This window comes from Salvia hispanica, chromosome 4 (assembly GCF_029641045.1).
Source record: "Salvia hispanica isolate PSC_SH4W2 chromosome 4, Shi_PSC_v1, whole genome shotgun sequence".
Taxonomy (NCBI): Eukaryota; Viridiplantae; Streptophyta; class Magnoliopsida; order Lamiales; family Lamiaceae; genus Salvia; species Salvia hispanica.
The window spans coordinates 4,233,887-4,518,457 of NC_142695.1; the positions used below are offsets into that span (position 1 = coordinate 4,233,887).

A 284,571-nucleotide genomic window follows, 5' to 3' on the forward strand; every position below is an offset into this window, starting at 1 on the left:
CTCTCACCAGATGCTGCCACGTGTCCTCTCTTTGGATGATTGTTTCCTGACCGTTGGATGTAGGGTTGAGAGTGTTATGTGTGTGTTGGCTTTGTTGAGCCGTTTCATATCTCACAACCTCTCTCTCTCTTCCTTGTGACTGAGAACTTCTTTCTCTTCTCTCCGGTGTACTTCCGGCCATCTCTTGGTGATCTTCCTTGGTTCTTTGAGTGTAAGATCTAGTGTGAGTGCTGGTGTGAAGCAATCTCTTCGATTGCTTAGTTCTGGAGAAGTTCTAGGGTTTGTGAGTGGAGGATTTGTCCGGTGGATCTTGATCTGGTGTGAGGGCTTTCACGGTGGAGGTAGGTGGTCTGAGGGTTAACTCTATCCAATCCATTGGTGCTCCCTTGGATCTAAGTTCTGGAAGAATAGATCAGTGATTGATTGCGGCGGGTTCTGAGCCAAAGTTCCTTTGATCTCTTGTTCTTACTCTTTAGTGGTTTAGTTGATAACTTGTGTTTAGATCCGAGAGGATCTCTCTTAGTATTACTAACTTGTTTCTTGAGTGTGCAGGTACAATTGAGTATGATTGAAGCTGGAGTGACAGCTTCAAGATCTTGTAATAGTTAGAACTAGATTCTAGTAATCTTAGTTTGTATTACTTGTTAAAATCAGCCGCGTGGGTGAGAGTTTGGCTGAGCTCTCTTGTACAAGAACAAAGAGGTCTCGGTAATTAGTGAATCTAGACTAATCTGATCCCTACAGAGAGTGTAAGAGTGACTAAATTTGTTTATTTTTGTAAAAAAGAGGAGTGACTCAATTAAAATGGAACGATTAAAACATGAATACGACTCAACTATAATGGAGCAGAAAGAATACTTGCGATGTTGCTTTTGAAAAAAAAATAGTTATCCAAAGCTTTTTTATGCCGATAATCATTAGGTGTTGCCTTTTCATATGAGATTTAAGCAAGTCGTGGTTTTAATGGTAATTGTATAAATATGTAATTTTCTGCTATTATTAGTGATTATGGATCAATTATTTGTCAAATATTTAAGACCATTTTAAAGTTGTATAGAATTCAAAAGTTTAAAATTTTTAAAATCATTTTAAAAGTTCTAAGGTAAATACCAAAATTTGCCAAAAGTTTATGATATTTTATAATCAATTCGTCCTTTTATGACAAGGTCTAATATCTATGTTTAACATATTTATGGACACTAAAACACACTTTAACAATATTTGAAGACGGTGTAAGCTAAATTAATGGAAAATAAATAAAAACAGCTCCACATATAGTTTGCCATGTCGAAGTTTAAAATAATGATATAAATGAAAAAAAACATGCATTATAAAGAAAAGGGGAGAAATGATCCAAAGAGGGAGGTTGAAAGAAATTTGTTTTCTGGTATACAATATACTTTAATCTTTATTTATGATTTACTCCTAGTTATTTTTTTTGAACCATTGGGTTCATAAAGGGGAAAATCATTTCAGAAAAATATAAAATAAATAATCACAAACACTATTTTAACAATTGTATCGAAACTATGCACGCAACAATTGATATTAAATAATCATTCATTCATGCAAGGCATGATCAATATAATAACAAAGCCTAATATTACGCATAGTTGAATTAAGTTTAGATTCAATCAAATTAAACTAGTGAGTAGTGACGATATATATTTGATACTATATAGGGAGGTGATCAATTGCTAACTAATTAGCATTCTAAAATTGAGACCAATTTTTAACTATTAGAGCATCCCCATCCGAGCTCTTAGCTAAGAGCACGGAAGTGGGCCCGGACCCACTTTTACTCTTTGTCTTTAGCTAAGAGCATAACACCCACATCCGTGATCTTAGCTAAGGACAAGTTCAAGGGTCTCACCATTCTATTATTCAATTTAAATACTTCAATTACTAAAAATATTTCTACATTATGAAAATACATTAAAAATAAATATTACATAATTAAAATCCTAAAAAATAAAAATTACATAATTAAAATACTAAAAAAATAAAAATACATAATTAAAATCCTAGAAAATAAAAAAATACATAATTAAAATATGATTTTTTGGGGAAATCCTAGAATGTGATTTTTTTGTGTTAAATTGGGGGTATTTATAAATGAAAATGTTAATTTTGGGAAAAAAAATTGAAAAATAAATTAAAAGTCGGTAGAAAATGGATGGGAAATTAGTCTCTAAAACCATGAACTTTGCCCAAAATTTGGTATTTCCCATGAACTTTGAAATTGGTATATAATATCACGAACTTTGCATTTTGTTTGGTATTTCCCACGGCATGTTTATTACTATATTTGACTAACTTACGAGGCTTTTTTATCATACTTGACACAATTAAATCAACGTGGTTTTCAACGTGACTTTTTATGCTACATGTTATAAACTTAAAAAGTGGTTTCAAATGTTATAAAACATATCACGGTTGCCTATTTTAAATAAGATTTTGATAAACATATCTTATTTGAGTGAGTTTGGGAAATACCAAACAAAATGCAAAGCTCGTGATGTTATATACCAATTTCAAAGTTCATGGGAAATACCAAATTTTGGGCAAAGTTCATGGTTTTATAGACCAATTTCCCAAAATGGATATATTTTTTTGGGAAGTGGGAAAATATTTTTTTTTATTTAAAAACGTTTTTTTTAATTAATTTCGCATTTAAAATAAAAATAAAAATAAATTTTGAATAAGCCAACGGCTATGCCGTTGGCGAATAAGAAGCCGCCACGTGTGCTGCTCAGCGGCACGGACGTGCTCTTAGCTAAGAGCAGCGCCGTGCCGCTGGCAAGGACGGACGAGCTCCAGCAGCGGACGGACGACGTCTGCTCAGCGGCAAGGACGGACGGACGAAATTTTTTCCACCGCTGCGGATGCTCTTAGATTTTGTGGTTGATATAATGCCAAGTGTAATATATTTTAAATTTAAATTATTATTAATTAAATTAAAAAGGTATTAATGTCAAATCCTAGTAATTATAACTAACTATTTTCTCTCTCTTTAAAATCATCTCAAATCTTTAAATTTACGTAACTCTCTCAATTTAAATTATTTTTTCGCAAAAAATATATCAAATTAAAGATAATTTAATAAGGATTCCAACGAGATCTCAATTGCATATGTTCCGACGATGTTCGGGTGATGAAATTTGATAAATTATATTTCAATTTTCGTACATGTTGATAAGGAGCTTTTATCAACAAATGCAACAAAAAATCTCAATATATAGTAGTCAAAATCTCAATATTATGCATGTCCAATCTCAATAAAAATGTGTTGATATTTTCTTGTCCTTAGTATTGATATTCTAATGTCATATTGTTGATATTTGTAATACACAATTTTAATATAAAAAAACATCCATGAAAATTATCATATGATAACATAAGCGTGATATTGTATTCTTAAATATTGTACTCTCTTTATCCCAATTAAGTTGGTACAAAACTTTTGGGCAATTCATATCTCGCACAAATTATATGATTTACTACAAATTTTCTCAGCTGCGCAACGCGTGGGAAAGTACAATATTGAATCTGATGATAATCATGAATCTGTAACTGTAAGTAAGAAATTCAGCGTAAATATATTCTCTAACATCTTCTAGGCTATTGCAGATAATAACAAGCATTGCAGGTAACACTGACCGACCCCACCGCGGCCAGCGAGCGTTGCCGGAAAACTTGAATAATTGACATTTGACCGGTCAATCCCCGCCAAATCCTTCAGCCTTTGAAGGTAAAAAAGAGAGGAATAAGAAGAATCGTTGTGAAGAATAGAGGAGGAATATGGGGGAAGTCCAGAGGCAGAATCTGAACTAAGATCTTGTATGAGTCATCTACTTGTTCTATTCTTAGTTTGTCAAATTCATCCAATTTGAGATCTTGCTCTTTTTGCTGTAAACACAATATGAGAGCAAAATATTTGGAGTCAAGACAAACATGAAATTAAGGTATTCTTTATTTTCAGTCGAAGATAATGAATAAAATCTTTGGAGTCAAGACAAACCATTTATATATTCAGTACATTTTTAAAAATTTCCAACAAAAGGAAGATTCTGTCCTTAATATTTAAATTTAGGTAATTAATTGTAAGCATAGTTCTTAATATTTTAAATAATCTATTGACTAATAATCTAATATATTGAATAATTACTAAAAGTTACTACCTCTGTCCCTGAAAATTTGATACATATTACCATTTCGGTCCGTCCCTGAAAATTTGATACACTTCACTTTTACCATTTTTGGTAGTGGACCCCATATTCCACTAACTCATTCCTACTCACATTTTATTATAAAACTAATACTTTAAAAGTAGGACTCACATCCCACCAACTTTTTCAACTCACTTTCTATTACATTTCTTAAAACTCGTGTCGGGTCAAAGTGTAGCAAATTTTGGGGGACGGAGATAGTAGTATTTTCTTATGAAAGATGGTAAGAAGAAATTATATTTTATGAAAATGCAAGAAGATGACAGTTTGATTGAGTATATTTAACATAGAGAGGGCTAAAATATTCATCTACTTTGTTAACATTTATGATACTATGTAAATAAGTTAGCATTAATAAGATATTTTATTTAAAAAATTAATGAGTATTTAGTGAAACTTTTTTTTCTATTTAAAATTTTTATTTTTTTATTTTTCATAAAAAACAATATTATGCGTTATTGTTAGTATTCTTTTCTCTCTTTCATAAAATCAATCAATTAAAATTACGGTTGTATGTCTATTCCATGTAGCTATATTTACCATGATATAGCAATTTATTAGAATAAGATGCTTGGTTTAATTTTGTTTCAATCTTACCTACATAATTATTAAATAACACATTAATCCCACAATACTATTAATAATTTACTACTATAAATTACACAATAAAATAGAATTTTCTTAGTAGTTTATTTATAAAAATTTATACATTAACTTGAGAACTAAAATATATTTAAAATACTGCAATAATATATAACATAAATCAAAACTAAAATACTGTCAGTATTTAATTTGGCATTTCCTTTATTTTATTAAAAATAAAAAATTTACAAACAATAATATGGAATAATTATGTTGATTAAAAAAAATAAAAGAATCTAATTATTTTTTAAAATTTATATAGTTAATATTTTATTTTTTATAAAATATTAAATTTTTATCTCATTCACGATATCATACAATAAATTAACTGGAGCACAACTTTACCCCAATTTTCCCCTCATGTTGCAGTTTGAAAGTTGGCAGAAAATCCTTTAGAATTCTCCCAAAAAACCCAGCTTGTAAGTACTATATGTATGGATTAAAGTATGGAAATAAATATACATATTTTTAAGTGTATGTCTTGCACATCTTTGCCAAAAAATTGACAATGACCAATTTAATTTCATCTGATTTAGTTGCTAATTCAATAAATTTATTAATATACTGACTCAACTTATTTTTAACACAAGTATACTCGCAAGTGTACGAGGCTAATGTAGCAAATAGTAAGCAAAGAGTATCGTATCCGCAGAGACAATGAGTGTCAACCTAATTACCACGAACCAACCTCAACTACTATCTAGATGAATCGGATTTTTGGGTTTTCTAAATCTATTTAAAAGCAAGGTAAAAACAATTAAAAACAAATAAAGAACTAAAAGCAAATAAGAAAACGGATGTAGATCAAGGACGAGAAGGGTAGAATCCTACGGGATCGATAACAATTATCACATGCTCAACTAACTTCCTAACTATGCCAACAACGAGTCTCAAGGGTTATTAAGCTATCACTAAGGTAAAACTATATCTTTTCTCAAAGCATATAATTTGTAGATTGCTACCTAGAACTGAAGTCTCCTTCCTAAAACTAAGGCAACAACTCCTAATAGCTCCTAAGATACTTAGCTTCATTCAAATGCTAAAATCTCTCGATTATATTGGCAAAGACGTCAATTTCTTCTCTTTCAAATTAAACTACTCACTTCTCAGTTCTTGTAGTAAAATCCACATGCATTTATAAGGTGATCAGTCAAATAAATGTATAAGCACAGAAGAAATCAAAATAACCACATGAGCCAAGGCATAGAAAAAGGAAATCAATTAAACATAAGAATCATTGTATCTCCCCCGTAGAACACTATGAAGGATTTAGCTACTCATGTTCAACACAAAAGTTAAAGAAATATTCAAAAACATTGTTTGAACAAGAATAAAACTAAAAGTAGAAACTCCTAGAATTGGATTGGGCGGATTGGAGGCCTTCCTCGTCTTCAATCTTGCGATGAATACTCGTCCTCTGCTCGTTCTTCTCTTTTTCCTAGGTGAAAAAGTGGTATTTTTGGGGTATGAGGCGTGTAAGTTGTGTTTGGAGGCGTTTCCTAGGCATATATATACCTAGGGTTGACTTTTGGCCCGAAATAAACCGTCGGACGAAGCTGGCGGGTCGCCAGGTTGGGTGTGCGTTGAAGCTGGCGAGTCGCCAGCTGCTTACGACGTTTTTTTCGTGTTTTGCTGGCGGGTCGCCAGGTTCGTTTGCATGCGAACCTGGCGGGTCGCCAGCTATGTCACTGCACTGCGCAGTCTTGGTAAAACGGCCATAACTTCTTCTACCGAACTCCAATTGAGACGTTTAAGATATCCACGCGAAGCTCTTTCGAAGACGAAGCTCTTCAAAATCTCCAGATAAGCTGTCTCGGACATTGAGCAGCTGCACATCCACATATTTTGTACATTTTTCTACACATTCTTCACAAAATAGTCAAAATACCAACATAATAGAGAAGTAGCTATAACCATGTCTCAAAGTACACAATATATGAGCAAAACCAAGTAAAACTACCCTCTAACGTCCTGTAAAATCCAAGTGAATCAGATACTATTTTTTAATCCACGTTTATAACTTTAATTTGATTGGATTTAAAATTTGGAAAAAGTATTCATATTTTCAGTTGTTTGTTGCATATGTTTGCTAACAAATGATTAAATGAAAAAAAAAATTGTCTCAATTTTAAAGTTTAGGCTAAAAAAAATGCTACCAACATTTTCGGTCTTTTTGCTAACATACATATGTCGTACGAAATTGATTGATAGTAGTCGAGACAACTTGATAGTCATAAAAGAAAAGAATGAAATAAATAAGGAAGATTCACTTTGGAATGAAATCTGCATTAATCATAGATAATATTTTCGAATTAAAAAATTATGTTCCTCTTTCCTATTTTTTCCTTCTATATTTCCTACTTTATCCTTTGTCTCTTATTTTATGGGCGAATATATGAGAGGATATTGGTAGCAAACATAGTCCACTTACAACTTTTTGCAACTAAATAGATGCTTACACGTAGGGATATCAACATAGCCTGCAACCCGTGAGCCGGCCCGAATAGCCCGCCAAATTTACAGGGTTAAGGCTAAAAATTTATAGCCCGATAAAATTACAGCTCGATTAGACCGCACCCGATTAACCCGCAACCCGTTAGGGCCAGACCCGAAAACCCGATGAGCTGGCCCGGAAACCCGATAAAATTTCTATCGTTCTATTTGTTTGACTCTAATTCGACACTTCACTGGTTATTTTATAATATAGATTACTAAAAATATAACTTTCAATTTTATATATTAAATATATAAATTATATATTAAATTTTTATTAACATAGTAATAGATATATAAATTACAAACTTCAAATTCACTAAAATATATGGAGTATTTAAATTTCTAAAATATGCTTTAAAATTTCTTGATGTTTATATTTTATTTTGCATAAATCTCAAATATTAGTATTTGATCATGTTTATGTTTGAGTTTAAGCATATATGTCACGACCGCACTTTACTAAGGAGAGCAAACACGGTTTATCGTGACTAGGGGAGGATTAAAGAAGCGGGGAAGAAAGGGAAATCTCGACAAAACTGGAATGAACGAAATTAAATTAGAATAACTAGCAAAATGTATCAGAGTGCGTAATACAAAAGAACATAAGTTCGTTATTTACATTGCAGCGGAAGAGTCAAGAGAGAATGACACCGTGTATGGAGACACGATGCATCCAAGCATTTATCAAACTGAAACACATTCGCCATCTCTGCTCAACATCGCCCCTTGTCGTCACCGCTTAACTAGCATATTTAGAAATATATGCAGGGCTGAGTACAAAAGTACTCAGTGAACACATTGCCGAAAAATACAAATATATATATTTGAAATTATTGTCAAGCCATTATCACCGTAACACTCAGGGGTTTTATTAAAAAGACCTGAGCTTACTAAAAATTATTTTTCGACTGCAGTCCATTTTCTTTCTGTATTTTGCCATATCTGATCATCTTGTGCCGTAGAGATGGTGTTCTCTCACGGTCACATCAACATTCTTGTGCCGTAGAGATGGTGTTCTCTCACGGTCACATCAACATTCTTGTGCCGTAGAGATGGTGTTCTCTCACGGTCACATCAACATTTTGTGCCGGGAAGGTGGCCACCTTCCTCGGTCACCAGACCTGCCCTCTGGCCATAGGTCTCCTGTGCACACTAGTCCGAGTAGGGACACCACCCTCACTTGGACCCGAATTCGATTCACATATCATCATTCATAACTCACTTGGCATCACGCCAAAACAGATAGGCATCATACACAAAACATTTATGGCAAGACAATATCAAATCACGAACATGTGTTCGAGTTTTCACAAAATATAATTTGTATTTTTTTAGTATAAGAAAGCTCACCTCAGTCGTTTAGTTTCCTTAACTTGAAATTCTCGTTCTGACTCTAACTTGCAAAGATAACCTTTTTGGAAACAACAAAATTATAATATAGTATACTAATCAGACTTCAAGAAATTCTTAAACTTTAATAGGAATGCATGCCTCAATTAATTATCTTTTATGGTGTTTCACTTATCCTTAAGAAATTTCTAAAACTCATATATTAATTGATGTTTCTTCTTCTATTATTTTCGGGCTTTGACTAAATTGATACTCCGTATATTGCTACAAATTTTTACGCAAAACTATAACAATTCGAATCGCAACTAATTATTTTATCTTTCTTAATCATTTTATTCTTCAGTCCAAAATCCCTTAGAAAAAGATTCCATTCGGCCCAACAATTCTTCTTGCTCTTTGATAAATTTAGGTCCAGTAATTAATTATACTAGCCTATTGCCTATTCCATAGGACTAGCCCACAATAGAAATTGACCCAAACTCAAATTTAATTAATGGCCCAGCAACTAATTAGGAAAACAGTGGCCAAATTCTGAGATTAATTCAACACATATACTCTCTCCCACTTATCGTATCCTCTCTCTCAATCACTATTCATCCTCATCCTCCCCAATTGCTAAAACTAGGGAAATCCCTTCCCCATCTCGGAATTTCCGTCGACCAGCCGCCACCGTCGCGCCGCTGCCGCCTCCGGCGGCTTCCCCTTCTCCCTTCTCTCTTTCTCTTCTCTCCCTTCCCTTTTTCTCTCTCGGCCCTACTCCACCGCCGCAGCTGCAGTGAGCGCGGCGGTTCGCCGTCGCGGCCCTCCACCTCTCTCCCTCGGGATCACCGATCACCGCTGCTACGCACCGCCACAGCCCCTTCTTTCTCCCGATCTGCCGCCGCCGCTGCTGTGCATGCACAGGCAGCGGCTTCGCCGCTTCTTCTCCGCGCCTCGCGCTGCCAGAGCAGCTCCCCGAAGCCACCACAGTCGCCGCCTCCTCGCCGAACTCCCGAAAGGTAAGGAATGCCCAATTTTATCATTTCCCCGTTTTGTTTTATTTCTAAAGATTAAATCTTGAATTCAAAGTTTGGTGTTTTTAACTTGTAGATTTGTAAAGGTCTTGAAATCCTTGCATCGGTGACATATCGGGGTTGTGGGGTTGTCCTCGTGTCGATGGGGTGCCTAAGTCCATTCGCCGGAATCCGGCAGATTTATCTCCTCAAGATAAGTTTTCCAATTGGCTTAGTCATTAAAGTGTCTACTTACTTCTGCTACTTCATGAATTTGGTGATTTTGGAGCATTTTTCTTACTGTTATGGATGGCTTAGTGGTGGAAGATGATGTTAAACTTGCTGTGTATTTGTTGATGTTACTTGGGCAGATTCTACTATCAATTTATATATGCATATGCTTGTAAATATATGAAAGAAAGAAAGGTTTGGGGGTTTACCTTTTTAGATGGGAGCAAACTCAGCAAAGTGTTGTTGGATTGGGTACTTTGATCCTACAACTATCTGCAATACTCTCCTCCTCTTACTCCTCTATTCTATGTGAGTGTGAAGAGAATGTTTGATGGTGATGGCTGCTTGAAAGTGCAAAGAGCTGGGTTTATATACTTGTTGCAAGTTCTGTCAAAGAGAAGAAAGGTTTATCTTGGGGAGGTTGGATGAATGTCAGAGATATTTTGTTCATTTTGGTGATCCTATGGCCAATATGAGTTTTGAGATTTGAGGGACTATCTGAGACGTTAATTATTCTTTGTTGAAATCTGCTCAAAGATTTGGTCTGATGTGGAGATAAATCTCCTCTGTTACTCATATTTTTATTGTTATCTTAGTTTGATTGTCCTACAATTTACTACTCCCTCCGTCCCATAAAAGTTGTTACAAAACTTTTGGGCACGGAGATTAAGAATTTATATTAAATAAATAGGAGAGATGCAAAAAGTAGGAAAGATAAGAGAGAGTAAAGTAAATAATGGAATAAAGTAAGAGTGATTAGATGTTTTGTCTTTTCTTAAAAAAAGGAAATGACTCAACTTTGTTGGGACGGACTAAAGAGGAATACGACTCAACTTTTATGGGACGGAGGGAGTACAATAGTTTATTGCATATATATATATCTATTATTTTCTCTAATTACCTTTTTTTTATGCAGGAGAATTAGTTTGGAGAACATTGGCTATTTCCATGATGTAGTTGAACGGCTGGCTGGAACTTGCACGTCTCTCTCTAAATGTAATAGATAGGATTTCTCTAAATGTAATAGATAGGATTTTGATAAATATGTATAATAGTAGCCGGACATTATACATTTTTGTTTGGATCTGATCTCTTAGCAGTACTTGAAATGTTCGTTCGAGAACAAATCAACTATTATTTATTATTCCAAGATCGATTATTATAAACGTAAAAGGGCAGGTCTCGAATACTACAACAATCACTTATTAATTATTCTTAGGCTAATAATAATAATAAGGTTCGAAAATTCGGGATGTTACAATATATCTCAAATTTATCATAATTAAATATTTTACATTTTATAAATATGATTAAATTTCACCATTATTTATTGGATTGATCACATATTAATTTTATCGGTAGCAACCCGATTAGCCCGTTGGGCTAGCCCGAAACCCGAGTTTTTAGGGTTAGGGTTGAACTTTTATAACCCAAAAAAATCACAACCCGATTAGCCCACATCCGATTGACTCGCAACCCGAATAGAGTTGGCCTGAAATCTGGTGGGCTGGCCCGATTGACATACCTACTTACAGGTTCTAAAACTCAAATTTCTAACCTAGTAACCAATATAATTGCAGAATCTCTATATACTCCATTATTATTGCATGTTATAGTTCTTGAATTGTTGATGTAATCAATTATACACTATAAATTATGCATAGATTATGTTAATTTTACTTTATTAAATTTAAGTTATAATTTTTATAGATCAAAGTATAAATATCTAACATAAAATCAAAATTAATAGTTGCTCATCTCTAACTACTAAGAAGTGGAGCATACGCATTAGTTAATCTACAGTATATATAACTCCTTAACAATCTTTATTGTGCAATTAATCTAGAATATATACGCAATTTCTAAATTTGTTTGGGCCCAAATTTATTTCTAGGGTTAGGTTCACACTATATATAACTACTTAAAGCCATCTCCACTCTTTTTTTGGGGGGAAAACTCATTCTTTTTTTGGAGAGAAAACTCCCTCTTTTTTTAGGAGAGAAATCTTTGTTACATAGAAGTTGCTTATTTTTTGGGGGAAAATCTTGTTATGTATAATTGGGTTTGTCTCTATATTCCAAAGTTATGTGATGTCTGTTTGAATGACAGTTTTATCATCTATAAAGTAGTGTTACTCACTATTCACCAATAATTTTAATGCATGAAAGTACTTTTGTCAAATTATAATTATTTTATCTCCTGATAATAACAATCCTACATTATTTTTAAAAAAATATAAAAAATTAAATAAAATGAAAAGGTTGTAATGATATGTGCCAGATAGCTTCCTCTCATTTCCTTCCTGAACCAAAATTTCAATTCAGGTGAGAAGTCTCTTAAAATTCTCACAAAAACTCTAGATTACTACACCATAGAGTGAATATCTTTACTGTTTGGTTAATAATTGAAGCAATAAAATCAGCGTTTTAACTACTGGGTCGATATAATTTATACTCCCCCGTCCCTGATAATTTGTCCCAGTATTTCATTTTGGTCCGTCCCACATAATTTGTTCCACTTCACTTTTACTATTTTTGGCAGTGGATCTCATATTCCACTAACTCATTCTTACTCACATTTTATTATAAAACTAATACTTTAAAATAGGACTCACATCCCACCAACTTTTTCAACTCACTTTTAATTCTTTCTTAAAATCCGTGCCCGGTCAAAATAGGACGAATTATCCGGGACGGAGGGAGTAGTAGATTGTGTCGGAAAGCTAAATATTAGGCTGATAGCTCACCTTTTTTAATATTCATGTTGGTAGTAGAGAATAGAATACTAATCACGCACAATGAATAATCTAGATATATGTTCCGTAAACTATACATTATATTCCAGGATCGTTTTTAATATTTTAACATATGATAGGAAGAAATTTTATTAAAGTGGGTGCCAAAATGGGATAGCCAAAAATTGTGGCTTTATAATAATAATAATAAAGTATTAATAATGTATAATATTTTAAAAATTATTAAAACTTGTTAAAAATAATAATTAGTTCTATTTTTTTAAGAGTTTTCATATCTAAAAATATTGCTCCGTGTAAAATTGTTGAAGTAAAGTCATGGGTTCCAATAATCTAAATATATTTTTATTCATATTTAAATATTTTTAAATAATAATTTCTTGGTTATTATCAATAATTTAAATAAAGTAAAATTAGAATGGAATGGTCATTAAAAAAATGAAAATTATGAATAAGCATTAGAATGGAGTCGCCATGAAACAACAATAACAATCAAACCAATTTATTTGTTCAATTAAATCAGTCATTAACTCTTTAAGTGAGATAGATCGATTTGAAAAAAATGAAGAACAGCGGTTGTCTTCCTCGTCTCAAAAAAAAAAAAAAAAGTAATGTACACTAAAAAGTAATTTTACTCCAATCATTTATTCCAAATTCAAATCCAAAAGAATATTCCATATTTATATACTTTTTATATCTTTTCAATTATACCTACATATTTATTTAAATTACATATGAGTCTCACAATATTTTTATCAATAATTTATGTAAATTAAATAATTATACAAAATTTTCTTATTAATATATTTATGTGTTAATTATAATTTATATTAATTAGATCTATTTTTAGCCTTTTTGCTATTAAAACACAACAAGCACATCAAAATTATGCATTAAGGAACATAATTTACATCATTACATGATGCAATTAAAATTGGCAAAAGTCATGCAACTTCCATATTTATAAAATCGCCAAACTTAATTATTTATTTGTCTCTAACAAAGCAAGAGATAAACTAAAAAAAGAAACATACTCCCCCGTCCCACTTAAGATGACGCGTTTTTCTTTTTAGTTTGTTCCAATTAAGATGACACATTTCCTTTTTTGAAAACTTTCTCTCTCCAATTAATATATGTAACCATTTTCTCTCGTTCCTATTAAAATATTCATCTTTCTTTCTCCCTATTTTAATACTTACACACACCTTTTCTATCTTCAATTAAACACTTAAACCAATAACTTCTAAAATCTCGTGTCAGCCAAGAAATGTGTCACCTTAGCCGGGACAGAGGGAGTAGATGTTGTTGGGTCTCGATGGCGCACACCCGAACTCCCCATTAGTATGATATTGTTCGCTTTGAGCAAAGCCCTCACGGTTTTGCAGCGGTTATGAATCTTCCAAGCGATCAGAGACGTTCTTCACAATAGTCTGCCGAGAGAATGCAAAGATATTAAACGTTCTTCTGGCGTCTGGGGACCATAACCCTAGCTTATATTTATATAAAATATAAGCCCCTTTATTTTCTATTCGGTCCCTCATCAAATAGAAAATCATATACGGTATCTACGCTTATTTCCATAAAAAATACTCTCTCCGTCTCATAGAAATTGGCCGTATTTCCTTTTTCGTCCGTACCATACAAATAGTCGCATATCCATTTATGATAACCTTTTTCTCCTTCTTTTTTACTTTTTTATTTATGGGCCCACCATCCGCTACACAACTTCAACTACTTTTTCTCCTTGTCTCTTACTTTACCAAATTACGCATTAAAACTCGTGCCAACTCTAAAGGGCCAATTTCTATGGGATGGAGGGAGTAATACACTTTTAGCCCAAAACATAATCTTTATTGGGTCACTTTAATTGGGATCTAAAGGATAGTCATACACGTTAAATTGGATCACTTCAGCGGCGGAGCGCGGGGGCTTGCCGGCGCCGGATCCTACTACCTCGCCGTGACCGCCCCACCCCGCCCAGAAAGTTTGAGTCTGGTTTCTGGAAAGAAATCGTGGAAGAAGACATGGCACTTGGCAGGGATATGAATGGAGTTTTAAATTGTAAGCTAGGGAAAAGGCTATAAAACTGACACCTATAAAATGTGAGTGAACTACAAAAATGGTCCCCGGACTATGGGTTTATCTCGCCCATAGTCCCTGGACTTTAAAAATATCGCCAGTAGTCCCTGGACTAAGGGTTTATCTCGAAATTGGTCCTTTTGGCTTTTTTTTGTAAGAAAATACCCTTTGATATTATTTTGGGGTGTTTGGGCAATTTGGTCCTTTTACACTTTTAACATTTTAAATCTGATATTATTTTAGTTATGTACTAACTTTGATATTATTTCAAAATTATCATTCTTCTTCCATTTTGTTATCCTTCACTGAATTTGTTTTTTTTTTCAATATTAGATTGAATTTTATAAAATTAAATTTAATATTTAGATTTTTAAATATCAATAAATTTTTTTAATGGAAAACTATTAATTCATGGACACTATAAATATTGATTAAAACTATTAATTTTTGTTATTTAATATAATATTCAATTGAATTGAAGAAGTACATAAAAATAATATTAATCATGATGAAAAAATAAGAGTTATTCTATTTAGCCTCCGTTCGGTTGTTATAATTGCTTGTGATTAAATATTATGAAGTTGACTAAAAATTTGATCATACTTAAAATTTTATATATAGGAGTATTTTTGTTGAAATTTTCTAGTAAATTTTGATTGTTTTCAAATTAATAAACGAAAATATACTCCCTCTGTCCCACCAAAAATGAAACGTTTTCCTTTTTGGGTTGTCCCATTAAAAATGAAACGTTTCTTAAAATAGAAAGAACTTTATCTCTACTTTTCCTTCTCTCTTACTTTACTCTCTCCTCTTTAACTCACAAAATAACACTACATAAAATCTTGTGCCGAAAAGCAAATATTTCATATTTATTGGGACGAAGGGAGTATTAGTTTTACATTAGATGCATATTTATTTCAGAATAAATTGTGTTATATAATCTATTTATGATTAAAGCTACTCCCTCCGTCCCACGTTACTTGAGTCACTTCGTTTTTGCACTCGCTTTGAAAAAATAATAATAAATAATTAAAATTAGGAGAAAATAAAGTAAAAAAAAATAATATAGTTAAGACTCTTCTCTACATTATTCTCTCTCTTACTTTTTTTTCTCTCCATTTTAACTATTTATTATTATTTTTCCAAAACGAGTGCAATAAAGAAATGACTCAAGTAACGTGGGACAAAGGGAGTATTAAATATTGATTAAAACTAAGACGTTGTCATACCTTATTGATTACATAGTACTATACACTATCAAATATTGATTAAAACTATTAATTTTTGCTATTTAATAATTTTTATAATTAAAAAAATTTATTGATATTTAAAAATTAAAATTTAAAATTTTGTAAAATTAAATGTAATATTGAAATAGAAAAAAAACAAATTCAGTGAAGGATAACAAAATGGAAGAAGAATGATAATTTTGAAATAATATCAAAGTTAATACATAACTAAAATAATATCAGATTTAAAATGTTAAAAGTGTAAAAAGACCAAATTGTCCAAATCCCTCAAAATAATATCAAAGGATATTTTCGTACCAAAAAAAGCCAAAAGGACCAATTTCAAGATAAATCCTTAGTCCAGGGACTACTGGCGATATTTTTAAAGTCCAGGGACTATGGGCAAGATAAACCCATAGTACAAGGACCATTTTTGTAGTTCACTCATAAAATCATCATCCTTTCTAGAGCCTAGCACGTTTTTCTATGTTTGTAAGCTATTTACTTCTAATAAATTTATAGAAATATGTTTGAACCCGAATATAAAAAAAAGAAGGGTGATCTCAAACAATTAAACAAAGAGTGCAACAAATTGAAAAATTAGTCTAATTTACAAAATGTTGATCAAATTTGACAACTTAATGCTTAGAATTCATATAATAAGTAACACTGAAATCAAGAAATTTGTTAGAGCATCCTCATCCGTGCTCTTAGCTAAAAGCACGGAAGTGAGCCCGGACCCACTTTTACTGCTTGTCCTTAGCTAAGAGCACAACACCCACATTCGTGCTCTTAGCTAAGGACAAGCTCAAGGGTCCCACCATTCTATTATTCAATTTAAATAAAAACTTTTCCACAATATTAAAATGCATTCAAATATCCGAAATACTATTACAAATTACAAAATAATTAAAAATTACATAATTAAAATCCTAAAAATTAAAAATTACACTACTCGTTGGCGAATTTTGCCCAAATGTGATTGATTACATCTTTTTGTAGCTCAGTGTGGGCTCTTGTATCGCTCATTGTGTGTCTTATTTCCATCCTCTCGTTCACCGTCGTATGCACACCTCGACGTGGGGGAGACCTCGCGGTTGAGCTTCCGGCTTCATCCTCGTCGTAAAAGTTACCCGTCATCGGTCCTTCGTCAGTTATAATCATGTTGTGCAAGATAATGCACGTGTACATGATGTCGGTGATATTCTTAACGTACCAAAGTCGAGAAGGGGACTTCACAATGTTGAATCGGCCTTGAAGGACACCAAAAGCTCTTTCGACGTCTTTCCGAGTAGACTCTTGACGCTGCGCAAAAAGAATCCGTCTCGGCTCTTGTGGATTGCTGAACGACTTCACGAAAGTCGACCACCTTGGGTAGATACCATCGGCGAGATAGTAACCCATGTGGTATGCATTTCCGTTGACGGTGAAGTCGTTCGCCGGTGCTACACCATTCAAAACATCATCGAAGAGTGGTGAAGAATATAGCACGTTCAAGTCGTTGTTGGATCCGGCAACACCGAAATATGCATGCCAAATCCATAGGCGGTAGTCGGCGACTGCTTCAAGGATAAGCGTCGGGCCGGCACCTTTGTGGCCGCTTAAGTGTTGCCCCCTCCAAGCAGTCAGGCAATTCTTCCACTTCCAATGCATGCAGTCAATGCTGCCTAGCATACCGGGAAAACCGTGGACTGTTTCGTGAAGACGAAACAACCGTTGACAATCGTCGGTGGTGGGTGTCCGAAAGAATTCCTCGCCGAAAGCAGAACGAACGCCGTCGCAAAAACTCTTGAGGCATAGGATTCCAGTTGACTCACCAACATGCGAATACTCGTCGAAGAGGTCAGCCGTTTGCCCAGTAGCAAGTTGTCGGATGGCACAAGTAAACTTTTGCAATGCCGTGAGACTTTGCCGACCGGTTGCGTCTGCACCTTCTTGAAAGTATTCAACGCGGGTGGACAATGTGTTGACAATACGCATAAAAAACTGTTTTGACATGCGAAAACGGCGCCGAAAGTAATCTTCTGGATACCGCGGCTGGTCGGAAAAATAGTCGGCAACGAGTCTTTCATGGGCTCCCTCTCGATCACGAGGGATGTAGCGACGTTTTGCTCTAGTTGGTTGAGGAGGAGGGGCGGGGATATTGGCAGCGACATAGGCTTCATAGGCGGCACGATATTGTTCATATATTCTTGTTCTTCGCGCTCCGCTTCCGCAATGAGATTAGTGAAATCCATTTTTGAATTTTTTAGAGAGAGTTAGGGTGAGAGAGGAAGATGTAGATGATTTAGTATGAAAAAGTATGAATGAGAGATAATTTGATGTGAAAAGTGGATGATGAATGTGTGTATTTATAGATGATTTTGGGATAAAAAAAAATTTCACAAAAATCCAAAAAAAAACGTCTATAAACGGCTCTATTTTTTTGGGAATCCAAAAATATATTTTTTTTATTTTTTGGTATTATTTTGAATTAATTATGAATTTAAAAAAAAAATCGAATTTGCCAACGGCATAGCCGTTGGCCAATAAAAAGACGCCACGTATGACTGCTCAGCGGCACGGACGTGCTCTTAGCTAAGAGCAGCACTGTGCCGCTGTCACGGATGGACGAGCTCCAGCGGCGGACGGACGAGCTCTGTCCAGCGGCACGGACGGACAAGGCGACGGACGAGCACCGCTGCGGATACTCTTAGTTTGGAACATGTATTTGCTTGTATTTATCAATCTAATGTGTTAAAATATATAATTAAATTTGTCTAAATATGCCCTTTTTAAATTAATGAGATGTTCAATAGTTTAGAGACGGTAAAATTTAATTAAATATTTGCTAATTTCCAGTTAAATCTAGTATTTTTAATATTTAGTCGAGGCTCAATACTATATTTATATAGGGAAATGTTAAGATGACAAAGCTAATTTGGGTGACACTGTACCACCAATTGGCTGTTGCCATTGGATATAAAAATCGGACTGCTCTAAGCCTGCCACATGGCAAGCGAAATTATATAAAAAAAAGAAAAAAAATTGAGAAAGGGTATTTTCGAAACTCACGTTTCAGGGGTTATTCACCATCCTTCAATCACGTTATTTTCATTATTTTCTCTCTCGCAAATCTCTTCAGAGATATATAAAATCCATTCAACCTACAAATCCCAAAGAAACTCACCCCCACTCACCGCAAAAGCCAACAACAATCTTCAATTGCCTCCTACAACCTTCCGGCGAAACCAATTCATTTTTGGTGTAATATGTTTTTTGAATATCAGATTGCTTGGTTATATATTACGCATTGCTTTTCTCTGTACTTATAATTGCAGATCTGTGTTAAAATTGCATTTGTGAAGACGAAGTTCGGGCAGCAGTTCGGCCAACCATTTGGCGTAGCTGAGAAAGAAGGCTGCGAAGTTGCTAACTAAACCATTGTGTAGATGCGCAAAATATCGAGAACTGGGTCACCATGATGCTAGGAATTGCGGCCTGAAAAGGGGAAAAAACATAGACATTATTTAGCTAGGAGTAATACTCTGTTGTTTTCCTTGTTTATAACGGTGTTCGGTTCTGATTGTTCTAGTTGCATTTGTTAGAACTGTTTTGGGTTTGTTGAACTGCTTATTGCATTCCCAAATCTGCAAAGTTATTCATCGTATATTGCATTATATTCATGTAGTGTTTCTCCGTTTCGTTTTACAGTAGAACAACTTTGTTATGCTTAAATGTATTTTTGTTTCGGGCGAGCATAGTTTGATTAACAGATTGCTTATTAATAGCGATGACATTGCTTGTCAGTGATAACAAGTTTGCTTATTATGTATTATAAACCATTCCCTAAAGCACTCAATTTCACTGTCGTATGATAATAGGTAGTTTGCTTGTCATGTTGGTTATTTCTTCTTTACCGAGAAAGGTCTGCACTCTATTTCATTTTAGTAATAGCTGCGTTAAAAATGCATCACCCTCTGCTATTAAACATCATAGTATGAAACAAATCAAAAACCATCACGAACGAAGAGTTAGTTAAACCAAAAAATCATCAAACTATCCATCTATATTCAAACAAAACAAATTATCGATTAACTCATGAGGTTCATATCCATCGGAATGACGCTCGGATCCTCTGTGAGGTTCAACAGATTGACTTCTTTGGTCCTCCTCTTCCTCAGGCTCTTTGGGTGCCTTCCTTTTTCTAACCATTGTAAAAGTGAGTACTGCATTGCACGACTAAAACAATTAGACTATTGAATACAGAATCATGAAAAATTTGAAACTAAACAAGAAACAATTATAGGCAACCACCATTATAAAGCAATTGTACATAATAAAACAAGCAATTATGATAAAATAGTGGAACAAAAGCAATAACCAAGCAATAATAATGATAAAATGCAAAGGCATAGTAAAACAAACAGTATCTTCGCGACTATACATGATGCACTTTCAAATGAATAAGAAAGATTGACATCCGCGAGCAAGCACACAAATTGTTCAACATAAGCAATTATCACTCAGTCAAGCAATTCATTTCAGTTTTTGGAATTTGATTCTAAGCAACCAATTTGTATTATGTGGACAATCAACTAATCAAACGCAATGAAGCAAGTCACTACTATTTTTTTACCTAAGTGTAGATAAAGCAATCTATAATGTTTAATAAAGCAATTCACCACAGCCTCGTCAAGAATTAACGCATAAGCTTAATCAAACTTAGTGAAGCAATTCAATACTATTTCTTGCTTAAGTGCAGATAAAGCAATCCATAATGTTTAATCAAGCAATTCACCACAAGCTCATCAAGCAATTAAAGCATAAGCTGAATCAAAAAATTGCATACAGTGAAATACCAAATTGAAAAAATGCATACACATCAATTATCAAATCATTAGAAAGATAACCATTCATAAAATTGCATACACATAAATTAATTTCATAAAATAATTAAAATAAAAAAGGTTTTATTTTAGAACAAGCATAATTAACTTCGGAACAAGCAAGTAGTCAGTCAATAATAAGCAAACACAAAAAAGTAGATGACAACCAAGCAAAGAATAAAACAGAACCAAGCAAATCTCACCGAACTACACATTATTCCGTGTGTAGCACAACAAGCAAGCATTATAGTACAACAAAGCATTTAACAAGGCTTAATAACACGTTGTTAATATGTATGAATCCCATCGGGATCCCGTTACTAAAAAGTGTACTGGATCTTTTTCTAACAAGCAACCAACACAATTAAAACAAGCAATTCTAATGCTCAACAAAACGTAAGCAATCAGTCTGATATGGAATGGAACAAATTGGGGAACAATAGAAACAAGATCCAATCAACATAAACAATAAGCGTATTGAATTTAGCAGGGATGTTGGTGATAATCAGTCCGAAAAAAAGAAAGCAATAGCACGATAATCACTATGCATTAGAACCTAAGTAATCACTAAGAGCAACGAAAATCGAACCAATCGAGCCGTCGCAGGGAGTGGAGGCAAACTTCCCGTTAATAAAAGCTTTCAAGTGCGGAATTGGAGAAATCGCTACTGGAGCAATCACAGGCAGTAACGATGAGCAGCAGAAATCGATGATGGGGAGGTTTGGAGAGAGATAGGTCAATTGGGGAGAGAGAATGAATTCAGTTTTGAAGTAGTGGGAGGGAGTTATTGATGATTGGAAGAGAACATGAATCAGTGCCCTAATTCACTGGGATTTTCCATTCCGTATCGGTTTTAATTTCAGGAAAAAGACATAATTATCCTTGTAAGCAACAAATTGTGAACACCCAAGCAATCCGTACTCTATTTCTACAATTCAATCTCAGTCATCTATATAGAAGATCTAATGGTTATAAATGGTGTTACATTGTCACTTTAATTAAGGTGTCACCATAGTGTGCCCCTATTTATATATGTTCAATTAAAATTGCACATTTAAAAAGTTATGATAGTGAATTCAAATTTGTAGATTACTCCCTCCGTCCCTTATATTTTTACCCACTTTGACCCGACACGTGTTTTAATAAATTTAATGGAAAGTGAGTTGAAAAAGTTGGTGGGATGTGGGTCCTACTTTTAAAGTATTAGTTTTATAATAAAATGTGAGTAGGAATGAGTTAGTGGAATATGAGACCCACTACCAAAAATGGTAAAAGTGAAGTGTGTAAAATTATGTGGGACGGCCCAAAATAGAATACTGGGTAAAATTATGGGGGACGGAGGGAGTACAATTTAATATATTGATTTTGAATGTGGTAGTTAGGAATGTGGTTGAGTTTTGTGATATAGAGAATTGGGATATAAACTTGTAAAAATATTATATAAAAGATTAAATTTCACTTGCTCCGTCCCTTAAAAATAGTTTACATTTATCGTTTTGGGATGTCCTTAAAAATAGATCAATTCTATTTAAGGAATTTTTTTTTCTCTCTAATGAGATGAGATCACCTTTTTTTCTTTATCTATCTCTTATTTTACTAATTGTGCATTAAAAATGGTTTTCTTTAAAATGTTATCTATTTTTAAGGGATGGGGGGAGTATTATTTTTACAAAAAATTTCAGCCCCGGCTTACTTAAATTTCTGGTTCGTCACTGGATCACTTCTAACATAATCTTCACAAGCTTTGTTCAACAATCTCTGTCGACTATAGTGGCACTTGTCGGGGGGCATTACTACATTTATGAGGTGCAAATTGTCAACCACTAATTCTGCTGAAATTTCAGCCATAATTTTGTTCTTGCTGTCACGAATCGAGAGGAACAGAGAAGTTATGTGAACATGGAGCTTTAAATGAAAAATTGATTTTTCAAAGACAAATTTTGTTAACGCGGCAAAGACTTGATACTCTTTTGCTTGAAATAGCACAAGTTGGTAAATAAGAATGTGTTGTACTACCAAAACCAAAGAGAAGCAGAAATCGACTTCATGATATACGAACGCTCAGCCCCATCACCCGAACAACAGAATCATCTGGAAAAAGTGCAAGATGCACTTGATTCAACTATGCCGTGGATAGGAACGTATATTGCAGCAGCTTCTGCCATCTGCGCACTTGCAATGGTGGCTGATGTAATCAGTGGCTTCAGAAGGAAAAAGTATTGGCTCCCGTGTAAGTACTTCACTCTCAACGCTTTCTCCCTCACACTTTTAGCAGTAGCCATGAAACTGCCCGTAGATCTAACAACCTTGGGACTCACCCCCTTTGATAAACTCGCAAAGACGTGCAGCCTTCTTCTGATGTCAACTGCTATGAATAATTTCATGACATCATTGGGAGCCATGGAGAATAATGAGATTGTACTAAACATGGCAGCTTTAGGCATTCTAGTCGTCACTATTGCTGGAAATGTATGCATTCATCTTGTTCAGTTGCGTAACTTTGAAGATGTGCTTATTCAGTTCGTGTTCCAACAAGTTGCATCAGCTTTCAACATGCTCCTCTTTCTTGTGATGTTATGTTGTATGTCGTTGATGATTCCGGGAGCTAAGAGATACATAGGTTTGAAGTATAATGAAATGCACAAATCGATCTCAAATAGACAAGTAGAGTTGGGAAGGTTTAGTAGTGATGAGCTTGAAAATATGGTGAAAGGTTATTGGGTGATGGTTGCAACAAGCAGCCCCCAGTTTGTTCTAGCAAGGTCTGCCATTTCTTCTACTTCTGGACTCTTGTGTCTTTTCACACTTCTAATTTTGGCACATAGTCATTTTATATTAATTCAGTTGATCTCGATCTCTTACGAGGAATTTCAAGGGGAAGATAATTCAAAATATGACTGGTCCATCCCCTTGATTTCAGTCATTCAGTATCTTGGAGTGGTAATGGGAAGTATTGCTCCTCTGATGAGATGGTTCGCTGCTTCGAGGTTCAAGATTTCTGAGATAGAACGGAAGAGTTTTAGAGATGAAGTCAAGGTTGAAAAGTACTGGACTTGGAGGCTGGTAGAGTGGAGAGACAAATCACTTCCTTTTCAACTTCAAAACCGCGTATGCAAGAAGCTGCTTCGTGATGTAGTAAGATTCATTCTGAACTTTTGCATTAAAGTTCAGAGCCTCTTTGTTTTAGCTAGCAAACTGGTTCTATTCCTCTCTGCTAGATTTTTTTGTGCAGTTTTCTTGTGTTTCTGCAAGAAGAATAGACCTATTTTAGTGCAAGGATCCGACTCAAGAGAAGGAGTACAAGTGGATTTTAGGCAATTTGTTCTTCTACTTGAAGGTGAGCCACAGTTGCCTTCTAAAATCCTCAAGAACATCTGCAATGACGCAGATAAGCTGATAAAAGTAGGGCAAAAAAAGCAGCCCAAGAATATGATCCAACTTCTTAACAAATCTTCAAACTTCAATGGTGTGGGACAATTCGACAGCAACCAAATTCCAAGCTTGCATGCTCAAGAACCTCCCAATTGTTGGTCTCTGCCCGTGGTGACTTTGACAGCCATTTCAATTGCTCTTACGAACATTGCATATGAGAAGGCTCTCCAATTATTGGTTTGTATTCGTGAGGGCTTACCCATTGTGAAGCTTATTGAGGAAACTCTGGACAGAAATGGAGAGTTAGAAAGCATCAGAAAAGCAGCAGATGCGGTTTGGGATGAAGTTGAACTAGACAGAAAATGGGATGGCACTGATTTGAAGAGCGCAAGAGTGAGAGGCGCAACACACAAGGAAACGCTTCAAAACCTTTCTAATATTGCAGAAAAGATTGTGACAGAGTGTATGGCTCAATCGATAGATATTCTAATGCAGAACCCTCTAAACTGGCCTGTTAGAGTTATAGCTGCTAACTCAATGTACAGGATTACTCAGACGATCTTGCTAGGAATGGGAGATGGCGAGGACAAAGATGATGGCGAGGACCAAGATGATGACGAGGACCAAGATGATGATGAGCTGTTTGAGAGTATATCCATCACTATCTCGGATATACTAGCAGCATGCCTCACCAATCTAGTGCAAGTCATAACATTGAAGTGTCACAGAAACGGCATAAGAGAAAGGGAAGAAAGTGTGAGGCGAGCAGCAATTCTTCTTGGTGAAAGCAAGGAGATTTTTGAAATTCTGCAGCAGCGTGAGCTTCCGAGTTTGGATGTGGATAAAGCTGCTAAGATTGACGAGTGGAGGGCATCCATGGCACTGGATATAGTATAGTCTCATTTTCATGTTGTGTATCTAATTTCACTTATATGATGTTTCTTATCATGCATGGTTATGACTCTATCTGTTTTGAGATTTCACTTGCAATATAAAAATATGTTCTTATCAAAGGCTGTTATAACTTTCTATATGCTTTTGCTTCTTAACATCATATACATACTATGGAAACTATGGTGAGAACCATTGCGAACCGATGGAAACTAGCAGTTTAATATTGAGAAATATTAAATACTCCCTCTACAGTCCATGATTAAATGTCTCATAGTTAATTAGTTCCAATTGTAAGAACTGTTTGACTTTACGAGGAAATATGCAGATTAAAGTAGTGTAGGTTCTACTTTTATATATTACTTGCACCGTCCCAACTAAGATGACATTACTTTCATCCACAATAGCATAGGACTAGCAATAGCCTAGCAAAAATTCCTCCTGCTGCATCGTCAGCTGATTTAAAGAAGGGTCAGTGAGGAAATGCATGTTATACCATTCTTTCCAAAATTTAAATGGCATTCATATTTTTCTATTATTTCCAAGGGTATTAAGTTAGCGCATATAAACATGCAAATAGTAAATCATACTATGAAAAGAAAATACTCCCTCTGTCTAACAAAAAGATGTCACACTTGTAGGATGTCACGAGATTTTAGGAGGTTTTGTTTTGTATGTTAGATGAAGAGAGAAAATATAATTTTTATATAAAACCCTGCACTTTCAAAATGGCACCGTTGATAGTGTGTAAATGCAGGGGTGTATCCAACTGATTAGGATGAGATTCCCAACCTAGCTGAGTCGTTGGTACAATAACCGGAACCTGGTATCAAACAAATCTCCTTAACCCACTTCTACTGGTTAGTATAATGGATGTAAGGGTCGAATCCCACAAGGATGGACACGTTCGTGTTTTTGGTTAGCTACCACGCTTTTGGGGTTGTGATTTTACCTAGGCGAGAAATAAAGATGGTACTCTACTGACTAGTAGGCGTGAAAATAACAGGCACGTGGTTGTGTTCGTGAAAATAGGGGACATGGTATCTCAGAGGCATGTGAAAAGTAGACAGTTACTAAAAGAGGAAATTTAGACAACAAGACATATCTGGTGGCTGGTTGGCTTTCTGACAGGTCTGGAAGGTACAACTGAAAAGTGGAAGACAAAATCAAAAGTAACTTAAAAAGTAAAAGTGGTTCAAGGCTAAAGTTGATTTTGACGTTTTCTTCTTCATCAAGTATTAACAGATATCATATGAACACAAACTCCATGACTAAACTCAGATTCATAACTTCAAACTCAAGATCCATCAATTAAAATGTTTAACTTAAGATGAACAGCTAAAATTATAAATTGTCTCTGCTGACTAACATGCAAGGTGATGATCACAGCGCATAGCAGAAATTTCATGCACGAAAACTCAGACTGAAACATACTACTCCCTCCGTTCCATAGTAGTGGAGGCATTTCTTTTCGGCACGGAGATTAAGAAAAGTTGTGTTAGGTGAGTTAAGTAAATAAAGAATAACGTAGAAAATGAAAAAGGTAGAGAGAATAAAGTAAGAGAGAGTAAAGTATGTGAGAAGAAATGTGTTGCCTTTTACCAAAAAAGGAAATGACTCTACTACTATGGAACGTACCAAAATGGCAAAATGACTCTACTACTATGGAACGGAGGGAGTATAAAATTCGATCAACAACCACAGATCTAACTTACTCGAAAGGAAATACATGCACGCACTCAAAAATGAAAAGTGATAACTAAATCTAACTTCCCTAGGCAGAATGAAGCAAATTCAAACCAAAGAGACATTCGGAACAAATATTTCATAACTTAAACGTTTGGATCTTCACCAAGTACTTCAAAAGGCAACAAAGATGAATGTTTGCACGGATCCAAAGAAGAAAGCAGGTAAAGATTAAACTAAAAAGCAAATAACAATTGTTTTGCCACTCCGGGCGGTGATACTGCTATACTACTGCGACAAACTGGCTGGAACGGTAGAACGATGATTTCTTCGGCAGACTCTTGGACGTCAAGTGACCATAACTGTGGCGAGGAACGAGAGATTGGATAATGCTGAATGACTGATCTTCTAGAGACAATTCTACTAAGTGTGTATGAGAACCAAGAGCTTGCGAACTGAGAACCGAACCCTTTTTCTTTCTCCAAGTGGCTCTTTTTATAGGGAGGCTTGTCCTTGTTTTTAGGGAAGACTTCCTTCACGATTTGACTTTTCTGCCCTTGTTAATGATCATCCCAACTATCCTTCTTCTCCATCTCGAGCTTTCTCTCTGGCATGCATCCTGGTCAGTATTGCACCCTTCTAGCGCTTTTTTCACTTGCGTCACCTGAATCGTCTCCTATTGGCTTGGATCCTTTAATCCTGCACACTTAAGCAACTGTTTTGCAGATAATACATGCATTTCACGATATACTGATCAGTAACCAAGGCTTAGAATACGACTTATCAAACTGCTCACACTTACCACATGCTTGTCCTCAAGTGTGAAGACAAACATAAAGAAATAAGTCGAATTCGAGCCTGGTTACTCCCCCTGACCGACTCTACCTAACTAGACTTAAGACTCTGACGCAAAAAAAAAACAAACAACGACACAAATACATAACACAAATAAATAAGTTAAACACATAGAACAGACTATATTTTCAACCATCCCTCCCCTTGAGATCAGGTGCAATCCGGCCTTAGGCAGCCTTGAACTTCCGCTGACCCCTTGAAAATATCATGTTTGAAATCAGTTCGTTGCCCCTTCTTGAGAAGCTTGTATTGAAAGGTGGTTTTTTCAAGACAGACAAGTGGGAAACAATTGAAGGCCAATTCCTAAACCTCAAGTTTCTAAAATTGGAGGATAATAATCTAAAAGATTGGATTGTGTCTGATAGTTCCCACTTTCCACTTCTCCAGAAGCTTCATCTATTTTCTTTACTTCAACTGGAGGAGAATCCATCAGAAGTTGGAGAAATAGCAACGCTCAAAGCGATTGTTATGGAACATTGCAGTGAATCAGCAGTGGCGTCAGCTAAAATGACAGTAGGTGAACAAGTGGAATTTTATGGAGACCAACTAGACCTTCGTGTTCTAGCTGTTATTTGGACTGCAGAAGAAGCACAAGCACTAAAGTAGAAGAGCTTAGCAAATGCCAACTTTGAAGTTCAAGTGGTTGGTGTTCGCATAATTGAATAGTAGGCCCTCTTCTCATTTCAACTCATGTACAAGAGTACTGTACTAGAGTTTCTATTTTGTAACATTGCTTGATACGAGCATATCTACAGAAATATCCTCAAATATCTTACTCCCTCCATCCGGCTAAGATGACACATTGCTTAGCCGGCACGGGATTTTAGGAGTTATTGGTGAAATTATTTAATTGGAGAGAGAGAAGGTGAATGTAGTATTAAAGTAGAGAGATAAAGATACATGAATATTTTAATAGGAGTGAGAAAAAGTGGTTGAGTGTATTAATTAGAGAGAGAAAGTTACCAAAAAAGGAAATGTGTCATCTTAGTTGGGACAAACTAAAAAGGAAAACGTGTCATCTTAAGCGAGACGGAGGAAGTATTATTTATTTAGTATTGAATTATCACATCTTTTCCTAGTTTATTGATTCACCGTATCTTTTGGGTTAGAATATTATTATATTTGATTTACTATTGGTAGTATCTTTTACTTTTACTCCATCCGTCCTAAATAATTCATCTCAGTTTTCCATTTCAATTCGTCCCACATAATTTGTCTCATTTCACTTTTACCATTTTTGATAGTGGACCCCATATTCCACTAACTCATTTATACTCACATTTTATTATAAAACTAATATATATATAAAGGTAGGATCCTCATTCTACTAACTTTTTCAACCCACTTTTTCATTACAATTCTTAAAATCCGTGCGCGGTCTAAGTGACCCGAATTATCCGGGACGGATGAGTACTATTTACTTTCTCTACAAATTTATCAATCCAAAACGGCGGCTGCTCGACGGAGAAAACCTCCGCGAACGATCCTCCCCCTTGGAATCCTTCGCTGATCGCGCTGATTACATCGTATCATTGCTTGAATACTATTGTTACTTTTATTATACTATAAGACCAAGCTGCAGTGTTTTCCATGACCATCTATCTCTTTCCATTTGCTTCCTTGTTTTTAGTCATATAGTATGTAACATTGATCACCTCATTGATTTTGATGGCCTTATAAGAAAAACTGCAACTCGATCGTGTAGTCATGTGTTAAAAACCAGTTTCTCTCTGCTGAGAAATCTGTAAGAAGACGATGAGGATGTCTACAAAAGATTTCACTAGGAATAATAATGTTAGGATTTTATTTCATGTGTTGCTAATTGCCACTTACTTACTATATCTACAGCCAAGAAATTACCATGGGGCCTTATCAGAATTTTGAGGGGCAATATTGAGTTGAGGTAGTAAATTATATGGTTCGACTAAGAACGATGTCGTTTTCTTTTAACAAAACGTTGTGCTGGATAATTTTGTCATGTGAACAAATGCATCGCCCACATCTAGTTCAGTTTAAGGAATTTTCAGATAAAAGTTGAAAACTAAAATTTGATGCGTTTTATTTCAAATTTCAGAACGACAACTCTTCTTTATATATTTGGAGCAATTTTCCCCTTTTAACTAGTTTTTCAAATTTATTATTTTTACTTACATATTGGGCCTCTATAATGATTGGAGAGCCCAGCTTGATATCGTTGATATTCGTGTAAATGGGCTGTAATTTGCCATTTATATTGTTTTGAACCTAAAATGGGTACTAATCTCGGCCCATGTCTTACAATAGAATTGATTGAGCAATTAAGCATTGAACGATTAATTATTCCCTTCATCGCAAAATAACCGCTCATGAGTCGTGACCATCAAAACTAGTATACCAACAAAATACTCACTCCGACCCCGGTTAATTGACGCAAATTTCTTTTTTCGTTTGCCACACTTAATTGACATTTTTATTTTTTTTTTATAGTTTTTGATAATGGACTCTACATTTCACTAACTTATCACATTCACATTTTATTATTATAAAATTAATATATAAAAATATGATTCAGATTCCACTAATTTTTTCAATCTATTTTTCATTATATTTCTTAATCCCGAGCTGAGTCAAACTCATTTTTCACTAATTATGGACCGAGGGAGTATCGATTACTCACTTTTTTTTACCTTTAACTAATGTATGAACAAATAATTAAAACAATGGTAGGATGAGAAGTTTGAGACTATCATTTTCTCATGGATACCTAAAAAGGAATATCTAATTCAATAACAAAATTCATGCACAAAATAGTACTATGATTATTATTCAAACTGATTGGACAAAGTCTTCCCATGGGCTTTCAATAATTGAATTAGGTACAAGTACAAAGACATCTACAAAAAATTTCATTTGTATTATGACAATTGAGAGTGATGTAGATTGAGATTTCATAATTGAGGTTGTTTGTGAGTCTGAAAAATACGAAAATCAAAATAATCGATAATAGTTTGATTTTTGGTTCAAGTGGGGTTGGAGTTCGGCCCACCTTAGCGGGCTCATGAGAATAGAAAAATTGTACTAAATTAAACCTTAGAGCTGGTGACAATTCTATAGTGCGACAACTCCTCTCAAATCCTTAGAGTTACAGTTTACTTTCGTTCTTCTCCATCATCTATTTCTAGCGACAGTTGTTGCTCAACATCGCGTCTATCTTTTAACACTCAAAAAAAAAAATTCACTATGTCTGACCTAATAAATTCCATTTTCTACATCCGTCCTTACTTAATTAAAAAATGTCATACTTTTTGGCCTAACTTTATTCAAAATACAAAAAAGTGACCCTACTGATATCATACATAAAAAGAAATATTAAAGTAATTATGTTTCTTCTCATAAATTAAATGAACGGTAGAACTTCAAATTGAAACATAGTATCTAGAAAGAGGTACTATAGCCATCATTGGCTTGAATAATTCTGGAGCCTTACAAAAATATTTAGCAAATATCTTCCACATCTTGATCTCATTTCACCGCTCTTCATCTTCAGAGCCGGAAAAAACAACTACATCAACACGTCAACCCTTGATCAAAATGTGAAGGAAGCCTTCAACCGAGTAATATGAAAAGATTCGAAATTATTAAAAAAAAACTTAATTAAGATAGTTGGTTAGCTGTCTAGTAACAATGTGGAAGGGAGAGAAAATCTAACGTTATCTGCAGCATATTTTACAAATTAATTACATTATACAACCACCGCATCATATTTTATTGATTTCATTTCTGCTGCATCTTTTTCTCTTCATATTTTATTAATGTCATTAATGCAGCTCCTTTAATTATCTGCTATAACATGTTTCAGTCCTCAACTGTGTCTTCCTATTTCCAGATTGGTTGACTTCCAAACATTATCTCATTCGCATAAGCATGGCGGCCTATGGAGCTCTGGTTTCTCTTATGCATATCATAGATACCCTTGAGAAACATCCTTCCCCTCCCATTTCTATAGACAAAAAACAAGTCCAATCCCTCACTCAAAACATTACCTTCTTGCAAGAATTTCTTGATAGTTATATATCCCCTGTTGTTGTTGATGGCTGTGAAGCCGATCCATTGGAGCGTCGCATTGCTGATGCAGTTTATGCAGCTGAAGATGTTATCGAGTCTCAAATTGTGGTTCAAATTGACAAGCGATCCACATTCGTTGAAGATCCAGACTTCTATCAAGATCTGCAGAAAGTGATAGAAGAAATGGATCTGATCAAGAAAGAGGTGGGACAGATTGCAGTCAAAGATCAAAAGCCCGTTGCTGACTCGACGTCTTCTTCCACTGTAAAGGAAAACGTGATGGTGGGGTTTGAAGAAGTGTATCTTGAAGTTTTAGACAAGCTAACTGGAGATGAACTCAATCGCCAAATCATCCCCATCACGGGGATGGGTGGCATTGGTAAGACCACTCTCGCCAAAAATCTGTTTAAAAATGCCCTTGTTAAGGAGTATTTTGATATCCGTGCTTGGACTATGATTTCTCAAACTTATAATGTTAGAGAAACACTTAGAGAAGTTTATATTCAGTCAAGTGGGCAGTCACGTGATCGGAGTGAGAATGAAAAATTGAGCGAAAGTGAATTGGGAGGACAATTATATAAGTTTTTATATGGTAGGAGGTATCTTGTAACAATGGATGATATGTGGAGTGTCGAGGTGTGGGATAAGATAAAAGTTTTCTTTCCTGATAACAAAAACGGGAGTCGGATAATCGTAACAACTAGGTTGTCAAACTTGAGTTTACAGTTGAATGAGTCTTATAGAGTTGGTATGAAATTTCTTGACGAGATTAGTAGTTGGGGATTGTTTTGTAAGACTGTGTTTGCGAAAGAAAGTTGTCCTCTTGAGTTGGAGAATATTGGAAAGAATATTGTAGCAAACTGTAAAGGGCTTCCTTTATCAATTGCTACGATAGGAGGTCTTTTGGCAGAATCTGAGTGCACAAGAAAATATTGGGCGCATATAGAGCAAAATTTAAATTCAATTATTTTTAACAGTAATGATGAATTTTGCTTGAAACTATTGAGGATGAGCTATATCTACCTTCCAAACTATTTGAAGCCATGTTTTCTGTATATGGGTGTTTTTGAGGAAGATCGTAGTATACAGGCATCAATGCTCGAGAAGCTATGGATTTCTGAAGGATTTTTAAAACCAAGGGGTGGGAAATGTTTGGAAACAATTGCGCACGAGTGCTTGATGGAGTTGGTTGATAGAAATCTCATTTTAGTTGATGAGTTGGGGTCCATTGGAAACGTTAAGTATTGTAAAATTCATGATATATTGAGAGATTTATGTTTGAAAGAAGGGGAAAAGGAAAGGTTTTATCAGGTCATAGGAAGAGATGATCCTCTTTGCATGAATGGAGAACGTCGTGTCGTACTTAAAACTAGAAGGTCGTTAAAAATATTGGGATCTTGGTCACATACTCGTTCCATAATATGTGATTATAACGACTATAATCATGAATATGAGAGTGATGCTGCCGGCGATGAAGAGGGGAGGGATTCTGACGATGATGAAGAGAAGACTAGTGACTATGAAGATGAGAGTGGTGATCACATTGACGGCGATAAAAAGGGGAGGGACAATGACGACAATGAAGAGGAGAATGACTATGAAGATGAAGAGGAGAGTGATCACGAAAAAGTTCGACCACCTCACAATCTTAGATTGCTGAGGACATTCAAAGCGTTTGATGAAAAAACTGGGATGAGTTGGCTTTTTCTGGATAATGTGTTTGAATCAGTTAACTCACGGTACATTGCTGTTAGAGTTACTCGTCAGTCCAAATTCCCATCCTCGATTGATTTACTCTGGAATCTACACACATTGATTATTAGTTGTTCGTGGGATATTAAAGTACCTGTTGAAATTTGGAGATTGCATCAACTTCGGCATCTCGTGTATCCCGGGTATCTCCCAGATCCTCCTAGCAGCGACAATGACATTGTTATCTTGGAGAATCTACAAACACTCAAAGCTGTGCTGGCTTTGTGTTTGAATGAGGAGGTTGTTAAAAGAATTCCCAATGTGAAGAAATTATCTCTACGCTATCATGAACAAGTGGAGGAAGAAAAACGTGTCAGCCATATTCAGAGTTTGCCTAAATTGGAAAACTTAGATTGCTATACCAGCTATGAAGGTCGGGAGTGTTGGCAGTGGATTAGGTTCCCACACACCCTCAAGAAGTTGTCGGTTGGGTTCGCTTCTCGTAAGGAGGTTGAAAATATCATGTCTGAAATCGGTTCATTGCCCCTTCTTGAAAAGCTTGTATTGAGAGGTGGTTTTTTCAAAGCAGGTAAGTGGGAAACAATTGAAGGCCAATTCCCAAACCTCAAGTTTCTACAGTTGGACTGTAATAATCTAAAAGAATGGATTGTGTCTGACAAATCCCACTTTCCACTTCTCCAAAAGCTTAGTCTAATTTTTTTAAGTCAACTGGAGGAGATTCCATCAGAAGTTGGAGAAATAGCAACGCTCAAATCGATTGTTATGACACATTGCAGTGAATCAGCAGTGGTGTCGGCTAAAAGGATAGTAGAAGAACAAGAGGAATTATATGGAGACCAACTAGACCTTCATGTTGTAGCTGCTATTAGGATTGAAGAAGAAGCACTAAATTTGATGAGCTTAGCAAATGCCAACTTTGAAGTTCAAGTGGCAGGTATGCAGCGTCTGAGTATTTGAAGAATTGAAGAGTACTTTTGAGTCTTGGGCTTCACTTCCTCTTCTCATTCCAACTCATGTACAAGAGTACTGAACTAGAGTTTCTATTTTGTAACATTGCTTGAATACTTTTGTTACTTTTATTCTACTGCAGTGTTTTCCATGACCATCTTTTTCTCTTTCATTTGCTTCCTTGTTTTTAGTCATATATCTAACATTCACTTCATTGATTTTGATGCTTAAGATAAGAAAAAGTGCAACTCGATCGTGTAGTCATGTGTTAAAACCAGTTTCTCTCTGCTGCAAATCTCTGTAAGAAGACCATCATGAGGATGTGTACAATAGATTTCACTAGGAATAATGTTAGGATTTTATTTCATGTGTTTGCTAATTGCCACTGAATTACTATATCTACAGCCAAGAAATTACCATGAATATTTGCAGAATTACCATGGGGCCTTTTCAGATTTTTGAGGGGCAATATTGAGGTAGTAAAATATATGGTTCGACTAATGATATTTGGGCCTCTATAATTAATGATAAGAGAGCCCAGCTTGATCTCGGTGATATTCGAGTAAATGGGCTGAAATTTGCCATTTATATTGTTTTGAATCCTAAAATGGGTCATGTCTTAGAATTGAATTGATTGCATGTTAAGAGTTCATAAGCATCAAACGATTAATTATTCCCTTCATCGCCAAATAACCGCTCATGAGTCACACTTTCAAAACTATAGTATACCTAACAAAGTACCCCTCCGTCCATGATTAGTTGACACCAGTGTTTTAAAAACCGAACCGGCGAGCGAACCGGCGAGGCTACTGGTTCACGGTTCAACTGGTCCAACCGGTCGAACCATCGGTCGAACCGTTTTACTGTAGCATTTATATATAATTAAATACATATTTATTATAAAACACTTGGTTTCAAAAAATGTAAATAAACAAGCATTAATGCAATATATAAGTTAATTTCAAATAATATATAGATATATAAGTACGGATAAAGCATATATATACCAATTCTTAACAGTGATGTAAAAATACATATTCATATGTTTATTAAACTATGTATTTATTTTCATGTTATGAACACTTCTCTCATTATATATTCTTGTTATTTTATTTTCAATCTAAGCATTAGCAATTAAAACTTTCTTTGAAAGTTAATTAAGATTTACTAATTTTAGTTATGATATAAAATATGTATATAGCTTTTAATTATACATACACAATTAGTATATAGTTGATAGTTGATATAATATGAAGTAGTACATATTAACAAAACAAACTACATCCCACATTGAAAAAGTAAAGGCAAAAGATTGTAAAAAATGACTATAAAACAAACTTTTCATCCCACATTGAAAAATGAAAGAACAATCTTGTGGAATACTTCTATAAAGAAAGACACAAATATTTTTTTAAGCTAGTTTTTATAAATTCATAGGCCCATTACAAGTATGGGTTAATATGAAATGAAAGTTTAGTGTAAATTTTATTTTAAATTGATTTTTAAAAATAAAAAAAATTTGTAACCGGTTCGACCGGTTCCCGGTTTCCGGTCCGACCGGCCGGTTCACCCGGTTCAAAACGGTTCAATGCTCCACCGGTTTTATATGGTTAAATGGACCGGAGAGGTCACCGGTTCGCGGCCGGACCGGTCCGACCGGCCGGTCCAAACCGGTTTTTAAAACACTGGTTGACACAAATGTCTTTTATCGTTCGTTCACAGTTAATTGGCGCTCCATTTTTTACTATACTTCCCCCGTCTCACTTTAGGAGTCCCGGTTTACCATTTTTAGGTGTTCCATTTTAGAAGTCCCGGTTGAAATATTCCATAAATGGTATTAGGCCCCACATTCCACTAACCTTTTCCAACTCACATTTTATTATAAAACTAATATAAAAAAAATAGGACTCACATTTCACTATCTTTTTTCACCAACTTTCTCTTACATTTCTTAAAATTCGTGCTGAACTCAACCGGGACTCCTAAAGTGAGACGGAGGGAGTACTATTTTTGATAATGAACTACATATTCTACTAACTTATCACATTCATATTTTATAAAACTAATACTCCATCCGTCCCACAAAAGATGCCACACTTGTGGGACGACATGAGATTTTAGAAAATTTTGTTTTGTGCGTTAAAAGGAGAGAGGAAATATAATTTTTATATTAATGAGACAATGAACTTTTTCTAAAAATGAAAATGTGATATCTTTTATGTGATAAATTAAAAAGGAAAGTATGACATATATTATGAGACAAAGGAAGTATATAAAAATATGATTCACATTCCACTATTTTTTTCAATCCACATTCACTATATCTCTTAAACCCGAGCTAAGTAAAACTCATTTTTTACCACTCATGGACGCAGAGTGTATTGATTGCTCATTTTTTACCTTTAATTATTGTATGAAAAAATAATTAAAACAATGGTAGGATGAGAAGTTTGATACTTCTCCGTCTCTAAAAAGTATGAACATTTAGTTCGATATATGTATTAATGTATAATTGGTGAAGTAAGAGAAAGATAGACTACAAAAGTCTTTCGGGTATTGTTAATTAGTGGATAATAAGCCCCGCCTTGTTTGTCGGATGTTTGTTTTGTTGTTCACCGATTGTTCGGTTGGATCTGTTTCGTTTGAGAAGTCAGTTTGCCAGATTTGTTGTTTGTTTGGGTGAGGAGGAAAGGCTATGCTTCTATGCGGCGTTGTTCGTATTGGTGTTGTGATTGTTCTTGGTCATGATGCTCAAGGATTTGAGGCAGATTGTTGGCTTTGCAGCAAGTTTGCTCAAGCTGGATGGTTTTGTTGCTTCATTCATGGTGTTGTTGCTTCATTCATAATCAAAGTTTGAAATTAGGGTGGAAATCTGCTGTCACAGCTTTTGCTACTGCTCAAACTGCAGAGATCCTACAATGTGGTGTTGTTCCTGTTGTTGTGATTAGTCTTGATGCTCAAGATGGATTCCCTACTAAGGGGGAGTTTTGAGATCACTTGCAAGGAGAGTTGAAGTCCTTGTTGCTAGTGCTGATGTGATACAGGGAGTTTTAAGATCACTATCCTACAAGGAGAACTTTGTATGTTTTTTTTGTTTGTTGGTTTCTTCATTTCCTTGGCAAGATGGTTGCATTTGTTTTGCTCCCATCTTGAGGGGGACTGTTGAAATAGAAAAAAAAAAATGTAATTAGTAGCTTTTAATTAGTTAGTTTAGCATTAATCCAACCTATATATAAGGCATAAGAGCACTCCCAATGGCGTCGGCGAAAACTCGGCGATTTTTCGCCGAAAATCGCCGAGTTTTCGCCGACCAATGTAACGATTTCGGCGAATTTTCGGCGTTAATTCTCCCGAATTAACGCCGGCTCCCGAAAATTCGCCGGTTTATCGCCGGATTATCGCCGACCACTGTGGGCGATAATCCGGCGATAAAAATAGTTTTTTTTTTTTTTTTTTTTTTTTTTTGTAATTTACACCCCTATAAATACACACCTTCTCTTCATTCTCTCCCCATCCTCATCCCTTTTCTCTCTTCATTCTCTTCTCATCCTCATCCCTTTTCTCTCTTCATTTATTTTCTCTCTCCATCTATATTTAATGAATTCTGAATCATCTTCTCATTCTCGGTCCGACGAGGAGATATCTCATTCTTCTTCCGAAGAGGAGGTACCTCCCGCTCCCACCGGATGGGATGTCGCGGGTTTCGCCAACAACCCAGTCAACAACTATATCTCCCGTTTCATACAAAGCGAGCTTGCTCGAATGCAGCAGCCACCCCAACGGCCAATCCGCAGGCGGCGCCGATACATCCACCGCGACCACGCTGGTGGGCACGATCGGCTGTTCGCCGATTATTTTGCTGAGGAACCACGTTATCCGGCAGATGTATTTCGTCGCCGATTCAGAATGCGCCGCTCCCTCTTCCTGCGCATTGTTAATGCGTTGTCCGCGCGTTACCCCGAGTTCCAGCTCCAGCGAGACGCCACAGGGAATCTCTGTCAATCGCCCCTGCAGAAATGCACTGTTGCCATTCGACAATTGGCATATGGAGGGTCTGCCGACATGTTCGATGAGTATCTGCAATGCGGCGAGACGATTGGCAACGAGTGCCTGAAGAATTTTTGTCAGGGCGTGCGAGAGATATTTGGGGGGCACTACCTTCGCTCGCCAGACGCAGCTGACTGCCAGTTCCTGCTGGATTGGCACTGGAGGACCCACGGCTTTCCGGGGATGCTCGGCAGCATCAACTGTATGCACTGGCAGTGGAAGAACTGCCCAACCGCGTGGCGAGGCCAGTTCACTACCGGCTACAAAGGTACGCATCCCACCATCATTCTTGAAGCCGTTGCCGACCAACGGCTTTGGATTTGGCATGCTTATTTTGGTATAGCCGGGTCGAACAACGACCTAAATGTTCTCAATTCGTTGCCCCTTTTCAACGAGCGGATCAACGGGTTAGGCCCCTCCATCGAATTCACGGCCAATGGCAATGTGCATAACGTGGGGTACTACCTGGCTGACGGCATCTATCCGCAATGACCCGTGTTTTTTAAGACGATCAGATGCCCAATCGGAGATAGTAGAAAGTATTTTGCCCGAGCGCAAGAGTCTGCGCGCAAGGATGTGGAGAGGGCGTTTGGGGTGCTCCAAGCACGATTGCACTGGTAAAGGGCCCGCAAGCTTTTACTACCAGGGGGATATTGCCGACATCATGTATGCGTGCATCATCATGCATAACATGATCATCGAGGATGAACACGAAGGCGTCCTCAACGTCAACAATGACACCAGTGTTGCATCATCGAGTCACGGTGTCTCAACCGAGTCCGAGTCCGCCCGCCGGGGTGTATAGTACAACGAACATGAACGGTTCAAGGCGTTCATGGACATACACCAAAAGGAGGCCCATCGAGCACTACAACACGATATGATCGAAGAATTGTGGGCAAATAGAAACCGCGCCCACCGCCCTTGAATTTTTTTACTTTGAATTTTTTTTTCCATTCCTGTATTTTTTTTTTTATTAATTTTCGTCGTTGTAATGTTTACTCGTGTTTTAATACAACAAACTTTATTACTATTATTTGTTTTGTTTTATAAATTAAATTAGCTAGCTATATTATATACAAAAATAAAACAATTAAATTAGTGATGATGTAAAAATGAAATGTTAAGTTAGGGAGAAATAAGGGAGAAATAAGGGAGAAACCATTGGAGCAGTTGGCTAAAAACTGGGGATAAATTATGGTGCTGATGTGGCGCTGATGTGGCAGAAATAAGGGAGAAATAAGGGAGTTTTAAGGGAAACATTGGGAGTGCTGTAAAAAAACTTTTGCTAAAATGTAGTCATTAATGAATTCCCCTTTTCTCTCGATATCTCTCCTTTCGGTTTCTTCTTCAAAGTTTACTCTCTCCTTTTCTCCTTCAATTTGATTCACCATTTTTAACACATATCTCCGCAAGTCGTCGTCTACTCTTCATTCTCTAATCAATCCACAGCTGTGAGCAAGTTCTGATAATCCCCCATCAATGGCGTCTTCCGATCTGGAGAGGAAGGCGAAAGAGGCTTTCATCGATGACCACTTCGAGCTCGCCGTTGACCTCTACTGAGCCATTGCGCTGAGCCCTGCCGCCGCTGAGCTCTTTGCAAATCGCGCTCAATCCAATATCAAACTCCGAAACTTCACTAGTAATCTCAAATACTAGAAGAGATTAACAAATATTTCGTTTAGACTGCTATTTCCTATAACTAGCCGAGTTTAATGGAGTTGAGGCGGCAATGGAGAAAGTGGCTGCCATTTGGTGGAGATCGAATCGCCGGTGGAGATTTGCAGGGGATCCGAGAGGTGTTGGAGCCTATAGGCGGGGAGAAGTAAGGAGAACGAGAGAGAGAGAGGCAGAGGTGGCCAGATGATTGGGGATTCTGGATGATTAGTGATGCTCGGAGGCATCGTGGTGGTAGTGCTGCTTTGGATTTTTTTGCGATGTCATTTTGATATTGGCGATAGTGTGTGAAGAAGTGCCATGTAGGATTTTGCTTGATTTTAAATATTTTAAAGAGTAAACATGTGTCAATATTTTATTAGTGGGGCAACAAATGGTGTATAATGTGGTGGAGGTGATCCGCTCTGAAAGGTAGGATCCTCATTCCACTAACTTTTTCAACCCACTTTTCATTACAATTCTTAAAACCCGTGCGCGGTCCAAGTCACCCGAATTATCCGGGACGGATGGAGTACTATTTACTTTCTCTGCAAATTTATCAATCCAAAACCCTAGTGGACGGCGGCTGCTCGACGGAGAAAACCTCCGCGAACGATCCTCCCCCTTGGAATCCTTCGCTGATCGCGCTGATTACATCGTATCATTGCTTGAATACTATTGTTACTTTTATTATACTATAAGACCAAGCTGCAGTGTTTTTTCCATGACCATCTATCTCTTTCCATTTGCTTCCTTGTTTTTAGTCATATAGTATGTAACATTGATCACCTCATTGATTTTGATGGCCTTATAAGAAAAACTGCAACTCGATCGTGTAGTCATGTGTTAAAAACCAGTTTCTCTCTGCTGAGAAATCTGTAAGAAGACGATGAGGATGTGTACAAAAGATTTCACTAGGAATAATAATGTTAGGATTTTATTTCATGTGTTGCTAATTGCCACTTACTTACTATATCTACAGCCAAGAAATTACCATGGGGCCTTTTCAGAATTTTGAGGGGCAATATTGAGTTGAGGTAGTAAATTATATGGTTCGACTAAGAACGATGTCGTTTTCTTTTAACAAAACGTTGTGCTGGATAATTTTATCATGTGAACAAATGCATCGCCCACATCTAGTTCAGTTTAAGGAATTTTCAGATAAAAGTTGAAAACTAAAATTTGATGCGTTTTATTTAAAATTTTAGAACTACAACTCTTCTTTATATATTTGGAGCAATTTTCCCCTTTTAACTAGTTTTTCAAATTTATTATTTTTACTTACATATTGGGCCTCTATAATGATTGGAGAGCCCAGCTTGATCTCGTTGATTTTCGTGTAAATGGGCTGTAATTTACCATTTATATTGTTTTGAACCTAAAATGGGCACTAGTCTCGGCCCATGTCTTACAATAGAATTGATTGAGCAATTAAGCATCGAACTATTAATTATTCCCTTCATCGCCAAATAACCGCTCATGAGTCGTGACCATTAATTAAAACTAGTATACCAACAAAATACTCACATTTTTATTGACGCAAATTTCTTTTTTCGTTTGCCACAATTAACTGACATTTTTATTTTTTTATAACTTTTGATAATGGCTACATTTCACTAACTTATCACATTCATATTTTATTATTATAAAATTAATATATAAAATATGATTTAGATTCTACTAATTTTTTCAATCTATTTTTCATTATATTTCTTAATCCCGAGCTGAGTCAAACTCATTTTTCACTAATTATGGACTGAGGGAGTATTGATTACTCACTTTTTTACCTTTAACTAATGTATGAACAAATAATTAAAACAATTGTAGGATGAGAAGTTTGATACTATCATATTCTCATGGATACCTAAAAAGGAATATCTGATTCAATAACAAAATTCATGCACAAAATAGTACTATGATTACTATTCAAACTGATTGGACAAAGTCTTCCCATGGGCTTTCAATAATTGAATTAGGTACAAGTACAAAGACATCTACAAAAAATTTCATTTGTATTATGACAATTGAGAGTGATGTAGATTGAGATTTCATAATTGAGGTTGTTTGTGAGTCTGAAAAATACGAAAATCAAAATGATCGATAATAGTTTGATTTTGGGTTCAAGTGGGGTTGGAGTTCGGCCCACCTTAGCGGGCTCATGAGAATAGAAAAATTGTACTAAATTAAACCTTAGAGCTGGTGACAATTCTATAGTGCGACAACTCCTCTCAAATCCTTAGAGTTAGAGTTTACTTTCATTCTTCTCCATCATCTATTTCTAGCGACAGTTGTTGCTCAACATCGCGTCTATCTTTTAACACTCAAAAAAAAAAATTCACTATGTCTGACCTAATAAATTCCATTTTCTACATCCGTCCTTACTTAATTAAAAAATGTCATACTTTTTGGCCTAACTTTATTCAAAATACAAAAAAGTGACCCTACTGATATCATACATAAAAAGAAATATTAAAGTAATTATGTTTCTTCTCATAAATTAAATGAACGGTAGAACTTCAAATTGAAACATAGTATCTAGAAAGAGGTACTATAGCCATCATTGGCTTGAATAATTCTGGAGCCTTACAAAAATATTTAGCAAATATCTTCCACATCTTGATCTCATTTCACCGCTCTTCATCTTCAGAGCCGGAAAAAACAACTACATCAACACGTCAACCCTTGATCAAAATGTGAAGGAAGCCTTCAACCGAGTAATATGAAAAGATTCGAAATTATTAAAAAAAAACTTAATTAAGATAGTTGGTTAGCTGTCTAGTAACAATGTGGAAGGGAGAGAAAATCTAACGTTATCTGCAGCATATTTTACAAATTAATTACATTATACAACCACCGCATCATATTTTATTGATTTCATTTCTGCTGCATCTTTTTCTCTTCATATTTTATTAATGTCATTAATGCAGCTCCTTTAATTATCTGCTATAACATGTTTCAGTCCTCAACTGTGTCTTCCTATTTCCAGATTGGTTGACTTCCAAACATTATCTCATTCGCATAAGCATGGCGGCCTATGGAGCTCTGGTTTCTCTTATGCATATCATAGATACCCTTGAGAAACATCCTTCCCCTCCCATTTCTATAGACAAAAAACAAGTCCAATCCCTCACTCAAAACATTACCTTCTTGCAAGAATTTCTTGATAGTTATATATCCCCTGTTGTTGTTGATGGCTGTGAAGCCGATCCATTGGAGCGTCGCATTGCTGATGCAGTTTATGCAGCTGAAGATGTTATCGAGTCTCAAATTGTGGTTCAAATTGACAAGCGATCCACATTCGTTGAAGATCCAGACTTCTATCAAGATCTGCAGAAAGTGATAGAAGAAATGGATCTGATCAAGAAAGAGGTGGGACAGATTGCAGTCAAAGATCAAAAGCCCGTTGCTGACTCGACGTCTTCTTCCACTGTAAAGGAAAACGTGATGGTGGGGTTTGAAGAAGTGTATCTTGAAGTTTTAGACAAGCTAACTGGAGATGAACTCAATCGCCAAATCATCCCCATCACGGGGATGGGTGGCATTGGTAAGACCACTCTCGCCAAAAATCTGTTTAAAAATGCCCTTGTTAAGGAGTATTTTGATATCCGTGCTTGGACTACGATTTCTCAAACTTATAATGTTAGAGAAACACTTAGAGAAGTTTATATTCAGTCAAGTGGGCAGTCACGTGATCGGAGTGAGAATGAAAAATTGAGCGAAAGTGAATTGGGAGGACAATTATATAAGTTTTTATATGGTAGGAGGTATCTTGTAACAATGGATGATATGTGGAGTGTCGAGGTGTGGGATAAGATAAAAGTTTTCTTTCCTGATAACAAAAACGGGAGTCGGATAATCGTAACAACTAGGTTGTCAAACTTGAGTTTACAGTTGAATGAGTCTTATAGAGTTGGTATGAAATTTCTTGACGAGATTAGTAGTTGGGGATTGTTTTGTAAGACTGTGTTTGCGAAAGAAAGTTGTCCTCTTGAGTTGGAGAATATTGGAAAGAATATTGTAGCAAACTGTAAAGGGCTTCCTTTATCAATTGCTACGATAGGAGGTCTTTTGGCAAAATCTGAGTGCACAAGAGAATATTGGGAGCGTATAGAGCAAAATTTAAATTCAGTTGTTATTAACAGTAATGATGAATTTTGCTTGAAAATATTGAGGATGAGCTATATCCACCTTCCAAACTATTTGAAGCCATGCTTTTTGTATATGGGTGTTTTTGAGGAAGATCGTAGGATTTGTGTGTCTATGCTCGAGAAATTATGGGTTTCTGAAGGATTTTTAAAACCAAGGGGTGGGAAATGTTTGGAAACAATCGCACACGAGTACTTAATGGAGTTGGTTGATAGAAATCTCATTTCAGTTGACGTGTTAGGGTCTCTTGGACATGTTAAGTATTGTAAAATTCATGATTTGTTGAGAGATTTGTGTTTGAAAGAAGCTGAAAAGGAAAGGTTTTATCAAATCATAAGAGATGATCCTCCATGCATGAAAAGCGAGCGGCGGGTTGTTCTTAAAACCCCAAGGTCGTTAAAAAGTAAAATATTGGGATCTTTGTCACACGCTCGTTCCATAATATGTGATTATAACGACGATGACGAGAGGAGTGATTATGACGACGATGACGAGAGGAGTGATTATGACGACGATGAAGAGGAGAGTGATTATGGCAACGATGAAGAGGAGAATGATTACAACGACGATGAAGAGGAGAGTGATTGTGGCAACGATGAAGAGGAGAGTGATTATGAAGAAGTTCGACTACCTCATAATCTTAAATTGTTGAGGACATTCAAAGCATATGGTGAAGAATATGATGAAGAAGAAACTGGGAGTGGTTGTTTTTTCCTGGATAATGTGTTTGAATCAGTTAACTCACGGTACATTGCTGTTAGAGTTACTCGTCGGTCCAAATTCCCTTCCTCGATTGATTTGCTTTGGAATCTACACACATTGATTATTAGTTGTTCGCAGGATATTAAAGTACCGGTCGAAATATGGAAATTGCATCAACTTCGTCATCTCGTGTATCCCGAGATTCTCCCTGATCCTCCTAGCGGCGACAATGACATTGTTATCTTGGAGAATCTACAAACACTCAAAGATGTGCGTGCTTTGTGTTTGAATGAGGAGGTGGTTAAAAGAATTCCCAATGTGAAGAAATTGCCTCTGCGCTATCATGAACAAGTGGAGGAAGAAAAATGCATCAGCCATATTCAGTGTTTGCATAAGTTGGAAAATTTACATTGCTACACCAACTATGCAAGTCGGGAATGTTGGCAGTGGATTAGGTTCCCACACTCCCTCAAGAAGTTGTCAGTTGAGGTCTCTTCTCATCAGGAGGTTGAAAATATCATGTTTGAAATCGGTTCGTTGCCTCTTCTTGAGAAGCTTGTATTGAATGGTGGTTTTTTCAAGAGAGGCAAGTGGGAAACAATTGAAGGCCAATTCCTAAGCCTCAAGTTTCTAAAATTGGAGGATAATAATCTAAAAGAATGGATTGTGTCTGACAGTTCCCACTTTCCACTTCTTCAGAAGCTTTATCTATTTTCTTTACGTCAACTGGAGGAGATTCCATCAGAAGTTGGAGAAATAGCAACGCTCAAATCAATTGTTATGTCACATTGCAGTGAATCAGCAGTGGTGTCGGCTAAAAGGATAGTAGAAGAACAAGAGGAATTATATGGAGACCAACTAGACCTTCATGTTGTAGCTGCTATTTGGATTCAAGAAGAAGCACTAAATTTGATGAGCTTAGCAAATGCCAACTTTGAAGTTCAAGTGGCAGGTATGCAGCGTCTGAGTATTTGAAGAATTGAAGAGTACTTTTGAGTCTTGGGCTTCACTTCCTCTTCTCATTCCAACTCATGTACAAGAGTACTGAACTAGAGTTTCTATTTTGTAACATGGCTTGAATACTTTTGTTACTTTTATTCTACTGCAGTGTTTTCCATGACCATCTTTCTCTTTCATTTGCTTCCTTGTTTTTAGTCATATACATGTAACATTCACCTCATTGATTTTTTGATGGCGAAGATAAGAAAAAGTGCAACTCGATCGTGTAGTCATGTGTTATAACCAGTTTCTCTCTGCTGCAAATCTCTGTAAGAAGATGATGAGGATGTCTACCAAAGATTCCACAAGGAATTGCAACTAAGTTACTTTATCTACAGCCAAGAAATTACCATGGGGATGGGGGGCCTTTTCAGAATTTTGAGGGGCAATATTGAGGTAGTAAATTATATGGTTCGACTAAAAATGATCTCGTTCCTTTTGACAAAACGTTGCGCAGTTGTTCTGGATAATTTTGTCATGTTCCACATCTGATTCAGTTTAGGGAATTTTAAATCAGATAAAAGTAAAAAAATTCAAGTTTGATGTATTTTGTTTCAAATTTCAAAACTACTAGTACTATTATTTTTCCTTTTCAACTACTAGTAGTTTTTTCTAAAACTATTACTCCATCCGTCTCCGATTAAGAGTCACACTTGCATTTCTGCACTGGTTTTATAAAAATGATACTCCCTCCATCTCAGATAATTCGAACCACTTTGACAGGGCACGAATTTTAAGAATTGTAATGAAAAGTGGATTAAAAAGTTAGTGGAATATGGGTCCTACCTGTATATATTAGTTTTATAATAAAATGTGAGTAAGAATTAGTTAGTGGAATACGGGGTCCACTACCAAAAATGATAAAAGTGAAATGAGACAAATTATGTCGGACGGACCGAAATGGAAAACTGGGACGAATTATCCGGGCACGGAGAGAGTAATAAATAGTTAAGGTTAAAAAATGGTAAATTAAGAGAGAATAATGTAAAGAAGACTCTTCCCTACCTTATTCTCTCTCTTACTTTACCATTTTTTCCATTTTAACTATTTATTACTCCCTCCGTTCCTTCATAGTTGAGTCATTTTTCCATTTCGGGAAGTTCCCTCATAGTTGAGTCATTTCCATTTATAGTAACTTTTCCCTCTTTCTTACTTTACTCTCTCTTACTTTATTCTCTCTACTTTATTCACTTTTTACTTTATTCTCTCTACCTTTTTCTCTTTCTTACTTTTTTATCCATTTATTTAACACACTCAATATTCATTTCTTAAACTCCGTGCCGAAAAGTTCCGCCTCAACTATGAGGGAACGGAGGGAGTATCATTTTTACAAAACGAGTAAAAAAATGCAAGTGTGACTCTTAATCGGGGGGAGGGAGTATGTTTTACTTACATACGGTTCGAATTTAATGATGTGAATATAGTTTAATTTATTAGATCATATATCTATATATTAAAAATTTAGTGATTCATATATATTGTCAAGGATGTTTTCAATGAATCACAATTGCAAAAAAAACAATAAGAGAAGTGATTTATGCAATTATAATTGATTGAATACATTACGGTACGGATATATCCAATCCAGATCATTGAATTTTGCTTCGAGATTTTGAAGATGAAATGTCATTTGTTATCATTTATATGTAGAGAACGTGGAAGAACAAATTTCAATATATATATACACACGTGATAAATTTTTAATATTTGTGTAACATTTTAAGAGGTTAGTGATAAAATGCAAACTTATATATTGTACAAATTCAAAACTCCTCAACACAACTTCAACCCTGTTTTAATACAATATCAATATAGTGTTAATATTTCAAGATTTTAATGTTAACAGAGTATCAACACAATATCAATCATTGACTACCGTTAAATTCTGTTGACATTTTTCTGTTAATGCTTTTTTGTGATCTGTTGACATTTTTCAATGGCCCAGATTATAGTTTTGAGTTTGTACAATATTTAGAGTTTTCATTTGATCACATTCCCAGTTGAAGAATTGTGTAAATCATGTCAATCAAGACTCAAGAGATGTCATAAGTGTTCATTCATCCATATTATTTATTTGCTTTGTGTTAATAGTATCAATATTTTCAAATCTAAAATTATAAATTATATCTGTACAATATATAAAAGAAGAGGTTTAGGGGTATTTAAGAAAATTTTCTTTTTAAAATAGATATTATTGTTTTATACACGTAGGCAACCCCACCCCATTACTGAAAACTTCCCCACTCCTCCATAACCTCCATAACCGCTTCTTCCCATACCCTCATTTTCATCATTACTTTAATCTCCTTCTCTTCATTTGCGTGGAAACAAAGTTGAAGTTGGAACAATTTGGAGAAAACAAAAAATCAAGTTAGAGTGGAAATTGAGTGATGATGGAGAGTGAAGCACTTCTGCACCACGCTCGTGGCGGATGGATCACCTTCCCTTTCATCACATGTTCTTTTTTCATGTCTCTTTTAATTCTTAAATCATTTTTACAAGTATTGAATTAATGTTTAATTTTGTTGTGGTGAAACAACAACAATGGGTTGTTTGACATTCTCATCGGGATTATGCGCCAACCTTTTTACATTCCTGAGAGATGAGTTCCATTTTGAAGACACTGTTAGAATCACCAACTATGTCAATGGAAGCATCACTTTCATCCCTATCTTCGCTGCGATCATTGCTGATTATTTGCTGGCTGTTTTTCCTACTTACCTTATAGAACTCAAAGATACCATTTTTGCTCTTACCATAGACGGAAAGCTTGACACCATCACGCCATGGAATCATTCCACACCATGTTCAATGAGCTCGAAACTTCCTCAATTTCTTTGGTTGTCAGTCCATTACTATGTTTCTTTTTTAGATTGATGTTACCACCATTTTCTTTCTTTTTGTTTTTAATAATTATAATTTTTTTTTAATAGTAATGATTAGATTTTTAGTCCATCTATGTTACTTTAAAGTTGATCTTAGATTTTTATCTTCCTAATTCATGATTTAATGTTTAAACATTATATTATGTGATTTGTTTCAAATTTATTACACTTCAATGTTTTGTATAGATTTTTTATTTTTATATAATTAAAATTATTACTTTATTCGTTGTTAATATTAATTCTAATTTAATTTAATTAATTTAAAATTGAAAATTAATATTTAAAAAATACTATTAAGCATAGCACAAGCGTGATACTAATTTTTTTTTTAAAACGAAGTTTTATATAAAGATTGTATGGACAAGTCAACCATAAAATAGCTGTTTGGCATCACCGATTCACCTTAAATAAAAAACACATTTAACATTGAATTTTGGGCCCCTATAATGATAGGAGAGCCCAACTTGATCTCGTTGATATTCGAGTAAATGGGCTGTAATTTGCCATTTATATTGTTTTGAACCCTAAAACGGGTACTAGTCTCGGCCCAGGTCTTAGAATTGAATTGATAGAGTATCAAACTTTACCGAATAAGAGTTCATAAGCATCAAACGATTAATTATTGGTCTTTAAATTTGGAAACTTTAGAATTACTTTGAAAGAAATAATAGTAACTAGGAAGTTCCAAGTATTGATTATTTTTTTCTTATGAAAAAGGTGTTTTAAAATATGAAAGGAAAAAAGAAAATGTGTGGAAGTCCAAATAATGTTTCCAAAAACAATAATATCATGACATCATGAGCAAGAGTTTAATCCATCAAGTGATGTTACCAGCCCATGTTAAGCCCCAAATTTCTATTTGTATAGATATGTTTTATGCAGCCCAATTATTATCCCTTTTATTATTCGTTTTATATCGCTAAATATTACTCCATTCAAATCCCAGGAGTCAACTAACATCTGATCATGATGTGAATATGCATATTCAAACTCCGATCTATATACACTATTTTAAGGAGTACTACAAATACAAATTATTATTCCCTCCGATCTCCAATTATATCCCATTTTATTTCACTTAAAATTTCGAGAAATACATATACAAAAATAGTAAAGCTAACGATATCTGCAGAATATTTTACAAATTACATTGACTAAAAACGTCTGTATACAACCACTGCATCGTATTTTATTGATTTCACTTCTGCTGCATCTTTATCTCATCATATTTTATTAATATCATTAATGCAGCTTCTTTAATTATCTGCTATAACATGTTTCAATCCTCATCTGTGTTTTCATATTTCCAGATTGGTTGACTTCCAAATAGTATCTCATTCTTTTCATCCAAAATCGAGCTAAGCATAAGCATGGCGGCCTATGGAGCTCTGGTTTCTCTCATGTATATCATAGATACCCTTGAGAAACATCCTTCCCCTCCCATTTCTATCGACAAAAAACAAGTTCAATCTCTCACTCAAAGTGTCATCTTCTTGCAAGAATTTCTTGATGGTTATACTTCCCCTATTGTTGCTGATGGCCGGGAAGCCGATCCATTGGAGCGCCGCATTGCTGATGCAGTTTGCAGCTGAGGATGTTATCGAGTCTCAAATTATGGTTCAAATTGACAAGCGATCCACAATAGTTGAAGATCCTGACTTCTATCAAGATCTGCAGAAAGTGATAGAAGAATTGGATCTGATCAAGGAAGATGTGTCGAAGATAGCAATTGGAGCTCAGCCGCACCAAAAGCCGACATCTTCTTCTACCATTGTGAAGGAAAACGTGATGGTGGGCTTTGAAAAAGTGTGTCTTGAAGTTTTGGACAAGCTAACTGGAGATCAACTCAATCGCCTAATCATCCCCATCGTAGGGATGGGTGGCATTGGTAAGACCACTCTCGCTAGAAATCTGTTTAATAATGCACTTGTTAAGGAATATTTTGATATTCGTGCTTGGACTACGATTTCTCAAACTTATAATGTTAGAGAAACTCTTAGAGAAGTTCTTTTCCAAGCAAGTGGGGATTCGCGTAATGATCTGAGTGAGAATGAATTGGGAGAAAAATTATACAAGTTCTTATATGGCAGGAGATATCTTATAATAATGGATGATATGTGGAGTGTCGAGGTGTGGGACAAGATAAAAGTTTTCTTTCCGGATAACAAAAACGGGAGTCGCATAATCGTAACAACTAGGTTGTCAAACTTGAGTTCACAATTGAATGAGTCTTACAGAGTTGGTATGCCATTTCTAGATGAGACTAGTAGTTGGGGATTGTTTTGTAAGATTGTGTTTGGGAAAGAAAATTGTCCTCTTGAGTTAGAGAATATTGGAAAGAATATTGTAGCAAATTGTAAAGGGCTTCCTTTGTCAATAGCTACTATAGGAGGTCTTTTGACAAAATCTGAGGGTGAAAGTGAATATTGGGAGCGTATAGAGCAAAATTTAAATTCAGTTGTTATCAATAGTAATGAAGAATTTTGCTTGAAAATATTGAGGATGAGCTATATCTACCTTCCAAACTATTTGAAGCCATGTTTTTTATATATGGGTGTTTTTGAGGAAGATTGTAGTATACGCGTGTCAACGCTTGAGAAATTATGGATTTCTGAAGGATTTTTAAAACCAAGGGGTGGGAAATGTTTGGAAACAATTGCCCACGATTGCTTAAAGGAGTTGGTTGATCGAAATCTCATTTTAGTCAATGAGTTGGGGTCTCTTGGGAATGTTAAGTATTGTAAGATTCATGATTTATTGAGAGATTTGTGTTTGAAAGAAGGGGAAAAGGAAAGGTTTTATCAGGTCATAGGAAGATATGATCCTCTATGCATGAATGGAGAACGCCGTGTCGTACTTAAAACTATAAGGTCGTTAAAAGTATTGGGATCTTTGTCACGTACTCGTTCCATAATATGTGATTATGACGACTATAATCATGAATATGAGAGTGATAATGCCGGCGATGAAGGGGGGAGGGATTATGACGATGATGAAAGGGAAAGTGTCTATGGAGATGAGAGTGGCGATGATGATGATAAAGAGGGGAAAGATTATGACGATGATGAAGAGGAGAGTGACTATGAAGATGAAGAGGAGAGTGATAGTGAAGAAGTTCGACTACCTCACAATCTTAGATTGTTGAGGACATTCAAAGCGTTTGGTGAAGAAGCTGGGAGTAGTTGTTTTTTCCTAGATAATGTGTTTGAATCAGTTAATTCACGGTACATTTCTGTTAATGTTACTCGTCGGTCCAAGTTCCCTTCCTCGATTGATTTGCTTTGGAATCTACATACATTGATTATTAATTGTTCGCGGGATATTAAAGTACCAGTTGAGATTTGGACATTGCATCAACTTCGGCATCTTGTGTTTCTCGGGATTCTCCCAGATCCTCCTAGCGGCGACAATGACATTGTTATCTTGGAGAATCTACAAACACTCAAAGATGTGCGGGCTCTGTGTTTGAATGAGGAGGTAGTTAAAAGAATTCCCAATGTGAAGAAATTGTCTCTACGCTATCATGAACAAATGGAGGAAGAAAAGCGTATCAGTCATATTCATTGTTTGCGTAAATTGGAGAATTTATATTGCTACACCAACCATGAAGGTCAGGGAATGTTGGCAGTGGATTAGGTTCACACACTCCCTCAAGAAGTTGTCAGTTGAGATCTCTTCTCATCAGGAGGTTGACAGTATCATGTCTGAAATCGGTCTGTTGCCCCTTCTTCAGAAGCTTGTATTGAAAGGTGGTTTTTTCAAGACAGGCAAGTGGGAAACTATTGAAGGCCAATTCCCAAGTCTCAAGTTTCTACAATTGGAGGGTAGTAATCTAAAAGAATGGATTGTGTCTGACAATTCCCACTTTCCACTTCTCCAGAAGCTTCATCTATATTTTTTACGTGACCTGGAGGAGGTTCCATTAGAAGTTGGAGAAATAACAACGCTCAAATCGATTTTTATGGTACATTGCAGTGAATCAGCAGTGGTGTCGGCTAAAAAGATAATAGACGAACAAGAGGAGTTATATGGAGACCAACTAGACCTTCATGTTGTAGCTGCTATTTGGATTGAAGAAGAAGGACTAAGGTTGAAGAGCTTTGCAAATGCCAACTTTGAAGTTCAAGTTGCAGGTATGCAAAGTCTTGGGTATTTGTAGAATTGAAGAGTGCTCTTGGCGTTCACTTCCTCTTCTCATTCCAACTCATCATGTACAAGCTGTAGTTTCTATTTGTAACATTGCTTGAATACTATTGTTACTTTTATACTACTGCTTCCTTGTTTTTAGTCATATATGATGTACTATCTCTGTCCCTGAAAATTTGATACATATTACCATTTCGGTCCGTCCCTGAAAATTTGATACAATTCATTTTTACCATTTTTGGTAGTGGACCTCATATTCCACTAACTCATTCCTACTCACATTTTATTATAAAACTAATACTTTAAAAGTAGGACCCACATCCCACCAACTTTTTCAACTCACTTTCCATTGCATTTGGTAAAACCTATGTCGGGTCAAAGTGTAGCAACTTTTGGGGGACGGAGGTAGTAACATTTACCTCATTGATTTTGATGGCTAAGATAAGAAAAAGTGTAGTCATGTGTTAAAACCAGTTTCTCTCTGCTAACAAAATCTGTAAGAAGACGATGAGGATGCCTACAAAAGATTTCACTAGGAATAATGTTAGGATGTTATTTCATGTGTTTGCCAATTGCCACTGACTTACTATATCTACAGCCAAGAAATTACCCACATCTGGTTCACTTAGGGAATTTCATATCAGATAAAAGTAGAAAATTAAAATTTGATTTATTATATTCAAATTTCAAAACTACAACTCTTCTTTATATATTTGGATCAATTTTCCCCTTCTAACTAGTTTTTCAAAATTATTATTTTTACTTATATATTGGGCCTCTATAATGATAGGAGAGCCCAGCTTGATCTCGCTGATATTCGTATAAATGGGCTGTAATTTGCCATTTATAAACCCTAAAATGGGTACTAGCCTCGGCCCATGTATTAGAATTGAATTGATTGGCACCATTATTTTTTAGTACTACTCCCTCCGTTCCATAGTAATAGAGGCAATTCATTTTGCGCACTTATTTTGAAAAAATAATTATAAATAGTTAAAGTAGAGAAACTAAAGTATGAGAGATAATATTGTAGATAAGACTCTTCTCTACATTATTCTCTCTCTACACTCTCTCCACTTTCACTATTTAATGGAGTATTATTTTTTCAAAACGAGTACAGAAAAAATGAAATTCTTCTATTACTATAGAATGGAGGGAGTACTATTTTTTATAACAAACTCCACATTTCATTAACTTATCGCATTCAAATTTTATTACTATAAAACTAATATATAAAAATATGATTCATAATCCATTAATTTTTTCAATATATCCAAAGTGAGTCAAACTCATTTTTTTTTATTGATCATGGACAAAGGGAGTATTGATTAGTCATTTCTTTTACCTTTAATTATTCTACGAAAATATAATTAAAACAATGGTAGGATGAGAAGTTTGATATCATTTTCTCATGGATACCTAAAGAGAAATATCTATTCAATAACAAATTCATCACAAAATATTAGTAATTTAGTATGATTATTATTCAAACTGATTGGACAAAGTCTTCCCATGGGCTTTCAATAATTGCATTAGGTACAAGTAGCAAGACAACTACAAAAAATTTCATTTGTATTATGACATTTGAGATTGATGTATGTTGAGATTTCATAATTGAGGTTGTTTATGAATCTGACAAATACGAAAATCAAAATGATCTATAATAGTTTGATTTTGGGGTCGGAGTTCGGCCTACCTTAGCGGGATCATGAGAATAGGAAAATTCTATTAAATCAGACCTAAGAGCTGGTGACGATTCTATAGTGCGACAACTCCTCCTCAATCTTTAGAGTTGGAGTTTACATCCGTTCTTCTCCGTCACTATTTCTAGCGACAATTGTTCTACAACATCGCGTCTATCATGTAACACGGACAAAAACTTTTTTTACTATATCTGACCCCATAAATTCCATTTTCTAAATCTCTCTTTACTCAATTAAAAAATGTCATACTTTTTGTTCTAACATTCAAAATGCAAAAAATTGACCCTATTGATATCATACATAAAAAGGAATATTAAAGTCATCGTGTTTCTTCTCATAGATTAAATGAACGGTAGAAAATATATTGCTACTAGATTTGGGGCTCAAGTTGTGTAGCGGTTTCCATCGAGTGAATATAATCAATTTTTAGTAATCTCGAAAAGACCAAAGCATTCTATTAGCATATTGTAAGAAACTTTCCAAAATTATCCCAAACATGAATCATTTGATATATCACTACCTACACTTTTATCGCCATACCCATCTAAGTAATGGTGTGGCATCCATTCACTTGCCTCATTCTTTGTGGTAATTATGGTTTTGATGGTCAATTTTAATGGAATTTACAATTCGTGTATCATGGAATATATATTACAGTACTCTTCCCGTTCTTTTGTAGTTGAGTTGTATTCCCTCTGTCTCAAAATAAGTGAGTCATTTCATGTTTTAGCAAAAATCTTCTTTTTTACTTCATTCTCGACCTACTTTATTCTCTCTTCACTCCTCTACTTTTCTCTCTCATAATTTATTCTCTCCACTTTAAATTATTTAAATATCAATTCATTAAATCTCATGCCCAAAAGAAGTGCTTCGTTTATATTGGGACGGAGGAAGTATTTTCTTTTATCGTCCCACTATAGCTGAGTCATTTCCTATTTTGGCAGAAAGCACCAACATTTCTTGTCTCGTAGTACTTTTCTTACTCTTATTTTATTCTCTCTACCTTCTTCTTTTCATACTTTATTCTCCATTCACTTAAATTTGGTGTCGAAATGAAACGCTTCTATTATATAAGGACGGAGGGAGTAGCATGTAAAAGAAATTAGATTAGTGGAATAATTTCTTTATCAAGTTTCGATTCGATTTTATCTAGTTATATTGCACTATGAGAGGATATATTTCTACCTGATCTAGACTTAAGAATTAAGATATTGACCCACAAAATTTGCTTATATATTATTCACCGAGAATCGCATGTGAGATACTTTAATCAACTTTTTTGAATGTTTCGCATTATTTAGAAAACTCAATAGTTGTAGCCACACCAATTTATAATTTAAATGGGTCTGTTCGAATTAAAATATGTTCCACAAAACTGAGTTCAAACCATAAACTGATCATAAATATGTATTTATAAGATTAATTAATGTTACGGCTATAGCTATGAGTGATTTCAATTTAGATCCCAATTAATTGGATAATATGAAAGCCACGGCCAAGGTTGTTATAACCAGTCATCGATTAACAAAAGAGGTCATTTGTCATTTGTATATATTAGTTCATTATTCGTTAAACTCAACAATTTCAAAAACACTATATACTAGCAGTACTATTCGCTTTAATATTTTGTGTTTATTACTACCATGCAAAAATATTGACCTTTATAGTCTCTTCTTCCGCATCTTGAGACTTGAATTCAATCCCACCAATTATCGGCTACTCTCGGTGATGTGAATCCGGGAAGTGCCAAACCAATAGAACAAACAAAGGCATCCAATGAACCACACTGGAGCTGGGGTCCGTTTCAAACATCAATATACCTATCAAGATGGTGTCCAAATTCTCTTCTAAGACGATCATTGTCTTCGTCATCAAAAGAGCTTCGAGTGAGTACCTTACACGCCTCAATCGGAGCCCGGATGAGGAAGTTATGGTCGTTTGACGAAAGTTGCGCAGAGCTGCCAAAAATGCCCGGCCACAGAGAAAACGCCCGGGCAAGGCCCCAAAACGCCCGGGCCAGGCGTTTTGCCCGAAAATGTCGTTTTTTGAAGCTTTAGAAGACAATTTTCCCTATTACTTTTGTTTTAGTATAAATACTCTTTTTAGGGTTTTCATTCTCAGCTTTTGAATATTTGTAAGAGACAATTTCTCCATATTTGAGAGCTCACCTTCTTCATCTTTTGAAGACTTATCAAATTCCTTCGGGTTGCATTCGATCTTTTGCCGGGCTAAGGTTGATTGTAAAGGTATGCTTGCTAGTTCTTGTGTTGCTAGTTTGTGGAGCCATTAGGTGTTTGTATGTGAAAGTACCTTTGGGATTTCTTTCCTATTCTTCACCTAAATCATAACACTAATCCATCCTCTATCCATTTATCCATTTTTCTTGTTCCATTTCATGGTTTATCTTGTTTATTTGTTGGGTTTATTTACAAGAACAAGTCCGGGGCAAATTCATGAGTCTTCAATTTAGAGGATTCACATTATTTGGTATAAAGAGCCATTGGTTCTTGTTCTTGTATGAAAAAAAAAAAAAAAAAAAAAAAAAAAAAAGAGTGAATAAAAAAAAGAGTGAAATTGTTAGAAAATTGCCAAAAAAAAAAAAGAGATATCTCCAAATCTATTCATGGGCTTTAGCTATAAATTGATATATGTATTCTTGGGTATGTCAATTTGATTTTCGAAAAGTTGTAGGCCGAAATTACATCAATTGTTGGGTATATTGTTGTTGGGTGAAATTGTGCACACAAAGTGTTTGTTAATTTGTCCCATTGGCTTAGCTCCCTACTTTCACTAATCTTGTGGCTTCTTGGACTAGTTTTCACTTGCCTAGTTGTGTATCTTGTTTGTGCTATTTGTGCAACCCTTGGGATTACATCATCGAGAGCAAGTGAGGGAGAGTATCTAGCCACTAAATCTCTAAACCTTCCGAGAGACATTGGGTGTGAGTTTGGGGAATTGGGGGCATACTTTTTGGGTTGGGAAGTGAGCTCCTCACTAAAGTCTTCATTCTTGGGTGTGTGCGTTGTTTGTGTTATTAACAAAAGGGATGTGTCCCTAGTCCTCTTTATCTTCTTTGTAGGTACCGAAAATGCCACCACGTACGAGGATCTCTAAGCACAATTCGCCTAGAAGGGAGGATGGGGACAACATCGCGTCCACATCCGACGACACCCTCAAAGAGATGTTTTCCTCAATCATGAAGGAGATGCGCGATGCGCGGGGAATCATGAATTCTATGCAAGAGGGATTTACGGCATACCATGAGAATATATCCCTCATAAGAGATCGAGTTAGGCATAACCATTCCATAGCACCTAGTGACCGAGAGAGACATGATAGGAGTGACTACAAGTCAAGGTATCACGATGATGGACTTGATAGAGGGAGTAGAAGGGAGCGAGTACCAAAGTTCCATGGAGAGTCTCACTCTCGAAGGATGAGGGATCATGGTCATTATAAAGTGCATGAGTGGTTAATGGAGGATGAAGTCTCAAGTAAATCAAGGGAGAGCTCAAGCCCTCGAAATTATGGTGATGACATAAGCCGAAGAAGCATCCCACCAAAGAAGGTGGACCGATCTCATCCTAGCTATCACACGAAAGCTTCGTCGTGGTTGTCATCCAATTTCCCTCATTCAAAAAGCTTGATTCAACGTGAGTGTGACAATGTTAACTACATTGTTAAAGAGCGTATAAAGCACATGATGGATTTTGTTGCCAATGATGATGAAGAGAAATGTGAGGATGAAAAAGAGTCCATGGCCTTACATGAGGAAGATGCACGCCCAACTTTCAATGATGGTGTGTCTAGCATGGTGGAAGCCGAGGATGAGTGTGAGCCATTAAAAGCCCTTCAAGTATTGAGCATTGAAGCGAAGCCAAATGAGATTGCTAAAGTAAATGAGTACTTGAGGAATGAGCAAGAGAGAGAAGAAAATATAGAGTGTGAGAAAAGGCTAAAAAGTGAGATGCAAAAGCCAAGAGAGAGTGGTGGGGGTGAGTGTGAATCAAAGCTTTTAAGAGAGAAAAACCACAAGCATGTGAGAAAAAAAGGTTGCTTGTTAGATTCTAAGATCACCCATGGGAGGGCTCTAAATCACCCTATCATTTTTGCCCTTGGTGAGAAGAGCGACACTTATTTCACTAACTTTTTCGATTTGTCTTTCATCTTTAATGACTTTGTGATGCAGAAATTGAAAGGTTTGGAATGTGAACCTCGAGTCGTGGATGCACCGAGTAACTTCTTACCGGTGATGAACTCATGGACGCAAGGTCAAGTTGAATCACCTCTTTCCCAAGGTTCAAGTATTCTCACCTTAACTTGTGATAATGATTTAATGAAACAAGTGAATGTGATTTGTTTTCAAATGCCCATTTGTATTGATACTCTTATCACTTGTGGTTTGTTTGATATGTGGCATGAAAATCTAGAATCATTACTTGCTAAGTTTAGTCTTACAAGCTATGGGGATCCTTTCTTGTGTATCCCTAGCCCTTCTAAAAATGTCAATTCTTTTATGAAGACAATGTTAGGTATGTGGATTGGTAGAGTGGATGGATTTGGGACCAAGAGATACAAAGTGTTTGACGCATGTGTGTCTTTGCATGATAAGTTCTTTTATTGCTTAAAAATCAAACTTTTCCATGGAGTTGGCATGTTTTATGGATCATTTATCAAAGGTCTTACAACAAATGAGTTTGTTTTGGATTACCTTATAAAAGGATTGTTAGAGTTGTGTGTCTCCATACCATGTGCTTATACTTTGGACTTGTTAGAGTATGGAAAATATCTTGATGACACGCACAAATGTGTTAGGAGAAAACTTGTTGATAGTACCATTACTTGTGATATAGAGTTTACATGTGCATTATGGTTAGGGTGTAGATCTTATGCTCCTTACTTGATGCAAGTTTCATTGTTTGATCATAGCCTCCTAATCCCTAGTGGCCGAATTTTTCCAATATTGTTATTACTTTATGATCACAATGATGGTATGATTGATGAGACCATATATGCATTAGATATACTCCACATGGAGATTTTCAATCTTGGCTATATAGCTCTCTACACCCTTGGTAAGCCAAGTACATCTTCTAGACCTATGATACTTGATTTGGACTTACTTGGTCTTGTAGGTATGCTTAATACGGATTTGAGGACAAATCCTTCAAAAGAAGGAGGGAATGATGTGAATCCGGGTGTCCGAAAGATGAATCTAAGAACCGGATTTGAGGACAAATCCTTTCAAAAAGAAGGAGAGGATGATGTGAATCCAGGAAGTGCCAAACCAATAGAACAAACAAAGGCATCCAATGAACCACACTGGAGCTGGGGTCCGTTTCAAACATCAATATACCTATCAAGATGGTGTCCAAATTCTCTTCTAAGACAATCATTGTCTTCGTCATCAAAAGAGCTTCGAGTGAGTACCTTACACGCCTCAATCGGAGCCCGGATGAGGAAGTTATGGTCGTTTGACGAAAGTTGCGCAGAGCTGCCAAAAATGCCCGGCCACAGAGAAAACGCCCGGGCAAGGCCCCAAAACGCCCGGGCCAGGCGTTTTGCCCGAAAATGTCGTTTTTTGAAGCTTTAGAAGACTATTTTCCCTATTACTTTTGTTTTAGTATAAATACTCTTTTTAGGGTTTTCATTCTCAGCTTTTGAATATTTGTAAGAGACAATTTCTCCATATTTGAGAGCTCACCTTCTTCATCTTTTGAAGACTTATCAAATTCCTTCGGGTTGCATTCGATCTTTTGCCGGGCTAAGGTTGATTGTAAAGGTATGCTTGCTAGTTCTTGTGTTGCTAGTTTGTGGAGCCATTAGGTGTTTGTATGTGAAAGTACCTTTGGGATTTCTTTCCTATTCTTCACCTAAATCATAACACTAATCCATCCTCTATCCATTTATCCATTTTTCTTGTTCCATTTCATGGTTTATCTTGTTTATTTGTCGGGTTTATTTACTAGAACAAGTCCGGGGCAAATTCATGAGTCTTCAATTTAGAGGATTCACATTACTCGGCCAAGCCAATTTCTTCCACCATGCAAAAGGCACTAAACTAAAAAATGGCACTAAAGCATATGGCTAATTAGCTGTCCAGCAATAATGTTAAAAGCTGAGAAAGCTTCCCACATAACGTTATCTGCAGCATATTTTACTAATTGAGAAGAATAAAATAGTACATGTAAACAACCACTGCATCATATTTTATTAATTTCATCCTTTCTGCTATAACATGTTTCACTCCTCAACTATGGATTCATATTTTTGTCTTCCAAATATCATCTCATTTTCATTCAAATTGAGCTAAGCATGGCAGCCTATGGAGCGCTGGTTTCTCTTATGCATATCGTAGAAAACCTCGAGAAACATCCTTCCCCTCCCATTTCTATCCACAAAACACAAGCTCAATCCCTCACTCAAAATATTAACTTCTTGCAAGAATTTCTTGATGGTTATACATCCCCTGTTGTGGCTGATGGCCACGAAGCCGATCCATTGGAGCGTCGCATTGCTGATGCAGTTTATGCAGCTGAGGATGTTATCGAGTCTCAGATTGTGGTTCAAATTGACAAGCGATCCACAATCGTCGAAGATCCTGGCTTCTATCAAGATCTGCAGAAAGTGATAGAAGAAATGGATCTGATCAAGAAAGAGGTGGAACAGATTGCAGCCGAAGATCAAAAGCCCGTTGCTGCCTTGACGACTTCTTCCACTGTGAAGGAAAACGCGATGGTGGGATTTGAACAAGTGTTTCTTGAAGTTTTGGACAAGCTAACTGGAGATCAACCGAATCGCCAAATTATCCCCATCGTGGGGATGGGTGGCATTGGTAAGACCACTCTCGCCAGAAATCTCTTCCAAAATCCACTTGTTAAGGAATATTTTGATATCCGTACTTGGACCACGATTTCTCAGACTTATAATGTTAGAGAAACACTTAGAGAAGTTCTTTTCCAAGCAAGTGGGGATTCGAGTAGTGACAAGAGTGAGAACAAATTAGGAGAAAAGCTATACAAGTTTTTATATGGTAGGAGGTATCTTGTAATAATGGATGATATGTGGAGTGTTGAGGTGTGGGAGAGGATAAAAGTTTTCTTTCCTGATAACGGAAATGGGAGTCGGATAATTGTGACAACTAGATTGTCAAACTTGAGCTTGCAATTGAATGAGTCTAATAGAGTTGGTATGCCATTTCTAGATGAGACTAATAGTTGGGGATTGTTTTGTAAGATTGTGTTTGGGAAAGAAAATTGTCCTCTTGAGTTGGAGAATATTGGAAAGAATATTGTAGCAAATTGTAAAGGGCTTCCTTTATCAATTGCTACAATAGGAGGTCTTTTGGCAAAATCTGAGGGTGAAAGAGAATATTGGGAGCGTTTACAGCAAAATTTAAATGCAGTTGTTATTAACAGTAATGATGAATTTTGTTTGAAAATATTGAGGATGAGCTATATCTACCTTCCAAACTATTTGAAGCCATGCTTTTTGTATATGGGGCTTTTTGAGGAAGATCGTAGGATCCATGTGTCAATGCTCAAGAAGCTATGGGTTTCTGAAGGATTTTTGAAACCAAAGAGTGGGAAATGTTTGGAAACAATTGCGCAAGAGTACTTTAAGGAGTTGGTTGATAGAAATCTCATTTTAGTTGATGAGTTGGGGTCTACCGGAAATATTAAGTCTTGCAAGATTCATGATTTGTTGAGAGATTTATGTTTAAAAGAAGTTGAGAAAGAAAGGTTTTATCAGGTCATAAGAAGAGATGGTCCTCCGCGCATGAATAGCGAACGTAGCGCTGTTTTTAAAACCACAAGGTTGTTAAAGAGTAATGTATTGGTGAGTAATTACGAAAAAACAGATAACTGGATTCTCCAAGATAATTTGTTTGAACCAGTGAATTTACGGTTCATTACCATTAGAGTTCCTCATCGGACCGAATTCCCTTCTTCGATTGGTCTACTTTGGAATCTACATACATTGATTATTAAGTGGGCTCTTTATCCTGTTGTACCGATTGAAATTTGGAAATTGTACCATCTTCGACATCTTGTGTTTCCCGGGATTCTCCCAAATCCTCCCAGCAGCGACAATGACATTGTTATCCTGAAGAATCTGCAAACACTAAAAAATGTGCGGGATTTATGTTTGAATGAAGAGGTGGTTAAAAGAATTCCCAATGTGAAGAAATTGCGTCTATCCTACTATGATGACCTGGAGGAAGAAAATTTCCGTATTCATTGTTTGCGTAAATTGGAAAATTTATGCTTCCGCACCACATTCGGACATGAGGAGTGCTGGGGGTGGATTAGTTTCCCACACACTCTCAAGAAGTTGTCAGTTCGTGTCTCTAATATTCTGGAGTTGGAAGATATCATGTCTGAATTTGGTTCATTGCCCCATCTTGAGAAGTTTGTTTTAGGAGGTGGTTACTTCAAAACAGAAAAGTGGGAAACAATTGAAGGCCACTTCCCAAGCCTCAAGTTTCTAAAATTTGAGACGAGTCTAAGGTATTGGATTGTGTCGGACCACTCCCACTTTCCACGTCTCGAGAAGCTTTGTCTAAGTTCAATGCTTTTTCTGGAGGAGATTCCATCAGAAGTTGGAGAAATAGCGACACTCAAATCAATTGTTGTTTCATGTTGCAGTGAATCGGCGGCAGTGTCGGCTAAAAAGATAGTAGAGGAACAAGAGTGTTTATATGGAGACCAACTAGACCTTCATGTTCTAGTTAAAGTTGTAACTTATGAAGCAAAACTTAAGAGCTTGGCAAATGCCAACTTTGAAGTTGAAGTAGATGCTCGTTAATTTAAAGTCTTGGACCTGTGTAGCACTGAAGAGAACTCTTGGGCTTCACTTGCTCTTCTCATTCCAACTCATGTTGAAGATGCCGAAAATCACGGTGACCGAGCTTGCTCATTGGAAGAGTGAACTAGAGTTTCTATTTATGACCTTGCATGTAATAAAGTTTGAGGTTGTGTTGCTTGAATACTATTGTACTTAGCTTTCTTTCTACTGTAAGAGCAAGCATGTTTTCCATGACCATCTTCTTTTTCATCTACATAGTGCCATGTATGATGTAACATTCACCTCATGTAATAGGGTTTTATTTTTAAATATTTTCAACAATTTATTGGAACCCTATTTGAAATTATTTTGACGTACATACTGTTCGAATTTTTAATGCCGTTAGATAGTACTACCTCCGTCCCTGAAAATTTGATACAGTTTACTATTTCGGTCCGTCCCTAAAAATTTGATACACTTCATTTTTACCATTTTTGATAGTGGACCTCATATTCCACTAACTCATTCCTACTCACATTTTATTATAAAATTAATACTTTAAAAGTAGGACCCACATCCCACCAACTTTTTCAACCCACTTTCCATTACATTTCTTAAAACCCGTGGTGGGTCAAAGTGTAGCAAATTTTGGGGAACGGAGGTAGTAGTAGTTAAATTTTCCTAGGTCGTAGATCTACATATTACTATGCATAAAGTGTGCATGTCAATTTACTGATTTCAGAGATTTCGAAGATGAGATATATCAGTATATAGTATCATTAATTTATGAGTGGACTATGTAAACAGCGTCTGATTTTTCACTTTCACACGAAAATGACTCCTAATCTTTGTTTTATATCGTTTTGGTGCCTCGTGACAAAAATAACCTTGATACCAAGCATGTGATTTTTAAGTCATAGATGATATATTTGGATATTTCAATTAAAAGTACCAAATATGTGATTTTTTTTCCCTTTTCTTCTTATTTTCTAGAGTGAACTACAAAAATAGTCCCTGCACTATGCGTTTATCTCGCCAATGAACCCTGGACTTTAAAAATATCCTCAGACAACCTTGGACTAAGCGTTTATCTCGAAAATGGTCCTTTTTCACTGTTTCTTGACGAAAATACCCTTTTGGGGGGTTTTGGGGGGTTGGGCAATTTGGTTTTTTTACGTTTTAAATCTGATATTATTTTAGTTATGTACTAAATCTGATATCATTTCAAAATTATCATTCTTCTTCTCTTTTGGTATCCTTCACTTTGTTTCTTTATTTCAATATTAGGTTTAATTTTATAAAATTAAATTTTAAAATTCTATTTTTAAATATCTATAATTTTTTTAATTATTAAAATTACTATTAAATGACAAATTAATAGTTTTAATCAATATCTTCAGCATATTTTACAAATTAATTATTAATTATTAAGATAGTTGTTTAAGCCTTACAATCTTAGCTGTCTAGTAATAATGTGGAAGGGAGAGAAAAGCTAACAATATCTGCAGCATATTTTACAAATTACATTGACTAAAAACGTCTGTATTCAACCACTGCATCATATTTTATTGATTACATTTATGCTGCATCTTTATCTCATCATATTTTATTAATTTCATTAATGCTGCTTCTTTAATTATCTGCTCTAACATGTTTCAGTCCTCAATTGTGTTTTCATATTTCCAGATTGGTTGACTTCCAAATACTATCTCATTTTCATTCAAAATCGAGCTAAGCATAAGCATGGCAGCCTATGGAGCTCTAGTTTCTCTTATGCATATCATAGATACTCTTGAGAAACATCCTTCCCCTCCCATTTCTATAGATCAAAAACAAGTTCAATCTCTCACTCAAACTGTTACCTTCTTGCAAGAATTTCTTGATGGTTATATTTCCCCTGTTATTGCTGATGGCTATGAAGCCGATCCATTGGAGCTTCGCATTGCTGATGCAGTTTATGCAGCTGAGGATGTTATCGAGTCTCAAATTGTGCTTCAAATTGACAAGCGATCCACAATCGTTGAAGATCCTGACTTCTACCAAGATCTGCAGAAAGTGATAGAAGAAATGGATCTGATCAAGAAAGATGTGTCGAAGATTGCAATCCAAGCTCAGCCGCAGCAAAAACGCGTTGCTGACTCGACGACTTCTTCCATTGTGAAGGAAAACATGATGGTGGGCTTCGGAGAAGTGTTTCTTGAAGTCTTGGACAAGCTAACCGGAGATCAACTCAATCGCCAAATCATCCCCATCATGGGGATGGGTGGCATTGGTAAGACCACTCTCGCCAAAAATCTATTTGAAAATGCACTTGTTAAGGAGCATTTTGATATCCGTGCTTGGACTACGATTTCTCAAACTTATAATGTTAGAGAAACACTTAGAGAAGTTTATATTCAGTCAAGTAGGCAGTCTTGTGATCGGAATGAGAATGAAAAATTGAGTGAAAGTGAATTGGGAGAACAATTATATAAGTTTTTATATGGTAGGAGGTATTTTGTAATAATGGATGATATGTGGAGTGTCGAGGTGTGGGATAAGATAAAGGTTTTCTTTCCTGATAACAAAAATGGGAGTCGGATAATCGTAACAACTAGGTTGTCAAACTTGAGTTTACAGTTGAATGAGTCTTATGGAGTTGGTATGAAATTTCTTGATGATACTAGTAGTTGGGGATTGTTTTGTAAAACAGTGTTTGCAAAAGAAAGTTGTCCTCTTGAGTTGGAGAATATTGGAAAGAATATTGTAGCAAGTTGTAAAGGGCTTCCTTTATCAATTGCTACGATAGGAGGTCTTTTGGCAAAATCTGAGTGCACGAGAGATTATTGGGAGCGTATAGAGCAAAATTTAAATTCAGTTGTTATTAACAGTAATGATGAATTTTGCTTGAAAACATTGAAGATGAGCTATATCTACCTTCCAAACTATTTGAAGCCATGTTTTTTATATTTGGGTATTTTTGAGGAAGATTGTAGGATACGTGTGTCAACGCTTGAGAAACTATGGGTTTCTGAAGGATTTTTGAAACCAAGGGGTGGGAAATGTTTGGAAACAGTCGCACACGAGTACTTAATGGAGTTGGTTGATCGAAATCTCATTTTAGTTGATGAGTTGGGGTCTCTGGGGAATGTTAAGTATTGTAAGATTCATGATTTATTGCGAGATTTGTGTTTGAAAGAAGCTGAAAAGGAAAGGTTTTATCAAATCATAAGAGATGATGCTCCATGCATGAATAACGAGCGGCGGGTTGTTCTTAAAACCCCAAGGTCGTTAAAAAGTAAAATATTGGGATCTTTGTCACACGCTCGTTCCATAATATGTGTTTATAACGACGATGACAACGACGATGACGAGAGGAGTGATTATGACGACGATGAAGAGGAGAGTGATTATGAAGAAATTCGACTACCTCATAATCTTAGACTGTTGAGGACATTCAAAGCATATGGTGAAAAATATGATGAAGAAGAAACTTGGACTGACTGTTTTTTCCTAGATAATGTGTTTGAGTCAGTTAACTCGCGGTACATTGTTGTTAGAGTTACTCGTCGGTCCAAATTCCCTTCCTCGCTTGAATTGCTCTGGAATCTACACACATTGATTATTAGTTTTTCGCGGGATATTATTGTACCAGTTGAGATTTGGAAATTGCATCAACTTCGGCATCTGGTGTTTAATGGGACTCTCCCAGATCCTCCTAGTGATGACAATGACACTGTTATCCTGGAGAATTTGCAAACACTCAAAAAAGTGCATGCTTTGTGTTTGAATGAGGAGGTGGTTAAAAGAATTCCCAATGTCAAGAAATTGTCTCTACGCTATCATGAACAAATGGAGGAAGAAAAGCGCATCAGTCATATTCAGTGTTTGCGTAAATTGGAAAATTTACATTGCTACACCAGCTATGCAGGTGGGGAATGTTGGCAGTGGATTAGGTTCACACACTCCCTCAAGAAGTTGTCAGTTGAGGTCTCTTCTCATCAGGAGGTTGACAATATCATGTCTGAAATCGGTCCGTTGCCCTTCTTCAGAAGCTTGTATTGAAAGGTGGTTTTTTCAAGACTGGCAAGTGGGAAACAATTGAAGGCCAATTCCCATGCCTCAAATTTCTACAGTTGGAGGGTAGTAATCTAAAAGAATGGATTGTGTCTGACAATTCCCACTTTCCACTTCTCGAGAAGCTTCATCTACACTTTTTACATTGTCTGGAGGAGATTCCATTAGAAGTTGGAGAAATAACAACGCTCAAATCGATTGTTATCGTACATTGCACTGTATCAGCAGTGATGTCGGCTAAAAAGATAGTAGACGAACAAGAGGAATTATATGGAGACCAACTAGACCTTCATGTTGTAGCTGCTATTTGGATTGAAGAAGAAGGACTAAGGTTGAAGAGCTTAGCAAATGCCAACTTTGAAGTTCTAGTGGCAGGTAATTAGAGTGTTTGGGTGTTTGAAGAATTGAAGAGTACTCTTGGGCTTCACTTCCTCAAGAGCACTGAACCAGAGTTTCTATTTTGTAACATTTGCTTCCTTGTTTTTAGTCATATATGTAACATTCACCTCACTGATTTTGATGGCTACGATAAGAGAAAGTGCAACTCGATCGGTGTAGCATGTGTTAAAACCAGTTTCTCTACAAAAGATTTCACTAGGAATAATGAGGATGAGGATGTGTACAAAAGATTTCACTAGGAATAATGTTAGGATTTTATTTCATGTGTTTGCTAATTGCCACTGACTTAATATATGATATCTACAGCCAAGAAATTACCATGGGGCCTTTTCAGAATTTTGAGGGACAATATTGAGTTGAGGTAGTAAATTACTCCATATGGTTCGACTAAGAACGATGTCGTTTGCTTTTAACAAAACGTTGTGCTGGATAATTTTGTCATGTGAACAAATGCATCGCCCACATCTGGTTCAGTTTAGGGAATTTCATATCAGATAAAAGAAGAAAATTAAAATTTGATTTATTTTATTTCAAATTTCCAAACTACAACTCTTCTTTATATATTTGGAGCAATTTTCCCCTTCTAACTAGTTTTTCAAATTATTATTTTTATTTACATATTGGGTCTGTATAATGATAGGAGAGCCCAGCTTGATCTCGTTGATATTCGTATAAATGGGCTGTAATTTGCCATTTATTAACCCTAAAAATGGGTACTAGCCTTGGCCCATGTATTAGAATAGAATTGATTTGAGTATTAGTGTATTACTAACTTTTACCGAATAAGAATTCAGAAGCATCAAACCATTAACTATTCCCTTCATCGCCAATTAACCGCTCATGACTCACGAGTCATGACCATCAAAACTAGTATAGCTACACAAAGTACTCCTCCGTCCAAGATTAATTGACAAAAATTTCTTTTTATTTTTTGCCACAATGATAGGGTCCTCCTAGCAAATCCCGCCGAAGATCATCTCCAATATTTTCGCATATCTTTTATTTTAGTTAGTTATCTTTATTTATTCTCCGTATCTTTTGTAATCTTTTATTTTAATTATGTTTCTGGATTAGCAAGACATATGTTAGGGATTTGAATTCTATATAATAGAATTCTATTGTATTTTCATTCATTGAGAAATAAATTAAATGTTTTTCTCATTTCCGTTCTCGGCATGAACGCCGCCCCTAGCACATCAACTAGGGCTTATCTTGTTCTTCTTTTGACTACAAATCGTTGGTGCTCTAGTCCATTAGATCAAGTGTCTATCACACAATTAATTGGCACCATTATTTTTTACTACTACTCCCTTCGTTCCATATTAATAGAGACAATTCATTTTGCGCACTCATTTTGAAAAAATAATTATAAATAGTTAAAGTGGAGAAAAAGTAAAGTATGAAAGAGAATATAGATAAGACTCTTCTCTACATTATTCTCTCTCTTAGTTTACACTCTCTCCATTTTTACTATTTATTGGAGTATTATTTTTTCAAAACGAGTGCAGAAAATGAAATGTCTCTATTACTATGGAACGGAGGGTATACTATTTTTATTAATGAACTCCACATTTTATTAACTTATCACATTCCCATTTTATTACTATAAAACTAATATATAAAAATATAATTCACGTACCATTAATTTTTTCAATCTTTTACCTTTAATTATTGTACGAAAATATAATTAAAACAATGGTAGGATGAGAAGTTTGATAACATTTTCTCATGGATACCTAAAGAGGAATATCTATTCAATAACAAATTCATCACAAAATATTAGTATGATTATTATTAAAACTGATTGGACAAAGTCTTCCCATGGGCTTTCAATAATTGCATTAGGTACAAGTAGCAAGACAACTACAAAAATTTCATTTGTATTATGACAATTGAGATTGATGTATGTTGAGATATCATAATTGAGGCTGTTTATGAGTCTGACAAATACAAAAATCAAAATGATCATGATAGTTTGATTTTGCGTCAGGTGGGGTCGGAGTTCGGCCTACCTTAGCAAGCTCACGAGAATAGAAAAATTCTTATTAAATCAGACTTTAGAGGTGGTGACGATTCTATAGTGCGACAACTCCTCCTCGATATTTAGAGTTAGAGCTTACATCCGTTCTTCTCCGTCACTATTTCTAGCGACAATTGTTCTACAACATCGCGTCTATCATTTAACACCGACAAAAACTTTTTTCACTATATCTGACCCCATAAATTCCATTTTTTAAATCTCTCATTACTCAGTTAAAAAATGTCATACTTTTTGACCTAACATTCAAAATGCAAAAAATTGACCCTACTGATATCAAACAGAAAAAGGAATATTAAAGTTATCATGTTTCTTCTCATAGATTAAATGAACGGTAGAAAATATATTGCTACTAGATTTGGGGCTCAAGTTGAGTAGCTGTTTCCATCGAGTGAATATAATCAATTTTTAGTAATCTCCAAAAGACCAAAGCATTCTATTAGCATATTTTAAGAAACTTTCCAAAATTATCCCAAACATGAATCATTTGATATATCACTACCTACACTTTTATCGCCATACCTATCTAATTAATGGTGTGGAATCCATTCACTTGCCGCATTCTTTGTGGTAATCATGATTTTGATAGTCAATTTTAATGGAATTTACAATTGGTGTATCATGGAGTGTATATTATAGTATGTTCTCCGTTACTCTTTAGTTCCTATGTAGTTGAGTCGTACTCTGGTCCAAGATAAGTGAGTCGTATTTCTTTTTGGAATGTTTCACTATAATTGAGTCATTTTCTTAAGCAAAAATCCGTTCTTTTACTTTATTCTCCACCTACTTTATTCTTTATTCACTCCTCTACTTTTCTCTCTCTCATACTTTACTCTCTCCACCTTAATTTATTTAAATATCAATTCATTAAATCTCGTGCTCAAAAGAAGTGTTTCGCTTATCTTGGACGGAGATTCTCTTTTTGGTTGTCCCCATATAGCTGAGTCATTTTCTATTTTGACAGAAAGAACCAACTTTTCTTATCTTTTAGTTTGATTTCTCTTACTTTATTCTATCTTCATATCTCTACCTTCTTCGTTTTCTACTTTATTCTCCATTCACTTAATTCACTTTTAACACAATTTCTTAAATTCGTGCCGAAAAGAAACACTTCTACTACGGAGGGACGGAGGGAGTAGTACGTAAAAGAAATTAGATTAATGGAATAATTTCTTAATCAAGTTTCGATCCGATTTTATCTAGTTATATACTTATATTGGACTATGTGAGGATATATTTCTACCTGATGTAGACTTAAGAATTAAGATATTGACCCACAAAATTTTCTTATATATTATTCACCGAGAATCGCATGTTAGATACTTAAAATTAACTTTTTTGAATGTTTCGCATTATTTAGAAAACTCAATAGTTGTAGCCACACCAATTTATAATTTAAATGGGTCAGTTCGAATTCAAATATATTCCACAAAACTGAGTTCGGGCCATAAAACACATCATAAATATGTATTTATAAGATTAATTAATGTTTACGGCTACAGCTATGAGTGATTTAAATTTTGATCCCAATTAATTGGATAATATGAAGCCACGCCCAAGGTTGTTATAACCAATCATCGATGAACAAAAGAGTTCATTTATCAATCCAATTGACACAGACTTATTTGTATATATTTGGAAATGTGGACAATATGCCAATCCACTTTATAAAATTAAATAAAATTATGTAAAAGTCATTTCATTATTTCGGCGGCAAATTTATTTTTTTCCTCCTATTAAATGGTGTAAATTTCGGACCGCACAAAATAATATGGCGGTGCCCATACTGGCACATTGTCGTATCTATGTTTTACTTTAAATTTGTTTAAATTTCTTTTCGAATATAAAAATGTGCAACTTGATTGCATCAATATTCTTTGCTGTAATAATACACATTTTCTTGATTAGTATTACTAGGAGTATTATTTTAATGTAGAACTACAACTTGTGGCCGTCTTTTAATATAAATTAAATATAATACAAATTTTATAATACTCTCTCGATTGCTATAATATCTCATTTGACTTTTATTATATATTACTATATAATAAATAGATCATGTATTATATTAATTTAATTTGTTTATATTTTATTAATATAACTGTAATATACTTACCGGTCTATAATTAATAATTTTGTTTTTTCATTTTAGCCCGTCAATAAAAATCAATCACATTACTATATTCTCTACTAATAATACTTTAATTAAATTTTATTTCAATCACTTTTATATTTTATTAATTTTTCACATTAATAATACTAAAGTGAAATCACAGAAATATTTGAATCTAGAAGAGAATAGAATTCACTAATCAAGACTCATCAATATGAGCATTTTTAAATATAAAACAATTTATAAGTAACTATAGGCTATAGCGTGACATCCACGTAAGATAAAAAGACAATACTATAGTATTAAAAAAAAATTGGCTTTTATGTGAAACTGAAACGTGACTCGATCTTGCAACACGAGAGAGAAATCTAGAGAGAGACTATAAATATATTATTAGATAGTTTTCATTTGGCTTTCATCTATTGAATATATATTATTCAAAAAGAAAAATAAAGATAGATAGTTTGTGTTTGATTTTCGTCTATTTTGGCAAAAGCCCCAAAAGAGAAATCTGATGTCATTTTCTTTGCATCATATTCATTAGACATATATATATATACGTGGATGTCTTCTCCTTCACGACGACGCTTTATGATTTTAATTAAGAGTCGTGGCATGATTATTACCAAAAAAACAATTTATTCTTTCACACCAAATACAAACGATATCATTATCATACATAAATTATGATTTTCTTTTGTTTGCTTAGCATCAGTATTATAATTAGTTGGAATCTTTGCTTTATACAGTGTCTCAGATTTCAATATTCGAAACATTTATATATATTGAGTATTAGTAATTCAAAAGTAGAAAATATGAATGATCGTAAGCTTAGAGTACTATAAAATTTAATGATAAAAAATTCGACATGATTCTATATATTTGAATTTAACTTTAATTTTAATTATTTGCCGAAATAAGTACAGTACATAATAATTTCGCCTTTTCACAAATCTAAAACATGTATGAGCACATTATTTAGTATGTGAAAATTTGTATGACTAAAACAACATTATTTTTATATCGGACCCTTTTTAACAATAATTAAACAAAATTAGGGGTGCTTTTGAAAAGTGCCCCAAAATTAAATAATTCACAGACGCTTCTCTTTTGTTTCCTTATTTTTGTTTGACACACCGACTATAAGGACACTTTATGAAGTATTCGTGAATTATTTAGCAATAAAAAAATAACGTCCCTAATTTAATTAAAAAGTCCTTAGCCGTTAATTTTTCTTGTATTAAAGAAATGACGTTATATAGAATTAAAGTGTCTCTAGTTCTAGTTAATCCATTTGCTTTGAAAAAATAGCCAATTATATCATAAGTTTGCTATTTTTTCAAGGGATATTGGCATCTAATATCACGAAACTTTCAAAAAGTTGGGTTTTTCCCACAAACTTTAAAATTGGCAAATAATATCACGAACTTGACCTCTTGTTTGTTTTTTCCCACGAATAAAAAAATTCATGTTATTTTAATAGATTGAAGAACAATTTTGGAGGGTGTACTTCAAGAAAAACTATCTTCAAAGATTGAAAAACTTGAAGCTCTCAAAATTGTTGTTGAGAACTTACGAAAAAAAATCCATTTATTTGAAGAATTTTTTCATCCGTGGAAAAAAACAAGGTAAAGTTCGCGATATTATTTGCCAATTTTAAAGTTCGTGAGAAAAACCCAACTTTTTAAAAGTTACGTGATATTAGATGCCAATATCCCTTTTTTCAATTGTCCTATAATAATAGAATTTTCAGCTACATAAACAATGTTGTTAATATATTTAGTTAGGCACGTCTATAATTTTTACTCATATAGACACTATGTAAATAAATATAGACACGTGGCTGGAATATATAGACACGTGGACTCCATCTATAATTTTTGTCATCAAATAATTAAAATAAATATAAAAAGTATGAAATAATATATACTTAACAATTTTAAAAATTGCAGCTTAGGATCAGAAAATATTGTACAAAAATATTTTTTATAAATTCGGACACCTAAAATATACTCCTATAAAGCAATGTTGACAGCTGATATACAACACCCATCGCACAACCAATTTTTCGATAGCTCTCATCACTAGCCACTAGTTAAGTTTTAAAGATTTCTAGTTGTCGATAAAGTTACTTAAGAATTAATGTACAGTTGCAAATTACATACTCCATTTAGTATAGTACCGTTCCATCCATCCACTTATAGGAGTTTCATTTTTCATTTTGGTCCATCCACAAAAAAAATTTCAGTTCATTTTTGTTATAATTATACTACACATTCAACTGACTCATTCCACTGATATTTCATTTAAAATCAATAGTATATACAAGTGATACTCATATAACACTAATTTTTTTCCCTCCACTTTTCTTAATATTTCTTAAAGTCTGTATTGGAAAAAATAAGACTCATATTCGCCGACATAAGAAGGAATTAATACTTAGGTCAAGTCACACTTTTCTTTTTATTTTGTCCCACAAAAGATGTCACATTTACATTTTTTAAAAAATTATCTCTCACATGAATATAAAAATTATATAAAATAAGACTCATATTCGCCGACATAAGAAGGAATTAATACTTAGACTAAGTCACACTTTCCTTTTTAGTTTGTCCCACAAAAGATGTCACATTTACATTTTTGAAAAAAGTTTCCTCTCACATGAATATAAAAATTATATTTTCTCTTTTCATTTAAGACACAAAACAAAATCTCTTAAAATCTCGTATCGTCCTACAGCTGTGATATTTTTTATGGGACGGAGGGAGTAATAAATAGCATGACTAACCACTTGACAATTTATAAAGATTCGAGATCAAAAATCCGCCTTCTTTATTGACTCCTAATTTGGACCTTGGAGATAACAAATAAAAACTACTCAAATTTGTATAGAGTATAAAGTCATATTCATACCCTTGGTAATTACACAATTTATGGAATTGGAAATTGCATCATACTATTCCAACCTTTGGTAATTATCTACTTGAATATTCACCAATAAAAAAACAGAAAGCAAAAAAAGAAAAAAATGAAAGAAAATTATGTAAAGCACAAATAATACCCCCAAGCCCCAAAAAGTTAAATCTTTCAAACTTATGCTTTTAATTAGTTTGATAGAAAAATTGGACCTACTAAACACACAACTGCCTTTTACTTTCAGAGTTGGTTCCATTATTTTTTTCATTTGGATGAGAAGAAAATGGTGGACTTGATCCCTAAATCTCTATGCTATGGGACAAAATACCCCTCTGTTTGATAGAAAAAGTAAAGAAAAAGGAAGATCGATCCAACCTCAGATATCAGTGATAAACTGATAGGGTTTAAGTTCCCTAGAGATTTGTAGAGCACGCGAAAATTGAACGAAAAGAAAGCGATAATTTCCTAGTTGAAGTTCTAGGGTTTTGGAACAAGAATGAGAAAAGAAGTATTTTATTTCTTAATTCATAATGAATGAAAATACGAAAGAATTCTATTATATAGAATTCTGAACCCTAACATGTGTCTTGCTAATCAATAAACATAAATAAAACATAATCAAGAAACATAAATAAATAAGAGATATGCTAAAATCAAGAAAGGAATTGAGGATGATCTTTGGCGAGATTTGCTAAATCTAGGAACCTATTGTAAACTCAAATATAATTTTATAACAGATAAAGGTTAAAGAAAGAGTGTGGAAATTTGAGAAGTAATAATGCCTTAGAAATGAAGAAATCCCAAACTTTTCACAACCATATTTTCCACAAGCACAAATACAAAAATCTTGAGCCCCTGGGCCCCCACCCAGCCCCCCCAAAACACAAACAGCCTCTCTCCTTCCACATATATTTACAACACAACTCCCAACTTACAATGGAGCATACCTCTCTCTCTCTCTCTAGAGCTCTCTTCACAGCATAAACACATATTCTGCGAATCTTCTCTCACCCAATCCATGCCCCATCCCTACTGCTACCCATAATTTCCCCTCAATATTCTCAACCTCCCCAGGAAGGTGCAGAGGAAAAAGAATTGAAAAAACAGAGACTTTGTTGTCCTAGTTGACCATAAATTATCATACAAAATGTGTGTTCAAGACGCCGACAAGGTCAGTGAGGGAATGGAAGATATGAGCCTCCCAAATCATGATGATCATGGTGATGATGATGATGATGATGTGAGTGAGGGAAGCGTCAAGTCTATGCAGCCGTCGCATTCTGCTGCTGAAAATCGAGATAGCAAGGCCGCTGATCCTGTTGCAGCTTCCATAATCTCCTTCCCGGTAGGTAAAATTCGTCTAATTGGGTTTGATTTGGTCGTGTATACAAGGTAGTAGTGTGCTCTTTCTGCAATTTGGGGGTGTTTATCTTAGTTTCATGTTTGGATGGGAAAAAGAGGAGAGAAATCATTTGGTTGCAACTGTGAATTTATTCGAATTGGGCGAATTGCTGTTTCGTTTTCTGCAATTAATTAGGTCGGTTTATTTTGGGGATGGGGATAGGGGCGTTGAATCAACGACCTAGATATCATATCACATCTAAGATTTGAACTCATTGTGACCTTTTGCTTTTCATAATTATTGCTATTCTAGATACCACAAAATTTGCTAAAAAAGTTAACTTTAAATGATCTTGCTTGTTTGAAAATTTGCCTCTATTGGCCAATCTCATCTTCACACTTGGAGTTATTGTAGCCTTCTTCTGTCATAGTGATGAAGATTATAAGTATTTTTCCTTTTATGGCCTTTATGTGAAAGGGAGTTATTCATGTCTTGCAGCAGAAACTTGAAAGGGTGAAACTTTAGCTTCATTCATGCCATATGCAACATTGTGATAAGTTTCAACTTTCAAGCAACCAAAAAATCCCAGTAACTAACTAACTAACTAACTAAGAATGAGATTTAAGCTTCTGTGTTCCTTTCTTCATTGGAGATTTACTTGGAAGTTGTTATATCTCTCGATGCCGATTGCCGACACATATGTTGAGGATTGTTTGTCTAAATTATTCATGTAAATGAATGTTTTCTCTTTAAGCAATTTTTTTTGTAAGGCTTACTGTTGTCTCATTTGGTTAGCATTAATATTGTTTTGAGGCCTGAGCTTGAACATGTTTTTCATCTATCTGGTCATCTGGTGTCTATGGTCCACATACAACACTAAGGCATGCTTTCCAGCTTCTTGTTCCAATATGGGGGAACGGACATTTGTATTTGCACTCAGGCGAAAATACTTGCCTTATGAGAGATATAAATGGTGGTGGGCTGGGGTTTGATTTGACAGATTTTAGGATTATCTCATATGATTATTGAATCTTGTATCAAATTACTTGTCTATCCCTAGAAGTTAGAATAACTAAGGATATTACAGGCATATGCCAAAATTTGTGAAAAAAGAAACTTTTTTAATAGTACTCCTATAGATATAGTTAGAAGCTGAAGTGTGGAAGTTCAGTGTTAAAGTTTTTCTTGGACTATTGGACTATGATGGTTCTTGTCTCAGTTCCTCATATTTTCCTTTTTTCCTTCACAGCTGGAAACCATTTCTGAAGAATCAGTTATCTCGGACAAAGCTCAGATGTTGAACAATTTTCTGCCCACCCTTCGGTCTGGGGAGTGGTCAGACATTGGAGGCAGGTCACATATGGAGGATACTCATGTTTGTATTCCTGACTTAGCTATGAACTTCGGTTACGCTGCACGTGGTGAGGAAGCCATGTCCTTCTATGGGGTAAGTTGTTTAATTTGCCGCTATTTTCTTTGAGAAGATTTGCATGTGAACTTGATATAGACATATGTAATACTAGTAGTATTACTTATTCAAAACTGATCAAGAAGTATTTTAGATTATCTAACTCATGGCCGTGGTAATGGCCAGTCGTGTTGTTCAATTGTGCTTTAGCATGTTCACAGATTTCCTTCACGCAATACGTTATTTCCTCTTGCAGCCACCATAAGCAATTTATTCTTCTATTAAGACAACAAAATGGATTCCTTAATTATTAGTATCTCTTTATGATGTACTATCATTTTGCATTTGGTCTATACAGTTATCGTCTCATGCAATTTTCAAATGAATGCATTCTTTTATATTCGATAAAATTTATTATCTGCAAAGGAGTTGCATTCTTTTTACTTTTGTAGGTAATATGCTAGCCCAAGATGGTCTATAACAAAGTTCACGACACGGACATAAATCGGATTATCAGTATCACAGAATCAAACAAGTTCTTATCTTTTTTTTGTCTTACATGTGAGTTGGATTTGTTGCAGGTGTTTGATGGACATGGTGGGAAGGGTGCAGCTCAGTTTGCTCGGGATCACTTGCCAAGAATCATTGTTGAAGATGCTGATTTCCCATTGGAACTCGAGAAAGTGGTTACGAGATCGTATATAGAGGCTGATGCTGCATTTGCAAGGTCTTGTTCTGTTGAGTCCACGCTGTCATCTGGCACGACTGCACTAACTGCAATGATACATGGCAGGTAAAGGATTATTAACTGGATTTGAAGTCCTCTAGAATCGATTGTTCGTTTGCTAAATCTGGCATATTTCTGAACAGGTCATTGCTTGTAGCAAATGCTGGAGATTGTAGAGCTGTTTTATCTCGAAGTGGAGTTGCTGTCGAGATGTCAGAAGATCACAGGCCTTGCTCTGCAAGCGAAAGAATGAGGATTGAATCAGTAGGTGGCTACGTAGATGATGGTTATCTAAACGGACAGTTAGGAGTGACCCGAGCTTTGGGAAACTGGCACATCAAAGGCCTGAAAGAGGTTGAACAAGGCGGACCTCTGAGCGCAGAACCGGAACTCAGGCTAACTACACTTACAAAGGAGGACGAATTCTTGATAATTGGAAGCGATGGAATATGGGACGTATTCATGAGCCAGAATGCAGTAGACTTTGCGAGGAGGCGGCTCCAAGAGCACAACAATGTCAAGCAGTGCTGCAGAGACATAGTAAATGAAGCCAAGAAGCGAGGGGCTACTGATAATCTGACAGTAGTGATGGTGTGTTTTCACTCCGAACCACCTCCTCCAATTGTCTATCAAAGGCCTAGAGTTCGAAGGTGCATTTCTGCAGAAGGGCTTCAAAACCTCAAATTCCTGCTTCAAGGTTAGAGCAGAGATTGATCCATTTCTTCTTACAGGTAACAATTTATGATTTATGACAATAATATGATGTTGTGAGCAACTTGTAAATATGCCTATTGAGAAAAACAGAAACAATGTATAAACTGTGTGGCCATTTTTCTGAGTAAAACGATGATATTCTTCCTAGGAAATATATTTTGATCTTCAATCTTATTAGACAAAGAAAAAGTTAAATACAGTTTCATTATGCAGAAGCCACAATTGAAGCAACAAATTCCTCAATATTTTGATCTGATGTGCCTCCTGCATCAACTGCCTCAGTAGCTAATCTCTTCCATCTCTCTGCACTTCTTCTCATCTCTTCCCCTCCCCCATCTTCCATCACATGCTTCACGCAACGAACTATCTCGGCTCCCCCGACTACACCTCTCTGGTCGGGGTGAGCCCGGATCCCCACCCCCCACACGTCCGCCATCAACTTAGAGTTGGTGGTTTGATCGCTCCACTGCGGCATCCCCACCATCGGCACTCCTAAGCTCAATGCCTCGAGCATCGAGTTCCACCCGCAGTGCGTGACGAAGCACCCCACCGCCTCGTCCGCCAACACCTCCAACTGGGGGCACCACCCCACCACCAACCCTTTCTCCGAAGAGAAACCGTCTGGAAGCTTGGACTCCTCCGTGGGTCTAACCACCCACATGAAGTAATAGCCGGATAGTCTCAACCCCTCCGCCAATTCCCCCATCTGCTCTGCTCCCAACTCCGCCATACTACCGAATGACACGTAAACGACGGATCTCGGAGCACGCCGCCCAAGCCACTCTATGCAAGTGTCCCTGCTCGGCTTCAACATGCTAAGACCGTATACTCTGTCGTCTGCCATCCGCTTGTCCAAGTACGCTGAAGGTATGCTCGGCCCGATCGTCCTAACCTTCCCCATCCCGGCCATCCACTCCTCCGCCTGCCATGACCACCAAATTTCTTAAAATACATAACGAATCACTCCTCCTATCACTAATTGGTTTTGTGAACAGTACCTCTGTTTCCAGCTCGTAGAAGCTATTGACCAGTATGCAATCCGCCTCCGCGATGTTCTCGAACTGATCCAACATCAGCTTCAAACCAGAGGGATACGACCCGTCATACATGAACGACGGCATGTCTGACGGTTCCATAGCAGGCAATCCAGCAAGACGAACAGCGCCACCGTCCAAAAACGGCAGCCGAATACGCCCCTCATACAAATGGTGGTAGATGCTAGTCACCACACACGATTGAGTGAAGAAAGCCACTCCAACCAATCCAAACTTCTTAGCAACATCGAGGCACCACGGAATGAGGGGGCCGTAGACCACGCAGTCGACTGGCTGGCCGGATCCCCTCAGCCGCTCCAGGAGCTCCTCCATTGTCTTCGTCCCGACTTGTCGCGTGCGGTCCACGAACTCCTGAAGGTCGTCATTGAGGTCGCCTCGCCACCCGTTGTCGTATCCGTCGGAGATAGTCTCCACAGAAATGGAACCACATGAGAAGTCCTGCATGGTTTTGAAGGTGTAGCGTGTGACGGCGAGTGTGATTTTGACTCCCTTTTGTGCTAAGCGTTTGGAGAATTGGAGCATGGGATTTATGTGGCCTTGAAGCTGATCCGGCATGATCAAGCAATGGCCTTTGCTTTTCTCCATTTCAACAAATATATGCCTTTTTGGGTTGTGTGTTTATGTTTTTGCTACATTCTTACAACAAACAGGTTCTTATATAGTAATGTGTATTTAATCAAATAGTATTTGTAATAAAATATCCTAGATCATGAGAAAATTGGTTATTGTATTGATTGTGAGACTAAAACAGTAGTTTTATCTTCATAGGAATTTAAGATAGAGAAGGGGATATTATAGTTAAATTTGACCTTGGCTTAATCTGTGGATTAGTATTAAGTTTGTTGAATTGCTACATTAAACTATTGAGCAAACTCTTGAGTGATTAATAGTAAGCAATCATACTTAGCTGCTAAGAGTTGTGGTACGAATTTGACTAGAGCCATTAAACTGTTGAGCAATCTCTTCTTGAGTGATTAAATAGTAAGCATTCATAATATAAATAAATCTTTGAATCATGTTCTTTATGAGTAGTAAAGTTGACTGCCTCTTCAATCTCTTGGTTTTAAATATTGCATTACATATTTCTATTTAATTATATTAATTACTACTATCTCCGTCCCCTAAATTTTGACACGGTTTGACCCGACACGGGTTTTAAGAAATGTAATGGAAAGTGTGTTGAAAAAGTTGGTGGATGTGGGTCTTACTTTTAAAGTATTAGTTTTATAATAAAATGTGAGTAGGAATGGGTTAGTGAAATATAAGGTGTATTACCAAAAATGGTAAAAAGTGAAGTGTGTCAAACTTTCAGGGACGGACCGAAATGGTAAACTGTGTCAAAATTTGGAGGACGGAGATAGTATATCATATACTCCCTCCGTCTCGCTTTAGCAGTCCCATTGACTTTTCTGCCTTCTTTTTGTAAAAATGATAAAAAAAAATAGTTAAAGAGGTGAAATGGTAAATTAAGAGAGAGAATAATATAGAGAAGAGTCTTATCTACATTATTGTGTCTCTTACTTTACCATTTCTCCACTTTAACTATTTTTTATTATTTTTACAAAAAGATGGCAGAAAAGTCAATGGGACTGCTAAAGCGAGACGGAGGGAGTATAATTCTATATATTAATGAAAAAGGTGTCTTGGCTAGAAAATATAGATTGCCTATTATATCCCTCTTACACATTCAATTTTAAGGATAATTGATATACATCATATACTATTTGATAAATAGTATAATTAAATAGAAATAGGTAATGCAATATATAAAACCAAGAGAACCAAGTGTATTTACTTGACTGTCTATTTAATTAACCAAGACAGCAAATCATATAAAATTGGAATCATATTCTATTTTATTACACTTGACTTCAATTCACATAATTAAGCCTTTATAACACACGCGTTAATAGCAGTAACCTCAGTCAGCCTAACAGTCTTTTTAACAAAATTAGTAGGTAATGATTTTTCATTTATTTTGCTTCGCCGCAGTAACTAATTGAACTTGAACATTTCATGCAACTAAGCCGTGCTTCATCGTCTTCGTCTTAAGAATCTGAGTCATCGAATACGCGAGTGCCATAGCCGGGTTGACCCGAATGGTGGTGTTGAACGCTCTACACACCTTCATGTGCGCACGCAGAGCTTCTTCCCTCACCACGCCGCGCACCCCTCCGTGCATCTTCTTCGACTCCTCCTTCACCGCCTCCGCACACAGCCCGCACACCCACTTCCCATAGAACCGGGCCCGCGTCTCCCGGATGTAGGCCGCCGTGCACTCCTCCAGCAGCCCGCAGCACTCGCACGCCACGGAGTTGACTTCGTTGACCGCCGCCGCCGCCGTTGCCGGAAACCTTAAATCCATGTACTTGAATATCCCTCTCTCCTTGATTCTCTCTCCTGATCTCTGCACCATGTCGAGTGACAGCCGCCGAGTGTTTCTGTTTGCCAGCATCGTGTGCTTGTTTTCTAACATCTTTCTCTTTATGGTTAGTTAGTGCTTGTCTGAATTTCTATATATAGATAGATTATGACAAGACAATTTAAGGGGATGATTGAAATATCTGTGGTTTGTCACAGGTTGGGTAATATATGCCATTCGTTTCATTTTCAATACTGTTGGGGAAATTAATTTAGTGTAGCATTAATTATTGTTTGTGACATTGATGTGTGCACCTGAAAATCTCGAGGCTTCATAGTTGTGAAAATTCATTCTTTATTTCTGTGCAGTTGGAACAACCTCACTCATGTGTGACACAGATTTGGAAGGGAAAAGTAAGATTGATTGGGACTGGATTAAATCATTGGATCATAACGAGTAGCGTATCTCTGTCGCCACAGCTCGGCCGTTGCGGTTGCAACTTGATCTAGGCTGGCCCAAGATATTAAAGAAGGTATCAGCGTCATATTCTCGCCGGTTGTTATTTTAAGATGTCTAACATTAAATATCTCATTTTATTACTTATAAGCCTCTTGTCCTACAGTTGCACCATAGTGTTTGCAAATTAATTACACCTCATATATCAGCGCCATGTCGATAATCGACATATAAATTCGATAACCATGTCGATATTTCCTTTCTCGGAAATGTTTTTGAACATTTTATTCTCAAAAATGAATCAATAAGTACTCATTAAATAATACTCCACAACTTAAAAGATTGAACATTTTCAAGCAAACGCTCCAAACAATGGAATAAAATCGACCATTTATCCTTCTTAAAATTTCGCTATATCTCTACTATCCAAAGTGTCCAAAAGCCCCCATTACTTATTTGGCTGTAGGGCCATGTATAGTGCGGAGTTGGTACAATGAGCTTAGATTTAAACTATGATATCTGACCCTAATCCTGCCGACTCAAAGGTTAGACACGAGCAACGTGATTTGATTACCATCCACACGGTCAGTGGCGAAGCCAGAAATTTCATCATGGGGGTCCAAAATTAAACTTTAAAAAAATTACATAAATTAAATTATAAGATTCAAAATGTAAAAGTTAAATGCAATCACATCATAACATTTGTCTTGTATTCTTCATCTTCTGAAATCGCTGCATAATAATTTCATTGGTAACTTTAACAAACACATCCTTTTCCATATAAGGAACTAAGCAATTATTCAACTGATGAAGAATCAACGGAAGAAAGTTTCTTGAAATAATGTTCCATATACCTACAAAATTAATCAATGATTAAGTTTGCAAAATATAAATCATACACAAAAAAGGATAAAGTTCATCTTATGCTTCACAACTAAAAAAATAAAAAGTAAACAAAATATACAATACGCTCAAATCTAAAATGTTGTTGTCACAAATCAAACAGTGTGAAACTATTAATACATACACATCAAATTAAGAATAGGGGTTAAAGAATTCCAACACAAAATCGCTGTAGCCATTGAATTACATAAGCTAATTCTCTTTCTCCCAATTTGAATTTTATGTCTACCAATTTAGAGCTTGAATATGATTATTTAGGTCTCAATTTGCATAACTATTGCAGCCAAACAAAAGAACAACCTATGTAGAAAAATCAATTGAATTATATTTGAGTTTTAAATATACCTAAAACCGTCCGCCATTAGGAGTCCCATTTATGGGCGGCACGGGTTTTAGGAGATGTTAAGAAAAATGGGTGGAAAAAAGTTAGAGGAATAAGAGTCTCACTTGTATATATTAGTTTTAAATAAAATGTGAGTGAAATGAGTTAGTGGAAGGTGAGACCCTATTACCATTTATGGTAAAAGTAAACCGGGACTCCTAATCATGGACGAACTAAAATAGAAAAACGGGACTCCTATTCGTGGACGGACTAAAATAAAAAAACGGGACTCCTATTCGTGGGCGAAGGAAGTATAAATTTTGCTGATATCTATCTTTAATATTATATATTTATATTAAATTGTAATTAATATGAAATTACTAAAATACCCCTAGATTTTTTTAAAAACTTAGTGGGGGGACCATGAGCCCCCCTGGCCCCACCTCCGCCACTGCACACGGTCCAGATGATATGGATCTTGCATGCCAATGAGTTGCACATGGGCCATGCTCTTGTGGCATCGAGATGCATGGACCGAGCAACACCCCTGCATAGTTTAACGACATTGTAACTGACTCGGTCCGCGTGATACTCTTTGGACTTGATGCCAAATACCCCCTCCTCCCACAATAAGAATCTTATTTTGCCATTGCGGTTCATCCTACAATAAGAGTCATATTTCACTTTTACCATAAATAGTAAGTAGGTCCTACATTCCACCAACTTATTTCATTCACATTTTGTTATAAATCTACTATATATATAAGTGATGCACTATTTATTAGCACTAAAAATACTTGCAAGTATACAAGGTAGATCTAGTATAGCTAATGGTCAGTACCGGGATATCAAACTCAGGGAATAAGATTGCAACTGTCTATCATATACTAAGCCTCATATACTATCCAGAGACAATGAATTTTTGCTTTGATTTGATAACTAGACATAAAGAAATAAATAAACAAATAATAGAAAATATAAAAATAAATAATATACAAAATAGGCTAAAGAATGTAGAATTTTAGGAACCACAATCAAAAGCTAATATCCAAAAGACTTCCTTGAATTACAGTTTCTAGAGTTATTAAGCTATCACAGATGTAAAATTATATCTTCTCTGGAAGCATACAATTTGTAGATTGCTACCTAGAACCGAAGTGTCCTTCCTAAAACTAAGGCAACAAATCCTAAAAGCTCCTAAGATAAATTTGCTTCATTCAAAGGCTCAAATCTCTCGATTATATTGGCAAAGACGTCAATTTCTCCTCTTTCAAATTAGACTACGCACTTCCCAGGTATTGTAGTAAAATCCACATGCATTCATAAGATGACCAGTCAAATAAACGTATAAGCACAAGAGAAATTGAAATAACTACAAGAGCTAACAAGGAAAAACAATTGAATAAATAACTCAAAATCATAGCATGTTTACCAAAAATTCTACAAAAGATATTTAATACTTATAGACAAGCAAAACAACAAAAAGTACTAGACATGAAGAAAAACAAAACAAAACCCAAGGTTGAATGATGTAGTCTTCAGTCTTCTCTTACCCGGATCTGCAGAGCTCCGCTCCAATGGAAGATGGAAGAATGAAAGTATGTGGAATATGAGATGGAAGAAGTATAAAGATGGAGAGGGTTGAAAGCTCTGAGATGGAAGAAGGTGTAGAGAGGGAGGAGGATTGGAGGCTCTGAGATGAATATTATCAATTAGGTTATGGGGTATATATAGGCAAGAAAAAGGTTTATAATTGGTAAAAAGTATCCTCCAAGTGATGGGAAGCAAGGTAAATTCGAATTCTCCAATTAATAGGAGAGATTTGGCAACAATTTCTTTCATTCCTTAATTTCCGCCTAATTTTCGCCTTATTTTGACTGCACTGTGCAACGTTCGTAAAATGACCATAACTTTCTCCACAGAACTCCGATTTAGATGTTCAAGGTACCCACGCGAAGCTCTTTAGAAGACGAAGAGAATGGTATGTATTAAGAACTGATTGAACTTCAAACTCGTTGGCAGATGGGGTCGAACATAGGCTGCTGAACCTTGACCATTTTTGCACATTTTTTCTATCATTTATCAACAAACACGTTAAAATACCAAAATGTATAATATACACAATTTAAGAACATAATTTGCAAGATTGACATTTAAAATGTGCCAAATCTAGGCCTTAATAACATGCAAATCCCGTGTTTATCAATAAGTGGGATTCATATTTCACTAACTTATTATACTCACTTTTTTTTACATTTCTTAAAACTCATGTCATAACTAAATATGACTCCTATTTCGGACGGAGGGAGTAATACACAAGCAGACCAACAAATTCCATGTCGAACTCTCTGGACAGCACATCGGCTTAATACACGAGCCGTGTGGTTAGTGATGCGGACCACACAGTTCATAGGGACCCCCTGGACTAGTATGCCTCGAGACACGAGCTGTGTGGTTCATCATCCTACCACATAGATCGTGTCTTGTGTTATCTTCTGGATCGTGACCTTTGGAATGGGCCGTGCAGTTTGATACGATCCCTCAAACCACCGCGGCTCCGCAGGCTACGCAGCAGCCAGAGACGTCAACAACACAGGTGGCAACGTCGACTGAAGCACTGGGGTGTTGGAATCTATGCCCGGTCAATGGAATTTGACCAATTATAATTTCAACGAGACATTTAATTTTGTAAAATTAAATGATATAGCTTCGATCTACGTTCGGAGTAGATGACCGTGGTATATTTATTTTCTCAAATCCGATTCCCGGTGAGTGAGAAATAATTATTTAAAGTTGTGCAAAAATTGCAAACTTAATGAGCTATGAGGGGAGATTAGGGAATAATCAAGAGAGTTAATTATCCCACATTGAAAGTTTCAACATTATTAAACTAGTATTTAATAAGAAGGATTATTACATGTAATAATTATAGTGGACTAATATGGGCTGTAAGAGCCCACATGCGCGCACACGCGCGCGCTGCCCGCCCCGCCGCGAGCCACGTGCCGCGAGCCTCGAGCCTCGAGCCCGAGCCTGCGCCCGCGCCCGCGCCCGTGCTCGTGCTCGTGCCCGTGCCCTTGTCCTTGGACTTGGACTTGGATCTTGGCAATTGGTCTTTGGGTGGTCTTTGGGCTGTTCTTTGGGCCTGGTCGTGGGCTTGGTGCTTGGGCCTAGTTGCGGGCTTGGCCCAAGTCTAGTGGGACTAGTTCTTTTTAGACCACCACCGTTTCCACGTCAGCGAGCCAAGCGGGATGCCACCTCGTCAGTATGACGCGGTAAGCCAACGTGGCTGACACGTGATAGTCCACGTCGTGAACGAATCTAGAAGCTTCTAGACTCAGCCTCTCTAGCTCTGAGCGCGTAACGGCTTGTAACGCCCGAACGTTACAGCTCGTAACCGACGACCGTTACGGTCTAGCATTAATGACGGTCATTATGGTCGTTGACCCCCTGCAGTGGACCGAGCCTATAAATAGGCTAGCCATTCCATGCATTCTACACATCATGAAACACTAGAAAGCATTCTGCATCATAAGCTCTCTCTCTATGCATTGTTCTTCTGTCGAAGCTCTGCCCTCTCCTCCATCCAGTTCGCCGGAGCTCTGCTGATAGCGGTGCTGCTTCATCAGAGACGTAGCCGTTTTATCTTTGGGGACGAAACGCCAATCCGAAGAGCACTATCGGGGCGTATCTCGTCTTGCGGAAAGAGGCCTCCTCGACTCAGCTAATTTCCTTTTCAATTTATTAGTTTTGAATCCTCTTTTGTAATTTCGGTTCAGTTAGCTCTTGTATTCCTTCTTGTAAGTCCTAAAACCAACAATCGCAAGACGAGATATAACTTGCTTTTGAAGGGATCTGGACCTAAAACTGAAACTAAAACTTTCGAAACTATAATCACTTTTGCTGGAGATGTCGACTGAATCCAACACCGCCGCTGCCACCAATCCGGCCACCACCGCCGCCATCATCTCTTCCACCATGGCGAACACCGGACCAATCCCCACAATGGTCCCTACCCCTGGGTTCACCTCTTCGTCTACATTGTCATGGGGGTTTACGAACCCCTTTGGGCCCACTGTTGGATCATCCTCCAGTGGGTCGGTTGGTTCCACTTTTAGTGGTTCCTTCGGATCCTTCAATGGATCGAGTGTTGGGGCCTTCGGGTCCAACACGGGTACCGGTTCCTTCGGATCTGGTACGACCATGGCGGGCTCTACGCCCAACATGAATGGTAGGGGCCCTATGCCCAACCATGTTGTTGGCTCCTTCGGGGGCAACATGAATGGTTCATTCCAAGGACCAAGTGCGGCACCGTTGGCACCTAGAATGATGCCACCCGCCGAGAAGCCACCTAAATTTGGAGGAGCTGACTTCAAGAGGTGGTATCAAAAGATGTTGTTCTACTTGACAACATTGGGCATCGCCAACTTCCTCACGGAGAACGAGCCGCCCACGCCAAGTGATCAAGAGACAAGTGTTGAGGTCATGGCGGACTATGAAGCATGGCGCAAAGGAGATTATCTTTGTAAAAATTTTATTCTAAGTGCATTAGATGATAGTTTGTACAATGTATACTCCCTTGTAACCACATCAAAAGAGATGTGGGAAAGCCTAGAGAAAAAATATAGTATCGACAATGCCGCCGGTACGGAACATGTTGTAGTATCCAAATTCATGGACTACAAAATGGTCGACTCTAGACCGGTCATGGAACAAGTTCAAGAGTTCCAAATGATCATCCACGGACTCGCGGCTGAAGGGATGAATTTGCCCGACAACTTTGTGCGGTGCATACTCATTGAGAAGCTTCCTCCTGGTTGGAAGGACTTCAAGCACTACCTCAAGCACAAGCGAAAGAAGATGAGTCTTGAAGACTTGATCGTGAAGCTGCGCATTGAAGCGGATGTGCGCAAGATCGATCAAGGCTAAGGGCTTTAGCCCACTTGATGCCAAAGCCAACCTGTTGGAGCTGAGCGGACCCTCCAACAAACGCTCCCGCCCAAATCAGAAAGACAAAGGGAAGGGAAAGCAGCCTACAAAGAAGTTTGAAGGCGAATGCTACAAGTGTGGCAAAGTTGGCCACTTTGCCAAAGACTGCCGCAGCAAGAAGAAGAAGCCGGCAGCCCACGTCGTTGAGAAAGAGTTCAAGGACTGGAATGAAGATGACCTCGTTGCCGTGGTCACTGAAGAAGTCAACATTGTTGACAACAAATGCGGCTGGTACATCGACACCGGCGCTACTGCTCATGTTTACTCCGATAGGAGCAAGTTTGTCTCCTACGCTGCTGTTGAAGGGAGGAAGATCAACATGGGGAATCAAGCATCGTCCGAGGTCCTCGGCATTGGCAATGTGATACTCATGATGACATCTGGAGTCACGATCACTTTGAAGGATGTGCTACATGTCCCGGACATCCGCAAGAACCTAGTGTCAGGATCAATACTAGTTAATAAGGGGTTTAAACTTGTATTCGAGTCTGATAGGTTTGTTTTGTACAAGTTTGGGAAGTCCCTCGGAAAAGGTTATGTAACCGACGGACTTTTCAAACTTAGTGTGGCTACGCGCCTTGTTCCAAAGCCTTTGGCTAACAATAATAATAAAGCATCTACTTCCTCTTATTTGACCGAGTCTTCAAATTTGTGGCATTGTAGATTGGGACATGTAAATTCAAAAGCCGTAAAAAGATTAGTAAATTTAGATTTACTAAAGGCAATTGAAGTAGATACCCAAGACAAATGTGAAATATGTCTTGAGGCAAAAATGACTAAGTTACCGTTTCACTCAGTTGAACGAAAAACAAAACCCCTTGAATTAATTCACACGGATGTATGTGATTTAAAGATGGTGCAAACTAGAGGTGGTAAAAAGTACTTTATCACTTTTATAGATGATTGCACAAGATATTGTTATATTTATCTTCTAAGAAGTAAAGATGAAGCAATCGAAGCGTTCAAAAATTATAAGAACGAAGTTGAGAATAAACTTGGTTGTAAAATCAAAGCGATTCGAAGTGATAGAGGAGGCGAGTATGTAGCCCCGTTTGAGGAGTTATGCAACGCAAGTGGTATAATTCATCAAACAACTGCTCCATACTCACCACAATCTAATGATGTAGCGGAACGCAAAAATCGAACTCTAAAAGAGATGATGAATGCGTTACTACTAAGTTCAGGATTACCCCAGAACATGTCGGGGGAGGCTATTTTGACAGCCAACTATATCCTAAACAAAATTCCACTCAAAGGAAAAGACATCACTCCTTATGAATTGTGGAAAGGTAGGAAACCATCCTACAAATACCTCAAAGTGTGGGGGTGTTTGGCCAAGGTGATGGTTCCCCCGTCTAAAGAAGTTACAATTGGCCCTAAAACAGTCGATTGTATCTTCATTGGATATGCACTTAACAGTAGTGCATATAGATTTGTTGTTCACAAGTCTGAAATATCGACTATTACAGTAGGAACAACAATCGAGTCAAGGAATGTCGTATTTCTCGAAAATACATTTCCTTGCAAGGACAAAGAAGAAGTCCCCATCAATTCCGAGACAAGAATTGAAGATGAGGCCACTAGTTCTAAAACAGTGGATGAAGCCACTAGTTCTAAATCCGCGGATGAAGAGCCTAAATCGCGCAAGCGAGTGAGGCATGATCCAAGTGATGCAGTACTAAGACGTGGTAGTAGGGTCAGAACACCAAAAACATTTGGTCCTGACTACATTGCTTTTATGTTGGATGAAGAGCCAACGTCAATAAAAGTAGCATTCGATGGCCCAGACGGGTTATATTGGAGAGAAGCTGTTCAAAGCGAAATTGACTCAATTTTGCTAAACCACACTTGGGTGTTGGTTGATTTGCCCGAAGGTGCCAAACCTTTAGGGTGCAAATGGGTGCTTAAAAGAAAATTTAAGGCCAATGGAACAGTGGATAAGTATAAAGCCCGATTGGTAGTAAAGGGTTTTAAACAAAAGGAAGGACATGACTTCTTCGATACCTATTCACCTGTAACGAGGATTACATCTATCCGAGTGCTTCTCGCGATTGCTGCATTGCACAACCTTGAGATTCATCAAATGGATGTTAAGACTGCGTTTCTAAATTGTGAACTAGAGGATGAAATCTATATGGAACAACCCGAAGGGTTTGTAGTGCCCGGACAAGAAAAGAAGGTATGCAAACTGGTTAAGTCCCTCTATGGATTAAAACAAGCGCCGTTGCAATGACACTTGAAGTTTGATAATGTGATGTTATCAAATGGGTTTAAAATCAACGAGTGTGACAAATGTGTCTATATTAAGAGCACTAATAATGGGTACGTTATAGTGTGTCTCTACGTTGATGACATGTTAATCATGGGGAGTACCACTCAAGTGATTAACGAGACAAAAGCCATGTTAAAGAGAAACTTTGACATGAAAGACATGGGTCTAGCCGATGTAATTCTTGGAATGAAAATTCTAAGAACATCTAATGGAATCATCTTAACCCAATCTCATTATGTTGAGAAGATATTGAAGAAATTCAATGCCTATGATGGCGTGCCGGTTAATACTCCAATTGAACTCAATGTTCACTTGAGCAAAAACAAGGGCGAACCCGTTGCACAAGAAGAATATGCACGGGTCATTGGGTGCATTATGTACTTAACTAATTGCACTCGGTCGGACATTGCTTGTGCCGTGAACATGTTGAGTCGCTACACGAGTAATCCGAGCAAAGAGCATTGGAGAGCTCTTGTAAGGGTTTTGAGATATCTAAAACATACTCAAAATCATGGGCTACACTTTTCGAGATACCCCCGGTACTTGAAGGGTACTGTGATGCGAATTGGATATCCGACAATAAGGACTCACTTTCAACAAGTGGATACGTCTTTACTATTGGGGGTGGTGCTGTCTCGTGGAAATCCACGAAACAGACATGTATAGCCCGTTCAACTATGGAATCAGAATTCATAGCTTTAGATAAAGCTGGGGAAGAAGCTGAATGGCTTAAGAACTTCCTTGAGGATATTCCAGGTTGGTGTAAGCCAGTGCCTCCAGTGTTGATTCACTGTGATAGCCAAGCCGCTATCGGGGGGGCGAACAATGGCTTCTATAACGGCAAGTCTCGACATATTCGACGACGACATAATACCGTGAGACATTTGATCACAACAGGCGTGATTACAATTGACTATGTGAAGTCAATAGATAATCTAGCGGATCCGCTAACCAAAGGGTTAAATCGTCATCAAATGAATAAGTTGCTAGAGGGAATGGGTTTGAAATCCACAAACTAAAGAATTGTCATAGTGGTAACCCAACCATGATGACTGGAGATCCCAAGAACTTGGTTCAATGGGAAAACTAAGCTATGAGAGTTCGTGAGAAACACTCATCGACCTCTATTCCCTAGAGAGCAATAGAGTGTTTGAAAACTTGCCTTGTGGTGAGGATAAGTCTATGACTTTTAATGATTTCTAAGGATCTCAAGGAGATTGAGTTCTCAAAGAGACCGAGGAGGGCAAGATACTCGAATAGAAATCACCTATGTAAGTGTGAAGTGTGGCCGCTTCAAATTACACACTTATGAATCCAAAGTGGTGTCCAAGGCCGCAAAGGAGACAAAACGTGAGAACGGATGAGGTTGAGGTGTTTAAGTGTTAACACCATTGTCTCGGTGCACGCCGTGGGGGACTAGTTCAAAGCATCGCGCTACTAGGCCGCCTGTGTATCCGATGGCGTTGACTATGGAAGGTTCAAAGCTAAAAGCTACCTATCCTTATGCTTATATACCTCTCGAGGGTTGAGCTTGTGTCTGCATGCATTTGCATTTGGCTATTTCCACTCATGTGGGGGATTGTTGGAATCTATGCCCGGTCAATGGACTTTGACCAATTATAATTTCAACGAGACATTTAATTTTGTAAAATTAAATGATATAGCGTCGATCTACGTTCGGAGTAGATGACCGTGGTATATTTATTTTCTCAAATCCGATTCCCGGTGAGTGAGAAATAATTGTTTAAAGTTGTGCAAAAATTGCAAACTTAATGAGCTATGAGAGGAGATTAGGGAATAATTAAGAGAGTTAATTATCACACATTGAAAGTTTCAACCTTATTAAACTAGTATTTAATAAGAAGGATTATTACATGTAATAATTATAGCGGACTAAGATGGGCTGTAAGAGCCCACGCGCGCGCCGTGCTCGTGCCCGTGCCCGTGCCCGCGCCCGTGCCCTTGTCCTTGGACTTGGACTTGGATCTTGGCAATTGGTCTTTGGGCTGTTCTTTGGGCCTGGTCGTGGGCTTGGTGCTTGGGCCTAGTTGCGGGCTTGGCCCAAGTCTAGTGGGACTAGTTCTTTTTAGACCACCACCGTTTCCACGTCAGCGAGCCAAGCGGGATGCCACCTCGTCAGTATGACGCGGTAAGCCAACGTGGCTGACACGTGATAGTCCACGTCGTGAACGAATCTAGAAGCTTCTAGACTCAGCCTCTCTAGCTCTGAGCGCGTAACGGCTTGTAACGCCCGAACGTTACAGCTCGTAACCGACGACCGTTACGGTCTAGCATTAATGACGGCCATTATGGCCGTTGACCCCCTGCAGTGGACCGAGCCTATAAATAGGCTAGCCATTCCATGCATTCTACACATCATCAAACACTAGAAAGCATTCTGCATCATAAGCTCTCTCTCTATGCATTGTTCTTCTGTCGAAGCTCTGCCCTCTCCTCCATCCAGTTCGCCGGAGCTCTGCTGATAGCGGTGCTGCTTCATCAGAGACGTAGCCGTTTTATCTTTGGGGACGAAACGCCAATCCGAAGAGCACTACCGGGGCGTATCTCGTCTTGCGGAAAGAGGCCTCCTCGACTCGGCTAATTTCCTTTTCAATTTATTAGTTTTGAATCCTCTTTTGTAATTTCGGTTTAGTTAGCTCTTGTATTCCTTCTTGTAAGTCCTAAAACCAACATGGGGAAGACTGCGACAGAAGATCGTGGAAAGAAGAAACAAGATACCATCGCAAGCACGAAGCCGAAGATGAACGCTCTCCCGCCGAACAAGCTCGGCAGCTACGGCACAAAATAGTTAGCAATCAGTTGTTATTTCATATTTTAATATGTTTATGTTTAGTTATTTTTGGATAATATTCCATTCGTCCCCCAAATTTTGTCATCATTTGACTCGGCACGGATTTTAAGAAATGTAATAGAAAATAGGTTAGAAAAAGTTAGTGGCATGTGGGTCCTACTTTTATATATTAGTTTTAAAATAAAATGTGAGTGAGAATGAGTTGGTGGAATGTATGGTCCACTACCAAAAATGGTAAAAGTGAAATGTGACAAATTTTTAGGGACGGGCGAAAAAGGAAATAGGTGACAAATTTTCAGGGACGGAGGGAGTAGTATTTTAATATTTTATTTTCTTTTTGGAGTCGAGCGTAATTATAAGCTTCGTTCCGGGGTTTCTTTGTTGATTTTGTCCCGAGATGAATAGGATGAGGTCAAATCAACCCTAGGGTCCTTAGATTATAAATAGGGCTTTTGTTCATGAACTCATTATGAATGAAAATATTATTTTGCCCAACTAATTATTGAAGACTCTACTAACCCTAGATATTGAGTTACCCGACGGAAAAGACTTCCGCGCACAACCAAATCCTGCCTACGCCGATCGTACGATTGGACGCCAGAGAGATTATTGATCGTTGAAGAAAGTCGACGGTTATCGTTAAGAGAAAAGATCTTAACACAGTTCTCCTTTGTTTTGACTTTGTCCTTTCCTTATTTTTCTCTCACTCCAATACCTACCACAATAAAATCAACTTAAAATAAGTCTATAAATACTTTAAAAAATGTAAAAAATTGAAAGAAAGAATTATTATTACTACAATTTAATTCACACTGTTAACTATACTTGCCTTATCTAAAATCCCAACATAACATGTCTCTCACGTTGGCTACCGATCCACTTTTCCAGTTTGGTTTGCAGTCGGTTTGCTTAATCTCATCGGTCCGGTTCGGTTCAGTTCATAATACTAACTGCGGTCGGTTCGGTTCTGCGGTCGGTTAGGTTCTGTATTGGTGGGACACACACATAATCGGATTGAATTGTGCCCTCTTTGCTTCTCCAGCTTTGAGATTTCATTTTATCCATCAAAATCTGAACCTGCTTCTAAATTTCTAACTATTTTTCCAGGTATCTCCCGCTCTCTCTCCCACACACGTTCATCTGGATTTTTTAATGGAGCCTATTGCAGTTCTTGTATATTGATTTATCTGACGCCACACAACTGTACTTTATCATCTGGATTTTCTCACACTTATCTATGGCTAGTGCTACATTGATTTGTGAATTCGTGCTAAAATACTTTCTGAGTATCAATTGTTCATAATAATGATTGTCGCTTTTGAATTTCTTTTCCTTGTGGTTTCGTTCACCTTCAACATTACTGAATTGAAAATTTGAACTCCTGTGCTTGCAGCAGAGAGAGAAGTCATGGACCTTCAAACTCCATGTAACGCCTGTACATTGATTAACCGAAAACCAGCATCTCCTAAACTCTCATTTTCCAGAAACAACGTCAGCATGCGCAAATACCGATGTAAAACGGTTTCAGAGCTCCAATCAACAGCCTCTGTGAACGGGGGTGCCAGCCCCTCTCCGGTTCCATCGCACAAAATCACGGTACATGACCGTCAGCGCGATGTCGTCCATGAATTTTATGTCCCTGAGGTAATATCTTACGCGCATTGCTAGTGTTAGTAGTCAATTAAGTGATTGTCTCTTCTACAAGCTAATGGAGAGATAATTTGTAGGACCAATATATCTTGCACACTGCAGAGGATCAGGATATAAAGTTACCTTTTGCTTGCAGACATGGTATTGTTCTATTCTGAAGAATGCATTCTCATAGATTCTATTGTACATAAATCTGTGGAAAATACTAGTACATAAAAAATGGTACTATTTTTGATCTAATGTTTAGGAATCTGTTTAACTGAAGTCACTGTGCCATTGGTTAGAGTTAGCCATTATTTTCAAATGAATTTATCCTGATTGGAGATGAGATTGGAAGGGAGTTAGCCATTATTCTCAAATGAATCTATTCTGATTGGAGATGAGATTGGGAGGTCATTCAATTTGTGAGACCTTGCTTGTCGTGTAGGATGACTATGAGTTATGAAGTGTTTATCATCTTATGTTATTTACTATTCCTGCATACCTGTACTTTTCTGTAAGAGAGGCTTTCTAAAATTAGATGTCATCTGTCAATGTACAGCTTTTCAAATCATTGCATAGCACTAGTGCAGCACTTTATTATGCGGCTTGATGCCTTGATCTTTTCACAATGCTCCCCGGGAAAAAAAACCGTAACTTCTTATCACCATTGGATGCTGCGTTGTCATGCTGAAGGTTAAGGGGGTCATTAGGAAGTATACAGTATATCACAAGAAATTTTACATCAATGCATTTGCATATTAAAACTTCCTCTGTATAGAATGCTTCTGCACTAGTGAATAGTTAGGAAACATGACCTATCTTGACCATGTCTTACGTTAGTAGCTTTGAGACTTAGAACTTACTATTCTGTGTTTAAAATAACTGAATAATTAAAGAGAAAGGATGCGACTTGAAGAGTTGAAATGTATTTGGAGGACAGATACAATTTGAGCTAACATTAATCATGAGTTATAGTGCTTGACTGTGTGTTTGGAAGACATTGTTGAATTAAGAGTTCTTGAGTTAATACTTAACAATTATCACAATGATGGACTTATTCAAGCCTGATTAAAATAATTGAATATGTGCAATTCATTGAAGATTGACATATAGAGCACCTCAAGCTCTCTGTTTACAGTTTAAGTAAACCTCAAGATTTCTTTGATCACTTGGAATTATGAAGTAGCTTGGGGACTTTGGGGCTGAATATTAGCCTAAGTGAAATAGCTTCTCATCCCCTCATTGTTTAGGTCTGTTTAGTCAGGGTGGTTGGGTGGGATTCTGCTGCCAATACATTCAGATAGTGTGAATAGAAGTACTCTACCAATCTCAAGGATAAATTTGAACAATATGAGCTACCTATGATTTTGACTCGTAATAAATGAAGCAAGATGTTTTTTCCCTTGTTAACCCTCTTTCTTGCAGGCTGTTGTACCAGCTGTGCTGTCCGTATAAAGTCTGGGGAACTCAAACAGCCAGAAGCACTAGGGATATCTGCTGAATTAAAAGCTAAGGTATGTTGTATATTACTTGCTAGGGAAATGGCATGAAATACTCGTAAATTTTTTAACAAATAGTTGTAGAGTACATTTTGAGTAAATTTTGAACAAATACTCGTAAATTTTAGCTAAATGGGTTCTCCATTTTTGGAAGATCAATGCTAAATTATGTACACGTTGTTCGTACAGTTTTGACGACCAACGCATAACAAGTTGTTTTTGAGGGTTTTTATGGCATTAGTAGTTTTCTGAGTCCAATGTTACTCACCAATTCTTTGTGATTTTATGGAAGCTAGTAGGTATAATTTTTTTTTGTTTTGGATTCCTTAAGTGTGGAAAAAAGATTACCTGAATCAGTTGATTGATCAATTGTTATGATTAAATCATCTTATTATAAGGATGTGTTATATTTTTGTTTTATTAGAAGACAAAGACTCTTATGGTATAGAGGTGGGTCTCGTCAAGAAAATTAGTGAATAATTCGGTGGTAGACAGACCAGACCTTTAGGTTTAATGGGGAAATTTGTGATCATGGAAAGATGGGGTCACTTGACCCACTTCATTTCTTTCATCCATAAGATTTCAGTTTCTCCCCCACAGAAAAGGTTATTTGGTTGCCCTTGGCCCTGACTATGTTAATTTGGTTCCACTTGTCATTCTCTGAGTTGATTCATGCCTATGAAGAGAATGGATGAATATATGCAGTAGAGAAGGCCATCTAGTTGATAGATTTTCTTAATTTACTTGTTTCGGTTAACTATTTATCCAAGTTAGAGGTCTGAGGAAAAAGTCATTGGTGGAAAGAATCCTGCATTGAGATGATTGTGATTGAAATATGAATTCTGTGGATATCTTCTTTATCCTTTCAACTATATAAGGAAACTTTTTAGCATAGGCTGACATGATGCTAGAGATCTAATCATTCTCAAAGAGCACTGAGTTAGCTGATTAGCTCCCCCAGAATATGTTTATGCTATAAATTTTTAAAACTTTCTTTTATGTAGCAATTGTTGATATTTTGATACAGTTATTTGTACACTATAATCCGCTGAATTAATCAGTATGTTACTTAAGGGGGTAGTTTCCTCGACTGATGCACAATCATAATACTGGAGTACAATTTATCATAATAAATCTCAATTTTCATTAGTGTGTACTGTTTAATAAGAATGTTAATTAGAAACTTAAGCTTCTTATATGTCCCATTGAGTAATAAAGGAAATTTGAACTTCCATGGCTTTCTGCAGCTTCTAGAAATTGATTATCAATTTCCAATCAAGAGGTGTTATTTATCTTTTTCATAATAATGATGATGTTTAAACAATTGGTTTAAAATATCCATTAGTGTCTGCTTTAGATAATACTTGATGTTGAAGAATCCAAATAAATGACTCCCAGAAAGTTTGTCATCAGAGCTGAAATTTTGACCTTCTCTGAAGTTTGAATTGAAGGGAAAAAAATTAATTCCTGGAACTGAGGTTTTCACTTAAGTTTTCCCATTACATTTCTAATTCTTGAACCAACAAAATGTATTTACTGTTAACATTGGCTATTATGTTCAACACGAACCTTTATAGTTCTGATGGAATTTGATTGTAGTTGCATCTTGGCGATATACTGGGTTAATGGATGCGAAGTTATAGAATTCTAAAATCAGTCTGGTATCGTACTTATCTAAAACTCATTGTGCTACAACCCAAGCAGTCTGTGTTTATGAAAGTTCAGAAAACAGCCATCCTCACCTTGAGCATGACTATAGCGCTTGATCTTGTTTCGTGGAACTAGTAGTGCTGGGTTTTGTAAGTTTTTTTCACTGGTCTTGAATTCACTGGTTTTTTTCACTGATTCTTCTAAACTATCTATGTTTTATAGCAAGATTATGATACCCAATATGTTTAGTAGGGGATTGAAAAATGTCTGTTTTAAATTAGTTAGCTTGATTTTTTTTCAAGGATTTCTCAATGAGTGGAAGAAGATATTCCACCATCTGAGCTACATTTGGCCTTCTGATACGTGCTACCTGTTGTTATGATTACAAACTGGCGTAGCTTTCATCAATTCCTTGCTATCTCTTCTATCTGTTTTAAGTATCATTTATGTGATGTGACTCTATTTTGAGCTGAGATGAGCTTCGAGAGTATACTGAGAAATGATTTTATACCAACTAAATCAACATTTGATGGAGAATGGATTATGTAGAGCTCTAGGGGTAGATTGCTATACCCAGGTCGCCATCTCATTTGATTGTCTGTACTTCTATCAGAATTTATACTGAAATTGCTATTAACATTGTGATGTCACTCCAACATCTTTACTTACTAATTCTTCCTTGCTTATCTTTCCTGAATCTCATTTCATATTTTATTTCCTTGTGATCGATGTAGGGGTATGCGCTTTTGTGTGTTGGCTTCCCATCGTCTGACCTGGAGGTTGAAACGCAAGACGAGGATGAGGTAGTATATTATCTACATCTCAACACTGATTCCGCATGTTACTAGAACAACCAGTTCCCTTTATTGGACAAGATAAGTAGCACAATTAGTTCCATTTATTAGACAAGATAAGCATAACTTTGAAGACGTGCATCAATGACTATTTATAAGGGGTAATTGCTCATACATAGACGAACTTTCACTCAATTTTTGTTTTGCATATAAACTAGAATTCACTTACATGAACTTTTAATTGTTCCTATAATTCACAAATCAATGTCATTGTAACCAATTGTCTACTTTATATCATTATGTGGAGCTATGACTAATAAACTATATGACTGCAGGTGTATTGGCTACAATTTGGCAGATATTTTGCTCGTGGACCTATTGTAAGTCTTATCAACAAATTTCATAATCTGCATTAGAATTTAACTGCTTGTAATGGTAATGCCAAATTTAAAATCCTGCAGGAAAGAGATGACTATGCATTAGAATTGGCCATGGCAGATGAGTAAGGTACGATCTATCTAGTGAAAAGCAATGTAGTTGTGTATTAATCCACTCACATATTTTTCGAAATATAGTCTGAATTTCATGAATATATAACCCAAAACGATGTTGTCTTTACAATAACTAACTTGAGATGTCTTCTCATAAAGAAACATTATTCTCAATCCCGTATACATCAATATTAAATAGTCGATTAAGAATTGATTGTATATCGATGAAGAGCAGTTTTTCCAACAACTCGTCGTTGTTTGAGAAGCTGATTCCTGAAATCACCCCAGGTAAATGTTTTATACTTTCTTGGTTTGTTAGGATCTTCATCCATGAGCTGAGGAGGGCTCTCTATGGTAGTATTAGCTGCAGGGCTCATAAAATATGCAACCGAGAGACGATGTCGTTCCTCGTTTACGACTGCTCTGTGAACCACACTCTTTAGCCTCCCATTACTCCATGCCTGTCAACAAATATATAAACTTAAGAAAATACATGTTCATTATTGAACATAGTAAAGTGATACATGAAGTGAGACACTAGAGACGTACCTCAAGTGTGTCGCCTATATTAACGACAAACGATTTAGGTAGGGGCCGGATACCAAACCAGCGATTGTGATCGTCACAAACTTGTAGGCCTCCAACTTCATCTTGGAGCAATATGGTTAGAGTGTGGGGGTCGGAATGGCTGCCAAGGCCCAAGCATCGGTTGGGGAGAGGGCACGGAGGGTATCGATTAACTCTAATCATAGTGCTCTCACGCTCGCTCAAGAAGTGTCTAGTGAAGAAGTTACTATCAAGACCTAAACCATTGGCTAGCATAGCCAATACACGTATTCCCAATTCTTCCAGTGCATTCATGTAGTTGATCATTGCATCGCTGTACATGAACACAATCATTCCATATGTATATACAGTTAATTTTGGCTCTAACACAAACATACCTAAAATGATGATGCGAGTGGTCTCCGTACACCCTAGTTGCAAACTCCACCACCTGCTGCGGCGACTGAAGCAACTGCAAGATCTCTGCCCACGGCAAATTTCTCCCATAATCGACGTTAGATGCCGAATAGCCCAAAGGCAGGCTTCCGGTCCGGGCTCCCTTGAGCTTCTGCTCCATTGGAAGATCGTAAAATCTGTTCAACCACACCGTGATATCATCAATAACCTCATCAGGCACGCCGTGATCCACCAACTTGAAAAATCCCCATTTCCGAGAAGCCGCCACCATTTTCTCGGCGTCTCCCCCGCTGCTAAGGCTTATCACAGGGATGTCTTCTTCGTCGCAGAAGTCATCGTGCTTCAGTTCGGGCCATTCATTGGCCGACCACACAAAGTCTTTCAGTTGCAGCTTCTGGTCGGATGAAGACAGAGATTCGACAATGTCATGTGTTGCCATGTCTCAGGTACTATGTGTTTTGAGATATGGGGTTTGGTTGATTAAATTTGTAGTATATGTGATTTTCAATAGTTGTTATAAGAGTATATATATAGAGAGAAGGAAGGGTTGAAATGAGCATATGTGATATATATACAAACGAATGCTATTATACAAAAGATGCATAGTATTTGATGAAATGATGGTGTTGTTACTTAGTTCTTGCTTCATTTTGCGAAAAACTAATTGAGTATTTTGGATATGCTAACAAATGAAAACAAATTGTGGAAGTATTTTGGATTTGCTAGCAAATGAAAACAAATTGAGTGTTTTGGATTTGCTGATAATGTTCAAACTGATCGAATCATTTTTCAAATCAGTATGATCAGAAAATTGTATAACACTGTTTTCTTTGTCATCGATTAAGATCGAATCTATTTAATCATTGCCAATTTTCCAATTCTATTACCAATTAATTTTAAGATCAAATCATATAAAACTTCTATGATGATATCGGATTAATTCTTCTATAGCCGATTAACTTCAAGATCGTATCACATGATAGGCGATTAAAGATATAGCCCATGAATCATAGATGAACTTCTATTATACGGATTATTTCTTATATATAGAGCCGATTAATTAATTTCAAGATCACATCACATCAACTTCTTTTATGACATTAACCGTATGTTGAAACTTAACTAACCCAATAATATAAATGGGACGAAACAGAAAGAAAATGATTGATACGACTGATCCAACTCAGATCAAACAATATCCCTCGTGTCACCAGTTAATTTTATTGGAATTCATGACCTTTTCTATAGTATTTATCAAGTTACAAACAACATAAAAATTGAAATTCAAATTTGGCTTGTTCTTGATCTCAGCGGTGAAATGTATATTGTAATAAAATAAGATGAACTTATCATGACGAAACTATATGACCAATTACAATGTATTCCGTCTGTGTCCATGTATATTTTAAATGAAATAACATAAGCAACTAGGTAAAATTAGCATAATTATGCGGGACATTATTACTATAAATTATGTACATTTTTACAATTAAATAATACTACCTCCGTTTTATAATAATTGAGGCTGTTTCTTTTCGACACTATAATAATGGATATAATAATGGAGGCGTTTCTTTTCGGCACGGAGATTAAAAAAAATTGTGTTAAGGTGAGTTAAGTAAAAAAAGAGTAAAGTGGAAAATGAAAAAGATAAAAAGAGAATAAAATAAGAGAGAGTCAAGTAGGCGTGAAAATATGTATTTAGACTTTTATTAAAAAAAAAATGACTCAATTACTATGAAACGTACCAAAATGAAAAATCTATTAATATGAGATGGATGGAGTTAACTCCATTAATATGAGTTCCAAAATGAAAAATCTATTAATATGAGACGGATGGAGTTAACTCTATTAATATGAGACGGAGGGAGTACCATTCAAATAAGCTGTGATAGAGAACCCATTTCTATAAATTACATACTTCCGACATTAATAACCTGTTAAGATTGTTTTAGCTACATTAACTGTCCTAACATTATTATTCATAATTAACATAGGACATAAAAGAGTATATTCTCAACACAGATTGTGAATTATGAGGCAGAGGATACACAAAAACACACACAAACATCAACAACACGTAATTAAAAACAAAACCACATAAAAACTAATAACAAGCACAATTTTCATCCATTTTACACATAATTATTCAAGATTCTCAAATCCCCTGGCCGCCCTTCACATTCTGCTGTCCGCCTCCGCCGACGCCCTGTCCGTACTGCTCAGCCTTCTCCTTGACGTCATGCGCGGCATGCGCGATCTTGTCCCGGGCCCGGTCGATCTGATCGGCCCCAATCGGGTGCTCTCCCGTGGCGTATCTGTACATCCAGTAGAACACGAAGCTTGCCACGACCCCGAACCCGCCGGACGCCACGAGGCCGGCCACGATCAAGAAGACGGTGAAGGCGGCGGGGACGAGGACGGGGCTGAAGAGGACGAGGACGGGGGTGGCGAGGACGAGGGCGATGACGGTGGCGGTGAGGGTGAGGCCGGAGAGGACCATGAGGGAGCCGCCGAGGGTGACGGCGGTGGTGGTCTTGGCCACCTGGTGGGAGAGCTGCTGCCTCTGCGGGTGGTCATAACGGGTCTGGATTTGAGCCATTGTTGATGATGAAGATGAATGAATAGCTGAGAGAGAGAAGAGGGTGAGAGAGAGAGGAAGTGTTTATAATAAAAAGGAGTTATTGCATGGGGAGTGTCACGTGTTGAGCAATCTAGACATGTGCAGGATTTGAGTGACACGAATTGTGTTTGGAGAAGACACGTATTTGCTACTTAGTTTTGGTGAAGAAAATGTGGCAATTTAGCAAAGGGATGGGAATTAGGAGTGTGATTTCCTTTGAAATAGGTTTTTTGGAAGAAACGCCAAATTGTATCTGCATTTGAGTTTGAAATATGCACATAACTCGCTAGTAAAAGCTCTCCACTTGAAACTTTAAGAGTTTCTTAATATGAACATAACTTTCTATGATAATTGAAGAATTTCTAAATTTAGTAGTACTCTCTTAGTCCCGATGACTACTCACTTTTTTTTTTTTGGTATGTTTCAATTAAATTGATCTATTATTGAAAATAGAAAACATTTTTCTCTACTTTATTTCTTCTTTCTTATTTTACCCTTTTCATTTCACATATAAAATAAAGTTGCATAAATTCCTCAGTCGTCCAAGAAAAAAGGGTCATATATCTTGGAACAGAGAGAGTATAAATTATTTATGAAATTAAAGATTGTTACAAGGTAAGTATCGCAATAACAGATACTACCTCCTTCCCACATTAAGTGTCACACGAGTTTTAAGAAATGTAAAAAAAAATGGATTGAATAAGTTAATACTAGACTATAGATCCCACTTATATATATATTAGTTTTATAATAAAATGTGAGTAGAATTGATTGGTGGAATGTGGGATCTATTTACCATTTATGATAAAAGTGAAATGTGACTCTTATTGTGGAACGGGCCGAAATAGTAAAATGTGACACTTAATGTGGGACGGAGACAGTACATAATTTTCAAAAAAGTGTTCAGAAAGAAATACACTCAATCATATAGAATATTTGCTAGATTTTCATTTTCATGAATTTTCACTTGACTACATGTAAGGTATTTTTCTCTAAAAGATGGCGGACGTATGTATTTCCGATGATCATGCTTTGTTGTTGAACTAAACGCTAAATTCTTTGTCAAGAATATAACACTTTATCATTCTTTGTCATGCTCTTTGTCAAGCTCGTTATAAGAGAGTGCTGCTTTTTCTTAAGCTTACCCAAGAAATTTTACAAACATACAACTATTCCAATGATTGTTCTAAGTGAAATTTTAGGGTCAAAATATGATAAACTGATTTGAATTTTGTAGCTCAAGTACTCAAGTGGATCTCGATCCTAATCTCAATTGTAAGCTTTAAACAAATCGATCGGTCTAAATTGATGCCTTAGTTAAAAAATGTTGGCTTTATATAATGATATATTGTAGACTAATAGTGATACTATATGTATTAATTTGTCATTTTGTGTTACTTGGAAATACAAATGTGAAAATTTCAAACGCTAGAATGTAAAATATATTTCTCTATAATTTATTACTACAATAATGGCTAATTTTTATAATTACTATACTAAAATTACTATTTTCAAAGATGCCTATTCATATCTCAATTTCGTCTAACTTAATTTGCAAGATTATTAATAAATGTTTTAGTTTAATTCAGAAAAAAAAAAGGCAAAGAAATATTATACATATACTTTGTTGTCTCATTTAAAGAAAAATATTTTCTTTTTAGATATAAAATTTAATATAGTACATATTATTTAATGTATATAAGCGGCGGGACAGATGAGTTATGAGTATATCTTTCTAACACTAGGCATATCCAAAGTTGAAATGTCAAAAATATAGAGTCAATTTCAAACAATCTTCATGTTTTCAAAGTCAGCATTTGTTGCTTGTCTGTTTGAATTCAACCTTCTCGTACGCACGTGCTCTAATTATTAAATACTTTTAGCTACTTTGAACTGTTGAATCAGTTACACCCAATTGCATAATTTTCTCTCTTTTTTTTCTTGTTTTTAGGAATAATTAAGGTTATCTCTTCCTCCAATATACAAATGTAGATTCAAGATTCCATATATAAATATTGATTAGGAGTACTAGCAGTTGATTTGCAATATAGTATTATACTCCTAGTATGTATTCTTCCTCGCTATTAATTTAACTAATAGCATATGTATTTGTCTAAATCGAGTCAATAATGATTTCATACTCATTGACGGTTTAAAGCTTTTTCAAGATATTTTATATGTTTCATTTGTTTAGGCTACTTTTTAAAAAGACAGTAGGATGTGACTGCTAGCCAATTATAACTACCGAATTATTGCTATTAAGAAAAAAATTAAGTTAATTAATATAGGAATACAAAATCCCTCCACCAACTACTAAATAGTCTTGGTAATATAAGATAGCATTAATATGAGTTTAATTACAATATTGGTCAAGTAGAAAAAAATTATTAAAGTACAATTAATGTCAAATAAGGCTCATCTCAGGTAGAAACTTATTAAAATATAAGGTGAGTAATTTATATGTGTGACCCACAATGAAATTTATAATTAATCTTGAACAGATGATGTACATATTTTTTGAACTTGCGGGCGATTTGAGATTTGTTCCTATACCTCTTATTACTATAGCATAGTATCCTTGAAGGGACATTAATTAATATAGTGTTACTCATTTTATAAAATTTGTAAGACTGATAATTTTTTACTTTGACATAAACACTCATAACATTATTGAATTAGTGTCATGTTTAATTAGGTTCATGTACTTATTAGATATTGGTATAATTATTTTGGGTTGGGTCGGGATTGTATAACTTGTTACTATGAAGAAGTATTATTGTTTTAATTATTTATTTTTTATTACATAGTATTTTGGTATTTTTAATTTTTTCAGTTCTTATACGTTGTGTTCATTTCATTCCTTGCTTTCATTACCAATATCGCTAGTATGCACCACCTCCATTCCCTTCATTTCACCGCCACTACCACTATACTGTTGTTAGATCATATTTCGCCCTTAACACGTTTGAATCATTTCTCGTCATTATTGTGTAGTTTTCACATTGTGTATAGTTCGTGTTGTTAATTACATATTGTGCGAGCATAAATAGGATCATTTTACTAATATATTTGTATCATGTGCGGATTGTGTTCGAGTTTAAATAAAACAGGTTGATTTCGTGGTCGAGCAAATAATTTACTTAATTATAACATGTTCAGATTTAACTTTAACAAGCTAAGGTTATCTCCAATCATTTACACCAAACTCAAACCCATTTTTTAGTATAAGTTACACTAAAAGTAGTTTTACTCCAACCAGTTACACCAAATTTAAAATTTACACCATTTTTGAGTTTTTGTCTCATGAAATTTTTACAGTAACACCATATTTGGTGTTGTTTCAAAAAAACACCAAAAATGAGTTTGAATTTGGTGTATGGTTGAAGAATATCTTTACACCAAAATCTATTTTTGGGGTATGGTTGAAGATGGTCTAAGTGATCATTATCGAATCGGATCAATTATAACAACTCACTGTCAACACTCTTTCCTTCAACTTTAATTGTATTATAAGGAAAAATCTCGTAAATGTGGACAAGTTTATTACGCAGGTCTCAATTTCCACTCTCATTTAAAATAATTAAGCATCGATCTCGTAAAGCATGCATACAAGTTGGTAGCCTCTGTTCCCATTATCACACATGTTTGTCCATTTTCAACTAAAATAATAATTTTTATTGATGCAAATTGGAAAAATAGGAAAAGAATAAGTAGAACATTCACGTCGTTATTTGTAAACCGGCTTCAACTCGCCCCTTTTTCACACCACCACCATTACCCCCCGCCGCCGTCTTCCGCTTCCGCGACGATCCAGTGTCGGAAGACGACGTCGAGGACCGATCGGGCGATGCCCCCGACCTCTTCGCCATAATCCTCACCGGCGCCGGCTCCCCGGAGTTAATCCTGAGAGGGAAGTTGAGCAGCGCCCTCGATCCCCGCATCGAAAACGCCGCTTGATCATACGCCAACGCAGCATCCTCGGCCGTCTCGTACGTCCCGAGCCACACGCGGGCCCCATTCTTGGACGGATCTCTTATCTCCGCCGCGAATTTTCCCCACGGCCGCTGCCTCACCCCTCTGTAGTGGCTCCCTCTCGCCGTCACTCTCTCCGTTTGCTGCTCCGTTACTTCCGGGATAGGCTCGCTCTTCACAACAATTGCTGGAACGGCGGCGGCGGCGGCGGAAGGCTGCGGCAGCCATCCCATGTTGGAGGCGCCGTACATTAATAGCATGTCATGGAGGCCGCCGTCGTCGGAGCCGGAGAACATTAGAGTGTTCTGAGATTCATCCAGCAAATTTCTGCTGATTGAATCAAGAAATGCCATGTCTTCCATGTAATTGTAGTAGTTTCCGTACGACATTTTGCAGGAAATGTGGTTGCAAAAAATGATATTGCTAGGGTTTATCTTATTTTTTGAAGTTTCGAATTGGTGATTGAAATTTGGAATGTGGGATAATATATAGGCCTAAATGTTCATGCATCTGAAAGAAACTGGGAATATTTAATCGGAGTATTCAAACTCAGGTGGTTTCATCGAAGTTTCATCATGGGGAAAAGTATATTGGAATTTAGTGATATACAATTTCGTTAATCGGTTTGGATTTAATATATATTTTGTGGGCCAGGGCGCCGTCGGACAAGTTGTCGTAAGCCAAATTGAATCCCTAAGCTAATTTATGACAAAATAAATTTTTTAGCAAGTGGTAATACATAAATATATCCTCCATAGTCCCAATTAAGTTTGAGTCAAAATTTTTAAATACGAAAACTAAGGAATCGTGTAAAAGAGTATGAGAATAAAATAAAATTTGAAAGACAAAGAGAAAGTAAATAAATAATAGAATAAAGTAAAAATGACTATTTTTTATTAAAAAAAAATACGACTCAACTTAATTCTGATATTCTAAAAAAATACAAACACAATTTAGTTGAGAGGAAATAAGTAGTACTCCCTCCGTCCGTGAATAGGGGTCCCGGTTGGCCATTTCCATCCGTCCGCCATTAGGAGTCCCGATTAGACATTTTATCTTGGGAGTATAAAAAATGACCCCACTTTTCCCTTAATTTAGAAGCTGCAATTAATTTTAATCCACTTTGATTGCAATTTCTCACTGTCTCTCTTAATGTTAGATTTCATTATTCCAAAGAATAAAGCAAATAATAATATAAATGGGTCTCACATTCCACGATCACACACTTAAATTATTACACTCAAACTTTTCTTAAAACTCGCACCCAACTCAACCGGGACTCCTATTCGCGGACGGAGGGAGTACTATTCTTTAAATGAGTAATGGCTTAGCTGGTGCGTATGTTCCCATTATCACAAGTGTTTTTAATGTTCACCATGTATACTCTTTAATATTGACGCAAGTTAAAGAAATAAGAAGAGATTAATGAGAAAAATACTAAACAAATATTCTCTCTGTCCCACTTTAGAAGTCCTAGTTGAGTTCGCCATGAGTATTAAGAAATGTAAAGAAAAGTTGGTGAAAAAAGATAGTGGGTCCTACTATTTTATATTAGTTTTATAATAAAATGTGAGTGCAAAAATGTTAGTAGAATGTGGGGCCTAATACTATTATGGAATATTTCAACCAGAGCTCCTAAAGTGGGACATCCAAAAATCGTAAACCGGGACTCCTAAAGTGAGACAGAGGAAGTAGTAGTTGTAGAACATTAATTCCCATTGTTACGGTAAACCGGCCGGCTTCAGTACTTCCCTTTTTCACTCTGTTAGTATGCCTTGAATGGAAAAAGAAGTTGGCCGATCTCTTCGACGTAATCCCTTCATTACATAATTGCTCTATTCTGTCACAACACACTGCACTACCACAACTCCGGGAAGATCCAGTGTGAGAAGACGACGTCGAAGATCGATAAGAGGAAGCCGCCGATCTCTTCAACGTAATCCTCAGCGGGCGCCATTCTTCGACGAGCCTCTTATCAAACTTCCCCATGGCCGCTGCCGCGCCGTTATACTCTCCGTTCAACGGCGTTTAATATAGAGTCAATTTCAAACAATCTTCATGATTACAACGTCATCATTTGTTGCTTCTGTCTTTGAATTCAACCTCCCGCACGTGTTAATAATATTTTACTAGTCATTTTTAATTGTTCAATTGCATTTATTCTACATTTCTGCCTTTTTTTTTTCCTTGTATGTTAGGGTAATTGACTAGTAGCCAGTACCTATATTTTAATAATGTTCATACTCTTTGACGGGTTTAAGGTTTTTTTTTTTTTAATATTTTTCATTTGTTTTGGCTACTTTAGAAAACTGTAGAATGTGACTACTCGCCAATAAATGCCAATTATGACTACCCAACTATTGCAATCAAGAAACAAATTACATTAATAGTATAGGAGTAATAAATTATCCTTCTAGGGGCCTGACGTCCGCCCGTGCAAACTTTTTGGACAAAAAATATGATTCTCGACAAAAACGCTTGACCAGGCGACTCTGATTGGCAAAATGCTCGGCCGCGCATTTCTTTTTGTGCTGCGCGACTTTCTTATAATGGCAATAACTTCTTCTCTCAGAATCTGATTGGGGCGTGCAAGGTACTCACGCGAAGCCCTTTCCAAGACGAAGACAACGGTGATTTGGATGTCAAACTCCAGTACCACTTGGTTTCTTGTCATGTATCTACCTCTTCTCGGACCACAATCAACTCATGGCCCTCAATATCGTTGTATTATATGATTGTGAACACCTGAATTCATATTATACATTAAAACCCGTGTCGAATCAAATATTTATCTTTTCAAGGATGGATGGAGTATTTGTTACCCATTTTATAAAATTTGTCAAACCAATAATTTTTTATATGACACGAACACTAATTAAATTAACGAATTAGTATTATGTCTAATTGTGTTCGTGTCCTTATCATTGGGTAGATCCAATAATGGTATAATTATATTTTGGATTGGGTTGGGTTGGATTCGTATAACTTGTTACTAACTAGTAATTATTATTGTCCTTTTATTTTTCAAGTTATGATTATTTTTTATTTTTTCACTTCTTGCCGTGTTCATTTCATTCCTTGCTTTCATTATCAATTTCCCAAGTAACGCCACCTCCATTCCTTTCATTCACCGTCACTACCACAGTATAGTTGTTAGGTCATATCTTATCTGATATGTTATTGTATAGTCTTTGTGTCATGTCGTTATCATGTTGTTACTATATTGTGCCAACACAAATCTGATCGTGTCGTTAATAGGTTTTTATCATGCAGGAGCGGAGCTAGGATTATAAACAAAAGCGGGCAAAATTATCTATGAGGAAAATTTGAGAATTTAGAGAAGGGACAACTATATGGAAATTTAATTTTTTTTGGCAAAATTGAACAATAAGATAGTACTCCATTGCAAACACATTTGAGGACGGGCATTTGCCCCACCTTCCTACAAGGTGGCTCCGCCCCTGTTATCATTTGCGGATTGTGTTTTAGTTTAATGAAGCAGGTTGAGTTCTTCTCTTAGTTAAAATTTACTTTAACATGTCATGTTCTAATTTGACATTAATGGGTTAAATCGTTACCACGTTGAGTCAATAACAAACTAACACTACAATAACAAAAAAACACAAGTTAAAGACACTTTTAATGCAATTAAGGAAGCTAATTCGTTTTTCTAAATATACCAATATTGACACTTAAAAAGCATTTTTATTATTGGTGTCCCATCTAAAATAAGAGGACGCAGCGTCCTAAAAAAACCAAATAAGTTAATTTATCCTTCATTTAGGAACATTTTTTTCATTCTAAATTGTTGTTTTTTTTAAAATTTTAGTTTTTGTGGTCCTTACAAAACAAGCTTTTTGTAGTGTAGCCCTTACGACTGCACTAAATATTTGTACCATCATATTTTCTCTTTCAGTTCTCATGGAACTCAAGGAGGAATGAACTTCTCAAGCATGCTTACCAGTTACCATACTCATAATTTGTTGCATATTGTATTGGTTTTAATATGTCGACAAGTTCATTACGCAGGTCCCAATTTCCACTTATATTTTAAATCATAAATCATCAATCTCGTAAGCATGAAGCATCTATACAAGTTGATTGCGTTTTCATATCACAAAGTGTTATAGTATTATATATATTACTACTACTTTTCATCAACACAAGTTGAAAAAATACGACAACAAAAGTAGTAGAGAAAAATAAACAAATAGTAGACCATTCCCACCGTTATTGCAAACCGGCTTCAACTCGCCCCTTTTTCACACCACCATTACCACCCGCCGCCGTCTTCCTCTTCCGCGAAGAGCCAGTGTCCGAAGACGACGTCGAGGACCGATCAGGCGATGCCCCCGATCTCTTGGACACAATCCTCACCGGCGCCGGCTCCCCGGAGTTAATCCTGAGAGGGAAGTTGAGCAGCGCCCTCGATCCCCGCATCGAAAACGCGGCTTGATCGTACGCCAACGCAGCATCCTCGGCCGTCTCGTACGTCCCGAGCCACACGCGGGCCCCATTCTTGGACGGATCTCTTATCTCCGCCGCGAATTTTCCCCACGGCCGCTGCCGCACCCCTCTGTATTGGCTCCCCCTCGCCGCCACTCTCTCCGTTTGCTGCTCCGTTACTTCCGGGATTGGCTCGGTCTTCACAACCACTGCTGGAACGGCGCTGGTGAACATTAGCAAGTCATGGAGGCCGCCGTCGTCGTCGCCGGCGAACATTAGAGGGTTCTGAAATTCATCCAGCAAATGCCTGCTGATTGAATCAAGAAATGCCATGTCTTCCATGTAATTGTAGTATGACATTTTGGAGGAAAAGTTAGGGTTTAATTTATCTGATTTTTTGAAGTTTTGATTTGGTGATTGAAATTTGGAATATGGGCTAATATATAGGTTTTCTAGTACATGCATCTGAAATCAACTGAGGATATTTTATTTAAATATTCAAACACGGGTGCTTTCAACGAAGTTGCATCAAGGGGAAAAGTATAGATTTTGGTGATTTACAATTTCGTTTATCTGATTGGATAAACAATATTATGTGGGACAGGGAGCCGTCGAAAAGTTGTCGTATGCGAAATTGATTCACTCTAATTAAACTTATATTTTATGGAGTACTAATTAATTCATTTCAAAATGAACCTTTTCTGTCAAGTGGTATTACAAAAGTATAAACATTTTATATAAAAGAAATATTTAGCCACCCCACCTTACTAAAAAGGAAGTGTTTAGCCACACCAGAATTCAGTTGGCTAGGCCAAAGGTTTGTTTCGTGGAGGGTACATTAATATGGGCGGAATATAATACTATATCGGAGAAAGAAGAAAAAAAAAGTAAAAAGATAACACGAATAAATATACATTAATTTTCTTATTTTCACAAACTCATTATTCACTATTTTTACTTTTTCTATTTATGATTGTACAAAAATTTCAGACCAAAAAATATTCATTTTTTGGGGGAAAAAAAAAGGATCGAATCGACATGCGGCAAACAGAGATTTGAAACAAGCGATCAAAAGCAAAACAACAAAAATCAAAAACAGAAAGAAAAAATATGCAAAAGGACAATTTAGGAACAGATTAATTTAATTAGGTCAAATTTGTCATTGCACGCTTATTTCTGATTTCATAACTTCCCTATCAAACAAAGCAGGCTTATTAGAAAAAAATGAACTAGGGTATCGAAGGTGTGTTATTAAAATCAATTCCCCTAACTTGGTCCTAAATCTTGGTCACTAACTAACCTAGGTATATCCCGCATCACTTATCAAACATGCTCTTAGTGTCCGCGGCTCGTAGATATCTCATTTCAAAATTTATGAACTCATTTGTCCGGAGTACGTACAATTTTCATTCTACTGCAAAATTGTAATTGAGCGGCGGATAAGACCATATTGCTTTCATACAAATTATCATTAAAGCAATCATACGCAACAAATATTTAAAGCAAATAAGATTGATAGAAGATAAAGAAATGGATTTGTATGAGGAAATAGAGAGGAAAGGCAAAAGAGATTTCAGTTGGTCAATCGTGTCGTGTGATTGGGGCTACAATAAAGAGAATTTAAGCAATTGACATTACATGCCCTAACCAATGGATGGTACAAGTTGAACACTGATGGTGATGTGAAGTACATGCCGGACCTTGCGAGTTGCAGCTACAGGTGGGATGCTACGAAACTCGGTTGGGTAGTGGCGAAACCAGAATTTTTCGTTTTGGATACGTAAATATGATATCGACTTGGAGCTTCAAATCCGGTTGATCCTCTTTCCAATCAATTTTTTAATCATAAAAATTCTGTGTATAAAAAAGTGGATAACTTTTTAACGACACTTTTAGTTCATTGTATACTGAAAGTGGATAACTTTAGTGTTATTATTTGAATGACTTTCTCTATTTCACTATTTGGAATGAAGATTCTTAGATTTATATTATTATGTTAAAAATATGTAGTACTACTACATTAGAAAAGAATTAAACTACATTAGAATATTCAAATAATAGTGCATTAGAAAAGAATTGAAATGATTAAAAAAATTATACATTATGCCAAAAAAAATGTAATTAAAAAAATATAGTAGAATATTTTAAAAAAATATAGTAGAATATTTTTAAAAAATATATGTTAGAATATTGGGAAAAACTGAAAAATATGTGTTAGGAAGGATACTAAAAATGCATTAGAATATAGTACTAGAGGATGAGAAAATAAAAGTAGAGTGTGGCTGCTACAGTTATCGAACACAGGTCTATACAATAAAATGGAAAAGAACCAACCACTAGGCTAGCAACGGAATAGTGGAGATTATTATAGTACTTTGTTTTGTTTTGGCGGTACAGATGTACCCCTTGTTACAATGTAGATACGCCGCTGCGGTTGGGGAAGGCGACACGAGGCAAGTCAGACAATGCTAGGTGGTGCAATCAGAGTATGGCCACCTAAAACTATGGCCGAATGAGCCTGTGTAAGAATTGAGTTTGAGCCTTGGGGCATTGCCAATTTTTGCACCACTCTTTATTTGGGGGCTATGGGCAAATATAATGTTAATTGGTACTACCTCCGTCCTTCAAATTTTGACACAGTTTACTATTTTGGTCCATTCCTAAAATTTTACACACTTCACTTTTTACCATTTTTAGTAGTGGACCACATATTCCACTAACTCATTTATACTAACATTTTATTATAAAACTAATACTTTAAAAGTAGGACCCACATCCCACCAACTTTTTTAACTCACTTTTCATTACATTTCTTAAAACTCGTGCCGGGTCAAAGTGTATCAAAACGTGGGGGACGGAGGTAGTAAGAGCATCCACTATAGGAGAGCCGCGGCTCGTGGCTCGGGCGTGGCCCGGCCACGGCTCCCTATAGTGACTTGGATGGGCGGACGTGGCGGGGGGAGGCGCCCACGAGAGCGCCACGATTGTGGCCAGGCCGCGGCGCTTGGGCGTGAGCCGCCCCCTCATTTTTCGAATTTGTTTTTTTTAATTAATTCTATAAATATACTCATTTTTTTCCAATTTTTTACACCATTCCAATGTCCACACTTTTCATTTTATCACCAATTCTACTTTTGAAAAAAGAGTTCCGACGATGAGTTCCAACAATTGGTGGATAGGGAGTTCGATGAACTCGTTCAAGAGGTGCAACGGGAAGCAGAAGAGGAGGAGGAGGAGGAGGCGGCGTTCGTTCGCCCGTTCTATCATCGGCAGACCATCTGCCGTGACCATGTCTGGGCACACCAGCGGTTGATGGAAGACTACTTTAGCGATAACCCCCGTTACCCAGCAGAGATTTTCCGTTGCCGATTCAGAATGTCGCAACGGTTATTCATCCGTATAGCAACTACATTGGCGCAGCAGTACAAGTGCTTCACACTGTGCAGTGATGCTAGCGGCCGACCCCAACATATCAGAAGTGTACCGCTGCAATTAGGCAGCTTGCCTATGCCGGACCCGCCAATATATTCGACGAATACCTACAGTTGGGTGAAACAACTGCCCTAACGACGCTGAGGCAATTTTGTAATAGTATCCAGACCATCTTCTGTCCGGAGTATCTACGGAAGCCAAATGCCGATGAGTGCCAGAGATTGATAGATATGCACGGGAGAGTGCATAATTTTTCGGGGATGTTGGGCAGCATCGATTGCATGCACTGGGAGTGGAGGAACTGCCCGGTTGCTTGGAAGGGGTAGTTCACATCTAGATTCAAAGGGAGACACCCAAAAATGATATTGGAAACTGTTGCTGACTACCGATTGCGAATCTGGCATGCATATTTTGGTGTCGCGGGGTCGAACAACGACATCAACGTACTGCATTCGTCTCATCTCTTCAATGATGAGTGTCAGGGTGAGGGTCCGACAGTCAGATTCATGGCCAACGGGACGCAGTACAACAGGGCATACTACTTAGCCGATGGGATATACCCTCGTTGGCCCGTGTTTTTCAAGATGATCCGGCAGCCGGTTGGGCCGAAACAATCCTATTTCGCGGCCAAACAAGAGAGTGCTAGGAAGGATGTTGAGCGTGCTTTTGGTGTCCTCCAAGCGCGATGGGCCATTCTACGGTGCCCGGTTCGACAAGGGCACGAAAATGATGTTGCCTCCATCATGTATGCATGTATCATATTACACAATATGATAATAGATGGCGAATGATATTCTGCAGAGAACTGGGCACCGAAAGAGGGTGCTAGTACGAGTCACTGTATTGCAACCGCCCCACTACAGATGGGTGTACCGCGTAGTAATGCATACTTGATCCAACGGTTCGCCGATATGCGGAGGGAAACATCACATACGACATTGCAGGCTGATTTGGTCGAAGAGGTTTGGAATCGTAGGGGAGGAGGGGGTAGAGCGTGATATGCATTGGGAATGTAGTTTATGAGACGTCGGAAATTTTCGTTGTATAATTACCCCTTTCTATAATACAACGAAGATTTTGTTTTAATTTTAGTTCTTATGCATTTTTTTAATTATTGTAGTCCAATAACTTTTATTGTAGTAGAATTAAAATATAAACAAAGTGAAAAAATTAAATTATTTGGTGGCTTGGGCATGTCCACTATAGTGGAAAATATGAGTGTTGGTGGCCCGATCACGATTTTGTGGCCTGACCACACTTTGTGGCTTGGCCCGATCAACTATAATGGATACTCTAATACATAGTGATTATTTTTTAAATTAAACCTGAATAATTTTGAGGAGTATAAATTGAATTGCCTGAATATGAATATTTTGCAACTCGTATACTATATAGTACAAGAATAATTTTTAAATATTGAGTAATGGCGTAGAGGGCGCTAAACTAAGTGACACATCTAAAGATTTTTATGTCAAAAAAAAATAGTACTCCCTCCATTTTTTTATAGTTGAGCCGAAATTTTTCGACACAGAGTTTAGAAAAGAATGTTGGATGTGTTAAATAAATAGATAAAAAAGTGAGAAAGGAGAAAAGGTAGAGAGAATAAAGTATAAAGTGAATAAAATAGAGAAAATAAAGTAAGAGAGAGTAAAGTAAGAAAGAGAATAAAATAACTCAACTATATAGAAACTTCTAGAAATGGAAAAATAACTCATAGGGAGTATTTTACAGCTGACACAACGATGAGTATTAAAATGCCAAAATATCAGATGAAATAGCAACGCCAATAAATGACGCCCAATAGTAATTACTTGGGCTCCTATTTATAACTTAGCCTTGAGCTGAAGGCCCAATGAAATATACTTCATTTCTCGATGTACATTCAGTTAATTTGGCCCACAAGTTAAAATTGATATATTTTTCTAAATATTCGTGTAGTATAAGCTATGCAATTATCATCCATATTTGGTCTATGCTACAATTAGGTCAAGATTTATGTTTTGGGCTTGGGTTCGGCATATATAAAGACAAGCAATTTTTTTAACGTTTAAATAAGGGCAATTTGCAAAATAAATTATGAATGATAGTTAAATTAAGGTTTATGTCCCACTTTTAAAAAAGAGATATCAGTCCCTAAAATCATAAAATTTAGCCGAATGTTGATATTTCCCACGAACTATAAAATTTGTCTTAAATATCACAAAGTTTACATTTTGTTTCATTTCCCAAAACAAGTCAATCATCATATCCGATTAACTTATATGCATTTTATATCCTACTTGGCTCTACTAAATCAAAGTAATTTTCTACATGGTTTTTTATTCTACTTGTCATATTTAAAAAAGTGGTCTAAAATCTCATAAATATTTTGTGGTTGTTCGCGTAGAATAAATTTTTTGCCGAAGATATCTTATTTGGATTAGGTTGGGAAATAACAAACTAAATGTAAACTTTGTGATATTTAAGACTAAATTTAAAATTTGTGGGAAAATCCAAAATTTGGCCAAAATTTATGATTCATGGGCCATTATCCTTTTGAAAAAATGTTTTATAAATCCCTAAGTTTGTAATTTTGCATATCTCACCAATCTTGTTTCCCACATAATACACGAAGTTGTGACAATCGATTTTAAACATGCGAAAAAAGTTAAAGACTATATTTAGAATGTTAAGAGCTATCTCCAAGGGGAAAAGTATATTGAGAATATATATTTCTCATTTACCTTCTCAAAAAGATTATTATACCTTCTTAAAAAGTAATGGACTCCAAAGAAAGAAGGTATATTGAAAAGGCAAACAAAAATAACTAATTTTTTATCTTTTCTATCAAGAAGAGGTAAAGATACCTTCTCAAATTGAAAGAAGGTATAATACCTCCTCCAATACCCCTTCTCTTAGAGAATAAATTTTTATGTGGAAAAAGTAAATTTGGTAGTTATGTCCATTTACTTTTCCATTTATCCTTCCCCTTGGAGATGCTCTAACTATCTTACATGTAACATGTTTATATGGTGGTGGTGTGTTCAAAATCAACTACTAGATCATCATGTATATCGCCGAAAAAGAAGATAGATGAGATAAAATGCAAAAACTGCAAAGTTCCATGATTTATAATTTTTGATAAATGTGGAACATACTAAAGTTTGAACTATCTTTCGTTATATTTTTAATTTCACTTTTAAATAAATGCAGTCATAAACAAGTGTTCTCATAGATATATAGTATGTGCATGGTTTTCGATTAGAAAATGCTCGAGCAAAAAATAATGACATCTGAATTATATTCTCTTATTCTAATAAGAGTATGCACTATTGGTTAGACACGAATTTTAATGTACAATCAGTAAAGTAAAAGAGGTAGAAATAAAAAATAATTAAAGTATTGCTAACGGAAAATAGATCTCACCTTTTTAGAGGGAGAGAAGTTTCCAAAATTAGAAAGCGCATATTCTTGTGTGATGGACTATATAGAAAAGAGTGTATACTTTTGTGTGACGGATGGAGTAATCTAGTAGTATTATATAAATAATTCTAAATGAAAACCACAAAAATGATAAAATTGCAGTATAGACAAAAAAAATTATATGCATCTTGTTTACAAAATAAAAAACAAATATGAAATTTGTTCACATGTCATGAAAACTATATATGTATATATGGAAAGAAACGCTTTATTCAGTGTTCGTCGGTTTTGATTTTTCTATAATTATAATATATCATGTGAATCTCGTTAATTAGAAATTTATCCAGCAACAGTTTCACATAAAAATCTTCATAGGATGAATCGCTTAATTCATATAAATGATTGGGACTGCTGGAACTTTTTTATATAATTTCTTATTGTCTTTTTTCAAGTCAAAAGAAAAATGTCACCTACTAATAATTTGGTTACTTTATAATCAGTTGACTAGAAAACCAGCATTTCTCTTCATTTTTATGTGGTGGAGGTTCGTAGTTTTATTTCCAATTTTAAGTCCTGATTTACATGTTTCGTTGAGCTTTCTATAATTTTGATTGATCGACCCCAGTTATTTCAATTTCGTCATCAAAAAATTTAAATTCAAAAAAAGTACTAGTATGGGGTTACAAATATCCTGATTTTTAGCTTTCTTTAAGTTCTATTGGTCCCATAATTATTTTATGTTGAATTCAATTGTAATTCAAATAAATTAGTATAGCCACTCATGTCCTGATACATGTGTTGATGAGATTTATTTGAGTTGTCCCCTCTATTATTGCATATAGGTTGAATTTCATTTGTAATGAACAAAATAAAATAATAAATATTTGTAAGGGGTCAATCAAGTGGATAGATAAATAAATAAAATCATGAAGACGACAAAAATTAATGATTAATGTTATCGTTAGATGTTGGGTTCATCAAGATTATCAGGTATAAATCTAGGTTCGAACCGGTTAGAGGCAAAAATTTACAATATTTTTTAAGTATGGTAAGTCCACAATGAATACATTTGTAAAATATTAAGTATTTTGACCATCCTATACATAGATGGGTACTTACTAACTAATATGGAATCGATGGTGTTTAATTAGTTCGGCATTCTTAGCTAGCAAATGTTTACTTATTCAATTTTTAAAATTTCTTGAAAATCAAATTTCTTGTAAAAAGGAGTAGAATATTATTGTAGTTTTAAGTTGATTATCATATTTATTCATTGTAGCACTGACTGCGCAATATTTTACTCGCGATATTGTCATGTTTAAAAGTTTGTATATGAATTATGCTCATACTTAATTAAATTATCTATCCATTAATTCTTAGATTGATTTATTTAATAAAATAAAGAATCAGTCACCTCTACATTCATGGGCGCTCCAATGTGAATTGATCCTTCGGCGCCGAGATCCGAATATTAATATGTTTATTATAATGTAAAAATAAGACCTTTTTAAGAGAATATGAAATTTTATGTTAAGGTAGTGATAAAAAGTAAAAGATCAAACTTTTGTTGCACAATCTAAACCAATATTTATATATGGAACGTGGAAGAGCTCGTCCATCCTGACTAGAAGTCTCAAAACGAGTTTTTAAAAATATAAAAAAATATTCTCTAGGTCTATAATACAATAATTCATTTTGCTATATTATTCGTCTACAATTAATTAACTATTCATTTTTTCCATTTTATATAAATAGGCCCAAGACTCCGCTTAATTATTATTTTCACATAAAGAGATGGAGAAAATATAGAGATATTAATGTAAATGGATCATGGGATCCATATTATTAATAATACTGTACTAGTATTTATTTATTTATATAGTGTTAGTGAATAGTGAGATTCAGAAAATATTAAATTATTTATTAATAGTATAAGGTGTGAAAAAATAAAATGTAGGGATAATTTGTTGTTTAAAATTCTCTTAAATTAGAATTGTATAATTTGATTTGTTAAAGTCCAGATCCTCACATCTTAGGAACTTTTACTTAGACTGGTATGATCTATTACTATGGTAAGACTTTCAAGTTTCAACCAACTTCTTCTTATAGGTTGTCTCCTTCTATAAAACTTCTAAACTCAAGTACTATTTTCTCAATCACCTATCCCCTCTATGGTTTCTTGGTTGTGTAGAAATCAAGAAAAGTTTGGTAAGAGATTCATTAGGCTATTATCCAAAATTCAATTATCAAGCCAAAACCTTGTACATGTTCCATTATCCACTTTTATTTGGATTTCTTTCTTTGCAACTTTCGGAACTTTCTTTGCTAAAATTAGAGAAGTGTGAAGAATTCCTCTCATTCATTTTCGGATGTCGTCAAAGCAATTAATGTTATGGTTGAAGCTTATGAATTTTTCTCATAAAAGTTGGTCTTTATCTGTGAATTTTCACCACTATTTGAGTAGTAATGAATTAACCTCCAACCCCGTGAACCCCCTTTGGTCAACCAATTTCTAGATAACTTCCACAAAATAAAGCTACCTCCCCTTTGATCCAAATTTTTAATATATCCTAAAAATTATACTCTCCGTTTATTATAATATACTCATTTCACTCCATAAAAATATATGAATTTGAAATAACACGATAACTAATGCACAACTGGTACAATAAGAGAGAGGAGAAAAGAAGGATAGTTAGAGCATCCGCAATGGGCGGACTATAACTCCGACTATAGCATAGTCCGGACTATAGTTCGCCATTGCAAATGGCCGCCCTAAGCCTCGCCCCATACACCCGCCCTATATACATATAGTCTGGACTATAGTCCGCCCGCTGCGGGGCGCCTGGACTATGGTTTTCTAACTTTTTTTTTTGTTTTTTATCATATTTTCCACTTTATAAATACACCTCATTTTATCTTCATTTCTCACGTCTTCCAATCTTTTTCCTCAACTCACTTCCCATCGAAGAAATTTGGTCACGTAACCATTGAAATTTTAGTTTTTTTAATATTTTGCGTTGTACTTTTTCGGCTTTTTAATAAAACGAAGATATTCATATTGTCGTCTTAAATTTATGTATATTTCATTTTTTTATTATATTCAAAAAAACAAAAAAAAAATATAAACAAAATGGTTGTTAAAAGATAGAGCGGGTTATAGGGCTAGTCCGCCCACTACAGGTGAAGAGGTAGGACTATAAAATGTTGACGTGTAAGACTATAAATTGGTATAGGGCGGGTTATGGGCCGAACATTGTGGATGCTCTTAGTAGTAGTGTTAGTGGACCCATATTATTATTAGTGTTTAATGAATTGTAATAGTGCACCATAGTAGTATAAGTTATAAATAAATTAATATATTTGGATAATGAGTCGGGGATAACTTTCTATAAATGGTAATGCTCATATTTTTATGGTACAAACAAAAATACAAAATGCACATATTTTTTAAGGATAGATGGAGTCTCATTCTCACCTCGTAGAAAAAGAAGTTTCCTAAAATGAATAATTTCTATTTTAAAAGACGGAACAAAATGAAAATAATTTATATTTTTAAGATATTAATATACTAAGTATTTTTCTGTACTTCAAAAAGAATTGAAAAATTAATTAGGACTGTTTTCTTTTATTAGGATAAACCTCTCTAATTTGGATAATAGCTTTATTTAACCATAAAATAATTAAGGGTTACTTTTCAAATTTTGTCCCATTGGTGACTTTTCAATTTATATTTACAAACATGTAGTATCATGTATGTACCTTTCTCTTCATTTTATAGTCCAAGTTAAAAATTTTGACAAAATTATACAAATAAAATGTCTACGTTTTGTCGTTTCTTACTCAAGAATTATTAAAACATTATTATATTCAAAACGTCAAATAAACTTTTTTTAAGCGGCATGCATCAACCTCAATTGTGTGATAATTTCACCCACCCCGACTATAAATGAACAATACAACATGGTATATTTGTAATTATTGTAAATTCGAACCAAAATGTTATCATAAAAGTACATTTGAATTAAGAACAATCCCATACACTAATATTAGTAATTAAATTAAATATTGTACTAAATAACTACCGCTAGCTTTATTAGGTTGATATGTTCCACACATTAAGACCGTGGAAATAGTCAAAACCATGGGTACATATTATAGCAACGTTGGAAGACTTCAATCTTTCTAATTTATTGCAATATTGTTACATGTTTGTTCGTGTCCCTATTTTCTTACTGTCCCGTGAAGCTCTTTTGTTGTTTATTTCTGAAATCTATTTGAAATCGGATAAATTCAGCCTCTAAAGGTCAATTTTATAATAATCTATACAACATTTCATGTTTGTAAGTGTTTTATCTTTACTATTAAAGCGTGTTAACATTCGATTATGTCAATTTCAACCAACATAAAGTTCAATGGACCCCAAAAATGTGAACTAAAAAACAAGGTATAAGTATATTTTGAAGGAACTTTTGGGACGGCCACGATTAACAATTAAAGGACAATTTAATTTTATTAAATAGTTAATTATGGAATATTGGGGTTCATTAATATCTATGATAGTTTATTAATTTTAATTAAATACGGTAGAGTAAATATATCATACATCTTGATACACAATAGTGATCAACAAAGGGAGTTTACTTTTTTTTAAATGATAGATCAATATGTTACATTTGGATGATAAGATGTCCAATAAATTAAAACTACATATTTTTTAGTTTAGGTCATTAGTTGAGAATGAATTCTTGTTCTAGAAGATATATATGACATCTAATTGGCTATCGACCTTGACCTCTTTAAGGTAACTGTCCAAGTTCTGTTACTCCAAATTTATCTTCTTTATAAAAGTATGCAATGTCAACTTATGCTTCAGAAAAAAGAAAGAAAAAACTTATAAAAAACAAAAAATTAAAACGGAAGCATCAAACAAGCAAAAATTGCACTCCACACTACGTGGATTTATATTAACAATTTCAATCAAATTACATTTAAATTGCAAACTTCGTCTTAACGTATTAATATAATTCCCGTCACAAATTTAAAAATCGTAAAATCACGTATTCGAATATATTGAAATGAAATATTCCTTCAACATATAAATTTAAAAATTAATAAAATATAGTACTAATATATGATGTCATGACCTGTCAACTCACATCAACCGTCTATCCGTCTCCCGGTCAACAAAATAATCTGAATCAACGGCTGAGATCTCTTCAAGACTAGCTCAAATATTTCACGAAGAATTGACTAGTCAGAAATAGATTCCTTTCGCTTACTATATAAATGGTCACAACTCCACACTCTCTCCACACTCAAAATTCAACAATCATACTATATCTCTCCCCTCTCTCATTGAATAAACTTAAATTAAACTAACTAATCTTGATTTGATACATAATTTCAATTTCGTTTCCATGGAGTTTGCCGATGAACTTTCCGCAATCGAAAGAATCCGAATGCATCTCTTAGGCGAATTCGAGAGCGATCGCGCACCGTCGGTTTCCGCCTCGGAATCGTCATCGTGCGATTCGGAGCTGTCCTTGTTTGATTTTGATCGGGCGCCGGTGATCGACCTCTCGTCGCCGGAATCGCGGCCGGCGGCGGCGAAGAAGCTGGAGTGGATCGTGTTCGGGGGTGGTGATGATCATGAGCGGGTGGTGGTGGAGGAGGAGCAGCACTACAGGGGGGTGAGGCGGCGGCCGTGGGGGAAGTATGCGGCGGAGATACGGGACCCGAAGCGGCGGGGGTCGAGGGTGTGGCTGGGGACGTTCGAGACGGCGGCGGAGGCGGCTTGGGCTTATGATAGGGCGGCCTTCAGGATGAGGGGCAGGAAGGCGATCCTCAACTTCCCGCTCGAGATTCAGCGGGAATGCGGCGGGAAGCGGCGGAGGGAGGAGGTGGAGCTCATAGAGAGGAAGGCGGTCAAGTGTGAGAAATGAGCAATTCCACCGGAAAATGTTCTACTATATGATCTCACTTTTCTAGTTAATGTTTCACTGTTAATTGAGTTTTTTTTTTTTTTAAATCAAGAATCCACTTTCGTCTATAGCTTCAAATATAAAGATAGCGATACAAATTTTCAACTTGCTTCTAGCCTTTACTTTTTTAAACTAATGATCCTCATTTTCGGTTGCATAGCAACGATCAAATGACGAAGCTTTTCAGTTTTCTTCTGCTGTCATTAACTATCACCGTCACCTCTCCTTCGCCAGCTCCACGCTCGGACACAAAGGTGAAAATCCAATCAAATAAGATTAGTTAATTCAATAAATTAAACAATGCAGGAATATTAAATAGTCAACAATTGCTCAAAATATGAACTGTATAGTCTGCATTCCAATAAATATTCAAACAAAGAGTAATTCAAATCTTATCAATATAAAGCGGGAAATTTGTAAATAATTCACAGCTACTTTTCTTGTGGAGCCCACAGCGAAAGTTTGGGCTTATATTTTAGGCCCAATTATGTTTGTTGATGGGTATTGAGCTACACAGTACACACTGAAAGGGAAGGGAACATTTGCAGAGTTGAGGGGTTTAGACATTAATGCATATATGGGGGGACATGGGTTCTTTATAATTCAATTCACTTCTTCAATTCAAAGCTCATTAATTGGTAGGTTACCTAAACTGTACATCTAAGCAATTTCCTTATTAGAAGATTCAAACATCCGGTCTACATTGACTCTAAATGTGATAAATTTTCAAATAAAAAATGCCAATTAAGACATTGAGATAGTAGTAAGTATAACGAGCACTTTTGGGGGAAAAAAGAATAAAACTTCTTCTAGTAAAAGAAACATCACCGATATATCAACACATCAAAAGTAGAGACACAAAACACCAATTCAAAAAAAAGTTTCCGCGTCTATTTTATTAAAATCAAAATATTTCTTTTTTTATCATGAGATTTTATTTTTATTGTTTAATGCGTTAAATATAAAAACAATAAAATAAGAGAGAATAGTATTACTCTCTCCTCCATTTTCATCAATCGATCTTGAGCTTCAATTAGTGTTTACTAGGGCTTGAATTGGAGAATTTTATTAATAAGGCAACAACAACGCATGTTCTTGCCCATTTTATTCGTAACAGATTATTTTTCCTTTCATTTGGTGGTTGGAAATAATGTACTGTGTATTAAAATATTACTCCATGTTTTTAGATTCGAATTGTTAAATTCAACAAAAACTTTGCAAAAAAGTATTTCAGATGTATTTCATTTTTCATTCATCCAAAATAAAGATAACATAAATAATACAAGTGGATATGTTAGGCATATCTTTTAATATCTTTGGACGGGGGATTTCTGTGTAGCATAATTGGTCTGAGGTGTGGTGCATTGATAAGCCCAATTAATAAATTAGAATTATAGATTTAATAATATAGTACTGTTTTTGTTTAGGAGTTATGCGGTGAGATATTACTGAATTTCACATCGTAAAATATGTATGGTGCATGTGTATATATCTAGTAGGAGTAGTAATTAATTATCCATGAACTTTTGAATACTTTTGTAAACAGAATAAGAAACTTATTCTTATTGTGTTAGTTATACTTTTATCAAAATATGTTACTATACTAAATCGTTGTGTTGCTTTGATGCTTTTTTAGTATATTTATCAGAACGTTCTTATTCACACATATATAGCATACTTTGCACTACGCGTTTCACCACATGTTCCACGAATTAGCCAATTCTTTATTAGAATAAATATCTGTTCATATATTGACAAAGTATAATTTTTTAAATTCCTTAGTATATAAGTATATCTGTAGATATTAACATTATGTATAATTTCCAATTATTTATTAGAATATACTCCCACCGTCCATAAAAAATATGGCACATTTACTATTTTTGGCCGTAAACAAAAAATAGAGTACATTCATTTATCGAAAGTTTTCAACAAATAATAACCTTACACATCATTCCAATAACACTACTTCTCACTTACTTTTTCTCCTTCTCTCATACTTTATCAATTCTACATTAAAACCCGTGTCTTACACCAATGACCCTATTTTTCGTAGACGGAGGGAGTATATCTGTTGAGATATTTATATAGTACAATTTGTCATATACTAAGTATAGAAAATGTAAAGTAAAACAGGTATTAACTTATATCCTCTTTATATAGTACAATTTGTCATATACTAGAAAATGTAAAGTAAAAAAAGGTATTAACTTATACCCTCCTTATTAGCTATTTCTATTAACAATTCGGTTTGAAATATAACATTTCTAGAATTTGGTTTGTTACTATGTTTCAGTGATTGAGATCTTTTGACATAACAGACACATTAATTAGTTTCTTAAATAAGACCATATCTAGATTTATAAAATCCAACAATACCATGGTTAAACATGTTTATTATGTGTAAATTTAGAACATAATCAACCCTTATTATAATCTTTGCATCTGCCCCACAATACATCACTTGGCAATTACAACATTTTTATTAATCATACACCAATCAAAACATTATTAGGTTGGGTGCAATTATCCACTTATCGAATCAAATTAAAATTTAACAAATCAAACATGGAGAATTTGCTGAGTCATATCCACAATTTCAGACACATTTAAAAATAGAATCTTGTTCCCTTATCCAATGTGGACTCCACTGCAACTCCTCTTTGTCCGTACCCTTTCCCTCACTCTCACAATCCACCTCATTTTCCACATGTTAACTCAGATATTTTAACCTTCTTTATTGGAAATCAGGTTTATATACCACAAAATACACACACCTGGCCCCAACATCTCCCTCACACTACTTGGATTGATTGCACTAATATCAGCTCTCATTTCTGGTAGACCATCCACTAAATCATCTTCATTATCTACCACATTTCTTAGTTATTCCCGAAAGGTGAAGAATCCCAAGGAGATTTCTTGTTTTCAAGCAAGTCCCGAGGGATTCTCTGAATATTTCTAAATAGGATAGGATAAACATAAACCCTTCCATTATTTGTTCTGCACATCTGTCTCCATACATTTGTTTTTTTGAAAAAGGTTTTTGTGGTGATCAACAATGGAGTTGGCTATGTTGGGTTCCAAGTCATTTTCCTCAACTTCAGAGATGATGCTTTCACGCCCTTGTTTTGTTCCCCAGCTTTCTTCTTGCAGAGGTATGCAATGTCTGTTCAAGAAAACCAGAGGTGGTGATTTCTGAGTAATTTGGGTTTTTTTGTCTTTGTTTTCTTTTTGGGGATTTTGTCTGTTTTAAGGAGGTTCCTGTCTGTAGTAATTTCTCAACATTTTGTTGTAAAATTAGGGATCTTTTGGTCTGTGGTAGTTATTCTTGATTCTGACAGCTTCTTTTTTGAGGTTTTGAGCTTGAAATTTGAATAAAAATGAGTCAAAGGTTTAATTTTGATGATATCAGTACTTAATGTGGTTGAATTTTTGCATTTGGGGGAAATCTATGGTGGTATTAACTTCAAATATGAGATGGGAGTGATGAATCTGGTTTTGTTGGATGAAGTTAGTTGCAATAGGCCTTGTGGGATTTCATTTTGGACAAGGAAATGTTTGATGGTTTAGAGTTTGTGATGTTTGCAGGCTTTTCAGTGAGGGGCTCCTACTCGAGCACTTCGCCTAATGAGACCACTTCAGCTAGCCCACACCGCGTTCTGGACTCTTACTCGCGCAGAATCAGTGGAATAAGCGCGCCAATTAGTAGCCTATTTCTCAAGAAAGACAGAGTTCTTGATGCTTTTGATGATGAGTATGAGGGAGTTGTAGTAAATCCAGAGCTTCTCCCTTCCAATCCTCATGTATTCGCCTCTGTGCTGCGTTCGTCTCTACACCATTGGAAACTAAAGGTAGTTTGCTTTCACCACAAACAGTCTTGACCATGTTTGTTTGCATTTTCTGGCAAAGATGTGATTGTTTTCTGGTTGAATAACTTCAGGGGAAGAAGGGAGTTTGGCTTAAACTACCAGTCGAAAGGTCTGAACTCGTGCCTCTAGCCGTGCAGGAGGGATTCGAGTACCATCACGCGGAGAAAGGATATCTGATGATGACATACTGGATTCCTGAGGGGCCTTGCTTGCTTCCTTCTAATGCTACCCATCATGTTGGAGTTGGTTCCTTTGTTATCAATGACAAAGATGAGGTACATAATAATACACTGGCCTAATGCTTTCCACACAACATAACTAGAATAAAATTTGTCACATTCCAAGAATGATCAGTCCCATATTCTTTATTAACTTGTGCTTATTTTCATCTTGATGCAAAATTGACCAAACAGGTGCTAGTGGTACAAGAAAAGCATTCCACTCTAGATCTTCTTAATCTGTGGAAAATACCCACTGGTTTTATTCTTGAGGTACATTTTTTTTTTAAATTTTATAATGTTGATCATACTAAATGCCTATATATTGTTTGAATATGTCTACTAATGTATGTACTAATGTTTTGATCAGTCCGAAGAGATCTACACAGGAGCTGTAAGAGAAGTAAAGGAGGAAACAGGGGTAAGATACTTTATTAATGTTGTCAAATTCAAGATTTCTGTTACTATTGTATTTGAATTCTTGATGATGAAATTCTTGTTTTCCGTTTTCCAGATCGACACTGAGTTTGTCGAAGTTGTAGCTTTCAGGTACGAGGATATCGTCCGTGTAACATTTTAATTAAAGAGGACTTAATCTACATTGAATTTTAATATAGACTACTTGTGCACTTCATGCAGGCATGCCCAAAAAGTTTCTTTCGAGAAATCGGACCTATTTTTCGTGTGCATGTTAAAACCGACATCGACAGAAATCGTGGTTGATGATCTTGAAATTCAAGCAGCCAAGGTAAGCAAGATTTGAAATGAATTATGAAAATTATAAGACGATATTAGAAGCATAATTTTAATTTTTTTTCTTTATTTGCTATTTATGTGGAAACAGTGGATGCCTTTGGAGGAATTTGTGACACAGCCACTGATACAAAGCGACAGTATGTTCAAGAAAATAATAAATATTTGCATTGCGCGACTTGGGATGCGTTACTGCGGATTATCTGTGCATCAATTGGGGTCTAGGTTTGATGGTAAAGTATCCTCATTGTATTTCAACATGGTTGAAGATGATGACTGCGACTGCAGAGTTGAATGAACCACAAGATCAATAATGATTTCTCATCTATCTTGTGATACTGACAATCCAAACTCATGACCTATTAATGGGACGTGAATAGTCTTACCAATATCTATCATGTAATTATATGGACTTGCTAATATAGTGACATACATATGTTTGTACATAAGAATATTATTGATGGTTCTCCTCTATATGCATATCAACTTTTGGGAAAATTTTAAGTTCAAATTTGTAAACTCCAAACTCAAAATTTTCATTATGTTGTTGGATTGTTTGAATTTTTGCCTTTTGTGCCTTCGCCACTACGACCACCACTACGACGTTGTCCTCGGGTCATATCTCATTCACAATGTTATTCAATTGTTTCGTGTTGTTATCATCCAGTTGCTGTGTCGGATTTGTCTCAGTGTCATTATCGTTATTGTGTCGAGTTCACGTTTTTATCGTGTCATATCAACACAAATATAGTTGTGTTTGTAGTAGGTCCCGTACCATATGTTATATGTAGGTTGTGTTCAGAGTGAATGTCGCACGTCGGATTCAGAGTTTACTTAACCGGGTTGTGCTCCGGTTTAAAGACAATATAATATAAGAATCATGCATATATTATACCAATAAATAAATAAATAATTTATAGGTTAAAAAATAAAAATAAAATTTTTAGGTTGCTAATGAAATTTCCCAATTATAAATGGTGATGCGTTTATCGTTCCCGATGTAATTTCGTCTCATTTCCCTCCCAACTCACCTCGCCGATTCCACCCGGTCGCCGCCGTGATCTTCCGCTACGCTAGGACTGTTGCTGCGGCCTTTTATTCTCTCCACGGTTAGCATCATATTCCATCTCTTAAGGCTTCTGACATGATGCTATGCTACATAATGTAATGCGATGTTTGGTTGTTTCATCAATCTGAATTGATCATTATATTTGATGAATAATCTTCTCTATTTGTTTAATTCAATTGCCTCTGTGATCGTCTCACCACATCTGTTTCCCACGTCCTCTGTTTTCCAATAATGCGATTCATATATTTGATTAAAGGTTCGGACGATTGCACACAGAGAAAAAGATTTTCTAGGTTCGAGAGGGTTCATCACTTCAATGCTGGTGCGCTAAAAGTATGTTCTTTTTCTCTATTTCTTAGTATTTTTCATCATCGTGTTTATCTGTTAATGGAGTGCATTTAATCTCCAACTACACTGGTTTTGTATCCTATAGAAAGGTTTGAGGATCTCCTTCAATTATGAGAAAGACTAGAATATTTGTATAGAGGTTCACGACATACTTATCGAGCAGAGACGGGGATAATTCTGTAATTCTTCATGTTTAGGTCCTTTATTCATTTGCTTCCTCCTCTAAAGAAATCTTGAAAAGATGTGTTTGGAATTCCCGCCTGGTTTTCATGTCTTTCACGATGGCGTTATCCTATTTGATTACATTTTTTCTGATCAATCTCAGTGTGTAATCACTTTTTCCTTACTACATCATGCTTGGATGGATACAATACTAATGGGTAGTATATGGGCTAACTGGGGGTTTCTCTTTCTATTTTTAGCTCAATCTCGAGAAAGTCTAAGAAGAATTTATGAAGTTTCTTTTTCCTCAGTTTTGGGGGGTTTTCAGGTTGTTTGGATGAGCTGAAGATACAGGAAATGCGATTGTTTCCATTTTCTTCCTGCTTAGATGAATCACGTGCAGGAAAGACTGATGTAGAGAAAAATCAAGTGATGCTATTCCTAAATGTATATGACCTCACTCCTGCTAACAAATATCTTTATTGGTTTGGACTTGGATTCTACCACTCGGGTATAGAAGGTACAATTTGCTGACTTAGTGCACCTTCTTTGTTGAGCTAAGACTCTCAATAATCATTGCTGGCCTCCATAGTGTAGATACATTTGGAAGCTAATTTGGCGCATTTGATACTTATAAAAGATGATTGATGGAAGCGTTATTAGAACTAGACAACTAGTAGGTTCTAGTTTTGTGTAATTTGGCCAAAACATTCTTCTGTATTGGAAAATTTGTAGTTAAAATGTTGTCTGTGTCTGAGATTGAAAATGCATTTAAGGTATAACTACGATATACTGGTTGATATAACAGTTCTGTGAAATGTAAATTGTTGTTGGCATTTGGCAATACCCTTCTTGACAATTATTCAAGGCGTTGTTATGTTGTACATGATAGAATGGTTACTTGTATTCTTTGTTTTGTATGTTGATATAACTACTTGCTTATGATGCTTCCACATTTAGCATCTCTTAAATGTACTTGTAGGGGCATATATATTGAAAAACTGTTGTATGAGAAGGACAGATTACATAATATTGAAACTAATGATAATTTGGCCTTTTTGGCAATGAGAATTGTTTGATTGTCTGATTTTTTATGTTGATACTATGTCCGAAGTTGTCCCATCATTATTCTGTACAATGAGGCTATTTAAAAAACTCTTGTTGAACTCTTCTAATGAGAAATAAATAATAGTATAAATTGCCTTAGTGCCAGTCAATTTATAGGCTAGCCTCTTTTGTTATATCCTTATCAAGACTTTCTCTTCTGCTAGATGCTATTTGATTTTGTATATCCATCTCAGATTCCATGGAGACATTTCTCGATACTAGTTTATATGTACTTGTTTAATATTTATATATATGGTTGTTAAACTTGTAAATTTTTTAAAATAGTACACGGCTTGGAGTATGCCTTTGGAGCTACTGTGGAACCAACAAGTGGAGTGTTCGATGATGTACCAAAACATTTCCCTGAGTATGTCTTTAGGCGCTCAATTCTTCTGGGAAGTACTGATATGTCCCGTTCAGAAATTTGCTCCTTCATGGAACTTATAGCAGACCAATATCAAGGGAATACATACAATTTAATATATAAGAATTGCAACCATTTCACTGATGAAGTTTCTCATTGTCTAACTGGAAATCGTATACCTGGTTGGGTCAACAGAATGGCTCGAATAGGTAACGCAAATCTTTTTTTTTTTTTTTTGTTATATATGTTTGGATGATGCATGTCCCGGAAATGTTAATTATTTGTAAGCATCTAATTCTTGCATTTATAAGCATGTCCCGAATAAGTTATTATTTGTAAGCATATGATTTTTGCATTTTCTTAAAGCAATGTGCTTATTCAAGACATTTTTGTACTTCTGATCCATCCTCTTTCTTTATTTGTCAATGTCATTGAGTTGTGTAACGGTATAAATTATGACCAATATTTCCCTCTCTCATCTGTAAATTCAGGTAGTGTTATTGAGTCCGTGCTTCCTGAAAGTGCCCAGACCGCACCGTTGAGACAATTAACTGAAAGCCAAAGCCAAACGTACTCAGGCAAGTAATCAATTAAGTTTTTTTCAATGTTGATGTGTGATTCTAAAGTTTACAATTCTTACCGTGTTTGGCTCTGGCTAATGTCCATTTTGCTAGTGTTAACTAATAAGCTAGAACCTTTTAGGGTGTTTTTTCTTTTATTTATTGGTTTGTTCCTTTTAGCATCTTGATTTTTTCTTGGATGACTATAAACAACAGAGCCGAAAAATGTGTTTTAATGTAACCAGCAATGTTATTCAGTGTCACACAGTTTGTCCGAAGGTATGCAACATGGATCTGGTAATGTTATGACGTAAATGAGTTGATCACAGTTAATATTTTTGCAAACACTTGAGTTTGATTAACTTATCAAGAAACAAAACAGAGAAGTTTCCTTGCATCATATTAAAGTTGTCATTCATAACTGTAATATTTACTTGTGTTTTGCATAGTAACAGTAAGATACTATACATTTTATCCCATATTCTTACACAGACTAACTTAGCTTATTAAACTTTTAACTTTCACCAAAATAGATCGGAGTGATTCGGATGCATCATATGCAACAGATGAGAGTGAGACGGAGGATGTTGATCATCATGTGCTTATCTCAGCACAGGGTAATGTGGGACTTTCAGATCGACCGCAACTTTGGCAAACAAAAAATCGTCTTTAATTGTATGTATGTTGTTTTTTTTTTATATTTGTACAAGTAATATGTAGATCTCTGATGTAACCTGTAGGCATATATAGTATATACATCTGAAAGTTGTTTAGCGCCCTCATTTATGTTAGTCAAATACAATGTTACCATTCTTGTATATTCTCAGCCATGGTTCTGTTGAGGCCATTTTTCTAAAGTTTATGAATCAGTTTAGTTGTTCATGGCATCTCATTCTCAGCTGGAGTTCGTAGTGAGTTTCTTTGATTCAGCGTTGAGGTGATATCCGAGTTACTCCAGCCTATTAGTTTTTAGTAATAGAACAACTTATGATTGTTCAATTTTATTTTTCTTTTTCCTGCTGCTGACTGGTTTCTTTTGCAGGACTCGCTCCGAGTTTCTGTATGCAGGAATCTTACGTACGTCGTTCATAAACCCGTATGAAAATTGGTTTCCTGTCGTATCTTGGTTCTAGTATGTCTTAATTTTCTACTAACCAGGGCTGTTTTGGTCAAAGACAGATGTGAAAGTTTGGCTCATACAATTTATATGTAGATGTAAGGCCTTAACTGTAAGTAAGAGTTGAATATCATCTGATTATATTGTTAAGCAATGCTTTTATTGAGCATATTTGTGTTATGAAAGAATGACTCCACTAACTTCTGTTTTAGGATTTATTTTGAGTCCTAATATTCCAAGACTTTACATTTTTTTAACCCGAGTCGAGTTAAAGGGTGACATCTATTAGGTAAAAATTTGGTGATGTCAATTGCTAAATTTAAGCTTGACTCAGTTTTCTAAGTCCATATCTGAATAATTTGACAGAGTATAATGTTTATTTACAACACTAAAGTCTTTTTCGTTGTTGGCTTTAGAGAGTAAAGTTAATAATTAAGTATTCCTTAAAGTATATTAGTTCAACCCCCAATCTGCCGGTCTCTTAAACTTATCATGTAAGGAATGAATCTTTGGTAAACTCTAACTTCCAGAAAAGGGACCTCATTGCAAATATGTCTCAATCTAAAGTATATGACAATTCAACTTTTCATGTCAATAAATCAATGCTTTTCTAAATATAATTCTTTACTTCGAAGAAACCAACTCCTTTCTCACTAATAATGGAATAGCCTCTATCTTTACTTTTGGTTCATTTTGTAGTTGGACATGGCATAAGCCACTGTTATATTTTTGCATTATTTAATTGAACAGAACTTTCATCAAAGCACTTGGCAAGTACAAGTAACCCAACTCCAATTATTGCATCCAGTGTTACACTAAACTAAAGTGAACGGATAATATTATCAGAAATATTTTATTTGTAGTATTAACCATCACATGCATATTAAACGATAAATATTCAAACAGTGAATTATAACAAACTGCTGAAAAAGAGAGAGAATAAAGTTTTGAAATGTATTGAGACAATTTATATAACAAAATAGAGTTAGAAACACTTTACATTATCCAACATACTTAGATATTCACTCATCCAAACCACTATTATGAATACGGTTGGTAAACTTTCAGCTGGGTGTGGTATTAACAACTCTGGTATATATCATAGTTTGGGTTAATTACCTAATTAATGTGTTTGGTATAGTTTAGTTAAAACTTTATTTCTATGTTTAATTCATGTTTACTATAAATAATTATCAAAATTTATGAAATAAAATATATCAGTAATATTACTTAAAAAGAATACCTCAACTATATATTTTCACAGACTGAGAATAAGAAAGATGAAGATATTGTGTATGTGTTCGCTAATGGTAGAGTAGATGGCTCAAATCATAGGTCTCCGCTTTTAAGTCCACCGTGGCATGACCACCTAGTAATTTCATCTCACTATCTAAGTCCAATTTTCAAAACTGTTAAATGTAACCCATTAAAATAACAGTAGTAAGTTAATTTCTAGAACAAAACATTTTATAATAGACTTCAACGAACCATAAAATAACTCAGACCACTCACAGAAACTAACTTGCCCATCACACACACGATCAAGGTCAGATGAAAAACTTCGTTTCAACATTTTAAAAAAGCCTAATCGAATGAGCATAGATCGAACCTATCCAATTTTTACAGTACGATGACCGACTATTCATGGCCTACCGACGTCCTTTTCCGGGGTCAATGGTCAATACATCCAACCCCCTAAACTAAGCTTATGGTCTTGGCCTCTTGGGAAAGAAACAACTACAAAGACCTCCCAAAGTCGTTAACAAATTGCAAAGCAGTTACCACTTCTCTTTCATTCTCTCCTCTCTCTCTCATCCATGGATGGTTTGATCTTGCTCAAACTCTTCTTCTTCTTCTTCTTCACCACATCTTCAAACGGCAGCACCTGCAAATCAGCGAAATGCAGCCCTCTCTCTCCACAAATCCAACCCCCATTTCAAATCCATCCGCAACAATGCGGCCTCTCCCAATTCACTCTCTTCTGCAACCATCACAACCAGACCATCATCCGCTTCAACGGCACCAGAGATTTGATCGTCAAATCGATCTCATACGACGCCCGGCGCCTAACCCTCATCGACCCCGAACGCTGCGTTCATGGAGTTTTCTTGAATTTGAATCTCTCTCACACGCCTTTCAGTTACTACCACACTCTCCGCCGCTATAAGTACCTGAATTGCTCGTCCGACGTGGCGGGGATGGAGGCGGTCCCGTGCCTGAGCGGCGAGGCGCATCGTGTCTACGTTGTGGAGCCGTCGCTTCCGCCGCCGGTTTCTTGTTGGGCTGTCAAAACCGTCGCGATACCGTTTTCTTACAGCCGTTATTTGTCTTCCGACGCCAGTTTTGGACTTGGGCTGACGTGGACTCCCACTCGAGTGGAGGAAACAGAGTATAACTACACCTACAAAGGTATGTATGAGTCACGGTTTGAACTACTCCCTCCGTCTCATTAAATATGCAATATTTGGGAATCAGCACGAGTTTTTATGTAGCGTTGTTTTGTGAGTTACTGAAAAGAGAGTAAAGTAAGAGAGATAAAAAGTAGAGATAGAGATATTTTCATTTTATGAAACGTTTCATTTTTAGTGGGATAAACTAAAAAAGAAAACGTTTCATTTCTAATTGGACAAGGGGAGTATTTACAAGTACTATTGATTTCGTAAATTTAGACAGGGACGGACACAGAAATTAATTTTGGAAGAAAAGACGTTAGTCGAATTAGCGTCTTGCGACTCTTCCCTATAAGATGCAAGTCATATTTACGTCTTCACTTAAACAAAAATGTGTCTAAGATTTGCGTCTTCACTTAATTGAAGATGTATTTCAGATTTGCGTCTTCACTTAATCGAAGATGTATTTCAGATTTACGTCTTCACTTAATCAAAGATGTATTTCAGATTTGCGCCTTACTGATTTCCAATTTCTAAGATAAAGTTTCTTATTTGGGTAATCTTTATCTTAGAATAACTTTTTGAGAAAAAAGACATTCATTTAGGTGGGTGCTATTACCTCTTGTATGTTATTGGTTTAGGGTGCAGGTGCATTTTCTCTTTGATTGCGAATTTATTGTGAGAAGATAATACTTTAAAAAATAGAAAATTTTGATCACATTTCAATTGTCCCTATTTAATTTCTTTTTAAGGTAGAAAAAAAGGGAAAATGTCACTACGATTGTATTGTCCAGAAACGGAATTTAAAAAAAATGTAAATATGAGTTAGAATGCTGAACTTTTTGTCACTTAATATATAGGATAAATTTTCCACCCTCTAAACATGTGAAAAGAGTGAAAAAATGAGCAAAATATTTGTGTTTGAGCTATTTTGAATAGAATATTAATCCTTTTGTGTTGCAGTGATTACTGCAGTATTAAGCATGATGGCTGTGGTGTTGATGGCTGGGAAGGTGTTGTATGCAAAATATGGCAGCAAAGAAAATGAAGAGAGACAAGTGGAGAGTGTCAATTTACTGGGAGAATATCATGTGTTAACCTTGTGAATATACAACTTTTTCTCTATTTCATTGTTTTTTTTTCACTAGTTTTGAAATAGGTGTTGGGTGTATCAGTGTATGTTTCTTTATACTGGAAATGACAGTTTGGTGTGTCCAATTCAATCTAGTAAGGGTTGTTACTTGTTAGGATAAGTGCCAGATCCGAGGTAAATTTTGGAGGAGGCGAAATAGTAGAAGTAAACAACGGTGTTTTCGGTTTAACGAGGGGTAAAATTGCAATTTTGCAAAACATGTTTTAAAAAATCTCAAGACGATGTTGTTTACCGTCTTCTTCTTCTCCTGCCAAAGACAATTTTGCTGATCGGGGTGGTGGTGGTAGCATTTTTTATCCTACCCTGAGAAAAAAATTAGATCCTTTTGTTGATTTAGGATAACTATGTGTATTGATTATAATACTATGCCTTATAAACATTGTACTTATTTTACTAGTATGCGAAGTAAGATTATCAAGAGCATACATATGTCATTACCTAGTGCAGACCAAATTTTACTTATATAAATAATCAACTACTTTTAATTAAATAATACGTACTGGAGTATAAAATATCAAAAAACTTGATTTTAAATACGAAATAAAAGTACAAAAAACATGCATAAAATTGTAGTAGAAGTTTAGCTATCATAAATTGTTTTGAATATTCAATTTGATAGTCAGAAAATAAGAGGCAATATGGATCACCAAAATTAAATATTTTAAGATAAGTAAAACATACTATAAAATATACTTTTAACTAAAGAGACAAAAGTTTAGATCTTATAAGTATTAAGGATTTATTTTAGTAAGTAATAAGATACTAATATGGATTAGTAAGAAAAGAAAGAATGGCATAAGATGTAATAGAATTTAATTAGAAAAAGAAAGGAAAGAATATTATTGTTATTTCATAAACTCAGATCCTACACAACCCCTCTCTGATAGGATGTATAAACTTGTTATTTTTTTGAGTAGCAACTTCATTTTTAAATTTATTAAATTTTAAAACACTTTTATTGTAGGAGTATATTGGAGTAGTAGAATACTAGTACAATCTACATGGGGAATTTTACAATTAAAGAATTTATAGAAGTAATTATTAGAGTATGGGAATGGCAGATTCTGAAGAGAATAAACAAGTAAGCACAATAAATGTGTCATAAATTATGGACAACGCCGATTGGCTTGCGGCAACAAACTCAACTATAAATTGGCTCACGAATCCAATATCCCAACTGTATTTCCCGCAAAAGGTCTTGGAAAAGGAGGGGCCGCAAAATTTATCTTAATCCATTCAAGAAAATGAGGTCCTCTGGCTTGATCCTCTGTTTCTTTGCCTCCTCTCTCATCCATGTTTCTGTCTCTCTTCCTTTCATCCTACTCCATGGTAAAATATTTTGTTTGTCTCCCTTTGTTCATTTCATCATTAATGGTGTACTCGTATTTATGGGTTTTTGTTGTTGTTGTTGGTGAGGTAGGTATTGCAGATCAGTGTGCCAACAAAGGAGTGAAGAACATAACAGACCAGCTAACCGAGCTGTCGAAATCTAAAGGATTCTGCTTGTAAGGATTTCACATGTTTTTCCTTTGTCCTTTTGCTTGATTCATGTCTCATAATAGTAGGATTGGAGAAATTCTTGTAAGCATCGTTAAGGGGGCGTTTACTTTGAGTGATAGGATCGAGTATTTGAAGGATAAGATGGTTAAACAAGCTCAGAATTAATCCGTCCATTGAGAGCAGAATTGAGCACTAAATTTAGATTGATGAACTCAACCATGTACACCTTAGATGTGTATCATATTGAAGTTTGTAAAATGACTTATATATCCTTTTTTTCTGTAGAGAAATTGGAGATGGAACATGGGATTCTTGGTTTAAGACACTTAGTGAACAGGTAAAGGAGAAGACAGTGCAATCTTGTGTTTTGTCCATGCTTCTTATTTATGGTCTAATTTGATTCAAATTTGTTCTTCTATTTGACTTGCAGACAGAAATTGCATGTAATAAGGTTGGTAACAAAGCTCTTTTGCATTCTCAATTGCTAATTAGTAGTGAGTGGTGAGCTCAGTGATGATGACTCTGAACTGAACGTCAGGTCAAGCAAATGAATGAACTGAAAGACGGTTACAACATCGTTGGTCTATCCCAGGTGACTTCCTAAGAAATATACTAATATGTCTGATACATGTGATGATTAAGATACTTAAGATGGTCCATCAACTCCACTACACCCTAAAGTAGGATGATTTATCATGCCATAGTTGAAGTCCCGGCCAAATAAACGACATAGACTGATAACTTTCTTGGTTGTGCATACAGGGTAACTTGATCGGGCGAGGTATTGTGCAGCTTTGTGATGGAGGACCACCAGTAAGGGCCGAACGGAATCAAGCTACATGTGTATTCTGGCTTTATTACAATTATATTTGGAACTATAAGTCTGATTTTGTGTGACAGGTCAAGAATTTTATCTCCCTTGGAGGACCTCATGCTGGCACTGCTTCAGTTCCTCTCTGTGGTGTAAGTCTTAAGCTTCTTTGGGCTAACTGTATTGATGCTCAGTCAGAGTGAATCTTCTTGAGATAGATTTGTCAAATGTTATATGTTCATGATCATCCCTAAAATCTTGAAACTAGTTATGTACATGTCTTTCTTTTAGGGCTGTTCTTTGCCTATGGCCTTATATATATATCAGTTTGATATCTGTCTCACACTGCTTTGTTTTCCCAGAACGGCACATTTTGCATTATCGCGGACAACATAATCAAATCGGGGATCTACACTGACTACGTCCAAGTATACTTTCCAACTTTGGTTTTCCTTCCTTTTCGTACCAAACATAGTGTGTAATAATATGTGAATTTGTAGGCACACTTGGCTCCTAGTGGCTATCTTAAGCTGCCAAATGTGAGTTTCTTTGCATTCATATTTCAAGGAAATCAGAGAAAAAAAACTTAATTAAGTATGCATTATTAACTGCTTATCTTCTTATTTTCTCAGAATATTCCTGCCTACTTAGATAAATGTAGTTTTCTGCCCAAGCTCAACAATGAGATCCCTGAAGCGAGAAATGCCACTTACAAACAACGGTTTACGAGCCTGCAAAACCTTGTCCTGATCATGGTATCTTAAACATTTACACATTTTTGAATCTAGACGGTTTTGTTTATTTGACTTGTCGCGCTATATCTGATAGACTGATACCCTTCGCTCTGCCCCTGTGAGAGCAGTTTGAACAAGAAACTGTTTTAATACCGAAGGAGACCTCTTGGTTCGGATACTATCCAGATGGAACTTTCAATCCGGTTTTGTCGCCACAGAAGGTAACTTTTTGAGAAACTTTGTTTCTTAAGGATTCTTTATTTTGTGCTAGATATGATTTCAAAGTAAATGTAAAATTTTGATGATTCAAAAAATCTTCTTTAGTAATTTATGTTTGAGAGGTTGATGGCTTGTGTAGGAAAACCAGTAATGTCCAAAACCACCAAGGTAAAGTTTGTAAGAATATTGCCAAACTTCTATGAATCATTTGCAAAAATCCTCAATTCTCCATTCTTGGAATCTTCAATCTCAGCCCTTTATCTTGTTATATTTGTCTCAATCTACATCATGCACATTAAACTTAAACTTTTTTCTTGGATTTCACTGCACAGACTAAGCTTTATTCGGAGGATTGGATTGGTTTGAAAACGCTAGATGAGGCCGGAAGGGTTAAGTTCATCAAGGTGCCCGGAAATCACCTTGGAATCTCCACAGCCGACATGAAGAAGCACGTCGTCCCTTATTTACAGGATGCAGCGTAGGACATTTGAGCAAAGATTTGATCAATCACAGTGTATTGATGTTGAAAGAAACCATTAAGTATAGAAGTTGCACACTGCATACTTCTCAATTCTTAGCATGCCTGAGTATTCTGCTGGCTTGTTTTGTATGTGAACTTGCATTCTTTGAATGCATGTTGTTAAGATTAAAAGGAATAAAATTCAGCGTTGCAGTTGTACTGATATGAGTTTGTTAATATATAGATTGAAAATTGTTATCCTAATAGATTTCTTATCTAAGGACTGTTTTTAAAAACCGTTGAGAATTTGTGACAAAATACTACTCTATTAACCAATTTCATTACAAATTACTACTCCCTCCGTCCCAGATAATTCGTCCCAATTTTCTATTTCGGTCCGTCCCATATAATTTGTCCCACTTCACTTTTACCATTTTTGGTAGTGGACCCTATATTCCACTAATTCATTCCTACTCACATTTTATTATAAAACTAATATATAAAAGTAAGACTCACATTCCACTAACTTTTTCAACCAACTTTTTATTACAATTCTTAAAATCTGTGCCCGGTCAAAGTGACCCGAATTATCCGGAATGGAGGGAATATTATCCAATACTATTATGGTCTAATAGACAAAAATTTCTTGATGGGATCACTTAATTTTGGTCCTTGTCAAATTTACACACACACGCTTTGAGGGCATCTTTGTGTCAAACTCAAAAATTGAGGAATGTGGCTTTTGAGGGCATCTTAAATTTGTATGAAACTGAAAAATAGAGGAATGTGGTGAAGAAGAAAAGGATAACTCAAGTGGGACAAAGGTGACTATTCAGCATTTTTAATCCCAAAATCAGAAGCTAGCGTACGCAGTCCAAAAGAAGAATCCACGCAACCTACCTTATTCATTTCTCCCATTTCCACTAATGCCCTTTCTTCATTCTCTTGTCTTAATCTAAAAACAACTTTATATACACAAAATGCTTTTAGTTGATCTCCTTCACACTTGGACTGAGAAATGGTAAGAATGGTCCACAACACCACCCTAAGATCACACAAAACTCAAATTGTATCATCAAATAAAGATGAACATTGAACACTTAGTCAATAGAGAGTGCAATTAATGGTTTTGAATTCAAACCAACCCATTAATTAGAAGGAATTATAAAGATTCTCAGCCTTCCAGAAACAAGGAGGGTGTGGGGGCATCAGTGTAAAATCATGAAAATGGCAAAAAAAGAGTAAAGCATAGCTTGAAACAATCTCACACCCCAAAAACTTTTCCTCATCACTCCTTCCACTTTCCCACACTTTTCCTTAGTGCCTAAGACTTCCTGTCTATCACCTTCACCTTCTCCTTCTTCTCCTCCTTCTTTCTTTTTCTTCTTCTTCTTTCCTATCTTCAATCTGCAAAAACTAGACTTGTTCACCAAATTATCCATGGCAGATGCAGCTCCCAAAACCCAAACCAAAACACCCTCTAACCAATCTGATCATGAAAAACAAAGTAGGTTTTTTCTATACAAGGCTGCCCTTGTCACACTTCTCCTAGTTTTGGTCCCACTTTTCCCTTCTCTGGCTCCTGATTTCTTCAACCAAACCTTCCACTCAACAAGCTGGGAGCTTCTGCAGCTCATTTTCGTGGGCATCGCCGTTTCCTACGGGCTGTTCAGCAAGAAAAACGATGTCGAGCCTCACAAAGACAACCACAAGATTGATAATGCACAGCTGTATTTGTCCAAGCTGCTGCAAGTTTCATCCGTTTTCGACGATGAATCCGAGTCCGAATCCGAACCCCACGCCGTGATCGAGGAGAACAAGTTTCAAGCATTGAATTCTCAGTATCAGAGAGGCGAGCCGGTAGTTGTAGTTGAGGAGCAAAACGACGCCGTTTCACAGATCAGCCGGAAGCCTCTCCTTCTTCCCGTTAGAAGCTTGAACCACCCCCTTCCCAACCCTAATTCAAGAGCTGGAGAGGCGGAGGAGGAGGAGGAGAAGGTGGTGCTCCGATCGCCTATTCCATGGCGATCGAGGTCGGGGAGGATGAAGATGAAAGAGAGTGGTGATGAAGAGATCACTTCTCCTTCATTGAATTTCAAGAGGAGTGATCAGTCTAGATCATTTAGGGGAAACCCTAATTCATCGTCGTCGTCGTCGTCATCACCTCTCTTACATGAATCTGAATCAAAGAGGGGCGAAGATGCGGTGGTGAGGAAGAAGAGCTTCGTTCCTCCCCCACCGGCTCCTCCGCCTCCGCCTTCGCCGGCGTTCCTGAGGAAGTCGGTGCTGATGAAGTCGAATTCGAGCATCGGCAACGCCAAAACCGGCTTAGGCTCGGGCGAGAAGGTGTTGGAACGGAGCGCGAGGAGCGTTCCTAGTGAGGAATTGAGTGAAGCCGAGATGATGAGATCTGAGGAAGGAATGTCGACGAGCAATGGGGAAGAGGAGAGTGGGCCCGATGTCGATAAGAAGGCGGACGAGTTTATAGCGAAGTTCCGGGAGCAGATACGGCGGCAGAGGATAGAGACGATCAGAAGATCGGCGGCGCAGCGTGCGGGGAAGAATACTACTACTGCTATGTAAAAATGGTGGCTTCATACTTAATTTGTGTTACTCCCTATTTAATTAAGTATACGACTCTAGTGTTTGATTAACCAAATATTTTTACACGATGGTATATATACTGCTCGTGCACATGAATTTTATTGAGTTGCCTTGTAAAATGTCATGTGCTTAATTAAGCAGTTTATCATCTTCAATACAAATCTCTTGGAATTGCGTGGCTATGACTTATGAGGAGGATGAGCAACAAGCATCCGGATTTCGTATCGGGTTTTTGCCTAATTCGTGCCCGTCTAAAAGTTTCACTGAGTGATTTAGGATCGAACGGAAAAGTCAAAAAATTTTCACCAAACAATAAAAAATAAACTCCATATAGAGGGAGTAGTACATGTAAGAAACCCGCCACCTGCTGGGAGACTTTCGGTCTTCATCCGCAAACCTGGTCGAGCAGGATTAGTCGGATTCCGCCAAAGGCGAGTTCGATACACACGTGGTCGACCCAAAAAAAAATCTTTTTTGAGTAAGAATTTTAGTATTCAAATAAAAGTTTATGGAGTATGTATTATATATTTAAATATAATTCTAATTTTAAAATCCAATCCAAACTTAACTGAAAATCTGAATTTTGGGGGAAAAAAAAAGGAGATAATAATCCGATTCGAAAGTCAAAATAATCGAACCAAAGTATGTGTGGTCTGCTTTTAAATATGTTGGGTGTGCTCAACTGTGGACCTGGTCAGCTGGTCTGATGTTAGAAGGATGCTTTCTTCTCCATTTCCATGAATATGAGGGGAAATAATTGAATTCACTTTCAGTTGCATTTTTCATCATTTGTGTTGTGCAATTCCTTATTGGGTTGGACCGCTTTCCTTAAGAAAAGTGGGCTTGGTTTGTGATCGCGGGCCCACCATAACTCCCCCTTTAACTTGTATGGGCAACAACTTTAATTTTTTAACTCCCATCTTATGACTATCATTTCTATTTTGGGATAAACATACCAAATAACATTATGAAATTTTTTAAATTAATGCATGTTAAAGTAACACAGTTACAAATGTTCTTGTTTCTTGATGGTACAATTTCATTATTTAATCCAAGCATGTTATATTTGTGATTATTAGTTTCTGAAAAGTGTATATGCATTTAGCATAGCATATAGCATTGGATTATACTTGTGTTGTGTCCAATCAAATCATAGTTACACAGTTCATTTTAGGGTTTAGGGCATAGTTTGCATAAGGGCACGATTAATTTTAGGGTCCGTGACACATTAAGGTTCATAAGCACACGACCGTGTCCAATATAATTGTGCCCATTTTCCGTGTCGCATGCACGTATTTGAATTTTTTTCCGTATTAAACTATTTTTAATTTTTTATGTACATAGATGGGTTAATGATACGTAAAAATGGTCATTAGGATGTGGACCAAATATCTCGTAGGGCGATTTAATACGAGATATTCACGATCCAGTAGAAAGTAGTCATGGATGTCATGATATATTTTTCTACACGATGAGCAAAACAAGCGACCGTTTAAGAATAAAGGTTTTATTAAAGTTCGATGCAATTAATTTAAAAGATAATGCGTTGTTTGCCATTGAGAATGAATAAAACTTTATTCTGAAAAACAAGAAACATCGTAATAGAGGAGATGATATGGCGATTTCGACGGGTTCAATCAGATGCTCCCTTCACGTTTGTATTTATTGAGGGAGTTTAATCTCATACGGCATAACTGAGACGGCTCGTAATGGCAAGTTCATGTATTTTTTCTTGCTCTTGAACAAAGTATGCATGTCATCCTTCATTATTTGCAACTTGTAATTGTAGTTTATGGCACCCATGTGAAAGAAAGAAACAAAGAAATTTGCTAGTTAACTTTCAAGAGAATTGATGATAGACGATTGGAACACAAGATATTATTGGTGCATCAATAAATAATAATTTTAGGTTGTTACATAAAATTAAATATGAATAACTTACAAAATCGACGTTATCAACTTTGAAATGATATAAGTCATATGAGGACAATTGATTAGACAATGAAATAACAAAAGCAATCGATTATCATCATTTAAGGCATGTTCTATCACCAACTGTTTGACCAGCAGTCTCTATTGAGTGACTTCCATTACTTTCATTATGTAACAAGAGTAATTCCATCATCATTTCACACCATTTCATATTCTTATACAAAATGCCATATAAAAATCAGTGGATAAATCGAGTAATTGATAAACAACAACTTCTCAAAACTCTTCTTTTTCTTCTCTGCATCTTCATGTCACAAAAATACCAAAGTTGATATAAAAGAATCATATATTTTTCCCCATTGAATTGTTGTTTTGGTTCAAAACTGAAAACTTTCATAATTCTCAACTCTATTCCACTAAAATTTAATCATCTGAAGCCAATTTACATCCAAAGATTAATAATCTCAAGAAAAAAAGAAGAACAAGCAAAATCAGTACTAAAAAGATGAATCTACTAAACTCCAAAAAAATATATGAATAAATCACGATCTAGATTGCATAGCATCGAAAGGCCTGCAGCGAGGGGCAGCCGGCCACGGATTGAACGGAATCGGCCGCGGCTGAGCGACGGCGACGGGATCGGCGGCGGAGGGCAGCGCCACTCTCTCGCAGGAAGGGCACATTGTGAGAGTTGTTGGCGGCGTCATCTGCATGTAGAGCTGCGGAGATAGCTTCAGCGCTCGCAGCTCTTGCACCTCCTTCTGCAGCCTCCTGTTTTCCTCTGTCAAATTCTCGCAGCATCTCTTTAGAAATTCGCAATCCACCTCTGTTTGCTTCAATTTCGTCCTGCATAAATCACCATCAGATCTCGATGCCTTTGAATTTAACGTTGCAATTCTGAAAAAGGGGGAAAAATTGATCGGAACTGACCTTGCTCTTCTGTTTTGAAACCAGACCTCGACCTGCCTCGGCCTGAGCCCTAATCTCTTCGCCAGAGCCATTTTTTGCTTCTGTAAATGCAAGCAATCGTCGATATGTCAGCTTAATTCATCAATTAGGTCAAAAAAGGGGGCAAATCGATGGAAATTTGAACTTACTGGATTGAGCGTGCTGTGCTCTTTGAAGCTTTCCTCGAGAACGGCGGATTGATCCTTGGAGAGGCGGAGCTTCTTCCTGGCGTTCTCGGCGTCCTCTTCGTCGCTGATTCCGCGGGAGAAACCGTCGTGATCTTCGCGCTCGCTGCGCTTGCCGCTGAGGCTGGAGATGGTGCTGTTTGGGGAGGAGACTCCGCCTTCCTCCTCCTCCGCCGCCGCCTCCTCCGCCGTCTCCGGCAGGCAGTTCACGTCGATTCCCTTCAAAAACGATCTCGTCTCCTCACCTCTCCGATCTGCATGTATCAGTAATCGGATCTGAGTTTTTTTTTTTTTTTTTTAACAAAAAAATGAATTAAAAAAAAAAAAAGCAGTATTCTCTTTTTTTCCATCTTTTTTCCTATTTTGCCCTTTTCAGGATAAAGCTGAAAAAGCAAAAAGCTGGAGATGAAACAAACCTGAAGAAGTGAAGGCTTGAGTCCAGCAATTGTTGTTAGTGTTGATGGTGAAAGGAGAGGGAGAAGATGAAGATGGCATGAGATTGAGGTGGAGTGGAGTTGCAGTAGAAACAACTGGCCTCTTTTGCGCAGGGTAACTGAGACTCAAACTCAACCCCAGCTCTTGATCTTTCTGAACCATCATTTTCTGAATCGCTTGATCGGATGAATTGGGAAAGGGAAAAAGCAAGTGCTTTGTTCACAAAGAATGGCTTTGCTGAGATGCAAGGGTGAAAGTGGTGTTATATATAGAAAGAAAGAGGTGTGGATTATACAATAATTTATGTATGAGCTTGCGCGTGCGTGCGTGTGCGTGTGTCTGTGTGTGTGAGAGAGATATAAAGTAGAGATAGAGAGATAGAGAGTTATGATTGGTGGAGACCGACCACATTGACCGGGGACTGAAGTGGGACGCCCTCGTTATCTCATCAATCATGGGATTTTTTTTTTCTTTGCCCAAATTTTGCCGAAAATAATCATAAATTTTGATTAAACTAGTGTACTAGTACGATAAAATTTTGAATTGTACTTAATTATTTAATACTGAAATTTTATGGTAAAAGTTGGTAATATTATATGTGAATGTCACCGGCAATTAATTAAACAATGTTATCTATTCATAAAGAAAATATTATTGTTTGGATGAAAAACATAAATATATGTTGTCGTTCGGTTATCACAACTAATTATCATATGATAATTCTTCTAGATTAAGAGGGTGTTCGGTTGGCAAGACTAAATCTCATGATTAAATATGTATCATGTTTGGTTCATAAGATTAACCCCCTCAACTCATTCATAGATGGATAGTCTCATGATAATTAATCATAGCCCCCCCTCCAACTAAAATAATCCCACAACTTAATCCTAGATGGATAGTCTCATGATTATTAGTCATGACAACCGAACGCCACCTAAGTTGTGAGGTTATTTTAGTTGGAAAGGATGGCTATGACTTAATTATCACATAATTATTTATCTAGGATTAATGTGTGAGATTCAATTTCATAGACCAAACATAATAGGGTACACATTTAATCAATCATGAGATTTAATCTTGCAAACCAAACAGCTTCATAATGTATTACATGCAAACAATCGTATTTTTTCAACACGGGGTATTTGAGAATAAATTCAAACACCGTGATTTTTTAATTAGTTATCAAAATTGCGACCATACATTAGGTGTAGATTTTATGGGGCTAAGATAATAATGAATCAGTCAAAAATGACTTCACGCATAGCTTTAGATGCCAATTATTATTAACTGCACATTGCATTTCTTGTATTTTGGTCTCACTCGTTTGAAAAATTGGAAATTTGAAATGAAATCGACTATGAACCTCAGAAATATTTTAATTTTGGTAGAAAAATCGACTATGGACTTCTTTTTCTGGCAGTAATTATTTATGATTGTACGAGAAACTATATGGGTAAAATTTCAGAGTACTTGCTTAGAGGATTTTCAAGAAATAATTTTTTAGATCAAAATAATCTCTTCAAGATACACTGAAAGAGAGATTAATAGTAGAAACATACACGTCATATCTTTATATTAAAGATTGATTATGACCCCCAAACTAACAATAATTTCTGTTTATAACAGCATATGTTTTGTTTGCATATATAATTGTGATTGTATATTTCCATTTTATTGTGCAACATATGTCCTACATGAAATGAAATTGTTAGTAGGTGTCGATGGCATCTACGGGAAAACACAAATTAATGCATAATGGCATTTTGGTCGACTTTACTTATCAAAATTAGAGTATTCATCTACTCGATTTGTAACTAATTAATGGAGTTGGAACCATTCAAATAATGAAATTTCTTTTTGGGTTTGGGAAGTACTCCATATGATAAAATGGTCATTTTCTATGTTTGGTTTTATTCTCATCCATTATTGAAAAATTATTTTTTTGTTGGATGTATGAAATGGTAATAATATATTTATGGATGGGTTGTTATGATAATACTAAAAATTTTAGACACATTTTCAACTACAAATGCTACTCAATCGGTAAAGTATTCCCAATGTTGATGTTTTAATAATGGAGGCATTTTTCTTTTGCTTTTAAGACAACTTGGTGGAGTTGATTTGTGATTGTTGTTAATAAGATGGTGTTAAGTGTTGTAGAAGATTTAAATCTTCATATTTCTACTACAAAATCTACTATTCTACTACAGAATATCTTCACTTTTTAATTATAAAATCAGATTTACTTTTGCATGCCAACTTCCAGATTTATCATATCATATTTGATTTGAATTCCTTACTAATGTGATGTGAAGATGCATATTGGCATTCACAAAATCCACCTGCAATTATTTGAATGGAACTAGCATGGCCATTGTGTTATTTTGTTACTAATAGAAAGTGTATTAAAGAGTTTTATTTGGCCATGAGATGTTAACCGTCAGAGAGACTGAGATCTTTCCCGTTATTGTTCAAAATTTGTATTCCCTCCGTCCCAAAAAGATTGTCTCATTTCCTTTTTCACACTCGTTTTGCAAAAATAATAATAAATAGTTAAAATAGAGAGAAAGTAAAGTAAAAGAGAGAATAATATAGAGAATAGTCTTACCTACATTATTCTTTCTTTTGTTTTACTCTCTTTCAACTTTACCTATTTATTATTATTTTTGCAAAATGAGTACAGATGATGAACTGGGACAATCTTTCTGGGACGGAGGGAGTACATGTCATGTTATTATCGTGTCAACTCAGACAAAATAAAACCACGATTTACAGAAATGGTATGATTACAGTTGTACTGGTACGAGACATGTCAACATTCCGCTTTAAATTCAAGTCCTAATTAGGAAATAAATTTATATATATAATGGTAATAAATATATATATATAGGGGCATGTTAGGGTGCCACCACTCCTTAAAATAACACCATACCATCATTTCTAGCTAATCAGTTGTACACGTGGACGAATAATAAGCTGCCACGTGGCAAAAAAAATCTGGAAAAAGACGGGCAGCAATGTGCTAGTCTTTAAACAACAATTTTTCTTGAACAGCAATATCCGACACACTATACAGCAATCTATACATTGTTGTGTAGTGTTTGTAATATTGCTGTGTAGCGTTTATAATATTGCTGTATAAGCGGTGTTACGGTGTCAATTTAAGAAGGGTTGTCATTTTAACACAAACCTATATATATATAAATAATTTAATATACAAACACAAATTGCACATCAAATTATCGTGTGATATGAAAACGAAACAAACCTAATATGCAACACGAGATTATCTTGACCTTTATCGTATACACAAGTAGGTTCCTCGTTAGCTAAAACAAGCCATATTTGATATCTTAAGCTTTCTTCCAACATGATATCTTCATGTAGGTTTATTCTGAAATCTGACAAACAAAAATCTTCCTAACATATGAGTTTCAGAATATACATTAGCATGAATCATTATATTTCAGGTGGGTTTTCGGATCCAAATCAAAATATTTATAAATTTTTCAACAATTTATCCCTTTGTAATGATGCTAAAATCTAATAGTATGAAATTAAGGTATTATATGTAAATGAAATTGAAGAACCACAAATAAAGAAAACATTATAATTGCAAGACTTGAAATATATGATTAATTTTTTTTAACTGTTTCTGTTTTCTTACTTAGATGTAAAGATCTTTGTGGTTTAACCTTTTACTCTTTGATTGGCTATATATATGGTGGGGCGTGTTAACAATATCAAAGGATTATGATTTTGCCAACTCGGCCCTACTAATTTCGTGATTATAGGGGCATTATTCCTTGTTCCATTATTGTCACTACTGTTGCAATTTTAATCCAATTTTAATGTAGATGTCGATTTTTTATTTTCTTTTTATATTAACTCGCCATTAATATATACATATGCATTGAATAGTTTGAATATAGGTACTACATGCGTGAATAAGTTAGTAAATCTCTGTTCCACGAGTGTGAGGTGTTTTATAAAATGGGGGAATACTAACTTAAATCTTTTAGTACTTTATTTCTTATTTTCTGTTTTATAAGAATGTACATTCTTTCTTTTTTACTCCATTTCACAAAAGCATGTATATTTTTATACTCTCTCCGTACCTGAAAATTTGTCATTTATTTTCTTTTTCGTCCGTTCCTAAAAATTTGTCATTTTTCATTTTTACTATTTTTTGTAGTAGACCCCACATTCCACTAACTCATTCTCACTCACATTTTATTTTACAACTAGTAGTAATATATAAAAATAGGATTCGCATGTCACTAACTTTTTCAACTCACTTTTTATTACATTTCTTAAAACTCATGTCAGGTCAAATGGTGCCAAATTTTAAGAAATGGAGGAAGTATTAGAAATTTTTTTCACTTTATTGAAATGTGACTCATTCTCTATTAATAATATTTAATCATTTATCAATTGTGTATTAAAATCGATTTCTAACTAAACATGCATATTCATATCGTGGAACGGATGGAAGAGTACTATGTTACTCTTAAATTTTGAATATTTGTCGAAACAAAAAATTGTAAATTCCGGAAAGTTAGGATGATTGGTGATGAAGAAAATGATTGTGGAATGGATGCCCCAATAATATGTCCCCATAATAATAATAATAATAATAACACAAGTGGTCCGACAAGATGTTGGGTGATGATTGAGTGTGGGCGCGTGCTAGCTGTCCCACGTGTTCCCCAATTATGCATCCACATTCCGTATCCGACAACTACCCGCTTGGATGCTGTACGAGGCTCCCCCCCACGTGATCTGCGTGTGAACCTGGCCCCACTCCCACCTCATCCTCACTCTATCTATCATCAATATCTTCATTTTTGCCTTTCAATTAAACCCACTCTATTTACACTACAACATTTTCTATAAATTTTTTTAATGTGTTCATTTATAGAGAGTAAACTAGAGAAAAAAAAAAGTATTAAAATATTTAAGAAGTTTTTGTAAAAAAAATTTGGATCATTTTTTACTACTACTAATATTTATGAAAAATTCAATCAATATTATTGTTATTATTATTATATATATAACGTGCTCACCCCTAATTCCTTTGATTTGATTGCTCATCAAATTCCACATCTTAATAAGTGCATCCCTACCATCTTCACATGCCCTTCTCTTTCGTCCTTATTCTATAATTAATTCCTCCTTCAAATAAAATGAAGTGATAGATATGTAAGATGAGTTTTCATTATCATCATGTTCAACTCTATTTAATCCCACCACCATCTTTCCATCTATTCACATTTATTAGGGTTGCTATTTAATTATTCATTATTATAGTTACTTAGTTATATAGAATGGATACCATATATATATGTCATGATTGTTGAAAATTTATATTTGTGGGTGAATGTTTTTTACCCAATCAAGTTAGTTATATATAAGTATGTCATAAGACTTCTCCAATTTTTCGCAAAAACCTATCTGTCAAGATTTAAATGGTTACATTAGTATTGAAATCGATATAGTATTGAATAGTATAATTTTTAATTAATTAAGTAGTAACTAGTTTACGTAGCTAGGTCGTCACATTATGGTGTAGAGCATTATAATATGATCCTATATAATATTAAATTAAGATTTATTCAGATAAACTAAAGAATATATGTATCGATGTTGCCTAAGCTGGAAAGATCAATATCATCAGATTCTTTCTAACATCCCAAAATATTATTTGGAATAATAGTGATGAGACCTCTAGCTAGCCGCAACATTATTGTCAATAATAAAATACTCATCAATTCTTTCATAATTTATTTTTCTTGTTTGAAAGTTATTCATCCACTCATTACTTTCTATCTGTTGATTGAATGATAAAGCTTAAATAATTGACACAACTAAGAAGATAAAGAATTCCTTCTGAAAAAAAGAAGATAAAGAAGTTAATTGCAGAGAACAAAAGTATCGATCGTTGTCAACAATAATTCACTATATATATATGTGACTATTCTTTTATTTTAATTTATTTCTTTTCAATTCATTCCGACACTTTATTATTGGTGATCAGAACAACATCACTATGGCTTTGGAAAGTTGATACATGAAGTGGGGTCATACTCATTTTTATTTTGTTATGTATATAAAGATGATAAAATTAGTTCTAGAATAAATTTATATGATGGTTCACCACTTATATATACCCATGATTGGGACAACAAAATAAGAAAGGACTTATTTAATTATTTCCGATAATAGTCATATCAAAATAATAACAACAATTATATGAGAGCCACAACATGTGATAACCCAATTAAACGCAGCATTTCAACCCTCTTAAATAAGTAAGAGACAAGGATATCGTCTTTGAAGTACTATTATTCAATTATAAATCATAAAATGGCTTACTAAAAATAACTTGAGAGAAAGAAAGATGGCATTGAATTGTAACTAATATTCAATGGATTCCAATCATTCTTTGCATTTGTAAATTATAAATCGGCTTTCAGTTTCATTCTTTTTTGTTCAAGGGTATCTATCAACTTTTCATTCTTATTTGCAATTGCAAGTCCTCTTTAATAAAGAATAATAGTAAAATTTAATATTATTATAAAGAAATTGGTGGGAAACCCACATGCTAGTAAAATATCTCAAATAATAAAATAAAATAAGAGGAGAAGAGATACTATATATTAGTGGGTGAATATATAAATATATCAGAATATATGTAGTATGGAAATACTAATAGAATTTGACAACTACTACAAGCTTTCAAATATTTTACTTTAAACAATTGCTTCATGTCAATAATCATTGCAACCCTATTATTTTATTGCATGTTGCTTAGGTTTCAATTATATATATTGAGCATGCATCATTATAATACCTATGTAGGCTTCCCAAAGGCACAACATGCATCATTTTTAAAACTTAAATTCCTTAAAAACAGTAATCTAACTGATTTTAAGAACTAGACAGAAAACCTAGTCACATGCGTTTAAGGTCAATTTCGTCATTTTGCCACGACTGGTTACCTCATTACGTCAAATCATTAAGATAAGCTTTGTATTTAGTTTGGTAATCCAATTTTTGAGGTGTTTAAAAGAGCAATTTGTATTAAGGTTATAAAGTTATATTAATAATTTGATGTATTAATTATATATTAAAATTATAAATATAGTAAGTGGTTAAGTTAAAAAGACTTATTAGCGTTTAACCTCATTTTTTATATTTATATTTGAATTTTCTTTCTATTATTTTTAAAATTTGAATTAAAGTAGGCACTAATTACATATATAATTCTAAAAAAATAAAAAAATTATAAAAAAATCATAAATATATAACCACAATATTATGCACTTTGCATGTACTATATATGTATCTAATATTTTAATTAAATTCATAAATAAACCTATTTTTTTGTCAAATAAATAAGAATTTGGTTGTACAAAATTTGGTCACATAGATTTATTGTTAACATCTCGATTCTTTTACTATTTACGATTTAGGAAGTCGGTCAAGAATTAAATCTTTTTATATTGTAATTTTATGTTTTACTTTTAAAATGAATTAGGGTTGTGATTAACTTACTATATATGTCTAAAGTAAGTCCGATTATTATTTGCTCTTTGTAAATTACTATTAATTAAGAATAACTTGCAAGCTATATCAATTCAATTCAAACAAGAGATATTGACTAAGTTATATCAATTCAATTCAAATGTGATCAATTATAAATAACTAAAAAGAAATCTAAACCATACAAATAAATTACTATAAAATATATGTGCATTTTGAAAATTGATTGAGAAAGCGTGTCTAATGATGGGTACTGTTAATTATAGTGGTTTTGGCATAAACTAATACATATATATATAATGCACCTGAGGTTGTAGTTGTTACATTTAATCACCATTAGTAAATAGAGTGAACTACACAAATGGTTCCTGGACTATGGGTTTATCTCGCCCATAGTCCCTGGACTTTAAAAATATCGCCAGTAGTTCCTGGATTAAGGGTTTATCTCGAAATTGGTCATTTTGGCTTTTTTTGGTACGAAAATACCCTTTGATATTATTTTGGGGGGTTTGAGCAATTTGGTCTTTTTACACTTTTAACATTTTAAATCTGATATTATTTTAGTTATTTACTAACTTTGATATTATTTCAAAATTATCATTCTTCTTTCATTTTATTATCCTTCACTGAATTTTTTTTTATTTCAATATTAGATTTAATTTTATAAAATTAAATTTAATATTTAGATTTTTAAATATCAATAAATTTTTTAATGAAAACTATTAATTCATGGACACTATAAATATTGATTAAAACTATTAATTTTTTGTTATTTAATATAATATTCAATTGAATTGAAGAAGTACAGAAAAATAATATTAATCATGATGGAAAAATAAGAGTTATTCTATTTAGCCTCCGTTCGGTTGTTATAATTGCTTGTGATTAAATATTATGAAGTTGACTAAAAATTTGATCCTACTTAAAATTTTATATAGGAGTATTTTTGTTGAAATTTTCTAGTAAATTTTGATTGTTTTCAAATTAATAAACAAAAATTATATTAGTCTTACATTAGATGCATATTTATTTCAGAATAAATTGTGTTATATAATCTATTTATGATTAAAGCTATTTAAATATTGATTAAAACTAAGGCGTTGTCATACCTTATTGATTACATAGTACTATACACTATCAAATATTGATTATAACTATTAATTTTAATTTTTTCTATTTAATAATTTTTATAATTAAAAAAATTTATTGATATTTAAAAAATAAAATTTAAAATTTTGTAAACTTAAATCTAATATTGAAATTAAAAAAACAAATTCAGTGAAGGATAACAAAATGGAATAAGAATGATAATTTTGAAATAATATCAAAGTTAGTACACTACTAAAATAATATCAGATTTAAAATGTTAAAAGTGTAAAAAGACCAAATTGCCCAAACCCCCCAAAATAATATCAAAGGGTATTTTCGTACCAAAAAAAGCCAAAAGGACCAATTTCGAGATAAACCCTTAGTTCAGGGACTACTGGCGATATTTTTAAAGTCCAGGGATTATGGGCGAGATAAACCCATAGTCCAGGTACCATTTGTGTAGTTCACTCTAGTAAATAATGTAATTATTTATGAAGAAGTGTGAAGATTCCATAAATCGAGCCTCAAGTACAGTTCGTTCATACAATAATTATTTAAATAATGAGATTAATTAAATTGAGAGACAATAATGGCTAATCATATGCAGTTAGGGGTAGTTAATCTCAATTTAATTAAGAATAACAAGTTGGAAACAACATTATTAAGAGTCATGTGCATCCTAAGTGGGCTCCACCAGCAACAGCCCAACTACAGCATGGCACACGTGTAGCATACGTGTACCCACACGTGCACATCTGGTCAAACCCACATTCCTCATATCATGAGCCGGTCAATGCTCCAAATCTCATTATCATTTTCCTATTTTGCCCTTCTAGGTAGTTGTAATTCAAATCATTAAAAAAATCACATTGAATCTAAATAATGTTCACGGCTCAATAGAGTTGGGATGAAAATAATTTGAATAGACTTTAATTTTTGCTGAATTATTTACGATTCTCTATAATCGGAAAAGTTGGACGTTCGTCCTAATTAATTGCAACTAAGTTGGGTATAAATTTGCAACTTTTAAAATGGATAACGTAATTATAATTCGAGTCTAAGATGAATGGTGATCTAAATTACAATATGATGTTGCAGCTGCCTCATATAATTAATTGCACGAGATGTAATTATTAGAATAAATTGTTCTTGTGTTTCAATGATTCTAAGATGTGTTTGAATATGAAAACAGAAACGAAGAGAATGAAAACTGAACCAAATAAATCTTAATTATAGTTTACTAAATGAATAAAAAAAAAAATCAAGGCTAATTTGTTGAGAATTTATAGTCAAAGACATACAATGGTGCTCAAAAGTATGATGCAAATGTACTTTTTAACTTTTGAGCATTATATATATAATTACTTTTGTGGCTTCGATCGATCGTATGGAGTATTTTTTTATAACTCTTGCTAGCAATCGTATACTTAATTTTAATTATACGACTGAACTAAGTATTGGTATTAGATCGGTTTTGACATGGTGGGTTTAAATTCAAAGAATATATCAAAATTATCAAAGTTCCTATATTTTGTCATCAATATTATAGTTTATGGAAAAATCAAGATTTAATTCTAGTATATGAGTTAACGGCCAATTAGCCTTTCAATTGTAGAAACTATATAATTACTCAACTCATTTTGCAAGTTAGAAATCTTATGGACAAATAACTTCGTAGTAGTTCGAATCTTCTCATCTTTAGCAAAGCCATTCAAAAGTAATTCATAGTATTATATAACTAGTTGGTACTTAACAAAATGTGGTAGTATAATTTAAATGCAGTGTTAAAATCCTTTTATCTCATATTTTTAGGACATAAAATAAACTTTATCAAACCAAAACGTCTCATAATATTGATTCGCACACCAACTCAATTATCTATTTTTCAAAACAAGATATGAAAAATAATTATATTTTCACCATTTTCCTTCAAATATATTACAAGAAAATGAGACCAGTCAACGAGGCACACGTGGGTGTAGCATGTGGAGGGTATCACCAGGAAAGAAGGATTCGGATTTTGAGTGGGCCAGCTTTTGTTCCACATTCGTGTGAAATTCGGGCCGGGCCTACAGATATTTGGGCCATGTGCAGTGCATAGCTGGCCCATGTGATTTTATTATTGACAACCTAACTACACAATCTTTACTTCAAATCCCACCTTTAATTACTTCATTAATCATTTCTTCACAACTTTAGGTTGCTTACCACGTGCAATGTTCCCAACTCTTTTTCTTGACTATTTTGCCCTTATATAATCCAACTAGTATTATTTGTCTATATTATTATTATTATTATTATTATTATTATTATACTTGACTTAAAATATTCTGATTCTCCTTTCAGATCCATGAAAATATGTGTAATGTTGTATATGCAATTTAAAGTAGTATATAATATATGTAGTATTATATTATAGGTATGATTGTGGGAATGATTAACATGAGTATATAGGAGCATATTAATTTAATTAGTGGGTCATTATCGTTTTTATGAGAATATTATGATTGCTTCGAACTACCTAATGATTTCCTTGTCCAAATGATGAGAGGCTATCCACCTTTAATATTTTTTTCTGTACTTTTCTTGATTCTTTCTTATTTTTTATGATGATTTGGAATGAAATTTGTGCTGTTATTTTTCTTTCCTGAAATAATTATTATATAGTTTCATGGAAGTTACTGATTTTATTGTTTAAAATTGTAGAGAATCTATAGCCTATCTTGAAATGATTTATTATTTTGAGTTCATTATATAGCTTCATGAAAGTTAATTGTGTATTGTGTATGATGTGTGATGGAACCATGTCCCTATGTGAATTTTATTTCTAAAGTCGGAATTTAAATTGCACAAGGGTTAAGTGACATGCTCGATTACATTTTTATGACTGATTACTTTGTGGTGTAAGAAGTGGTATTGAAGTAATGGGCCAAATACTATTATCATTAACTCTTGAAATTTGATTTTTGGGTCTTTCAATATTTGGGCCACTTAACCAAATGTCTACAATACGGTAGTGTATTGAGAGTTGCAGACACCAATAAAAAAGAGAGAAAATATAGTAACATCAGAAATGTCAAGTGTTGCAGACATGATTAACATCTTCAAAATGTTAAATCCCATACAAAACTGCAGTCAGAGTGTCGACATGGTCTCTTCGCGAAAGTCTCGGTAACAAGAGCAAAGAATACAAGAGGAATTTGCATACCGATATTAGACAAAGTTTGCAATTCTGATTAAGGCTGATGATGTACAAAGCCATTGGTCTCCCATTGCTGGGGAAGTTTAAACAACAAATTGCCTAAGATTGGTTCCGGCACTGTTGGAGGTTTCGGTTTTGGTGGAATATTCTGGTCGCCGTTAAACACCCCAGCTTCAGGCAACTTTCCATCTTTTAGTTGCTGCTGGAGGACATCCGGCAACAAATCAACACTTTGGTCCTGCAAAGGGAAAGCAAAAAATGGTTACATTGAGAATTGGAAAACAATAATACAACCACCGAGTCCATGGGGACAACTTTCCAGTTCCACCTGTGTAAGCTATTGGACACGCGCAAGACCAAAGGGAGAAGCATATGATAAGAGGTGAACGAGTATGAAACAGGAAAAAATGCTGCTCCATCAGAATAGACGAGCTATTGTGAGAATTAATAAAAATAATAAAATGAAACAGACTTGAGAGTTGAAGCCACCTATCCTACCCAGCAAATATTGTTAGCCTAACTAAGATATGTTCTCTGAGATCCAAATATGAGATGGATGGACATCTCAAAGTTTGTTGAATCTAGGTAAGTATGTATAGATTATGAATTCTTGGAAATGGTTCACTAATAACTGTTTTTAGAGATCACATTTTTTAATTTTCATGTAAGCATTTTAACCTAAAACAGTGCTTCTAATATTTGGTAATGCGACTCTTTTCATCATTTTGTCCGAGCAGAAGCATAGGTTTAAGTAGGTAATAATCCAGGTCAAAATAAGCAGATATAGTCAAACCACATCTAGAAATCGATGGATTATGCAAACCAATTATAGGAATCTTTTCTTCTATTGTTCTAAATCTGCTATTAACCAGACTATGTTAAAGGTTGAGATAGATCCATAAAAGTAAAATCAATGCCATAGAATGCCCCCAGTGTCTCCTGAGAAGGCAAGGCCGTGCTTAACAATGTTTATGCTGCATCTAACCCTGACTAGGCTCCTATCAGGCACTAAGTCTACCATCTAACTACATAGTACCTACCAGTACCACCTTTTACAATATTTAGTAATTTAATATTTATAATAATTGTGAAAGGTTCTTGGTGATTATTAACCTCTACATCAATCAGAAGTAGTAGCAAATTGACTATTTGGCATATCATAACCAAAAGACAGATAAAAAAAAGTTCTAGAAACCTTCAGTTATCAATCAGATACCAGTCCTAGCTGATTATCTGTTTCCAAATAAATTCCATGACATGTGATGGAGCAATGGAGCATTTCTGTTCAAGTAAACCAATTGCAGTTTTTTTTCTGCTACAACAGATATCATTTTGTACTATTAAAGGAGTTATATAATAAAGAGAACTTACAACCAATGTCTTCCTCCAATGATTCAATAATTTTATTTTGTAAGCCATTTCTTCATTCTGATGCTTTGAGATGAAATCTTCCTCCAAAGTCTGAAGTTTAGAGTGCACTTGGTAGGCTTCAACATATCGATATCTCTGCAACATGTAATAATGAAACTCATGAGTGATTGTTAATTACTTCATGAAAAGACTTCATAATGGCAGGAAAAGATCGGAAATAGACCCAATAAGAGTCTTCGACACTCAAGATCTAATGACTGAATAAACTAATGAACACAAACCAATGAACATAATTCTTTGGAAAATAAACCATGCAATCAATGTTTCTAAATGCAGGCTAGGGGAGTGAGGGGCCTAGCTGCCCTTCCTGGCAGACAAAGCACCCACCTAGACAGCGCAGGAGTAGCGCCTGAATCTTCCTTTATTTTCTTAGCAAAAACTCTATTTTGGCCTTCATCTTTTAACATTTTCCTAAACTATCTTTATGTTGAGCATCAATCCCATGTTTTAATCTTTAACCTCCAAATGAAGACTATCATAGTTAAAACATCAACATGGCTTGAGAATAGATTATTGAAGATATAAGCATTCAACCCATGAAATGCGTAAGTCAAACTTATCTTAATTGATACAGGAAACTTATTTTTATAAAAAAAAGAACTAAAAGCCTTGTCCCTTATAGCATAACTCAATACATTACTTGTTCAAAACAGGCAAGGGAAATGCAATTGCACTATATTTGACTACTAACTTCAAATCTATAAATCAACACGATTCAACATGATTTAGTTTGATTTTGCTTCAGCCTTACGCCATTTTGGAATGTTTCAACTAGCTTCTCAGTGCCAAATAAACCATACTTTCTCAGCTCAGCTTGCGGCAAAGCATCATGGCAATCAGAATTCCAATCCAAAACTCCAAACAGATTGTGTTATTTTAAAAATAATCCGAATACCAGATGACTATGTTGTAAAACATTTAACATTATATTTAAGAAAAAAAGAGCATAAAGAAGTAACTGTTTGATTGGAAGGTAACTGGAGCACTGCATTTAAGGTATGGACTTAACAGAAAAGTAGAGGGAATAGAGGTAGAAGCATTCTCCAGGAGGTTGGGCAAAGCCATTGCAGTATTATTTTCAATCCCTTCAAACAGGGAGTAGCAAGAGAATTTTAAATTTTAAATCAGGAGTGCCACCCCTTTCTTTTGAATATTTTGCCATGCCAAATAAAGAAAATACACCACCTTTATTCAGATGCAAAACAAGACTGGTGGTTAGAAGGAAACGACTAAATCACTTTTCTTCCTGTTCACCATCAGTACCAGACATTGGTCTAAGACAGATTCTAAGGGTGGGTCATCTAGGTGCATATATAATACTATCAAACTCTTCTTTCATCATCGGGATTTTCTATGTAAATTGCTTTAAGCCTTAATTTATTATCTTATGCACCAATTATTCTAGAGAACATTACAAAGTTAACTAATGAGCAAAAGGAACGTCAGCTAAAGGAAAGTGAAAATATATTAGGTAGAAGGTAAGACTCTTATGACAATCATTTTTGAATGATTTTAGATTGCCCCACAGCTCCACAGAGATGTGTGCAGGTCTGAGACTGGAGAAACCATGCCATATACCTGATGACTTAACTGTTTTAAACTCTCATATCAAACTTTTCAATGCGGAGAGTGTCAAACAAATAAATAACTAATTGATGGATAGGTCGTGCCTCATGTACAAGAAATTAAAATACAGACTTAGTAAACATAGGCTTTTTCAGAATAAATTTTCAAGTACTGAAACCAAGGAGGACTCCTTATATAATGAGTTGAGCATAGGTTTTATGGATACTCAGTAAGAACTACTGGTATTATCAATCACAAGTAAGGATAGGAATAATGAACGATAGAATGCAAAGATCAAAACACTGGAAGTTTTGATTCTGTAGAAACTACTCTGTTGTCTTTTAATGGTGACTGCTGCCGATATAATTACCAAGATAAGCTAACAGAGACTAATAGAAACTGCAACTACAAAGTCAACGATAAACAAGCACAAGTACCTGTAGATGGAAAACCACAAGAAGGCTTCCCATGGTTGATGTAGGGTCATTTTGTGCTACATCAAACATGCATTTATGAAGATATCTCTCCTCGTCGGCATTCCAAGGCAACTCAATCATTCGATCCACTAAGTTCCTTTTAATGCAAAGGCAGCAAATCTCAGAGACCAAAATCTCCAACCACATTAGCCAATTGTTAAGCTGTTCATTTGCTTCATCATAAGCATCTTTCAGTTTCTTATCCTTGACTTTCGTACAAATCATCCTCTGGTACATGAATGCCTCAGTCAGAAGTCCACACTCTACCCGGACCCGAACAGCAGTGACAGCTTCGCCAACTGAAACTAACGTTGCTCCCCCATCTCGCCCTGACCACCTCAGTACCATTAGAGCTGCATCAGGATTCTGTCTCTCTAACAGTGCCTGTGCAACCTTAGGATGGATATGTGGGCCTGCAATTTCAGGAAGGAGACGGCATGCTTCCTAGAAATACAAGTTGTGAAAACAATTAGTAAAACGTGAATATATCAAAGTAGCAAAAGACACAAACATGAAGCACAGTGATTGTGAAAATATCAGCCACAGAAATCTACTTCAACTAGGCATTTCATCATTTAGGATCCAATGGATAGGTTAGGAATCAATCTAGAACTTGAAAGATGAAAACTATGAGTTTAAGCCCCCAGCTGTTGAAACTGTCAGTCTAAGACTACCATGTAGTTTTGAAAAAAATACTATGATAATGTGTTCTTTAATAAATTAAATAGATAAATAATTAAGCATTCCCATTGCAAATTAATATAGAATATATGGTCTTTTGAGTCTGTAACTTATGGGTTTAAACGTTCAGTTTCTAAATTTATACTAGTTTTTAGTATCATTTAGGTTAGCTACTTTTAGACCTTGAATTGATAAAGCTCTTAAACTAAAAATTGTTTTGCTTGCAAATTTTTATGTAACTAAATGTTTGGCCTAGGAAATGCTTTTATTATTTCGATTTTCGAGGGGCAACAGAACTGTTTAATGGTAATACTAGCCAATGCTTCTTGTATTTCACAAATAACATGCTTTCTAGCTACAATGATTGACATCAAAGGTCTACCATATTTATATCTTTTCTTCACTGTTCTTTCTTTTCAAACAAGGTACATATAAAAACAAATTATTTCTATGATGCGCTCAGTAAATTTAGTACTGTGGTACATGCTAAAAAAGTGATAATCAGGTAAGTAAAAGCCATAGGGTCACTGTTATACAATGGTCATTCTAAACATGAGAACCAAAGCAAAATATTCAAACTAGCAGATAATTGCTTGAAGGACAACAAGCATATAGTCAAAAACAACGAATGACAGAACCAGAAAAGAACATGATAGAAATGGCAGACACACATTCAAACATATTCAGCACAAACCACAAAAAATAGCACATTCATCCACAATATTGCCTCAACTGTTCTGATGGTGAAACATCATCAGGTAATTCAGGTCTTCCTACATACTCCATTTCAGTAGCTGACTAGAGAAAATAATAAAACCTAAAGAGACTTTTAAGATAACTGTCTACCTCTAAAGCTTCATCAGTGTGGTCATCCAAAAGATAGAAGACAAAAGATTCCAGCAATGAGTGCCTGGTTATACAAAATGTGACGGCAAAATCATCAACAATGTCTCTCCACTTATCTTCAGGGATTGTCCAGTGCCGATCAAAGAGAAAATATAAGAACTGCAAAACAGGTTAAGGAATGCCACAAGTGTACTTATGTGAAATAAAGAGAAATCTAATGAAGTTGTCTTCAATTTTTCACTTCGTGCAAAAAGTAATTTATAACTGAGGAATGATTTAAACAAGCTGGATTGAATTTAATAGGATACAATAGCTTGCTTGGCAACCACCAAACTAGAATTTCCTTGTAGAAAGAGCAAGTCGACAGCAACTCGGAGACTTTCAAAAGGGTAGCATCCTGCCAATCCCTGTAACTTGGATTGAAAAACTAAATTTCCCACACTAGCCAGCAATGATGAAATTGCTAATTCCCCTTCACCTTGTTGACCGTATCCTTCATCCGTCTCAAGGTTTGAAAGTGCATCTTCAATAAAGAGGCTAGACGTACTTTGTTCACCAGACCCCAAGATACCAGCAACTGAATCAGGCCATGCTCGGTAAATTGCTGCAGATTTCCTTTCACGAACAGATGAACTCCATGATGCAAAATCAGAAAATCTAAATCTCACATTTTCCAAAAATTGATGTCTAATGCACCAAGCCATGATCTCCAAGTGCTGTAAATTGATACAGGCAATTATTGTTAAAATCTCAGTTAGGAAGACTGGAAGACATGATTCAGCAAGACCGGCATTCAAAATTAAAAATCTTAAATCACACAGAATCATGCATCTTGTTAGGTTTATTCAGAAAATAGTTTGTTAAAGAAATTTAGCTGTGTAGCACAAGTATTAAAGCAAACATAAACAGCCTTGGTATTACAAACCATTGTGAAAATTTAGGTATACAATTAACAAAATGGCCAAGAAACCAGACAAGATGCAACAGAAATATCTATGCCCGTGACTTTCTATACTGTATTGACACTAATATACATATAATCTTCTAAACAGATTCTTATGGATACATAAAACAATAACTAGAAAATATAGAGCTGACAAATCAGGAAACTTTGAACTTTTACCTGTTTTGTCTTCAATATACTCTCTTGAAGATGATTAAGGTCCTGAAGCATGACTGAAATAGAGCCTCTGAATGAAGACTCCAACACTTCAAGAACATTTGACATGCCTGCTAGCTTTGAAGAAATTTTCAGGAGAGAACTTAAATGATTTTTCATCTCTGATGCTGTTTGACTATCTATTATGAATGTTAAGGTTCACTAGTACTTGTAGCATCTGTCATAATTTGTAAATAGATAAACTTTAGGATACATATTGCATTGAGTTCCTTCAAAATACTTTCGAAAGTCCGCCTGCACCAGTCTTTGACAACCTTCTCGTCAAGCAAAAGTGCAGTGACAGGATCACTTGATACAGCACTTTCATCCATGCATACATCTGTAATATCTGTATGCTTCTATTAAGGAGAAACATGGAACGAAAAAAAACTAAGGCACAGATAAAAGATAATCATCAAACCACTTTTCTTCAACTGTCAAATACTCCATTCATCCCAAAAAACTATAGCACGATTAATATATGGTGTCTCCCAGAAGTATAGAGCTTTCCTTTTCAGAACATGTCCCCACACTCTTCTTTATATTTCAACCTTCTAAACACCGTATTTACCAAAAAAAATCACACTTCATCTACCAACAATGTTCTTAAACCTTGGGTCCATCCAATGTGATATAGTGCTATGGCTTTAGAGAATGGAGACATGGAGTAACAAATAACAATTCAAAACACCTCAACTACTTACAAATCCTAAATTGTTTGTATCCATGATAAAATGAACATGGAAAACTTTTGTTTGCAAAGCCCTTAAAGATAATACTTCCAGAAAAATTATGCTACAGCGTGTACAGAAGCGAGTAAAAGCACATCCTGAAGGAAATCTACGGCAAAAGTTAGTTTCAGTGATATTGATGGGAGGAGGCAGAAATGAAGCCCTTGCACAAAAGAGGATACACATACAACAATGGAAAAAAACACATATATAACACTGAAGGATACAATGGCAAATCAAGGAAACTAGGTTGTTCTCCAAGGTGACATCGAAGAGCGAATACAAGCGTTGAACATCAGCAACAAGTTGATTCGCAGTATCCTCTTTATCTCTCAATCTATCATCAAACCTCTTAGAAATAAGACCTGCCTCAATACATTCGTAATAAAGGCGAAGGGGAAGCTCATTTCCCCCCTTTGGCAGGGACATTCGACAAATGGGGCAAACCTCACATCTTTGACTGCATTCGTCGCACAAAGCAGCATGGCCGCAGGGGTTAAGAATCCTTTGTACATTGCGGCCGCAGCTTCTCAAATCCCTAGTTGCCCTACACCGCTCTACTTTAGCCTCATTGCACAAATCGATTGGATCAATCGACGCCAAACGAACTAACGCCTTCTAAAATCAAAGCAAATAGTATCAAAGCAACCTCCAACAAGAGCAAAATAGCAACAACAAAAAAACGACATAATTCGCAAGCAAATTCAGAAGCAGAATGAAATGAATACGGGAAATACGGATACCTGGGTGCGAGATGCGGTGGGTTCGTCGAACTTCCGACCAACCATTAGTTGAGAGGGTTTGAAAGCAGCAAGAAATTGAAGGAGGTAATTAGCACAGGTAATAGGAATTCTCCCACAGTCTACTACTGCAACTGAAAGAGAGAGAGGAGAAACCCAGTGGCAGGGTTTAAAATCATAAGGAGCTCAATTTTACGCCCTAACCTTATGCTAATTTTTTATAATTGTTCTTTTTTGTTTAATTACGTACATACTTGTCTTAACTCAATTATTTTATTCAATTTACCAATTTTCTTCAATTATACACATAATTTTACCAAAATTCAAATCAATAAGATAATTAAAAAATATAAAAGTTATTATATTTGAAATTTACGAAATTTAAGTAATAATTTGACCAAATTTCATATTCCTTCTATTTTTTAAAAATAGAAATTATTTCCTTTTTAGTGTTTTTCATAAAAATAAGAACTCTTCATTTTAGAAAATGGACATCGCAACTAACACTAATTTCACTACTTTTTCTCTCTTACTTTATCAATTTTGCATTAAAATTTGCGTCGTTTTCAAATTTCTTATTTTTAGGAAATGGACGGAGTATTTTTTTTATTAGGTCAAGGGTATCCATCGGTAGGCTTGGTGACTATTCTCATGTTCATTTGTAGGCACCTCGAATGATGGTATACAACAGACCCAAGAATTTAAAGTTGTTCCACGCTTGGACAAAGATCGATCCTCTTACCGCAAGTTCTTTTACAAAATGGAGTAATAGAAATGCATTTTTTATATATATTTTTGTGTATCATACGTGATTTTAGCTGATTATAAATCAAAGTTTTATTGAAATGCATTAATTAAAAGTGACATACATTTAGCAATCAAATGATTATCTCCATTTTCAGTATCATATTTATTATTTTTTCTATGTTATTTACAATTCTGATTAATCATGACATGTATATTAAGACACAAAAATTATATACTAAAAAAATGGATAATTGGACCTTCGGGTAGCAATAAACATCTTCTGTTCCTCGATATGCTCCTCGTTGAGGCTAGACAAGTCTCAGGTCATGGCATTGATAAAACAGAGTTAGCAAGCCACCAATGAACAAAGTTAGCAAGCCACCATCATTGGTAGTACTTGAAGAGGGCATCTTGAGAAGCACTTTCGATATCTTCCCTCATTTCTTGCAGTGTCACACCTTCATCTAAGTCAGCAATACCTGATTTCCTCATGTCCTTGGGTAATATATTCTCGGAAGATGTTTTGTGCATCTTGAAGTATATTCGTTTGGCTAGACTTGATCATGCATTTGGCTTCAATATTATTGTAGATAGTCTAGAACTTCGAGATTTATGGACTGACCCTCTCGAAGTGGGCTCGAAGCATACAACTAGTATGCTTGATAGCGCCTTCAACCCATATCTCGTTACAGCAATCAAAGATATTTTTCCAAAACATTCTCCGAAGAGTAATCGTGTTCGGACTGATGATTAACTGGATAGGAGATTGAGTGGATCACTTTAAGTTTTTGTGGTCCGCCCGCTCCAATTTTTAAATCAATAAATTCGAAAAAATTGGACGAGCCACAATTGGCTCACTCTTCTTGCATCATCGCGGAGCTGGCACATGGGTTGCCCGTCGCAGCTCTATGCTTAACAACTACACATGCGGCAGTAAAATTTTAGCAACGTTGCGTATGCTCTTACCATATACTATATTATTGTAAAAGTGAAATGATACAAGTAAAAGACGACCCAAAATTCTAAAATGGGACGTGTGTAATCGCAAACCGATGAAATAGCCAGTGGAGTATATTAAATTCTTATTAAAGCGCCTATTGTTTTATTTCATAATTTGCATTTAAGCAAACATATCATTACCTATTTAGAGTAGAGTTTGTTTCTTCTATGTTCTTTTGCTCGATCCATCATCAATCATCTTTACTCCATTACTCTTATCAGATTATATGACCGCGACTACACAATATGAAAGTCAAATTTAAGTAGCTCAAACTTTGGTGCGATTTGGATTTTCATGGACCCAAAAATAAGTAAATGAAACTACAAATAGGTGGGATTTGGATTACCTCAAATTCAATTTGACCTCATCCAAACGCAATGAATTAGTCAACTTTTATAATCAAACCCACACCATACGTATTGTTCATATTGAAACATGTCTTTCCAAAGCATTTTTTTGACTATTCTCCTTCTGCACAAAGCAACATTTTTCTCTTTTATTTGTAGACAAAACTCAAATCTTTACATATCAAATACATTTAACACATTATAATTATGCACATTTATGTTCCAAGCTAAGACAATCAGAAGCTGTGAAAGATTCAATAATTTGAAAAACAAGTCTTCTGGTGTCTACAAAGTTGAGGCTGAGTTAATCCTTCCTAAAACACACTTATTATGACAACCTAACAAATAAAATTATAACTTAACCAAACCACTCTAAACACTATCATCTTCTTCTATTAACAAAGAGACCTTCAAAGTGATCCCACTTCACAATCAACATGTTCTTTTTTCACCATTCTAGAGGGCATGGATTGGATTGTGACTATTAGAGTTCATGCCTGAAGTGCCAGAAGCTGGATTTGCCTGAAACGCAGACGGCCTCGTTGAGCCTTCGACGAGTTTAAGCGAGAGGGCTGACGGGCCACCATCGCCGATGGATTCTCCTAAGCTCAGACTGGACATGCCGACGAGCTCGTCGACGTTGATGGGGCTCTTCGAATGGACAGCAGTCGGCTTCACCACTTCATGGGTTTCGGCTTTGATAGGCTCGGTAGTGTATCCTGGCCAAAACTGGATGGGTGCCGGGAAGAGTGGAGCAACATAAGCAGGATACATGACGGGGTAAGGATATTGGGAGCCCTCCAGGTTTGTCAGAGCAGTGTCCCCGTCGTTGGAGTTTGCAGATTCCAGGGACTCACATTCTTCATCCATAGCAGTAGGTGCTGCTGCTGGAGTGCTGCTTTGTGTCTCAGCTTGAGAAGGGTTCACGGGGAGAAAATCCCTTGACACCAGAGTATTATCGGCTGCTTCCTAATTGAAAGATATGTTGCAACAAGTTTATAAGTTGCCCAAAACTTTATAAACCTTAACAGCATAATTCAACCACAAAACTAGCCCTACTATGTGTGTATTTGTCCAAGCACATTTCATTGAGAAATATTTATCCACAATCATTGATGGCTTTTTGCAGAGCTCGAAATGGTCTATCTAATCAGATCGATAATTTTTTCGGATAAGTGGAGCCATCTGTTCCATAGGCATACATCTTGTTTTGCAGATAGCTAAATGTCAATGAGGACTTACTAAATTTGTAAATATACACATAGAGCTAAGAAAGAAGGAGGCTTACTTCATCGACAACAATATCAAATAGGCTTGAGCGTCTTTTCCTCCTAGACATATTACTTTGTCTGATGAAGTACTTTTGGGCATGGCTAGCAACCTGAGTAGGAGTTCTAGTCATAACATAGTTCCGTGCAATGCCACGCCAATCACCTTTGCCGAGCTTTTGCAAGCCAAGCAGAAATAACTTATGTTCGTCTTCTGTCCATGGCACTCCTGGAAAATAAAAATACAATTACATTGAAGTAAATTCACACTCAATAAATGTCAACTGAAATACAAAAGGCAAAGGAAAAGGAAAAGACCATTTAGAAAAGCAATGAGCAAAGCATAATGGTGGAATTTTTAAATAGAACAAACTTCTTGAATGGCAATAACTAGTGTTAAACACTTCCAAACTGAAATTTGATCATGGACATAGCCCGAATTCAGCATCTCTTTGAAACCCCAACCCTAAAAACCTCACCTGCATTGCCCAGTTGCCATCTCTTTTGAGAGTATAAGCATCAAACTTGCAACTTCTAATCATGTGACTCGACCGCTGTTTTTACAGAGATTTTGACAACCTTAGTTCTGCATATAATCATTTTCAGCATCTATGTTTTTTTCCTTATTTGAAGCAGCCATCATGGACACTCAAAATAGACACGGATTTGCAGGTTAAAATAGCCACGGATTTGCAGGAACGGTTAAGACAGTGAAATTTAACGAATAACGAATATGTCGTACCGCGCTTACCAGAAAAACCAGAGTGTTTTCCCCACCAATAATCACACTTACCAAGCCTAACAACGTCATATGTACGACAATCGCACAACACATCATCTTATTCAATTCTCTATAGAAATGTAAGAAAAAAGAACATGAAAAAACTAGTCATTATTATATTTTCTCCGCCTATTTCAGTCTTTTTCAAGCACTTCGCAAGTTTCCACATAATCCAAACCCACACAGATACCATACGTATACACGAGAGCGCAATTAGTTCCTAAACGTAAGCAAAAATCACGTTAGATGATGACAAAAACAGCCACTTTAGTTCAGATTCCCAAACCATTCTCCCCGGGGCGCAACCAAACAGTTGAATTCAGAAACCTAAATAGCCTAATAATAGCACAGCAGAAGCACACAATCGGATTGATCAACAGACATGTTATATGAAAGCACATGCAACAGAAACACCCAAAATTGCATATACAAATCAGCAAATTAACATGGATAGATGCAAATTAGGTACCCCAAGCATCCTTTTCCGTTTTCCTCAAATATACCAACAAAGAGGAAATTCAATCTTACACCAACCAACCCTTATCCAAACTCTCCAACAGCCTACACTAAAACCATACGCTTACAAAAACATCCAAAACGATCGATTACAACAACACATCATCCATTTCTGGCAGTAACCTCGATTTTCAATTTTATCCAAAATCAATAGTAAATCCCCAAATCAGTCAGATCCACACACAAATTACAACAGCAAAATCACCAAACCGAATAGAATCAAACTTCAATAACTAAAATAAACATTAAAAATGAAACCTTTCTTCCTCTCGCGGCTGGAGGAAGACCCAGCGACGAAGTCTTCAGACGCGTAGCCCTCGGCGGCGGCGGAGCCAGCAGAGGGGTGGTCGGGCGTGTCCGCCGGAGAGTCAAGAGCAGCGCCGCTTAGCGGCGTGGCGCTTCCACTTCCACTCCCGCCGCCGCCCATGTAATGGGTCAAGTTGCCCATACTCGCGCTCTTCCGAATCGAGCCATCGATCAATCGGACTCCGAACAGCTTCACCCCTCGATTCGGGCACGTGCGGGAATTGTGGCCGTTGTGGCTGCAATGCGAGCACCTCCTCGTCATTGCCGAAGCAGCGATGCAAACGGGAGGAGCTCGATTTGGTACAAACCGGATCGTTGATTTAAATTAAAAATAAAAAAAATTCTAAGATCCGATAGAAAATGGGATTTGTTGGCTATGTGAGTACACCGAGCTCTGGTGTGTGTGGATGCAGATATAGATATAGAGAGAGAGGGGCTGATCCAAAGAGGGAGACTCGGGAGTGAAAAGGAGAGAGAGGTTGTCTGTGGGTGAGTTTGCGTGTAATAGTTTTATGGGTAAGATTTGTTTGTAGATGTAAATGTATATATATTCTGTACCTCACTCGAATGTATAGACCAAGTGGATAAAATCGAGACATCAAATCCTTATCGATTATCCTAATTTATTGATTGTGCTCATTCAGTTTTAAATTATTGCACCATGATCCTTATTTTTATAGTAGTAGTACTACCATATTTAATATTTCCTGCATTTTCCTTTTAGACATTTTCGTTTGGTGATTTAAAGTTCGATATGGATTAGTATTGTGGAATAATATTTTAGATTCGATGTTGTTTCGTTTAGAAGGGAAAAAAATCTTGTTTTCTTGTCACATGTTTAGTACTACTACATGTGCTGCCATGCCGTGAGAGATTAATTTTTTTTAACAACATTATCCTTCTAATCTGAAATGAATGGAATAGTTTTTTATCAGATCCTTTTGGCATCAAACCAAATGGAGCAATTCAATATTGCAACAGGAGTTATTCACCCTCCCAAAATTCATCAGAGTCAACATTGCATAACAATACACGGAGTCAGATTTAAACATAACTACATAAAATTATATAGATATATGTAGTAATGATTGTTTTAAAGATGCAAGGTGTATTTAGAAAATATTAATAAATTTAGGCTAATTATGTATTCAAGGGTTTATGGATAAAGAAAGAGTTTATAATAACTGGAAATGTGATCAATAATTTTTTTAAGTAAAAACATACTAGTAGTATATTCTTTCGGATCTAAAATCTGATTTTTCATACAAATTCACTTTTTTATTAAATTGGGTAAATAAGAATAGCCCAATAACGATGCAAGCCCATTTACATAAATTGAGCCGAATAAGTTACAATTACAAAGATAAACTTTCAACTTTATTACTTATGATTCTATATCATCTCTTAACAATGTATCTTAAATTGACCATTACAATCGAAAGAGAAGACTCAATAGACCTAAGGCTAATAATAATCAATAATTGGGACTGATTTGTTATAGGAAAAAAAGAAATTATATAATAAAAGATGCGCACTGGAGTTGAGAATTTTGTGGTAGATAGAAATAGAAGGCCGTATCATTTGATGTATCCAAATGGACACTAGGAATACTTTATCAACCACAGATTTTAAATATAAGTAAAAAAGTGCCTATATATTTTATGTGTAGGTAAACTTTCAATATATTATACACTTATAACTCATTACCAACTTGTTATTTGTACCCTACATAGAGGATTAGATGAGATCGTAATTTCAGACTAGAGGAAGTTCTATTGATGGTTTCCTTTCTACGTATATAACTTAATATTCACTCGATAACGGTAATAGTTAGAGTTTTGTTTATTCTTTTTCAATTAATATAATTAATTTTGCTTTTATATGCCTAGAAAATACTTCCTTGATAGTCTATTCACCCTAGTATGTAATAGTCCGTACTTTATTATGATACTTTATTATAAAAACATTAGTGTTAATAGTTTAGATAAACCCCTTCAAAAATACATTTGAATATTTGATATGAAATCTAAAAGAATATCGACTTGTTTTACATTCTTTTCACTCTAACTATTTCTACCATTTTTCAAAAATACATGAAAAGTTGGAAAAAAAATGTAACATCCAGATTCCAGGCACCTACGGTGGGACAGAGGGGGGAAAAATTAGTAGTAAAAAAATTCAAAGGCAAGAAATATAAGAGTGTGGTTCCGTCCAATTTTCTACGTAAGTATTCAAAGTCCATAGATGTGGTTGAATTGTGTACAAGTATACAACCACTATTCGGTCTAATTTATATAAAATCCGCAATCTTAAAATTCAAGCAATCAATTAATTTCATTAAAGTGATGGTCCACGCCAATATATATGGCTCCATCTTTCATTTGAACAAATTCTAAATCCCAATTTTTTTTACAGCCCTTACCCTGTAAACAATAATTTTGTACTACAATTCATTCTCTAGCTTATAAGCTGAACTATATAAACACTTTCACAATTTAATAAGCTCTTAGAGCATTCCCAATGGAGGTGGCGAATTCTCGGCGATAAATCGCCGGTTATCGCCGAATTATCGCCGGCCATTGTGGCGAAGTCGGCGATAATTCGGCGATAATGTTGCCGTTGCTTCGCCGAGTGGCGTTCTAACGCCGGATTATCGCCGAGCGATCGCCGGCCACTGTGGCGACGCTCGGCGATAATCGGCGATAATTAAAATTTTTTTTTTTTTTTTTTGAACCCAACGGCTATTTTACATTCCACCCCTATAAATATTTCCTCCACTTCCTCCATTCATCACCCACAATCTTCATTCTCTCCATTTTCAATCTCTTCTCCCAATCTTCAATTTTCATCAAAATTATGAGCTTTTGGAAGAAAAGTTCCCGATCGGGTAAGGATAAGGGTAAGGGGAAAGAGTCGAGTTCACAAATTCCCAACACGGATGAAGCAAACGAGCAGTGGATGCAGTCGTTGTTGGCGATGGGTTCTCCTCCCGGCCAACTTCCATACGGGGGTCCGTCTCCTTTGCAGACTCCTCCGGCGCGGAGACTTTCTCCGTACTTCAACTCTGCCGGCAGAATGCCCTTTCCAGCCGACGATGTGTATCGGCCCCAGTTCGACACCCCCGGATCAACCCCAGGCGACCAAGAATCTCAGGCCGCGACACTGAGCGCGGAGGACTTCGAGGTGGAAGAAACGCCCACCGAGCCGCCTTCTAGGAGCGGGAGGGGGAAGGCGCCGGCGTCGTCGGCTGCGACTGATACGGGTTCCGATGAGAGGCCGAAGCGGGTAAGGACTACTTACACTCTGCAAGAGTCCGAGCTGATAGCCGACTGCTGGGCGGACACGTCACAGGACGCGGAGCGCAGCAACTACCAGACTGAGATCATATTCTGGGAGCGGATTGCCGCGAAGTACAGGAGCCACAAGACTGCCTCAATGAAGGACCATGGCAGCGAGGCGATCCGTCGGCATTGGGAGCGCCTCATGAGGGACTGCGGGCACTTCAACGGTATTTATTCTAACTTGATGACTCACATGACGAGTGGCCAGAACGAGCACATGGTCCGAGATGAGGCCATCCGGATGTATAGTAGCCAGTACTTGTCGACGAAGGGCTTCAAGTATTGGAACATCTACGATAAGCTGAAGGATCTCCCCAAATTCCGGACGGGAATGCACGACGCGCTGCACGGGAAATCGGTGCGCTCGCGACTTAGCGTTTCGGAGAGCGAGGGGAGCGCGGCCCACATCGACTTGAGTGGGGATGGTCCGCACGAGCGCCCGGAGGGAGTGAAGAAGGCGAAGGGGAGGCGGAAGGGGAAGGGCGCAACGTCGGAAGTCGCGTCGGAATCCGTCATCGACTTAGAAAAAGCCACTTATTCGAGCAATGTCGCCAATCTGACCCAGATGTACACGCTGTACTTCACCGGCGGCGGGACCCCTGAAGAAAAGGCGGCCCTCTGGAAATGCATCCAACACCTGCAGAGTACGCTGGGGCTCGATCCCGACGCCCCTCCGGCCCCTCCGTCTTAGATTTTTTTTTTTTAAATCTTTGTTTATTTGCGTTTTTTATTTGTAGTTTTTTTTTTCTCGTTGTATTATATTTTCCAATGATTAATACAACGATGAATTGTTCATTATTAGTCTATTTATTAAATACATTTGTAGGGAAAATTAAATAATATAAAAAATAATGATGTAAAAATGAAATGTTGAGTTAGGGAGAAATAAGGGAGAAATAAGGGAGAAACCAATGTAGCACTTGGCTAAAAACTGGGGATAAATTTTGGTGCTGATGTGGCGCTGATGTGGCAGGAGTTAGGGAGAAATAAGGGAGTTTTTAGGGAACTCCATTGGGAGTGCTCTTAGAACATTACAGTTATAAGCCATAGAAACAAAAATATGTCATGATAAATATACTCTACATTTATTTCAAGTTAAAACATACTTAGGACATAGTTTGTATATTTAAAAAGAAAGTCCATCTCGTTTGCTTCAATTCTCAATCTCTCCTTCCGCTCCGTTTGCGGATAGCGTGCAAAAGTCAACATCTTTTTGAAAGAAAAAACGCTAAACTAGGCTTTAAGTAAAAAAAAAAAAAAAAAAAAAAAGCAATGCATGTATCCTAAGTGAGGAAAATTCTGAAATTTTCCCTGATTTTAAAACGTCGTCTTCATCCTTCGATTGATTCTTTTTCATGGCCGCCCGAGCTTCCTATCTCCATCGGCCCAACACTCACGTTATTTTATCTTGGCCCAGCATGAATAATAACAGCCCAAAACATTTTTCCCCTTTTTTATTAACTTATAAATTAGTTGGCCCAATAATAATTCCCTGTTTAATAAAAGGCCCAAAATCAGAGAAGAGAAACTCTCATTTCCTCCAATCGGTCGACTTCATTTCGGCGCCTCCATACACTCTCTCTCTCTGCAAAAGCCGCAAATCGTGCTTCATTTCTCATCTCTCATCTCTCATCTCTCATCTCCTTCACTCAATTTCTCTCATTTTACTCTATTTATAGATGAATTAGGCTCTTGACAGAAGGATTTATCAAGAAAAAGAATTGGACTTCTAAAAGAGGAGATATTAATCGAATCCTTCAAACATAAAAAGAACTTGGATTATTTGAATAAAATATGTAGCTACTAGGAAAAGTAGGTGTATTATTTAATTGGTCCAGCCCCTACCCACGTCGATAATCCTAAATCTTGATCCTTATATAATTGGTCGACCGTCGACGGCAAATACGGCTCAATTATACCAATATAGTACAGCTTTTGAACTACCTTTAAATCCCAATTTATTCCAAGATTATAAACAATTTCACAATTTAATAAGGTCTTATTACATTTAAAAGCCAATGTAACATCTTAGAAGCTTATTTATAAATTCTTTTAAATATGCTTAGCTTAGCTAAACAACCCCAAAATTTTTATAGATGGTGCAATGCAATATTTTCTCATTTACTGACGTGTATTTTGTTAATTTTATAACTAAGTGCTCAACTTCTTACTGTTATACAATAACTCCAATTAGTATTAATTAGATTTTAGAATAACCAATCCTAATAAATGAATGTTAAATAAAAAAGTACTAGTAGTATTTTACTTAAATCAATGAATCATAGGTAAAATTAAAGCAAACTAGTTAATTATAATTTCGTAAAAATACACATCGAGACGGTTGTTATGAAAAATTAAAAAAATGTGTTGAAAATTAAAACAAATCTTCGAGGCCGGTGTGGACTGTAAAATCCAAAAAGAAGGAAAAATGAATGCGCACATGTTTTTTCCATTTATCAGAATATACCACTGACTCCCACTCCTATAAATGCCGACATTGGGAAATACGACTGCCAAATCCTCACCTCTCTTCTTATCCCCAAAATATTGATATAAACACCGATTTCTCAGAAGATTTGATCTATTTTGTTTGTTAATTTGAGACCAAAATCACTAATTTCGCTGCTGATCTGAACGAAAATGGCCGGAGTGGACTATCTAGCTGATGAGAGGAACAAGGCGGAGTTCGATGTGGACTCCATGAAAATTGTGTGGGCTGGTTCTCGTCACACTTTCGAAGTTGCCGATCGAATTTCCAAGCTTGTGGCGAATGATCCGGTATACTCTCTCTCTCTCTCTCTAGCTGATTTGGTCGGTAGGTGAATTTGGGGTTGTGAGAAGAACTGATTGTGTTTAAGTATTGATTGTTGATGTGATCCTAATGATTTTGTTTTGCTGTACGGATTTCGATGAGTGAAAGCTTGCTGCTCCAGACTTTATTTTGTAGTTGCCTTTTAGTTTGGGGAAAAGAGAAAGTTGAACTGAATATTATTATTCGGAGATATGAGCTTTTTATACACTGCAAATAGAAGTGCCTTTCAATGGAAAGGTATTCACAGAAATAAAGATAAATTAACTTTGGCGGGGAATTTTTGCTTAATTGTAAATGTATGAGAGTGAAAAATACAAAGTGACAAGCTAATTCTATGGTTAATTATGATTTCCATGATTCCTCCACAAAGAAACTAAAAAAAAAAAACCATTTCATATATATACCTGTTCCGGAAAGTGTAAGTGCACAATTTAGTTTGAAAATTATTTGATGAGGTGGATGGAACTTTTTTATGATGAGAAGGATTAAAGGTCATTCTTATGCATTGGCAATTTTTGTCGTGCTTCTTTGACTGGATGAAAGTTAATCAAGTTATATTGTGGTTGGTTTTAGGCATTTCGGAAGGACAACAGGCCTATGCTGGCAAGAAAGGAATTGTTTAAAAATACACTTAGGAAGGCAGCTTATGCATGGAAGCTTATTACTGAACTTCGCCTATCAGGTTGCTTTTTTCTCTTACCAAACTTGTTTTAACTGATTTTTGTTACCCATTAGGAGTAGATAAATAATCATGTCATTCTGGTGTTTGTTGTTGCAGAAGAAGAAGCATCTAAGCTAAGGTTTTTCGTGGATGAACCAGCGTATACTGATCTTCATTGGGTAGCTACCTAATTCTTATTTTCATTTCTGTTGGATATTGTTATCTTTTGATATTTTACTTTTTTAAAAGCTTTTGATAAATCTCAAGCAAAACCTATGCATGCAAATTAATCAGTTGTTATCATTTGCTCTGTTATTATCTTCAGGGAATGTTTGTACCAGCTTTAAAAGGGCAATGCACTGATGAACAGCAGAGCAAGTGGCTGCCATTGGCTTATAAGATGCAAATAATTGGCTGCTATGCCCAAACTGAACTTGGTCATGGCTCCAATGTGCAAGGCCTTGAAACTACTGCTACGTTTGATCCTCAAACTGATGAATTTGTGATCCATAGTCCTACATTGACTTCAAGTAAAGTGAGTTACATGAAAGGGATCTGTGTATCTTTTTACTGAATAAAGAGACATGTTGTATTGTCTCTGCGTACTTGCAGTGTTACCACACAGTGGAAGTTCTATGCACAGTCACTCTGAATTTTCTTTGTTGAACAGACCTCCAATCTAGATCCTAATGTCTGATTGTTTCATAAACAGTGGTGGCCTGGAGGGCTGGGCAAAGTATCTACACATGCTGTAGTATATGCTCGTCTCATTACAGATGGTAAAGATCACGGTGTTCACGGTATGTACTAGTTATCTGTTGTGTTGGTTAATAATGATGTGAAAGTATCACCAATGACAGCATGATGTACATTTAGGTTTTATTGTCCAACTACGGAGCATGGAAGATCATAAACCACTTCCAGGAATCACCGTTGGTGATATCGGAATGAAATTTGGAAATGGAGCTTACAATACCATGGACAATGGTGTGCTGACATTCGATCATGTTCGTATTCCGAGAGATCAGATGATGATGAGGTATGGTGTGATCCAAACTTACTTTGCTGTTTCTCATTGACTATCTAGTTCATAATTATTAAAATTAACTCAACCTCACATTCTGTTGCCGATCATCTAGTTAGTGCTGCTAATCATGCAATCTACAAAGGCCATTTTGTTTTATCCATGTGATTAAAGAATCCATCCCTATTTCTAAAATGAAAGTAAGCAATTTAGGATTATTTCCGGGTATTCTAACTGTCTTTACAGTCACATTTCTTTGCATAGACAGTTAAATTGGTAGAAATTAGCTTGGAACTTTGTAGTTGTTGAGGAGTGGTAACAAGTAAACAGGATGAGAGTAAGTAAAACAAGAAAAGAAAAAAAAGAAAAAAAAGAAAAGAAAAAGATAAGACTGCCGAAGATCATGCATTTTATCCAGTTACCTTGTTTGCATTGTAAAATAACCGTACATTAATTTTTAAGCTGTCAGTCACAAAATCAAGAAGTATGATATTTTGCAATCTCATTAGAAGTTCTTTTGGATCTCAGGGTATCACAGGTGACTAGAGAAGGAAAATATAAGCAATCCGATGTACCACGGCAGTTAGTTTATGGGACTATGGTATATGTTCGCCAGCAGATTGTGGCAGATGCTTCTTGTGCTTTATCAAAAGCTGTTTGTATTGCTACTAGGTATAGTGCGGTCCGTAGACAGTTTGGATCACAGAATGGTGGTCCCGAAACTCAGGTAAACTATAGTTGTTTTCCACAGTGTAGTCTAGTTCATATTTGGATGCCATACACTTTGTTCTGTTCTAATATAAAATTATAGAACTATCATTTTGATTGTTGGGTCTATAAATGAAGCAACTGGTGGGGGGGAGGGGGGTGTGGAAAGGTAAACTTCTTTCCTTCCTCAAAATTTATTTGTTCAGTATTTTAACTGCCGCTCTTGTTGGTCTCCATTTTTGTCTTAAACCTCTATTCTTATTTGAATACTTCGATAGAATTGGTCTGTTGATTCTCAAACCCTTTGGCCTGTTTATTAGTAATATATCCCAATACAAGCCCACTTTAATAAGCTTGTTGGTTGTTACCTTCTGATAATAGAAATCAATCTTTCATCGTATTACGATTTAAGAAGCGAGAAATTAACATCAGAAAATACTTAACTGAAATTTTAAACCAAAAGAGAGTGTAATAGTTTCAGAAATTCCTGCCCACCAATTTTCCACTTTATAGCCCATCTAAGAACTTTCATGATATTTGAATAATACTCCACATGACTAGCTCACCCTCAAATATATAAAAGAGGCAACTTGGTTAAAGTTGAATAGAAACCTAACTATTAAAAGGACTCACCCAATCAGCCGTCAGCTGTGTTTACATGCTGATTCCTCTGAGGTAGCTTTATGCTTGTTACTGAATTCTTTTCGCTGATTAGATTATCCACAAAAGATGTAATTAGCTGGTCCTTTATCAGATCTTGATGAATTGTTACAACTTTTTTTCGGCACATATAATCTTATCCTTATGCTTTAAGTGCACATTATACTAAGTCTTACACCGGCTTGATACAGGTGATTGACTACAAAACTCAGCAAAACAGACTATTTCCTCTCCTGGCTTCTGCTTATGCCTTTAGATTTGTTGGTGAATGGCTCAAATGGCTGTACACGGATGTCACTCAAAGACTTGCAGTCAATGATTTTTCAACATTGCCTGAGGCTCATGCATGCACTGCAGGATTGAAGTCCTTGACTACTACTGCCACTGCTGTAAGTATGAACTAAAATATGGTTTCCATCATGCTAAGTCTTCTGTTATGTATTTATGCTTGTACGTAATTGTATGACTTGGTTTAACAATGACCTAGTTGCAGCTGATTCAATAGTATTTTCCATTCCCTTGTTAATCCTCTTTAAAGATTCTTCTAATCTCTCTCAGGATGGAATTGAAGAATGTCGGAAGTTATGTGGAGGCCATGGTTACCTCTGTACCAGTGGGCTTCCCGAGTTATTTGCAGTTTATGTTCCAGCTTGTACATATGAAGGAGACAATATTGTTTTACTTCTACAGGTATTCCCCGATTTGTAAGCTAGACTTGTCAAGCTGTTTAGTGATACAACATTTACATATACTAAGTTTGACAAGTTTAATATTAAGTACTCTGTTGAGTATATATGTTGCCTATATGATAAATTTCAACTTATTAGACTGTAATCTTATATCTGCTGTAGGTTGCTAGGTTTCTCATGAAGACTGTATCCCAAATTGGAAGTGGCAAACAGCCAGTTGGGACTATTGCTTATATGGGAAGGGTTGAACATCTATTAAAATCCCGCTGCAGTGTCCAAAGAGGTATCTGGTTTACTTCCTCCACCCTCTTTCTTTATTTTTTTTTCAGAGTTTCTTTTCTGGTGAAAAAATTTGTACAATGAATTATGGAATATCACTAACATTCCATCAGGTTAAACTTTGATCTAGTTCAACAAGATTTCATCTAAGTGTGTATTATTTCTAAAATGAATGTTTGTCATTCCTCAACTTTGCTATTGGAAGTTACTTATGGCTCAAACTTGTCACTATGACCAGTATGATCTTTGTGGCTTGGGAAGATTCAGTTTATTTATTTGGTCTTCCATGTCTGCTGTACAGCTGAGGATTGGTTAAATCCTAGTCAAGTGTTGGAAGCTTTTGAGGCAAGAGCTGCTAGAATGTCTGTCTCCTGCGCTCAAAATCTAAGCAAGTTTTCCAATCCTGAAGAAGGTACTGAATTTCAATTTTAACTTGAGTCATTTAATGTATCATTGGTCAGTAGGGTAAACTGTGAATGAGTGCCTGATGGAGTGAAGGGATTGAGATAAACAATGAGCACGAGAGCTGAATCAAATAAATTGAAATAAGTACCGAACAAGGAAAAAACAGAGAGTAACCCTCCTCTTGCGAAGCCTACGTCAGAATCCGTCCAGGCTCCAGAACAATACTACAACGATAATCCTGAGGCTAACTCACTAATAGTAATAACTATTTAAAGAGCTACATAAATCCGAGGCCCAAGAAATAGCTTGAAGCCCACAGAAAAGCCTAAACCATTACTATTCCAGCCCTAAATAACATAAATACATAATTTAAAGAAGTAAAAGATAACCCCATCTAAATGATGAACGGTATCAGTGTCATATTGAAATTATACTATAGTAATGTAAATGTGAATAGTCAGATGCAGTTAGATGCAACTAGGCTAGTAAGTTATTGCTAAAAAGAATCCACATATTGCAGTACTATAAGGCTTTGCACTAATAATAATCCTGGATTTTTTTTCTTGTTTACATGGTAAAACATGATTGACATAATTAGAAACCACACCGTTCCCATATTTCTTGATATCCTTGTTGGAGGCGGCTTGAAATTGTGTGGAGAAGTTGCCCACATTCACATTTGTGCGCGAGTTTTCCAATCTATTTCCGTCTGCCTCAATTGAGCGTATCCAGAAATGTGTGTAACATTAGGAAGATATTATGATTGACTGTAATGGCTGTACAATTCTTTGGTGTAATTGGACCGTGAATGTGTCATTTTCAGATTTTTGTCCTCACTCATGTTGTGGTACTACTAACAAGTTAAGGTCTGTTTAACCTTTTACCGTAGCAGGTTGATGTGGACTTGAACAGAATGATATTAGGTTGACCTAATAATGATTCCAGCATTAGTAATTTACTTGATGTCTTGAGCCCTAGTAATCGTTAGTAGGTTAGGCACATGGCTTTACTGGTCTTATTTTACCGCCTAATTAGTCTACAGTTGAATATAATAGTATCTGTTTTTTCTTCATGTGTAAACTCTCCTTAAAGCTATTAGTGTAAGATGGGTTTGACAAGTTACTTTTTCTTTTGATTTTAGGGTTTGCTGAGCTATCAGCTGATTTAGTTGAGGCAGCAGTGGCTCACTGCCAATTAATTGTTGTCTCCAAGTAAGCCTTTTTCTTTTGTTATTTATACTTTACTAGATTTTTTGCTGATGAAGCCCAGTGCTCGTGTTTGATAAATTCTTGCAATTTGCTTAAGTTTTCTTGTAGTAGTCATCTAGTCACAGTTTGATTTCTGAAGACAGGATTGTTTTGGCCACTGGCTAACTACTGTGTCTTTCAGTTTTGTCTCTCTAGCAACTAAAGTTCTCAAATGTCTGAGTAATAAGTGGTAGATTCTTTCAGTAATATTTTCCACCTTCAACCAAGTATTCTAGTTTTTACAGGAAACAAAGTCTCATCTTACCAGTGCAAAAAAGACACCTTCCAGTTATAACAATTCCTGCATACCCCTCTTCTTTGTCCCATTTCATGCCATGGCCTTATTATTAGCACTCACAGACCTTATGCTCTGCAGCACCCTGCATAGGACATACACATGCTTGCTTCAGAAATGCAATACCAGTGCTTGTTATAAAAAGAAATTGAAAACAGAATCTTGTAGCCCTTCAGTTGATGGTGTCTTTTTACTGATAATTTCCATTAGATTTTCACCCCTAATTTATTGGTGCTTGCACGGACTCGTAAATCCATGCTCATTTTAGCTATCTCTTTTCTTATGATTGGGATCTCGGTTAGTTGAAAATTGAAATGTTGTGCACGTTCTAGTGTCTCAGCAGCTTCAGTGGCTTCTTTTGGTAACTTTATGGGAAAACTTATCCCCTTTCTTGTAGATTTCTTGACAAACTGCAACAAGATATCCCTGGTAAGGGGGTGAAGCAACTATTACAAGCAGTATGCGGCATATACTACCTCTCCCTGCTCCACAAGCACCAAGGCGAATTCCTCGCCACCAGCTACATCACCCCTAAGCAGGCGGCACTTGCTAGTGATCAGCTCAGGGCATTGTATTCCAAGGTTCGTGATCTATAATCACCCTTTTTCTTAAACATCTTACACCAGAAACTGATTCATCCCAATCTGTTCGACTTCTTGACTTTGTGTAGGTTCGTCCAAACGCCATTGCTCTGGTTGATGCATTCAATTACACAGACCACTTCCTAGGTTCTATTCTGGGCTGCTACGATGGAAACGTTTATCCTAAACTGTACGAAGCTGCAAAGAAGGATCCTTTGAATGATACAGTTGTACCTGATGGCTACCATGAGTACTTGAAGCCATTGCTCAAGCAACAACTCCATAGCGCTAAGCTGTAGAAAATCTATGGTCGATAAATTTGGAATAAGAGCGTTGAACAATGGCTACCAATAATTTAACAATGTTTTATTAGTCTATGAATTTGCATATGTATTATTGTTAACCCGATTGTGTATGACAGAATCTTCTCTAGCTATTGTGCAACTTAGCAGAAAAACTTTCTGGGTGAAATGTAGTATCGTTTGTCTTAATTGTTTAAGTTTAACCTTTTGGAAGTTGGCAGCTTATTTTAGGTGATGGGTTATGTTTATAAATATATTGGCTAATTGAGAATCTGAGATTATACAATAGATTTACTATGCTAATATCTATTTTGATAATCAAATAATAGGATTAAAGAGCAAAGAATTAGAATAGGAGTTTGTTGGTAAATGACTCAATAAAAAAGTATTTTACTCCTCCAATCTTGGGAAAGCATACAATTTCTCTTTTTTTTTTTGTCAGTTTCGTAAAAACATGAACATTTTTCAAACATTATCACAATTTATTTACAATCACTTTCCACAACAGTAATCCTTTGTTGAGGCCCGTGATGCGTCGACTGCGTCTATCCGTTCCCGATATGATCTATTTTGAGGGGAAAGTTTGTGGAGTACAAACTCATCCCACATCGGGAGTCTGAGGGAAGTTGGAAGATGTATATAATTTATATCTAACCCAATATGTTTGTGGCCTTTTGGGGTGATCCCAAAACAAATTCGTGCGGACTTGAACCAAAATGGACAGTATCAATCATTTTTTATTAGAATTAGAATGTTAGTGTAACGATCGTTAGTGGATTATAAACTCTCGTTATTAGAAATGGAAAAAAAGTAAAATGCATTTTTTATTGATGAACGTCCTAAAACAAGATTCTCCCTCAATTCACAAGATGATTATGCGAATAGTACTCAATATTTCTTCATAATTTTATGGGAGAAAGTGAGTAATTTTTAGGAGAACTATCTAGTATTTGGAATATCCAAATAAAAACAAGTCTATGTAACTGGAATGAAGGGAGAATAATTTTGTGTTTTTCGATGCAGGAGAATAATTTTTTTGATTAAAACGAAGAATGGAATGTGATAAGCTACAAAAAAATGGCATTTAGAATATCTGGCTTTTAGAAAACTGTCGTCAATTCCTTCCATGATACGTATAGGTTGATTCTTTAATTAAAGAAGAAATAAAAGAAAAAATATGTTGGTTCTTTTGCCCTTTTTTGTTTCTCTTTCTCTTTTTCTTTTTCTTTTTTCGGTTTTGTTCTTTTAATTAGTCAAATTAAAGTGGCATTATCCGGCAATTCCTCTTAAGAATTGATCACTCTATTGTTTTTTAATTTAGTTTCTGCTAACTGCATCTGTTTGTTGCACGTTAGGGGACCATCGTTTTAATGTTGAATTTCATTCTTGTAATTTTCACAATGACTTTCACTCCACGCATCAAGGTTTTCCCTTTAGAGGGGAATTATTTAATGAAAAGAATAGTTAGAGTTGTAAAGAACTACTACTTAAAAATCATTTCCTTCATCTCACATGACATGATCCCTTAATTCCTTATGCTATACACATATAAACCTATCAATTTGATTGATCAATTGTATCCTAATTATGTGTACATCATAAGTAATTGGGAGATGTAGTCTATTAAAACTTGTGTCCTCCATCTCACACCACAATAATTGTGGATGTTGAGAATGTAAAATAGAACCATTTTTTTAATTGTGATAAAATATACTACTAGTAATATTTATTTAATTATATTTGGCATTTTATTGTTAGATAATTTATAGTAAGTTATAAATGTAAAAAAGTATCGTAATATTTGAGAATCTTGAATCATACGACATGTCACGAACTTTGTGTATATAAAATAGATAATTTCATACAAATTAGATAATGTTAAATGAATAAACACCAGGGCATGACTCAAATTAGTGCTATATATAAAACCACAAATCCAAACACTCCATCCACAATGGATCAACAACTCATCATCTTCCACTATATGCATCAATCCACCCCCACCGCCGCCGCCTCTTCCTCCACCACCACCTCCTCCTCCACAAATTCATCTTCAATCCACAGATCAAGCAAGACATACCGGGGAGTCCGGCGCCGGAGCTGGGGGAAATGGGTGTCGGAAATCCGAGAGCCAAGAAAGAAATCAAGAATATGGCTCGGGACCTTCGCCACCGCCGAAATGGCGGCGCGGGCCCACGACGCAGCGGCCCTCGCCATCAAGGGCCGCTCCGCCGTCCTCAACTTCCCGGAGCAGGCCGAGAAGTTGCCCCGCGCCGCCTCCAAGTCCCCGAAAGACGTCCAGGCTGCAGCCGCCAAAGCGGCGGAGATGGCGGCGGAGCACGGCGGCGCTACGGACCAACTCTCGCCCTTGTCTTCTTCTGTTTCTTCTTCCTCTTCCTCTTTAGATGAGGATGATGCGTTTAATGGCTTGCCGGATCTTTTTATGGGCGTCGATCATCGTGATCGGTGGCTCTACACGGCTGTGGCGGCGCCGCCGTGGGTGGAGACGGCCGGTACTGAATTATTGCATGAAGGCATTTTCTCGTGGGACTTCACTTGAATTTTTAATTTAATAATTAGTGTAAACCAAAACAAAAATTAAATAAATGTGTTTGCTTTTGTAGTATAATATCTTAGTTTCTTTAGCGGTCATTTTCATTTAATTTAGATATTTTTAGCTCAAGATTGAGTTTCATAGTTTAATACTACTAGCTACTACCAATTGACATTTTGTGAAAGTATTAATTTTACTAGTACTATTTTAAAAATTATTATGAACATAACACATACTACTAATGAATTCTAAGTAACATTTGTCACTAAAAAAAATAACACCAACTTTGGATTTATTGGCCTCCATTCAACTAATTTCCTCTTATCGGGACGTAAAGTTTGCCTCCAGCATCGCCACGAACACAAAAAAAATAGCCACGTCCGCACTAAATCAAGCTATAATACTGTAATGTATATTCCTCCTTCATTTTCAGATCCTGGCTCCACCACCGGCCGTAGCAGTTAATTACTATTAATAAAAAATTAGAAAATTTATGTATATTAAAAATACCTAATCTTACTACTAGTAGTAAAATATAGGAGCACGTGGGGTAGTGCAAGAACATTGCATCATTGCATGGAAAATATGATGAAACGCTCTGCAAATAGATTCTGAGATAGGGTAGGGACAAAAACAAAGCATTCTCCTTTTAGCTTTATCTAATGTAGCACTCCATCATTGAATACCTTTCGTCCAAAAATTAATTTATGATTTTGTTCTTTTTAGTTTGTGTAAGGTGATATATATAGTATACTTGCAGAATTTTAAAGCTATCAATTTTCTAGAACTATACAGAGATGAGTTATTTTGGTAGTGCTATATTTCGTCCTTTTCAATTAGGATTTGTTTTAGATTTTTAGTAATTTTATCAAAATTGTTTTGAAGTTCCAATCAATTTATTTGTGTTAAGCATGGAGTGAGAAACTTTTCTACTGTTACCAATAATAAAGCATTATATAGGATTAGACAACACTAAAAACCAATTGTAAGTTCTTAACTCATAAGAAACGACAAAAAACAAACCAAGAGAGGCAAGTGGGAAACGACAACAAAATAATCCAAGAGATGCAAGGGAACCATGGTCAATATGGTCGATTACATGCATGTAACTGAGTCTTATAAATATTATTCATAATGTTGATTAGCGCAATGTGAGACTTACTATTTAAACCTTCATCGATTTTCTTATGGTATGTGTTATAATGTTTGTGTATGCCGCATTCAATTTAGGACTATAACTTTGTTTTAGATCTTTTTTCTTCTACTTGTGGTCATCAGATCACAAATTGAGGAGATTGTATTGTTTGTTGTGTGACCGTCATTTAAATGATCTTGAGGAGATTGTATTGTTTGTTGTGTGAGCGTAATTTGAATGATCTTGAGGAGATTGTATTGTTCGTTGTGTGAGCGTCATTTGAATTTGTTTGGGCTTCCGCCATCTTAAATTAGCGAGTCAATTCACATAAGATATGACAATATCTCAATATTAGGCATTGATCAGGTAAATTGGTTAAAGACGTGTTTTGGTTGGGTAGGTGCGTACAATTCTATCGTCCGCAATATTATGTTTGGGTAGGCGGTACCCAATTTAGAAATATAGTTTAGCTTTGTTTTGTTTTGCTTCATAGGTTATCTATTTTCTTGTTACTTGTGATAATTAAATCTCTGTTCAAGGAGTTTGTATGTGGGCATCCTTGAATTTTTTGTATGCTGCAAAATCGATACATCTACGTGTTTGATATTATAGGGTCATGCATGATGCTGTTTGTATTTGTATTTTTGTCATTTGTTATCTTCTCTAGCGTGAGTGTAATTTTAATATTGTTTTGATTTTGCTACTACTATTTATATCGTCATTGCATGTTGTGAATTTACCCTAGTACTTTGGTCTCAAAACAATCAATCATGAATATGTGTCTTTTAATCTCAAGACAAATGAATTTAACTCGGATTATCTTGTGTAAATTTGGTCTCGAATAGCCAAGCAACCCTAACTATTCTTGTGTCATGCATACATAAGTGATAAGTATGATGCTACTAATCAATTTTAACTTAAATGCTTTTCCTCTAAAGAATTTTCCAGTACTTAATGATAGTTTTACCCTTAATTTGATCATTTTATTTTGATCAGAGCAAATGAAAAATGAACGGCTGGCAAAAAGTAAAGAAAAGGAAAAGGGGGGTTTACCAAAAGGCATGAAATAGAAGAATATGATTAAATTAAAGAGTATCCTAAGATTGGCATCATGTTTTATGGTCAGTCTTTCGAGTTGGCACACCATTGAGTTTATCTTTTTGGGTGATTATATATTTCACTGTTTTTGCCTTTTGCAATCAAATTTTACTTTTATGATCTTTACGTTTTTGGTTATGAGTAACCAGTGACATAATAGAGAATGAAAAAAATAGGACTATTAATGTTCAATGATGAAAGCTCTTTCCTTTTGACATTAGTAATTTGACAATTTCTTGGTCACCTCAAATAGGAACACATGTTAATGATGGAATAAACAAAAAACAAACATTGAAGCATAGACTTTCAAGAGTATCTAGTTGTGACCTATATAGTCACCTAGGCAATTTTATTGTTGGTTACATTAGATCATAATTGATCCAAAAGTTCTTATCGATGAATTTTCCATTGATTAAATTAAACTTAATAAAATAGAACAACATGAAAAAGTTAACGTAGTATGATCACTGATTTAACAATAGTCAAAAACTTTATATGTCTCAATCAAATTCATGAAATATGTTTGTAATTAGAAATATGATATGCACTTCTCCTATTATATATAGGAATTATAAACTGAATTGGACAATTTATTTTTCCATAATCCACATTTATCATGAAAATTTATTATTTTATACGAAAGTCTCTACATAGTCAAATAGAAATGTCAATGCTCTCTATGTTCAAGTGCAGTCAAGTTTTAGGTCTTGTGGCCATCCAAATGTCTCCAAGAACGCCAATACGACACCGTTCGACCAGCCAAATCCTGTCTGCTCAACAGTTAACACCACATTAATATAGTATTAAACTAAGAAATAAGAATTGACTACTTCATGCTCTTAATTTCACAAAAAAAATGCAGGTTGTGTGAAAAAGTCATGTGCATATAATGTAGTACTAGAAGTTTACAAATTTGATTGAATTTGTTTCCTTATAAAGAATTTTTTTTTCTGATAAACAATAAGTAGTACTCCGGATTTCATCTTTCAAGTAGTAACAAATATTGAGGCATATTGAGGAAAATGAAATAACTTACTTGGGGTTTATATTCACCGCCGCCTCCGGAGGCTCCACATTTTCGTACATCGTATTTTTCGTGCATTGCTCCCGTCTCCTTAAAAGCGACATAGTTGGTCTTGGTCCACTTGATGGCGATGTCTCGAGCAATCTGTCTAGCCCTTTCAGTCCCAGAATTCACAAGTCCTTCAGCAATCATGTGTTGAGTAGGTGCCCAACCATTTGGAAAATCCCTATATATGAAGTCATGTAATTAAACTAACCACACTAAACCAAAACTCTTCATTTGTAGGACAAAATTTAAATCTACTCACCATTGCTGCCCTGATTCTATCAGAGAAGTTGCAATTCCAGCAGCACAAATCAGACCACTATTTTCAAGACTTGAGACTACTTCATCCACCAACTTAACATCTTCAATCACATATACAAAGATTAAGTTATTTGGTATGCATAATAATTTGTAAAATGTGTCATGAAACGACGTAAAAGTTTTGATTAGTGTCGCGTTTGACATAATCTATGTCAAACGTGCCGATGGAACGATGAGTCAGCTTATCGGATTCTTAAGTAGATAATGGATTAACACACGAAAATCCACTTCGTTACAAAGCCTAATTATGCTAGACGAAACACACATCAAACTTTTCACGAATTTCGGATTTTTTTTAAGAAAAAACATTTTTTTAGACAACGATAAAAGTTTGGGATAGATTAACCATATCAGTATTAGACAGATCTTACACAAATTTTTATGGTAAAAAGATCGAGCGGGCGAACCTGAACTAAAAGGCTCAATCCACAGGGGAGCGAAGTTGGATGCATATAGTTTCTTATTCTGGTTCGAAGCGTCCCATTTGTGGATCTCGGATGAGTCAGGATCGGTTAACCAGTAATCGAGCCATTGGTGCTTCTCCGCATTCCAAAGGATAGAATCGATGGCCTTTTTTCGAGCATGAGAAGCTTCTTTGAAACGCTCTGCTGTCACAGAATCTCCAATTGCATTTGCCAAAATGCTTATATCAATTTCCATCTAATTAATAGTATCACACAATTAGTTAATTAGTCCTATGTGATCCATGATCTCCACAATGTATTTACTAAAAAATATGAACATGAAGCCAATTCTTGCCTTGAGAATAAAAGCATTCAAGTCCACAGGTAAAATTGATGTGGTAGATAATGTTGTTAGATCAGATTCATCCCTGAACCAATACAATAATTAATTTATGCACATAGAGAAACGTTAGATCGGATTCGTCCACCAAAATTAGTCTCTTTCGATTTTTAATAATATGACTTAATTTTTTGCTCGTTTTCTATCGAGACTATTAATAGTGGACGAAATACGTACCTCATCCACCTAGTGCTGAAATCCATCCCAGATTCTGCAGTAGAAGCCGTTTCCCTATATAGTTTTTCTTTAGCACATTTGCTTGGCAGTTTAGAAGCTGTTTCTGTGTCCTGCAAACACAAATTTCTAGTTTAACAACACTATTTTTTAGTATAAAATAATTTTATTATAAAGTTAGATAATGTTAAAAAAATCATACAATAGTGAAGGACTCTGGTCTTGGCTGATTCCATCTTGCATAGTATCGACTTAAACTATGATTCAAGCCTAGAGAATCTTGAATCACCACCTTATGAACCCCTTCAATTCAATTATGTAATTTTAATTTGACCGTTTTGTACTACATAAAAAAACTCGGATAATTTCATAACGAAATCCAAGAAATCGGAAGTTACCCGAGTTCCAAAAGTGGTGCTCCTTGAGCAATGCAGGAAGAGATTTTGCGAGTAAAGTCTCATCTTTTATTCTGTTGTATATTTCTACGACCATTGAGCTCAGAAGAGGAGGTTGGCTGCACAATAACCAATCACATTCCATTAAAACAGTAAATAGAGTCGTGTGTGAGACTATCTCGTATCAATTTTGTTTTACCTCCGGTTAGTGTAATAGGCACGTGCACCGTTGAGAGGATAACCGAATTCGTTCACGAGGGAGATGAGATTATAGACCATCCCTTTAGCCGTCTCATACATTTTACTAGCTAACAAACCCCTGCATCACAACACATTCTTCTTAAATCATAAGTTATGCTACTTACTAATGTACTACTAACAATGTTGATGGTATATTTCATCCATTCCATGAAAAATTGTCTGTTTCATTTGAGTTTGTTCCATGTGCTATATACTACTAGGATCCATTGGATTTTTAATAAGATGAAGATAGTATATTTAGCAGAATTTGTAAGTTCTGATTCTGCAATTTTAAAGATCTGCCGAAAAATTATGATTTTTAGATTATTTTGCAACTATCGCATCACCAAAATTTGGTGAATATTAGTACTCCCTCCGTTAGTAGAAAGTGATACATACTTTTATATATTGGTTTTATAATAAAATGTTAATGAAATGAGTTAGTGGAATGTAAGGTCCACTTACCAAATAAAGTAAAAATAAAATGAGACATTTATTGACAGATTTTCGAAAAAGAAAAAATTGGATATTTGGCGGACTGAGAGAATATCTGATATGAGAAAATCATTAGAATTTAACGCCCGTAAAACAATGTGGTTCATTTATGTAGAACTAAATCAGAAAACATCAACAATATATTGCACATTTAAATTCATTAATAATGGAATTTTGTATTTTAAATTTTATACTTGATATGCAACTTGATCAAATTTTATGATTTTTCGTTCGAACTTATCCTGTTATGATACTCCGTATATCGAAAAATATTATCACCAAATTTCAAATTCCGGATGTGAAGCCAAGTCAAAATCATAACTATAAAGCATGAAAAGTTGTTTCTACATTTGTTGTTCTTATCTAATTTCACATACTTACATATCTCGTGAACTTTGTTTAATAGTACTACACGTCTCTAGTTAGATAGAGATTACAAGACAAATATATACGGTTACATGTCATTATATTTGTCGCTATCTCAATCTCTATAATCAACCACTAATAAAAAGCAATCACCAAAAAAGAAAAAAAAAAGAAAAACTAACCTTATAATCCAATAAGAATCCCAATAATAAACCTCCCTGAACCGGGAACCGGGTATGATAACCGGGTTCTCCAACGGCAGCAAAGTATGAAACTCGGGCTTCTCAAGAACCCGGCCCGAAACCTTCCTACACAAATTCTTCCAAAGACTATGCACTTCCAAGGCCCAAGCCCGCACCTCCGGGCTCTCCACCTTCGGCAGGAACCCTTCGGGCTCCGCCACGTAGTCAACCGGGCTGACTACCACCAAATCCTCCTCGGCCGCGGCCAGATACTCCTCCATGAACCGGTTCAGTTCCTTAACCGGAACCGAACCGGACTCATTTCTCGGTAGCTTTTCGAAGGCCTCGACCGCGGCCGAGAGGTTTCGCTTGAGCGAGAGGTCGACGTAGAGCTTCGGGTCGAAGTCCTTCGGCCCGAAAGCCCGAAATGCGGTTTCTTGGAGGGTTACAAGAAATTTAACGAGCGGAGTCGTGGGGACGATCGGGCCCGAGTGTTTCGGGCCGCATGCATCGGGTGTAACGGTGATGGTCATGATTGAGAGGATGAAGACGAAGACGAAGATGAAGATGATCGGGCTCAGTGATTTGTGTTTGTAACCCATGGGAATGGCATGGTTGTTTTTGTGTGTGAATGTGTGTGTTTATTTGAGACGAGAGTGTGTATCTATCTGTGTGTATTTTTGTATGAATGAGACGAGAATATGGATTCGATGAGGGAATCAATTGCAAACAGCAAATTACAAAGCCGGCCCTAGGAACACTCACAGCTTGAATTTATTATTTATCAATGAATTTTTAGTCCAACTTTGATTCCATATATATATGTATGAATATTGAATTTTAAGAATTAAATACAGACTTTTGGAATGGATTTAATTTGATTTGTGCTTGAGTAATTGATTTTCAGTATCGTGTGGGAATGATAGTGACATATTGTTGAATAGGAGGGTGATGCGTACATTAATTAGGGATTACTATACATAGTAATAAGAAAAATTATTAGAGAGATAAGTCATAAATGAGAATAATAAAAAGATATTTTATTTTTTTTATTTTTTATTATAATTAGAGACTTCACACTTATTTTTAATTATTGAATATATGAACTTAGAAGAAATATGAAAATAATCTTTTGTTGAACATTGATTTTTAAATTTAGTTTAATTATAAGAATATAAATGCTATGTGTTTTGGGTCGAACTGTGTGACGTCTCGCTCGTTTAATCTTATTTGTATCACTAAAAAGTTTAAATTGGCACTGTCTATGCTATGGGAAACGATCAAACGAAGCGATGACAACAACTAGAATGAAGACCGAGGGGTTTAAAGGGAAGAACGATTTTGGTTTATGGCAGATCAAGATGAAAGTGATCTTGTTACGGCAGAGTTTGGCCGAAATATTGAATGTGGATCCAAAGGCAAAAGAAACCGTGAATATAGATTACAAAGTTGATATGGGTGTCATTTGATAAGTTTTTGGGTCCTATTTACTAATTTCATTAGATGAGAAGTTCAAACAATCTTATGCAAACATTACTCAACGTTAACTAAAAGAAGAAATGACAATTATCAAGAATTACCATTAGATGGTCCAGCTTGTTTGTAGGTTTGCTTTGAAAAGATGAATCCCATAGTCGTCCATTTTTTAAAAATTCGCCCAATTTTCAATTTTCGGATATGGACGGCTAACGGCTTACTTTTATTGGATCATTTGTAATTAACAAATACTTTTATGGCGCATCTTTGAAAAACATGGATTATCTCTACAATAATCCATGCTTAAGATTCACGCAGCACTTATAATTAAATAACTAATGCAATTTTTTGTTTGTTTCTTACATTGGAAACTGTTCTTTTTTTCAGTTTTGTAGAAGACTCATTTCAGGGTAATTGTTCATATTTCCAGTTTCGATTATTCAAATTATATTTTGTTATTTACCATGTAGGCTTGGAAAATTTGATTGAATGTTATTATAATGAGATAATTTTATCTCTCTTCTTCCTTAATGTTTTACATTTTGTATTATATAGTAGTATTTTTTATTTTAATACATTGTTTTAACTAAATGAATTTTATAGTTTCAAAATCCTAATATGTTTTCAAATACATGAATCATATTATCCAAGAATTTAATCCTTGAGAAGAATTATTCAAAGAATATTTTTTGTACATTACAGAGTCTTACTTTACTAATGTTATAGTAGTATAAAAATATATGTCATCCACTATCAAGACTATATTTTTGTGGACATAGTGATATATTGAGGTCCTCCCAACAAGTACAGAATAAAACAGTTGCAACAGTAATATCAATATGCAGGTTGTCAAAATGACATGATTCTCTTGCTTGCATTACATCATAGACTCGAACCTCAAATGCCTCAACCTTGTTTACTTCCCTCCGAAGACTGCTCAGAAAGATACCTAGATCACACAGAAGACAAAATCAAATGAAGACAGATCAACTGAAATCTCAAAACCCACATGATAAGCATTGAAAGAACTTATCAAACGTAATGTTTTCGCATATCCTTACTTTCCAGTATAAAGTCCTGCAGTGTACCAAGCCCTCAGAACCACATCAAGATCTGTTGTAGACTTGCTTTCGGGAGATTGCCCAGTTTCAACACCCAGCTCTTTATATGTCCCTGAAATTCACCATAAGGAACAGAGTGCATTGCTTAGGAAGGCAACAATACAAGTATACAACATTGGTTATGAGACTGTGAACTAAAAAAACTCAATAAGGCTAATCAATTCAAAGTGTAGAATTCATCAAACTCTTAAATTGATGATACAAAAAAACTCTACTCTGTAATTTCTAATTTTTTTTGTCGGTTCACTTCTTGGAAGTACGGAAAAGTAAGTTTCAGGAGGAATATTTCCACAAACAAAATTTTAATTAATCATCCCAAGCATATAAATAATGCACAAACCATGTATGGATTAAAACAATTGAAAACATCTCACCTCCATTTCCTTCCTTTGTTAATGAAAGTGCTTTTTCAGCAGCGGCCATCGCCATATTAACAAAATCAGGATCCTTTTTAGGCTCAGAATTGGCATTCGGAGAACCTTTTGCAAGACAAGTTGTATGAATATAGTTACCGTCAGAACAAGCAGCAGGTGATGAATTACATGGAACAACCCAATTTTGACAGCCATATGGGCAGCTACAAGCTACAGTTCCATAGGGTTGAGGAACAGATGCTTGATACTCTTCAGTCATGGATGTACTGGAATAGGGATATTGATTATTCCAATTATTGTATTGGTTAAGTTGCTGGAGAATATGTTGCCTCTGATTCTCAATCTCATAATATTTGTTCAACAACTTGGTATACTCTTCTGAACCATCTGAATAGCACGATGCTTCATTTTGATGTTTTATATCCGTTGAGACTGTATATTGGCATTGGGAAACTGATGTAGTAGCAGAAATGTCATTGGTGGGTGGAACAGGGCACTCGTGAATATTGGAAAAACCAACACATTTTGCAGAAGAACCTAACTCCAAAGGAGAATCTTCCGTGCTTACTAAAGTCTCTGCAGTCTCCACGACCTGTGTTGTGGTTTCCAGTCCATTTAAAAGGCTGTCATCATTCTGGACAAATCTTCATCAAATAAGAAAGTTTAGCATCAAATATGTTATCTCAGTCTCAGATGCTTTGCAATTGAAGTTATAAAAGCACTATGCGCATACTAAAGAAGAGAACTTTCCAGTTTACGCATCTGAAGGAGAAACTATTGGGCATTACATGTAAGTTTGAAGTTCAAAATTAAACAACAGCGCCTGAATTTGATAAAGTTAAGGCTGTTCTCAAGAATTCCGTCACAGCTATAGATGTTCAATAATTTATTATCCATATGATGAAAACAATAACCACAAAACCACTATTTATATCTGGACTGAACTGAATCAACAAGCCCAAGCAAAAGCCTTTCAAAAGAAAGGCACTTAATAAACAAAATAGCATGTAACGAAATAATATAACTGAAAGGTAAATAAAGCAAGCCTAAACAGGCTTCCCTGACATCTTATTGCGTCGTGAATACACCACCTCCAAAGATGCACTCGGAGCACTGCTATAGAATTCCGTTACGAGAACATCTACTCTAATAGAGTGTTGCACTTGATAAGCGGAAACCCATTCCCAAAAAAACAATATCCCTGTGGAATCTTTGACAAAGCTCTTTGGCAGATTTTAAACTCCGATTGAACTAAGAGAAAGCCTTCATGATTACATGAACAAGTATATATGGTTCTTTAACAAGTCCATAACACTCTATTTTCGTGCGATACGGCCTACAATAGTTCAAAAGTTCTACAGTTTGTCTATAGGGGGGCAAAGCTTGTCTAACATGCAGTAAAAAGTTAATAATGCTAAGATCAGCCATGATTACAGGGAGCTCAGTATAAACAGTGGAGGCCTAAGACATAAGAAAGGTTGAGCTAAATAGCCATATTCCTTTCCTCAATATGTAACTGGTACTACTAATAACCGGTGGAAACAACTTAATCTTTTCTAAAATTCACAGTTCTTATTTCTCTCCATACATCAAATTGATGCCCTAGTTTTTACACTAAACCAAAAAGCAAGATTTAATCAGCATATTTTGTTTCCTGCTTTCATTAACATCATCATAATCATCATAGCCATATAAAAATTGTAACAAATAAATCACATCAAAGTATATATTAGTGCAAGCACACTCACTCAATGTTGGAGGCACACTCAATGTTTCCATTATCAGCTCCAGCGCCTGGTAAACTTTCCTCGGCATTAATAATGGCCTTCTCTTCACTTTTTACATTCATCGCCTGCATTGGAAAACAACGAAAATGATAAATACAAGCAATACAAAACAAATTTTCAGGCGGTGCTTAGAATATAGCATGGAGGTTTGCCTTGTATTTGGTAACGGCGTGGTCGAAGGCTTTAATTAGGGCAGAATCGTCCCAAATCTCTCCCTCCTTCCCCATGACTTGTGTTCTGTTCCAAAATCTCTGCAAAGTGATGCGAAAAAATGATGGATTTGAAGCGGAGAGAAGAATCGGCAAAGCTATGAGCGGCGGCGACACTGATTCGTCGTTTTAAAAATTTATCATTATTTCGTATTTTATTATATTAAACAATAATTTTATAATAAAAAAATATAGTAGTAACACATTTAATACATTTTTGGTATTTTCATTTTATCTTGAAAATGGCCACAACACTGAGCTTCCTCTCTCCCACTCTATCTCTCCCTACACAAAAGCCCTCGTCAATTCGAACACAGTGTTTCCCCTTTTCTTGTGTTTCATTTCCCTCAATCTCAGCCGCTGCTTGGCGAAGTCATGGCCGCATCCTCCCCTGCAGCATCAACCCCACTTTCTCCACAAATGCAACTCAATATGAGGTAATTCATCAATTTATATTTCCAGTTGCTGGGAAAGTTGGGCAATTTTTAAGTTGTAGCAGAGCTTGCAAATCTTTAATATTAACAATTAAATCATCATACCATATTTATTGATCATTTTTAGTTTGCTGTTATTGCTTTCCATTATTAAAGTGGCAAGTCCAATTCTAAATGAAGTAGCATTTGATTGATGCTTGAATGCAGTTTAGTGATGATTCGTCTGAGGTAGAGTTGAGACTGGAACTGGGGGAAGAAAACATAAGTCCAGGGGATGTTTATGTGGATGCAACTGAGAAATCTTTGGTAATAAGAGTGCAGTCTTCTGGATGCACAAAAACTCTCTTGGACACTCATAATCTATATGGAATGATAAAGCCTTCTGAGATGATATGGTAGTATTTGGCATTTTCTATTGGTAACTGAACCCTCCCCCCCCAATGGCTACAACTATATCATATTATCTTCTTCAACAGGTATATAGATGACACCCAGCTTGTAGTTAACTTGAAAAAGCAAGATCCCGAACTAAAATGGCATGACATCGTGGAATCTTGGGAGTCATTAACGACTGGAGTCGCCCAACTGCTGAAAGGAACATCAATCTTTTTAGTTGGAGAATCAACAGAAATTAACAACAGTGTTGCTCGAGAATTAGCAGTCGGTCTTGGGTATGTGCCCCTTCTGTTTTTAAGTCTAGATAATATTACTGTAAATGTTAATGGATTGGCTGGCTCTAATGTGAACAGTCAACCTTAATCTTTCTCCTTGCTTCATTGCATCTCGTCTTCTAGTGTTTAGCATGTTCAAAACAATTATTGCTAGGCGCTAGCTGGTGGCTTGGCCCGCTCTCTTTATCTTTACAGAGAGTTTCATGTTTCTTTGTGATAGATACTCTCCGCTTTGCACAAAGGAGCTTCTTGAAGCGTATTCCAAGCAAACTATCGATTCATGTATGTGAAGATCCTCTCTCTCTTTCTCTGAAATGCTACTCAAAAGTTCATGAAATGTGAGTAGAAGATGGAATTTAATGGCATTATAAGAAATTCATTATTGTTGTGTGAGTATGGTGGGAATGGCGATTAACTGAACCAAGTCAAAGTGCCTTTCACTAGTTCAAGTCCTTCCTGAGACCATAAACTGTTCTAATGATACTTCATTGATGGTGCTTATTATTTGTTTGACATAATTGATGGGACATCGTATTCTGATCTAAATATGTAGTCATCTGCAAGAATTCAGAATAACAACAGCTATCAGTGAAATATTTGGATGGTCTCTTTATCTGCATACTTTTGCTTTAGATACATGCGCTTGTTTTTGGAATAATATGTGGTAGTGTTTGCATGCCATTTGTTAATCATGCCTTTGATGTACCCTCTGGAAAGGGAAGACGCGCAACGAGATAAATGGAAGTGTCATTTCCCTGTCATCCATCCCCTTTAGTATCTTAATCTAGCACTGGATTTGTCATTTCATCACATAAAATATTTGGTTTGTTGGTCTCCCCAGTGATTGTCTAGATACTGAACTGTGGTACTTAATAATTCTATGATGCATTTTTTCATCTATTGTAAGAATCTTGTGCAATAGCAAATATTCTCCTATAATTTGGTCGAGTTATTCCAGGGAAGGACGAGGAAGGATCTGATTCTGTCGCAGAAGGGGAAGCTGCAATATTAGATAGTCTTAGTAGGTAAGATTCTTACACGCATTCATATTTAGAGTGTTATTGGTTGAGCAATGCCATCTTCTACAATAACTTATTGGATGTTGAGATGTTGCAAAGCCTAACTGTATCGTAAATCCAGTCAAGCAAGAGTAGTTGTTGCAACATTAGGAGGGAAGCATGGCGCTGCCAGGAGACCTGGAAAATGGCGGCATCTCTTTGCAGGATTTACAATTTGGCTGTCGCAGTCTGAAGCAACAGGTGATTAGGCATTCCCACTCTTTTTGTAATCTATTATCTTATTAATTGAAGGGGATGCTTTCTTACTAGAGTTAGAATGTCTGAAAAGTATAATGGTAGCTCTTTCATAGATCTCTAAATATATCTTAAATATGAATGGCATGTGCTGATGCACCACTAGTTTCTTTGTGCCTTCACTCTTGAGACATCATTTCAAAAATGGTGTTTAGGTCTTTTGACTCAGTTCATTTGTCTCGTATCTTTTTGTGCGAATGTGCAACCCTGCAATATTTACTTCGTAAATAGCAAAGAAAATATGATATCTTGCTATCTAATACCAGATGAAGAGTCAGCTAAAGAAGAGGCCAGGAGGGATATCGAATATGGCCTCCGAGGCTACACTAATGCTGAAGTAGTAGTGAAGCTCCAAGGTTGGGATGCCACTTACACCAAAACCGTGGCTCAGGCATCACTCAGTGCTCTTAAACGATTGGTTTTGTCCGATAAAAACATTACAGGTACCTGTTTTCTTTTACCTCATGTTCTCCACAGTCCAGAGTGCATCTCATCAAAGAGAACGTACATATAGTTGTTGTAGAGTCCATTTCTCATCATCTGTTTTTGATCTTCTAGGTAAAAAAAGTCTGTATGTCCGACTTGGATGTCGAGGTGATTGGCCGGATATTAAACCTCCTGCTTGGGATCCAGCAACTGCTTCATGACTGCTGCTTGTGTTGTTCATTCAGCTTCATCAATGTTGACAAATTCCGATGTTCAATTTATGAAAATATAAAGAAAAGATCGCTTATCTTCATCAAAACAAACCAATCCGAGTTATTTTGCATCTAGTTTACAAACAAATCCATACACGAAAACAACACTTCTAGAGCTTTCAAACTACACCAAATGTCGTGAAGCAAATTGACTTATTGACATTACATGCACATTTATACGATAATTCGACTTCCGGGTCACTCACACTTAGCTGCACACCGTTTCACCATTGGAGTTTGTCGCCACCTGTAGAAAGCCAAAACTACATCTCATTAAAAAGAAATGTTTAGACACACAATTACATCTCATTAACCATCAACCTTTAACTTTTTTAAGGGTAAAGCATACACGGTATGCAGGCATTCTGATTGAACAGGACATCACACACCAAGCGTTACATACACCATACCTTGCACTGAAGACTTGTTATTGCTGACTTCAGTAAATCATCACCAACAATGGTCCTCAATTTCTTCACAAATGTATCCCGGTTTATCTTTTTTTGCTGTCAAACAGAAAAATACTATTAGTATAGCAGAAAACTATATCAGTTAATATAATGCTTTGATGTGTCAAGCTGCATACTCTGAACAGCGCATAGTTGTTCTTCACAAGGTCCATGTGCTGAGAAGGGACTTTGCTTGAAATGGCAGCAAGCAGCATCGGAAATGGCATCCAAGGGCTCTTAGGGGTCCTAGCTTGAAATGGTTTTCCTGCAATCTGGTAGTAGCAATATACCCTTTTATGATTATTGAAACTGAACATTTTATCACTCATTACCCAAAATCATTCCATGTTAAATTATAGCTTGCCTAACACAGTTCCTCAGACCAACAAAATAAGTTGCAAGAGCATATCACTGAATGGAAGTGCATGAGACTGAAATGAACCCAATAAATAGTAGAAATGTGGGATGCTTAACTAAGGCGCTATAAACAAAAGTAAAAAACAAACGAAATGACGTACTTTCATAAGAAAATAGAGAATACGAATCCTATTGATCTCACCAAGATAAACAAAAAAGTTTGTAGTGTAACAAGACCATCTCATTTCTTCCCCAAATGCTGTGATTTGCAGGTTGGGCGCTTAAGTCTACCCATCATAGTACATTCAAGAATTCAATAACATTTTATGCACCTCCTGGCATAATGTATAACCAAACAACCTCACCGAGACAGAGAGGGTGTCAGTAATAAAGCCATAGTCCAACATATTATCTAAGCCAGGTAATTGTCTAACAAGATTCTTCCAGTGTCAATCAGAATTATGATATGTTTATCAAAAAATAGCAGAGATTCTTGGTAACGTTTATTATAAAGAACTGAAAGGTGACAAGGGATTATGTTCATGGAGTCACCAAAATTGATAGAATTTGTGTCTATCAATTGATGTGGATTTAGGAGGAATATTTTTGTTCATTTTTGTCTCTTAGCCTGATGTCAGTTCTAATTGTATACCACAAGTGAGGCTGAAGTAGTGAGTTAGGATGTCGCCACTTTCGATAGTTGTTTCAGCATAGTAGCTTTGTAGCTTTGATCGTGACTGTAACTAATCCTGGTAGTGTTTTCCAATTTCACAAATTGAAATATTATTCCCACCATTTTCCAGTTTTTTTCTCTCTACCACAAATTGAGACGTGTTAAGGGCCTTCAACTCTATCAATTGTTCTGACCCTTCTGCTAATTCCAATAGCACTTCACAAGAGTTTTCACAACAATCACACAATTGGACCTCTTGTCTACTCGAACCCGTAAAAAGACCATTTGCAGCAATCCCGGGACAAAGTTAAGTTGCAAAAGGAGGTGGATTAAAGTTATAAGAACCAAACTTATGGTGTCCACTTGGATAGGACTGACCTCCGAACAAGTCAAGAATCAACATTTGATATCTTTTGCCTAATGCTGATTCGTGATGTTACATTTAGGGCAGTATTCGTGATACCTTAATTCTGAACCTACTCAGATGGCTTGTAGTTTTCAGTTGATTAGACTACAGTTTGATTGGTTTATTTATTCTGTTTACGATCATGTGTTGCTGTCATCAATTATACTTTCAAGCTACTTTTAACGACTAGTAAATCCATTGTGCAACAAAATAAGGCTAAAGTAAGAATTAGGGATGGGATCCCTTTAAATTGTTGTTTCGACAAATTTGCAGGACTGGAGCAAGGTTGACAAGAGTTCTTCCCAATTCTGTTTTCCTATTTCATTTGACATTAAACCCTTTTTTCTGGGTTTTCTCTTCTATTCTACAACTTGCAGTTTGATTGGGCTTTACTTTATAAAAAATATAATGTGATTAAGAAAGTGATGTGAGCCTCGGTAGGGTGCGAGGTTCACAGCCCAGGATACCTGACGATGAGTCTAAAAATTCGGAAAAATAAAACCAAGTGTTACCCGGAAAATCAACAAACAGTTGGAGTGCGGCACTTGGTCGAACTCCGTTTGGTCTTGATGTCTCGGCCGTTTCACTCCTCACAGCAACAACATGGTGGTGGATGGACATGCAGAATTTGATTGGGAAGTCAACTTAACAGTACATGTGGACCGGAAGGAAGGGTCGAACAAAATCTCTGGATTTCCACAAAACCAAACAAACTATCATGAATTAAGCCTGCTGGTGTCCGAATTGTAGACGGCCTGAATCCCTTAGTTTGATTCTGATGAACATTCAAGGTCGTTGGATGGATGTGATGGACGACGGCATGATCAGCAGCTGGTCAGAACTACGTCGGACTGGCGGAATGCTTTGCAAGCAGAAACAAGCAGCAAATCAATTCGATAATTTGTGAAACACCAGGTGTGTGTATTCTAAGAATTGACATAAACAGCACAGAATAATTGGGGGCAAGACGTCGAGCGGCTGGTGTGTACTCGGGCCGCGAATACGAACAGTTCGGATCGTTGCAAAACTCAACCAAGCCTAACAGATGTGGGGATGACAGGCACTTTGAATGGTGTTGAAAGTGGAATGAGTGACTCCACATATAGATGCTGAATTCTATACTATAAGTCGACAAATAGCTTTGAAAACAAGAATTTTTAGAATCAAACTGATTCTAAAATTCACGAATTCAATTGATAAAAATTTGGCTGCTTTTTGAATTAGATGATGGACAAATTACAGGCCTAAGTTTGGACTCTAGATAGACTCAAATCAAAAACAAAACCGAAGTTCCAAGCATATTTGAAAATTGAAATCTAATAACAATAACAATATACCTAAGCTCAATCTCTTAAGGAGATAGCTGTATGAAGATAGACTTATCCTAAATTATCAAACAAAATCAATGACTCCAAAAATAAGAGAAAACTCTAACTTTTGTGCTTCATGTAAAAATCTACTTCTCACGTCAGTTTCCTCCTAGCCCAATTAACCCTACGTCCCAATGATGTTCTCTTCTTCGGGTTGTTCAATTATTGGCCCAGGCATTGTATACAACATTATTCCTCTGATTTCAGCCAACTCAAGATATCGGTACACTCCATTCGGTCCCTTTTTGAACCTCGTTTTGGGGTCGATACGAGGATCACATCAGACAGGCGCACCAAAATCTCATTTAATAGCTAAAGAATTTATACTAGAAGAACAATATTAGAATCTTATCTTACTCTATCTTCTTACTTTCTTAGCCCAAAGTTTACCATAGCACTTGAATGATAAATAGCTGGATTCTGCTTATAATCAAAATAAATCATTGCCTATGAATACTTCCACCAAGGCCCCAGAATGTGCAACAACAACATAAAATTCCAATTTCCAATAAGGACTAACACGTGAGACAATTAATGATGACGATTGTAACCACATAATTAGAAACAACACATGGAATTATTAAATACATTGTTTTCGTATTTATAATAATTATCCGCAATGTATTTGGAAAAATTAGAATAGCAGTTATGGGGTCAATGGTCATACTAGCAGGAAATATAAGCAGTTATACCATAACACGTGAGACAGTTAATGATGATGATAATAACCACAAGATTAAAAACAACGCATGGAATTATTATATTCATTGTCGTGATCAAAATACGTATCCTCAATGCATTTGGAAAAATCAGAATAGCAGTTACGGGGTCATACTAGCAGGAAATATAATAGTTTTACTATTTCTTGCATGAATCTCACTAGTACCTTCAGTTTCAGTCACAAGTGGAAAAGACAGCCCGAGTAAAGGTGTAAGAAAAAAAAGGAAAAAGGCAATCTAAAATATACAGCACAAAGAAATAAAAGGGAGAAACAGAAAGAGGCACAGAAAACCAAGGATGATCTTGAGCACACGTATCCAGGAATAAACTGGTAAAGCATACCTGGTCGTGAGGTCCTTTATAACAAGTATTGAGGACAGGATGATCAACCATGCTCTCTTTCCCAAAAGTAGGTTCTGTATAATAATAGAACAAATGCACTCAAGCACTGAAAAGTTTAGTGCAAAATGAAAATCATAACAGCTAATTAAAGAACTGGCACAATTTCCTCCTTTAAACAGAATAGTAAGTCTAGACATGAGAAAAATCTGGTTATGAAAGGCTTTGTATTATACAGAAGCCCCTCACATTCTGAATCCTGAATGTTCAAGAGTTTGAAGGGTTCAAGCTAAGTAGAGCATAACTGATACATGGCTTTCAGTGAGTATATACAAAACCTTGCTCAAGAAAATACTGATTATATCTATTGTTACGAAAGAGCATAAATTACTGATAAATAGCCAACTTAAAACATATCATTCTGAAGAACCTCCTGAACGGATTCAGAAAGAACATGACATCATGAAAATAACAGAGCCACGTTTAAGATGCTAAGATATGAAACACTATAACTAACTTCATATGAATATGTTTGAAGATACAACCAAATGAGGAAAAAAATGAAAGGCTAAACCATTACCTTCAACATCAGAAGTTATCTTGAAACTAATTGCACATTCTGGGTAGATGTGAGAAGTCATATTCATGTTCCATACAACATAACGACTTGGATTGGGAAGTGTGTCAACACCGCTATCAAATTCCTCACTACTGGGATGGAACTGACTTGATCCACAGCTAACAAGCTCCATATTCCCCATTATAACACGGCAGAATACCATATGCCGTACATCATTTTCGTCAACATCTAAACAATCGATACTGAAAAGAACAAAGGATATAGAACCATACGAAAAAGTAGTCCAGACCAAAGCAAAGTAAAAGAATGTAATTCAACAGAAACTTCTGCGGTCAGAATCTGTGATATAAGACATAAGAAATGTGAACCAGAACGGAACACACAACATAATCTAGAACAATGACAAGTACTATCAGGGGCGCGCGCAGAGGGGGGGGGGGTGCACCCCATGAATCAGACACAAAAACAGCACATCCAGATGTGGGTTCTTCTTTTCATGAGATATTTAGGAAGAATTTGAGTTGAAGAATAAGAATTAATTAATTGGGAAGAGTAGCCCCTATGGGGGCGCACCCCACGAATTAGGGAACAAAAACAGTACATCCGGATGTGGATTCTTTTCCTAAGATATTCAGGAAGAATTTGTGTTGAAGAAAAAGGAATAATTTATTAGGAGGAGGAAGAGGAGAACGTTCGTTTCATTATTTTGGCAATTTGAATGGATTCTGATAATATTTGAAGGGAGAAGAGGTGATCAGAATTGAACGTTTATTGTATTTGAGTTATTTTAGGGAAAAAAATTTTGGTAAGATTGGAAGGGTTTAAGGGTCTAGGGATTGAAAGGCCCCAACTGCCCCAGCCGCCTTCGGGCTATTCCAGCATAGCCCCATGTGCCGCGTGCCCCAGGCGTGCTCTTTTGACAAACTTGACATCAGCATAAACAAAACTTCCCAGAGCATAGGTTTCATTGAAGAACAAAACAAAATAAAATGAAACGACAGAAATGTAAGGACACAAATACTTAAGAAAAGCCAGAACAGAACTTCATTATTTCTTGATATATTTATATCACGCACATAATTCTTTATTATAGGCAGATAAGATAGTAGTTAAACCAACCTGATTTGAGTACCATTTGCAGGGATCAGATGTATCCCCGTACTATTGAACGGCTTCAATTTCAAGGGCGTGTAATGCCCTATCCCATACTTTAGTATAGTTGAAACAGATTCCTTCGAACAAGGAAGCCATGCATACAGGACATTTGCAGCGCCGCGGTACTTTTTTGTTATTTCCACCTGTTTTTCAAATAGTTCCAACCGACTTTTCATCAAAATGCTCGTACAATGGTGTATCTCAACAACCTCTGCAGCAGCCGAGCTAATACTTTTTATGAACAGCTCCTTGACAGTGTCGCTTCCCAAGGACCTAGGTACAGGACCAACCACTTGAATCATGTTTCCATCAATTTGCTGACTATCCTCACGTTTCACATCGACATCCCCATATGATGCCTTGGAGCAATTATCATTACTTTCATCATCACAAATTCTAGGAGCAGCACTCTCATGAGCATGTATCTGCTCGACAATCACATTGGATTCACCACTGGATTCATTATTTAATCCATGTATAGCAATCTCCAAATGCAAGTTTATATCAGTGGAACCAAAAGGCTCATTTCCCATATCTTTATCTCCTTCACCTTCAGCAAATTCATTGTCATAACCATCTGTTTCCTCATAACCACTAAATATTTCAGGGAAAAAACAGTTCCCAGAGACATCAATCCAAGCAATAGGCTGGTGCATGCCAGTAGTCAGGTCCAACTGCATCATATGCAAGAAATCTAGCAGAATCTTGGTTCCATTAAACTCCACTTCAATTGCAGGCTTGTCGGCAAGAAGATCCTTGTTGACATGTGCAATGATGTCCACGGAAAAATCATTCCACTCATCGTTGTCATGATACATCAAGCGTTGCAAACTCCCACTCTTCTTAAAGTTGGAATAATATTTAAGCAGGCGCTTCCCAGATGGAAAGGTAAAACTGCTATACTTGTTTATGGATCCATTTAGTTTCCTCCGCTTGTTGATCTTCTTGATTGATGATATAGGTGGTGGGTATTGCAGAGTGAACGGCACATGAGTAGCTCCCTTTGAAGGGATGGTGCACTGTTCTGACCTCTTTCTCTTCAGATCAACAACAACACTTCTGCCACTATCCAATACCTTTTCGAACTTTGTGCTCATTTTTCCCAACTTGATCAATGCTTAGCAACAAATTCACAGCCAAAAGTACAATGAAAAGAGTTGCAAATGCCTTGAACTTGGTCTTGGGTTTTGATTCAGAGAAACAAAGCCATCAGAGCATATGGAGAAAACCTGCCCATCAGAGTTGGAACGAACCAATTGCAACAGTCGAACTAATTTATTCACCAGAAACACGTGATTTCCACAACCAGCTGCCTGATAAAGAAGACAGTGCGAATAACATTTGCATCAGCAGAAAATTAAATACTTGAACAGCAAAAAAGGTAACCTCTGTTTGGCATTTTAGACTTATGTACAAAAAATGTTACTATTTGTTTTATCCAAATCCCATCAAGTTCAGCTTTTCAGCTGTTTGCCTTATTCCAAATTTGAAACTATAACATGTAAAATGAGCAACAAGTTGGAAAACTGTTGCTGTCAAAATAATAAACAATAGTTTTCTTGTAAATTTAATCACTCGTTGCATTTAAATCCACTCGCAATTAAAGATCTTCCCTATATGAAGCCTGAATTTACTAAGTACAAGCTTATTTGTATTTTTCCTTTAGTTGAGCACCATTCTTAAGATCTAGATCCTACTTTCAAAAAAAACAAAATAACAAAACATCCCTCATATCTTCTTATATCTACCAAATCTTTAGATTATACAGTTATAATTTAAGAATTCCTCAAAGTAACACAAGTTTAACCTGAAATAATACTAAATCAAACCCTAAATCAAGCTCGCAGCTACAGCTAAAATTACAAAAAAAAAACACCATAGCGCCACTAGATCGACCACGGCGCCCTCAAACCATGAAGAAGACGCTTCTCCGCCATTCAAACATCCAAATTATCACGAACTAAAGTAATATTAAAGGAAAAAAGATGTCTTCAAAAAAGTTTCCCATAAAACATGCCTTTAATGACTGAAAGTCAAAACAGAAATCAAGAGAAATCAAACGAGAGAGAAGAAGATGTATACCGTCGGTGAGGAGAGAGGGAGGAAGGAGCGTCGGGAGTTGGACGATTGGAGTTGAATGAAAGTCAATACCAGGGATTCAGAATTCCGCTGATGCTCATAAAACGGCGCCGCTTTGATACATTTTCCTTTGTCTACTTTCTACAATTTGATGCAAATTGCAAAAATCAATAATCTCATTTAGGACCACACGAATTTTTTTAAAAACAAGAGAAAAATGAAGAAGGAAATAGGTAACGAATAAGAAAAGAGGAAATAAGAAATTGAGCAGAATATGGAAGGAAAAAAAAAGATAAAAATGAAGAAGCAAATAGGTAAAGCATAAGAAAAGAGAGTAAGAGAAAAAAAATTGGGTAGAATATAAAAAAAGTATTTTCAAATGATTTTTTATGAAATGCAAAAATGAGATTATTTTTTATGAACGGAGGGATAACAATTTTAAAATAACTACTAATACCCCAGTCAAGAGTCATTTCTTCGCGAGATAAATTTTAAGATATAAAATTAGTCGAATAAGGCTTTGTAATCAATTGCTAACTAATTAACAATCCAAAATTAAGACCAATTTTCAACCATTAGATTAGAAGATCTTGTGGTTAATATATTGTCAAGTGTAATATATTTTAAATTTAAATAATTATTAATTAAATTAAAAGGGCGTCAAATCTTATATGTAGTAATTATAACTAACTACTTTCTCTCTCTTCAAAATTATCTCAAATCTTTAAATTTACGTAACTCTCTCAATTTAAATTATTTTTTCGCAAAAAATATATCAAATTAAAGATAATTTAATAAGGATTCCAACGAGATCTCAATTGCATATGTCCCGACGATGTTCGGGTGATGGAATTTGATAAATTATATTTCAATTTTCGTACATGTTGATAAGCAGCTTCTATCAACAAATGCAACAAAAAATCTCAATATATTGTAGGCAAAATCTCAATATTATGCATGTCCAATCTCAATAAAAATGTGTTGAAATTTTCTTGTCCATGTATTTATATTTTAATGTCATATTGTTGATATTTGTAATACACAATGTTGATTTAAAAAAACACCCATGAAAATGATCATATGATAACATAATGACGATATTGCCCTTTTGTTGATATTTTGTCTACTATTTATTGAGATTTGTGAGCTTTAATCTCATCCACTCGTTTTAAAATCCAAGGATGGAGATTTTAGTCTTGATTTTGGATTAGGATACTATAAGCATTAGAATAGGACCCTTCACTTCTATATTAGTTTTAAATTTTAATGAGTTAATGGAATATTGAGCCTATTATCATTTATAGTAAAAATAAATCGATAGTCTTTTTTCACGGGCGTTCTTAAGTGAAAAAGTGAGACTCCTAGTCACAGAGGGAGGAGTGTATCATAATTTTAAAATTAGTAATCATACTAAAAATAAAAAAAATTTACTAATTTATTCTCACTTCGTTATTTTTGTATTTTATTAATAAATTATCTTTTTCTCTCCTACTTTACCTACTTTATTTATTTATTCCTCAAATTTCTGATTAAAACATGCGACATCCCTCAATATGACTATTTTTTGCTGACAGGACAAATTATATATGAAATGGTAAACGAAAATATTACATGGACAAAACATTTGAAGACTAAAACAATGTCTTTTAATACACTTAGTCCGTCACATCTTTCTTTTTATTGGCAAAAAAAGTCCAATAACTAAACCATTGGACTGCTGAATTATATATTTTGTCACGTCATTAATTTTACACATACGCATCACGTTAATAAATTAAGACACGTAGCATGCCGAAAATTTCTAACCATCACCCGACAAAACCTCATCCATAATATACTATACAATGTCATACCATTCAAAATCTTATCATAGAATATCCACAATTCAATCATAGATTGTAGTCTAAGTCTCTATTACCATAACCCCACAACTAAAATTTTTAAACTGTGACTATTTGTTAAATTATCATAGTTGGTAATAGGGTCTCTATTAATAATATTTAAAATTTAAGATTACTAATCATCTCGATTCTATTTGTTAAATTACTAGTTGGTAATTAAAATATAGAATTTTTTTAAAATTTAAGGGAAAAGATGATGAGAGGAATGAATTGCATATGAGAAACGAGAAGTATAATGGGAAATGTTAGCTAATTAAGTATGCTAATTCAATTAAAAAATGTCTCAATCTTAGCTCCATGTGAGACGTGGAGGCTTCTAATGATTAAACTGTGACCTTAATTAAATGGGATATTGACATCTAATATCACGAAACTTTCAAAAAGTTGAGTTTTTCCCACGAACTTTAAAATTGGCAAATAATATCACGAACTTTACCATCTGTTTGTTTTTTTCCACGAATGAAAAAATTCATGTTATTTTAATAGATTGAAGAACAATTTTGGAGGTTGTGCTTCAAGAAAAACTATCTTCAAAAATTGAAAAACTTGAAACTTTCAAAGTTGTTGTCGAGAAATTACGAAAAAAAATCGGTATCATAATATTATTTGTGGGAATTTTTTCATTCGTGGGAAAAAACAAACACGGGGTAAAGTTCGTGATATTATTTGCCAATTTTAAAATTCGTGGGAAAAATCCAATTTTTTGAAAGTTTCGTGATATTAGATGCCAATATCCCTAATTAAATAGAAAAGGAAAGGGAGTGCGCGAGCATCATCAGCCTAAGCATTGATGCAATTATCATTATAATTGCATGAAAAAGGAAATCCGCGGCCCATAATCCAATTTTTCCACCAATTTAAATTACACTAATCTCTCTATAATTCCACTCCTCAACCTCAATATTCATCTCACCTCTTGCATCTGGAGTCTCACTTCCCCTCTCTTTTCCTGCGTGATCGCTGATTGAATTGTTTCAATTTTGCGGTTTCGAGGCCTTTGATCTAGGTTTTGAGGCCGATATTCTCACATCTGTCGATCACAGATGAGTTTTCAGGATGTCGAAGCGGGTAAGGCAGCCGCCGGGCCTCGGAGGGGGCTTGGGCGGCAGGATTCCACGCAGGCGGTGGCGTCCGGGATTTTTCAGATCAACACGGCGGTGTCCACCTTCCAGCGCCTCGTTAACGCCCTCGGCACCCCCAAGGACACGCCGGAGCTCCGTGAAAAACTGTTAGTTTTCTTTTTGATTACTCGTTTTTCCCCATTTTTTTACATGTCATTTATCAAAGGCATCGGTTGGACTTTTGGATTCGTTTTAATTTGAGAGCTGAATTGGTATATGATTTGTGATATTAAGTCATTTTTCATCATAATTAAGGAGCATAATTAAGTGGGAAGATTTAATGGAAAATTGGCAATGAACTACTAGAGAGTGATGATTCACTACACTTAATTAAGAAGCATGAATTCCTATCAATATCCAGTAAATGATCATATAAAATATATTATGTTAAGCTGTATTAACATTAACAACATTAGAGTCATTATGATCTTTCATCACATTGCCAATAGACTCAATACTATATAACACTGTACACTGATTTTTAAGTTTATTGACAACAACTGAAAGGGTTGTGATGGAATATAAAATACAACTTGTTCACATTAAGCAGTACCATTTGGAATTTGAATAATCTCTTCCTTTCTTCATTAAGCTTAGAGCCTTAGACCAATGGAAATGATTAATCTGGGTTTTCCAGAAAATCTAACAACACATAGAGGTATAGAGGTGTAATAGTGTATGCAACAATATGAGTGAAGGGGCTTATACTGTTGGCAATCAAGGCTGTTGCAGACACTTGAACCTCTAAATTGATTCCAATCAGTGGTTTAAAGAAAACAACCTACTCAGTTTGTTTAGTTGTGAGTCGGGATGATTTAGATTCTTTACCTAGACCGACTAGCTTCTGTCCCAAAAACTAGATAAACCAACCAAAAAATTATTCTTGAAAACTTTGGCATTATGTCTAGGTGAACTATTCGATCAGTATTTGGTGAGGGCTTGGATTTGCACACAATGGTATGCTCTTCTAGTGGGAATTTAACTATTGTTCACATGTTATGTCTTATGTGTGTGTTTGTTGTATTTTATCTATATGTAGGACGAAGAAAGTTATTATCTAGTTGATGTTTTTTTCATCATAATTATTGAAACTTTGATCATCCCCAAAATTTGACAGAGATCTCAGGTGTGTTAACTTTTGGTATCTAAAGAAAATGGATGATGGATGGAAAATGAATTTTGCAACCTCATTGTCTGCCCTTACATTCTAGAGAAATTTACTGATGCAAAGTTTTGGAAAATTTAATTTTGTTGTGGGTTTGTATGAGTACTTCGTCATAGGTTACTATTTGGTAGGATTTTCTAAGTTCAGTTTTCAGAAGCTAATTTATGATGCATGATCTTCAAGAAGTGATGTCATTTTTTACATGCAATTTAAGCTAGTTATGTGAAAGCAATAAATGTTTGAGATTCTTTTGCTGTCTTTTATCCATTGGAGGCATAAAACTCGGATGCACATTGGACAGCTGGTAAAAGATACTTCAGCTAAACTTAAGCAAGCTAGTGAAACAGATCATCGTGCTGATGTCAGTGTAAGTTTGCTTCCTTGTCTAATCAACATTACTGCTAATTTTGGAATATTCTTATTCATTTATTTATCTATTAAGATTGCATGGAATGCATGTTTTCGATCTTGAGAATGTTTTTTTTTTTTCTCTTGAAAATTAAACAATGACTGTGGCCATAGTTGGTTGCTGATGCATGAAACAATTTACTTTAATCTCTTCATGCCACCATCCCAAAACCAGTTTTAGGTGATTATCAATCTATTTTGTTAACTGCAGCAAAGTAAGAAAATCACAGATGCTAAACTTGCGAAAGATTTTCAAGCCGTTCTAAAGGAGTTTCAGAAGGCTCAGCGGCTTTCAGCTGAGAGGGAGACATCATACACTCCTTTTGTTTCCCAAGCAGCGCTTCCTTCCAGGTAATCTCTTAGAGAAAATGTTGTGATGCTGCAGTTGATGTTAGGTTGTCTTGGAATTTTCTATACTGGTTCCATAAAATGGATGATTAGCTTCGCATTATATAAAATTAAAATTAGCTTCAGTATTGAGCTTTTCTCCAACACGTCATCTTTGTCATATTCTGTGTTGGAAAGTTTCCTTTTACTAGTTAGATGATTTTTTTTTTTTTTCTATTACTTAGCCAAATTGGCACCTCTTCAGCATCAAGTCATTTTTTAATGGATAAAAAATACCTCTTGTATAAGGAAGCATTTTACCTTCTTACACTAATGTTGCTGCAGCTATACCGCAAGCGAGATAGATGGAAGTGCAGACAACACCCCAGAACAACGAGCTTTTCTTGTGGAATCTAGAAGGTATAGTTGCACTGGCATTTCTAACATTTATGATCCCTGTAAATAGCAAATGTGGTTTCCAATGGATCTCCAAATCATTCCTTTATTTGTTGGTTATACTTTTGGTTGTTTTTACCCTTTATAGTAATGGGCAGACCATGATATCAATGAGCATTTGCATTATAGTATTTGGTATGTAATATAACCTACCTACTCTTTCTCATTCTTTCATATAATATGTACTGTACAATTTACGATTTTGTCATGTTGTTCCTGTAATCTTCAACTGTCTCACCTTCTGAGTTCGTACATCACAGAATATAAACTTAATTTAGTATGTTCTTTAGATAACTATGAAGCATACTTGCTTGATCGATAGGTAGATGGCCTTAATTCTTTCATATATTGAGTACGCTAAGATTGCTGGCATTTCATGAATGTTACCTTCTGGTGATGAGCATAAAGAATTGCAATGTCTGTATTTCCATGAATTATTGTAACTTCCTTGAGAATGAATAGTATTCAGGTGGTAACAAAGAAAAGTAGTTGAGGGAAGTTCCTGTGATCATTTGGTATAGTTTCTTGTGAAGCTAAAAGGATATGCATATGCATGCCACAATGTCATTAGCTGAGAATTTGAAGAAAAAGTGCGTCGTGGAATTTGTGTGGTGTTCTTATCACAGATTATATGCACTTCTACTCCGCCATATCATGACCACCCATCAACATTTAACAAGAACTTCTGCCCCACCATATCATGACCACCCATCAACATTTAACAAGAACTTCTGCCCCACCATATCATGACCATCCATCAACATTTAACAAGAACTTTTGCCATTTGTTGGAAGTGTGTTATCCTTATTTTCTTATGTTCTCATGTTGCAGACAAGAGGTTGTGCTATTGGATAATGAGATTGCTTTTAATGAGGCCATTATAGAGGAGCGAGATCAGGGTATACAAGAAATACAGAATCAAATTGGTGAAGTAAATGAGATTTTCAAGGACCTTGCTGTACTTGTTCACGAGCAAGGGACAATGATTGGTAAATGATTTTGCATTGCATTTGATGTTAATGCATCAAGGATCCTGATATAGTTTTTTCATCTCCCCAGATGATATTGGCTCCAACATTGAGGGTTCACATGCTGCAACTGCTCATGCAAAATCACAGCTTATCAAAGCAGCTAAGACCCAACGGTCGAATTCATCACTGGTGAGTTATTGACATCAATTCACTTCCACTAACTAGCAATGCAGACTGTAGTTGGTTTCTCATATTTTCTTTTTCCTCCGCAGACTTGCTTGTTGCTCGTGATTTTTGGAATCGTGCTTCTCATAGTAATTATAGTACTTGCTGTCTGATCAGAAGCTGAAAGACCAGAAAGCATGGTACGAGAATATAGAGTTATTATTTTCATTTAATTGTCATTTCAATTCAATTCACATAAATTACAGCCTTCAAAGTTTGTTATATTGCTTCTTGCAATAAAAATTACTCCGTTTTCAACAGAAAGTGAGGAAGGATGTGAGCTTCACATTTAATTACTAGCTTCCATCTTCTGATTTTGATGGTTTTATGGTGTGCTTCACTGTCATGAGATTCTCTGTATTATTCATCTTACAAAGCTGTACTTGGCTGATATACATTTCAGCAAATACAATGAACACTAACAACAACAACAACAACAACAACAATAATAATAATAATAATAATAATAATAATAATAATTCTATTATTATTATGTTCATAAGTTTCTACGTGTTTTATTTTTTACACTTTTTAGTAATTATTTTGTAATATCTATAGATTAGTTTTTATTGTAATGTGTCACCGGAAACTCAATCTTGATTCTTGATAATATAGCTTAAGGTGACTAATTATTGATTTTATAAATATCAGGAGTGTTCTTGATTTGGTTTATTCAAATGTGGAGTATTCAACTTAATAATGAAAATATTCAAATTTTAGCATGATATTTAATGTTTATTATTTGTACTATGAATAAGCAAAGCATGATAATCATACCACAAGTAAGATAGTCTCATAAACGTAGTATGTTTTATTTCAATATATTAGAGAGAATAATAAGCAACTCTCATTAATTGTAAAGTAGAGGAAAGAACTAAATAGAAAATGAATAAAATAAAAAAAAATGAAAAATAGAGTATCAATTTAAACTAAAAAAATTAATCCACTTATCTTGGAACGTTTTTAAAAGAAAAATAATCCACTTATGATGGTATAGCAGTAGTAAATTTTCTCAACATTTCGACGGAAAAAAATACAGCAAATTAGAAATTCCAAAGCTGGTACAAAAAACTATTTTGGAGCATGCATGCCTAAAGATTTGTATGAATCTAAAACTAAATTAATAAACTTTGGAGATGCTCATGTTTAGCAATTAATTGTACATGTAGCACGCAAATATTTACGAAACGGAGTCCGAGTCAAATCATCCGGCGCCACTGTTTCGCCGGCGAAAGAGTAATTTTCCGGCGGGTGTAGAGACAACACAGAAGCGCGTTTTGTAAGTGTAGAGAGAGAAAGAGAGAGGAACAGTAGATGGAATCTTTCCAAAAAGTGGGGTTTGGAAACCGTAAAAGAGAACTGGAAATGATAATTTTATTAATTTCAATATATAATTCCCGTAATTAGCCTTAAATTAATCGCAGCGGATAACATAAATTAGATTATTAATTCTGTAATCCTATTTTTCTTTAAACAAAAGGGCTATATAAATTAGTGGTGGTTGTTAAGTTGGTTCACCCAAATGCCTGCAGATCGAAACGACGACGTGGGCTTAATTTAATAACCATTAAATATATACTTATATATAGATACATGTCTTTTATGTCCATTTTGGAAAGTTTTCAAACTAATAAAACTTTATTCCATACTTAAAAACTAAATACCATATATAGATTAAATATCTAAAATCTTACTGTATTCACATGTCACATGGACTAGTAATTAGTGTGCCATACCAAATCATCATGCCACTTGATATGTCATGACTACCAAATTTTTACTCGCTAAAGGGTTGTATTGAAATTATTACACCATTGACTTGAAATGTGTAATATTGTAGATATAAATGGCAGGTGAATTACCACAAGAGATTGACACTCTGCCAAAACTTGAGAAATTTGGTGTGAACAATAATTCCTTAAATGGATCCATCCCATCTTCCTTATTCAACATATCAACAATGAATGTATTATCAATTTCGTTGAATGAGTTTTCTGGTACTCTTCCATTAGATATGAGGAATTCATTTACCAATCTTGAAATCCTTCATTTGTCCCAAAACAGACTTAGTGGCCCAATTCCAAGCTCTTTCACCAATACATCTAAACTCACTAAGATACAGTTGTCTAGCAACTCATTTAGTGGCTCCATACCCGACTTTGGCAAATTGATGCTTCTACAAAATACTTCGTCTTTGGCAAAATAATTTGAGAGGAGCAGAATTCCCAACTCATGAATTGACATTCCTCTCTTCATTAACTAATTGTCGGCATTTGAAGAAGTTGGAAGTATCAAGCAATCCACTGAATGGCATCTTACCCACTTCACTTGGGAATTTTTCCTCATCTCTTGAGTTAATTAAAGCAACGGCATGCAACATCATGGGTGTTATTCCGTTCGAAGTAGGAAACCTAAGTTGTTTGCTAAGTCTCCATTTGAATGAGAATCAACTGAGTGGTCCCATTCCACCAACAATAGGAAAAATGAAGCAACTCCAAACACTATCTCTTAGTGACAATCGATTGGTGGGGTCTATCCCTAATGATCTCTTGTCGATTGTATCATTTGGGGGAATTTTACCTTGCTCGTAACATGCTTGTGGGTTCAATACCTGAATGTTTGGGTGATGTTAAATCCTTGAGAGAGATCTACTTAGCTTCAAACCAATTGAATTCAACAATCCCTCCTAGCCTGTGGAATCTCACAGACCTTGTGAATCTGGAATTATCTTCCAATCATTTAAGCGGTCAATTGTCATCTCAAGTTGGATATTTAAAGATGATCAACTTTTTGGATTTGTCATCCAATCAATTTTCAGATGTAATTCCCAACTCAATTGATGGTTGCCAATCACTAACATAACATGTCTTAACTTATCAAATAATATGTTTAGTGGCTCCATTCCTCAATCATTGGGAGAATTTAAAGATTTGACTATATTGGATTTATCTTACAATAATCTTTCTGGACCAATACCCAAGTCCTTAGAAAACCTCCGCTTTCCTGAAAATTTTAATAATTCCAATAACATAGGTCTTTGTGGTCCAATAAGATTTCAAGTTCCACCCTGCTCAGAAAATCATCACAGATCACACTTCAAGAAACTCATGGTGCCAATAGGGAATTTAGTTGTCACTGTGGTGATTGTAATGCTTGTTGTCATGAGGATGAGTAATCAGAAAAAAGTAGAACTCTCTACTGATATATCACCACTAACTACTGAATATAGAAGAGTTTCTTACATAGAACTTGAATAAGGAACAAGTTCATTTAGTGAAACTAGTCTTCTTGGAAGAGGTAGTTTTGGTTCTATATTCGAAGCAACACTTTCTGATGGGTTGAAAGTTGCAGTAAAGTGTTCCACATGGAACTGCAAGGAGCAACAAGGAGCTTTGAGGTTGAAGCTACTATACTTAGTAGCATTCGGCACAGAAACTTGGTTCGCATTGTTGGATGTTGTTGTAACAAAGAGTTTAAAGCATTGATTATGACATACATGCCAAATGGAAGCTTGGATAAATGGTTACATTCCACCATGTATGGTTTGGATCTTATACAGAGATTGAAGATAGCAATAGATGTTGCAGCAGCATTGGAATATCTTCACCATGGCCATACATTCCCAGTTGTCCATTGTGATATAAAGCCAATCAATGTGTTGCTCGATCAAGATATGACTGCTCATGCTGCTGATTTTGGCATTTCCAAGCTTTTCGATGGAGGAGAAATGGTCATCCAAACACAAACAGTGGGAACTATCGGTTACGCAGCACCAGGTGATGCATGATATATACTGATTTTTTAAACTTAAATTTCATCATGTGTAAATGTTTTACCTAATTCTAAAATTTTTTTGAATGGATGTGACGCAACTAGAGTTTGGAATGGAAGGCAAAGTATCAACAAATGGGGACGTATTCAGTTTTGGGCTATTGCTGCTAGAGATGTTCACTGGAAAAAGGCCAACAGACGATATGTTCAGTGAAGAAAGGAGCATAAAAGAGTGGGTAAGTGAAGCATTAGATGAAAACACAACAACTGAATTGGTGGTGCCAGATTTGTTGTCAAGGGAAGATCAACATTTTTCTGCAAAGGTGCAATGTTTGTTGTCAATATTTGAATTGGCAATGAAATGTGTAACTGATTCAGCGGATGCAAGAATCAACATGATTGAAGCAGCAGCAACTCTGCACAAGATCTATGCAGGTACATATATGTACAGATAAGTGTCGTCCTTAATCTGTTTTTTTTTCTGTTAGTATCCCTTCTGAATCTCTGTATGGCAAAAGTCTATGAAATTGCTCCCAATAAATCTCACGACCTTGCTAAAATCTCTTTGTTTGTGACTGTTATGTTATGTGAACACAAATCAAGAAGATTGGGGTTAACTATTGCATATTGGTGATATTTGAGGTAGTCATGATTTAATGATTGATTCAGCTATCTTGCATTCGGAATATAGATGAAGATATATCATTTTTGGCCATTTTTTGGTGCCACTATGAGAAAGGAGTTCATTTGCATCTACTTTGATGTAAAGTGTGCTCATTTTGAGGGTTTAATTAAGCTGAAAAAAATTTATCTAAAGAAACTTGTCTATTAATTGATTTGGTCTGAGTTCTTTCAAGATGGATAGCTATGTCAAGTTTCTTGACAATCAGTATGATCAGGGACACAAAGCTATATAAATTATTTATAAATTATTATCATATAACATGCTTTGGTACCATTAGATCAATAACTACATTAGATAAGGTGTGATTAGTCTTTAATTCAAAAGGGGCGAGTGGAATAAGTTATTGAAATGTGAAACTTATTATCATTTAATATAAACATGAACTAGGACCCCTATTCAAGGACGAATCGAAATGAAAAATTAGAATTCTTATTAACGGATGGAGAAAGCATTTCTGATTAATTAGATGCTAGTTATTTTTTATTACGCTCTTAATAGGCTTGTGTTAGTGTGCTAACTAATTTACAGTAATAACTAATAACTTTCAATTATGTGTATTAAAATTATCAACATAAGACATAATTATATCAATACAATATGTAAATTTAAATATCAACAAAAAAACATAAGTTTATCAACACAAGTATATTGAAAATAAAGAACTGGTTAATATATTCAAGATAATTACGTATTTACAAAATACTGTCTCAATTCATCCTATTTCACCAGATCCGGGGTGTGATAGGGTTCTGAAGGATGAACCGGATATGGACAGTTCCAATAAGATTTCATTCTTGAACAAAAATCCATTTTTTGATTTATTTCATCTATTCCATGACCGGAACAGGGGAGGATACACGTTACATAAATTTATATCTTTATGTTGATATTTTTAACATACAAAATTGATATTAGTTATTACTCCCTTTGTCCACTAAAATTTGTCCCATTTTTTCATTTCCGTCCGTCCCCCAAAATTTGTCCCATTTCACTTTTACCATTTTTGGTAGTGGACTCCATATTCCACTAGCTCATTTCTACTCACATTTTATTATAAAACTAATACTTTAAAAATAGGACTCACATCCCACCAACTTTTTCAACTCACTTTCTATTACATTTCTTAAAATCCATGCCGGGTCAAATCGGGACGAATTTTCATGGACAGAGGGAATAGTTATTATTGTAAATTAGTTAGTATTTGATCAAAAATCATTTTTTATATCTAGAATTCATGTAGCCCATCCAAATTTTGAATATTTGATGCAAAAGAAATAGCCCATCTAAAATTTGAATGCACCAAAAAATACTTATATCTGGTCTTTGTGCAAAGAAAACACAGTATAAGTATTACAGTGTTGGATCTTTCAACAATTTTGGGCTCCTTCGTGTATGAAGTGAAACAGAGAGAATAGGCCCAAAAATAATTGAATCCAGGTAAGGCTTCGACTTTGACTGGGCCTTTACAGAATTTGGATTTGGAGCTCTCATTTTAGTATTTTATTTTAAAAAAAAAGTGGACCGCCTTTTAATTCTTATGGGCTGTTTTCCTATATCTAAGTATTGGACTCTTATAATTTCATGGCTTAGGCTAGGATTGTTTATCCAAATGTAACAAACTTTTCAAATTTAATTATGTTGTTAATTTGCCTGATTAATTATTTCATTCTGTTTAAATCTCCAAAATTAGGTTATTAATTAATTAGATGAAAATAAATCTTCCGACTTAATGGATTCTAAGTGATTAAATCTCCCGATTTAATTAAGGTGTGATATAATTTTTATAGCCCATTATTGTTAGGTTGTTTGAACATTAAATTCTCCCTCTTTCTATTGCCCTCTTTTAAATTATATCCATCCCTTAGTCGCAGATTACTCAATTTTGTTAAGAAAAGTGGCCGGGTTGTGCTCATTCAATTTCGAAAGTTACTTCATTAAAATTGTTTTATAAAGTAACTTCTGAAAAGATAACTACGCTGAAAATAAAATTTTTTTGCTTCTCCTATAATTTTAACCTGAGTCTGCAAAATCCAACAAGGAAGATGTATCGACAGTCTGAGCATTGAAAATAATTCGCACCAAAATGAACAAGCATTTGACAATAATATCATATGTGCCCCTTTAAATAAGAACCAGCCATCCATTATCTTAGTTTTATTTCATCTGTTAACTTGTACCAACCATCCATTTGCAAAATTGGTAAAAGTAAATAATTTTCACAGCACATATAATTGCAATATAATGAACTACATTTAATGCTAGATTTCTTTATTCATATTTTAACGTAGAAAAAGTGTTTGAAGACTTGAGTCGACGATGACCCACAGCCTCATTTACCCCGTTGATCACGTATTGTATATATAGACATCTTCACAATCTGAAAATTGCTTATTTCTTTCATTCAACCTAAAATATTTAACTTATAATTAATGAGCTGAAATAGACTTTGAACGAAAGATGGAATGATTTGGACCAAAAGAATAGTGATACATACGGACCCGAGGAGCAGCCAAAGAATGACCATGTCGAAGTCCAAGACACCATAGAAGCATACGCACACCGGCCCACGCACGTCCGAAATGTGTAACTACAAGGCCTGCGCGCACAGTGGAAAGATTATGTCGCAAAGTAATAGATCACAGCACGTTAATTTCAACATTGAGTCTTTCGATTAGGTTTAATTCATGTTTAATTTCTTGAGTTTTTTGTGTTAATTCTTTATCTGAAGTCGTATTCAGATTATATATGTTAAATATTCATCAAAACATATTATCTAGAATCGGAATCTTACACATTTACGTATATGATGTGTAGATGTAGACTTATTGTATAAATGTATAAGATCAATTCGGACTTTAATTTGATTAAATATATTAACATTTAATCATAATACGGTCAAATCATATCTGATCATTTATTTTTTATGCGACCATTAAATATGAAACAAAATATTTTTAGGATTAGAAATTAACAGACTAGTGTGTGTCTTGACCAATAAGTAAAGTGGTTAATGTTCAAACAATAACTTACGAGTTCGAGTCCACATTAGGACGTTAACCTTTAAAAATTTATGTTTTTTTACCAATATTAAATGAAGTTAAACACTTTACACGTATATCTGGATGATCAAAAATCTTTTTTTTTTTTTTTTTTCCAAATATTGACTATTCTTCCGGACGGATTAAATACATTTTGGAAAAAAAAAGTACCAAATATGGACTTGTAAGATTTATATAGACGACTTGACCATTGCGAATTAATATAAAATAATATAAAGATAAAAATATCAAACATCATGTCTTAACGAAATTATATACTACTAGTAGTAATTTGTTTATTATATAGGTTTGTGATTGTTATTCACAGTGAATAGCTGTTTAATTTATAGAGTCAAATCGTCGATATTAATCTATACAAGTCTATCCATTTATCTTTATACCTTTAAAATTAATTCTATTAAATGTAAAAGAAATATTGTATTAGCTAGTTTTATCAAATTTGATAGATATTTGTTCTGAGATAGATTTTTTCGCAAAATTTCAAAACAAAAATAGAAGTTTGACGATGACGACCTGTGTTGATCACGTAATACAATATAGTCTATGCAGATCATGACAATCTGAAAATTGTTTTTGTTAAATTCTCTCAATTCTGTCCTATATCGACTTGGTGATGATCCAATCTAATCTATATAAGCGTGGATAATCCTCCCCCTTATGAGACCTTTTAAGGGGTGAGTGACCCATTTCTAATATGGTATCAGAGCGAGCCCAAGTCGATGATGAATTTCTCTTTATCTCTTATCTACCTCACGAGTGGAAGACCAATGTCCTTTCCGGCCCACATCGATGATGGTTCTCTCTTATATCTCTTGCATTGCCTACCCACGTGATGGAAGACCGATGTCCTTTCTGGCCCACACGTGAGGGGCGTGTTAAATTCTCTCAATTCTGTCCCACATCGACTTGGTGATGATCCAATCTAATCTATATAAGCGTGGATAACCCTCCCCCTTATGAGGCCTTTTAAGGGGTGAGTGGCCCATTTCATCGCCGCTGCTCGGAATAATGACTTGACTGATTGGGAAGCCCCAAAAAAGACTCGAATAAATTTACACAAGTCAATCTATTTATCTTCAAATTGTTAGAAATTCATAGACACCTCATATAATAGTAATACTTGAATACTTCTAATTGATAATTTTAAAGGAAAAAATAGAAATATGACAAGTTTAGTTGACGAAGACGAACCAATATATATACAGATTTTCTTCATATTTTGTTAGTATGCTTTATCCTTTGCATATTTTTCAACATCCTACATACCTTTAAATCATACTAATACCATCTAAACTATTAGTGTTCAAGACAAAAATAATTAAAATTACTTTCTTATAGGTAATATTGAAAATCATACTTAGCATTAAATTTCTTTAAAATGACAAATATTACAAGTATTGATTCTCTTGAAAATGAAAATTATAGCGACTAGCGAGGATGAACAACAGTGATGGGCTTAGTCCATACATGAAGATAAATAAAGTCCCAATAACATCTACAACGTTGCATCTTACTTTCTCCGTCCAATAAAAACATTCAATTTTGGCTGGAGACGAGTTTTAATGTGCAATTGGTAAAATAGGAGACATGTAGCAAGAAAAAGTAATTAAAGTATTAATGTTAGTGGAGAATTAGTCTCACCTCAATGGAGAGAAAAAAGTTTCCAAAATTGGAAAATACATATTCGTATGGGACGGAATAAAAAGGAAAAAATTGTATATTCTTAAGACGGAGAGTGTATTATTTACTGCTAAAAATATCTCCGTTTAAAACAAATAAATGATTAAATTTTCATAAATCATGTGCAAGTAAGGAGCTATGTACTGAAGACTGTCTTCAAAAAAGATGCGACACATTCAATATTTCCATGTATAATTTTTGTCCCTTTGTACTTGTCTATTATTGATTTTTTTTTATTCTTTCAATATGGATAGCTTTGTCAAGTATCATAACAAACAGCACGATATGAAACACAAAGAAAATGATACAATGTAGAATTCCATATGTCAAGTGAATGCTGATAACTGCCGTATGTTTGCTTCATGTAGCAATCCATAATGTTCAGATAAATCTACACAATAAACATTGTATTAGTTGCGTAGGATTTGATGTTTGATGTTATTCAACTAGTTTATATTTAACTTTGTTCGGATCTCTACAATTTTCAATTTCCTCGATTAAAGTATGTAATGTCATATAAAAGTAGTTCTATCCACCATAAACTTTGCTGATAAATCACAGCGTATTTTTAAACATGTCTGAAATATAAGTTAAGATGATCGTAGTGTAAAATCATATGTGAGTGTAATGAGTTATTGGAAAGTGATGTTGAAATTAGAAAAATCAAATGTAATTAGTTGTTATTAGTTAGTTAGCCTTTTTACTTAGACCATATATAAGGCTTTTAATTGTAATTTGATGTAACTTTTGCCAAAATGTAGTCATTCATGAATATCCCCTTTTCTCTCAGGTTTCTCTCCTTCTTTAGTCGACAGTTTCGTCTTCTACAAGTTTCTCCAATTTCATCGTCCTCTTTCAACGGAGGTTTCTCCATTCCAATTCAAATCTTCATTTTAACAAGTGAGGTTCATTTACTAAAAATAATAAATAAATAAATAAAGTGGATAATATTTTATGGACAAACCGAAATAATAAAATTGGATCCGTATGTATGATATGGAGAGACATTCTTGATCACTACTTATATTTTTCTAACCTGAGAAGGTGGGTTGATCAATAATAATTATATCAATGTTTTTTTGTTTTTTTTTGTTTTTTGTTTTCGTGCAAGACTATACCGCTAATAGGCCTATATGATTGATACGTTGATCAATACTCCGCATTTATTTAGGCAAAACCATTTATAACTGGGCTGACAAGATCTCAAGTTCTAATTCAGCCCACACTAGAAAGGCCTATTCTTGTAGTTTGCTCATATAAATTCATGCCGATATATGAGTAGTATATCCCAATCAAATAATGAAATGAGGAAGCTTGCACTTTTCGTTGAAATTAATTCACAGCACATATATATGCAACAAGGAATATCATAAAAACAATTGTCGAAAGACTTGAGCTGATGACGACCCAGCCTCATTTTCCCTATTGAACATGTAATGTTAAAATGTAGACATTATGGAAATTGTTTTTCCAAAATTTCGTCAATACATTTAATTGTTTCTCTATCCAAACTTTTCTCGTAATACGAAATTATCTTCCATCTAATCACAGATCGAGTTGACGACGACGACTCACATTGCTTACTCAATCTTTTTATTTTCATATTTGTGAATTTAATTGAAATCATATATTTCCTCCGTCCCATAATGAGAGTCGCACTTTGTAATTTTGGTTTGTCCCACAACAAGAGTCACACTTCTTTTTTATCATAAATGGTAAGTAGGACTCACGTTCCACTAATTCACTTCATTCAAATTTTATTATAAAACTAATATAAAAAAATGAGTCTCATATTTCACTTTACTGACTTTTCTTTACATTTCTTAAAATACGTGTACACAATAAGAGCGACTCATATTGTGGAGCGGAGGGAGTATAAAATCTTCACATCTTGTATACTCCATTTGTTTTATGACGACCATCGCTTTACCCCATTTAATACACGACACATATATAGTCATCGTTTTCATTTGTTTCTTAACCTGTTCTTAGTTGTGTAAGTACACATAAATTTCCACATTAGAATATCCTTCTCATCGTCATATGTACGTTCACTAGAATCCCATTAATAAATTCCACATGCATATTTTGGCGTATATTTTATTGACGAAGACTCAAATAAATTGAATACTTACAAATCAAATGGAATAAAATAAATATCAACAAAAAAAAAAAATTAAAAATCATACTCCATTTATATCAAATGATAATTATATATAAAGAGTCTGTTATAGACAACGCCGTCTATCAAATAAAACTAAGCAGACAACTAATGGGAAATTTTATTTTTTCCTTTCTTTTTTCAATCTTATTCTTAAATAGCTTTACCCTCTCCTTGGATTCTATTACTGATAAAAATGCACTTATTTCCTTCAAAAACTCCATCACTTCCGACCCTTATGCTACCTTGAGCACCAATTGGTCTCAAAATACTTCAGCTTGTAATTGGATTGGTGTGTCGTGTGGCCTCAAACACGGCCGTGTCACTGCTCTGAATCTCTCAGGCTACGACCTTGCTGGAACTGTATCTCCACATCTCGGAAACCTTTCGTTTCTCAGATATATGGATATCAGTTCCAACAGTTTCACGGGAATCTTACCATTTGAGCTCTCTAAACTGCGTCGTTTGAAGGTGATGAATTTGGGAGTGAATTCGTTCACCGGTGAAATTCCGACATGGTTGGGCAGTTTACCTCAACTAGAGAAACTCTATATGTACAACAACACTTTCTTAGGTACAATTCCTGCATCTTTGTCTAACAATTCGATGCTCCAAATGTTAAACTTGTCCAATAATCGATTGAGTGGATCCATACCACATGGTATATTCAACGTGTCTTCCCTTAGAGAAATTAGACTTAACAATAATAGTCTATCGGGTTTGCTCCCAAGTGATATGTGCAATAGTCTCCCAAATATTGAAGTACTATATATTTGGAACAACCAACTTTCTGGAGAAATTCCACCAAATATATGGAAATGCAAATATCTTCGGCAGCTGGCATTATCTAAAAATCATTTCAATGGAAAAATCCCAGGTGAAATTGGAAGTTTGAGTATGCTTAGAGAGTTGTTGCTCGGTGCTAACGATTTCACAGGTAAACGCATCTCCTTTTTACTACCTCTACATATAATTTCTATAATACAATTCCATAATTTGAAATGGATAAATGATTTGAAAGCTATTATTTCCAATTTATAGTTTTTGCAAATTTTATTTTTATTTTTGTAATTTCTTTTTATTTCCTTTTACAATCCTAGGGATTTTAGATGACTTAGAGAATGTGAGTTTTATTATTTTGCAGTCAGTTTGACAATATTAATAAATTTTATTTTCAAGAAACTGGAATTTCTTTAATTTTCCTATGAATTCGGTCATTTTCGTAGTATGTTTCCATACACTTCCATGAATATTATATTCATATGAAAAAGCAATAAAGGATGAATGTCATTGTCAACATATTTACTACTCCATTCGTGTCTTAAATTTTGTCATATTTTTTCATTGATGTCCGTCCCACCAAAATTTGTCACATTTCACTTTTTACCATTTTTTTGTAGTAGACTCATATTCCATTAACTCATTTCAACTAACAATTTATTGTAAAACTAATATATAAAAGTAGAACTCACGCTCTCCACTAACTTTTTCAACTCACTTTCCAGTTTTCATTACATTTCTTAAGATCCTCTCTGACAAAATTTAAGTGATGGAAGGAGTATTTAATTAAATCAATTTTAGTACTATTCAAACATGTACTAAGCCCATAAACGCCTATTCAAACGAAACTTACTCATAAGCATAATGGGAAGATTAATCAAAGAGTTTCCTAATCTCTTCCTACGTCTAAAAATGCAGGAATAATCCCTGAAGAACTAGGGAATCTTTCCCAGTTAGAGGTGTTGAGCATCCCATCCTCCTCTCTGACAGGAAATATTCCATCTTCAGTGTTCAAAATATCTTCATTGAAATGCATGAAACTCTTTAACAACAGTTTGTCTGGAAATATCCCAAGTGATATATGCGACAATCTTCCAAATATTCAAGTACTTCATTTTTGGAACAACCTACTTTTCGGAGAAATTCCATCAAACATATGGAAATGCACACAGCTTCAGCAGTTAGCATTAGCTCTCAATCATTTCAGTGGAAAAATCTCAAGTGAAATTGGAAATTTGAGTATGCTTAAAATGTTGTGGCTCGGCTCTAATGATTTCAGAGGTATTATGCATATGCCTCTATTTTTAATTAGATATATATGGGGTGTGATTTCTATATTATATTTCGTTTCTATATAAAATCATTCAACATACACATTTGACATGCAATTCTTTCTACTCTGTTACCACGGAGTAAGAGTTAGCATGAATGAGAGAGAATAATAATGGAGGAATGGTCGTTATTAAAATATAAATTCCCTCCGTCCCACAAGTGAGACTTCATATTCCATTAATTGTTTCATCTTTTACTTTACTTCTCTTAAAGCCCTTGTCAAGTCAACTATGGACTCCTTATTCGGGACGAAGGGAGTAATTCTTTTTTATAAACGTGTTGAAAAAGCCATCCTCTCATAGTCTCATGTTATCTTTCTACTTCCAAAAATGCAGGAATGATCCCTGAAGAAATAGGGAATCTTTCACGGTTAGAGAAGTTGAGCATCTCAGCCTCCTCTCTCACCGGAAACATTCCATCTTCACTATTCAACATATCTTCATTGAAAATCATAAACCTGTCCAACAACGGTTTGTCTGGAAATATCCCAACTTTTCACAGTCTTCCTAACTTAGAGGAATTACATCTGTCTCGTAACAACTTACAAGGTATGTCCATAATTTGAAATATCCGATCCACGCTCCCTTCGTGGAAAAATAAAACTATTTAATACTTTGTTCTTTAACTCTGTCAAATTTGTGGTATATTACTTATATTAGGGTTAACAAACTATTAGGTTGGCTCCCAAGTGATCTGTGCAGCAGCAATATCTCAAACATCAAAACACTTGAGCTCTATGGGAATCAACTTGAAGGGCATATTCCACAAAATATATGGAAATGCACACATCTTGAGACCTTGCTATTAGTCGACAACAATCTCAATGGTAACATCCCATTCGAAATTGGGAACATGAGCATGCTTAGGGAGTTGTATTTGGGTGAGAACGACTTTCAAGGTATGCAGATCTATTTTTATTTCCTTAATGATTTGTAGAAGTATTTATTTTGGATATTCAAATATATTTCATTTTACAGCTTGCATATCAGAAATTGCATATAATTCTTGCGATGATCAATGGGAAATTCGTTAATTAACAAAATTTCAGGCGGAATTTCAGCCGAGTTGTTATAAAAAATGACCACTCCAACATATGCAACTACGGCCATGGATCATTGTGAATGTGATCCATGGGTTGAAAAAGCTTCACGTTCTCACTGCACAAAAAGTACTATATGAACATCTCCACATTTATACATACTCCATCCGTCCCAAAGTAGTTGGAGCATTTCTTTTGGATACGTGATTTAAAAAATTGATTTGTTAAAGGTTAAAGTAGATAGAGGAAAGTAAGAGATGGAATAATATAAGAGAAAATAAAGTAAACGAGGAAATAAAGTTTTTACCAAAAAAAAAAAAAAAATGACTCAACTATCTTGAAACAAACAAAAAAAGAATACGACTCAATTACCTTGAGATGGAGAGCATCACACATGTAAAATTAGTGAATTCGTTGTATATTTTAACACTTGAAAAAAATTAAAATATTTCCACCTCTGAGTTAGGTAATTTTTTTGTGAATGCAGTAATTACATGAGAGATTAACAGACTAACAATAGGAAGTGACTAAGTTGAACCCTCAATATATCTAGGAAAACGAATGCAACCTTAATTTATCAAACTTGAATTATTACTATCCGCTCTTCCATATTCAACTGGTAGTCAATCTCCTATTGCTTGATTTATATAACAGACTCACACTCGCAGGTGAAATTCCAACCTCTATCACCAATGCTTCTCAGCTTACTGCGATATACTTGAGCAGTAACTCATTCACTGGTCCCGTTCCCAACTTTGCTAATCTAAGACAGCTGCAAGTCCTTAGCCTCAGCGAAAATAATCTGACTGGAGTAGACTCGCCGAATCAAGAATTGGGATTTCTCTCTTCCTTAACAAACTGCCAACATTTGGAGATCTTGGATATTAGTAACAATCCGATGATGAATGGTATCCTTCCAGCTTCCATTCGGAACTTGTCTACTTCTCTTTCCATCTTTAGCGCATCTAATTGCAGCATCAGAGGTAAAATTCCTCCTGAAACTGGAAATTTGAGGCATTTGGAAGTTTTGGATTTATCCAAGAATCAACTCACAGGATTCATCCCAACTACATTACCAATGGGTTGTAGTCTCGAGTCACTCGACTTAAATTCTAATAAATTGGCAGGATCTTTTCCCCAATCCCTTTCCAATTGTCCAAATCTGCAAGTTCTCGATATTGGAAACAATAGAATACAGGACACCTTTCCAGTTTGGACTGGAAATCTCATTGATCTTTGTGTCCTCATATTGAGATCCAACAACTTTAGTGGTACCATTCCTTCTCACACTTCCAATGCTACTCTTCCATTCCCCATGCTGCAAGTTTTTGATATATCCCATAATGCATTCATTGGCAATCTGCCCCATGAATATTTGATGAATTTTAAAGCGATGATGGATGCATGGGAGATTCACCGAGGAGAACGAGATCTGTCTCGATTATATATAGATTCATTGACAATAACAATGACATTAACAGTGAAAGGTATTGATAGAGAATATAAGAGAATTCTGAAAACCTTGACAACCATCGACATGTCATCCAACAGATTCTCAGGCAGTATCCCAAACATCATAGGAAATCTGAGTTCCTTGATATATCTGAATCTGTCTCACAATTGCCTCACGGGAGGTATACCTGCGTCTCTTGGAAACGTGCCACAACTCGAGTCGTTGGACCTGTCTTCAAACCGATTGGAAGGGGAAATTCCAACAGAGCTTACAAAGCTCAAATTTCTTTCGGCGATAAACCTGTCCATGAATCATCTTTCAGGGATGATACCTCAATCCAGTGGCCAGTTTCCCACATTCGACAATACATCATATGTTGGAAATTCTGGACTGTGTGGATTTCCGTTATCACAAAAATGTGAAGAGTCTTCGCCTACAGGGATGCTGCAAGAAGATGATGATGGTGATTATGGTATTCTAGAAGGATTCTGTTGGCAGGCTGTTGTTTCCGGGTATGGATGTGGATTTGTAATCGGTCTGATTGTGGGTTGTGTGATTCTTGGGTATGGAAGGCCTAAATGGTTGGTGGAATGGATCTACAGATTTTACAGGATAAAGATGAGAAGCCGTAGAGGAAATGTGGAACCACAAAGAAGAAGAAGAACAAGGAGACAAGAAGGTTGAGATTTGATGTATAATAGTAATGAGTTTTGCTGTTTTCTCACATTCATTGGCAAGTTATATGTTATTTATAAGGTTGGGTTTATAACCGAAAGTGGTAAAAAAATCTTGAATATTATTGCGATTAAACTCTTATGTTTTCTTTTGTTTAGTCGGAATTGGGATTGATGTACCACATAGGTGAGTGCTTTCCAATAGCACACTAAAATTTCACATTGCAATATGAAAAAACGTGTAAATTTAACTTGTATGTTGATTTCAAGATTAAATTCATAATGAAGCTATGAAATATCTTAACCCCATCGGTTTGAAATGTTGGTTCTTTCAGTGAATGAGTTACAACTTTTGATTGAATTCAAAATATATCGTCTCTTATTCTTACCCAAGTTTTATTGTATCTTTGAATAATCCGTTAAGCAAATCTGATTTCGAACCTAAAATACTAAAATCTGAAATTGAATCTTAATATCCAACACAAAGAAGAAATTCACAATAAAACAGACATTTCCCCCAAGTTTCCAATACAAAATCATATTATGTTCTACCTTATCAATTATTGATGCTATTTAGTTGTACTCCATGTCAAGCTAATAAAACAGACATTTTCACCTTTTTCCATAGTATTCCCCAAATTATTCATTTTTTTTTCCTTTTCAGAAGACTCTATTTTTTTTATATACCAATGGAGAATTCTATCTTTTCATTTGCTCTTTCAATCTTGTTATGAAATACTCCCTCCATACACTACAAATAATATTTTTAATTGAGGTTGAATAATTAGAAGAGAGAAAAAAACTAGAAGAGAACATTGTAACACCCTGGCCTTTTTTCTTTTAGTTATTTTCGAAAGAACGCCAAACATTTAGCCTAAAGAACTCAAGTTCGGTTCGCGTTTTAAGTACTCGAACTCGAATGAGCAAATGATGGGAATTCCTCAAAGGATCCAATGAAGGATATGTGCAAATGAAATGTTGAAAAAGGCATGAAGCTAAATCAAAGGAAAAAATTAAGTGTATATATTTGGGCCTAGCAAATAAATAAAGGGAATTAAGACTCTCTTCAGCTCAACTCATGTTGATGAAGTCCACTTGGAGAAGCCCAATAAGCCCAAGAGTAAACTCTTGATTACCCTCTCCACTCCAAATTTTTGAGAGAGAGAAGCATAATCAGAGAAGGGATTTGTATGACTAAAGTCAAATGAGCTCCAAATTCAGAGTTGTGCCATTTATGGTATGTTAAGCTTTGGGCTAAAGGTTTATTACGAGGTTGGACTATAATTAATAATGGGATATTGACATTTAATATTATGAATTTTCAAAAAGTTGGGTTTTTCCCACGAACTTTAAAATTGACAAATAATATCACGAACTTTACTCCGTTTTTGTTTTTTCCCACGAATGAAAAATTCCCACAAATAATATTATGATACGGATTTTTTTCGTAATTTCTCGACAACAATTTTGGAAGATTCAAGTTTTTCAATCATTGAAGATAGTTTTTCTTGAAGCACACCATCCAAAATTGTTCTTCAATCTATTAAAATAATATGAATTTTTTCATTCGTGGGAAAAAACAAACCCGGGGTAAAGTTCGTGATATTATTTGCCAATTTTAAAATCCGTGAGAAAAACTTAACTTTTTAAAAGTTTCGTGATATTAGTTGCCAATATCCCATTAATAAATAACGAACTAATTCCCATGTGATTAGTTTTTGTAGTAAATTAATTATTTATCATCCGATTAGTTATTTCGTTAGATTATTTAGCACAAACAATTGAATCACCTAATTTAATTAGTTAGCATTTGGGACCACAACGGTGAAGTTGAAGAAACACATTCGTTAAGTGGAACACAACCAATAATGCTCTTCATTTTCTTGCATTTCACATTTGCTAACACTCTGCGGACAACTTCCACGTGAAGCACGCCGCCGCAACCCTCAAAAAAATCAGTTTTATAAGGAGAACGCGAGAACACTTGCATTTTTCCTAAAAATTATTATATTTAGTAAAAATTAATTGCACTGGACAAATATGAAAATTTTTTGTTAGAAATATACAGAAAATTCTAAGTCATGCGCAAGCGATACTCGAACTATTCAACATAAAGAAAATAACATTATCAAAAAGAATAAAATTTACAAAATGGAAGCAATAAAACAAAACATTTGTAAAGCGAGTCAATGAAAGTCTTAATTCTGCAATTACATTCCGGCTAGGACTGTGGGATTGATGTATTGTGCCCAATGATAAAACACCTACCTCCCAATGATATTTAGAAGCACCTCAAGCCCGCTAGATACTAGCAAATTTGACAGAATTTTTTAGAATCAATCAAATGATGTTCATACAAATACTAAGTGATCATGCGTGAAAAATGAGAGGCGATCTTAGAGATAAAATGTGTTCAAATTCAAAAAGGTGTGTTCTTTTCCTAAAATGACACATAAACCCAAACCAATTAATTAGGATTTGTTTAATATTCTATTTTGTGAAGAAAAAGAATCCTTACAAGCTTAAATAAAGTTATAAAATCTAATCAATATTTTAAAAGTCAAGATGATAACCAGACATTACATTATTTCATAATCATGTAAAACGGCTTCTCAGTCTAAATTTATTATCAAAGACTTCACACGTATTTACATTCGTTATTTAAGTTAGAAGCCTAGAAGCAGATGTATATTAAATTAATTAATTCACACCATATCCTATTTGAAGAATTGTGTTGATCACATAATATGTATATAGACAATTGTTTTTCCTAAATTTCGGCAATGTATTTAAATTTCTAACAATCCAAATTTAGGACTTACCTAAATATCAAAAGGAACGAAGACTCCCACATGTATATTTGTATGATTATTTTGACAAGACTCATCCTTATAATTTAAAAGGAACTGAAATAAAAATCATTTAAGCAATAAGTAATACTGTGCTAAGGCCCGTTTGATAAGTTAGTAATGCCTAGATATAGATATTTATATGACTATTTCTAAGTGTTTGATATCATAGTTAACCTATTATGTCAGCCCGTGGTTTTTTCTATGGCCCATCCGTGCTCGCAAATTTTTCCTTAAAATACAAAGATATGTATCTCACAAATTTGGTCGGATAGCATTTCTACCTCATTTATTATGATTTATTAATACAAATCTAGATAATTTCTTGTCTACCAAACAACAACGAAAAACCTTCATTCGAGCTTATCTTGACACAAAGCCCGCATTTCTTATATTATTTAACAAATCTTGTTATATCTCATCAATCTTATCAAACGAGCCCGTATATATAAGGCATAGAATGTTATAAAGATCGCAGTCTATCAAATGAAACCAATCACCAAATTAATGGAGTCTTCTATCTTCTCCTTTGCTCTTTCCACCTTAATCTTTAGCAGCTTTACCCTCTCCCTCAATTCTGTCATCACAGATAAGCATGCTCTTATTTCCTTTAAAAACTCCATCACTTCCGACCCTTATGCTATTTTGAGCACCAATTGGTCTCAAAATACGTCAGTTTGTAATTGGGTTGGTATGTCGTGTGGCCTCAAACACGGCCGTGTCACTGCTCTCAATCTCTCTGGCTACGACCTTGCTGGAACTGTTGATCCACATCTCGGAAACCTAACGTTTCTAAGATGTTTGGACATCAGTTCCAACAGTTTCACGGGAATCTTACCATTTGAGCTCTCTAAACTGCGTCGTTTGAAGGTGACGAATGCGGGAGTCAATTCATTCACCGGAGAAATACCGACATGGTTGAGTAATTTACCTCAACTGGAAGAACTCTATTTGTACAACAACACTTTCTTCGGTACAATTCCTGCGTCTTTGTTTAACATCTTTGTTGGAAAGAATCAATTAAAAGGAGAAGAAGATTGGTGTAGATCACGAAATTAAGGGAATTGATATATTTTCTTTTTAGTATCTAGGGCAAATCTTGCCAAGTATATACCATTTTCTAGCCTATAAAATGGCCGTGTATATTGTAATGAAAAAAAGACAAGTTGAATGAATAAACACAAATCTTTCAACATGGTATCAGAGCAAAGGCTCATAACAAAATCATCATAGCCATTATACCTTTCCCGACCTAGAAGGCGGCGAATTCCAACCTGCAAAAATGTCAGACGATGAGGAGAAACCAAACATGGAGGATGCACGATTAAAGATGAGGAGACCCGATACACCACAACAACGCCCAAATCACCAGCCACCACCATCAAGAACCACCACACAACCGCCCAACCGCCGCGAATTCAAACTCGACAAATCAAAGATGTGGTGCTCACACTGCGGAAAGAACAAGCATACAAGAGAAACCTGCTTCCTCCTCATCGGATTTCCGGAGTGGTGGGACGGAAATCAAAAGAATAAAGCCCGACTTGCAATCGGAGTTGAGGACGGAGGCGGGCTGTTCCCGCAAGGAGCGGGCAACCGGGAGGTCGCCGTCGCCCGTGGGAGAGTAGGGGATGCCGGCCAGCAGCAAGGTGGAGGCGGTAGGACTGGCGAGACGGCCAGAATTGGAGAAACGGCATTTACAGAGAGAAAAGGGGGTAGCGCATCAAGGGGAGGTCTCAGATTGGGGTTGAAAAACCTTGATCCCCAATTTAAATTGCTCCCTAGTTCTTTTAAAATTAATTATGCTAGAAAAATACCCCACTGCATGAATAGTATTCAATTAGGTCCCCTAAATTCCAAGTGTGTGCAATTAGGTCCCCAGAATAAGAAAATTCCAAATAGGGTCCCTAAAATTGCTGAAAACTCTATTTTAAGTCCGAATAGTTTTGCACCTTTGGATAGTCTCCCAATTGCGTGTGTCGCCCAAAGTAAGAGTGATTCTAAGGAGAAAGGGTGGATTTTTGATTGTGGGGCGACTGATACTATGTCTTATGATAAAAATGATTTTTCTGAATTTGATGAAGCTACAAAAAGCCACATACAAACCGCGGATGGGGAATTGACTATTGTGAGTGGGAGTGGAACCATTGAGATTTCCCCAACCTTAAAGCTCAAAAATTGCCTCTATGTGCCTAAATTGTCCCATAAACTCATGTCTATTAGCCATGTGACGAAAGAATTGAACTGTACGTTACTGATGCATCCAAACTTCTGTGTATTACAGGATATCAGGACGAGGAGGATAATTGGGCGTGGCACTGAGCGTCAAGGCCTCTATTACGTGGATGAGATTGCTCAACAAGGTGGCACCGCGATGCTTGCTCACGGATCTGCCAATCGGGAAGCTTGGCTGTGGCACCGCAGACTGGGGCATCCATCTTCGGGTTATTTAAAATTGCTTTTTCCAAAGTTTTCTCAGTTTAAAGATATTACTTGCGAATCTTGTGTTTTGGCAAAGAGCCACAGACAATCCTATAGATCAAGTGATACTCGGGTTAAGACTCTTTTTTCTCTAGTGCATGTTGATGTTTGGGGTCCTGCTCCTATTATTGGTGATCATGGTTTTAAATATTTTCTTATCTTTGTAGATGATTGCACTAGATTGACTTGGGTATATTTTTTAAAAAATAAATCAGAGGTTTTTGAAAAATTTACTCATTTTTTTACAATGATTAAGACACAATTCCAAACCGCTGTTAAAATCCTTAGATCTGATAATGGAAGGGAATTTGTGAATACAGAAATGACCGAGTTTTTTAAGAGGAAAGGGTTAGTCCATCAAACCACTTGTCCATACACTCCTGAACAAAATGGGGTAGCTGAGCGAAAGAATAGGATAATCCTAGAAGTCACAAGAGCCCTTTTCTTTGACTCCAATGTTCCTAGGTTTCTATGGCCCGAAGCTGTTGCTACTGCTGTTTACCTGATTAATCGACTGCCAACAAAAATATTGGGTATGAACACTCCTCTACAGACTCTTTCATCCTTAACTGATATTCCTACACCTCTCACTCTTCCGCTCAAAATTTTTGGTTGCTCAGTTTATGTACATGTGCCAAAACATGAAAGGGGAAAATTTTCTGCATGTGCATTAAAATGTGTGTTCTTGGGTTATGGGATAAATCAGAAAGGCTATCGATGCTATCATCCGGGGTCTAGGAAAATTATAACAACGATGAACTGTAATTTCCTTGAAAGTGAATTCTTTTACACCAAACCTCGGGGTCAGGGGGAGAGTAATGTTCAGGGGGAGTGTGAAATAATTCGACCCCTCAGTGTGTCTGTGCCATATCCAAAGCCCTCGGTCGCGGAACTAACAGAGCAAGCTAGTGTCACCGCCGAGCCGGTCATGTCTGTTGTAGAGCCTCCTCAAACGCCTACGCCCGAATCTCTTCCTCCAGTGATATCCGAGGTAATTCCTGAAACTATCTCAGATAATACAGTTATTACCCCTGACGAGTCTGGTGTAGATGAGAATGAGAATGCAGCAATTGATGGGGATACTGGCCGTTATGTACTCCCCTCAAGGATTACTCGTGGCATTCCGGCCAAAAGATATAGTCCTGAGAGGATTAGCAGAGCCAGATATTCTATGGCGAACCTGGCCAAGGCCAACTTAACGGAGATGGCTAGGGCATTTGAAGCAGCCCTGTATGAGGAGGAGGAAATTCCATACACAGCTGAGGAGGCCATGAAAATTCCAAAATGGAGGGAAGCAATGCTGGTAGAGATGCGGGCCCTAATGAAGAACAACACATGGGAAGTTTGTCTGAAACCTGATGGGGTTCGAACAGTGGGATGCAGGTGGGTTTTCACCATCAAACGAAGACCAGATGGATCGATTGAAAGGTATAAGGCGAGACTAGTAGCCAAAGGTTACACACAGACCTATGGAGTTGACTATGCAGAGACCTTCTCACCTGTTGCCAAGATGAGTACTATTCGAGTGTTACTCTCGATAGCTGCGACCAGGGAGTGGCCGCTCCATCAGTTCGACGTGACTAATGCTTTCTTACATGGGGACCTTAAGAAACCAATCTATATGGAAGCACCTCCTGGATTTGCTGGGGAATTCAAAGGAGGAAAGATTTGCAAGCTGAAACGAACACTGTATGGGCTGAAACAGTCACCTAGAGCTTGGTTTGGAAGGTTTACAGAGGTGATGAACAAGTACGAGTACAAACAAAGCAATTCTGATCACACATTGTTTCTAAAGAAGAGGGAAGGAAAGATCACATGCCTAATCATTTATGTAGACGATATGATCCTCACTAGTGATGACGAAGATGAGATGGATCAGCTGAAGAAGAATTTATTTACAGAATTTGAAATGAAAGACTTGGGATTGCTGAAGTATTTTTTAGGTATAGAAGTGCTGAGATCGAAAAAAGAGATCTTCATCAGTCAGAGGAAGTATGTTCTTGAATTACTTACAGAAACAGGACTATTGGACTGCAAGCCAGCCGACACTCCTATGGTTCAGAATCACGGTCTGCAAATAGTAGAAGGAGCTGAAGCTACCCACCGCACTCGATATCAACGTTTGGTTGGGAAATTGATATACCTATCCCACACAAGACCCGACATAGCTTATGCAGTTGGAGTAGGCAGTCAGTTCATGCATGCACCTCAAGTAGCTCATTGGGAAGCAGCACTGAGGATTGTTCGATATCTAAAGGGGACAGCAGGCCATGGAATTCTGTTTGAGAATCATGGACATTTGGAGATTTATGGGTTTACAGATGCTGATTGGGCGGGAAATCCAAATGACAGAAAATCGACTGCAGGATATTTCACCTTTGTAGGGGGAAATCTTGTCACATGGCGAAGCAAGAAGCAAAGGGTAGTAGCACTGTCGAGCGCTGAAGCAGAATTCCGAGGAATCAAGAGTGGATTGACAGAAATTCTATGGTTGAAGAAGTTGATGACTGAGCTGGAGTTGAACCCACAGAAATCATGTAGACTGTTCTGTGATAACAAGGCGGCGATCAGCATATCTGAGAATCCAGTCCGGCATGATCGTACTAAACACGTCGAGGTGGATCGACATTTTATCAAGGACAACATAGAATCCAAGATAGTGGAACTTCCTTTTGTGAGATCTGAAGATCAGTTGGCAGATATTCTCACAAAGGCTGTTGATGCTAGAAGCTTCCATAAGGCATTGAGCAAGTTAAGAATGGGTGATCCCATTACTTAACTTGAGGGGGAGTGTTGGAAAGAATCAATTAAAAGGAGAAGAAGATTGGTGTAGATCACGAAATTAAGGGAATTGATATATTTTCTTTTTAGTATCTAGGGCAAATCTTGCCAAGTATATACCATTTTCTAGCCTATAAAATGGCCGTGTATATTGTAATGAAAAAAAGACAAGTTGAATGAATAAACACAAATCTTTCAACAATCTTCATGTTACAAGTATTAGACTTGTCCAATAATCAATTGAGTGGTTTCATGCCACATGCTATTTTCAACGTGTCTTCCCTTAAAGAAATCAAAATGATAGCTTATCAGGACAGCTTCCAAATGATATGTGCAACAATATGCCCAAAATCAAAAGATTGTCAATCTATAGGAACCGACTTGAAGGGCAGATTCCGCCAAATATCTGGAAATGCACACATCTTGAGGTGTTATCATTATCCTTCAACAATTTCAATGGAAACATCCCGCGTGAAATCGGGAGACTGAGAGTACTTAGAGAGTTATATAATGGTAACAAGATGACAGGTATCGTTCATTATTCCATATCTCTATCATATCTTTCATTATTATTTAGTTGCATTATTTAGTTAGATATTAGTTGCATTATTTAGTTAGATAATTTAGGGATTGCTTATCTTTTTCATATCTTTTGTCTTGCTCATTAAGTTAGTATCTTTATTATAAATACAACTATTGTTATTTTATCAAATTGGTGCTTTCATCCTCAAACTCATGGCCGAAGTCAATCTTTGCTCATGGCCGGAGATATCGCAAGCATCTGAAGGCTTGCAACTGAATTCAATAGCTGCAACGTTGAATATATCCTCGCTTGGCATGCCTGACTCGAGACTCGATTGATTGAGCATGAGCGTAGGGCAGCAGCTACGCTCCCTCTGTTGCGCCCAGAACCTGACCCACTCGATGGAACACCACTGTACGCAGCTACACAGCCGCAATTCCAGTTCTCCGGCTACCAGCTGCCGCCTCCAAACACCGACCAGCTGCCGTATCCATACACCCACCAGCAGCCCCCTCGATCAAAAGCTAACTCTTGTTGGTATCCACCGAACCCGCCACAACAGCTCCAGCAGGGGCAGTCACTACCGCCGTCGTGCTGGGAACCACCATACCAACACCAGCAGTTCAGTTGGTCAGCATACGAACAGCCACCCACGTGGAAGCCATCATGTTGGGGTCTGCCAGCCAGCCGTGCAACGAGGATCGCTGAGTGCCTAATCGGAGACGAGACGGGGACAATTCTCTTTACGGCTAGTAACGATCAAGGTCTTGTTTGCGACAATGCCCTAGCTTGTGCTTTGAATTGACGAGTAAATGTTTGTGATGTTTGTTTGAGGTTTTTGTGAAATTCGAGTATGATTGTGTTCGTGTGTGTGTTTACGCAGTGGCTGATGCCCCTTGAGGATTGGTATGGTGTCACTGAATGAAGCCTTGTTTGTGTGTTTACTTGTTAGGGTTTTGTCATTTGTTATACTAACTGCTAGGTGTCTAGAAATGGAATTCATATCATGATCATACTCTGGCTTGATCAGTTAACTGCCTATCCTTTGTTCTGTGTTAGATATTTTGGGACGTTTTTGCTGTGCTAGTAAAAAAAATTTGTCCATTTTCATGTGTTATCTGTGGGAGAATATTTTCAATCAATATTTGAGATTTATATGAAATGGAAAAACTTGAAATTGGTGAAGTAAATGAGATTTTCAAGGACCTTGCTGTACTTGTTCACGAGCAAGGGACAATGATTGGTAAATGATTTTGCATTGCATTTGATGTTAATGCATCAAGGAGCCTGATATAGTTTTTTCATCTTCCCAGATGATATTGGCTCCAACATTGAGGGTTCACATGCTGCAACTGCTCATGCAAAATCACAGCTTATCAAAGCAGCTAAGACCCAACGGTCGAATTCATCACTGGTGAGTTATTGACATCAATTCACCTCCACTAAATAGCAATGCAGACTGTAGTTGGTTTCTCATATTTCCTTTTTCCTCCGCAGACTTGCTTGTTGCTCGTGATTTTTGGAATCGTGCTTCTCATAGTAATTATAGTGCTTGCTGTCTGATCAGGAGCTGAAAGACCAGAAAGCATGGTACGAGAATATAGAAGTATTAATTTCGTTTAATTGTCATTTCAGTTCAATTCACATAAATTACAGCTTTCAGAGTTTGTTATATTGCTTCTTGCAATAAAAATTACTCCGTTTTCAACAGAAAGTGAGGAAGGATGTGAGCTTCACATTTAATTAGCTTCCATCTTCTGATTTTGATGGTTTTATGGTGTGCTTCACTGTCATGAGATTCTCTGTAGTATTCGTCTTACAAAGCTTCTTACTGTACTTAGCTGATATACATTTCAGCAAATACAACAACAACAATAATAATATTTCTTTGTTATTATTTTCATAAGTTTCTACATGTTTTAATATTTAGAGATTAGTTTTTATTGTAATGTGTGACCGGAAACTCAATCTTGAAAATATAGCCTAAGGTGACTAATTATTGATTTTATAAATATCAGGAATATTCTTGATTTGGTTTATTCAAAATGTGGAGTATTCAACTATAATAATGAAAATATTCAAATTTAGCATGATATTTAATGTTTATTATTTGTACTAGTACTATGTTTTATTTCTATATATTAGAGAGAATACAAAAAAAATACTCCCATTAATTATAAAGTAGAAGAAAAAATTAAATAGAAAATGGTAGGAGTATAAAATAGTAGTGAATGAAATAAAATGAAATGAAAAATACTAGTACTAGTATCTATTTTTACTTAAAAAATAATCCACTTATTATGGAAGAACGTTTTGAAAAGAAAAAATAATCACTGCAAGGTATCATGGAATAAATAGTAAGGTGATGCTCGGTTGCCATGACTAATAATCATGTAACTATCCATCTAGGATTAATTTATGAGATTATTTTAGTTAGAGGGGAGAGGCTATGACTAATTATCACGTCACTATCCATCTAGGATTAAGTTGTAGGGTTCAATATTATGAACCAAACATGATACATATTTAATCATGAGATTTAATCTTGACAATCGAACACCCAAGTATATTAAATTATCTCAACATTGCGACGAACAAAAATACAGCAAATTAGAAATTCCATGCTTAAAATTGAACCAAAACAAGAAGCTTGTACAAGAGTTTAAACAGTAAATGAGGAGCATGCATGCCATTATTTCAAAACTAAAGATTTGTATGAATCTAAAAATAAATTAATAAACTTTGGAGATGCTCTTCGTAGTTTAAATTTTACTAGTACATATGTTTAGCAATTAATTGTACATGCTATAATTATTTAAATATTGGGTCCCATAGAAAAAGGAAGATAGAGCTCTACCATTGTATCATTATTGTTAATTTATTATCAACAGCTTTTAAAACGTAATTAGTGGATGCTGAAACCAACGTAAAGCTGTCTAAAAAGAAGCCTTACGTGGCAAATGCGTAAACTTTTGTCCACATTTCCGTTTCTGCGCCGTTAATACGGAGTAACAGATTGACATCCAACGGCTCACAAAACCGCATCCCTATACTCATTACCTGCTCCTCACCCCACGTGACTACTACCTTCTGACCAACTCTTCGGTAATGCCGTCATTCCATTTCAGCCCCTCAGAGAAAGCTCTATCCTCCCCCAACCACCTGCGTTGCTCCCCGTAAATATAGATCCCCTCGAGGGGCAAAATCGGGATGCAGAATATGAAGCCCACGTCGTCGTTTCGATCTGCAGGCATTTGGTTGAACCAACTTAACCACCACCACTAATTTATATAGCCCTTTTGTTTAAGAAAAATAGGATTACGGAATTAATAATCTAATTTATGTTATCCGCTGTGATTAATTTAAGACTAATTACAGAAATTATATATTGAAATTAATAAAATTATCATTTCCAGTTCTCTTTTACGGTTTCCAAACCCCACTTTTTGGAAAGATTCCATCTACTGTTCCTCTCTCTCTTTCTCTCTCTATACTTACAAAACGCGCTTCTGTGTTGTCTCTACACCCGCCGGAAAATTACTCTTTCGCCGGCGAAACAGTGGCGCCGGATGATTTGACTCGGACTCCGTTTCGTAGGACGCCGACGTCTGTTTCGCTGGCTGGGTGACCAGGTGGGTGGAATCGTTCGGATCTGAGTTTGACTCGGTCCCGGGAGGTTGAGGGAGAATGTGGGATGCGTAATCGATTTTTTATGGTTTGGTTTGCCCTGGAGTGTCGTATAGGGCAGCTGTAGTCGGTTTTTCAAGCGTATATTCTACTTCCGGCGAAAAATTGGACAAGACGGAGTCTAATTGTGGAGTTTTCGGGAATGAGATGGTGAGTATGAGTAATAGTTTGTTAGTTGATGGAGTAATCGTGCCTCTTCTGTTTTAATTTCTCTTGTTTTCCGTTTTCAATTTCTGTGCTCAATGTAGGTTCTGGTAGCTCATATGGCTGACTTTTTGATCGTTTGGATCTTAAGCATTCTTATGATATTCACAACTGTCATCCAGTCTTTCTATTATGTTTTTTTAGTAATATTTGCTGTTCTCTTCGCGAAGCTCTCTCTCCCTCTCTCTATGTATATGTGTATATACAAATGTACATGTTTTTGCATTCTGTTTTCAATTAGTACTAAAACTTTGGGATTTTTGATGTTGTACTCCGCTTTCAATGATTATTCTGCTTCATTTTATTTTTTTTGTTGTTGGTGATTTTTTTGTTTAAATCTTCGTCCCCTGATTGATAACTGGATAACTAAATTGGTAGTCATACTCCATCCAAATTCTTTTTTCTACATATATTCAGCGGCAAAGTGCCACACTTTGTAATGTATCTTGCTTTTTCCATGAAACTTCAGATCTTGCAAATTTAGTTTTTTGTTAATGAACAGATCTTTAGGGATGTGTTCATGCAGGTGTTTTAAAAAAAAAAATTAGGTGAGACTGTATCGCGCAAGTTTCATGATCATTGTTTGACCAATTTCGTAGTTTGTGTTTTTTTGAAGTTGTTTTATTATATCTCTCTCTGCTTATAATGTGTTTCATAAGGTAGTGAAGTACTATATAGCTTCACCTGATGACTGATGAGATAGCTAGAGAAGACTTGCTGTTTTTCAGTGTATGCTGATTTTTAGAAGGATAGACCCATGATATGATGGCTGAAAATTGTATTTGAGTTTTGCCAACCAAGGAAACAAACGAAAGTGAATGATGAAAATAGGTTATCCTCTCATGGCTTTGCTTACCAAATTCATGGAAATGGGTTTTTCGATAATGTTTCTGCCTGTTAAATTGTAGTTGAAAAGATGGTTTTGTCTCAATCTAGTCTAAGGTATGCACATGCATATATCTTATTTTTATTGCTTTACTTGGCAGGTGGAAGGAAGGGCATGTATTCCAAGAGAATCTAAACTGGATTTTTTGAAGCGTAAAAGGCTTGATCAGATGAAAATAGAAAGGGAAGATGATTCCCCCTGTTTGACTAACATGATGCATAGGAGTGGTGGGGAAGCTTTAAGACCTGCATCATGTGGTGTGAGGATGCACAGAAACTCCTTTATGTCCTCAAATATTGGCAGCAATTTAAATGAAAGAGCTGAAATTTCTAAGCGCAAAGTTGAAAAGTTTGATACACCTGACTTTGAATGGACTGAGAAAATTCCGGAATGTCCGTTGTACACTCCAAGTATGGAGGAATTCCAGGATCCTTTAGTTTATTTGCAAAAGATAGCTCCAGAAGCCTCAAAATATGGTAGGGCTAATTTTAGGTTCTTGGTTTTATGCAAATGTTTTCTCTTTCAATTACTATATCTATTCTTTTTGATAAGTAAAAAATCTATCTTGTACACTGCTCAAGTTCTACTCAAGTTTCCTAGGTTTTTTATTGCATAACTGAGTGGAGGTTTATATTGTTTGGCCTGTTGAACGATAATATGTTTTGTCCTGCTCTAGTGTTCCAGTGGTCCATTTCTTCCTTCATTCACATTATACTTCATCATTATTTGATAATTTGATGTTATAGGCCCTTGGATCGAAAACCTACTGCTGAAAATTTGCTTCATCTTCAGGTATCTGCAAGATTGTATCTCCTGTGAGTGCTTCTGTGCCTGCTGGTGTAGTTCTTATGAAAGAGAAAGCTGGTTTCAAATTTACAACTAGTGTGCAGCCTCTTCGTTTGGCTGAATGGGATAGTGTTGACAAGGTCACCTTTTTCATGAGTGGAAGGTGCATACTTGTTTTTTATTTTTTAAATATGATAATCTTATTTAGTTAATTTAAGGCTTTCAACACGAGTGTGCTTTTTCAGAAACTATACATTTCGTGATTTCGAGAAAATGGCGAACAAGATTTTCACTCGTAGATATTATAGTGCTGGATGCCTTCCTCCCTCATTCATGGAAAAAGAATTTTGGCATGAAATAGCTTGTGGAAAGACCGAAAGTGTTGAATATGCATGTGATGTTGATGGTAGTGCATTTTCATCTTCTCCCAGTGACCCGCTTGGAAAAAGCAGATGGAACTTGAAGGTCTTGACTCCACCAAAAAAAAATCACTTATTTAATTATCATGTCATACTCTTATTACCCTTGATATTGAAATCTCAGTTCTACTAAGAAAATAGGACAAGATATAAGTACTTCTGAGGTTACATATCCTGGGTCGCATAAATTTGTATTCTATGAAACCCATATGTAAGATTTTTATGAATTTATTCTAGTACCTTGTCTCTTTTCCTTATTGAAAGCTCTTCATATTTAAGACAATTGTATGCCTACTTTTTTTACTACTAGTTACCCTTGTATATATCATAATATTAGAGAGCTTGAGTGCCTTCCACAATCCTTCCCTTCAAAGCTGTTTCTAGTTTCGACAAATTTTCTCCATCAATTACCATTCTTCATTTGCTTACAGAACTTCTCAACTTCATAACTATACTAACCACCTCCTCCCTTCTATTATATTTTGCTTTTCTGAAGTTTCTTCAGGACATTTATACGGATATTTAAGTAATTCTTGTATAATTTGATTTCAGAAACTCTCACGGCTGCCAAAATCCATACTGCGTCTTTTAGAAACATCAATTCCGGTAAATGGAATCCTTTTGTTAGAACTTTATGCAGTCTGAGTTTAGGAATGTTTAACTTAATATATTTGGTCTATTCCAGGGAGTCACTGAACCAATGCTTTACATTGGAATGCTTTTTAGCATGTTTGCATGGCATGTGGAAGATCATTATTTGTACAGGTAGGTGCCCTCCTACTTGAAATACTACTACCATTTTGGTTCCTTTAGTTCTAAGCTGATAGATTTTTTGCATATGCAGCATCAATTATCATCATTGTGGTGCAGCAAAAACTTGGTATGGCATTCCTGGTCCCGCAGCTCAGGATTTTGAAAAGGTTGTCAGGGAGCATGTTTATACTCAAGAAATTTTGTCAGCTGAGGGTGAGGATGGAGCTTTTGATGTCCTTTTAGGCAAAACGACATTGTTTCCACCCAAAGTTTTGCTCGAACATGATGTTCCTGTTTATAAAGCTGTGCAGAAGCCTGGTGAATATGTAATTACTTTTCCCAGGGCTTATCATGCTGGATTCAGCCATGGTATGTTTTGTTTCTTCTAAGATATCTGGTTTGCACTTTTTCTCTGGAACTTGGTACACCTTTAATAATGATGTCTCCCGATCTTTCTAATCAGTGAAATACATTTGATCTTGGGACTTTCAGGTTTCAATTGTGGTGAAGCTGTCAACTTTGCTGTTGGTGATTGGTTTCCTTTGGGGTCAATAGCTAGCTGCCGCTATGCTTTGCTTAACAGGACACCTCTCCTTCCTCAAGAGGAGCTGCTATGCAAAGAAGCAATGCTGCTTTATGCTAGTGCAGAACTCGAAGACCGAGACTATTCATATCAAGACTTGATATGTCATGAAAACATTAAGGTTTCATTTGTAAATTTGATCCGATTTCAGCATCGTGCTCGCTGGTGTGTGATGCAGTTGAAGGAATGGATTGCTATTTCTTCTTTTTCCCATGGAACAATTCTTTGCAGTCTATGCAAACGCGATTGTTATGTAGCATATCTCAATTGCCGGTGCTACTCGCATCCTCTGTGCCTTCGCCATGGTATAACAAACTTCATATTAATGTCAACTTTCATCACCAAGATATTTATGCAATAAATTTTAATGATGATAGTTCTTTGGTTTATATCAGATATAAAATCACTTCATTTGGATTGTGGAGGCATTCTAGCACTGTGTGTAAGGGAAGATATCTTGGAAATGGAAGGTGCAGCAAGGCAGTTTGAACAGGAGGAGAGTATGTCACAAAAGGTTGAAAAATGTTGTAGAACAAGTGAGGACTTTCTTTTGCTATCTAGCATATACTCAGGAGTTGAAAGTGATAGTTATATTCCTTACTGCGAAATTTCTCGTGAAACTTCCCAAGTTCCAAATCATCCCTTTTGTGATGGCATTGGATCTGCTGGGACTCAAACTTCGTATTGTTATTACGATTCTGGTTTTGGTTCATCTTCACTAATGTCAACTGAAAATCCTGACTATAACACTAATGTAAGATTCATTCTCGTTTGAGTTGTTTATTCCCACACACACATACATCCAAGTATAGACTTACATGGTTGTGAATTTTTGTTGCCACTATAGGAACACACAGTCCCCAACTTGAAGAATCAAATGTCTCAGCTGTTGTCCAGACATATTGTTGGAAATAGCTCTGAAGTCTCAAAATCCTCATGCAGCGAATATGTTAGTTCCCAAAGCAAACTTGGTCACTATCTGGCTACCAGAGATACCATCATTGAAGAAAGTGATGATTCCGATTCTGAAATTTTCCGTGTCAAACGGAGGTCTTTTAAAGTGGACCAGAAGATTGAATGTCTCTCTCAGTCTGCTAATACTGAACAACAGGTAGAGAATTCAGCCGTTTTGTTATTTTTGGAGCATTTACAATTCTGCTCTATGACTTGAATACGGAAATAAATAAATTGCTTGTTTTGTATAATATCTCTAAATTTGCTTATAAGTTTATGATAGCAAAGGGACGGCGTGAATGAAACTTGGAGAAATGATCAGCTAAAAAAAGAGAAATAAAAAGAACTAAAGAAATGCATTCGGGCTTTCAGCAGCAACTATTTATATAAATATATTTACTGTTGGCTCTGTTTGTTTTTCTTGATTTAAATTATTGCTGATTATTATGCATCTGTTGCTCCTTCAGAATGTTACTGTTTTGGTGTAAAACTGTTATTTTGCAAAACAAAAATGGTGTTTTTGTACTAGTTATTAGTAAAATGTAGTGACATCACGAAACTAGAATGGTAGTCACCCTGTTGTCCTAACTGATCAAATTTTGTCCAGAAAATGTGCTTAAATGCAAACCATGTTTCACCTCACACTAACTGTAACAGTTGCAATTTAGTGGGAGCATCCCCGTTTCATGTCTTATTATATTTGATTTTGACAATATACAACTTCTCTATTCAGGGATTCAAGCGTCTCAAGAAGCTCCAACCTGAAGTACATTGCAAGCAATTAACATCATATGAGTGGTGTCCTACTGCTGACCATGATCAAATCCGTCATGGCCATTCTAATTCTGCAGATTCAAAAGAAGCCTCGGTTGGTGGTGACAAACCACCGACGGCAAGAAGAATTCCAATCTCAATCAAGTTTAAGAGAAAAGAAAGCGTAGTTGTGAGTAACCATGGAGAAACTGACAGAGATCGAATACATGTGAATGAACTAGGGAAAACCATGAGGGAACCTCGGCAAACTGAGATAGGGCCCAGGCGCCTTAAAATCAGAGGACCATCAGTGTTAGGGCACAAGGAGCGCCTGGACTAAATTATTTATTAGAGTGCTTCTGGTCTGCCACTGGGATCATCTTCACCAAACTGACTTTGCTAACGACATTTGCCTCGATTGGGAGTCTAACATCTGGGGAAATTTACAAGTTTCCATGGTGGTGAGCAGCGACCAAATTAACCAAGTTTAGAGTAAATGCATCATCAAATTTTTTGTGCAGGCCTCAAATTGGGGCGATGTGCAGTGTAAACAATTCATGGGGGGTTCTGAAGCCGGGGTGTTTTTTCCGGTCTTTGGCTGGAGAATAGCACACACGGTGAGTAGATATTAGATTAGATCCCTTGTAATTGGCATTTAACAGTTGATTGATTTTTGTGAGGACGTTGCGACGGGTAAAGTTCCTGCCAATGGACTCACTAATGCCTGATCTAAGTCTGCTTCTTCTCGTTGATAGTAACGACTGATCACTGATTCACTGTCACCTCATTCTTTTTTGTTTAGACACTGGCCATCTTAAGACAACTACATGAATAAAAATTAACCTCTTTTAATGTGCCATTTATATTGCATTGCTACTCCTTTACTGTCTTCATGGTTCTTATAAAACTCTTCTTATTGCAAAGACTTTGACTCTAATGGATTGAGATAGCAAAAAGAAACGAACAGGAATATATATTGAACTACAGAAACACAGAATAGACATAAGTATGATAATAATGTTACTAGAATTTCAATGTGCACAGTTTCGGGCAGCAGACAATTTTTCAGTTGAATCTGCATATGCCTCAAGTCTAAAGATAGCTGCAAACATCGTAATGCGATGTGTATTTGCAAAAAATCACATCATCAATAGCAACGGAAATGCTGATTTATGTATAAAGATATATACACACAACAAATCTGCCTCCCATATGATAGGTGCTAATCCAAAAGTGAACTTCCTTTCTTCACAAGCACAAAAAGGCCACCATCTCCTCTTGATATACGGAAATCTTCGTCAAGGTATGTAATCATAAGCCATGATTTTGTTCGTTCACCGGGAATGCGTACGCTAAGGGGAGGCTGGCCAGAGACGGTGCGTGCAATTCCCTCGATAGCATTTTGAAGTGGGTTCAGAGACTGCTGTACTGGCGATAAATTTATGTTCTGCCCAAAAATATTGACACTTTCGGGAAGATCTATACTTGACTTGATCTCTGGAGGCTTGAATTTCCCTTCTTTAAATTCAACCTGCACAAGTTGTGAACGATGAGTAGTTAGTTAGATAACACATATCTCCAACCATGGAGCTCACTTCATCTATATACAGGTGGTGTAAGAAAATTACTTGTATTCTTGATGGGCTCCGAACTTCAAAGGATGCTATAGCACTAAACGATATGGTGGAAACAGGACTCGATAATGTGGTTGAATTTTCAATGGTAAGGCTGCTCGAGTCAATAGATTGGCTTATCTCTTCAACTTTCAAAAGCGGAATACTGCCTGCCGCTAGTAGAGGCAATAATTCAGAATAGGCTGTGTACCTGAGGCATGATAAATGAAAATCTGAGGAATTGCAGCATATATACAGAGCTTCATATCCCACCTATTTAATTTCTGGCTATAATGATCCCAGAAAAAAGAGCCAAATGCATCCATTTTTCATAATCTTAGGCTAGAGAGCCAAATTGATCAGCAGTAGTATATGGAGGTACTCAAAATCTGTATACTCCATTCGTTTTACATGTTTTCAGACTTATTTTAACAATATTTTTAAGTCAGCGATAAAAGTTTGTCGCCTTCTACCAACATATTTTCAGCATCACGTCATCACCAAATACCAGGAAAAATCTGGCAAATACAATCCCACCAACAATCTTGCTAGCCCCAGTTACTGCAAATATCATCTGCACTGATTTAAAAAGCTTTCTTTATGGTTTTATGAGCCCCATAAACTTCGCTAGTATGACAGATCAACTCTCGTCATTTAAACAGCCAAAAGTCTAAAAAGAGTGAGCCTTGACCTGAGCCTCAACCAGGCACGTCAACCTAAAGGCAGGCTTCAGTAATTTATTGAGCAATTTATCCTCATTATCAAGATTTTTCCAATCTCACCCTTTCAATGAGATATGAATCAAACTAAACTAGCTCAAATGATAACAGTAATCAACGACCTCAACATACCCCAAATTTCAATTCATCCAACTAATGAAGATTGAAGCATTAATAATACACTACCTTTTATCTACCTATGCTTATCCTCAAAAGTAAATGCTTCCTCTATGTTTTGCATAATAAAGTTATTCCAAGATGAAAACTCACTTTTACAAATAAGATCAGTGCCCTCTTCTTATTGGTAAATAAGAGCAAATTTCAAGGGAAAAATTAAATGGTTTGTGATAAGCACCAAAATAATTAGTTGGTGGGTGAGAAAAAGGAAGCTTGACTCTTTAGGGAATCACCAATTCCAAATTCTTCAGTAAAAAGCAAGTAGTCTAATTGATTGTTGGACCCCCAAACCACATGTTCATATTAGCACAAGTACAAATTCATTCAGTGATCATTTACTCTTTACGATTTGCCTAAATAGATAAAATAAAAGTCCAAGAGTAATTTCTATCTAATTTTACCCGATTCTCATGAAACATAAACGACCTTCTTCTCTAACAACTTTTTCAATTCGAAAATGAGATCAATTAACCACAGAAAATGCACAACTTTTTCAATTCGAAAATGAAATCAATTAACCACAGAAAATGCACATAGTAGCAAAAGTAAGAATAAAACAACGAACTCACACTAATATCCAATCCCCATCGAGCAAATCAGGGCTTTCCGTAGGCGCGGGAGTTGGATTAGCAGCCTCCAACTGAGTAACAAGCTCAAGCGCCTCAGCCCGAACTTCCGCCGAAGCCCGAAACCCAGAATCCGAGCCGTAAACAGTATCCACGAGAGCCCGTTTAAGCTCCCAGAGCTTCCCGTCACCGTCGGCAGCAGCCGGGGTTCCATTCCCCAATTCAGCTCCTCCTCCCCACTCGTCGTCGTCCTTGGGCGGATCGGCGGCCGAGAATCTGGAGACGGGCTCGGGCTCGGGCTCCGATTTGTCTCCCCATTCGTCCACGTAGGCAGGATTATCGGATGAGGAGCGAATGGAGAAGGCGGCGCGCCTGGGGCTTGAAGAGAAGGAGAGAGAGTGGGGTTTAGGAGAGAAGCAGCGGAATCTGTGAGATGGATTGAGGAGAGTGAGAGAGGAAGGAGGGTGGAGGGCTAGGTGGAGAGACATTGTTGTTGATTTGTGATCTGTGTTTGTGAAAGAGAGTTTGGATTGGGAGGCAAGGACACACCACTATATTTTCAACAAATTTAGTAATTACACTAATTATTTAAAATTTAATTATGACAATTTAGTTTTTTTTTTTTTCAATTTTTCATAAATATCATGAGATTTTCTATGCATGACTCAAAAAATTAAACAATATAATTACAAAAAAAGTACCTCATGATTTTGAAAAGTCATTTTTATCTCAAAAAATGTTTAATCCATATCGTAAATTTGGTCTATCGTATTAAACCTTTTATGTTTTAACTCGCAACTAGGAATACAGGTGAATTCGAGTTCCTATGATATTATAGACGGCTACAAATAATGTTATTACTATAATATCGGAAGGGATCACCTCATGCATTGCATACTACATTTTACAATGCACTACTAAATATTTGACAAGTGTATCCCATTTTATGATAAAAAAATTATTTCTAAAAATTTTCCCTTCACTTTCTCACTACTACATTAAATCAAAATATGTATTTTAATTCATGCACTTTTGCTTATTATATTTAATCGAAGAAGTTACGTAATTGTTGTTAAAAATATTTAATAAGTCAAATTTTATTACTTCAAAATACTTATAAAAAAAAGATTAAAGTTTTATATATTCCATAAAATTTAAAAATTTTATTTTTTATTTATTTTCTAATTTTATTGAAATTATTTCATTTTAAATACATGTAAAAGATGTTGATTTGATATAAAAATGTAATTAACTAAAATTTAACCAAATTTCATGTTTTATATAGCTATTATTGAGATAAAAAAAATATAGTACAAAATATAGTACTCCATAAAAATAATTGCAAAATTTTAATTAATTAAATAGTTGATTCTATTATAATGAGTTCGGATTTTAAAAAAATATGGTCAACTAATTATATCAAATTTTAACATAATAAAATTTTACAATTATTTTTATAGAATATATATTTATTTATATTTAGATAATAGCTATATAAAAATAAAATTTGGTCAAGCTTTAGTTTATTTTATATAAGACCGACGTTCTTTTTATATAAATCTTTTTAAAAACTAAATCATCAGAATAAACTAAAATAAAAAATAAAAAGGGAAATTTTTGATATATTTTTTTAGAATACGTAGACATTACATTTTTTTATATAAATCCTTTTTAAAAAGTAAAATTTGTCCTATGATATTATTTTGATTAAATATGGTAGTAAGAAAGTGAAGGAAATAATTTTTAGAAATAACTTTTTTAATTATAAAATAGGATCCACTTGTCAACTATTTAATGGTGATTATAAAATGTATTATGCAAATGTACGAGGTGATCTCTTCCGCTATAATATCCTTCTAGATTGGTAAATATAAGAACGAAATTTTAGAGATATTTAGTAGAAATTTCAAGTATCTACTAATGAACGGTGATTAAAATAAATGTATTGTTTATATCTCGTTCGTTCATTTGACACATATCTAACTATAAATAACCCCATCTTTATTTCGATTAGAGTAATATTGATTAAATTGATTTTATAAGACATAACAAAGTCATATGATTCATATATTACTTTATTCTTAAATAAACAAGTTATATAAAGGATAAATATTGTGCTACTAATAATTATTCATGATACAAATTATGATATATATTAAAATTGATAAAATATGAATAAAAGAAAGAATTACTGAGATACTATTAATTGATTGAGATACTATTAATTGATTGATGGATAAATACAAAAGAGAAAATAATAAGTATGAAAATTCAATACATTTTTGTTTTAGAAAGTCAATACTTTGATTAAAAAGGTGATTGAATTAGTGTGTTAACTGGTACAGGTTTTTTCATAATGTGTTAAAAATTTAATCAATCAAAACATTAATGGCCATACCAAATTATTATGTCACTATGGTACGAAGTGACCATGTAATTTTTACTCCCAGTCTAACTAATTAGTAGCAATATGTAATTATAGATTGATTGTTGCTTATGTCAATAAATATGATTAAGAGGGTAATTAAATTAGCATATACAATTAAGAGTGTTAACTTATAGGAGTGTTGAGGTGTTTAATAATATGATGTTTACGTTGGGCGAATGTAATCTCTTCAGGCAACCATTGTTAACCTCAAAATAAAGTGACAAAAATTCTTTTTACATATATCCTACTCGAAAGATACAACAACAAATTCAACGAATTTTGTTTTGCAACAAGATTTTTGGAAGTATTAACATCAAATAAACTCATTAGTGCTAACAAGTTCATCACAATTTTGTTCGTAAAATTGATTTGATACACCTAAGTTCCATACTCATTCCGACACAACCTAAATGATTTCTCTTTGGGAAGTCATGATCTAAAGTGCAAATTTGGTGAAAAGACCTAAATGCCTTTTTGGAGGGAACAACAGAAAGAAAAGGTATATTCTATTCAAAAATAATTTTTTAAGGCAAAAACAATTGGACAAATAATAGCTCAATAAAATACTAACTTGTTGAAGAAGTTATAAACACATTTAAATAGTGTACTACCATCAATTTTTTCATGATTAATGTTATTAAATTTATATATTAATTAGCCTTATTTGAGTTAAATTGGAATTGTGCTACAGAATTTAGTTTACCTTCCATTTGTTTAGATTAAAATTGAGATTTAATCATTTATTGCAATACTTTTTCTCCTAATTAATTCACAAGCTAAACTACAACACGTATATTTAATGCTTACAATTTTCATCCTAGGGGAGTGTTATATTGCTAACTCATAACTTAATTGCTAACTACAACTAAATAATAGTCATTAGATATTCAAATTAAGGGCTTAGATCATCAATCCCTAAATGTCAATCCGATCAACGAAAAACGTCAATAAGACAATATGATTAATTCCAAAAAATATCAACGGGGGTATTAATGTCAATTAACTACATATTTAGTTATAACTAACTTTTAAAAGAAATCCCAAAACTTTAAATTTATATAACATATATCAAATTAAAGATAATTTCATAAGGATTCTAACGATATCCTACATGCATATGTTCCGACGTCAAAATTTGAAAAAAAATTCGAAATTTTTTAATTTTTTCGTACAGCAGAAATGTCAACATACTATCTAAAATATGTCAATATAATACATGTAGAATGTCAATATAAGCAATGAGTTTACATTCTTAAAGCATTGTGTTGACATTCTCAAAGCATTGCATTCATATTTTTGAAACACTATATTGACATTTTCATCAAAAACCCTGATTTGGAGTTTTTTTTTATCTTTTTTTATTTTATTAATAAAAACGAAAATTACACATGGCAAATTGTAGACCCCACGTTTTCTAAAATCCTATGGCTTTAAATTAGTTGTAGTTAGCAATTAAATGATGAGTTAGCAATTGATCACTCCCCTTTCATCCTATATTTACTTAATTCAAGTTTTTAATTCTTATATTTTAATTCGCCTCTAATTAAACAATACTGCTAAGTTTATAGATTAAACTAAGGAATAAGATGAAATTATATATATTTAAAATTAAATATAACTTATAAAGTTTGTATAACTTCTTAATATAAAGAGTAGTGTAAATTGTCACATTATTCAAAACAAACAAGATGCATACAATATTATCGTTATTTTAGGTGATAGTAGTAATTTAATTTTTATATGTATATGTGGCGGGAAGTAAGAAATTTATTCTTTCCAATATAAAAAAATCATTTAGTCTTTGGCAATGTATATCAAGTTATGCTATGGTCTGAAATTAAAGAAAGAAATAAATAGTCAACTAAAATGTGATTATTGGATAATATAAATTTTCTAACTTGACTTCTCAAATAAGTTTTAAATTTTTATGATTTAAATTATTCATATATTTAATGTGGATATGTTTAATATTCCATATATTTTTTCAAATTATTTTTCTATAAATTAAGCTATTAAATTTATATATTAATTTATCTTTTCTTTGTATTAATAACTTGCATAGCACTTTCTATAATCATCTTTACTCATACATATTTTCTTTATTTGTATATCTTATTCTAATTAATTCATACTCTTTGATCATTAGTCATACATCTTATTTTTGTCATTAATTTTATTGTTTTTACTCCACTTATATTATAAAATTAAAATTCCATAAATGTTTCATTCACTGGGAAATAGTAAATTCTTCATTTTGAGTGAGACAAGATAAGTACATTTCTGTTTTTTTAAATCTCCATATTGCTTTCAATTCTTATTTTCTATATATTTATTATATTTTATATTCATTATTTGAAACTTTTATGTCATGTGCGTAACTCGGGTGTTAATACTAGTACTAGCCTAAGTGAGACATTTCTTTTTTGACAATAATAACTCACTTCTCCAATTTTTATTTTCTTGTCTTCCTTCTTACTTTATTCTCTTTCTTATTTTATTACTATTTAATACATTAAATATCATTATCTAAATTTTTTTGTCAAATAAAAACGTCTTACTAATGGAGTAGTTTTTTAGTTCGTTCTAAAGATTATTGAAACAGTTTTCGTGGTTAGCACAATGCAAACGTGAATGAGACTTTTAAGTAAAAAGTTTTCAAAATATCTAGTTTTTCCATTATGTGTTATTTGAATTTTCATTAAGTCATTTTTGAAATTTTAAGCAATGAATTTTCAAATTTTTATTACTTTATGACATCTTTAAAATAAAAAATATATATATAACATTAAATGGATGAATAATTTAAGAAAAGATCAAATAAAAAGTATTGAGTTGTGAAACAATTTTGTGGTAAAAAAAAGGCATGTAAGGTTATTGGATATAGAGATTGAATAGAATATTAACGTGGCAACTACAAGTACTCTCGTCGTCCAAACATATTTATCACTTATTTTCATTTTTCTTCGTCATCAAAAAATAATCATCTTTTATTTTTATCATTTTCTAGTACATTTCTTAAAACCCGTGCCGGGTCAAATTGTGACAAATTATTAGGCACCGGGGAGTAAATTATAGTATAGTAAAAAATACTCCCTATCATCCCACAATAAGAGTTACATTTTGACATTTCGGTCCGTCTCACAATAAGAGTCACATTTTGTCATTTCGGACCGTCCCACAATAAGAGTCACATTTTGTCATTTCGGACCGTCCCACAATAAAAGTCAAACTTTACTTTTAGCATAAGTGGTAAATAGATCTTACATTCCACTAATTCACCTTACTCATATTCTATTATAAAACTAATATAAAAAATGGACTACATATTTCACTAATTTTTTAAATCCATTATTTTTATATTTTTTAAAATTTGTGTCCACACTCTATGTGATTCCTATTACGGGACTAATTACAAAATGAAGTTGCGACTGACCTTATATAGTAGACGTCAATATGATCAACTTGCAACTAAAGCAAAAGTATAGAGATTACAATAAATTAAATAAAAAAAATAAAAGTGAAATGCACGCAATTGGTATGTTACAATTAGCGAATTAGGGATGTTAGTGCAGCATGAAGGCTGGCTTGAATAGCCTATAAAGTTTATAGAATTAGGATTAAAAATTGAAGCTCAAATAAAATCTCCAATTCGATTATTCTATATCCCGGGTAGGCTTATCGGAATTTGGTAAGTTGGCCTTTGGTAAAACTATTACCTATTCTTGTATTTTAACATATTCGACATTTAATGATGATTTTGATAATAATGAATAACTACACTAATTTCACAATAACAAATTCAGGATAAGAGAACAAATAGACATATGGAAATTTTGTTTAACAAATAAAAAAAATTGACTTAAATTCCAACTCTTCATAATATATCTCTTACTACACTAATAAACTAATAAAAGAGATAAAAGTCCAACTTACCAAATTTCATTATTTTTGAAATTAAAATATAATAGAAATATTAAGAAGTATGATAAAATTTATTGGCAAGTTTATCAAATAATGCACGTGTCTCGTATATATTATACTCCGTCCGTCCCATAAAGATTGTCCCATTTTTCCATTATCGTCCGTCCCACAAAGATTGTCTCATTTCACTTTTCACCATTTTTGGTAGTGCACCCCATATTCCACTAATCCATTTCTACTCACATTTTATTATAAAACCATACAAAAGTAGGACTCACATTCCACTAACTTTTCAACTCACTTTCCATTATATTTCTTAAAATTCGTGTCCGGTCAAAGTGAGACAATCTTTATGAGACGGAGGGAGTATATAGGATTTAAAAAAATGTTCTCTACCTATATTGCTTTAATGTTTATCTACATGTCAATTTCATTGAAACAAGTATATCAATTTACACAAAATCCATGTGACTGTGTTGTAGTATAATTTTTCTTCTATATTTTTATTAGGGCATCCACGATGGGACGTCCTAAGCGACGCCCTATGCACCACCATGTCAGCATTTTATCCTCCTCCTATCCTCCTATAGCCCGTCCTAAGCATTTTATCTATTACTTGAATATTTAAATACTTCAAAATTTGATAAAAATAACTTCATTTCATTAAAATTCAAACATTACAATACGAAATAAAGAAAACTACAATTTCTCAACGGCGACGGTTGCGGTTCCAAACTTCTTCAATCATATCGGTCATGAGCTGAGTATGGTCTTGTTGGTTGCGCATTAAGGTCTGTCGCTGTAGAACCGCACCGAAGCCAGTCGGTAATCCTCGAGTGACAGGCGAGGTCGCCGTGCTGGAGCTAGATCCGGCTTCATCATCCACCCAATTGGTGACATGTCCACGTTCTTGTTCGACTATCATGTTATGCATGATGATGCACGCATACACGACGTCGACGATGACTTCCTCGTACCAGAAATGTGTCGGACCTTTCACGATTGCCCACCGCGATTGGAGCACCCCAAAAGCCCGCTCCACATCCTTCCGCGCGGACTCCTGCTTTGCCGCAAACAAGTCTCTCCTCTCACCAATTGGGCAGCTGATCGTCTTAAAAAAAACAGGCTACCTTATAGTACCCCATATGATGTGTGCGGCCGTTGGCAGTGAACTTAATGGCCGGACCGCGACCCCTGCACTGATCGGCGAATAGGGTGAACGAGTTTAGGACGTTGATGTCGTTGTTCGACCCGGCTACACCAAAGTAGGCATGCCAGATCCAGAGGCGGTGGTCAGCGACGGCTTCTAGGATCATCGTCGGGTGGCTGCCCTTGTAGCCGCTAGTAAATTGGCCTCTCCAGGCCGTCTGGCAGTTCTTTCACTGCCAGTGCATACAGTCGATGCTCCCTAGCATCCCAGGGAAGCCGTGCACCGTCTCGTGCATCCGCATCAGGCTCTGGCAATCATCAGCAGTCGGGCGTCGCAAATATGTGTCGCCAAAAGCCTCCACAACTAACTTACAAAATTTCTTGAGACATTCGCGGCCAGTTGTATCCCCGACGTGAAGGTACTCGTCGAACATATCTGCTGTTGTGTCGTAGGCCAACTGGCGGATCGCAACCGTGCACTTCTGCAACAGCGTAAGTCCGGGTCTGCCGATCCCGTCTTCCCGATACTGGAAGTACTCATCACGTCCCTCCAACGTGTGCACAATGCGGAGAAAAAGATCTCGGCTCATTCTAAAACGTCGGTGAAAAACATTTGGGCCCCACCTTGGATTCTCGGCAAAATAATCTGCGAACAGACGTTCATGCGCTACGTCGTGCTCGCGGGGGACAAACGTCCGACGTCGTATCGGGCGAGGGACCCGCGCCTCCGCCGCCGCCTGCTCCCGCTGCATTTGTGCCAAGCATTTCGCCTTGGCTTCATTAACGGCATCGAATAAGGCTCGAGTCAAGCCCCGTCTGTAGCCATCCGATGTACTCAAATCGTAGTCGTCGGGATTCATTTTTGAGACAATGAGAGAGAATAATTGAAGAGAAATTGAATAGGTGTGAAATTGGAGTGTGTGAAGTGGTAGAGAATTGTAGTGTTTAAATAAGAATTTTTTTTGAAAAAATTCAAAAAAATAAAATAAAACGCGTGACCATCGTCCGTCGCATCGTCCGCGTCGTCCACAGTGACGGACGATGTATCGGACGCAGACGATTGTTAACCCATCGTCCGCTCCATTGCGGATGCCCTTATACTATTTAAAATGAAATATAACTACAGTATTCATTTTCTGAACTGCATGAAAGGTCCCTAACTTTTGCATTTGTAACACTAGTGACCCCTAAAAAAAATAGCACCAGAGGAGCCCAACGTTAAATATAATCACGAATCATATTTTTTCGGACCAAATTACCCTCAGGCCCTAAAAGGGTATTTTTGTCACCCCATTGTACTGCTGACATGTGATTTCTTCCATATTTCTGTCAGCAACTTCTTATGTAATTTTCTAATAAGTTTTTATACTTCATACGTAATTAAAATTTTGTCATTATTTACACTTTCTAATTTTTTATAATATACATATTTATCATTATCTGCATTAATTAATATGAACATAATAAAACGGGACCATTTCTTCCTTATAAAACTCATTTTTTAATATTTTTCTGTGTTTTTATTTCCTGTAATTTATTTTATTTACATTGATTTATGATCAATGTTATTTATTATGAAAATATCTTAATTTTGCAGTATTAATTTATAAATTTACATTGTCTTATTTCAAATATTATTGTTAATAAAGAAAAAATCTTGAAGGATTAAATAGCTAATATCATATGCTTGAATTTTTTCAAAATATTACTCATGTTTCAATTTTATCATGAATGGCAAGAAACTATGCAAATTTATATCTAAAGATTGAATGTTCATATGATGTTAAAAATTTCAGTTTGAGCTAAATTAAAATTACATCAATAAAATATCTCATAAAAATCACCTTAAAATTAGGCTTAGAGTAACAAATTAGTTCGATGATATATAATGAAATAATAATTTAAATGTCAATGTTTTCAATAAAATAATTATTTTATCATTTAAATAAAGGTGAAATATTTTTTATTCTGTATATTATTGATTTGTATTTTATTGCATAAATAACTTCACTTTTCCATATTTTTGTTTCTCAATGAATTTCCTACATGATATAAGTACTACTCCATCCGTCCCAAGATATTAGACTCATATACCACTTTAGGGTGTCCCAACATATTTGATCCATTTTTATTTATGGTAAAAATTTACTTTACTACCAACTCCACTTACACCACTAAAAAACACCTCCTAAATTCATGTGCCCAAAAGAAGTGGGTCTAATATCTTGGGACGGATGGAGTATATTGTTACCACTAACTAGAAATAGAGAGACATAAGAATTTATTGGTACGAATATTGACAAAACTTTAATCACGTAACCATTTAAGAAGCTGCGAACAGAAATGCGACAGAATTCATATATTAGCGAATTTAGGGATTGCCAAAAATGCCCTTAAAGCTATTTGGGCATTTTTCGTCCGAAAAGTGGCTAAAGAACATAATTCGTGATTATATTTAACGTTAGACTCCTCTAGTGCTATTTTTTTTTGTTAGGGGTCACTGATGTTACAAGTGCAAAAGTGAAGACCTTTCATGCAGTTTACTCTTTTTATTTAAGAGTGAACTACATAAACGGTACCTGATCTTTCACTTTCGCACATAAATGGTACCTGATCTTTATTTTATATCGTTCTTGGTACCCCATGACAAAAATAACCCTAGGTACTAAATATATGATTTTTTTGTTATGGGGGATATTTTTGGAAATTTCAATCAAATAGAACCAAATATGTGATTTGTTTTTCCTTTTTTATTTCTTTTATTTTCTTTAGTTTATTCTTCTTTCTTTTTTCTTTATTTTCTTCTTTCTTTTTAATATTTTATCTTCCATTCTTTTTTCTTTTTTTCCTAAGTTTATGTTTCCTCTTTTTCTTTTCTCTTCTTTTTCTTCTTTCTTTTTAGTGTTTATACATACATCTAATTGCATTCATGATACAAATCAATAACAAAACACCTAAATAAATTAATTATTTAAAATAATTAAATTAATTAAATATTTTAATTAAATTATTTATACTCATTTTAGGGTTGAAACACATAACTAAAAATATTTCACTCTTTATCATCATGAATACAATTCACAATTTTAAATTTTAACTAAGACTATATTGATTAGTTATTAATTTAATATAAAATAATAATTATTATTTATTAATTATTACTAGTTTTTACTATTATAATAGTAATATTATTATAATAATTAAATATAAGTATAAATATAATTATGATTAAATATATTTAAATGATATTAAAAAATAAATTAATTATTAATTTATAAAATTAAAATAATAATATTTATATTGATTAATCATAATATTACTATAAATAGTGAGGAGAATGAGAGAATGTATTATAATATCACTTTTGGCACTAGTTTTGTCAATGTCCAAAATATCCTTTATGACACAAATGGAAAAATGAATTTGTTTAGAGGGTATTTTGGGATGAAAATTACATCAAGTACCAAAAATGTGATTAATAGATACAAAAAACGATATAAAATAAAAATCAGGTACCATTACGTGCGAAAGTGAAAGATACTGTAGTTCACTCTTTATTTAAAGGATACTTCGAAAATCCCCAAATAGGCAATCCGCAATCTCCTCCCTCATTTTTTGCGGGGAAAAGGAGACGGTCGTCGTCGGCGACATAATGAGCTCGGCGGCGGCCGTAGATACTGAGGCTGACTTGGTCTGCGAATTGGACAGCGTACGAGGCATTGTAGATGCCCTCTGCTCCGTTCGGTGGAAGCGCTTTCAGGTTTCTATTCCGCTTCTCTCCCATCTCTCATTTTCAACAAAAGCTCATCTTAATCGGCCTACAATCAATTAGGATGCTCTCGTAGAATTATCCGAACACGGTATAGTGATAATCGTCGAGGAAACCGGTTGTCTTCAAGCCAAGGTTTACTTACAACGCGAGGTACTATTCATTCGTTTTTTGTAGGTCTTATTTATTCTATTATACAACTGCAAATTACTTTATGTTTAATTCAACACTTGTGGTTTGTTTCTTCGTTTGGTAGTTATTTATCAAATATGATTACGCGGCGACCGGCCGGCCGCGATTTGGGGTGAGCTTGGGGCTCTTTATTGACTGCCTCAATACATTTTCAGTCCCGGGCAGGTCGAACGTTCTCGAGCTTCGCTATCCAGGCCCCGATATGCAACTCATGCTCCGGTTCGGATTTTAACATCTCCACTGCTTTGTTTTTTTGTGTTGTATATCATCGGCCACTCTATTGTGCTTGGTTTTGGAATTTTCCGACTTTGATTTTGATACTAAATGCATTCATGTTGTTTGTATTCCTTATGCTGTGATTGCTAGGAATTAATGGACTTGTTTTCTTAGTGTGCATTTGTCATCAGGGATTTGGTCTCTGTCCTTACTCTTAGGAGAGGATTTTGTTGTGTAGATTAGTTTTTAACTAACTTAAAAGGTTACTATTGATAAAAATGTTGATTTGGGGCGAGTTTGCAGATAAGTGGAAGTTGGAAGGAGAAATTCATAACATCTTTTATGTTATTAAACTCTCTGATTTTGAATTTTATATGGTTTTGAGTTTTAATGAACTTAAACCTGTTAATTTTTTGTCTTGCAAATGTAAAACTCCTAGGCAACGGAATGTTTTATTTGTAATATTCAAGACTTAAGACGATAGGAATACGAGGACCTAAACTACAATGGACTGTTATAAGGTGAAGTGCTAGGATAAAATATGTGTGAGTGAGATAGATCACAACAATCTTTGATAAATGCAATCTACTGCATTCAGTGTTGACTGTTGAAGGCATCTGAAAAATGTCAACCGATTAATATGTGTCATATGCTCAACATATTACTTTTTTTTTCTGAGGTCTTTTGTTTATTAAAACATTTATTTTAATTAGAATCTGATCTGCTTACTTATTTTGCATGTTACAGATCTGTTGATTCTCCAGATGCCTGCATTTATGCAGAGATAAGGACAATTATTCCAGAGACAATCTCATGGGACTACAACTTTGAACCAGCAGGAAGCACTCCTCTTAGTTTCACGGTTAAAGTATTTCTCGTTCCCTTATGCAATATTTTTAATTTCTATAAGTATAATGATCAGAATAAGTTACTCACTTGTACGTAAGCAGATCTAATATGTCCTAACATATAGTTACCAAATATTGAACATAAGGAATAAGAAATAAGAAATGTAAAATTAGGTTCTCCTCTGGAAGATAAGTACTCTTGTGATGTCCATGTGCTAAATCTTGTATATGTGGCCTAAATTCACTGAGCCCAGTCTCCAGCCTAATATGCTGTAAAGTCTTCAGCACTCTTGTGCAAAAGGTAATGCCATTGTCACCAAGATCTTTTACCAGAACTTACATCTACTTGCACATAAATTTGAGCTGATTACTCCGCACTATCTCTCCTTCATGGCTTCAACTCAACATATAACTTAACTTGCCATAGCTACAATTAGTAAGTATGTGTACAACCAATGATCAAAAGAGATATTCATATTATTGACACTTGTATATGAAAGTTTGACATGTCAAGCATCTTTTTTGGATTTTTTGGTTTAAATTCTTGAAAGTTTAAACTCTTGCTACCTCCCATTGTCTCTAAAGAGTTTCAAGTGACTTGAAGAATAGATATAGTGATATACCCAGAATGGTCCTTGAAAGTTTACAAAAGCTGTTGGGTCCTGCATGTTCGAGTCCTATAGGATGCAAGCTCCCTTGAAAGCTGTAGGGTCTTGTTTGGGTATACCAAGGTTGAGAACCATGTATTCTTTTGCATCACAGAATCATATTTTAGTAGTAGTGCCTAGGTTTAAAAATGCGCTCTAAGCCATGAGCCATAAGCCTCAAGGAAGTCTGAGACGTAAGCCCAAGGAGAAAATTATAAAAACACATGATATTCTAGGAGATGAACAGACAATTCATCTTAATCTTCAACCATGCTCTGCAACTTGGCAGGTATCAGGCATCCCGCATCCCTTACTTTTTCAGCATTTATCATGAAGTCGTTGAACAGTCTCATACTACTGGATAAGGCAGGAGAAATATACTGGTTATTAGTTACTGCACAGATGTCTACACAAAAATGCTAACATATCCACATTAGTTTTTTATTTCTTTAATTTTCTTATATCATGGAGATAAATAGTCATAAGACTCGTACCGACCAAACTGATTTTTATTTTTCTCATATCATCCCAATGTATCTACTATCTACTATCCACATAGTGATGCTTCATGCTTATGATCCATAGTTGATACACTTGGCTTTTATTTGGTAATTAAGAAAATGTTGAACGGTTATTCTATCAGCAAAGTGATTTTTAATCTATTAGTCTGCAGCTCTAAAGGAAGCTATTGATGACCTCGAATGGCCTGGCTCTAGCATTCAGATATCATTACAGCCATCACCCCCATCTGTCATCTTCAGGGGTGAAGGCCACGGGGACTTGCAGGTACACCTTAAATAATCTTTTCAGTTAGTTCAAAGAGCCCATTCTTTGTCCAAAGATTACCACAGTCTGTTTGCTTGCAGATAGATTTCAATTACTACGCCAATACAGACCTTCTGATTGCATTCAGCTGTGATCGCCAAGTTTCACACAGGTTTCTTTCTTGTTAGCCTATAATGCGCAGCTTCGTGACTCTTACTGAAGTGCTTATTCGTGTCTGGTCAGGTACAAATACAAGTTCCTGCGAGCAACAACTTCAAACATACCAGCTAGTGTCCTGAAAGACAATCGAGGGAGCAAGGCCACAATTGGCAGAGGTGGCATGCTCAAAATTCAGCACCTTGTTTCAGTGGCGAAGCCCTCTGTTCTCCATCCCCACATTGACTCGGCCGGCTATCAGCAGCCCAGCCGCATTGCCTATATTGAGTTCTTTGTCAAGCCAGAAGTTGAAGAAAGTAATGCAGATGATGATTAGTAGATGATAGCTCCCTGGGGATTTATTGCTTAGATGATGCAGTAAAAGTCTTCTTTACAAGAAAATGGATATGTATAAAACACGTATGAAAAGATTTTTATTGATTTTCCCATTTCAACATATAGCAAACATTTCATATTAATTATAAAAAACACCACGTCGAATACTTTCCAACAAAAACAATCACATACATCTGTTGAAAAAAATTGTGTATAGCTTAAGCACTTAGTGTTGCTGTTGCCTCTGTAGGTTTATCAACTTGTAATAGGCACCATCTTTGTTCTCTACTAGACTTGAATGAGTCCCTTGCTCTATAATCTTGCCATCTTGCAACACCGAGATTTGATCTGCATTTTTTATGGTCGACAGCCTGTGCGCCACCACCACAGTCGTCCGGTTCTTCATCAGCCTGTCGAGTGCTTGCTGCACAATGCGCTCTGACTCCACATCCAAAGCGCTAGTCGCTTCGTCCAAGAGCAGGATCGAAGGGTTCTTTAGAATTGCCCTCGCTATGGCCACTCTTTGCTTCTGCCCTCCGGAGAGCTGAACCCCTCGTTCCCCCACCCGGGTTGAGTACCCTTCTGGGAGCCCGCTGATGAAGCTATGCGCGTTTGCAAGCTTCGCGGCTTCCATTATTTCACCCTCTGTGGCTCCCTCTTTGCCATAGAGGATATTCTCATAGATGGATGTGGCAAACAGAGCTGGCTCTTGCTGCACCAACCCTATGTGTTTCCTTAGTGACTTGAGCTTAAGCCTCTTTATGTCCTTACCTGTATATGAATAGTATCTTACATATTTTGACTAGGAAAATCATATCAAATCTTGAAATAAGAAGGAACATACCATCTACCAACACTTTCCCAGAAGTGGGATCATAGAATCTGAGGATTAGTGCAATGACAGAGCTTTTGCCTGATCCACTCTGGCCTACTAGTGCCATACTTCTTCCAGGATGAACTCTCAAGTTGAAGTCCTTGAAAATCATCACGTTTGGCCTTGACGGGTAGCTAAACTCGACATCCTTGAGCTCGATTGAGCCTTCTACCCGCACAACCTCTTCTCCCACGTCGTTCACAATCTCAGTCCTCCGGTCCAGCATTTCAAACACGGATGCCACCATCCTGTTCCCCTTGAGAAGGTCTGGTGCCATTGCTAGCGTCTCGCCCATAGCTAAGGCCGTCACAATCAACACCATGAATGTCTTCATCACTGACTTAAACCCGGAAAGCCCCTTCTCCATGAGAGTAGAACCATACCTAATTTCAACAAGTTAGTTTTCATATAAGAAGATCAACATATGTATATACACACATACATACCATAAGGCAAGACCGTAGGATGAGAAGATGAAAAACTGCGAGACTCCATAGAAGATCCCGGCAGCTTGGCCACGCCTGAATGAGCTCCTTGATGGCTCAACCAGCTCGCGCGCATAGAGACTAACAACCTTCTCCTCTGAGCAAAACGCTGCAACTGTACGGATGTTGCTCACGGCCTCTCCAGCAAGCATGTTCGCTTTGAGATACGCTTTGTTCAAGTCCACACCATAGCCTTTCATGAACAGTTTCTGAAGTTGAAAACAGCAATCAGTATACATATACACATATACATAAAGTAGATAGCACTGATTGGTTGAGTTTGAGAGGTACCTCACTAATATGGCCACTGATTATCAAAGGATATGTTGCAATGACAATAAGAGTAAGCCTCCAGTTCAACATGAAGGAGATGACAAACGAAGTCACAACAAGGCCTACATTCTGCAACAGAATGGTCGAGTGATCAACGACCACCGTCTTCAACAGCGTCGCCTCACTCTCCAGCCTCGATGCTAGCATGGCGCTCGTGTTGTTCACATCATCAAACCATCCGATCTCGTTCCTCAACATAGCTGCAATTGACAAAAAAAGTGTAATGACACCATTTTTTCATGACAAAAAACAGCAAGATTGTGGCAATGTACTACCAGTGAACATCTTCTCTCGAACACGAAGTGTGAGGCGTTCTCCCATGATCCCGAAGCTGAGATGCGTGATGGCGTGGACGATCACAGTCAAGACAGCACCTCCAGTAAAGAGGAAGGCGATCTTCTTGACTTCCCGACGCGTCGTGTCCCAATCCATGTAGTAAGACACAAGAGCTTGCGTGACACCAAGCGCGAAAAGAGGAAACTGCGCCCCAGCAATGAACGCGCAGATAGTGCCGGAAATGCCATAAAACCAGTCTGGCCGCACCATAGCATACAGTCTCTTCGAAGACACCTTAGCCGGCTTCACAACATTGTCACCTCCATCACCACCAAACCTACTTAAAGACTTCTCAGATCGAAAACTTGCACCAAGGCTCCTTGTTGTACGCGACAGCTCCCTCGAAAACTTTATGCTACCTTCCCGCGAATACCTAATGCTGCAAGCAGTGGCAGACGCAGAAAAATATGTTAGTAGGGGCTTTTTGAACCTATCTTTTTACAATCAAATAAGATGATTCGGTCTTCATTACCTGAGAGGGCGGCCGCTATGAGAGGGCAAGCGAGCCAAGGTGGACGAGGCGGCCTCCTGCAACTGAACAAGCGAAGCATAAGCGCTATTCGGCCTCGACATAAGATCCTCATGGCTCCCAGTCTCCACAATGGCCCCATTCTGCACAACAGCAATCACATCCGCGTTCCTAATAGTAGAAAGCCTATGTGCAACGATCACGGTAGTCCTCCCGACCATCACACGGTCGAGAGCCTCCTGCACACTCTTCTCGGACTCAGCATCCAGCGCGCTCGTGGCCTCATCCAGCAGCAAGATCGAAGGGTTCTTCACAATCGCCCTCGATATCGCAATCCTCTGCTTCTGTCCACCAGACAGCTGCACCCCTCTCTCCCCCACCTGAGTCTCAAATCTATCAGGAAGGTTGCTTATGAAGTTGATAGCCTCAGACAGCTTCGCAGCACGTGTGATCTCCTCATTGGTTGCATCATTTTTCCCATAGAGGATGTTGTCTCTTATGGTGGTTGCAAACAGGGCAGGCTCTTGGTTCACCAAACCAATCTGCTGTCTGAGCCATTTGAGGTCAAGCTCTCTAACATCGTTCCCATCGAGCATGACGTGTCCGGACAGCGGGTCGTAGAAGCGCTCTATCAGGGATATGACGGTGCTCTTCCCGGAGCCGCTGCCTCCGACGAGGGCCACGATTTTCCCGGGTGGGATGTCGAGGGAGAGCTTGTTGAAGATGACGACGTCTGGGCGGGAAGGGTAGCTGAACTTCACGTTCTTGAACTTGATGTGGCCTTCCACTTTGTTTGGTTTCTTCCCGTGTCTCGTGGCGTTGCTCTTGCTCGTCTTGTTCCGCTCGATCATCTCGAAGATGGGGTACGCGGCCGCCTTGGCCCGTATGAAGGCCGTGATGTCCGGCGCTGCCTGCCCGAGCGACCTGCGATGACCACATGATCATATTAGTTCGGGTGTGGGCAAATGAAACAAATAAATATAACAAATATATCCCGTGTCAGTGTAAAGAGAGAACTGAAATCGCTATATAAATTAAATTTCAGCTTTATCATACTTTAAGTGTATCTAGACTTTAAATTTAGTCTAATTTAAAAGATGGACAAACCAATTAAATTGGAATATATCTAGGCTTTATATTTGATCTACTCTAATTGGAGGGTGGTCCAAACCAATCAAAATAATTGGACTTTAATTTGTCTAATTCAAAATAGGACTGGTCCCAATCAATATACATCTAGAATTTAAATCTGGTCTAATTTGAGAGAGGGGCCAAACCAATTAGAAAATAGTATGGACTTTAATTTGGACTAATTCAAAGAGTTGATCCAAACCAATCAAAAAACAATACTCTAACCGTCTCCGATTAATTGTCACTCTTTGACCGGGCACGAGTTTTAAGAAATATAAAGAAAAGTGAGTGGAGTGAGTTAGTGGAACGTGAGACCTATTTACCATTTATGGTAAAAGTGAAATATGACAATTATTGAAGGACGGACCGAAATAGAAAAGAGTGACAATTAATCGGGGACGGAGAGAGTATTTTTTATAATCATTTTATGAACTTACAAGCCAGAGATGACAACATTGAGCATCGTGGTGAAGGACTCTCCACCATTGGCGATGTTCTTATGAACGACGACGCTGGTGTACCACACGAGCAACGCCCACGAGAGGAAGAGGACGCAGTGGAGCGTCCCGAGCCCAAGCCCCTTGGCAAGCCCGGCTTTCCTCCCATACTTGTATGTCCCCAAAAGGGATTCTGTGTATGACTTCACTGCCTTCTCTTCTCCCACAAATGCTTGCACCGTTCTAACGTTGCCTATCACCTCTTCCGCGATTTCTCCAGCTTCGACGTAAGATTTCCGAACCCTGGCGATTAGGCCGGTCGCCACATAGGCGTAAATCCCACCGGCGATTGCGATTAATGGCACTATGGAAAGTGTCACCAAACTGATCTGCCAAACTCTCATGAAACCAACGGCGAAGCCTACTATGAAACGACTCACGTAGTGCAAAAACTTCCCCACCTGCATATATTATATGTACGTGAACACAAATTAATCTACACTTTTTAATTAACTCATGAAGTTACATGTAAAGATGAAGGATTTGTGGAGCTTGTTTTAATTTAGTGTTATACTATATGTAACTGTCCTTGACCATGCATGTTCCTAGGGCTCGAATCGAGTCTAGTCAATTCGAGCTCGAAATAGGGTTTCAGTTCGATTGATGTACAATCGGATCGGGTTCAAATATGATAAAAACACACATTTTATGTTATGTTTGTTCCTATAATAAATTATCTATCCTACCAAACTGTCCATTTGGCCTTTACTGACATGAATTGAATATTTTTATTTTCATAACAATTTAATTGCATTAAACATATGTTATTCCAATACCATCTACAAGAATTACAAGATAAAATAAATTAATACATGGATAGTAATAAACTAGTATAAAATAATATTTAATACATGGATAGTAAAATACTAGTATAAAATAATGAAAATATATTTGAATATCCGACTTGACAGGTATTAAGGTATATCAAGAAAGGCGACCACATGGAAATAATAAATTATGGTCACGTTTATTTCTCTACTATCCAACTGCACCCAAAATATTTATGGGAGTGCTGATCTATTCAAATAAGGGAGATTGGAATTTGAAACCCTTCCCAACCATCTAACCAAATGAAATAAATGCAGATGAACATATACGCATTAAATACACCACAAAAGTCAGTTTCAGAGAAATTAAAGCCACTCGAATAAACGAGGGGCAGCCTCTCCCACATCTATTCACTATAAATAAAACCTAAATATCTAAGATTTTTTTTTTTGTTGAGAAAACCTAATTAATTAACTAAGTACTTCGTCAAAGACGCAAATATACTAGTAGTATAATATTCTAAAAAATAAAATAAGCTATGAATAATAGATAAATGTCAACAACACCGCATCGACCAACTCATCAAATTTTGCGCTTTACCTTTCATAGGTAAATACCGTATTATTGGAAAATGGTACTATTATTTAAATTATAAGTAAAATTTGTGGGCCTAATGGAATTTGGAAACATGTAGTATTAATGAAACATAACATCAAGATTGCATGTACCTCCCCACCCAATTGAATTATAAATAAGAAAATCCTCAATGAGAAATTAGTAGTGGAGTAGTAATTTTTTTTACAGTAGTGGTGTTCAAATTCAAACTAGGAATAGATGCCTATTATAAACAAAATAAATGTAGCAAAGTCACATGTGTATTTTTCGTGATTAAATTTAGGAACTTTGGAGTAGTTTAGGAAACACAGCTGTAATTCCTAATGTAGCACACAAAAATAGGGGAAATTGGTCTCTAAAATCATGAACTTTGCCTAAAATTTGGTATTTCCCATGAACTTTGAAATTGGTATATAATATTACAAACTTTGCATTTTATTTGGTATTTCCCAAACTCACTCAAATAAGATATTTTCATCAAAATCTTATTTAATATAGGCAACCTTGATATGTTTTATAATATTTGAAACCACTTTTTAAGTTCATAACACGTAGCATAAAAAGTCACGTTGAAAACTACGTTGATTTAATTGTGTCAAGTATGATAAAAAAGCCTCGTAAGTTAGTCAAATATAGCTATAAACATGCCGTGGGAAATACCAAACAAAATGCAAAGTTCGTGATATTATATACCAATTTCAAAGTTCATGGGAAATACCAAATTTTAACCAAAGTTCATGGTTTTAGAGATCAATTTCCCCAAAAATAGTTAGGAGGACTATTATTAGGTGACTAATTGACGCAAATAATAATGAATGAATTAGTTAGAGTAATAAAAATGAAGGGCAACGATAAATTTAGTAAATTACATGATTGGAATTTTGTCATTTTAATAGTTCCCTAATTTAAGAGATTTTACACAATTACCCGTCACATAATTACAAAAGTACTAGCACTCAATTATTAATTATTAGGCTGATATGCTTGCTGAATTATTTTTTTAAATAGGGTAGGGGTAGATAGTAAATCAATTTAGATAAAATTACCTTTGGTTTACAATTTATGTATATTTATCTTTATTCGAAAACGAACCTTTTCGGAAATGGCATCCTGAACAAGGAGAATATCGGAAGTAATCGCAGAAATCACTTCACCGGTGGAGGCTTCGGTGTCGAAAATGCTAATATCTTGATTTAGCATTGATCGGAGATAAGCCATTCTCATCTTCGCCGCTTGCCTCTCCCCAGAATGCATCCAACACGCCACCTCTAATATACATACAAACACATATAATTATATATCATCTCTCTCTTCACACACACACACACTAACAAACAAGTATTCCTATTATGAATTATTTGTGTAATTAATTTACCTGTCCATGAGGAAAACAGAATGACAATGCTCAGATACAGAAAGTCCAATGAATACTGCAAAACACAACAAAAAACACTTTCAAAAATTGTTGAAACAAACACTTAATTTACAAAAAAAACCTAATTTATGTGAGGATACCATAGCAACTTTGTGAGAGGCTTCTTTAGGAAAAAGATAGGCCAATCCAATTATATTAATCATTTTCCCAAAGTAAATGAAGAAAACTGGGACTGAAGCACCATGCACACACGCGCCGATCGATCCAACAAGCATCAACAAATAATCATAGCCATCCGCAAACGAAAACATTTGCGCGATCCCAACCGTTTTCTTACTCCCCGATTTCTTCTTCTTCTCGTCGTCTTCATCTTCGCCACCAACCGAGAAATTAGAAGCCGCTCCTGTCGCAGATTGATGACTCATTTCTTCTAAATGCTTAAACAAGAGGATTTATTTGAGATATATAGTAATTTCTATGAACAAATAGAAGTAGTAGTAGTAGTAGTAGTATTAAGTGTATGGGGTGGAAGTTAGATATATGAAATGGTGTAAATTAGCGGTGACTATTTAAGGATATTTATGAACATACATGTACATCTATACACACACATATATATGTGATATGTGAATAGTGATAGTGTGTGTATTTGTGTGTGCTCTTAATTTTAACAGCTTTGGGCAGAAAAGTTGAAGTTGTAGAATTTATGATACAACTACTTCCTCCAACCAAAATCGTCAAAGTCGTCTTGACTTTCACAGATTTAACATTGCATACAACCAACTAAAGAATAATTATTAAATGAGTCCAATGATATTTACAAATTCAATAAAATACGTGTATTATATGTACTACTTCAAATTTGAAGTAATGTTGCTAACATTAAAAAAGGGGCACCTACTTTTCAAATTTGGCATTTAAGCATATTAAGAAACACTGTGATGTCTATTAATTGATGAATAATTGCACGCTTTTATTGAATTACTACTTAGTACGTATTATGTGTAAAAGTCTATTATTAAGTAATGAATTAATTACTCATGGCTCTATGATCTATCCTTTAGTGGGAGTTTACAAAATTGTCCAACTGTCGAAATAGTAAACTATATGTGACATTTGAACCAAATTTTATTGAATATTTGGCAAAATTTACATACCTATTTAACACACACTATAAATTTACAACGTAGAAACGAATTTAGTACCAATATACTTATCAGTTAACTTTGGCAATTTCTAATTAATTTGATTCGCTCCTTAATTTTTGTTTCCTAATTAACTTTCGTCAAACTTTCTAAACGTTTCCCTCAAAAGTTAAATAACAGGGTTCTGATACTTAATTTAATTAATACTTCGATTAACTTTCTTGAGGTCATAATATATATCCATAATCATTCTTTAATTTATTTATTTTTTGATGAAATGTTTGTTGACTTCAATATTTAGTTCGGTCATATTGCAGTTTGCACTGTATTATCAGAATATGTTTGACTTTTTCTTCCCCGTCACTTGTAATAATCACGTTGACATCAACGTATATGTTTAAACATGTAATCTTGTTACCTCTTTTCTTTAGGAACACGGTGTGATTTGAGTTACTTTTTCTCCAATATGTTTCTTTAGTTTTTTTTTTTGTATTTTATGTTTTGTTATTTTACTTTTGTTTGTTTCTATATCTTTTGTCATTTTTTTAAAAAAATACTATGATTAAGTATAAGTAACTAATAGTGAATTATTTATTACTACTATAATTTATGATAATAAAAGTATATTTTCATTTTGAAATTGGATTCGATCTTGTACATAATTAGATTCCTGAAAAAATGTTAGTTTTACTTAAAATAAACTAATCCCTAATTTTTAGAAATTAATTATATAAAAAAGACTAAATTACCTTAATTGTGTATAATTTATTACTCCTATTATATAAATTAAGAAATAATAAATCATCCCAAACTTATAATCACGTGTACTACGCAAAAGTTACTATCAGCATAAATTAAGAACTAATAAATCATCCCTAACATTAATTCGCCGTAAAGGCAGTTAAAGAATTATTCAGTTTTGTTCACTAATATAGTAGCAGGATAAGATAATTAACAAGCCAATCCTATAACTTAACTAAATCTATACCCAATCCTATAGCTTTGAGCCTTTGACCAATACACTGTATCTAAATAAGTGGTGAACTTCTAAAACATGCTAGTACTATATAAGAATCGATTATATAATTATGATGTTATGTGATCGTTAATATGTTAATAAATTAATCAGCAATATCAGTATGAATATGTAACACACCTCTTTGATCTTTCTGCACATGACTCTTCTATCTCAATCCCTGTTGAGGTGTAACACTGATGAGTGAGGATTCAATCAATGTACTATTATTAATTTACTACTCATGACCACAAAATTGAGTCAGATAAATAAATTTCCAACATTACTCATTATCATCAAGAGTACATGTGCAGGACTGAAAATGAGCAGTGCTTCAAGAAGCGGGACGAGCTAAACCTATCTCAAGACTCTTCGGGCTGTTCTGCACTTGATTCCGCCTCACTCTCAGCAGCATCGGAGTTTGATTCTTCTTTACTTTCGGAAGCAGTAGAGCCTCTTTCACTAAATTTTAAACGAATTGGTCTCCCCAATAATTCCTATGCAAAGAGCATTCACAGTATTATGTCATCACAGTATTCAAGGAAAGGAATCATGGCAATATCAAGTAATTTGGTATATTTGGAAAGCATGGTTTCTTCCTTCGAGCAATAATATTAGTAATGATGAGAATTCTTCAATTTTCATTCATATGACTATAAAAGCAGCATAACCATAAAGGCATAAACAAGAGGGACTGCACCACTTTTTAGCCAGCTTTAAATCTTACCATAATTATGATAATGATGGACACAGATATCATCCAGAGGCAAGTTACATCTATTTACTAGGATATTGTATAAATGCATGTGTTTACTATTGATAAAGAAATAGACATTCTCAATTAATTCTAATTTCGAATCTTTCTGAAAAGGGTCACCACAAATTTCAGCTACTTTACTAAATAGCAATTCAAACTCCTGAAAATAACACAATAACTACAATAAGCCATGAGATAATGGAAATTTACCAGTTTTGTCAGTTTGGCCTACAATGAGGTAATGGAAATTTACCAGTTTTGTCACTTTAGCCTAACCATACTAATGTTTCTTATTGTGTATAGGTTCACATTTATATATCTTTTCAGTGGCATTTTTTAAATGGCATTTCATCAAGTCCTCCACATGGAACTTCATTCCTAAACAACAATTAGAGCATCCACACCATCACGATTCGGGAGGGTGGATGTCACAGGAAGGAACGAAAAAAAAGGGTGGCTTGACATCTCACCATGCGCTCCTCGGACAATGGGGACACGGTGTGAAGTATTTCATTTTTTAGTACCCCAATTCCATCTATTCCCACTTATAAATACCACATCCCCTCATATTGTTTTCACACCAAAACATCTATCTTTTGGAAATTCAAGAAGCAAATAAAGGCATCTTGTATACTGTCTTGCAGAAAGTCTTTACACATACACCAGTACTATGAGCTCACAACAATTGAAGAAAGATTCGGATTTTTAATTATGTAATTTTCGGTTTTTTTAGGATTTAAATTAAGTAATTTTAAATTATAATAAATTTCATATTTTAATTAAATTGCGGATTTAATTTAGTTAGAATGTATAATAAATAAAAGAAATAAGAAATAAATAAAAATTACAGGGTGGGACATATGAATAGTGTAAGGAAAGGGATGGTGGGTTGTGGGTGTTGTTTCTTAAGTAATGGATGGGATAAAAAGTGGTGTGAGGCCCAATTAAGAGACGAACGGCATTGTGGATGGCCTTAATAAGAATCAAACTATTTCTGTGTGCTGACTGTGTGGGTGGAGCCAACAGCAATATGCTGACTATTGGATACAATAGGGACAAAAATTGCAAAGATTACAAATTTATGCACATTTTCCTCCTAGCAGTCTCAGAACAAAATCTTATGACTGAGCCATAAAACCTCATTAAACTCTGTGACATAAGTAGACACAACTAATTTGAAATCTTTAAGAGCTATTAAAGTAGTTGATACGCTGATATTATCTGAGAAATTAAAAATAAGTAGAATTAAATGAGCCTTAAGATAACAGTGGTTGATTACCTTCCCATCTAATTCATTAATTGCAGATTCTGCTTCCTCTTTGGTGGCAAAAGATACAAATCCATAACCAGCTGATCTTCCTGAAGGATGACTATCAAATATGACCCTTGCTGAAACAGGATTGAAGTTGGATGAAAATAGCTCTCGGAGATTATTTGATCTCACTTTCCACGCAAGATTGGATACATAAACCCTGTGGCGGGTCTCTCCAGGCGGAGGGACTATTACAGGAGCAGGACGAACAGGTTTCTTGAATCTCTTAGCAAATTGTACTCTGATAATTCGGCCCACCACTTCCTGCATAAATAATAATCATGCAAATGGAGTACAATTTAGAAATGGATACCAAAGAGATCAACAATAAAAAGCATAACCAGAATTCAGTTCTTTTGACTGAGAAGTTGTAAACCCCTTGAAACTCAAATGACTACAGACTACAGACTACAGTGAAAAGGTGACCAGTTTCTTTCACCCCCATAATTCTGTAGGAAGATAGAGTTTCGAGAAATACATACAGTTAGGTCTTTTCAGGAGCATTAACAAGATACTTCCAGTTAAAATGAACTCTACAAGTTCCTCTATTATTGCTAAGTTGCAGGACAGTGAAGACACCACACCTTTGATACCACCAATCTAACATAACAGATGCTGGTCGTGAAATCAAGAACCTAAAGCAGTGTGTCGAACTGTATCCATGCATAACACTTTTATCTAAAGCTTAGTGCCTGATCACATGGATCCAAACACTCCTTTTTGAATAAAAGTACCTATGCAACAAAATTTGTTAAACTATCATCTTCTAAGGTCCAACTTTCCATGAATCTTCATAATGCAGCAGTTTTGTTTTAGCTTACTCTGTTTCAACAAGAAATAACATCATCGCTTCACACAATATCAATCATCCTGCTTAACTAGAAACACAACAATGAACGAATGGACCTGTTAGATCACAAAACCAAATTACAAGTCAATTCAAACAAAGCAATAAATATTAAAGAGCATCAAGCTTGGCTCAAGCCTCAATAGCATTCTATCAGGTCGAACAAATCAAATGCACAAGCCAGGATACAATATATATCATTTCATAGTTTAAGCACATGTGAAACACGGAATATCCAAAGACCAGCTTGCAAGATTGAACCAACTCAGAAAAATATGTGATAAGAAACTGTAAAACCAGAGTCGGCCAATGGCAACAACCATAACTACTTCCAATCTTTCTCATCATCGACTCCTTGAGTTGCTTCCATTTCTTCTCGACGAGTTAACCAAATCACCTTGGGGAAAATGAAAACTACCAAAATCTACAACTTGATTTCAATGCAGAAACCATCCTACATAAATTGAAGCTGCTGCAGAGTGTTACTCCAACTAAGTTAGAGAAGCTACCCGTAAATGTATAATCATTTGACATCTAAACTTAGCATTCACACAAAATATAGAATCCACAGCCTAAACAAGAAACTAAAGCAAATATACTCAATTGTAGAATTCAAAAACTAGCTTGTAAAGTTCAAACTTACATAAGAGTCAAACTTTTCGATAGCAGCCTGAGCACCGTCGCCAGAAGCCATCGTAACAAACGCAAATCCTCTGTTCTTCCCATCTTTCTGCTTTATAATCTTCAAAATTACACATCACCGTAAGAGCCACAACCATAAAAGTGTTCAAAAAACATTAGAATCACACACACTTAAACCAATTTTTTTTAAAAAGTGTTCTAACCTCAACGTCCGAAACATCGCCACATTCACTAAACAGTGTCTTGATATCAGCGACGGAGAAGGACCACGGCAGGTTCAGCACAAACAGCTTTCTTCTGATGTTAGCATTTCCGGATTTTTCAATTTTTTCTCCTTCTTTTTCTCCTTCTTCTTCTACAGTTGTTTCTTCTGCTACAGCTGTAAGGCTCTCTGGAGCTGATTGCAGCTGAAAGGAAGACCTTTTCGATGTGTAGCGATAACTGAATTTGAGTGAGGGCGGAGAATTGGCGACGGCAAATTTGATTGAAGATAAAGATTTGTTGGATGAATGGAGATGGAGTGAAGTTGGAGGGAAAGATGAGAAGATGGAAGATGCCATTGCCGCCTCCTTCGCTCCCAAAGCCATGGCTTTCTCACTCGGATGGATTCAATCCTCATATTTTAAGGGTTTATTTCTATTTTGGATAATACTAATTTAAATTACTTGTATTATAGTATTATTTTAATTTTAACACAAATAAAGAAAGTTTAATTTTTTTTTTTCTCTCAATTATATCGCCCCTTTATATAAAATGATCGCTTTTGATAATATTCATTGCTTCGTTTTAACGAAAAAATGAATGAAAAAAAATCATTTTAATGAAACATTGGTCATTTTAGCAAAAAAAAATCCTTTAGTATCTGAATGATATAATTCTAAAATTTTGTATATTTGTGATTGATATTCTGATATTCATTTCGAACCTTTCTACACTAATTAGAATTTGGCTCTTGTATTTTAAATCACTATAACTCCTTTTTTTTTCTGAGCAAATTGGTTGGATAGAAATATGCATTGCAATAACATCAAAACATAATTTCTGTTTAGTTTGATGCTTGTTTGATTGACCCAAATTCAATAATAAAAAAATGTAGTATGGAGTATCACTTTGCTAGAAATATTATTACTGCGTTGTCGAATTATTTTTTTTTCCTTGTTCTACGTGGACAACAGGATTTTTTGGGGGAATTTTGCTTGAATTATGGCTTAATTTAATATGGGTTTCCCAACCTTGAATAATTATTTGTGTTCCATTTTGAAAATTGTTGATTTGGGTTTCTTCGTATGAACTAAATTTTGAGTAGGTGATTGATTTTTGTGGGCTCAGTTTGGTTTCTCGTTATTGCACGAATTTTGTTTCAATTCTGATTTTCTTTATTGGGCTCAATTTTAATTTCTCACTCCCTCGATTTGCCGCTGTTCTTGCACAAGTGCAATTTGATTTATGCTCGACTTTTCGTTCGTATGCTCTTGCTCAATTTCGGATGATTGTACCACAATCACTAAATTAAGCCATAATTAGTATGATATACTTATAGTCACTATAGTAAGCCATAAGTAGTAGTACTAAGAGAGAATAAGTTTCAAAATTCATAAGGACAAAACGCACAAATTCAAATTTAATTCAAGCATTATCATCAACTTATTATGACATATTCGAATTTCATACTCACTTCGTCCTAAATTACTTTAGTCGTATTCTATTTTTGACAGTTACAAGTTATTTTAGTCATGCCCAAAAACAAAATATCAAATATCATTTATTTTACTCCATCTATTCTCTGTTACTTTATTTTACTTCATTCGTCTCACAACAAAAGTCATATTTGGTTATTTTGGTCAGTCCCACAATAAGAGTCTTATGCTCCTATTTCACTTTTACTATAAATAGTAAGTAGATTTTACATTCCACCAACTTATTCCACTCACGTTATAGTACTCCCTCCGTCCCATTAAATATGCAACATTTGGGAATTGGCACAAGTTTTTATGTAGTGTTGTTTTATGAGTTAAAGAAGAGAGGGTAAAGTAAGAGAGATGAAAAAGTAGAGATAGAGATGTTTTCATTTTAGGAAACGTTTTATTTTTAGTGGGACAAACTAAAAAGGAAAACGTTTCATTTCTAATGGGACAGAGGGAGTATAAAACTATATATAAGTGGGACTCATATTCTACTAGCTTATTCATCTCACTTTTCTTTACATTTTTTAAAACTCGTGCATAATTAAATAGAATTCCTATTTTAGGACGAATGGAGTATGAATTTTCTTAAATTTCAAGATGAGAGAAAGTGCATTAAGTAATTGGGGACAGAAGTGCAACTCAGTTGGTAAGACGCTTCTCCTCTAAGAGTATCTCCAAGTGGAAGGGTAAATGGAAAGGTAAATGGACATAACTACCATATTTATCTTTTCTACATAAAAATGTACTACTCCAAGGGAAGAGGTATTGGAAGAGATATTATACCGTCTTTCGTTTTGAGAATGTATCTTTACCTCTTCTTGATAGAAAAGGTAAAAAATTAGTTATTTTTATTTGACTTTTAAATTTACCTTATTTTCTTAGAGTCCATTACTTTTTAAAAAGGTATAATAACTTTTTTGAAAAGGTAAAAGAAAAATATACCTTCTCAATATACATTTTCTCCTTGGAGATGCTCTGACGAATATGTTAAAGGTTCATGTTTCCCCTCAACCACTAAGACAAAGGTTCGAATTATTATGGGGTGGGGGATAGATGTGGAACTATAATTGATCCAACTTTAAAAGTTATTAGAGAGAGTTCTAAAAGTCATTGTCTTTTTTGGATCCATGTTTCTTATATTCAGTAGCCTTTTTCATGTTAAATGGAGTATCAAACTTAGCCTTGTGTACATTTTAAGGCCATATAATTTTAGTGATCGCACATTTGTGATCTATATATTTTACACTTAGTTCATTTAAGGTGCTTTTGCTCTTTT

The 284,571-nt window shown here is 35.6% G+C and overlaps 32 protein-coding genes, 3 long non-coding RNA genes and 4 pseudogenes across 40 annotated transcripts; 24 read left to right on the forward strand and 15 right to left on the reverse strand.

Moving 5' to 3' along the window:
• Positions 1-7,909: 7,909 nt before the first annotated feature.
• Positions 7,910-11,072, reverse strand: LOC148927095 (uncharacterized). 2 transcript variants are annotated; one of them, XR_016137817.1, is made up of 3 exons: positions 10,150-11,051; positions 8,718-8,778; positions 7,910-8,137 (listed from the first exon to the last, which is right to left on the reverse strand). It is a non-coding gene; the product is annotated as an uncharacterized LOC148927095 (long non-coding RNA). The 2 variants fall into 2 exon arrangements; XR_016137816.1 differs by lacking the exon at positions 7,910-8,137 and having other exon boundaries at positions 8,166-8,778; positions 10,150-11,072.
• On the forward strand, positions 8,778-11,027 carry LOC125196381 (uncharacterized). Its single transcript, XR_007171886.2, has 2 exons — positions 8,778-9,715; positions 9,807-11,027. It is a non-coding gene; the product is annotated as an uncharacterized LOC125196381 (long non-coding RNA).
• An 11,729-nt stretch (positions 11,073-22,801) lies between the features above and the next one.
• On the forward strand, positions 22,802-25,273 carry LOC148927096 (uncharacterized). 2 transcript variants are annotated; one of them, XM_089070178.1, is made up of 2 exons: positions 22,802-23,098; positions 23,789-25,273. In XM_089070178.1, exons 1-2 carry the CDS (start codon positions 22,915-22,917, stop codon positions 25,135-25,137), a joined length of 1,533 nt encoding a protein of 510 aa, XP_088926304.1. In that variant the 5' UTR covers positions 22,802-22,914; the 3' UTR covers positions 25,138-25,273. The 2 variants fall into 2 exon arrangements, with proteins under 2 accessions (XP_088926304.1, XP_088926303.1); XM_089070177.1 differs by having other exon boundaries at positions 22,802-25,273.
• A 6,156-nt stretch (positions 25,274-31,429) lies between these two features.
• On the forward strand, positions 31,430-34,528 carry LOC125193699 (putative late blight resistance protein homolog R1A-3). The gene has a single exon (XM_089070176.1). The coding sequence runs from the start codon at positions 31,576-31,578 to the stop codon at positions 34,384-34,386; it is 2,811 nt and encodes a 936-aa protein (XP_088926302.1). The 5' UTR covers positions 31,430-31,575; the 3' UTR covers positions 34,387-34,528.
• Positions 34,529-42,958: 8,430 nt separating this feature from the next.
• On the forward strand, positions 42,959-46,051 carry LOC148927097 (putative late blight resistance protein homolog R1A-10). Of its 2 annotated transcripts, XM_089069683.1 has the most exons (2): positions 42,959-44,972; positions 45,067-45,355. In XM_089069683.1, exons 1-2 carry the CDS (start codon positions 43,105-43,107, stop codon positions 45,215-45,217), a joined length of 2,019 nt encoding a protein of 672 aa, XP_088925809.1. In that variant the 5' UTR covers positions 42,959-43,104; the 3' UTR covers positions 45,218-45,355. The 2 variants fall into 2 exon arrangements, with proteins under 2 accessions (XP_088925809.1, XP_088925808.1); XM_089069682.1 differs by having other exon boundaries at positions 42,959-46,051.
• Positions 46,052-50,151: 4,100 nt separating this feature from the next.
• Positions 50,152-53,074, forward strand: LOC125193826 (putative late blight resistance protein homolog R1A-3; annotated as a pseudogene).
• Positions 53,075-60,874: 7,800 nt separating this feature from the next.
• Positions 60,875-63,815, forward strand: LOC125193703 (putative late blight resistance protein homolog R1B-16). The gene has a single exon (XM_048091570.2). The coding sequence runs from the start codon at positions 60,977-60,979 to the stop codon at positions 63,467-63,469; it is 2,493 nt and encodes an 830-aa protein (XP_047947527.1). The 5' UTR covers positions 60,875-60,976; the 3' UTR covers positions 63,470-63,815.
• A 1,300-nt stretch (positions 63,816-65,115) lies between these two features.
• On the forward strand, positions 65,116-68,014 carry LOC125193468 (putative late blight resistance protein homolog R1B-16; annotated as a pseudogene).
• Positions 68,015-75,894: 7,880 nt separating this feature from the next.
• On the forward strand, positions 75,895-79,313 carry LOC125196039 (putative protein phosphatase 2C 54). Its single transcript, XM_048094390.2, has 4 exons — positions 75,895-76,315; positions 77,562-77,759; positions 78,302-78,513; positions 78,591-79,313. Exons 1-4 carry the CDS (start codon positions 76,118-76,120, stop codon positions 79,147-79,149), a joined length of 1,167 nt encoding a protein of 388 aa, XP_047950347.1. The 5' UTR covers positions 75,895-76,117; the 3' UTR covers positions 79,150-79,313.
• Positions 79,314-79,360: 47 nt separating this feature from the next.
• Positions 79,361-81,238, reverse strand: LOC125196038 (mogroside I-E synthase-like). Its single transcript, XM_048094389.2, has 2 exons — positions 80,160-81,238; positions 79,361-80,083 (listed from the first exon to the last, which is right to left on the reverse strand). Exons 1-2 carry the CDS (start codon positions 80,799-80,801, stop codon positions 79,367-79,369), a joined length of 1,359 nt encoding a protein of 452 aa, XP_047950346.1. The 5' UTR covers positions 80,802-81,238; the 3' UTR covers positions 79,361-79,366.
• Positions 81,239-95,359: 14,121 nt separating this feature from the next.
• Positions 95,360-100,572, forward strand: FDC2 (2Fe-2S ferredoxin-like superfamily protein). The gene is made up of 7 exons (XM_089057171.1): positions 95,360-95,439; positions 95,726-95,976; positions 96,060-96,123; positions 97,390-97,478; positions 99,848-99,916; positions 100,243-100,287; positions 100,369-100,572. The coding sequence occupies exons 2-7, from the start codon at positions 95,740-95,742 to the stop codon at positions 100,411-100,413; spliced, it is 549 nt and encodes a 182-aa protein (XP_088913297.1). The 5' UTR covers positions 95,360-95,439; positions 95,726-95,739; the 3' UTR covers positions 100,414-100,572.
• A 29-nt stretch (positions 100,573-100,601) lies between these two features.
• On the reverse strand, positions 100,602-101,833 carry LOC125192681 (gibberellin 20 oxidase 1-like). The gene is made up of 3 exons (XM_048090309.2): positions 101,343-101,833; positions 100,948-101,278; positions 100,602-100,859 (listed from the first exon to the last, which is right to left on the reverse strand). The coding sequence occupies exons 1-3, from the start codon at positions 101,798-101,800 to the stop codon at positions 100,602-100,604; spliced, it is 1,047 nt and encodes a 348-aa protein (XP_047946266.1). The 5' UTR covers positions 101,801-101,833.
• Positions 101,834-103,372: 1,539 nt separating this feature from the next.
• Positions 103,373-104,009, reverse strand: LOC125197314 (oleosin L-like). The gene has a single exon (XM_048096049.2). It carries the CDS (start codon positions 103,961-103,963, stop codon positions 103,520-103,522), a length of 444 nt encoding a protein of 147 aa, XP_047952006.1. The 5' UTR covers positions 103,964-104,009; the 3' UTR covers positions 103,373-103,519.
• Positions 104,010-107,555: 3,546 nt separating this feature from the next.
• On the reverse strand, positions 107,556-108,419 carry LOC125197313 (ethylene-responsive transcription factor 2-like). Its single transcript, XM_048096048.2, has one exon. The coding sequence runs from the start codon at positions 108,343-108,345 to the stop codon at positions 107,704-107,706; it is 642 nt and encodes a 213-aa protein (XP_047952005.2). The 5' UTR covers positions 108,346-108,419; the 3' UTR covers positions 107,556-107,703.
• Positions 108,420-111,968: 3,549 nt separating this feature from the next.
• LOC125197139 (ethylene-responsive transcription factor 1A pseudogene) lies at positions 111,969-112,798 on the reverse strand (annotated as a pseudogene).
• An 11,774-nt stretch (positions 112,799-124,572) lies between these two features.
• LOC125193929 (ethylene-responsive transcription factor ERF105-like) lies at positions 124,573-125,404 on the forward strand. The gene has a single exon (XM_048091872.2). The coding sequence runs from the start codon at positions 124,657-124,659 to the stop codon at positions 125,179-125,181; it is 525 nt and encodes a 174-aa protein (XP_047947829.2). The 5' UTR covers positions 124,573-124,656; the 3' UTR covers positions 125,182-125,404.
• Positions 125,405-128,004: 2,600 nt separating this feature from the next.
• LOC125193926 (nudix hydrolase 8-like) lies at positions 128,005-130,561 on the forward strand. The gene is made up of 8 exons (XM_048091867.2): positions 128,005-128,378; positions 128,812-129,074; positions 129,164-129,367; positions 129,506-129,583; positions 129,681-129,731; positions 129,825-129,859; positions 129,950-130,058; positions 130,155-130,561. Exons 1-8 carry the CDS (start codon positions 128,282-128,284, stop codon positions 130,359-130,361), a joined length of 1,044 nt encoding a protein of 347 aa, XP_047947824.1. The 5' UTR covers positions 128,005-128,281; the 3' UTR covers positions 130,362-130,561.
• A 438-nt stretch (positions 130,562-130,999) lies between these two features.
• Positions 131,000-134,530, forward strand: LOC125193928 (deSI-like protein At4g17486). The gene is made up of 6 exons (XM_048091870.2): positions 131,000-131,172; positions 131,389-131,465; positions 131,954-132,162; positions 133,035-133,322; positions 133,605-133,691; positions 134,207-134,530. Exons 3-6 carry the CDS (start codon positions 132,000-132,002, stop codon positions 134,344-134,346), a joined length of 678 nt encoding a protein of 225 aa, XP_047947827.2. The 5' UTR covers positions 131,000-131,172; positions 131,389-131,465; positions 131,954-131,999; the 3' UTR covers positions 134,347-134,530.
• Positions 134,531-136,562: 2,032 nt separating this feature from the next.
• LOC148927098 (RING-H2 finger protein ATL22-like) lies at positions 136,563-138,427 on the forward strand. The gene is made up of 2 exons (XM_089056107.1): positions 136,563-137,199; positions 138,144-138,427. The coding sequence occupies exons 1-2, from the start codon at positions 136,608-136,610 to the stop codon at positions 138,284-138,286; spliced, it is 735 nt and encodes a 244-aa protein (XP_088912233.1). The 5' UTR covers positions 136,563-136,607; the 3' UTR covers positions 138,287-138,427.
• A 1,079-nt stretch (positions 138,428-139,506) lies between these two features.
• Positions 139,507-142,280, forward strand: LOC125193927 (uncharacterized). Its single transcript, XM_048091869.2, has 12 exons — positions 139,507-139,662; positions 139,754-139,838; positions 140,119-140,170; positions 140,264-140,284; positions 140,372-140,425; positions 140,596-140,646; positions 140,734-140,796; positions 141,007-141,072; positions 141,145-141,183; positions 141,277-141,399; positions 141,507-141,599; positions 141,930-142,280. Exons 1-12 carry the CDS (start codon positions 139,578-139,580, stop codon positions 142,077-142,079), a joined length of 882 nt encoding a protein of 293 aa, XP_047947826.2. The 5' UTR covers positions 139,507-139,577; the 3' UTR covers positions 142,080-142,280.
• A 1,035-nt stretch (positions 142,281-143,315) lies between these two features.
• On the forward strand, positions 143,316-144,843 carry LOC125196557 (hydroxyproline-rich glycoprotein family protein). The gene has a single exon (XM_048095119.2). It carries the CDS (start codon positions 143,498-143,500, stop codon positions 144,638-144,640), a length of 1,143 nt encoding a protein of 380 aa, XP_047951076.2. The 5' UTR covers positions 143,316-143,497; the 3' UTR covers positions 144,641-144,843.
• A 2,141-nt stretch (positions 144,844-146,984) lies between these two features.
• Positions 146,985-148,435, reverse strand: HB-2 (homeobox protein 2). The gene is made up of 4 exons (XM_048095122.2): positions 148,143-148,435; positions 147,691-147,980; positions 147,524-147,603; positions 146,985-147,439 (listed from the first exon to the last, which is right to left on the reverse strand). The coding sequence occupies exons 1-4, from the start codon at positions 148,324-148,326 to the stop codon at positions 147,136-147,138; spliced, it is 858 nt and encodes a 285-aa protein (XP_047951079.1). The 5' UTR covers positions 148,327-148,435; the 3' UTR covers positions 146,985-147,135.
• An 11,401-nt stretch (positions 148,436-159,836) lies between these two features.
• Positions 159,837-167,797, reverse strand: HOS1 (ubiquitin-protein ligase). 2 transcript variants are annotated; one of them, XM_048095117.2, is made up of 9 exons: positions 167,631-167,797; positions 167,115-167,502; positions 166,371-166,505; positions 166,121-166,296; positions 165,306-165,713; positions 164,998-165,156; positions 163,432-163,914; positions 161,369-161,503; positions 159,837-160,235 (listed from the first exon to the last, which is right to left on the reverse strand). In XM_048095117.2, exons 1-9 carry the CDS (start codon positions 167,673-167,675, stop codon positions 160,032-160,034), a joined length of 2,133 nt encoding a protein of 710 aa, XP_047951074.1. In that variant the 5' UTR covers positions 167,676-167,797; the 3' UTR covers positions 159,837-160,031. The 2 variants fall into 2 exon arrangements, with proteins under 2 accessions (XP_047951074.1, XP_047951073.1); XM_048095116.2 differs by having other exon boundaries at positions 167,115-167,505.
• A 2,165-nt stretch (positions 167,798-169,962) lies between these two features.
• On the reverse strand, positions 169,963-173,109 carry LOC125196558 (transcription factor MYBS3-like). Its single transcript, XM_048095121.2, has 3 exons — positions 172,545-173,109; positions 171,010-171,218; positions 169,963-170,690 (listed from the first exon to the last, which is right to left on the reverse strand). Exons 1-3 carry the CDS (start codon positions 172,852-172,854, stop codon positions 170,178-170,180), a joined length of 1,032 nt encoding a protein of 343 aa, XP_047951078.1. The 5' UTR covers positions 172,855-173,109; the 3' UTR covers positions 169,963-170,177.
• Positions 173,110-178,389: 5,280 nt separating this feature from the next.
• Positions 178,390-185,785, forward strand: LOC125196556 (peroxisomal acyl-coenzyme A oxidase 1-like). The gene is made up of 14 exons (XM_048095118.2): positions 178,390-178,711; positions 179,319-179,427; positions 179,524-179,585; positions 179,732-179,941; positions 180,119-180,206; positions 180,283-180,445; positions 180,959-181,157; positions 181,990-182,187; positions 182,357-182,488; positions 182,650-182,770; positions 183,068-183,178; positions 184,313-184,382; positions 185,111-185,294; positions 185,384-185,785. The coding sequence occupies exons 1-14, from the start codon at positions 178,574-178,576 to the stop codon at positions 185,591-185,593; spliced, it is 1,995 nt and encodes a 664-aa protein (XP_047951075.1). The 5' UTR covers positions 178,390-178,573; the 3' UTR covers positions 185,594-185,785.
• A 1,692-nt stretch (positions 185,786-187,477) lies between these two features.
• Positions 187,478-188,225, forward strand: LOC125196561 (ethylene-responsive transcription factor ERF039 pseudogene; annotated as a pseudogene).
• A 2,768-nt stretch (positions 188,226-190,993) lies between these two features.
• On the reverse strand, positions 190,994-195,219 carry TRE1 (trehalase 1). Its single transcript, XM_048089730.2, has 10 exons — positions 194,430-195,219; positions 193,346-193,465; positions 193,150-193,265; positions 192,954-193,054; positions 192,755-192,864; positions 192,533-192,605; positions 192,181-192,433; positions 191,715-191,814; positions 191,420-191,633; positions 190,994-191,153 (listed from the first exon to the last, which is right to left on the reverse strand). The coding sequence occupies exons 1-10, from the start codon at positions 195,029-195,031 to the stop codon at positions 191,067-191,069; spliced, it is 1,776 nt and encodes a 591-aa protein (XP_047945687.1). The 5' UTR covers positions 195,032-195,219; the 3' UTR covers positions 190,994-191,066.
• Positions 195,220-196,545: 1,326 nt separating this feature from the next.
• On the reverse strand, positions 196,546-199,532 carry LOC125194334 (uncharacterized). Its single transcript, XM_048092503.2, has 5 exons — positions 199,340-199,532; positions 199,149-199,252; positions 197,401-198,044; positions 196,967-197,078; positions 196,546-196,854 (listed from the first exon to the last, which is right to left on the reverse strand). Exons 1-5 carry the CDS (start codon positions 199,412-199,414, stop codon positions 196,812-196,814), a joined length of 978 nt encoding a protein of 325 aa, XP_047948460.2. The 5' UTR covers positions 199,415-199,532; the 3' UTR covers positions 196,546-196,811.
• An 86-nt stretch (positions 199,533-199,618) lies between these two features.
• On the forward strand, positions 199,619-202,563 carry SKL2 (shikimate kinase like 2). Its single transcript, XM_048092502.2, has 8 exons — positions 199,619-199,833; positions 200,038-200,225; positions 200,307-200,501; positions 200,722-200,783; positions 201,460-201,526; positions 201,642-201,760; positions 202,081-202,257; positions 202,373-202,563. The coding sequence occupies exons 1-8, from the start codon at positions 199,639-199,641 to the stop codon at positions 202,459-202,461; spliced, it is 1,092 nt and encodes a 363-aa protein (XP_047948459.1). The 5' UTR covers positions 199,619-199,638; the 3' UTR covers positions 202,462-202,563.
• On the reverse strand, positions 202,530-210,802 carry LOC125194332 (inactive poly [ADP-ribose] polymerase RCD1). Of its 2 annotated transcripts, XM_048092500.2 has the most exons (7): positions 210,644-210,802; positions 208,526-209,874; positions 207,407-207,648; positions 206,830-206,903; positions 203,099-203,233; positions 202,923-203,018; positions 202,530-202,759 (listed from the first exon to the last, which is right to left on the reverse strand). In XM_048092500.2, exons 2-7 carry the CDS (start codon positions 209,656-209,658, stop codon positions 202,721-202,723), a joined length of 1,719 nt encoding a protein of 572 aa, XP_047948457.1. In that variant the 5' UTR covers positions 209,659-209,874; positions 210,644-210,802; the 3' UTR covers positions 202,530-202,720. The 2 variants fall into 2 exon arrangements, with proteins under 2 accessions (XP_047948457.1, XP_047948458.1); XM_048092501.2 differs by lacking the exons at positions 202,530-202,759; positions 202,923-203,018; positions 203,099-203,233 and adding an exon at positions 204,910-205,259.
• A 2,563-nt stretch (positions 210,803-213,365) lies between these two features.
• Positions 213,366-217,513, forward strand: LOC125196419 (syntaxin-22-like). The gene is made up of 7 exons (XM_048094927.2): positions 213,366-213,769; positions 215,101-215,194; positions 215,447-215,586; positions 215,908-215,982; positions 216,850-217,007; positions 217,078-217,178; positions 217,262-217,513. The coding sequence occupies exons 1-7, from the start codon at positions 213,585-213,587 to the stop codon at positions 217,325-217,327; spliced, it is 819 nt and encodes a 272-aa protein (XP_047950884.1). The 5' UTR covers positions 213,366-213,584; the 3' UTR covers positions 217,328-217,513.
• Positions 217,514-220,578: 3,065 nt separating this feature from the next.
• Positions 220,579-221,508, forward strand: LOC148927099 (putative LRR receptor-like serine/threonine-protein kinase At3g47570). Its single transcript, XM_089056007.1, has 2 exons — positions 220,579-220,990; positions 221,091-221,508. Exons 1-2 carry the CDS (start codon positions 220,579-220,581, stop codon positions 221,438-221,440), a joined length of 762 nt encoding a protein of 253 aa, XP_088912133.1. The 3' UTR covers positions 221,441-221,508.
• A 7,158-nt stretch (positions 221,509-228,666) lies between these two features.
• On the forward strand, positions 228,667-233,988 carry LOC125193708 (uncharacterized). The gene is made up of 5 exons (XM_089056031.1): positions 228,667-229,507; positions 230,269-230,631; positions 231,018-231,230; positions 231,359-231,580; positions 232,390-233,988. The coding sequence occupies exons 1-5, from the start codon at positions 228,682-228,684 to the stop codon at positions 233,856-233,858; spliced, it is 3,093 nt and encodes a 1,030-aa protein (XP_088912157.1). The 5' UTR covers positions 228,667-228,681; the 3' UTR covers positions 233,859-233,988.
• A 9,668-nt stretch (positions 233,989-243,656) lies between these two features.
• Positions 243,657-244,228, forward strand: LOC125191938 (uncharacterized). The gene is made up of 4 exons (XR_016137645.1): positions 243,657-243,725; positions 243,796-243,896; positions 243,980-244,072; positions 244,194-244,228. It is a non-coding gene; the product is annotated as an uncharacterized LOC125191938 (long non-coding RNA).
• A 1,683-nt stretch (positions 244,229-245,911) lies between these two features.
• On the forward strand, positions 245,912-252,366 carry LOC125193921 (lysine-specific demethylase JMJ13-like). Its single transcript, XM_048091862.2, has 11 exons — positions 245,912-246,319; positions 247,360-247,735; positions 248,052-248,208; positions 248,291-248,510; positions 249,017-249,070; positions 249,150-249,229; positions 249,309-249,586; positions 249,710-250,105; positions 250,196-250,554; positions 250,648-250,911; positions 251,488-252,366. Exons 1-11 carry the CDS (start codon positions 246,317-246,319, stop codon positions 251,845-251,847), a joined length of 2,547 nt encoding a protein of 848 aa, XP_047947819.1. The 5' UTR covers positions 245,912-246,316; the 3' UTR covers positions 251,848-252,366.
• A 138-nt stretch (positions 252,367-252,504) lies between these two features.
• Positions 252,505-255,114, reverse strand: LOC125193922 (Plastid-lipid associated protein PAP / fibrillin family protein). The gene is made up of 3 exons (XM_048091863.2): positions 254,586-255,114; positions 253,136-253,331; positions 252,505-253,038 (listed from the first exon to the last, which is right to left on the reverse strand). Exons 1-3 carry the CDS (start codon positions 255,068-255,070, stop codon positions 252,730-252,732), a joined length of 990 nt encoding a protein of 329 aa, XP_047947820.1. The 5' UTR covers positions 255,071-255,114; the 3' UTR covers positions 252,505-252,729.
• A 10,549-nt stretch (positions 255,115-265,663) lies between these two features.
• On the forward strand, positions 265,664-269,130 carry LOC125194123 (PCNA domain-containing protein). The gene is made up of 7 exons (XM_048092172.2): positions 265,664-265,840; positions 265,913-266,002; positions 266,106-266,260; positions 267,005-267,125; positions 268,419-268,538; positions 268,619-268,689; positions 268,761-269,130. The coding sequence occupies exons 1-7, from the start codon at positions 265,733-265,735 to the stop codon at positions 269,008-269,010; spliced, it is 915 nt and encodes a 304-aa protein (XP_047948129.1). The 5' UTR covers positions 265,664-265,732; the 3' UTR covers positions 269,011-269,130.
• Positions 269,082-276,483, reverse strand: LOC125194121 (ABC transporter B family member 2-like). Its single transcript, XM_089070040.1, has 10 exons — positions 276,033-276,483; positions 275,893-275,947; positions 275,610-275,785; positions 273,075-273,535; positions 271,510-272,430; positions 270,977-271,416; positions 270,660-270,901; positions 270,330-270,577; positions 269,854-270,266; positions 269,082-269,780 (listed from the first exon to the last, which is right to left on the reverse strand). The coding sequence occupies exons 1-10, from the start codon at positions 276,315-276,317 to the stop codon at positions 269,236-269,238; spliced, it is 3,786 nt and encodes a 1,261-aa protein (XP_088926166.1). The 5' UTR covers positions 276,318-276,483; the 3' UTR covers positions 269,082-269,235.
• Positions 276,484-278,257: 1,774 nt separating this feature from the next.
• Positions 278,258-282,225, reverse strand: LOC125193769 (RNA-binding (RRM/RBD/RNP motifs) family protein). The gene is made up of 4 exons (XM_048091643.2): positions 281,814-282,225; positions 281,612-281,710; positions 280,089-280,385; positions 278,258-278,549 (listed from the first exon to the last, which is right to left on the reverse strand). The coding sequence occupies exons 1-4, from the start codon at positions 282,195-282,197 to the stop codon at positions 278,415-278,417; spliced, it is 915 nt and encodes a 304-aa protein (XP_047947600.2). The 5' UTR covers positions 282,198-282,225; the 3' UTR covers positions 278,258-278,414.
• Positions 282,226-284,571: the final 2,346 nt, after the last annotated feature.

Bases quoted from the DNA above. Each gene is read 5' to 3' on its own strand.
- LOC125194332 (XM_048092500.2), bottom strand. From the start codon at position 209,658: ATGAGCACAAAGTTCGAAAAGGTATTGGATAGTGGCAGAAGTGTTGTT. The intron at 207,649-208,525 runs GTTGGTTTAACT...TGTTCTTTTCAG, and splicing joins GCAAATGGTACTCAAATCAG to TATCGATTGTTTAGATGTTG. The intron at 206,904-207,406 runs GTAATGGTTTAG...ATTATTATACAG, and splicing joins GATAACTTCTGATGTTGAAG to AACCTACTTTTGGGAAAGAG.
- LOC125196558 (XM_048095121.2), bottom strand. From the start codon at position 172,854: ATGACGAGGAGGTGCTCGCATTGCAGCCACAACGGCCACAATTCCCGC. The intron at 171,219-172,544 runs GTTTCATTTTTA...TTTATTTTCCAG, and splicing joins CAGCCGCGAGAGGAAGAAAG to GAGTGCCATGGACAGAAGAC. The intron at 170,691-171,009 runs GTAAGCCTCCTT...TCTTTCAATTAG, and splicing joins TTGATATTGTTGTCGATGAA to GAAGCAGCCGATAATACTCT.
- LOC125197314 (XM_048096049.2), bottom strand. From the start codon at position 103,963: ATGGCTCAAATCCAGACCCGTTATGACCACCCGCAGAGGCAGCAGCTC.
- FDC2 (XM_089057171.1), top strand. From the start codon at position 95,740: ATGGACCTTCAAACTCCATGTAACGCCTGTACATTGATTAACCGAAAA. The intron at 95,977-96,059 runs GTAATATCTTAC...GATAATTTGTAG, and splicing joins ATGAATTTTATGTCCCTGAG to GACCAATATATCTTGCACAC. The intron at 100,288-100,368 runs GTAAGTCTTATC...AAAATCCTGCAG, and splicing joins ATTTTGCTCGTGGACCTATT to GAAAGAGATGACTATGCATT.
- LOC125193708 (XM_089056031.1), top strand. From the start codon at position 228,682: ATGGGAAATTTTATTTTTTCCTTTCTTTTTTCAATCTTATTCTTAAAT. The intron at 229,508-230,268 runs GTAAACGCATCT...CTAAAAATGCAG, and splicing joins CGGTGCTAACGATTTCACAG to GAATAATCCCTGAAGAACTA. The intron at 230,632-231,017 runs GTATTATGCATA...CCAAAAATGCAG, and splicing joins CGGCTCTAATGATTTCAGAG to GAATGATCCCTGAAGAAATA.
- LOC125196556 (XM_048095118.2), top strand. From the start codon at position 178,574: ATGGCCGGAGTGGACTATCTAGCTGATGAGAGGAACAAGGCGGAGTTC. The intron at 180,207-180,282 runs GTATGTACTAGT...ATGTACATTTAG, and splicing joins TAAAGATCACGGTGTTCACG to GTTTTATTGTCCAACTACGG. The intron at 185,295-185,383 runs GTTCGTGATCTA...GACTTTGTGTAG, and splicing joins TCAGGGCATTGTATTCCAAG to GTTCGTCCAAACGCCATTGC.
- LOC148927098 (XM_089056107.1), top strand. From the start codon at position 136,608: ATGGATGGTTTGATCTTGCTCAAACTCTTCTTCTTCTTCTTCTTCACC. The intron at 137,200-138,143 runs GTATGTATGAGT...TTTGTGTTGCAG, and splicing joins GTATAACTACACCTACAAAG to TGATTACTGCAGTATTAAGC.
- LOC125196419 (XM_048094927.2), top strand. From the start codon at position 213,585: ATGAGTTTTCAGGATGTCGAAGCGGGTAAGGCAGCCGCCGGGCCTCGG. The intron at 215,587-215,907 runs GTAATCTCTTAG...ATGTTGCTGCAG, and splicing joins CAAGCAGCGCTTCCTTCCAG to CTATACCGCAAGCGAGATAG. The intron at 217,179-217,261 runs GTGAGTTATTGA...TTTCCTCCGCAG, and splicing joins AACGGTCGAATTCATCACTG to ACTTGCTTGTTGCTCGTGAT.
- LOC125194121 (XM_089070040.1), bottom strand. From the start codon at position 276,317: ATGAGTCATCAATCTGCGACAGGAGCGGCTTCTAATTTCTCGGTTGGT. The intron at 271,417-271,509 runs GTAATGAAGACC...CACTGCTTGCAG, and splicing joins CATAGCGGCCGCCCTCTCAG to CATTAGGTATTCGCGGGAAG. The intron at 270,578-270,659 runs GTACCTCTCAAA...TTTCAACTTCAG, and splicing joins TCAGTGGCCATATTAGTGAG to AAACTGTTCATGAAAGGCTA.
- LOC125193926 (XM_048091867.2), top strand. From the start codon at position 128,282: ATGGAGTTGGCTATGTTGGGTTCCAAGTCATTTTCCTCAACTTCAGAG. The intron at 129,075-129,163 runs GTAGTTTGCTTT...GAATAACTTCAG, and splicing joins TACACCATTGGAAACTAAAG to GGGAAGAAGGGAGTTTGGCT. The intron at 129,860-129,949 runs GTACGAGGATAT...CACTTCATGCAG, and splicing joins GTCGAAGTTGTAGCTTTCAG to GCATGCCCAAAAAGTTTCTT.
- LOC125193929 (XM_048091872.2), top strand. From the start codon at position 124,657: ATGGAGTTTGCCGATGAACTTTCCGCAATCGAAAGAATCCGAATGCAT.
- LOC125197313 (XM_048096048.2), bottom strand. From the start codon at position 108,345: ATGTCGTACGGAAACTACTACAATTACATGGAAGACATGGCATTTCTT.
- LOC125196557 (XM_048095119.2), top strand. From the start codon at position 143,498: ATGGCAGATGCAGCTCCCAAAACCCAAACCAAAACACCCTCTAACCAA.
- LOC125193921 (XM_048091862.2), top strand. The intron at 248,511-249,016 runs GTCTTGACTCCA...ATTTGATTTCAG, and splicing joins AAAGCAGATGGAACTTGAAG to AAACTCTCACGGCTGCCAAA. The intron at 249,587-249,709 runs GTATGTTTTGTT...TGGGACTTTCAG, and splicing joins TCATGCTGGATTCAGCCATG to GTTTCAATTGTGGTGAAGCT.
- LOC125193922 (XM_048091863.2), bottom strand. From the start codon at position 255,070: ATGTCTCTCCACCTAGCCCTCCACCCTCCTTCCTCTCTCACTCTCCTC. The intron at 253,332-254,585 runs GTGAGTTCGTTG...ATCATGCCTCAG, and splicing joins GATGGGGATTGGATATTAGT to GTACACAGCCTATTCTGAAT. The intron at 253,039-253,135 runs GTAATTTTCTTA...CAACTTGTGCAG, and splicing joins GGAGCCCATCAAGAATACAA to GTTGAATTTAAAGAAGGGAA.
- LOC125196038 (XM_048094389.2), bottom strand. From the start codon at position 80,801: ATGGAGAAAAGCAAAGGCCATTGCTTGATCATGCCGGATCAGCTTCAA. The intron at 80,084-80,159 runs GTACTGTTCACA...TGGTCATGGCAG, and splicing joins TCTACGAGCTGGAAACAGAG to GCGGAGGAGTGGATGGCCGG.
- TRE1 (XM_048089730.2), bottom strand. From the start codon at position 195,031: ATGGGTTACAAACACAAATCACTGAGCCCGATCATCTTCATCTTCGTC. The intron at 193,266-193,345 runs GTAAAACAAAAT...GTTATTGTGCAG, and splicing joins GCCTATTACACTAACCGGAG to CCAACCTCCTCTTCTGAGCT. The intron at 192,865-192,953 runs GTATGATTTTTT...TTGTGTTTGCAG, and splicing joins GACCAGAGTCCTTCACTATT to GACACAGAAACAGCTTCTAA.
- LOC125192681 (XM_048090309.2), bottom strand. From the start codon at position 101,800: ATGGCAACACATGACATTGTCGAATCTCTGTCTTCATCCGACCAGAAG. The intron at 101,279-101,342 runs GTATGTTTGTGT...GTTCATGTACAG, and splicing joins CACTCGCATCATCATTTTAG to CGATGCAATGATCAACTACA. The intron at 100,860-100,947 runs GTACGTCTCTAG...ATTTGTTGACAG, and splicing joins ATATAGGCGACACACTTGAG to GCATGGAGTAATGGGAGGCT.
- LOC125194334 (XM_048092503.2), bottom strand. From the start codon at position 199,414: ATGGGGAAGGAGGGAGAGATTTGGGACGATTCTGCCCTAATTAAAGCC. The intron at 198,045-199,148 runs GTGAGTGTGCTT...TATTTGATGAAG, and splicing joins GAGTGTGCCTCCAACATTGA to ATTTGTCCAGAATGATGACA. The intron at 196,855-196,966 runs GTAAGGATATGC...TGTGTGATCTAG, and splicing joins GCAGGACTTTATACTGGAAA to GTATCTTTCTGAGCAGTCTT.
- LOC148927097 (XM_089069682.1), top strand. From the start codon at position 43,105: ATGGCGGCCTATGGAGCTCTGGTTTCTCTTATGCATATCATAGATACC.
- SKL2 (XM_048092502.2), top strand. From the start codon at position 199,639: ATGGCCACAACACTGAGCTTCCTCTCTCCCACTCTATCTCTCCCTACA. The intron at 200,502-200,721 runs GTATGTGCCCCT...TCTTTGTGATAG, and splicing joins GAATTAGCAGTCGGTCTTGG to ATACTCTCCGCTTTGCACAA. The intron at 200,784-201,459 runs GTATGTGAAGAT...GAGTTATTCCAG, and splicing joins CAAGCAAACTATCGATTCAT to GGAAGGACGAGGAAGGATCT.
- LOC125193927 (XM_048091869.2), top strand. From the start codon at position 139,578: ATGAGGTCCTCTGGCTTGATCCTCTGTTTCTTTGCCTCCTCTCTCATC. The intron at 139,839-140,118 runs GTAAGGATTTCA...TTTTTTCTGTAG, and splicing joins AAATCTAAAGGATTCTGCTT to AGAAATTGGAGATGGAACAT. The intron at 140,426-140,595 runs GTGACTTCCTAA...TTGTGCATACAG, and splicing joins ACATCGTTGGTCTATCCCAG to GGTAACTTGATCGGGCGAGG.
- LOC125193928 (XM_048091870.2), top strand. From the start codon at position 132,000: ATGCGATTGTTTCCATTTTCTTCCTGCTTAGATGAATCACGTGCAGGA. The intron at 132,163-133,034 runs GTACAATTTGCT...TTTTTAAAATAG, and splicing joins CTACCACTCGGGTATAGAAG to TACACGGCTTGGAGTATGCC. The intron at 133,692-134,206 runs GCAAGTAATCAA...TCACCAAAATAG, and splicing joins CCAAAGCCAAACGTACTCAG to ATCGGAGTGATTCGGATGCA.
- LOC125193703 (XM_048091570.2), top strand. From the start codon at position 60,977: ATGGCAGCCTATGGAGCGCTGGTTTCTCTTATGCATATCGTAGAAAAC.
- LOC125193769 (XM_048091643.2), bottom strand. From the start codon at position 282,197: ATGGCTTTGGGAGCGAAGGAGGCGGCAATGGCATCTTCCATCTTCTCA. The intron at 281,711-281,813 runs GTTAGAACACTT...GTAATTTTGAAG, and splicing joins GCGATGTTTCGGACGTTGAG to ATTATAAAGCAGAAAGATGG. The intron at 278,550-280,088 runs GTAATCAACCAC...CTCTTTGCATAG, and splicing joins TTAATGAATTAGATGGGAAG to GAATTATTGGGGAGACCAAT.
- LOC125194123 (XM_048092172.2), top strand. From the start codon at position 265,733: ATGAGCTCGGCGGCGGCCGTAGATACTGAGGCTGACTTGGTCTGCGAA. The intron at 265,841-265,912 runs GTTTCTATTCCG...ACAATCAATTAG, and splicing joins TTCGGTGGAAGCGCTTTCAG to GATGCTCTCGTAGAATTATC. The intron at 266,261-267,004 runs GTTCGGATTTTA...TGCATGTTACAG, and splicing joins GATATGCAACTCATGCTCCG to ATCTGTTGATTCTCCAGATG.
- LOC148927099 (XM_089056007.1), top strand. From the start codon at position 220,579: ATGGAACTGCAAGGAGCAACAAGGAGCTTTGAGGTTGAAGCTACTATA. The intron at 220,991-221,090 runs GTGATGCATGAT...TGACGCAACTAG, and splicing joins TATCGGTTACGCAGCACCAG to AGTTTGGAATGGAAGGCAAA.
- HB-2 (XM_048095122.2), bottom strand. From the start codon at position 148,326: ATGATGGTTCAGAAAGATCAAGAGCTGGGGTTGAGTTTGAGTCTCAGT. The intron at 147,981-148,142 runs GTTTGTTTCATC...TGATACATGCAG, and splicing joins TCAAGCCTTCACTTCTTCAG to ATCGGAGAGGTGAGGAGACG. The intron at 147,440-147,523 runs GTCAGTTCCGAT...TGATTTATGCAG, and splicing joins TTTCAAAACAGAAGAGCAAG to GACGAAATTGAAGCAAACAG.
- LOC148927096 (XM_089070177.1), top strand. From the start codon at position 22,915: ATGATATACGAACGCTCAGCCCCATCACCCGAACAACAGAATCATCTG.
- HOS1 (XM_048095116.2), bottom strand. From the start codon at position 167,675: ATGGTTGGTCGGAAGTTCGACGAACCCACCGCATCTCGCACCCAG. The intron at 165,714-166,120 runs GTAAAAGTTCAA...ATCAATTTACAG, and splicing joins GTATATTGAAGACAAAACAG to CACTTGGAGATCATGGCTTG. The intron at 161,504-163,431 runs GTACTTGTGCTT...TACATGTTGCAG, and splicing joins TTGTGGTTTTCCATCTACAG to AGATATCGATATGTTGAAGC.
- LOC125193699 (XM_089070176.1), top strand. From the start codon at position 31,576: ATGGCGGCCTATGGAGCTCTGGTTTCTCTTATGCATATCATAGATACC.
- LOC125196039 (XM_048094390.2), top strand. From the start codon at position 76,118: ATGTGTGTTCAAGACGCCGACAAGGTCAGTGAGGGAATGGAAGATATG. The intron at 76,316-77,561 runs GTAGGTAAAATT...TTTCCTTCACAG, and splicing joins CTTCCATAATCTCCTTCCCG to CTGGAAACCATTTCTGAAGA. The intron at 78,514-78,590 runs GTAAAGGATTAT...ATTTCTGAACAG, and splicing joins ACTGCAATGATACATGGCAG to GTCATTGCTTGTAGCAAATG.